General features: G+C 38.9%; 2 protein-coding genes and 1 pseudogene across 3 annotated transcripts; all 3 read left to right on the forward strand.

Moving 5' to 3' along the window:
• The first annotated feature begins 21,267 nt into the window (after nt 1-21,267).
• Itgb6 (integrin subunit beta 6) lies at nt 21,268-92,926 on the forward strand. The gene is made up of 16 exons (XM_048345355.1): nt 21,268-21,360; nt 21,474-21,549; nt 22,336-22,415; nt 24,967-25,171; nt 25,728-25,974; nt 32,530-32,695; nt 33,929-34,090; nt 37,459-37,554; nt 56,120-56,209; nt 59,932-60,066; nt 60,267-60,681; nt 63,238-63,460; nt 67,575-67,672; nt 72,484-72,603; nt 77,890-78,056; nt 90,710-92,926. Exons 2-16 carry the CDS (start codon nt 21,489-21,491, stop codon nt 90,806-90,808), a joined length of 2,364 nt encoding a protein of 787 aa, XP_048201312.1. The 5' UTR covers nt 21,268-21,360; nt 21,474-21,488; the 3' UTR covers nt 90,809-92,926.
• A 24,169-nt stretch (nt 92,927-117,095) lies between these two features.
• Pla2r1 (phospholipase A2 receptor 1) lies at nt 117,096-239,099 on the forward strand. 2 transcript variants are annotated; one of them, XM_048345356.1, is made up of 30 exons: nt 117,096-117,434; nt 130,798-131,181; nt 133,495-133,668; nt 143,984-144,157; nt 147,791-147,904; nt 148,324-148,464; nt 153,686-153,880; nt 155,652-155,809; nt 159,673-159,771; nt 164,327-164,439; nt 174,479-174,648; nt 185,537-185,733; nt 189,770-189,915; nt 193,509-193,593; nt 196,081-196,213; nt 196,516-196,551; nt 196,873-197,030; nt 203,073-203,137; nt 203,591-203,694; nt 205,582-205,721; nt 221,573-221,690; nt 222,904-223,034; nt 223,983-224,130; nt 230,753-230,991; nt 232,941-233,109; nt 235,133-235,273; nt 236,173-236,289; nt 237,417-237,593; nt 238,335-238,367; nt 238,494-239,099. In XM_048345356.1, exons 1-30 carry the CDS (start codon nt 117,326-117,328, stop codon nt 238,700-238,702), a joined length of 4,377 nt encoding a protein of 1,458 aa, XP_048201313.1. In that variant the 5' UTR covers nt 117,096-117,325; the 3' UTR covers nt 238,703-239,099. The 2 variants fall into 2 exon arrangements, with proteins under 2 accessions (XP_048201313.1, XP_048201314.1); XM_048345357.1 differs by lacking the exon at nt 143,984-144,157.
• On the forward strand, nt 205,763-210,565 carry LOC125350074 (annotated as a pseudogene).
• Nucleotides 239,100-261,196: the final 22,097 nt, after the last annotated feature.

Raw genomic sequence — 261,196 nt, forward strand, 5'->3', positions numbered from 1 at the left:
AACATTGTGCTGCGCTGTTAATCTTTACTAGGAAACTCCTTTTTATTCATTTTTTTTCAAACCAGTTTGTCATCTTAAATTTAAGAGCTGTCTCATATCTCCTCTTCAAAAGCCTTTTTTGACTGTCCTCTCTTTATAATTTTCCAAACTCAGAATTACATTCTTTGCTCTTATTTTTACTATGGTTTCCATAATCAATATGTATTACTGTGAGGAAGGGTCATAAGGATTTTGTGTTCCACACATATCACTTACTTCTAATTTACATTTGAGGAAATTGAGACCTCAAAAGGGAAAAACTGAGCTGAAAAGTCATTAATTTATTGAAAGGTGAATTTGGAATAATTGTGTCATTTAACTTTTAATAGCATTCTTCCTCTATATCACCTTGTCTTTTAAAATGTGTATATATTTCTCCAGCTAGATAATAATCTACATTAGGGTTCTAATGTCTCATTAAGATGTGTTACACATGACCCTTGACATACATTATCTCTAACAGTAATCATGTGAGGTGGCAACTATTCTTATTCTAACAATAAGAAGACTAAAGGCAGAGACATCAGGTAACGAGCTCACGATCAAATAATCAATAAAGGGCATAGCCCCGGTTTATTGGATGCCTATTATCTGCTTGGGAGTATGCTTATTCTCCATTTAAGAAAATTAAAACATAGTGCACTTAAAGGATAAATGTTACAAATTCACTGTAGTTCATAATCTCAGATGAGTATTCAAGATTATGTAGTTCATCAAGAACAGGTGTTTTGGTCTAAGACATTGGGAAAAGGATTGGAGTTGAATTGGCAGTTCAGAATGTACAGACTATGTAAAATCTACACAGACATGTTGAGGAGGTGCACATAATTCCAACATGGATGATGATGTGCACAGACTCTGGTAAAAAATAAAATGGGTTGTCGGGAATGGGTGATGTTTGACAGGAGAGTCTTGCACATAAGTCACAGTGATAGATTTGGGCAAAGTTATAAAAAGACTTTGAATGCTGGGTGAGGCTAATTTTTGCCCTGTAGATGATAAGAAGTTGCCAAAGAGAGCTGACATGTAAAAGCATTGTTTTGGACAGTTGTATAATATGCGATGGGGGAACATAAACTTGGAGATGAGACTAAAACCATAAAGACTGCTAAAGATGGATTCAGATGCTCTAATCCCCTACTTGTAAATTGAGAAGCTTGTCATGAGGATGAGCAGTTTTCGGGACTATGAAAACCAATTTATTGGTACAAGAATGATTACTATCATTTGTCAAAGTGAGGATTGGAAAAGTGAAACGTAAATTTCTTAAATTGCTTGTCCAAAAGCAGACAGTACTTTTTCTCTGAAATTTCTATTGAAGTTAAGGATGTAAAAGTTCTATTCCATGTAGGCATGACATGAAGGGACAGAAATTTGTTCCCAGATTTAAAAAGCCCTTCTCACCTTGTTTTATTTTTGTTCTGTTTCATTTTTTTAGTGCCTGTACTGGGACTTGAACTCAGGGCCTGGGCACTGTCCTTCAACACTTTTGCTCATAGCTGATACACTACCACTGGAGCCATTACTTCCACTTCCAGGTTTGCTTGTTTTTTGTTTGGGGGCGCTTTTTGGGTGGGTGATTAATTGGAGATAAGACTTTCCTGCCAGGGCTAACTGCAAACTGTGATCCTCAGATCTCAAGCTTCCTGATTAGCTAGGATTACTGGTGTGAGCCAGCAACACCATACTCTTTCTGCTTCTTTATAAGTGGCATGCTTCTGACACATACTTTTACAGCTTACTCTTTGCTTCCTTAAGTGAATTCACAATTCTGTGAGCAGATACATGGAACTAAATGTGAGTTGCTTACAATCTAATAGTCTCAAATTTTAGGATACCTCTTTTTCTCAATAATGTCAAAACTTTTATTTTTTGACATCTAACTGTTTGGAAAATAACTGATCTGGATTTATTTTTAAAAATTGTTCGCTTCCTGAAATATGATAAGAAAAGATAGTGCCACTCTCAAATGCAAGTGTGGGCTTCCAAGACAGATCTACACACAGTAGTGTAAATTAAGAATTTAAACCATCACATGATAGAGTTAGTGAGCTCATATCTCCAGTGAAGAATAAAAAAAAATTATGGGTTAAATGCAAGTTGATTTTAAGAAGTTTTGGTTTTAGATCTTAGAATTATTGTTAGGACTTGTTTCTGCAAACTTTCAAGTTTAAGGTCTCTCTTAACTTTAGGGTTAAGAAAGATGTAGCAGTATTGACCTAACAAACATCAAACATAATCAAAAGTTGACTACCTTATGATTAAAAATTCTTTTTTACTTTAAAGTAAGTTCAAATTTGTAAATCAGGGAGCACACACACACACACACACACACACACACACACACACAAAACAACACCCTTATACTTATGTATGTTTGCTTAAACAAGCAGACAGATTTCCATGTTTCTTATATCCTTTGTTGCTTTGATAAAGTTAAATTTCAAAAGATAACTGACATGAAAAAGAATTTAGAAAAAAATAAACTAAAACAGTACTGGTGGCTTATATCTATAATCCTAACTACTCAGAAGGCTAAACTCAGGATTGTGGTTTGAGGCCAACCTGGGCAGGCAAGACTCTTATCTCCAATAAACTATTCAAAAACTGGTCGAGTGCTACCTTGGAGTAGAAAACAAACAAACCAAAAGAAAAAAAGAAAAAAGCTAATGCACAGCCCTCAGGCCTTGAATTCAAGCCCTAGAGCAGTACACATGGAAAAGAGTTGAAAATACAATTCTCAAATACTACAACTTACCCCAGTGTATGTTCATGTTACTTTTGATAAAGCCAATGGATATAATAATCTGGATGATTCAGGAACCTTTATGTGACCTGCAGGTGTCTAACCCGGTATATATAACCCTCTCTATCTCACTGCGCAGATAAGAAGTCAATGCAGCCAGGCACCAGTGACTACATGCCTGTAATCCTAGCTACTCGGAAGGCAGAGATCTGAGGATCAAGGTTCAAAGCCAGACTGGGGGAAAAAAGTCCCCAAGAGACTCTTATCTCCAATTAGCCACTCAAAAACCAGAAGTGGTTGCTGTGGCTCAAGTAGTAGAATGCTCACCTTGAGCACAAAGAAGCTCAGCAACAGCTCCCAGGCCCAGAGTTCAAAAACTGAGACCGGCAAATAAAACAAACAAACAAACAAAAAGAAGTCAATGGGTGTGGATGGTGCAGGAAAAGGATCCCTGGCTTGGCTAGTGTTCTAGCCTTATTTACTGAATTTTTTTCCTGTGTGTCATGAGCCCCATTGGGAACCTAATGGGGACTTTTCTTTTTTTTTCAGAACAAAACATTCTAAAATTCCTAAAATAAAATATGTAAGCCTAGAATAAAGGCCAATTATATCAAAACACAATTATCCAAACATTGAAAAATAAATTTACATGACAGCAACACATACACTCCTTTATTAACACTTTACATAGCAAGGCCAGTGGCAGATCTGATGCTACTGTGATTCTGACAGGATGTAAAGTGCTGACAAGATTTTGAGACATTGCAGCAGCTGTAAAGTGATATGAAAAATATGTGTGATTTCTCTTGGTGAGAGTTCTGAGGACTGATAATATTACAGTGGTTGGTTGTCCATGATGGCAGGAAATGTTTTATTGCAGACTAGAGTTTCTGCAAGTAAAGATGCAATTTCCCCCTTTCCAAGTTACAAAACCCACAAACTCTGTCAGTAGCTAGACTTCCAGTTAAAAACAGGTATATTAAAGATTTATTTCAAGGTATCATATCAGCTATCAGTGCTCATTAAGAACCATACTGATATCTATTCAAACTGTGCAGTAACTGCTCACTTAGCTCTGAGAAACAAGTCCCAAGAGCTTGCTCACCAATGTTGCTGGTACTTAGAACATTCCCTTGCAAAAAGTTGGTGCCATGTGAGTATTAATGATTGGAGAGACAGTGGAGTGTGGATGGACTTGGCTCTTTAAGGTCCCTTCCTGCCCTGACATTCTGAGACTGTGACAAATGCCGAAGGAATTCACCAGCCCTGCTCAGAGTGTTGTGGCTGCCAGGAGGGACCGCAGGAGACCAAGCAGACAGTGGGTGGAGCAGCAGTGCAATGCAGCCGGGTGTGGCAGAGCCCCACGCTCAGCACCCAGTTGGAATTCTGTCCCTAGATAAGGAACAGAACAGAAAAAGAAGTGCAGCAACCACTGACCGCAGAGGGTAACCAAAGGGCAAAGGAGCAGCTGAGCTGCCCAGCTGTTCTTCCCATTGCTTGTCTGTCAACATGGGCAGCCACAGGAAATGCATCCATCTGCACCCTGGCCTGAGGTAAGGCCCTGCATAAGGCTAAAGATCTTCTGGCATGTGTCATTAGCTGAAAATTCTTACTGAGGTACCCCCTACCCAAGTCCACTTCTGCCACCAAGAAAAGGAAGAATGGAATGCATTCACACCATTTGTAAAGTTCCAGTAGGACTGTTAGAAACATAGAATCAATAAAGTCCATAATGTAAAGCAATTTTTAGTTTAATAATTGTCACACACACAAAAAAACAGATGAATGAAGTTAGTTCATTTGGGATATTAACCCAACTTAATGCTTTGGTATTACAAGAATGCATATTCTGCAAAAGAGTAATAATTTTTTAAAAATCATTTTAAAACGCATGCCTATGATTCAGGAACCTTATGTAATTTTATCTCATTTAATCCTCCCAATAACCCCTTGTGCATCACTGGATCTTGTAGTGGATTTAATGGTGGCTAAATCACAAAGACTCCTCCACTTCCCCAGTGCCTGTGAATAGCATCTTATTTGGAAAAGGATTTGCACAGATGTAATTAAAGAGGTAGAGCTAGAGTCATCCTGAATTTCTTTTGAACAGCCCTAAATTCAGTGTTAAGTGTCCTTATAAGGGGAAAATGTCAGTACCTCAATTCACACACAAAGTAGAGGCCATGAAAAGATAAGGATCTATCAGAGTGATTCCCTCCACAAGTCAAGGAGGCCATGGACTGCTTACCGCCACCAGAAGCCAGGAGAGAGGCACCGATCCTGAATACACCTTGTTCCTGGACTTCCTGCCTCCTAAATTGAACGAAAGAACCCATTTCTGTTGTTGGAAGCCACCTGTGCTCTCCAGGTCCTCCTCAAGGCCTCAGGAACCACAGAGCTTCTCTTCTATTATTGAGCCTGGCCAGTCACTGCCCACCATTACAGCCACTCAGAGAGGTATATATAACCCTCCTCCCTGACTGCTGGGACGCATAGGTAACTCAAGAAGAAATAACACCATCAAAGTACCAGGAATTTGGTACAAAGGTTAACCACAGTGCTACATTGTTGCTGCCTGGATTTGAGATCAACTTTTATACTCATAACCATGCACCTGTGGACAAGTTAGTTTGGTCTCCTTATAGATTACATATCTTCTGCTCCTGTAAAATGGGGAGAATTCAAGCAGAGCTGAAGGGTGCATGACAGTAAATATCATGTGGTGTCCTGATGGAATTCGTGAACAGAAAAGGTTAAAAACAAGAAGTCTGAATATAGTTTGACCAATAATGTATCAATACTAATTTATTCATTATTGACTTATTTAACTATTTATTCATTATTGCTTTATTCTATCTGGAAGTTAAGAAAATAGGGATGACTAGGTATGGTTATATGGGATATCCACATGAGTTAAAATTGCTCCAAAATTAAATTAAGTATTAAATCAAGTATTTTTAACTGGAAAAACTGTATCTCACTTCACAATGTAATAAAGATTTAGAAAGATAACTTGGTATCGTGAAAGAGGCATTGTGAGCTACTGTTTTGGAGTTATTAAGAGAGATAAGGAATAAGTGTTTCTAATGAAATTCCATGAAAATATGCTGATTTTTTGCACAGTGAGATGACACTATCTTTTGGACACCACTGTTGTTTTTTTTTTGTTTTGTTTAGTTTTGCCAGTCCCGAGGCTTGGGGCTCAGCCTGAGCACTGTCCCTGGCTTCTTTTTGCTCAAGGCTAGCACTCTACCTCTTGTGCCACAGCGCCACTTCTGGCCTTTTCTGTTTATGTGGTGCTGAGGAATCGAACCCAGGGCTTCATGTATGTTAGGTAAGCACTGTATCACTAAGCCAAAAGTTGTCCAAACATGTTATCTTAACTGTAATTCTGATTCTATAGCTAAGTAAAACCAAATCTAGTAACTAAACATTCTTCATACCTGTGTTCCTTGAAGTCTGTTTTTTAACTGATTTCTAACTAGTCTCCTACTATCTGCATTAATTCAAATGAACAAGCTCTAGCTTGGCTTCTGAGAAATATGGAAAAAAAGAAAGACATAGATGTAGCAAAAATATCTTTGAAACATGAACTCATGTCTCTCCCTTTACCTGCTGCTAAATTCAATTACAAAAAAACAGCAACATTATATTTCAGTTTTTTCTTAGAAAGCCAAACTGAATGAATTGTGGCGATTCTTCCTTTACCCATTTGACATCTGACAAGGTAGACAAATGATACGGTTCCTATCTATTCCCTTCAAATTTTTCCTTCATTGACAACAGTGAATGAATGATACTTTTAATGAAACTTGTCATGATTAAAAGTGAAAGTCCCTTCATCAGAATAATCATGCCAACAGAGGATCCACATCCCTCTTTGGGACCACTGCAATAGTAGATGCTGAGAAAGCTGAGAAGAATACAAGTGCACAATTTTAAAAACTTCTCTTCTTTTGGGAGGGGATGCTTCTTACCTAAAGAAAAGAGCATACTACTAATCTTTTGCAAGTGAGGCAGGTAGATGGACAGATAGGCAGAGGACAGCTGGAGCAACAGGTTCAGAGCATACACTAGTAGCAGCCAGGATCATATGCTCAGAGAACATCATGCTACAGGAAAGCAATATAGATCACCATGCCAGGAATCTATTTTACAGGGAAACCAGCTCAAAGCATTCACACTAAAAGGGCTGTGTTTAGAGGGCCTGAGTGCTGTCTCTGAGCTCTTTCTGCTCAAGACTAGCACTTTACCACTTGAGTCATGCCTACAGGGCTTTTTGTCCATCCTGGGGCTTCAACTTTGGGCTTGGGTGCTGTCCCTGAGCTCTTCAGCTCAAGGTTAGTGCTCTACCACTTGAGCTACAGCTCACCAGTTTTCTGGTGGTTAATTAAAGATATAAATCTCATGGACTTTCTCCTGCTTTATCTAGCTTGGAACCATGATCCTCAAAGCTCAGCCTCCTGAATAGCTGGGATTACAGGCCTGAGTCATCAGTGCCTGGCTGTGTCTGAACTTTTGAATCAGCCACGGGTCAAGGCCTGGGTCTGTGTTTGGAGGTTTGTCATGAGGCATTGCTACCCCAAGTGTTTTATCTGGACTATCACTGAAATGGACCTGTCTCTTGACTTTCCTTAGAGAATTTTCCATAGCAAACTCTACCTTGAAGTTCTCTGAGTTGAAGAATGCATTAAAAAATCAGGAGCAGCATTTTCTTAAGAAGTTCAGCTACACTCTCACCATAAGACTACTTTTAAATTTAATCCTCAATAGCAGGCTAGAAAAATATCCCGCAATTCTCAGTGCATCCCTTCTCTCCTCTAGAACATCTGAAAGCATATTAGGTGGAAAGGGGCTAAGGAGGCCAATATGTGCAGGAAGACCTAGGTTTTTTCTAACAAAAGAGGGTTCTGTGTAACTGTTAAACAAAGATTAACAATTTTCTTCCCTGTGGAGCCTCTTGAAGTGTTTACTAGATTAATGAGTATCATGAATTTCTGATAGGGGAGATTTAATAGTCTATATTGAATAAACTTTGGAACATTTCATTACTAGAGTGAGGATTAACAGCTTTCCTCAGAACACAGTTTGGAAAACCAGACCCCCTCCATCAATGACATACATAAAAATAAATCATTCTGTCAGCTGAGTTAACATTTAAATCCCATCCTCTTAATCCTTGATTGTCTAAAGCACTTTATGACTAACTGATACTATGCAACAAATGTCCAGCAATCCACCAAGGCTGGGGCTTAAGGCCAGGGCTAAAAACCATGCTTTGCTTGCTATTGGATATCACCTTGTGGACACCCAGGAGAACTTAATTCCACTGAATGTCAGAAGGCCACCCTCACAAACACACAGATCCCTCAAAATGTTGACCATTAACAGAAATTTCCTACTATCAGAAAACTCTCATTGTTTGTGTTTTTGTTGGTAGTTTTAAGCTATTTTGGGGGTAGGGTGGTGGTGGTAATACTGACACTTAAATTCAGGACTTTGTTCTTGATAGGCAGATATTCTAGCACTTGCATCATTCCAGTTCTTTATGCTCTGGTTTTTTTTTTTTGTTTAACATATTTGTAGTGTGTGTGTGTGTGTGTGTGTGTGTGTGTGTGTGTGTATGTGTGTGTGTGTGTGTGGTCGATCAACTCTTTTGTTTATTTATTTATTTATTTATTTTTAAGTGGTAATTTTTTTTAATTTTCAAACTGATGTACAGAGAGGTTACAGTTTCATACGTTAGGCATTGGATACATTTCTTAAAAGAAATGCTCTGGTTATTTTTAAGATAGGGTCTCATGTTTTGACCAGGTTAGCCTGGACTAACAGGCACATACCACCACGCCCAACTTTTTCCTCTAGTATTTTTTCTGGTCTGAAAGTACAATCCCCCCCATCTCTGCCTCTCAAATCATTTATGATAAGCTCACTGATTCACATGAGTGTCTCATAAACTTTTAACCCAGGCTACCCTAGAAACTTGAACTTCCCAATCTATTTCTCCCTAATATTACAGGTGTGAGTCACTAGGGCCCAGTGGAACATTTAAATCTTCATTGGCTCCTTAATATGAAAGAATTATTACTGGGCATGGTGGCACATAGCTGTAATCCCAATATTCAGAAGGCTGAGGCAGAAGGAAGGACCTGAGTTCAAGGCCAGCATGGGTTGTATAAAACAGGGAGACCTTGTCTCAGTTTTTAAAATCAACTTCCTTACTTTGATATTGACACTATTGTTGAACCTTTAGCTGAATTATATCTGGATGGAGCAGCCTGTTACATTCTCAGTAGCTAGGGGGTACAAGAAAGGGAATGCTAAGATTGGCAGTAAGGGAGGCTCCATCAATGTAGCCATAAAGCCACAGAGGCTGCAACATGGGCAGGAGATTTTCATAGTCCCTCAACACCTGGCACCAACTGCTCACTGGAGCCACCTTTGGTCTGACAGTAATTACAATCAAGGGTATATAGATTCATTACTTCAATCATGGTGTAGCCACCCAACATACCATCTTTAATTAGATGCCATTAATTGCATTTAAAGGTTTTTCTTCTTTCCCCCTTCCTATTCTTGAGACATCACAGTTTAATGATATTTCGATAAATTTATTAGAATAATTCATTGCTTAGCCTCTTTATTGTTTGCATCATGACCAATCCTTTACTCTCTTTGATTTTATGTAAATGTACACACAGGATTAAAAAATAATCAGTAAAGTCCACAAAGTGGCAATTGAAAGAAATATGTCCTCCACAGATCTATTCAGTCATTGGCCACTATTTCTTCCCGGTTTTTAAAGCACAGCAACCTTCTCTAGAGTTGCATCTGCACAGATTACATCTCTACAGGCAAAAGAAGCATGAATTCCATTTTGCATGGATTTTTTTTACAGTAAAATTGCCTCTCTGAATTGTTTTCTCCTGGTTAGCATCTTCAGATCAGACCAGATAAGGCACATTCAAGTCCATGGCCATAGACTTCCCTGCTTTCTAAGAGTGACCTAATGAGGAGTGTGTGTGTGTGTGTGTGTCTGTGTGTGTGTATAAATGAAATGCATACACATAAGGCACAGTCATATATATATATATATATATACATAAACACATACATACATATATTTATGTTTCTTAAATCTGTTAAGGAAGACTCTTGCTATTAAAATTAATCCCAATTAGTTAGTGTACCAGTATGGCCATAGAGAGCCATGAAATCATGGAGATTTTCCAGGTCTTCTTTTGTTCCTCAGGTGCAACATCACTGGGGAATTCCAAAATAGAAGATCCCAGCTGATCTAACCTCCATTAAACTGAAGGAATGCTTACATAAGCATGTAAGTAGTCTCACTGGGTCATACCACATGTCTGCAGAGTTCAGACCCTACTGGTTCTGTCCCAGTTTGCCTTGTGCAGAGTCCTAATTCCTCAGAACTCCCCAAGTGTTTAGAGTAGATGAGAACTCACTATGATTCTTAGAGCAAACATGCCCTGTCTTTATGTTGAGGATAGTATGGCCTAAAACACTGTTGCTGTCATTTCTGATCCTGTGATTTCTCTCCCTCCCTCTGAGCAATTCATGGCTACATCCAGTCTACCTTTGAAATATATCCAGAATCCAATCACTACTTCCCTTGTTAACCACAGTCCAGCCTGATGGACTTCAGCTTCCACCACCACCAAAGTAGCCTCTGGTAGTCTCCTGGCTTCCATCATTGGCACCTCTATAGTCCACCTGGGGCCATCACTTCAAAACACTAACTACCTGATGTCCAACCAAAATTCCACAGCAAGTTCCCTCCGTCACTCCAAACACAAATTTAGAGTCCTGATTGTGGCCTCCAGACTCTGTCTTGGGAGCTGCCTCTCTGACCTCTTTTGCCTTTCTGTCTCCTATTTGTTCCTTGGACTCCTAAACTCATTCCACTGCAGCCTCACTAGCTACCTTGCTGTTCTCCAAATGCTCCTCCCGTGGCTGGACTGCTTCCTTAGGACAGCCATGTGACTCCTGGGGCTTGGCCTAAATGATTCTTTAGCACAGAGGCTTCCCCCGCCCCCCGGCAATCTGATTTTGACCCCACTAACCTCTAATCAAATATAATTTTTTAAATTTATTTCTTCTTTTTCTTTTAATGTCTTTCCTGGGGTTTGAATTGAAAGCATGGGCGCTTGGCCCTGAGTTTTTCTGCTCAAGGCTAATGCTCTATAACTTGAACCATAGCTCTACTTCCAGCTTTTGGGGTCGTTAATTGGAGATAGAATCTCAAGGACTTCACTGCTCAGGACAGCTTCAAACCATGATCCTCAGAACTCAGCTCCTGAGCAGCTAGGATTATAGGCATGGTTCAGGAATCTTTATTGTTGTTAGCATTTAACATATCTGTTATCTTTGTTTTTTGTATGTTCACTGCCTGTCACTCCCACCAGAATATAAGCGCCAAGAGGCTGAAATATTTTCAGTTTTAACACTGGTATGTTCCCAGAACAGTGTTTGGCAACACATTGTAGTTTCCAAAGATGTTGCTGAATGGGTGAATGAATAAATGAATCAGATTCTGCTTTTTACTAGCAATGCCTCAGCCTGTTGAAATGAGATTGTTCCCATCAAAGAAAGCATTTGCTCAAAATCAAAGGGTCCTAACCATTGGCTAAATGGTTCAACTCATCTTTTAAAATGAAAAGGGGGGATGCTGGTCTCTTTTGGAAGCTGTGAATGAGTGAACACTGAGCAATCAGTGCAGGTTCACCCAGACTCCTATGCCAGACCATCTGGTTGCTTCATGGATACAAGGGGTATAAAGACTACAGAGAGAGCCTTTTTCTCAAAGCCAAGTAAAAAAAGACAAAACCAAAAAAATCAAAAAACTCAGGCTTGTTGGTATTTTCTTGGAAAAAATATCTCATCTTTGGAATTATTCAACATAAAAAAGACAGAAAAGGCTCAGACTTCAAAATACCTCCCAAACTCTGAGAAGTGGGGCTGAAGCTGAAGGGCAACCATCCTCTAACTCCATTCAGGGTGGGAAGGGGTGGATGGGGCGTGGAGAGAGGCAGAGGGCAGTGGCTTAAACACAGGGAGTCAATCCCAAATCATCTCTCAGCCACAGGAAATGCCCGTGGCTGCCTTCTCCCGCACACAGTGCCAGCTCTGGCTTCTGACCAGCGCTTTCAGCTTCCCCCCAGTGGCCTGGCAACATGTTTGATTTCATTTTGTTTGCAAGTGAGTTGTACTAAACTTCAAACAGAGAAAGAAAGGATGTACAATGGAGGATGGCCTCTTTGTCTCACTTTTTAGTGGTAAATGATCTACAGGAAGAACAAAGCAAAATCCACACAACTAGATAGAGAACCAGAGCTGGAATCAAGGCCCTGTTTTAGAGAGACATGTCATTAAGTTTTCTTGTGGAGTCTCATCTCTATGGTTTTATGAACATCTCCAATCTACCTGGAGGCAGGTTGTCAGGAGACTCTAAACTCAGGCTGGAGGGCTGCAGCTTGTCTCCAGGGCTCTGACTCCTGAGCAGAAGGGGTTGCTGGGATAGGTTGTGTAGCTTCTCTATACCTCAGTTTCTTCATCTGGTAAATGGGCATAAAATTACCTGCATGTATAGGAGTTTTTTGAAAAAGAAATCAAGACATACTAATAAAATATTTAGACTGGCTTGGTACTTGGTAAATAGTCGTGAGTGAAGGCAGAGGAGGGCTTTACCATGAAATGGATGAAGCTTTGTAGGCACTTGCACCAGTGGCTGGTCATGGCAAGTGATTCCAGGTTAAGGAAGAGAAGGCAGGTTGCAATCACGAAATTTCCCTAGATAAGAATTTCTGGTGAATTGCCTACAACTATGTAGGAGGAAGGGAGTTTTCATAACATACTGTCATTGGTTCCTCCCCCGTTTATTTGTAATAAACATCTACTTCACACCTCATTTTGACAGTTGTTTTAAAGGCTCAATAATATTCTATTTCATAAATATACTGAATTTGGTTTACCAAACCTACTAGTGGGCATTTAGATTGGATCTATCTTTTGGCTATTGTGAGTAGTAAAACCTTGTAAGTACAACAGTATGGATAAGCCTTGAGTTCATAAGTGAAATAACCTAGCCACAAAAGGACAAAAGCTGTGTGGTTTTACTCCATGCATATAGATTAATTTAAATTCACAAGACAGAAAGCTGAATGGAGATTACAACGGGCTACTAGGAAAGGGAAGGGGGTGCAATTCTTGTTAAAAATGGTACAGTTTCAGTGGAGGATAGTGACAGAGTTCTTCAGACGGAATGGTCACCATGGTAGAGCAAGGTATGCACTTTAGATGTTTAAAATGGTAAATTTTAGGAGACACACAGACACGTATATATGCATTTTCAGTGCTTGGAAATGAACTCAGGGCCTTGTGCTTAAGTGTGCTGAATGTCTTCTTGTACTTTTAGCTTGTTTTTCAGATAGGATATTGTACTTTATCAGGATTTGCCTCAGAATGTAATCCTCCTACCTTTGCCTCCCAAGTAGTTGGGATTAAAAGTGTACTCCACCACACCCAGCCCCTAGACTATGTATATTTAACCACAACTAACCACTATATATATACATACATATGTATGTATGCATGTATACACACACACACACACACACACACACATATTGCCAGTGCTGGGGCTTGGGACTCAGGGCCTGAGCACCGTTCTTGGCTTCTTTTTGCTCAAGGCTAGCACTCTGCCACTTGAACCACAGGGCCACTTCTGGCTTTTTCTACATATGTGATGGTGAGGAATCAAACCCAGGGCTTCACGTATATGAGGCAAGCACTCTACCATAGGCCATATTCCCAGCCCTAACCATAATTTAAAAAAAAAAAGAAAGAAACTGTCATAGAATGCATGGCCTAGGTCAGAAAATATTTCTCTAGCACTTAGTACATTGTGAACATTATACATTGGGGTGACCAGAAGTTGCTATACATTCCTCTTTAAAAGAGTATTCCTCTTGGGCACCAGTAGCTCATGCCTGCAATCCTAGCTACTCAGGAGGCTGGGATATGAAGATCACAGTTTGAAGCCAGCCCAGGCAGGAAAGTCCATGAGATTCTTACCTCCAATTATTCACAGAGGGAAAAAAAAGTGGCACTGTGGCTTAAGTGGTAGAGTTCTAGCCTTGAGCAGAAGGAGCTCAGGGTCAGTGCCCTGGTCTGGAGTTCAAGCCCCAGGACCAGAAAAATAGAAAAGAAAAAAGAAAAGAATATTTCTTAAGGTCTTGAAAAGTGAGTCAAAAATAGCCATTTCCAGATTCCTTGCTAACCATGTTATACACACTGCTAAGTCAACTATAGAATTCTACAAAGACATCACACACAGAGTGTCTTCAAGACATTCAGCCACAACACGTACATTTTACACTATTTTCTTTTGGCTACTCACACAGAAACTTCTCAGGGGTAGAGCACTCATCACTAGTGCCTAAATAAAAGCAGGTAACATGGCAACTTAGTTCAAACTGACAGTCATTTCTAACTAAAGGTTTCTAGGCAGGCTTACCACCATTTCCTTTTCCAGGAGTGTTTGAGGAACACTGGGGTAAGCCAAGCTGGGCTTTTACCTGTCATCCTTTGATTGAGATGAGTAACTGGATCCAGGAAAGACCCAAGATAAATGCAGTGAGTCAGACAGGTTCACATAGCTTCCTACCATCAGGGACAGCTGGCCACAGTCACTCTGAATTGGCTAAGTAAAGGCCAGCTGTGGGCAGGGCACAGAGGAGCAGTGCAGTGGCTTTCAGTCCACCTGCCTCTCAGCTCAGACCCTTGGAGAAGGTCAGACTCCCGGGTGAAGTCCATTTCTGAACTCGTATGAACTCAACCAGCTTGTCTGAAGTGGCAACAAATGTGATAGGAGGAAAGAGACTCCCTTAATTATGAAGAAATGGGAATCTGTGATAAGAATGAAAATTGCTCTGAAGTAAACAGGATTTTAGATAAAGCTAGGAACAACCAGGTCTTAGTGAGATTCAGCTGGAAGGACATTGGGATCCACAGAAGCTCGAGGCCTGCCTCAGGATCCCTCCTCTTAAAGGAGTTGATTTGTAGGTCTCACTCTGCTGTTTGTCAGTTCCTGTGTCTCAGGCTCCTTCTCTGCTGATTTTACTGATTTTGCTAATGACAGTCCTTCCCCTACCTTCTTTCTACCTGATGTAGCTTTCCTCTGCCCCAGGCTTCTGCTTCCACATACTTGCTGATGCCTCCTAAAAAAAATGTCTTGCTCCTCAATATCAGACCCCTTTCCTCCTGTGTCATTAATTCTCTCATGCGCTCACTCTTGTGCTCTCTCTGTGTTCTCATCCTGTCACCTTCACCTCCTATTACCAAACTCTTAATTTCCATTTGTTTCCCAGCTCAAGTTTCACATACTGGAATGCCTCCAAAGATAGTTTGACTTTCTGTGGATTCAGTTCTGTCAATCATAGCCCAAAAGTACGAAATAGGAAGTTCCCAAAATGAATCATAAGTTTTCAGTTGTACATCATCCTGAGGAACACAGTGAAATCTTTTTTTTTTTTTTTTTTTTTTTTTTTTTTGCCAGTCCTGGGCCTTGGATTCATGCCCTAACCATTGTCCCTGGCTTTTTTTTCCTTATTTATTGTCAAAGTGATGTACAGAGAGGTTACAGTTCCATACACTAGGCATTGGATACATTTCATGTATTGTTTGTTACCTCCTCCCTCATTCCCCCTCCCCCTCCCCCTTCCTTCTCCCCATTCAGTTGGTTTACACCAAACAGTTTTGCAACTATTGCTTTTGTAGTCATTTGGCTTTTTATCCTGTGTCTCTTGATTTTGGTATTCCCTTTCACTTTCCTAGTTCTAATAGCACTCTGCCACTTGAGCCTCAGCGCCACTTCTGGCCATTTTCTATATATGTTGTGCTGGGGAATCGAACCCAGGGTTTCATGTATGCAAGGCAAGCACTCTACCACTAGGCCATATTCCCAGCCCCACAGTGAAATCTTTCATCATCATGTTTTCCTCTGCCCTGGACATGAATCATGCTTTTGTCCAGTCAATCTACGATGTATATTCCATTAGCCCATTCGTCACTTAGAAGCCTTTTTAGTTCCCAGAGCAACTATTATGGTATTGCATAGTGATCCTGGAATTCATACATGCCAAAGAGAGCCATAAAGGGCTTTCTTTAATTGAAAAGGTGAAATTCTCAATTTAAGAAATGTGAAAAAATGGTACTCTAAGGCTGCTAAGATGTATGGTAAGAATAAATCAATCTGTGCATTCATGAAGAAACAAAAAGAAATCTGTGCTAGTTTTACTAGACATTTAAAATGGCAAGCGTTACAGAGTTCAAGACAAATGCTTAGATAAGATAGAAAAGGCATTGGAAATGAACAATACAACTTGTGGGTGAGGAGGAAGGTAAAAAATGGGAGAGAGTGAGGGAAGGGGTGACATTGTCCAAAAAGAATGTACTCTTTACCTTACTTATGTAACTGCAACCTCTCTGTACATCACCTTTACAATAACAATAAAAATTAAAGAATTAAAGAATAGAAAAGGCATTAAGATTTGCATTATAGAAAAACATTATATACAAAATATTATATAATGAATATTATATATAAGGCATACACACACACACACACACACACACACACACACACACATACACTATTCAATACTACCTAAGGCTTCAGGAATCCCTTGGGGGTCTGGAAACTTCCCCCTAATATTTAGAACTACTATCTGAAGAAACAGGAAAATATTCCATTCATTGCACTAAAAGGGTGCTGGCAGCTAAGTTCATGGGATAATCAGGGCTGTGTCTGTCCACAGCTGTGTGGATAAGACACTTCCTAGAAAAAGGACTCAGGTGCTACATCTTCAGGAAGTAAGACTACCCCTTCCCTGTGCCACTGGAGCAGTGCCAACATCAATGCAGAGTGAAACACTATTTCTTACACCATTATCCTAACTTCACATTGTCTCTTAAATTCCTCTTTGCATTTTCTTTACCTAAATTGTAAACCTTTTCTCAGCTTTTATCACAGCTCAAGCAGGGGATACATTTTCCCTCTCTTGATTGCATTCTGGGCTTTCTTAAATCATTTATCAGTTGACTCAATAGTCATTGAGTACCTATTTTGTAACAAGTAAGATAGTAGTCAATAAAGACACAAATATTCACTGATTATTTATGAAGTACCAGACATTGTGCTACTCTCTGGGAATAGAAAGATAACTAAGACCCACTTACAGCCTGCTGCATAGTAAGAATTCAATAAATATTTGTTGAGTAAATAAGTGCCTTAAAAGAACTCACAGCCCAATTCAAGAAAGGAGAAGATATTTAGACAGACACAGCAGAGTGAAAAAAGGCTACTATGGGGCTTTCCAAGAGAAAGAAACACTTTAGAGACAAAGGGTGTCTGCAGTTATTAATGTCTACTCTGATACAAGGCCAGAGACCTGAATGAGCCAGAGAAAGACCGGGCTTGGAGGCAGTGGAGGGTGTGGGACAAGTGTGGAAGGGAGGGAGAGAATGACCATTGGAAGGGCTGCAATTGGGGACCAAAAGTAAATAAATCAGTGTACTATAACTTGAAGACTGGGATAGATGTCTTTACATGGGATATTACAGGATACTTAATTTAAAAGTCAAATTGCAGTGTTACTCATTTCACAGGTCAAACTGAGTCTTTGGCGTTTTCCCAGGACCTTGTCACTACCTGCATCCAGTTGGCAGACAGACAGGAAATCATATCAGCACTCCCACTCATATTCCATTGGCAAGAACTGGTCACTAGGTTTCTCAACTGCAAAACAGTCTGGGAGAGGGATTCCAGCCATCTTTCAGAAAGAAGAGATATCTAGTACTAGTTAGAGACAGTGGATGTAGAGCTGTTTGGGCATCGTTGTTGTTTCCTCAAAGTGACTATCAGGAGCAGTCAGGTGTCAGTGAGCAGACAGACAACTAGGGGCCTAGGAAACCACTGAGGCCAGAGCTGCACTGTCCAATCCAAAGCAGTTGGGGGCAGAGTAGACTATCCAAGACTTTTTTTTGTTTTCAAAGTCAGGTTGAAAGTTGCATGTCCAACCTGAAGAAAGAAATGGGGTTGAGTAGGACCTTTCAAGGCCAAAAAGACCTGCCTGAGATTTCCCTTTACTTTTAAGCTAATATATTAGCTTATCATAGACGCATGGATACCGACAGAGACATGAGATGCTTAGCTCAGAGATAAAAGACTTCATCATTCACAGCAATGACAGAGGCCAGAGTGTCAACATGCACATTCACCAGGTCTCTAGCATCAACTCCTGCACGATAACACAAAAGCAAATAGGAGACACCTGCATATGACATGGGCTGTGTGTTACAAGATAGAAACCCTGAGCTTAAGGAATCTGAACCTTTGATAATGGGCAGTAGTTTGGCTGCCCTTTGTTCTGGAGACTGACACTGCTCTAACTTTTAAGCGGTAAGCAGGTCTGCCCCTTCCTCTGGAGACAGGAGGGATCGCTATAATTTCGATGTTGTAAGCAATTTTCCATTGACCTGTCATTTTCTTCAAAGACTGCTCATCTTTGAGAAAGTAGTCCAGAACAGAGGCCGTTATTGCCTCTGCTTGTAATAGGTACACGAATACGAGCAATCATTTGGAAAATTGTCTTCTGACAAAGACATGTACTCTTCAGCAAGATGGAATGTTCTTTGAATGGCTACTTCCTTACGGGGTCATTGGCCCTGGGATGCCTACATATTGCCAAGCCTCAGGCTGAGTTCTCAGGCTTTTCCCTATCTGTGCTCACATAAACACTTCACACAGGCTCCTTTCTTTGAATACTATCAGCTTCATAGTTTTGGATTCAGGCTGATGGACTGAAAATGACAATCTGTACTTTGAAGGTGTCCCATTACCAACTTCGATCTCCAACTGACTATGCGACATTTTCACTTGGTTATCTTCTAGAATCTTCAAATTCCTCTATTCTGGACACCTACTCTTCACATGAAAACTGTTCCTTCCCAAGATAGCACTTGTCCATGAAGAGTATGAGTTAATCAGTTGCTGGGCCCCACATATCACCTTTCATTTATATCAATGTCCAATCAGCCAGCACAGTTTGTTTTCAAAATATATTCTAAATCCAACCATCTGTCTTCTTTTTCATCACCAACAACCCAGTCCCCACATCACATCCTCTGTCCTCAACATCAGCATGCACCATCTAATCCTGCACACATTTCCACCCTGCCCCAGGCATTCCTAGTTTTCACAGCAACCAGGTGATTGTTTCAAAATATAAAATAATAACATTGCTCTGATTTAAACTTTTCAATGAGACTCCAACTTGTTTAGAATAAAATTCAAGGTCAAGACTACATATGATCTGACCCCTGTCTCCAGACCTTGCCACTGACCTGACCACTGTCTCCCACCTTGTCCTTCATGTGCCCTTGAAAATGCCAACATTGTGGCTATCTCTGACTTTTCCCCTTGTTATTTGTCCAAGTCATCCATGATTCTTCTGATGCAATTGCTCAGTTAAAGGTTTGTTTCAAAGAAATACAGAGTAGAAGAGTGCTTACTAGAGTCTAGAAAGGGAGGGAAAGGAGGAAAGAAGAAGGGATAAAAAGAGATAAGCCAGGGATGGCCAATAGTAGAGGAGTGCCATTAGGAGGAACATATAATATTCTAACACACAGTAGCAGGGCTATGGTGACAACAGTTGAGTGAAGGTCTAAAATAGGTACCAGAGAAAATTGTGAATGTTACCAACACAGAGAAATGATAGGTTTCTAAGATAATAGATATGTCATTTACCCTAACCTGTTTATTATACATTGTACATGTTTTAAAATATTACCCTGTACCCCCCAAATATATACACTTACCATTTTAATATGCAAATGAATAATACAAATATATTCTTAAAGAATGATATTTGGGGGCTGGGAATATGGCCTAGTGGCAAGAGTGCTTGCCTCATATACATGAAGCTCTGGGTTCGATTCCCCAGCACCACAGATATGGAAAATGGCCAGAAGTGGCGCTGTGGCTCAAGTGGCAGAGTGCTAGCCTTGAGCAAAAAGAAGCCAAGGACAGTGCTCAGGCCCTGAGTCCAAGGCCCAGGACTAGCAAAAAAAAAAAAAAAGATATTTGGCTCAAAGTAGATGTTTAGTAAACACTTGTTGAGTGAATGAATAAATAACACTGAATTTTTTTAATGGAGGTATATCTGAGACACTGAAAATTCGTGCGTAATCTTTCTTTTTCAAACTAAATCATATAGCTTCACTTTTCTTCCAAAAGCCTATTTTTCCACTGTATAATAATTCTGGCTTCTCAGTAAAGGAATCTTGTTATGTTCTCTCAGGGTTTTTTCATATGATGGACTTCAGAGCTGAATACAGACTTCTAGAAGATTCTGATCAGTCTAGAGTTTGTCTACAGGTTCCACAGGTTTGCCAAGAAATATCTTGAAAAGATTATCTCTTAGAACATCAGTCCAACCAACAGAGAAGTCAGTCTAAGGCCAGACAGTTTAGAGCAGCAATTCAAAAGTTGGTTATTACCTGTTCACAGTTTTTACAAATCCCCAAATACCTTCCTGTATCTGTTGGAGGAAAAAATGTAAATATACTTGTGAATTTAACCATAGATTGTTTGTATTTTGAGCAATCCTTCATTCATTTAATAATAAAAATGTCTCCTATGTGAAAAGTTATAAGCTAGAATACTACATCAGATTCCTTTTCAATTTTTTCTTTATTTCTGGGGCCAGGGTTGGGGGAAGGGCTAAGGATCAGATGCAGAGCCTTGAGTATATTACACAAATGCTCTGGAAGATTACACTAGAAAGAGACCCTGGTCCTTATTTAATGGAGTCACAATCTTGAGCACAATTGTTTGCTTCCATTCTTTTTTGTGTTACTTCTATTTTGATCTAATTTGATTTTCATATACTTATTTCCAATATAACTTCTAAAATAAGAATCCTATACTTAGCGGAAAGTATTTCTTATCTAATTTGAATAACAAGGAAATTGTGTTTACTTTCTAGCCCTGCCTTCTAATTTGACTATAAAATAATATCTATTTTTTTTTATTTTACAGAGTTCATTTCAATTCTCTGCAGAGGATATGGAATACAAAAATCTCAGGTACTTTCCATTAGCTTATTTTTTTTAACCATCCTTATATTGAACCTAAATACTTTTATGTTCTCTTCTTTACTGTTTGCACTAAGTTAAAATTATTATAAAAACAATTACATGTCATTTGTTCTTTTGACATTTCACAAATCATTATTTTACTAAGCATATTAACTTTCTCCAGGATACACAAAAGCCTAATTGAATTGTCATAAAAAAAATTCTACTGAATGAATTTCCCCACCTTCTTGGTGATTGTACACCTGCCTTCCTTATAAGGAGAACAAGGAAGTAATCATGTTGAAGTTGCTTTTAAACACAGCTTTTCTTCTTTACCTGTCCAGGTAGCCTCTGTTTTCATTTCAGTCTTAATGAAAACTTTTTAATTTACATCTCAAGTTTCTTTTCAAAGCAGCGTAAGTAGTATTTAAAATTTTTATACTTCAAGAAAGAAAGACTTTCACGATATCCAGCTTTGGTCTTGTAATACTGAAGGTAATTTTTTTTTCTTTTTCATCTGTCTGCACAGCGAGAACTGAAACGGATGGAGATTGAGCTTCTCTGCCTGCTCTTTCTATTTCTAGGAAGGCATGATTGCGTCCAAGGTAAGACCTATGCTCTGCCATATATTGCTTTTGTGGTATGCTTGACAAACCTGTTGTTCGGTTCAGAAACTAGAGCTGAAGTCGTCACTTTTTATTTGATCTGTGTAATAGCTCTCTTGCCACCGAGTGAATACTTTAACAAATTACAGGCACACTCGGGGCTGCTCACAGTGAATGTTCTAGGTGTAAGGTAAATAAATACAAAGGTTGCACAGACATTTTAATGTGGAGAATTTGACAACAATCCTGCACAATAGGTCATCTGAATGCCATTGTGACAGTCATTCTGGAAATTCTTCTATCTGATTACACAACAGGTTTTCTACTTAGAAGTAATGATATTGAGAAACAAAAAGAATTTACTTCAGAAACAGAAATACAACATTTACCAGAAAATTTTAGGATTTTCTTTTCTTAAAATTAAAGTGATAGACCTATTGACTAAGAAAAATAAATAGAATGATATTGTACTTTGAAGAGTTAGATATTTTCATGCTTTTGAGGGATAAAAAGAGAGGAATAACTTAGGGTTTACAAGAAAAAGACATGATAAGTTTTGGTGTATAAGAAAAAAGATTGATAATTGATGATTTACAAGGCACATATTTTCAGTGTGATAGATGAAAAATATAAACTTTTATGTGTGTTGCTAATGTTTGGAGGACTAATTCTTGAATGCTAAAATTAACTATTGTATTTTCTCAATCAAGTAATTTCAGAGGCATAAGGCTGCTAGATAGGATGAATGGAAGTGTTTTAATCCCTCCATTTCCCTGGGTTTGTTAGGTGTCTGTACTGTGGGAGGTGCAGAAACATGTGGAGACTGCTTGCTCAATGGACCTCAGTGTGCCTGGTGTTCCCAGGAGGTAAAACAAATGACCCTAACATGTTTATTTTTAATTGTTTTTAATTGTTTGCAATTATACTTCTGCTAATTCCCTCAGTGGTAGCTCTGCTCATGTACTTTCTGCACCGGGAAGGGGGGGAGGGGAATACAAATGAGTTCCTGTAGATCAAAGTGGTATTCCCACAGTTAACTTTCAAAAACAACTTACAGAAGGAATCAATGGCAAACTATATTTTAAAATTACTTAACTCAAGTTCCTTCGGTTAATCTGATTAGTCATTTTATTTTAAAGCTATGATTGACAAGTAATATAAAATGTTGAGGCTCTGTGGATAATCAGCAATCATGGAGATATTTTCTAAAGATCAATCTGACATCAGTTCTATCATTATATTCAATTGGGAATCAGGATCCATTCAAGCCATTATGAAGCTCTTTGAGAAGTGCTCTACTACTACTCGGATATTGCCTAGTTCTTGTAAAAGTTAACATTTTATTGAGTCTGTGCCACAGCAACAACAAAGCCCCAAACAAACATTTCTTACCTGGATAAACTGAAAACCAGAAAAAGCAGTTGGAAGATGACTAGGGAATATACAGCAAGTCACCCTAACTCACCATCTGAACTGGGGCACTGCTGGGCAATCTGTAAACAACTTGTGGTAAGAGAGAGATCCCCTGACTTTCTGTAGCTTAAAACAAATCTCACCCACTGCATCTCATAACGTGAATGTAAATACCAATCAAGCCTTGTAAATGCCACTTTCAGCAGGAGCAGAGGAGCATGCTCAAAAGGAAACATCATCTCAGAACTGGGCTATCGCTATTTAAAAAAAAAAAAATCAACCCCTGTATGTGATGTGCATCCATGGAAGGTACCCCATATGGATTCCTGAAAGACAGGGCACTTCACACTCTTCTGCCTTGACTAATAGAACCACAAACATTCAAGAGACTCACCCCCTGGAGCTCATGTACTAAAAGCAAGATTGAGAAAAACACCTGGGATGTGGGGATACTTCCAGTACATTCACTTTCTTTTCTGTTATTGTTTGTTTTGTTTTGTTTATTGCCAGTCCTTGGGCTTGAATTCAGGGCCTGTGCACTGTCCCTGTCTTCTTTTTGCTCAAGGCTAGCACCTACGTCTTGAGCCACAGTGCCACTTCTGGCTTTTTCTATTTATGTGGTGCTAAGGAATCGAACCCAGGGCTTCATGCATGCTAAGCAAGCACTCTACCACTAAGCCACATTTCCAGTCCCAGTACATTCACTTTCTAAAGAATACAATATTAGCTTCATGCCAAAGCTATAAAATAATAAATCAGTCTTGAATTCTTATTTAAATGCATTTTAATAGGTGTTTAGAAGAACTTCCTAAGGGTACTACTGATAGTTTGTGGATAAAACTTGATAGGCAAATGATTGTAGAGGCAGTTGTTCCTGTATTGGTTGAGTCAGTTGGAGAATTGAAGCAGTTAGGCGTCTCCTTAGAGTGGACAGGAAAACAGGTTTTATGGTCAATATCACCTCTGAGCTTTTGGCAAAGATTGTGGCTACAGTTGATAGCAATTGCACTGTGCTGAGAAGGATTCTGAGGTCTTGTGCAGGACCTGTTCACTTTCATTATATAATGTTCTATGATAAGAAATAATTGTTTGCCACATCTACCCTAGAGCCTCAAACATGCATAGGTTTGACTAGTAGATAGTAAATTATGTCCTCAGAACTAATTGCTAAAGAAATGTAACTAAAATTCTAAGGAACTAGGAAAAAAAATATATGGGCATTGATTTGGTTCTCTGTAAGCATGAGGGTGTGTGGGCCTTAAGTTAATAAGGTGCTCATCTCTGGCTCCATCTCTCTGCTCTGGGTGCTGCAGGATTGGAGTGGTCACATTACCCCTCATGTCCCTGCTCTCCAGCTCTCTCTGAAGTGGAGCTGGAGTCCTTCCTGGAAAAGCATGCTTTTAAACCAACTTGTCCTTGACTTCCCTTCCTTACAAAAGACCTTGAACTAGCACACTTGAAGATGTTAAGTTTAAAGTCTCAGAGAGGTCAGTTTTAATGAAGTTATGGTGCAAGGTGAGAGTAACACTCCCGTGAATAAAACTGGTACTGAGTGCCAGATAGAGGGCATAAGCCATGCCTTTAAGAAACCCATAGAAAAATCTCTCTTTGACACTGGAATTGATAATAGACACTGCCAAGACTCCAGGAAACAACGGGTCATCTAGAACAAATAAATTCACAAAATAGTGCCAACTACCAACACAAGTATTTCAAGAATCTGGTTGTGGCAAGGGAGAAACTTGAAGGAAATGGGGTTTACAAAATTGTCACGTAAGTTCAGTGGAGTATAATTGAAAAGAAGATTTGTTTTACCCAAAACTGTACTGACTGAGTTCTGTGTTTATTCACCTATAACTTAACTTTGGACCTGTAATCATTATCAGTCATGGGGGATATGGTATACTTAGCTAGCAAAGTAGGCAAAAACATTTAATGATTGACATCTTATAATGAATCACACCCTTATCTTCTTTTTCTCTTTATATTTTTTTTCCTTTTTAGAATTTTACCCATCCATCTGGAGCTGGTGAAAGGTGTGATACCCCAGCAAATCTTTTAGCCAAAGGATGTCAATTAACCTTCATCGAAAACCCTGTCTCCCAAGAAGAAATCCTTGAAAATAAGCCTCTCAGTGTAGGCAGACAGAAAAATAGTTCTGACATTGTTCAGATTACACCTCAAAGCTTGATTCTCAAATTGAGACCAGGTGCGTTATGATGGCTCAGTCAAGTAAATATGGTTCTGTGTGGTAATATAGCCAGTCCACTATCATATCTTCTATCATATCATGAATATTATCACTCACATCCCCCATGGTAAAGAAACAGGAAGGTGCTATATTAACTCCTCTTTATTCACAATTGTCTTCAACTCTGAATTAGTTACTAGAGAAGTTCTTAGAGTGACCATTTGAATTCTCAAATGTTGCTCTTTAAGAGGTGGAATGTAAACTCAAACTCTCCTTTTATTTGGTTCACCTTTTCTAAAACTACACACACACACACAAAATTGAACTTATCTTCCATCTAAATGGACACTAATCTCCCAAGGAGATATAAAATATCCTTCTACCTCCTCTGAACTTCAAAAGCAACTGCTAAAAAATGCTTCAGATCTTGTTCATTTATATACTTTACCACATAGTTCATGAAATTGCATGTGTCTTTAGTAAGTTCTTACTGAAGTAAAATAGCCAGTTAGCCCAGATGCAAACAAATCTCATTGGGCTTTTATGGATCTGCTTTCCCTGCGGGGCTTTGCAGGTGGGGAACACACTTTGCAAGTGCAAGTCCGCCAGACAGAGGACTACCCAGTGGACTTGTATTACCTCATGGACCTCTCAGCCTCCATGGATGATGACCTCAACACAATCAAAGAGCTGGGCTCGCGGCTTGCCAAGGAAATGTCTAAATTAACTAGCAACTTTAGACTGGGTTTTGGCTCTTTTGTGGAAAAACCTGTCTCCCCTTTTATGAAAACAACACCAGAGGAAATTGCCAACCCTTGCAGGTAAGTAAGTGATTCTGTGGCATTCCTGGGCACTGGTTTTTGTAGAGATAACCCCAGCTCCTGAGCCACTGTTGCCAGGAGCTTGTTGGCATTTTTATCTCATCTCTTTGGCTCTCAACCGTTCTCTCTGTTGCTTAGGTTATGTGCAGCCAGGGTGAGGTCATCTTAACTGTGGGGTTCCAGCCTTGGGATGCAACTGCCTACTGGGGAGGCCAAGATATGTGAAGCAGGTTTTGTATTCTGTAGATAAGGAGACTAGGTGAGATATTTCACTGCAGATTCCACTGGACTGGGCCTTCCCTGCCCCTCAAAGACTATATTCCTCAATGAAGCCACTTGACACTAATTTACATTTTCTCAGTATTTCTCCATCATAATAATTTCTGCTACAATAATAATTTCCTCAGCTTCCTCTGACGTACTTTGGCTTTCTCTCATATCTTAGAGGCTTCTGTAGCCTTTGTTGCTATTAAATTCAGTAGGAAATGAGGCAACAACTCACTATAATATTCCATAATCATCTACTGAAACCATGCATTATCTGGTGATGGTCAAGGGCAAGTTGCTTTATGGTGGTTTACCTGTACAGTCAATGACAGGCTCAAATTCAAATTATTTAATAATCATCTATTTTTTAAAAAGCATACCATTTTCTCTTTGCCAGACCCTGTGTTGAAAACTTTATATCCATGAATCACTCAGTCCTTATAATAATAAGGTAACAGAATGCCAATAAGAAGTAGTAAAGTATACTTGTTATTAGCAATTATTTGATTCATTTATAAAGGGAAATAAGTATGGAACTAAAAGTAACCCACTAAAAAAGCATGCCAGATTCTCTGGTCTTTAAAAAGTATGCTATTATGCCTGCCTGAAATTTATATTTACTTCTTTTGGTATATTATGTACCTTTTTCCTGAAACAAACTTCAGTAGCATCTAAAAGAAGTTCCATCAAGAATTCACAAATGCTATTTCTGTCCCAGAGGACAGGTTTAAAATTATTCTTCTTATCACAGAGCAGATAAGATAAAACATGACATATAATAATAACCATGGGAAACAATGAGTAAGAAATGCTATCGTCACAGAAAACAATTAAAGTTAACAAGATTGGATGGCTCAGCTAAGCTGGAAGTCAATACCTTGAACTAACAATAAGACCCTATCCATAAACAAGCTTCTAGATGAAACCAATCAAAGTAGTTGGGCCCTTTATTTGGCTTTAGAATATTTATATAGTCATTCATGCATTCATTTACTTATTCAATTGTTCAACAACTTGTTCACAATGCCCCAAGCATTATGATAGGAATGGAAATAGTTGGGAAGAATAAGATCAAAGTGCATTGCCCAAGAAACTGAAATTCTTTTGGTGGTTGGGGTGGAGGTGGGTGGGGGGATGGAGGTAGATATGATAAAGTATAGTGATTCATGGTGATTCACAATGATTCACATGGGCTCTGGTCAGCCCTGGATTAAGTCTTGACTCATCTGTTCAATTATAATGTGACTGAAAGTGAATCATTTCACCTCTCAAACCTTTAGCATCTCTGAGTAAATTTGTAATCATTAATACACTGATCATATCCATCGGTTGTCAGGGTTGGATGAGATCTTGAGGGGAAACATTTGGCACTGGGCCTGACCATACTAAGTTCTCAATAAATAATAAATACCATTAACAACTGTAGGATGTGGGGGAGGAGACCAAATGAAGATCATATATTTGATCTGTGTGTGTGTGTGTGTGTGTGTGTGTGTGTGTGTGTGTGTGTGTGTGTTCATTCTGGAGCTTGAACTCAGAGCCTGGGCCCTATCCCTGAGTTTTTTTGCTCAAGGCCAATGTTCAATATTCTACCACGTGAGCCACAGGTCCACTTACAGCTTTTTTGGTGCTTAATTGGAGATAAAAGTCTGGGCTTTCCTGCCCTGGCTGGCTTCCAACTGCAGTCCTCAGATCTCAGCCTCTTGAGTAGCTAGGATTATAGGCTTGAGCCACCAGTGCCTGGCTCGTGATCTCTTAAAAGGCTTGTGGTCTCCTGTTTTCTTAAAGGTGTTTCTTCTTGAAAACTTTTTTGCCGTTCAAGTTCCAAATACAGAGTCTCTGTTTGTTTGTTTTACAACATTGTATGCTTTCTTTGTCCTTTAGATCCCTAGTTCTCAGTTCCTCTATTCAGATTGTACACCCACATGGACACAAAGAGGGAAAGTCAGTCTCTTGGTCAAACTTGTAATTTTAGAGCAAAACATTCTTAAGTAGAAAGATAATGATAAGTAAATGGCCAAAGCATGAAGGAATTTTTTTAGACCTGAATTTAAACAATAACTTTAGGCAACTTAGTGCTTTGAACTCAGTCTCTTTTCCTATAAATGAAGAGGATAATATTAATACTAATCCTAAAAATTGGATGACCTCAGAACACGACATTCAAACAAGTGTTTTCTTTTTCTCACTAACTGTATCTGATAGTCCTCAGACTTTAAGATCTCATGACACTCAGTACACTCTTAAGAGTTAACAGTACAAGAAATGTACCCAAGGCCTAAAGTATGAAACTGTAACCTCTCTGTACTTTGACAATAAATAAGAAAAAAAGAAAGAAAGAAAGAAAGAAAAAAGAAAAAGTAAAACCAAACAATAAATAAATAAATTTCACATTGTTGACTGTCAAAAAAAAAAAAGTTAAGACTCTAATGGGAGGTGGTAGTACACACCTGTAGTCCTGGCTCTCAGGAAACAGAGACAGAAAGATTACAAGTTTGAGGCCAGCCTGGACTACGTAGGAAAACCCTATCTCAAACACAATTAAGTCCCCAAGAGCTTTAGCTTATGTGAATTATACTTACCAATAGCCACCTTTTAAAAAGTAAAACTGCAAAAATGTTAAATAATTGGTTCGTGTAGTAATTACAATAAGAGACCCATTGCACATTATTATAAAATTTCTATAAAATAATTGTGTTTTCCAAAGCAAAACAAAGTGTTCTACATTTTTACAAATCTCTCAAACATCTGGCTTAATAGCAAACAACTGTATTCTCATATCTACTCCTGCACTTCATCTATTGAGATATTTTATAACATTCTATGAAGAAAGCCAAACTTCATGTAGAAATATAGTTGTAAAAAGAAGAAGCACATAATAGCTTTTTCTAGTAACTGTGCTATTATTCTTTAAATATTGTACTCGAATTAGATGACAAAATGTCAGTGTGGAATGGGAATCAATATTAATGAACATTTCACTTTCTGTTACATTAAAAACCATTGGGTTTTTGCCAGTGCATGATTTTGCAACATAATGCTTTGGTCGCTTAGAAAATATTGGTTCACTGAGTTATGCCAGACCTCTGTATTTTATGATACAATATCAAAAAATCATATTTGTTTATATCATCATCAATCTCAGCACATATGTTTTGCAAGATTGCAAAGCATTTAGAATATTGCTAATCTCCTGGGTAGCAAATGAACATTTTCCTCAATTCTAGTTTCTTAGTTACCTTGAATTTTGTTATTGGTAACAAATACCAGCATTTTATTCTTCTGGATATGAGACTCTCTTTCTTCACTTTTAAGAATATACCTGCCAACAAATAAATGGAAATAACAGTGTGGCTATCAATCGTTCCTTCACCTAAAAATGGTGTTCTATGAGAAAAGGAGACCATACAGCCCAGACATTCACACAAATGCTTTTCTCTATAAAAGTTGTACTTTTTGGGTAGCAGAATTGCTTTACACGCATTTCTCATGCACTGCTTAAAAGTAATTTTCACTGCTTCACTGAGGGCAATCAAGTAAAACTAGCATTTTTCTCTCCTTATTAAGGTAAGCACTTGCTGATATATAATATTTACATATCTGCTATAGATATGCGTGTTAATATATCTACTAGAACTAGTAACACAAAATGGCACCATCGTTGCAGTAATCCTGAACACCCGCAAGTTCATTCACTATATATAAGCACAAAAGACGTGCAATAAGAATACGGGGGAGGGGGGACAGAGAGGGAAAGGGGGAGGGAGGAGAGGGGAATGAGGGAGGAGGTAACAAACAGTACAAAGAATGTACCCAAGACCTAGCATATGAAACTGTAACCTCTCTGTACATCACTTTGACAATAAATAAGCGGAAAAAAAAAGAATACAGGTGACATCACTTTGACAATAAATAAGAAAATTAAAATTAAAAAAAGAAAGCCATATGGAAAAAGAAAAAAGAATACAGATGACATCTCTGAGTTGCTGGGAAAATGTTTCACCTTAAAAGCCCATGGAGGATGCCAGGAACTGCATCAGTCAGTCCACTCTCACACTTTAAAACTTACCCTTGGGGTTCAGCATGCAGTTCAGTGGTGGAGTGTTTGTCTATAAGGTCCTCAATACCACAAAGGAAACTTGACTCTTTCAGCCAAAACTCTAATGCTTTGAGGAGTACCTTTCTTTATTCTCATTGGAAGGAGAGTCACTAAAAATTTATTCTACCCTATAAAGATGCTGAAGTGGTTGATGCTTTTGAAAATGTTGCCTTTGCTGTTGTCTAAGACACAGCACAAAAAACAGGTTTCCTTTGTTTTGTATCTATGTGACTTGTAACATGCTTTAAAAAATGTCTAACAGCATAAAAGTTAAGTTTCCTCCCTCTATCACACATTTTTAAGGGCTTTGCTTAGTCTCATTCCCTATATGTTCTGTGGTGTTGTTTTGTTTTGAATTTTAAGGGACTCATTATAGTTTTACAAGAGAGGAAACTAAGCTATGGAATACTTAAATAGATTGCCTCTATACAGTATACTCACGTGAGTATACAGTGCGTAACTTTCCTCTTGCAAAGGAAATATATACAAAAAGAGGAGAATGGAAAACATTTCTAACCCTTCTCAGAAAAAGGTGCCTTTTACCTTTTGCTATGTATCACATCAAAATTCTTCATGTGATATACAAGTACTATCTCTTTATATTGTGCTTCATAATAGAAAGATAATTCTACATTATAAATATGAATCCATTTTTATCTAAAGACCCAGAATCTGTATGTGGTGAGAGGTACCTGCTGTGTTCAATGCTCTGCTAAGAAAGTAGTGTGCAAATAGAAACATTCAGTAGAGGAAGGACTCCAATCAAAAAAGGGGCCATGGTTTCAAGTTCTCAGGTGTGATCCACCTCTAACACCCTGCTTTGCTTTCACAACATGGTCTCCTTTGTTACTTAGATTAAAATTTCATTCTATTTTCCAAAAGCATAGAGTTCAAGTAAAATAATTAAAATTATTTGCTTAGGGGATAAATCTAACCAACAAGGATATATGTCATACAAAAACATAAAGCCAGGTGCCAGTGGTTTATGGCTATAATCCTAGCTCCTCGGGAGGCTGAGAGCTGTGAAAACGTTGTTGGTCCAGGAAACTGACCAGTTGAGGGAAGGACCAGGTGTAATAAAGGCCATCCATCACAAAGATGATTGTCTTGGGACATATTTGACTACGCCATTCAGTGCTAGGTTCCTCCAACCCCATTGTTCTAGAGCTGGGAGATAGATACATGAAAATATGGACTGCTACTACGCACACATCCACTGACTGGAAGGAAATAATTGCCCTCACATATACCAATATTCTGGTCCCAGCAAGAGCTGTATTAGTGTAAGAGAATCTGTAGTCATTTGGATTTGCAGAACAGTCAGGTCTCATCATTCACAGTAATCATTTTCTATCACTTTGTTCCAAGGACTGAATATCTAATACTGAACATTGTTCCAAGAGAAAAATAGGGCTAGGTTCCTGTGCATCGCTGGTCATACACTGTAGTTACCTGATACTACACATTCTTTTTTGTGTGTTTTTCTTTAAAGACACCTGATGAATAGTTTTGCTGGTCCTTTACCATTGAACTTTTAAAGAAAAGCACTACAATTCCTGAAGAAAGTTTGTATCACATATTTTCCACCTAAGGTACATCACAGCCTTTTTGTTCTTAGCAATACTGGACAGGACTTAGTATTAAGCTTTTGAATCATTCAAACAGGAAAATCATCACAGTAGAACTGGACTTCTGCACCAAGAGCCCTGCCATGGTTTCCAGACCTGTGGCAGACTGAGTTGGAGTATAGGAAGGAACAGGGAAGAAGAAAAGTTCTACTCCTATTATAATATGAGTTGAGTCATACTGAAAATAGCTTGGGATATAAAAATATAATCATAGGTAAATAATGGTAGATTTGGGTTGGGTAGCAATGTAAGGAAGTAATTACACATACTGGAATGAGTTGGATCTGATCACTTGATTATCTGTAATCTGAATTTGAAGCAGTGTGTGACACACACAGTAAGCTCTATGTGCTAGCCAACAGTCACACAGAAGACATGGGTGTGAGGTGATGATAGCAACCTAAACCAGGAAATTCACAGCCATCTTAGAGGAAGATGCTTCAGATACACTGGCTAATAAATTGAAGTAATAGGTGAATCTTTGTTTAAGGAAATGTTGCTGGGCTATCATGTCTATTGGCTGTGTCTTGCATTATATGTTTTAACACCTTACTTTTGCAGTAGTGTTCCATACTTCTGTTTGCCTACGTTTGGGTTCAAGCACATTTTGCCACTGACAAATGATGCTGAAAGATTCAATGAAATTGTGAAGAAACAGAAAATTTCTGCTAATATTGACACACCTGAAGGTGGATTTGATGCAATTATGCAGGCTGCTGTGTGTAAGGTATGCAGGAGCAGGGAGTGTTTCACAAATGTACTTTGGAAAGCTTAGGTCATCATATTTTATGTATTTCTTAAAACAAAATTTCTGTGAAGTTCTTAATTGAATCATGTTGAAATCAGGACTTGCATGTCTAATATTTGAATAATCAAAGAAAATTATAGTCATGTTAGGAAAATTTAGTAGGGACAATAGTTGTGTCTGCATTCTTTTCAAGGTTATAATAATTTCCTTTTTGAAAAGACAATATTAATAAAAAGTCAGTGCATACCTACATATATGATGTATATCTATATCTGTTTTGCACATGCTAAGCAAGTACCCTACTACTGAGCTACATCTCCAGCCCTTGTTTTTTGGAGACAGTATTGTTAAATAGCCCAGGTAGATATCTACTATTTTAAACTGATAAAAATCAGCATCTGAAATCATGCTACCTCTATAGCATTGCAGGGACCCATTCCTCCTTGACTATCTGACAAGTACTCAAGACCATGATTCCCCTGCCTTTAGACAATAGCTGTCTGTGGGAAATATCAGGGAATAAACAGGGATATGTACTCTGAAAGGAGTTAGAGGAAGGAGAAAAAGAAAGTGAACTGGAAATGTCAGAAGGAGTTTTTGCCCAAGTTGTTTCTGAACAAGTATTAATTAAAAGAAAGAGCTCTACTAAGACACACTCTAGTCAGTTTCAATTAGTAGAACCTTGGTATTGTCCTTTGTTTGGTAATTCTTACATTTTACTACGTTTATAATATTTGAAGAACATCATTAGACAAAAAAAGAAACACATGGCAAAATGTTGGGAACTATTTTAATGAAAGAAGCTTACTTTGCATTCATTTTGTATTGTGTTTTAACTTGTTTTGCTGCAGCTTGAATATGGAATTACCTATGACCTCTGTCATCTCCTCATCTCATTTTTTTTCCTGGAGAATTGATAGCTGGGTAGTAAAAATAATTAACTATGTAAAAGGCAAAGAAAATACTGCTTGTGGTAGAGCTATTTTTTTCTAAAGCATAAATCATCTGCAAGCATTATCTAAGAAAAAGCAAATGCCACAGAAAAGTTCATGTTGTTAATATATTACCAACTCACAATAGATTTCAAAAGACTAAAATAGATAGATCAGCAATATATTACTTGTAATCTGAATGTGTCCATACAGAATTGATCTGCACTCAGTAAGTGCCTGTGTGTCTCCAATGCAGCTCAATTTTGCTTTCTTACAATAGGAAAAAATTGGCTGGCGGAATGATTCACTCCATCTCCTGGTCTTTGTGAGTGATGCTGATTCTCATTTTGGAATGGACAGCAAACTGGCAGGCATTGTCATTCCCAATGATGGTCTCTGTCACTTGGACAGTAAGAATGAATACTCCATGTCAACTGTCTTGGTATGTAACTTGCACTCAGTACTGTGGTAGGGGCCCCAAGTAGTTTACTGAAGCAACAATGGCTGTAATGCAACACAAAATAATTCATGCTTGATGAAAGAAGGTTTTCTGATTTAAAATAAACAAGTCAGGTTCCAGTGGTTCACACCTATAATCCTAGCTAGTCAGGGAGCTGGAATCTGAGAATCATGGTTCAAAGCCATCCCAGACAAAAAAAAGTTCATGAGACTCTTACCTCCAATTAGCAATCAAAATGCTGGAAATGGAGCTGTGGCTCAAGTGGTAGAGTGCCAGCTTTGAGTGAAAAAGCTAAGGGACAGCACCCAGGTCCTGAATTCAAGCCCCAGTACCAGCACAGAAAAAGAAAAAAGAAAGGAAGGAAGGAAAGAAGGGAGGAAGGAAGGAGGAAAGAAGGAAGGGAGGGAGGGAAGAAGGGAGGGAGGAAGGAAAGGAGAGAGGGAGGGAAGGAAGGAAAAAAGAGAAGAAAAGGAAAAGGAAAGAAAGTGAATCACTCCACATCAGTCATCACTCTAATTAGACGTGCTGTGGAGCACAGATGAGTGATGAGGACATGTGAGAAGTTTGGATCTGCTATGGCCAGTGTGATTCCAGGACCTCCTCAACTTCTCAAAGATCCTAGGGCCAGGAAAAAAACAGTACAGGCAGCTCTCTCTGTCCTCAACCACAGCACTCAGCAGGAGGGTCCAGACAGAGGATTAACACCAAAGTTGTCTGTAAAGGAGTGTCCCTAAGCCATTTGCTCTTCTGTGGGCCATAGGGCTCTGTGGGAACTAGCTAATCAGGCACTGCTTGGTTGATGCATAGTAACATTTGCTTTAGTTTCTGTCATTTAAAAAATGCTGCCACATTTAAAAAGAAAACACTTGACTTTTGCAAAACTAGGTAAAATTTTCAAAGCATTTTTCACATTCACAATCTCATCTGATCCTTAGTAGAATCCTAGGTATCCAACTGCTGTCTCTGAAGAGGCCTGTGGCTGTTATCCCTGTGTACCTTATTCCCTTTACCCGGAATACCCTCTCCAGCTGCAAATTCTCAGTCTTCTCTTACAGCACAGTTCAACTATTACTACCCCCAGAGAGCCCTCTTTGACCCCTGTTTGGCCCCTAGACAATCCTCTGCCCCTCACCCTACACACATGGATGTCTTGCACATCTGTATGTGGGACATGCATGCTTCTGTCATTTTCTGTTGCACAGTCTTTGGGACCAAGGCTCCTTGTGATCTCTATTTACTGACATCATAGTGCCCAGAACACAGAAGAAGCTCAATAATCCATGAAATAGAGTTCAATTATAAAGTCATAATTTGGGAAGGTCATTTTGTCTCCATTTCACAAAGTAAAAATTGTGATTCAAAACCTGAAGGGATCTCTTTAAATGATAAAGTTGTAGGAGTATCAATAGGAAAGAGAAACAATGATCTCTCTACAAACTCTAATAATTCATAGATTACTCAGTACCATTTTTTACCTAAGTTTGTAAACTTCAACATGAATTCTTTTCCTAACGTATTTTTTTGTGTTATGACTGTCCTGGAGCTTGAACTCAGGGCATGGGCCCTTTTGCATTTTTGCTCAAGGCTCCACTTTTGGTTCTTTTATGGTTACTTGAGGTAAGAACTGTCCTGCTTGGGCTAGCTTTGAAACATGATACTCAGATCTCAGCCTCCTGAGTAGCTAGTATTACAGACATGAGCCACATGCATCTGGCTCTCATTTTGATCAGTTATACTCTCCAAACATACATATTCTTTAATTACATAATATACCTTTTCATTGTCAACTTACAGGGAGGATAGGTACTTTTAAGTCTTTTAGTCAATGACAGGTATAAAAACTAAGAAATAGACCCTTTTTTCATTGTTAATTTCTTTCAATTTTTCAAATGCTTCATAATAAACATCTCAAAAATAGGAAGATCATAAAAACTAATGTTATCTATGTCTAATGTGACCTTCTCGTCTAATGAATGCTCAGTTCATTCTTGCTAATAAATTGTTCTACACGGCCAGATCCAGGACTGTTGCAGTATCTCTGTGTCTTTGAAGTATTGCCGGTACACTCAAAGCCAGGCCATATTCCTGAAACCACAATAAATAGGGCATGGCTCTGAATGTACAAGATAGTTGTGGCACTCAAATGCATAGATTTTATTCAAATAGAAAATCACATTCAGTATGGGCTGGGTGAGACACTGGCTCCATCCACAATTCCCCAGACAGGTGCAGGAATGAAGGGGACAGTGGGCACTGAAGCTTCAGGGTAAAGGAGGCTTCAAGTTTGAGCAACTGGAAAGCAGAGTCAACTGAATGTGTCGGCCTTTGAAAAAGTTATATAACCTGGTGCTTTTACTAATAAAGATCCAAATATGATTTTAAAAATATATATATATAGCCAGATTTGAAGATGGAAAGTTTACATGAGTCTTTTCTCTCAGCTTGGCCGAAGCTTAAGAAAAATTAGACAAAAACAACCTAGTTGTGATAAGAACATAGGAACACCCTATATTAGTATATGGTAAAGCTATTTTATTAGTGTCCCTTCATTTTATCTGAATTCAGTCATAATCAGCACATTACTAGTTTTATTAGCTTCAGGCTCCTCCATTATGTGTATTTTACCCAATATTCATAAGGCAAGTCTACCTTCAAGTCTGATAATTAATGACTTCTTTTAGTTTTGAAAAATATATCACTTCTGACTGAATATATGTTTATCAGTAGGGATTGATAGCACAATACTTTTTAATGGTCCCATTAAAACAAAACTCCACAACCAATTATGACATTAAAAAGCCAGGAAGACTAAACTCATGAGTACAGAAATGTTTCAAATCAGACAGATGTAGGAATTACAGTGTTGTCCATCACCGATCACCCCTTCCTCAACCTTCACAGCACCTCATCCAATTCCAGGAAGAGTTTTAGAGCAACTGGAGCCACCACCATCACATACATCATAGTCTAACTGCTCTTCCCTCCATTATAACATTCTTCCCTGCTGGCCAGTAGTGCTTAGAGAAGAAATGTTTCTCTATCCTTGAAAACATAATAATACTATAAGTCTTGAAATAAATTTCAAGTGACCTGCTTAGAAGTGAAATAACACATGCACTACATGCCAGAAATGGACTCTTAGCACTTACTTTGAATTTAGGAGATTTAAGAAATAATTACTAAACCAAATGGGTGAAAAATAAGAATTGTGTGTTTGCTTACTCAGAGATAGATATAATCAGGCTTGTGAGCACTGAAATGCACAACTAAGTAAGATGTCTTTGAAATAACAATATTTTCTATTTTATTCTTTTCTTAAGATGATACTTAAATCTATACATTAATTCTAGGAATATCCAACAATTGGACAACTTATTGACAAACTCGTACAAAACAACATGTTATTGATCTTTGCTGTCACCCAAGAACAAGTTCATTTATATGAGGTAAGCAAACAAAATTTTGGAAATTCTTCCAAGGAGAGTATGTGTCATGAAACTATAACATTCATCTTGTGGTTCTAATGCATGGGAAGGGCACTAGATAACCATTAACCCATGCCAAATGTACTAGGCACTTGGCTAAGTAGATTTGTATACTGCTTGCAGTTTAAATAACAAGCATGAAGGTACCACAGAAAGTAGAAGTAGATATGACAAGAGAGCAAGAAAGAATTATGGCAATGAGGAAGGCAACTAGGAAGAGAGAACCACTTGCCTGGAGGAAAATTAATCTCTCTCTTCTTGAACTATTTCATATGATGAGAACAGAGTTAATAGGGAATAAAGAAAAAAACTAGAGTGAGCAGAGAATTGACTTTAAGTTCTTGGCATTTTTAAATTAAATGAATAGGAAAGCGCAGACACACAATATATTGAGAAGTAGACTGCAAAAAAAAATCAAGCTTGCTAAATTATACCCTCAAAAATTTCTTCCTTAAGGTAGTTGAATTTATACTTTATGTTTGGGGATGGAAGCACTCATTGTGTAAAGGGATTATTTCATTAGGTGAAATGATATTTATAAACTACCATATAAATTGCAAAACATTTGCACAAAGGATTTCTATGGTTTCTTTCCAAACTAAGAAAATGGTTTGTCAAAATGTTACAAATTGAGGTGCTAGCAAATGACCTCCTCCTATTCTGTAGTTTCACAGTGAAGCAAGGAATATTTAGCATGGGCCTTAGAAAACAGAGAGAAATTAAATTGCCTGTGCCTTGTATGCCAAAGTGTCAGACACTCTTAAATTTAGAGGCTGGTCACCTGTTCCTTTTTTAAGGACCTCTTAATTTGTTTGGTGATGTTTCAGAGCTTGGGAAGTCTTAGATTATGTCTCAGAGGGCTTTGATTAAATGCACTTGCTGCTAAGGAGAGGGCAGCCCATGAACCTGCATCAGGTTGGGTTAAAATGACCCAGGAGGAGATGAGATCTTGCATTTTTAATGAGTTTTTCCCAGGGGAGATTGCCTTCCGTTACAGCCACGGAAGTCCCTTGCCACAAGCTCCATATTCAGGCTTTTATTCTGTTCAGAGACCCATATGGGGGTCACCTGATCTAAGCACTTTCTTAAGGCTTTTAGTATGTGATACTTCATTCTACTGGTTTTAAGTGGTAGTGTTGCAATAAAGATTTTTTTAATGCCCCAAATATACAATAGTGTATTTATTCTGCTTTGATCCTTAAGGCTGAAGGGAGAGGACCCTGGTAGTCAGAACATTTCTTCCCTAACAGATCTGGCATAGAGGGAGCAGAGGGAACTACACAGAACTTGTCTTCAAAAAGGAGCCTGCAGTGACTCATGCCTATAGTAGTAGCTATTCAGGAGGCTGAGATCTGAGCCAGCACAGGCAGGAACTCTATGACACTCTTACCTCCAATTAACCACCAAAAAGCTGGAAGTAGAGCTGTGGCTCAAGTGGTAGAGCACCAGCCTTGAGCAAAAAAGCTAAAGGACAGTGTCCCAGGCCATGAGTACAAACCCCAAGAGCAGCATGCACTTGCAAACAAGTGTGCACGTGCTCGCATGCACGTGCGCACACACAGCATCTGGGGAATACAGTTGATGATCGTGAACTCCCATCATTCACTTCGGTAATTGTCTTTAAGACTCATTTATTCTCTTAGCCAAAATAGTTGTTAAGAAAAGACAGAGAATGATGAAAAATAACTATGTGGTAAAACAGAATCGGTTGGATTTAAGCTAGTTGCATCCATAGTTTCCCTATTGCAAAAAACAAAATTATCATTTCCAAAGAAAACACCAGATTAAGGCCTGTCTCTAGTATCACAGCAGGACATTTATTTTGCTTGACTAGTAATCTCATTATGAGGTAAATTTATGTTCTGTCATGATCTGTGGTCATTGCCATCCAGGCTCCACTAAATTCAAAGGGACATTTTCTGGGAACCACAGGGTAGAGCAGGTCAGCAGCCCACTCTGTTGTTTCATTCTTTTATTTTTATTCTGATGGGCTCATCATTCCATCTGCATTAGTGGGGCCAGGCAGCAGCCTTGTCTGCAGATAATGACAGCAACATTGCACTTCCCTGAAGGCTTCACACAGCAGGAAAATGCTGATCTCTTGTTTTATTGATAATGAAAACTGAAAATAGACCAATAATGGCCTCTGTTGCCTTTCCATTTAAATCTCTTAGAAGGAGCCCTGTGTGTGCTGGAGACTTATGCAACCTGATGTTTGGGTAGCTGTGTTACCAGGAGCCTAACAACCAAAGAATCATTGAAAAATAAAACCAGTAATAGGATAAATAAAACAACTAAGTGGTGAGAGCTCATGGAAATTCCAGAAGGCAAATTATTCGCCTGAGTTACATGCTAAGCATCTTGTGTGCTCGCACAGCAGGCAGGGATGGGTGAGGCTCAATGGCAGCTCTGTCTTGCAGCAAATAAGATTTATGTTATCTGCTCATGGAGCTGAGGACAAATGACTGTTGTTTCAATAATTCTGGTAAAGATGTGTTGGACTGCCCGGGTGTGCAGTGCTTCTGCACACTGTTGTAACAATGGAAAAGGTCCAGTAAGCACTTTTGCCTTCAATTTAATATGACTACCCTGTGCACCCCAGACTCACAAACATGTGATCTAGAGTAAAATTATTATTATGAATGGTTGTCTGTTTGTCCAATTATAGGGTTTAAAAGATAATGATAGATAATTGCCTGAGCAGTAAGTAGTATATAACACTTTAGGGCTAAATACCATTTTGAATAAAGATCCAGTTACTCAAGTTTTAAAAAGTAAGTTTATACCTCATCTGTTGTTTTAAAACATTTGTTGTTAATTTACATTAGGATAACTTAAGGCTACTAAACTGTAACTCTTTGATTCGACTAGTCTCCCGTTCTCAGTGAGATTTGGAGGGTGAAAAGGGCAATTAAATTTTCTTTGCTACATTATTAAATCATGTTAGTAGTCATGTTGGGTTATTTACAAGATATTGCGGCATCCTCTGTCTTTTCAAAATGTCCATGTCTGACTGGCAGAGATGAGACTTTTGTGAAGTCAATAGTGATAATTATTTACGTGACCAGCCCTTATGATGGGATGCTGAAAGCAAACACAAAGTACAATTCACTTGCTAACATCCGTGGATACTAATTGATGTTCTTCTCTGTGATTACTGGAAAAGAGTGATGGGTCTAGAATATAGGCAAAGAGGTACAAGCTATTTTTTTTTATCACCAAACAGCCCTTTTCATGGAGATAAAAACCCAGTTATCAGACACATATATAATGATAGATGATTATGATGATGAAGACAGGTGTGTGTGTGTATGTGTGTGTGTGTGTGAGAGAGAGAGAGAGAGAGAGGAGGGAGGGAGGGAAGGAGGGAGGGAGGGAGGGTAGGAGGGAGGGAGGGAGGGGTAGATAGATGATATATAGATATGGACATATGTAGATAAAGATGATATGGATATAGATGTAAACATTTATGTTGGATGGTGCTGGCATTTGAGTCAGACCACTGAACCTTATGGATGCCAAGCAGGGGCTCTACCCCTTGAGCTACATGACAGACCTAATTACCAGATCTCTGAGGAGAATTGTGGTCTTGTACATCATCCTGCCTGGGCTAATTTTCATTATAGTGTATTCTCAGGAAAGATTTATTGAATAAATAATGAAGTATACTCTTTCTTTAAATTATTGAAATAAATCTTATCATTAGGAACTTGAATTTTATGAGCAAATACCTGCCAAAATTGAGGAGATGCGGGCGTGCAGGGCAGGTGGAGGCACCTGGCCTTTGCTGGGGTCCCATGTAACCCAGGCTGCCCCTTCTTCCCCATTCCACCTGGCTCAGATGATACAGAAGGTAACCCTGGGTGTCAGGACCAAGCTGTTGAGGATATGGCTCATCTTGTATGAAAGCTTCCATTTTCTCAGAAATCAGTAACATATTTTTATGTCTCCTCTTCTTCTTCTGTCTCTGTCTAGCTTTTCACTGTAGGTAGGACAGGAGGCAGGGAAAATATACTAGAAATTGGACTCTGAAAACTGATTATTGTTTTATTGTATAATGTTTTTGTTAGGAGAGATTTTTAAAATACCAATTTGCTCCAGTGGATATTCCTTTATCTTTGTTTTGTTTTTTTTAATTGTAAAAGTGATGTACAGAAGGATCACAGTTACATAAGTAAGGTAATGTGTACATTTTCTTTTCAAACAGTATTACCCCTTCCTTCATTTTCTCCAGCACTCCCTCCCCCCTACTCCTCTCCCCCACCTCCAATGCCCTAAAGTTCATTTACAACATAGTGTCTAATGAGTTTCACTGTTGCACTGGCTTTATAAAATGAAAGGACAGCAACCCATGACCTCCAGTTTTTAACAGTCAAGGAGTCAGCCTGGGAAACGAGGAATTACCATGAATTCCAATGATCTCCATAAAGTTTAGTAAACTCTACGGAAGCTTAATTCAGGGCCTAATCAATGAAGTTGTCCTTGTCCTCTCAATCTCTTCTTATAATTGGGTATTACAGACTTGTAACATCACTTGGGATGAAAAATAATTTCTGGATCATGAGGTGTCTCCATGGAGTTAATAAATTGTTCTTAATTCAAGTGCAATGGAAAAGATTTTGATTGATGATCCTCCATTGATGATCTGGGAAAGGCTGAGGAGAACCAACTCCTACACTTTCCTCATTAAAGTTAATGTCCCTCAGACAGGGATTTGGAAAAAGAAAACTCACATCTTAAGATTATAAACAGAGTCACTAGAAGTATTTTCTAGTCTAATGAATAAATCCCAACCATAAAAGATTATCAGTAGTTATCCCTTAAATAACACATGATGCTTTTCTTCTAAGAGTTTAAAACTTCATATTCAAAAAGTAAATACACAGAAATTAAAAGTATAGGCTTACAATCAGGCTTTTTAAGTTATGCCTTATTTACCCCCCCCCTCACACACACACACACACACACACACACACACACACACACACACACAAATACATAGAGAGCATTCATTGACTTGGCAATCAAGAATGAGCCTAAAAACCAAAAGGATAGTACTTTAGATAACTTTTCTAGAGAGAGAGCCCATGGCAGAGTCTGATAGAGCAACCAGTATCTATGTCCAGCTGTGTTCTTTCCATTTACCATCTTGGTTATAAGGGACAATAATGAAACTACTTTCAATTCTAATAGGATTGCAGTGTTTTGTTGGACCAAGTTCTAACACTGTACAGGGGTGAAACTACAGACCAGAGAGGATGTGTAACAATGTCTATGATAATAACTGGGAAGAGAACTTGGAAATTCAGAAAGTTTTACACACATTTTCTATTTATCTCCTTTTTATGGATTTATAACTCAAATAGTCCCCACTCTCAATCCACTGTGATAAAGAACAGTCAATGTTGGAATGCTAATTCTGAACCACCAAACCACCAGCAACCAGTCTTTACAATAAAGTCATCAACTTTAAAGTCATTTTAAAAGGCACAGAGCCCAAGGGTAGTGCAGAGCTGCTTGACAGATGAACTAATAAATGAATCCCCTTTAAATGGCAGAGCCCTTAAAGGCAAGGACACACTTGACCTAGGATCCTTTACTGCGGCTGTGAATTTAGATGAAAAGAGCCATCAAAACATGTGGACTTTAGAAGAGAGACCTTTGGTTCTGTTCTGTGTGTCATTTAGTCCCTAGACGATATGAGCCACTAGCTATAGGCCAGAAAGCATTATGTGAGTGGACACCTCTCTAAAACTATGGTCTTCTCTCTCTTTCTCTCTCTCTCTCTCCCTTTCGCTTGTTTCAATCAAAGGATAAAATGGGGACATGGGGTCTGAGAAGTGTTACTAGTTAACTTAGATGATATGACTTAAAGCATACAGAAAATAGAGTAATATAATGAACACCCACATTCCTACTGCCAACTTTTCTCTAATCTTAATACTTTGCCACCAAATTTGCTCATGTATTTTGATATGCAAGAGCTGTCCAGTTTGGTTCCCCTTTTTCTTTCCATACAGGTAGTTAGTATCTTGAACTTAGTCTTCCTTGTGCTCACAATTCGTTTGGGGCTGTTAAAAATATATGTACACAATTAGTTTGGGGCTGTTAAAATATATGTACAATGCATGAATAATTAGTACTTGTGGTTTATCAGCTTAACTTCTTGCTGAACACATTATTTCTACAACTGGCTTTGTGCACCAGTTTAAGGTCTAGGCCAATCACCTCCTGCAACTTTAACAAATGATCAATAGTGAAAAGAGGGAAATTACCATTAATTGCAATTGTTTGAGGTTTTATGAATTATATTTTCTTATTACAGCAAAATATACAAAACATAATTGCACCTTTTAACCAGTTCTGTGGTAATAGCACGTTTGCATTGTAGTCCTCTGTGGTAGGCTGAGCCACGGCGATAAGTATATCTGTACATGACTCCGCCCACTGTTATGCATATTCCAATGAGCCTGGAAAGGCCTTGTGTTTCTCCTATAACTCAGGATCTGGGTCACTTCTAGCTGTGCAGCATCACTGATGTGGCCTTGCACATCTTGTACATATTTCTCAATCAAGGATCCTCGTTTACAGTGAGTCCTAGGGCCACAGGGAAATGGCATCATCAAAAAATTACTGACTCTGTCCCAGTGGATTTCCAAGGAAATTGAATCAGTAACTCTTCTACCAGCAATGTTATGGGGAAATGTGGCCAAAACAAAACATTAAGCTACTCTTTCTATGGCTACAAAATTAACAAGTGTCATTTGGAAAAAAAGAGGGGTAGAATGCTCAGAGACCCAATAAAGGTCACTCATAAACTCATTCATCAGAAATAGGTAATAATTGTGAACATTTTAGAACAAATCTTCTCTGTCTTTTTCTTTGCATGTATTGGCAATCTTAGCAAAATTGGCATATATATTAAGCATGTTCAAAATTTTAGTGCTTAATACCTGCAGTATTAAATCTTCATAAAGAACAAGTTTCAAAAGCCATTTAGTGAAATTGAATTCATTAGTTACCTATTAATTCATTAATTGCCTATGTATTCAATTTATTGTTCATTAACCCTGGGATTGACACATTTATCCCATAGAGTTGGGATAGACTAGAGGTGTGGCTTAAGTAGTTGAGTGCCTGCCGAAGAAGCAAAAGGCCCTGAGTTTAAACTCTAATCCAGAAAAAAATAGCATCCAATTCAATTTGCATTTTAAATAAACAAGTAATGTTTAGTACCAGTATGGACTCATATGATATTAACCATATACTTACACTAGAAAATACTCCTGGTTTTCTAGGGGAGGTCATGTTATATTTTATCTGGTAGCCTAATAGATAGGGCTAGATAGTACTGTAAGCTTGGTGGGCCATGCTGTCTCTGTCAGAACGACACACTTCTTTCATTCTTGTAGGAGGAGTCACCTATACAAGTAAAAAAATTAATGTAGCTTTTACAGAGACAAGTGTCCTACAGGCCATGGCTGCCGATATCTACCTTCATTCATCCATCCTATGTGCTCTATACACACCAATTTCTGAACTAGGTTTGAAGAAATCAAGAATAACAGTCTCTGTTTTGTCATCTTTGGATTTGTTGGGGAGGGGGGATGATGAGGACAAATAACTGAGTCTGACTTCTGATGATGTTATCATAGAATTAGAAAAAGAGTGACTGTGTGGTCCTAGATAATAATTAGGGAGAGGGGATAAGGCCTTCCTTAGATAGGATCTCAGGGAGGACTCCTTATTTTTATGTATTTATTATATTGCCTGTATTGGTCCTGGAGTTGGGACCTGAACTCAGGGCCTAGACATTGTTGCTTAGCTTTTTTTTTTGCTTAAGGCTGGTGTTCTACCATTTGAACCTCAGCTGTACTTCTGACTTTTTGCTGTTTAATTGAAAATAAGAGTCTCCCAGACTTTCCTGCCTGGGTTTCAAACTGCAATCTTCAAATCTCAGTTTTCAGAGTGGCTAGAAATACAAGCCCGAGCCACCAGCTCCCAGCTAGGACTACTTGTAAGAAATGAGGAGGAGGGGGAATAGCTCAAATGGTAGAGTGCTTGTCAAGACTCTGCCTTCAACCCCCACCCCCAACACTGCAACAACATTGTTTGGCAATCTGTATGTTGAGAGATCACAAGAAGGGAAGGCAAATGCAAAGGCCCTGCAGCCACAAATGACTGGAGCTCCTTCAATATGAAAATCTTTTAAAAACACAGTTGACTTGTAATCAGCTGAACTCAATGAGAATGGATTGGGAGAGGAAGAATGAAAGCATATTCTTCAATCTTGAAAGCAAAGGAAGAATCCTGGTGCTATTCCATAGACTGTGGATATTAAAAAAAAAAAAAAAACACTTCTTTTTTCTTTTCTTTTTTGTTGGTCATGAGGCTTGAAATGTGGGCTTGGGCACTGTCCCTGAGCTTTTTTGCTCAATGCTAGTACTCTACCACTTTGAGCCACAGCTCCACTTTCAGTTTTCTGGTGGCTAATTGGAAATAAGAATCCATGGACTTTCTTGCCTGGGCTGGCTTTGAACCATGTTCCTCACATCTCAATTTCCTTAGTAGCTAAGGTTATAGGCAAAAAACACCACTTTGGGAACATAGACATCACCAGTGTATGACAGGCTGAAAACACCATATGAACTATGAACATACAGGTTTAATATCACATTGTATCTTTTCAAAATCATGGAACTGTTCTATAGCAGTAGTACCCAAACTTTGTGGCTTAGTAGAATTACCTAAGCAATGTTTTGAATGCCACAATGTCCCAGCAATGTCCTGATGCAGTTAAATCAGCAGCTCTGGGGCTGGGACCCAGATATCAGTATCTTCTTAAAAGCTGCTTTGGTATATCCAGCTACCGAGGGAGCTTGCTATCATGCAGACTGATTCAAGAGGTCTGGGATAGGGCCTAAAATTCTGCATTTCGCACAAATTCTGAGAAGATGCTGATGCTGCCAACCCACTCACTATGCTGGAGCACTGAGAGCTTTAATAGTCACTGCACATATGCCTGCTTGTGATTTCTCATCACCTTCCTGCTAGTCATCCTTCAAAGCAGCATTACCTGTCCTTGCTCTGCAAAGCACACAGAATGCTACTGCTGCCCAGATCACTTCCCATTTTCAAAAGACTTTCTAAAAAGCTTAGGGGCTGCCATTCCCCAGCAACCCTGTGCAATCCCTCCCCAAAAGCAGGCTAATCATATTAAGAGAAGATCTGAAGTATCCTTAGGAACAAATACTCAGTGCAGCCTCTTTGTTCTCTGGGTCTCCATTCTCTGCTGCCTCTGTGTGCATCTGTTTTTCTCAGTCAGACCAGCCATGCACCATAGGTCCATTCGTCTTCTCTTATCACTCTGTTACTGCTGCTGAGCACTCATTCAACTGTGCTCCACAGCTTCCGGGCTGACAAGATAATTACATTCCTCACAGACAGAGAGAAAGACAGGTAGTGCTCGAAAGTTCCGAAGCTGACTACCTAGTCATTGCTGGTACAGACTTCAAGATCAAGCACCTGATCTAATTAGCACACTCCCATTCTACTTGCCTGCCTGTGGAATGCTAACAATTGAAAGCCGGAAGGCAAAGCAGATATCCTGCAAGCCAGAGACAGCCAGCCAAGCTACCATTCTGCCAGAAACAATTACATGTTCTTTTTGGAATCTTTCGGTGTCCTAGTAACACAGTGAGCCTGGGGGTACATTTTTGCGTAATAGTGGGAGCCCTGCATTTACCAGTAATGAACATGAGAACCAGGGAAATAAAACCCCACAAGAAGGAGAGACCCCACGGGAAGATTGCCTTGTGATTGCCTTTGGAAGGAGTCCCTGCAGCAAGCCCAATCCACATCAGCTCTGGAGGAAGGACAAGGCTCCACAGAAGAAAGGCTCCAGCAGCAAAGCTCTGTTTTCCTTGGACCAGATACGCAGCCCCCTGGAATTTCCTTTTCCTGCCTAGGTGCTTGTGCTACCAACTACATTGTCTTCAAGATACAGCTTTTGAGTTTGAAAGACATGTCAGCCATAATCAAGTCCTTTCCTTCCTTCCTTCCTTCCTTCCTTCTTTCCTTCCTTCCTTCCTTCCTTCCTTCCTTCCTTCCTTCCTTCCTTCTTTCCTTCCTTCCTTCCTTCCTTCCCTTCCCTTCCCTTCCCTTCCCTTCCTTCCTTCCTTCTTTCCTTCCTTCCTTCCTTCCTTCCTTCCTTCTTTCCTTCCTTCCTTCCTTCAGTGAGCACCAGCCTGGAGTCAGAACCTGCTCTACCATTTATGCATCTATGTCAAAGTGAAGCACTCACCTGTCCATTCTAAAGTGGGGACATGAGGTTAAAGAAATCAGAAGAGCCAGTTGCTGGCTCATGCCTATAATCCTAGCTACTCAGAAGGCTGAGTTCAAACCCCAAGCCCCAGTTATAGCACAAAGGAAAAAGAAAAGAAAAAATAAGTTAGAAGAATACTAGCCCTGTATATGAATTTAATCACATTCCTCAAAAAGGATTCATTAAAGATAAAATGCCCAGTTCTACAGATGTGGCCTTATTTGGAACTAGGGTCATTGCAAATACCATTAGTTAACGTACTATGAGGTCACACTCAGGTAAGATAGACCTTTAGTCTAACACAACTGGCATACTCATATGAAGATTAGAGACACAAACAGGAAGCAAGGAGACCAGATACAAGGACTCAGAGGTTGGAAGATGCATCCACAACCCAAGGGCCAGCAAGGACTACCATTATCGCAGAAACCAGAAAGAGGGAGCCAGACCCTGCCACACCCTGATAGACTTAACTTCTACTCCCGAGAAACTATGGAGAACCACGCAGTGGATGGCACCTTGTTGTGGTGATCCAAGAATATTAACATGCTTTGTCCTAAGCTTACTCCAGGAACTCTCCCAGGCTCACCAGTGACACTGAATGGCCAGGAGAGCCTTTGTAAGACACTAATGAAAGTGACTTGCTTAAGAGATCTGGTGGCAGGCAGAGATGAATCTAGCACACATCTTCCTGGTGAGATAATTTCAAGGAAATTAACTCAATTATCCTCCATATTTTGGCAGGAAAATGCAATTATTGTGGCACCTGAACAAAAGAATTTCTGTGAAACGTGAAATGGCTTCAGACATGAATGATGCTCTAGTTATTCTTGCTTAGGAATGTAGGATGCTCGGGGCACCTTCTGCCCTGTCTGTAGACACTGACAGTGGAGCCTGAGCATGTCAAGAGTAGCAGGATCTACCACTCCTCTGGAGTGTCAGGGTCCCCACGTTAGCAAAAAATCCAAGATGACAGGCATCCCAAAGGCAAGAGGGGCTTGGGAGTATGAAGACCTCTCAACTCATCACTGCTGCTGATTGGGTCTTCATCCTAGGAGCAGCTCCTGAGACAAGGGGACAAGACAGGGGGCAGAGGAGATGCCAGTGAGAGCTTAAGTCCTACTGGGGATACATCCTAGTCCCAACTTCCTGTGGCTGGATAAGTAATAGATCTGAGTCCCTTTTAAACCACCTGCACTTCCCATGGTATACATGGCATTTGGAAACACATCTCCTTGACAACATCAATGTTTGCTTCCCTGTGTGTTGTTAAAAATAGAGCAACTGGACATTGACTGGATCTGTCTCTATTGGGTACATATACTTTCTGCCTGGATCCCAGCTAGGATTATAAATGTGAGTCGTGAGCACACTGCTGGGAGTAGAAACTTTATTTTTTAAAAAAGAAATGAGTGCCCAGGCTTTGGCTGGGCACTCATAGTGGCTCTTAATTGTAACCCTTGCTACTCAGGAGGCTGAGATCTGAGGATTGCAGTTCAAGCTAGCCCAGGCAGGAAAATCTGTGACAGTCTTATGAATGAAACACCAAAAGCTAGCTGCAGAATAAGAGTAGAGCACTAGCCTTGAATTTAAAAAAAAAAAGCTTGAACTCATGTCCTAGTACAAGCACAAAAACAAACAAGCAAACAAAAACCCAGATGATTTTTGCAGCAGTTGTAAGTTCACAGCTAAGCTAAATGGAAGGTACAGAGATTGCACACAGGTGCCCACTGGCATCATCCCCACACCAGAGTAGCACAGGTGTTGCACTTAGTGATGCACTGATAAACCATGACTATCCAAGCTCCATAGTTTCCCATAATTGTCATTAGGATTCTCTCTTGGTGTTAGACCATTGTGTGGCTTTGGACAAATGTGTGATAACATTCATTGTACAGTAGTAGCATATGTAGCAATTTCACTTCCTTAAAAATCTCAGGGTTCTGTCTACTCATCCTTTCTTCATGTCTGTGACAATGATCATTTCTTTCCTTTTGTTAAGTTCTAAGGGTCAAACTCAATGAGGTCTGCTGTATGTGAGGCCAGTGCTCTCTACCACTGAGCTACATCCCAGCACCAGCTCCATAGTTTTGACTTTTCCACATTAAACAGTGGGAAAAATACAGTATGTAGCCAGTGCAATTGAGTTTGTTGCACTCACTAATATTGATTTAAAGTTCTTCTATGTATTTAAAAACTCCTTACCTTTTAGTATTGGATAATATTCCATTGTTCAGATGTACCATAGTTTATTAACTCATATTTATTCAAGTTTGGGCAATTATGAATACAGCTGGTAAAAGCAGATATGTACATTTTTTTGTGTAGGCATGAGGTGTTTTTGTTTTTGTTTAACTCTGTTAGCTAAATGCCAGGGAGATTGATTGCTGGCTCATTTGGTAAGTGGGGGTTTGATTTGGTAAGAAATTACCACTGCCATCTATGTACGGTTGTCACACCATTTTGCATTCCCACCAGGAATGAATGTGAGTTCTGAAGTGAAGGAGTGTAGTGGTATCTCATTTAATTTTTTTTGTTTGTTTGTTTTTTTGGCCAGTCCTGGGCCTTGGACTCAGGGCCTGAGCACTGTCCCTGGCTTCTTTTTGCTCAAGGCTAGCACTCTGCCACTTGAGCCACAGCGCCGCTTCTGGCCGTTTTCTGCATATGTGGTGCTGGGGAATCGAACCTAGGGCCTCGTGTATCCGAGGCAGGCACTCTTGCCACTAGGCCATATCCCCAGCCCCTCATTTAATTTGCATTTCTTTAATGACATGATGTGGAGTATCTTTTCATGTGCTTGTCTGCTATGTGTCTACTTCAGAGAAGTATCTGTTCAGATCTTTCTTTCCTGTTTTTACATATTTGTTTATTGCAAATAATATCAGAAATATTTTTGCCTATGTTCTTTCCTAGTCTGTGGCTTCTTTTCTCATTCTCTTGGCATTGCCTATCACAAAGAAGTTTTTATGTTATGTGCAGTTCATCAGTTCATCGATAGAGCATGCCTTTGGTGCTATAGTTAAAATGTCATCACCATCTAGATATCAGTGGCTCATACCTGGAATCCTAGTTACTAGAAGTCTAAGATCTAAGGATTTAGCTTCGAAGTCAGTCTAGGCAGGAAAGTCTGTGAGCCTTATATCTCCAGTTAACCACCAAAAATTTAAAGGGGAGCTGTGGCTCAAGGGATAGAGGGCTAGCCTTGAACAAAGAAGTTCAGGGTCACTACCTAGGTTGAGTTCAAGCCTCAAGATTGGCACACATGTGCACACATGCAAACACACACATACACACACACGTCATCACCAAACTCCAGATCAACAAGACTCTCTCTCATGTTACCTTTTATGGGTTTTGTGGTTTTCATCTTCCAATACAAAAGTTAGTTAAGTTAATATTTGTGGAAGGTATAAGGTCTATGTCTAAATTTGGATATTTGGGCATATAGAAGTCTAGTTGCTCTAGAAACATTTACTGAAAAAACTAATTTTGCTCCATTGTGTTGTCTTTGCTCTTTCATCAAAGATCAATGACTATATTTATGTGCATCTGTTTTGATGCTCTGTGTTTTGTTTTCTTGATCGACTTGTCTATTCTTTTGTCAATACACCATTCTCTGGATTACTGTAACTTTATAGTAAGTCTTGGAGTCAGGTAGTATCAATAACCCAACATTCTTCTCCTTCAATAATAAATTGACTGCCTGAGTCATTTGCCTCTCAATGTAGAGGTTAGACTGCGTTTGTTAACATCAGCAAATAATTTGCTGGTATTTTGTTGCATTAGTCTTTCCTATATGAAGTTCCCCCTAAAAGATTGATGTGTGGAAAAAAAAAAGTTTGATGTGTGAAAGCCTTGGTCCCTGGCTGTTGCTGCTATTGGAAGCGATGGCATCATGAAAAAGCCATCCTCATCAATGGATCAACCCACTGATTAGCTCAGAGCTGAATGGCTCTTAGGAGACAGGGCCTACTTGGAGGAAATAGGTTACCAGGGTGTGCTCTGGAAGGGTGTATCTTTCCCACGGTCTCCTCCTCTCCTTCTCTCTCCTTTCTGACCACCATTAAGTAAGCAAGTTTGCTCCATCACATACTTCCTGCAAGGATGTTCTGGCAAACCTTGGTCCAGAAACAACAGAGGTAAGTCTAAAACCTCAGCAATTGTGAGTCAAAATAAATCCTTCCTCCTTTACGTTTTTCCTCAAGTATTTTTGTCACAGATATGGAAATTGACTAGTATATGGTATAGGGTGTTCTTTCTATCCTATGGAAGATGTTTCTCTGTCTGTAAGACCATGATGACATATCTTCTTACTGCTATAGTGACAAGAAAGTGGAGTGAGAGCCCAAGCTCCCATACCAGCAGCATATACACACAAAAAACGTGGGCTGTTCATAGGCTTCATAGAATTAAGCAACTACAGAGACTAAAGAGAAGCAGCTGATTGCCCTAAGTATTTGGCTTATAAAGACTCATTCTTTATGAAAATGCTGCTAGCTTATATATACAAGTTAATTTCTGATTTCTTCCCCTCGAATGAGGGGTGTGAGTAGTGTGACCTTACATTACACACAGGTTCTAAGGAGGTGACAAGTCTCTAGACATAGCAGAAAATGTCACAAGAGAAAGACATAAGGGTCTAGACTAGAGTCACCACCATCCAATGCAAAAACCAAATTCAGATGCCCAGCAAGGGTACTATTAAATACTGACTCAAGGGTCAGGTAACATCTCAAGCTGAGGAGTTACCAATGGAATGTGTGTCAAAGCAGGGATGGAAGTCATATCAAAAGCTATCCCCTCTACCTTAGAACACCAAAATATCACAAAGGCAGAACCAACCTTGGGGATACTCTCTGAGAGGTGCCCCGAGTGTACAGACGTCAGTTCATGCACTGCTCTCTAGCCTCTCATACCTGATTATTAAATGACTCCTGTTGACTTCTTATTCTGTCTCCTTGACAAGAAGAACTTCAGGGAGCAAATCCAAGCTGTTGGACAGATAAGAAATCCAGTAGAAAAATAAGCAGAACTTGAGGGGGAAAAAAGAGTTTTAAAAAAAATCTAGGGTGAGCAGGGGGGGAAAGGGGGAGGGGGGAGGCAGGTATGAGGGACAAGGTAACAAACAGTACAAGAAATGTATCCAATGCCTAACGTATGAAACTGTAACCTCTCTGTACATCACTTTTATAATAAAAAAAGAAAAAAAATCTAGGGTGATTAGAAAAAGTGAATCAGAAAAGCAACCTCAGGAACTCCTGGGTGGCATAGCAGGAGGGGAGAAAGTCCATAATTAGGATAATCCACAGAAAGACAACAGAGAATTCAAGCCCAGACATAGGAGTTTGCATTTCTAATCAGCTCGTGCAACATCATGTTTACAGTCTTCATCATTTCTAATACTAAACGTCATCTTTTAGAGACACAATGTAGTAATTCATCACAGCCAGGCCTGCAAAATCATCCTTTCCTAACATTAAATGTGTTTAATCACAACAACTAAAATAGCACTTTAGGACTTTAGAGAAGAAGGCATTGTGATTCATGATATTTACAGGAATCATAATACTACAAGATTTAAAGTTGAATTTTTCACAGTGTTAGACCAAATTGTCCATGTTTTTAGTTAATTGTTTGAAATGCTTTAGCAAGGGGAGGACTTGAGGACTCAGCATTCAGAAATTAATTAATTGTTTTCCTCTACACAATTGTCAGTGTTACCACTGGTTATTGCTACTGGCAGCCAACTCTTTTATACCCTCGCTCTAATGGCAATCAGCAAATGCAATTAATGTTAACCACTTGTCCTAATAGGCAAATGCCAAATGTCATACCACAAGCAGGATCATAATTATGACCTAGTAAGTGGATGGGTTCAGCTTTGTTAGTCAAAATTAACCCCAAATTTGGAAGCCACTTAAATTAGTGCTTGTGGGAAATCACCATGACACCTCATCCTTGGGGATACCAGTATGGATTTCAAGGATGGCAGCTTCTTGCCCAGCTAAGAGCCTTGCATTCTTTCTCAAAGGGATCAAGAACTTCCTTTGTCAGGCTCTAAAGATTCCCTCTGCCTTTACTTTGGGGATTAGCCGAATTTACACATATTTCAGCTCTAGTTGAGTGGAATTCAAGTTCCCATTTAGGTATTTGCTGCTAACCACATGTCTCATGCTTCACAGCTATTTGTGACATGTTTATTTGAAGTGGTAAGTCATATTTTACAAGTTCTTCCTGAATCAACAGGTAGTGATGTGGAGAAGGCATAGAGTGAGGAATGCTGTCTGGTTTGTTATTGTTGCTGTTGTTTTGCATGTAACCCCTCAATTTTAAAATGTAGTGTTAATGTAAAACAACATCTGACACCCTTAAACGTTAATATCCCCAGCAACTTCACACATGAACACTGAAAAAGGTGGAACATGACCAAACCTACAAATGAAAATTGAAGCCTATTTTCCCTCACAAAAAGTGTAGACAATTTATGTTCACCCAAGCGCTCCACTCCAGAAAATCCCTGGGAGCCCCTGACCACTTTGTAAATTTTTCCATTGCCCTGACTCTGTTCATTCTTCTCTGTGATTCCTCATGCTGTGATCTATTTACTTAGTGTCACTATTATAATTAGTGGTTTTATCAATTCCAATTTTGTGTGTTTTCCTAAACTTGCATCTTCTTTGTAATTAGATTTCAAAATTATGTTGGAACTAGAGGAAAAACACCAAATTTATCACTCAAAGCTTGCTCACTCTTTTCTATGTACAATTTTAATAAACACAGTCACCTGATTATATAGAAGACCACAAGTGACAGAAGATGTGTTGTCTCGTGTTGATATCACAGCATATTAAACTTACTTAATAGATGTTGTTGAATGCAATAGTGAATAATCAGTAAATGAGTTGGTGAGTGAAACAGAGTGCTTAACAGAGAGGGTCGAACTATTTTAAAACAAATACAAGAGCTAGGCACAGGTGGCTCACACTATGATCCTAGCTACTCAAGGAGCTTGGGATTTGAGAATCAGGTCTATCCCAGGTAGGAAAATTCATGAGCTTCTTATCTCAATTAACTACCTAAAACTTGGAAGTAGAGCTGTGATAGAATTCTATCCTTGAGCAAAAAAAGCTAAGGGCTTTTTTTAAGCCCAGGCCCTGAGTTCAAGTCCTAGTACAAACATAAACAAACCAAACCAAATACAAGAAATAGAATCTACATTCAAAATAGTTGTAACTCACACAGTATGGAGTGGCCTCTTGGGTGGCTTTAATAATTATAGGACAGCAGTTACTACTGATAGTTATAACTCTTTTTCTACACACACACACACACACACACACACACACACATTGTTGGGAGTCATTGAAGAGACAGGATCTGCATCACACACTTGAAAAAATTTTTCCTTTTGAAAGTAACACCGTTTTCAAACATAAAATTTCATGGCCAGCTGTCTGAAAAATTCACTTCTTTACAATATCTTTTTCTGGCTATATTTGACACCAGAATTATTGACCAATGGATATGGGAAATGAAGGTGGAAATGAAGCTCAGGAAAAGCAATGCAAGTGAGAATGTAGGTAGATTAGCAGTAGGTTCTGGCTTGATCATGATGCAGCAGTAAATGATTCCAAATAACCCCTGGACTGTGCTGACTTCCCTAGGGGAGTGCTCATTATGCATGGGAAAGGAAGAATGAACAGCACAGTGAACAGAACAGTCCACTCTCTCAATCAAGCCTTTTCTCATTAAGACTTCTAGACAGAATAACTTCGAGCAAGTTGATTCCCTCACTGCCCATGTATATGCCCCAAACTGATTTCTGGAAACATTACAAAAAGAGGAAATTGTTCCTAGATGCATACTTGGACAAAGGATGCTCCAGGAATTGAACACATTATATGCATGTTGTAATTACTAGATTCTTGACTCCTGTCATGATGCAAATCACAGCCCTTGACTACAGTAGCTATGGACTCAGGATTTTCCCAGTAGCAACACTGGCTTGTGTTTCTCACGTGAGTTTACTAGGCAGCATGATGGAACACTAGTTTCAAGAGAAATACTCATTTATTATCAGGAGCCTGTTTTCCCTGGCCAGTTAAATAGAGGGGATCACAAACCAATTGGCTGAACCCCATACTTAACATTTCTCAATTACTGTGAGCAATCAGACTGACTTACACTTCTTTTTGGTTGCAGAATTATGCCAAACTTATTCCTGGAGCGACAGTGGGGCTGCTTCAGAAGGACTCTGGCAACATTCTCCAGCTTATCATCTCGGCTTATGAAGTATGATACTTTACTTAGAAATTGGCTTCTGTTTTGCATTTCATTGGTATTCAGAAACCAAGAGGTAGCTAGTGAAATGCACTTTCATTTGCTGGTACAGAGAATTCTTATCCAAAGAAATACCGAAGCTAAAGTATAGATTTTATTTAATTTGGTTTTCAGATCTTCCTGAGAAATGGAAAAATCTAAAACCTGGTTCTAAAGTTGAGGATGTTTTTATGACAATAACCAACGATAACACTGTATACATCAGTGTAATTTGACTAAAATGACTCCCTGAGACATAAGTAAGCACTTGTTTGGTTTTTTTTAAGTTTTAAATATAAATTGATGGTGAATAGCAGGTTTGTATGAAAAACTTAACCATACAGATTTGATAAGACAACAGAAAAAATATACAAATGATAGCTCCATACCAAAACATCCTAAGCACACTACACACATCATGTTGTAGACTAGGTCAGGAAACCTGGGCCAATTCCATTAGTTTAACCAGTATGTATATAATTATTTTTGCTCTGAACATACAAGCTAGCACTGAGGACAGAATTTCTTCCTTAAAATAACATACATACCAACAGGGTTACTAGTTTTCCTTCTTTGTTTCTTTCCTAACCAAGTCAACAATGAATGGGTAGTTCCCAGCTCTTTCTTTTTCTAAATATTACTTTTTTCTGCCCTTTATTTAACAACTACAACTATAACAAATTCTATAAGAAAACAAAATGCACAAACAAAAAAAGCAAAAGCCACACAAAGATGTAGATGAAGCTGTAAGTTAGGACTGACTTGGGGGTTGGGAGGGAAAGTTTTAGAAGGCAGAAATGCTTTCTAACTATTTGTTTAGGAAACTTGTTCTAAACAGCATTTACATAATACTGGATAAATACAATTCTTCTAACTTTAATATTTGAGATTTAAGTTTAGGATATGTTTGAGATATGCAGTATATACCAGTAATTAGCATAAGCTAATCAAGTGTTCTTTAACTAAATAATGTACCATAGCCCTCTAGAAAGCTAAACATTAGACACACTCAGATCCCTTTTATGGACCCCTTTGGGAAAATTCAGGGAAAGAAGAAGCTACATAATTTTTTTAACTGCTAAGATTTTGACCTCACCAATTTTGAAATTCACCCAAAGAGGGTGAGATTTGCCTCACTGGTACTGGGAGAATAAAAAGAATAGATTTGTCATTACAATTTTAAGTGGATGGCAGTTCTTTCTCACTGATAATCCTCAGAAATTTCAGTTTTCTTAGATCATATCAAAAATTAATCACCACATTAACTCATGCTTGAAATTCTTCCAGGCAGGAAAGCTTGTCAACAAAGCATTATGAAAATCTTCCTCCCTCTATCTCATGCAGTAATTAAAGTTTTAATGTGTAAAATCAAATAAAATCACAAAGCAATCCCTCACTGCATGATAATATACTAGGTTTCCTTTAGCCCAATGTTTTCAAAAGTGTTGGCCACTAACAGCTTCAAAGAAATTAAACAAATTAAAAAGATAATGGATTGTCAAAAATGTATCCTCCAGAAGGGCCTGCAGTTCATGTTCCTGCTTTGTCTTACTTTGTGGTTCCAAGTCACTCACAGAATTATACTATATTTGAAACCAAGGCATTAATCATTTGAACTGGATCTTGTGTTTTTGTTTACTGTTTCAAAAATGCCAAGGAGTATCTATTATTTTCCTACTACACAATCTTACTCTGGAGTTAATGGAACTCTTGGGTCACAGAGGGAGGTACACAAGTAGATTGTACCAAAAGTTCAAGGTATATTTCTATGCTGTTGTTTTTAAAGGTGTTCCAGAAAGACTATAAAACACAGGAATCAATAGACAGAATATTTCAGATTCTAGATGGAGAGAGAAGGCAAGAGAACATATTGAGGGGAAAGTCAAATGGTGCTGACTGTCTTCTAGTAGGGCAGAGGCAGTGTAAGTTCACAAACCACTTCTACATAACTCAGCTAAGTATTCCACAGCACCATATTGGTTTCAAAAGCTTAAATAGTGGAAGCGTATTTATCTGACCATCCCTCTCTACTTTCCCTCCTTTACTCACTATGCTGCTGAAATACCAATAATCCCAAGGATTGCTGGGATTTAAACTCTAGGAAGGAATCCATTTGGTTTTCTGTTTTACTCAGCTCATAAAAGAAGCACAAAAAATGAATGGATGAAATGATGAAAAAATATAAATGAACTTTTATGACTTTTCCTTGGGAAATTGGCATTACAATATGCATGATCAATTTTGCATTGTGATACTTCTGTCAATATTGAGATTTCTTTCACTTAGGTTAGATTATGTCACTAGCCCTCATTTTTGCTGTCACCAACAGACAGGTTCCTCATTTCTCATGTAGCTCTTGGCTGACTCTGCCACAGTCCTCAACCCTACTCCTGCGTGAATCCTTGATGTCAGGACAATCAGATTTGGAGAAAGGGAGAGTCATCTTACTGTGCAATAGGCAAAATTACACTTCAGGAAAACTTGACCTTGAATATTCTTTTATAATGCCAGTGGTAAGGTAGATGTATAAACTCAAACATTTGTAAATGAATTGAAGTATAACTTAATTGGTAATATTTTCAATTGGTTTTATTCTATTTTTATCTTTAGATATTGCGCTTAACAACTCAAATAAAAACTGTGTTTTCTTTTGTATTACCTGGATATTTGAGACATTTTCTATTCTCTGGTTCTGACTCATCAACATTTCCAACACTGTTTTCTGTGAAATACAAACTTTTATGTTGTAACTGAATGGGAAATAGAAAACATAAAATGAAAATGATAGGCTTCAGAAAGCAAAAACACAGCCTTATCCCAGACCTGACTTTACGTGCACAATAAGTGTTTTTAAAATCCCAATAATGACTTTAACACACATTTGTCTGCCACATTTTAAAACCATGAAAATGTGAATTAATAGTTAATTAATAGTGTCATATAACCACCATGTGCCAGGCTACAATTGTGGCAAGTTTTCATTAATAATTGTGTGATTGTTGTCACCTTAATTCATTAAATGCATTGTTGCTACTGTAAGTGCTGAGGGTAATTGCCATTGTAAAATGTCTGAAAAGCATTTGAGCTATGATTCGATATTGAGATGAAAAGTTATTATGTATGCAGAAATGTACCAAAACAGAACCACGGGGTGTAAATTTGATATCAGGGAAGCAAAATTTCCTCCTTGGAAGAATGGCTGCAGTTCTGTATTCCTTACAAAGCAACTAAAGCTGCTTTATGACCTAAGACATGATGACACATACAAGTAAAGAGAGTCATTGCTATGCTTCGCTAAGAAGATATAAGCAAATGAATTGTCTTTTACAGAAACAATATCTGCAACCCAGGACAGGCTGTTCCAAGCCCTTCAGAAGGGATTAAGTAACTGAAAGATTGGTGTCTATCCTATATTGCAGCAAGTATTTTGGAAGTATTGGAAGTATTTTGTCCTATACTTTCACTGTCAGGAGATAGTAGTGTATCTTATAACTGATGACGTTAGAGTCACTAAAGTACAATATACATATAGTTTGATGGCTTACTTTCTTATTTGATTAATGATAAAGTGGACTTCTTTTAGACTCTACTTACTTTTTTCATTTATAGTTAAATGAATATGATTCAGGTTTTTTTTCTTTTGGCTATATGTTTCTGCTTGTGACTTCATTCTACCCTTTATGTCTGAACTAAAGGAACTGCGGTCTGAGGTGGAACTGGAGGTATTGGGGGACACAGAAGGACTCAACCTGTCCTTCACAGCTATCTGTAACAATGGCACCTTCATCCCACATCAGAAGAAATGTTCTCACATGAAGGTGGGAGACACAGTAAGTAGACAGCCAATTGACCATGTGAACCAATGTTTGCTTGGACCACCAGTTAACTTAGTCCACTAAAGCTGGACTTCTTTCAGAAATCTCAAAGATTTGCTAATAAATGCACTTGGCCAAGCTGATTGCTGCCTAGCCTTGTTTTATCTCCTTGCAATTGGATGGAAGAAGTAGATAATTAGCATATTCTTTTTCAGGCTTCATTCAACGTGACTGTGACTGTACCGAACTGTGAGAGAAGTAGGCGCATTCTCATAAAGCCTGTGGGGTTGGGGGACACCCTGGAAATACTTGTCAGTCCAGAATGTGACTGTGACTGTCAGAAAGAGGTGGAAGTGAACAGCTCTAAATGCCACAATGGGAACGGCTCCTTCCAGTGTGGGGTGTGTGCCTGCAACCCTGGCCACATGGGGCCTCACTGTGAGTGTGGCGAGGACACCCTGAGCACAGATTCCTGCAAAGAGGCCCCGGACCATCCCTCATGCAGTGGGAGGGGCGACTGCTACTGTGGACAATGCATCTGCCACTTGTCTCCATACGGGAACATTTATGGGCCATATTGCCAGTGTGACAATTTCTCCTGTGTGAGACACAAAGGGCTGCTGTGCGGAGGTAAGCTATGGCAAGACCATCTTCCACTGTCACAGGTCTAAGCATCAGGAAAAGGTTTTGCAACCCTTCCTCGTGTCTGTGCCTCCTGTGCATGGTGGGAGAGAGCCACTAGGCTCTTCTAACAGAATCTACCTTCCCACTACACACCCTAACAAGAGGAGAAAACCTAGGCTCTGCTCCAATTGAGACCCATATCCCTTCCCTAATTTCCTGATTCTATGGGTGTGTTCCATATCCTGATTAGCCCCTTTTATTCATGATACACACAGGACATGATCTAGAGGTGGCATGATGTCACTGTATCATTAAAAGAATGCATTTAGCAGAATCCCACACTTTATTTTTAAATAAGTCTTAATTGAAATTATTTTAAAACAAACCCAAGAAGTAGTCTAATAGGGATACTATCCCCCTTCTGTATTTCATCCTGAATGAATGTCCAACCTGCATCCAGTCACATAACCTTTCCTGATTCTCTTTCTTCTTGTGTAGGGTAGGGGAGAAATACTAGCAGAAAGGCATGCCTTAATCTGTGTATTGCACTTAGGAAGGTCTGACATGGTTCTCTCTTTGAATCAGATACAGCAATTGCTAAATATATTCTATTTAGAGAATATAACAGTGGGGCTGGGGGTGTGGCTTAGTGGTAGAGTGCATGGCTAGCATGCATGAAGCCCTGGGTTCAATAAACAGAAAAATCTAGAAGTGGTGCTGTGGCTCAAGTGGTAGAGTGATAGCTTTGAGCAAAAAGAAGCTTGGAGACAGTGCCCAGACCCTGAGTCCAAGCCCTAGGACTGGAGAAAAAGAAAGAAGGAAGGGAGGGAGGGAGGGAGGGAGGGAGAGAGGGAGAGAGGAAAGAAAGAAAGAAAGAAAGAAAGAAAGAAAGAAAGAAAGAAAGAAAGAAAGAAAGAAAGAAAGAAAGAAAGAAAGAGAAGGAAGGAAAGAGGAAGAGAGAAAAGGAAGAAAAAATATAATAGTGTCTTCATCTGGGCTCAGAAAACTTCACTAATCTTTTATTTGTAATATCTTCAATCATGACCCTTAATCATGACTCAAAAGCTATTTTGTTTTTTGGGACTGTCACAAGAATTGTTAGTCTCTAACTAGTCACTTTCTCTTTTTAAAGATATAATAAAAGTAAATAAGATTATTTAAATTCAACTAAGTGATGCAGTATCTACTTTGTGCCTGACACGGTTTGGTGTAGGACTATAAAGTGAGCCTGGCATCGTGAACAGATTCTGCTGCTATAATTTGTAAAGCTGACCACACGTGGCACTGCTTCCCAGCTCGTGTGGATCTCACCTATTTTACAACTAATGTATGTGGCTAGCTGCTACTTTATTGAAATGCTATGACCACAACATTCTTTTCTTACACAACTTCTTCCACCATCTTGAAGCACTCAAAGAGAGTGTTCCACTGATTTCTTTTTTTTTTTCCTTGCCCAAATTCCATTAGTCTGATATTTTGATTCTGAGAGATGGGAACCATAATGGACAAAGAACATTAGAGAAAACATTCTTGCTATTATGCACTTAGAGTTATTTGTCAATGGCATTCCAGAAAGATCTATTCCTCTGTGAAAAGCCTGGTAATTTTTTTCTTGATCTTTGGTTATCCTCTTCCCTCTACATGATCAATTTGAAGGAGTTGTTACAGGAGCAGGTATTCAAGGTGACACTGGTTGGCTTGGAGATATCAGTTAACAATTTGCTGGCCAGCTTATTGGATGTAGAAGCCAGTCTAAATTCTGGAAGGAATGGCTAGGGGTTTTGTCTTGAAGGTCTTTCTTCACTCCTGCAGTAAGGGTTTTCTTGTTTTCTGTCAACTCACTTTTACATGCAGTAATATATGGATGTTCTCGAGGCATTTGGAAAGACATATTTCATCTAATGATAGTCATAAATCAGTTTTCAGAATACTACAGTTTAGAAATTTCTCCCTATGTTTTCCCTTTCATAGAAGGAGAAACAAAAAAGGCACTATAGTTTTTTTTTGTTTTTTTTTTTTTGGCCAGTCCTGGGCCTTGGACTCAGGGCCTGAGCACTGTCCCTGGCTTCTTTTTGCTCAAGGCTAGCACTCCGCCACTTGAGCCACAGCGCCGCTTCTGGCCTTTTCTGTATATGTGGTGCTGGGGAATCGAACCTAGGGCCTCGTGTATCCGAGGCAGTCACTCTTGCCACTAGGCTATATCCCCAGCCCCAAATAGTTTTAAAGATCACTTACATCACAACATTAAAAGCATTGGCCCAAATCACTTAGTTATTCTTAGCTTTGAATTAATTGGTTCAATTATGAGTTACATGGATTATAAACCACAGTTGGAATATGTCTTAATATTATAGAAGCAGATACATTTCAATTGATCTTTCATTCAAATATGCCTTTTGAGTATAATATACATATATGAGAGAAAATACATATGCACACACTAAATATATATGCACACACATACACATAACTTTTCTCAATTAGTTCTTTAGTGTTTCTGATAGCATTTACCAAACATGCAACCGAAGTTGGGCCAGGAGACACATGACATGTGTTTTACAGATAACGGGGACTGTGACTGCGGTGAATGCATGTGCAGGGGCGGCTGGACGGGCGAGTACTGCAACTGCACCACCAGCACTGATGCATGCGTCTCTGAAGAAGGGGTGCTCTGCAGCGGGAGAGGGGACTGCGTGTGCGGCAAGTGTGTCTGCACGAACCCGGGAGCCTCGGGACCCACCTGCGAACGCTGTCCTACCTGTGGTGACCCCTGCCACTCTAAACGGTAATGCTGCTACGGCCCTTGATCCACTTTGCAGACAGGTTTCCTTATGATCAAAGTGCTGAGGACATCTTGTAAATTCAGGGCCCAGATTATCTCTACTGGATTTGGTCTCTGAACATTCATCAAAGCACACACAAGCACAGTATGGCTGCAGTCCTAGAATATAGTGAGTCCTCTTCTCTTCTCTCCCCTCCCTTCCCCTTCTCTCCCCTTTCCTCTGTCCTCTCCACTCCTCCACTCCTCTCCTCCTCTCTTCTCTCCTCTCCTCCTCTCTCCTCTCCCTTCCCATCCTCTTTTCTCCTCTCTCCTCCCCTTTTTCTCCCCTCTCTTCTCCTCTCTCCTCTCTTCTCTCATCTTTCTCTCACCTCTCTCATCAGTTTCATCTGTTTCTCCCTTCTCTTCTCTCTCTCTCCTCTCTTCACTTTCTCCTCTTCACTCTTCTTCTCTTCACTCACTTCTCTCTCTCATCTCTTCTCCTTGTCTCTCCTCTCTCATCTTTTTCTTCTCTCTCTTTCTCTCTCTTTCTCCTTCCCTTCCCTCCTTTTCCCTCTCCTCTCTTCCCACCTTATCCACAGTCACAATATGGCATCTCTGCCATGACAACAAACTGGAGCCACTGTCCCATGCTGACAGTATCAGATGGCCTCTGAGTTGCAATAGCAACCACACAGAAGAATTGCCCTGGAGGGACTCCATTGCCACCCACTTACAGCACCCGCCCCTCCAAGTTTCTTTCTTATCTAGAAGTTTAACTGCTGAACTTGCAGGTGGATTCATTTCTATCCATAAGCTGAAGAAGGCAAAGAAGAAAAAAGACAATCTCAGCTTTCAATACCCCCTCCCCTCTACTTTTACTGTGCCCATGCTCTTTGGGGTCTTTTTGTGGTTTGCATTATATATAGCTATTGTGTATTATATTTTTATCCTATAAAAACAATAACAACCACCAAAAGAACCCCACATTTTCTTATTTTTTTCAGTAATAAAATGACTTCTTTTGTTAGTAGCTAACTTCTTTGTCAAATTGGGGCAAAACTTGTAGGTCAGGTGAAGCACTTCTAGGTTAACTGTGCCATGAGGAAGTATTGGTACTAGAAAGTCAGTGATGCCTTTGAACTCAGTCCTTGAGTCCAGCCTGAGATTCAGGCAGGACTCCAACATAATGAAAGTGATAGGAAATCTTATGAAGAGAGAAATATGAAAAGAAAGAGATTATGTGGTATAGATTGCCACAGGGATATGGCACTTTAGCTCACTTCCAGTCATCTTTAGGATACAGATCTGAGCATTTGGTCTAAGTGGAGGACCAACAACAGCAGGCACTAAACATAGACACCATTTAGAGTCCCAGTTACAGGTGTGTCCTGGCTGGACATTATCTCAGTTCTGGTTTTCCTGGGTTCCTGGAAATGCTGTTAACACTGTCTGGTTTCCAAGACATGACTTCTCTGGCTCCAGGGTGCAGCCTGATCATTACCGGTGATTATCCTCATTTGGGGATGATCTGTACTGCAAGGTTCTGCTGTTCCTTTAGGGGTAGTTTTAGTCCTTGTCATAAAGATGTTTTCCATCAGTCCTATCTTTCCTGGAACCCAAGGAGACTGCAAGGTAACTGAAGAATGAGAGCACAGATGCCAGGCTTGTCTTCTGATTTCAGGTAATTCATGGCAACAAAAACAGTTCAAAGTATGTATTGCAAATATACCTTCAACAGATTGAAAGCGGGCTACCTGTGTAGTGAGAACAATAACATTGCCTTTGGGGTTTGAATGCTTCTGGAGATTGCCTATGGGATGGTCTTAACCCTAGGTCTAGTCTACAGGGCTGCAGTTACCTATGAGTTACATTTCATTTTAGGATTTTTGTTACATTTTAGGTTGCCTTTGCATTTCCTAAATAGATGCCTCTCGGTACTATAATGTACTGGGCAGAAAATATGCATATTTTCATGCAGTGGTCCTTCACCATTTGGGTGGCAAGACTTCTCAGTCACTGGCGACGGCTGTGACATGTGTCAGAAGCATATAGCATGACTAGACTTCTTTGAGCAGAATCAAATGTAATGTGTCAGGCTGGGGCTTGAGCTCAGTAGTAGAGTGCTTACTTAGCATGTGTGAGGCCCTGGATTCAATCCCCAGCATGGCAAGATGGAAAAAATAAAATAAAATGTTCATTTATGTAGCCAATCATAGTAGCACATACCTATAATTCCAGCTGCTCAAGAGAGTGAGACAGAGGATCTTGAGTTTAAGGCTTTCTGGAAACATTGGTGAGACTCTATCTCAAAATCAAAATACAAACACAAGGGCTAAAGATATAGCTCAAGTGGACTGGTGCTTCCCTCTGGCTAGCATGTGCAGGACTACCATTTCTTTCTATCTCCTCTGTAAACATGATTCAATCGTGTGTGTGTGTGTGTGTGTGTGTGTGTGTGTGTGTGTGTGCACATGAGTGCATGCACACGTGCCAGTCCTGGGGCTTGAACTCAGGGCTTGGGCACTATCCCTGAGTTTCTTTAGCACAATGCTAGGTCTACTACTTGAGCCCCAGTGACACTTCTAGCTTTTTCTGAGTAGTTTATTGGAGATAGAAGTCACATGGACTTTCCTGCCTGGACAGGCTTCAAACCACAAACCTCAGATCTCAGCCTCCTGAGTAGCTAGAATTACAGGTGTGAGCCACCAGCACCTGGCTTAATTCAATCTTAAATCTGGTTTATAAGATATAGGATAATAACCAAACTAGTTCAAAGTTGGGAATCAGAATGATTTTCTTGGTGTGTGTTAGTTTTGAAATTTGTTCATTTATTTATTTGTGTGTATGTTCATTTACCTAATAGGTATTAAATACCTGGTGCATGCCAAGAATGGTGTTAGGCCATGATCAAGCAGAGAAGACTGCTACAATTAGTATCTTCCTTCACAGTTGTTGAGAATCTAATGGAAAGACAGATGCTTTTGAATGTAATTGCAGCAATATGGGGGCTGCCATTCACAATGGGCATGTAAAATCTGCTATTGAACTACAGGGCAAGGGAAGACCTGTCAGTCTAGCTAGGGCATCCCCCTAAGAGATGTACAAAGGTATCCCCAAGTCTCATCAGGCATTCATCAATTATACATATATAATTTAGACATAGGATTTATAATGCAAAGGCAACTTCACAATTCCTCTGTTCCCACTCCCACAGGTTCCTCCTGTAGAGGAGTTCTGGGGTTCCATTGGAAGGAGCTAGCTGTATCTCTGGGTTAGGAAAGGCTTGCCCAGAGTGCATGTAGCTTTGGCTGAGACATAGGGGGTTTGGGTAGGGGGCTGCAAGCAGAGTACACATACCCATAGCCATGATATACATACCCATGGTACGCTGGGAGAAGCGTCTGAAATAGAATCTCAGAAAACTTTTGCTGCTCTGGATTACTCCAAGCATAAACTATTTGTTAAGTGATTTGCAGCCTAATTCAGACTCTAAATTTTACTTTGCTCCCTAGACAGCTTTAAGGTAGCTTAATTTCCTTATGTCCTTGAAAGTACTCTTCTATAAACAGCAATCTTTTATTTAAAAGCTTGAATTAATGAAGATCCAGATACGAATTCTAAGCTTTAAAAAAAGATCATCCTTACCAAAGCCTGAACTTATTCAAAAAGAGTAAGACAAAAAGTGGAATTTTTAAATAATCACTAAGATATATTAAGACCACTAATCATTCTTAAAATTCTGGTTGAGATATAGATTATTTGTGTCACGTCATTCATAACTTTGTCCAGACACTAATCATATTTATGAATATAAATTCTCCCTAGGAAAAGGTAAAATGAAAATACAGAGCTAAATCAAAAATTGAAACATTTTTTTCTTAACCAATCAGCCGCAATCACTATAGAAAAATGATTATAGTAACTATTATCAAGGCTGGCTCAGGGAACATTGATTACTAAGTAGAATTCAAAATAATTCAGTGTCATCTTGGACATCTTTCTGTAAGTAGCAAAAGGCCCAATGTCATCTATAAGACACTCCTGTTGTCCCTGCAACAAGAATCATAAAGCACTATCTAGCTGCATGTCTACTTTCCACCAACATGAACTGACAAATTCTGTTGAATTCTGTCCACAGAAGCTGTATTGAATGTCACCTGTCAACAGATGGCCAGGCTCCGGAAGAATGTGTGGACAAATGCAAACTGACTGGGGCAACAATCAGTGAGGAGGAAGGTGCTACTTGTCTTAAATCCTATTCATTTCCTTTACATAGTTCCTCAGAGGCAGAAACACTCTGAATAAAGGGGTGTCCGTAGCTTGACCCCATTTACACCAGGACATTAGCTCACCCACATTCTTTTAAGAGTAGATGCATTTTATAAGGCAAAAAACTTGATGGCTTGGGATGTGAGCAATTTAAATTCATAGCTATTTTATTGGACTTCAGCTCTGTTGGCAAGTTCACCTCTGCTTAACAAATGCAATTGTAGAGAATTCCAGGATAGTTTATTTTCCAAACGAAAAAGGAAGAAAATTGACGAAATAGCTAAGTGCTAACCCCCTGCCCCCATCTAAAATCATCCTCTATCATCTGATTGCCTTATTTCAAGATACGATAAAGCCAGCTATAAAACAGTTTGTCTGACTGAAGCTCCCAAGTGTTAGGCAGTTTTCTGTTCATGGCCATTTCCCCCACCCCTCCTCATCTAGTGCTTTTACTCCCATCCTTCCAGTCATGGACATTACATGGCCATATACTTAATTCCCTTTGGCCTCATACCCAAAATTCATGAAGTTTCTATTATATCTAACTGCTAAGAAAACAAAGCTCTTGCTTTCGTCTGTCCTTTTAAGTTTAATTACTCAAAATGAGATCTATTCTAAGAGCAAGATTTCATGTCAAATATCTAAATCCATTGCATTTTGTCTGGGATCACCACATGAAAAAAAATAACTTTTGAACCACTTTAAAACAAAGAAGATTCTTTTTTCCTAAAAGGGCAATGGAGTGGAGTTTGGCTTTTCATCCTTACAAATTTCACATTATCACTCTGCTCAGGTAGAATTATTACTCCATGCACATGATAGATATAACCAAGGGTGTCTAGGGTAAGGGGAAATATTGAAGACTGTGTATTTTGACTAGATGGAATTAAAATACAGAAATTAATCTACTTCAAAAACAGAATAACAGAATGACATTTATGTTCTTTTGGAAATGATTTACTTTTACTCAAAATTGAGAGTGATGACTACATTTCCATGTGTGGAGGGGTATGATTAGTGCTCATAAAACCTCTGTCTGCTTTTCTGATGACCAAGTCTAAACACACCAAATAACAATAAATGGGATGAGATGGCGTGTGCCTGAGACTAATATGAAAGTTAAGATACATCAATGCCCTGAGAGAGGCACCAATGATAGTGTCTGGTACTGAGTCTCAGCATATCCTTCTAGGCTCATTTCCCAGCAAACACTAGAGAGACTTAACTAATTGTCTCTGGGAAATGAGCAAAAATTACAGAAAATGTCCTGCAATGACAAAAAACTCTATTCATTGGCAACATGGGAAATCTAATGTGCCTAAGGGAAAAGCAGGAAGCCTTAAAAACATGTGACTCATGATGGTGTGAATGGGGTAGTAACTCTATTTAAGTATATATGTTTCTGAGTAGGTTATCATAAGTACTTGGATTTGAGAGAAAGACTAGATTCAAATCAGTTTTAAAATGTTTACTTATTTTTTGTGTGTCTAAAATTTTGTGACTAAAATTTCTTCAAAAGGTGGGGATACAATTCTAACTTGGAGAATGAAAATAACAATTGATTTACTAATACTTATATATAGAACACATACATGTACATATATTTAAGAAATATATTTATATTTAAAACATAGCTAAATTTTTAAACTTACATTTAAAACATATATGTATAAGTAAAGAACACATATTTAAAGCTCTAATCTGGATAAACTTCAGGGAAAAATATTTGTTATGCTGTCAATTTAAAAGTCACATTTCTAATGTGCCTTTTTGGGAAGTCCTTTAACAAATGACTTCCCAGTTATATTATTTGATCACATCATTTCCAAGTGCTCATATCTTCTTTGCTCTACTAGAGGGTCATTTAGCAACCTACCCTTCCCCCAATGAGGACATGGATGATCAAATAAAAGATGCATAGCTTTATTATTTGTATTAATTGGTCCTCCATTGTACTGTGAGTGACTTGAGTTAGCACATCTAAGAACATGTGACTTAATCTTGTGCATTGCCCTTTACTAATTTTTACTAAAGGAGTTATGTTTTTAATTTATTCCAGCATTTACATATTCAGCATTGTTATTCAAAATATGTCCCATAAAACCCTAGTTCTGAATGTAATAGTGAAAAATCTAAATTATCCATAATTATACAAATTTTGGAAATGAAACAGTAATTTTCTTTGCAATCATTGAGTTGTTCAATATACCTTAAATCAATTGTGCGCGTGCGTGTGTGTGTTGTGTGTGTTTGTGTGTGTGTGTGTGTGTGTGCATACACAGACATCACCAGGGGAGACTAAAGGAGGGATTCCCAAACTTACCATCCCATATAACCACTTGTTTTCCCCTCTTTGGAAACCATGTTTCTTGAGAACTGCTAACTGATCCCAGAGCTGAGGTCTTAAAATATAGAGTTATTTTGATTCAGTAGTATAAACAGTTTGTTTTTCTCATCCTTCCTGAACCTTCCCAGATTCCACCTCTTCACCAACATTCTCACATTTCTTCCTTCTCTAAGTATGATTTCATGGACCACTGAACATCTTATTTTCCCTGTATCATTCTAGGGCAGCAATGCAAGCAGTCACAAAGGAAGGTTAAAAAGAAAGAAAGAATAAAGGTCCATTTTTATGAACAACAAAAGAAAACCTTAGCAGCTAATTATGCAAATCTTTTACTGCACATTCGATAGTACTATTTCAATACCCAAACACTACAAAACGGGCCACATCTAGAGCTGGAACAGTCAGGAAAAGGAGCAGAGAAGTAATTAAAGCAAGATGGGAGTCGTGACTCAAAGGTCATAGTCACAGTTCCATTAAAACTTAAATAATACTGGCTGAGAAAAGTAAGCCTCCCTGGGCTTCAGTGCAGCTATTTAAAAGAAAATAAAAAAAGCAGGATTAATATTACTGAAGTGAGTATGATAAGCTATCCACGTATTTTACCTGAGAACCAAATGCTCTCCATTAAGTGTATTCAAAACAATGATGTGGGCCTGTACCATTGTGGTAGAAAGAAGGAAGGAAGAAAACACTCCAGAAAGCAAAGGCAGAGTCTCTAAGATTGTCTAGTTAATTGGAGTGGCAAAGGAGACAGAGGTGTGATGAAGGCCATCTGAAAAGAACCAAAGTATGAATTATACATGCAGTGCCATTTACCATCAAACACAGTAAATAACACAAATTTTACTAATCAAGTGTTGCCCAGAGCTTCTCCAAGCCTTTAAATCAGAAACATCTTATTAAAATGCTTATTAAATCACTCACTCAAAGTCCAAGCCTCTATGCACAACAGCAGCCTCTCTCATCACAAAACCCAGAGACATCATCCAGAATCTATTTTCAAAACTCCCAGGTGATTTAGATGATCATAAGCATTTGGAAATGACCAAACTAGGATAATTTGTAATTGGATTTCTACGTAAATAAATGAGTGTTTCTCTTGAGTTCAAAAACATTTATTCACTTAAATCTATTATCTGAAATCATATTTATAATGCTAAATGTTTTCTTAGTCCATTTTCATGAATAAAACAAGGCACATTTCACACAGACCTTACCAGGTTTTTATCTTATAAACCCAATACAAAGATAACAAATAATTACCCCTTAATATTTCTATCTCTCTGTGGCTGTAATCTTTTTATACCCAAGGAAGCTGTCATTTAATTTTTTTCATAAGAATCAGAGAAACACATGAAATTCTGTTTTATTAGCACCATTTTGTTTTAGCAGAGAGAAGTAGTAAATTGAGGAAGAATGTGTCCAAGGTGATCTTGGATAGTGTCCATTTTAATATTCTGACCCATCATGTCAAAACACAATATTTGGCCATATGTCTTGGAAGTTTAGATTAAGAGTAAACGGTCCATTGTATTTACAGGTTTCTCAAAAGCAGTAATTTTAAGAATATTATTTAAAAGTCTCCAATTTGGAAGAGAGAAGAACTATAAAGCAGTTTGGACATTTGGTTTTGTTTTAATTCATAAAACACTAGATAATTTTGAAAGAAGAGCTGACCCATTGGAAGTTCTGACCACAAGAGTTACATTAACTTCTAATTCTGTCATTTGATTCATATCATTCTCTTTAACAAACTTAACAAGAAAAAATCAATTTGGAAAAGACCTGAGGAAAACTAGGCTTTTTTTGTTTTTAATTAACAAAAGATCAGTACTGAATGACAAAGTGTCATTCCAAGTTCCTTTTAATCTGAGGTTTAACTTTATCTTATAGCTCCCTGATCTACATTAACAATTCTGCCTCTGTTTCTTGGCACTAATTTATTTTCACTGTGGTGACAGCCCACAGTCAGCAATCTTGACTGCATCTTTGTGAGAAAGGCCACTCTAAAAGTATCAGTATCCATTTGAACTATGCAGCAATGTAATACAGCCCTCCTCCCATATGCTCTCAGTGAAGAGGAACACACAGCCCCTCGTTTCCATAACCAGGGCCATTCTATTCCCTAGGCAGCTGTGGACACCTGCCTTGCAGTACTTTTACTCTATTGAAACCCTGCCCACATCAGTTTGGTAGGTACATTTGATGGTAAGTCCTGATTGACCACATCTGGAATTGTTCTTCTGAATCATGAATAAAACCAGAAATCTCACATGGTAGGGGAAAAAAAAAAAAACTCCATGCCTTTTCTGTTTCCATTCTGCAACACTGAAAATACTTATTTGCATATTAAAACTCAATACTACTTTGCTTTAAAAATAATCTCTTTTGGAATCTGATTTAACCTAATGAATGACTCCTTTATCTACAGATTTCTCAAAGGATAGTTCTGTTTCCTGCTCTCTGCAAGGAGAAAATGAATGTCTTATTACATTCCTAATCACTACAGATAACGAGGGGAAAACCATCATTCACAACATCAATGAAAAAGGTGGGTGGTTTGCCTTCCATTGTCAATGCCAAGCAAGGCTACAAGGAAAAAAAACAAAGCCTCTTCAGGTAGCTTGCCAGGAATGACATTTGCAGATTTTAGGTAGAATATCTCTGCTTCCCTAAAGATTGAAAATACTCATTAAAAGGTTTGCTGTATCCCAATGTCTTTTACTAAGACCAGATAACAGCATGACTTGTATTTGTTCCAATCATCATCTCTCTGAAAGCTGGCTGCTGATTTGTACAAAGGTGAACTGATCAAATGAAATAAAAGCAAAGGTGTATCGTTTCAACAGCTAACAGAGAGGAGTGTAGTAGATTTAAAACATGAGAAGGAATCAGGAAAACCTTGGCTGTAATACTATTCCATCATTAATAGATCTTTGACATTCTGGGAGACACCTGCCTCTCTCAGAGTCTTTTTCCTCATCCATCAAATGGGGAAAAAAATAATCCTACTTTCTTTTAAGAGTATAGTTACATGAAATAATGAATGTGAAACATATGGGGATATGTAACTTAGAGCAATAGCTATACAATGATAATGCCGAGGCAGACAAGACAGCAAGACTCCACATGGACCTGTAGAGTCAGTTTGGGACTAATAAAATGCTCAAATAAAAAATTTATATTCAATAAAGGAAAGAGATGAGTTTATATTCGGTAGGAAGGGATGTGTCTGTAGAGAAGGTACTCAATTGTTAGGTCGTTTCACCTGGAAACTTGTTAAATAATGCCAGTTTCCTGAGACAGTGTACCAGATGTGTGGTCTAGGCATCTGACTTTTTAAACATTACCTTTAATGGGTTTCAATTCAACAAATCAGTTTATAATTACAATGCATCTTAATAAAATGTCACCCCTTCCATCATTCTCCCACATAGGAATCTGAATTTTAACAACAACCCTGATGCAGGGTACTGAGCTCCTTCTTTGAGTAACTGTCCCAGGAACCCTGTCAGTATCCTTGAATAGTCATATGTGCCTCCCTTTTTCTGTCTTCAATTATTGAGATAACTCTCCCTGGAGTTTTTGCACAAACAAGAACACACCTGTGTTCAATCAGACCCCATCAGACTATGTCCACAACCTCCTTCTCCCTTCAATAGTTCTGAGCCTCAATTCTGGCTCAGACAACCACAGCATATGTTGGCTATAAAGCATTGATGTTTTGTTGTGTATATTTCAATCTGCTGATATATAGTAAGGCCTGAATTTGAAACCGAAGCTATCAAATAATGCACACCATTTAGGTGCTTAAAAACCAAAACAATACCAGCATAACCAGAAGATAAATTCCAAAATCTCACAACCCAATCAAGGAAACATGATCAAAAACACATCACATGCCATGCTGAGGTAAGATAGAGGTCAATATAATCCAAGAAATAAAAGAGGGACTATGAATCTGGTTTTGAAGTTCAGGTGAGGAGAATGTTTCTGGAGATTGGCTCTTTTAAAAAAACACATGAATAGATTTCTTTGAAATACATACCCCAAATACATTTTGCAGTCATTAGTTAAGGAAAAAAGGTGAATCAAGCTTTCTGGGAATGGATTATTTTATAAGGCAAAAAGCTTGCCTCCTCTTTATCTGTTTTATTAAATCCAATTCTCCAACACTCTTTTGGGACTGTCACAGTGACTTTAACAAGTTATCCTGAAATCAAATGTGCCCACTTAGAGTATCAACTGTATTGGAATAAAAACCCCTCCCAAACAACAAAAATTCCTAGAGTAGGCCCTGGTTTAAATACAGAGGTTTTTATATCTAGTTGGTTTTACTCCCCCACCCCTAAAACATTCTTTTGGCTGATAAATACCACATCATTACTGACCATTGTTAATTCTTGCATTCTTACACACAGTACAAAGGGCATATGACAGCTCATCTTTCTGAGCATTCAGAGTTGCCATGATACCTTTTTGTTGCTGTTATTTTATTTATCCTTATGCACTTGTAGTAGAGATAAAGGAAGAGAAAAAAATCACCTCTCTGTGGCTTCACTTCCTCAGCAATTGTCCAAATTCTAGGTAGAAACCCTGAGAGCAGAGCCCACCCCTAGAATCCAGCAGTCCTTCCCTTCCCACAGCACTGAGGTGTGGGGGTTGGAAGTTTGGCCAGAGAAGAGGTAAATGGAAAAGAGGACAGAGAGAGAGAGGTTAATGATTTCCAGTGTCCACCAAGCAAGTAGAAAAAGGAGTCAGTGAACAGTGCTCAACAGAATGCTTGTAAGCCTGGGAAGAGCTTCCTTCACCTTCCTTTTCACATATGGAGGGACTTTTGAAGCCTACAAGCTATGTTAGTCAAGGAATAACAGCTGAGGAGCCTTCCCACCTGGAACATGCCAAACACTGCAGATGCCACTCCTGCAATTATACCTTGGAGGGTTCTGGCTTTTATGATCTAGAAGAAAAACAAGGAAGAAGAATGCATGTGTTATAGCAACAACACTACAGCTACTTAAAGCGCATCCTTATTTATGAAGCCCTTACTAATGCTGCATACCAGGTGTTATTCCATATGTTTCACCTGGGTAATTTACTTAATATCCTCAACAACCATATAAAGCAAGTACTACTATTATTTTGCTATACAGGTAAGGCAACCCAGGCATAGAGACATAAGTAATTTGCTATGCTTCCAGAAATTAAGCAACAGAGCTGGTTGAGGAACTCCAGAAGCCTGGCTTAGAGCCCAGGCTCTTAACCATTGTGCTACACTGCCTCCCACTGGCTGTGCAATCACAATCAACATCTAAGTGACAAAAGATAGTAACTCAGCTTTCCATTACTGTTATAGAAACCATATTTATTTTCTAGGGACCATATTAGAAAACCAATGAGATCTATGAAATGAATTTTATTTATAATTATATCCCAAATAGTAATATTTTCAACATACAATTGATATAAATATTAGTAATGAGATATTTTACATTTTGGCATACATTGTGTCATAGTATTTTAAATCAAATTAAGAAGAGCCTAACTTGAAAGCTTCACATCTCAAGCACTCAATAGCTATACATAGTAGAGTTACCAGATAGGACAGAATAGCAGTATTAGATATTGAGAATGTTGTCATTAGCACTGATCTCAAACTCAATAGGTGACATTCCACACAGAGATGGAGAATAAAAGGAAGTCATCCTCTTCTCCCACCAAGAAATCCATCTTTGATCTGAGTATAAAAAAAGGAATGACACAGGGATCTGGAAAGGAGAGCTCTATTGTGTGATACCTGCCCTGGCACATGACCTAAAAATCTTTTCTTGAGAAACATACAAAGCCCAATGATGTTAAGCTCTTAAAATGATCTCAGCCAAGCCATGTCTATTCCTCTTTTATTTCCTACAGGAGAACTCTCCAAATTCACTTTCTGGTTACATATCTTGGCAAGCTACAGCCTGCTTTGAACAGGAACATGTTATGCTCTAGCCTAGACACTTCTTTGTAAAAGATAAAGCCAGACCAGCATGCATCCTTCTAGGTGCAATACTGCTGCTTCCTACACAAGAGTACTATTCACATCTCCCAGGCAGCTATTTATCATTTGCCATGTTAGATGACTATCTTTATACCTCCTTACAGTAGTAGCTATGTCTTTAGCAACTGTCATAACCTCCTTATATTACTTTTCTACCAAAGAACAAAAGAGTGTATGAGGTCAGACTTCATGATGTGTGAGGGTCATTAATTGTTCTTGGATCAGATTGGCTGTGAGTGGGATCTCAGAAGCAACATGACTAGTCTATGTGAAGAGACTCTCCTTAGTCAACAGCTACCAGCAATAGCTTTAGGATAAACTAAACATGATTCTTCCCTCTCATTAGATACTGCAAATTTTGCTCATTTATTGCAAAGGGATGCAGATAGTTAATGATCATTTTCATGCAAGATGTTTTTTCCCCATGAAAGCAAAAGGAGAGCTTAATTATAATGTTTCATTAAGAGATGTATCATCTCCTAGGCATATTGCAAGGATTATTAGTCATTCTGCTGTCAATAAAGGAAAGTACTGTAAAACTGCAAGAATTACATTATCAATAAATTCAAAATACCATTTTACAGAGTTTTCAAGTTAAGAGGACCGTACAGAACATGTCCCTTCCAAAGTTCCCTTCAAGATAAAAGTCACCTGGAATACTTTTGATAATGCATCTGTGGCAGCATTCAAGATCCACAGAATCTTAGGGGCAAGGGTTTAGCAAGCTGTTGGTTTAAGAAGAACGAATACCTGTACTTGTTGCTATCATCAGGAAATTCAAGAGAACTGTGATTTGTTGTGAAGATGAGGTCAAAGGACTTGATGGAATTCACACCACAGCATGTCACATTAGAGCAAAAATCACCCTTAATATTCCAGTTCAGGAACTGCTCAGAAAGTTGGAGCACTGCATTAAGGGCTCAACAAAATATAAAGGGAAGCCATGATTGTCTTTGTAAAAAGAAGAAGAAATAGAAAACATCTTTACAAGGAATGGGTTTTGATCATTTTTAATATAATCTCCTAGAATGCTTATGATTTGAGAATACTCTTGAAAACATTGCCAAATGCAACAAACACACAGTTTCTATTTCTACCTTATCATGTACTTGGTAGAGACCATCTTTCTCATGGTCCTTTAAATATCTTATTTACATTAATTGTTACTTTGGAATTCTAACTTCTTTAACACAACAATCAAGGATATGATCATCCTCATGTCTGCAAGTGCAAAACTCCTTATGCTAACATTTAACTTTCATATAGCTTCCTATATTCTTTAAATCATCTCTTAATTACTTAGAACACCCAATACAATGTAAATGCGATCTAAATATCTACTATACTCATTAAGTAGGCAAAATTAGCTGAACAAAAGACTGCACATGTTCAGAACAGATACATTTTTCATAATATTTTTCAGTCCACTGTTGGTTGAATTTGAACATGCAGAACTTGAGTCCTAAGAAGCTGACTGTATATTCATTTGCTTTCTATATTAAACTGTTTCTTTATCTTTTGTTCTGCTTTGACATAATAAAAACCCATCCCTTAAGAATTATGCTTTGAAATTTTGCCAGGACAAAATGTGTCCATATTTACCCTCTGCTACAGAGAACATGTGGATGGAAATGCATTAAGAAACATCTTCTTGTGGGTTGGAGCATAGTGAGAAACTTGCCTGATAGGTACAAGGCCCTGGGTTTTATCATCAATGCTGGAACGAAACAGTCTTTCCTACATCAAAATAGTCATTGTACTAAATTCTTAACATAATTTCATCTGTTTTTCCAGACTGTCCCAAACCTCCAAATATCCTCATGATCATGTTGGGGGTCGCATTGGCTATTCTCCTCATCGGGGTTGTCCTCCTATGCATTTGGAAGTTGCTGGTATCATTTCACGATCGCAAAGAAGTTGCTAAATTTGAAGCTGAACGATCAAAGGCCAAGTGGCAGACGGTATGTGAATCCTTAGGGCTACTCATTGCCCATTGGACAGAGACCTAGTTGAAATGACAGGGGGACCCAATTTTCTTTTTTTTTTTTGTAATTTATTTATTAATTAAAGAAAAGTTTTTTTGGACAAAGTGTAGTGCAAAAAGGGTACAGTTACATAGTAGGGCAGTGTGTACATTACTTGTGATATCTTATATCCTGTTGTTCTTTCCCTTCCCTAGGTCGGTAGACATATATACAATATACAATGTACCAAGAACATATACAATAGCCACGTGGCCTATGCCAAAGAAAATTCGCCTAGGGCTTTAAATGTAATGTTGACAATAGACAATATGTTGACAATTGTCTTATATGAACATACATACATAGCTTTTGAGCTATTGTGATCCACTGAGAGGTCAATTTTTGACCTTTATATGTTGAGTAGTTGTTTGGTTTTAGTTACATAGTGAAGGGTCGCTGACCCAAACCTGTGGGAAATACCATTTGACAAGAAGTTTTTGGTTTCACAGACCTGGTCTCTACTGTCTCTCCATCACCCCATCTTAACAGTCATATATCAGGGAGATCATGCCCCTTTGTTTTTTGTGTTCTAGGCTTCTCTCACTCAACATTATTTGTTCAAGTTCTGACCATTTCCCTACGAATAACAATATTTCACCATTTCTAATCGCTCTGTAGAATTCCATTGTGTATAGGTACCATATTTTTTGGATCCATTCGTCTGTGGAGGGGCATCTGGGTTGTTTCCATATTTTGGCTATTGTGAATTGTGCAGTGATAAACATGGAAGTGCAAATGTCTTTTTCATATCTTGGGACCTGCTGTTCAGGATAGATGCCTAGGAGTGGTATGGCTGGGTCATAGGGTAGGTCTATGTTGAGCTTTTTGACAAACCTCCATACTGTTCTCCAAAGTAGTTGTACTAATTTGCACTCCCACCAACAGTGGAGGAGGGTTCCTCTTTCCCCGCACCCCCTCCAGCATTTGTTGTTGCCTGAGTTCAGACTATAGGCCATTCTAACTGGAGTCAGGTGGTATCTCAGGGTTGTTTTTATTTGCATCTCCTTTACTACCAGGGATGTTGAACATTTCCTTATATGTTTCTTTGCCACTTTATCTCTTCTCTTGTGAAGTCTCTCTTTAGCTCCTTTGCCCATTTCCTAATTGGTTTACTGGGCTTGGAGGGGCTTAGTTTTTTTAGTTCTCTGTAGATGACAGATATCACGCCTTTGTCTGTTGTTGTGCTGGTAAAGATCCTTTCCCATATAGTTGGCTGTCTTTCTATTCTGGTGGCTATGTCCTTAGCTGTGCAAAAACGTTTTAATTTGTTGTACTCCCATTTGTCGAGTCTCTCCCCTATTTGTTGTGCCCCTGGGACTCTATTCAGGAAGTTCCTTCCTGTGCCTGTAAGTTGTAGCATATTTCCTACTCTGTCCTTCAGGAGTTTCAAGGATTCAGGCCTTATATTGAGGTCCTTGGTCCATTTTGAGTTGATCTTGGTGCATGGTGATAGGCTTGGGTCTACTTTGAGTTTTCTGCATATGGCTGCCCAGTTATCCCAGCACCAGTAGTTGAAGAGGCTCTGTTTATTCCATTGTATGTCTTTAGCTCCTTTGTCGAATATCAGCTGACTGTAAGAGTGCAGTTTTATTTCTGGGTCTTCAATTCTGATCCATTGGTCTTCCGTTCTGTTTTAATATCAATACCAGGCTGTTTTTGTTATGATGGCTCTATAATAGAGCTTGAAGTCTGGTATTGTGATACCTCCTGCACTGCTTTTTTTGCCTACAATTGCTTTGGCTATTCTAGGTCTTTTGCTGTTCCATATGAATTTATGGGTTGCTTTCCCTATTTCAGTGAAGAATGTAGCTGGGATTTTGATGGGGATTGCATTGAATTTGTATAAAAATTTGGGCAATATGGCCATTTTCACTCTATTGATTCTGCCTACCCATGAGCATGGTAGGTCTTTCCATCTCCTTGTGTCTTCTTTGATTTCCTTTATCAGATTTTTATAGTTCTCGTTAAATAGGTCCGTCATGTCTTTGGTTAGGTTGATCCCTAGGTACTTTTTTTTTTTTTGGCTACTGTAAAAGGAATTATTTCCATAATTTCCTTTTCTGCATGTATATTGCTGGTGTACAGAAAAGCTGCTGACTTTTGTGGATTGATTTTGTAGCCTGCTACTTGCCAAAATGGTTTATTAGGTGTAGGAGTTTGGGGACTGAGTTTTTTGGGTCCTTCAGATATAAGATCATGTCACCTGTGAATAGGGATAGCTTGATTTCTTCCTTGCCAATGTGGATCCCTTTGATGTCCTCCTCTTGTCTTATTGCTATAGCTAGGGATTCCAGCACTATATTGAAAAGAAGTGGGGAGAGTGGGCATCCTTGTCTTGTTCCTGAGTTTAGGGGGAATGATTTTAGTTTCTCCCCATTTAATATGATGTTAGCAGTTGGTCTGTTGTATATGGCTTTTATTGTTTTGAGGAATGTTCCATCTATTCCTGTTCTCTGCAGAGCTTTTAATAAGTATGGATGTTGTATTTTGTCAAAGGCTTTTTGGGCATCGACTGAGATAACAATGTGATTCTTGATTTTAGTTCTGTTGATGTGGTGAATTACATTGATTGATTTACGGATGTTGAACCATCCTTGTGACTGTGGGATGAAGCCTACTTGGTCATGGTGTATAATTTTCTTGATCAGTTTCTGGATCCTGTTAGCTAATATTTTATTGAGGAGCTTTGGGTCTGTGTTCATTAGTGATATTGGTTTGTAGTTCTCTTTTTTTGTTGGGTGTTTGCCTGGTTTGGGATTGAGTATGCTATTAGCTTCACAGAATGAGTTTGGGGTTTCTCCCTCTGTTTCTATTTCACGGAAGAGTTTGAGGAGTATTGGTATTACCTCCTCACTAAAGGTTTTATAGAATTCGTTGGTGAATCCATCTGGGCCTGGGCTTTTCTTTGTTGGGAGGTTCTTGATTACCCCCCATATCTCGCTGTAAGTTATTGGTTTATTTAGTTGATTTATTTCTTCTTGGTTCAGTTTGGGCAGTTTATACTTCTCTAAGAATTGATCCATTTCTGTAAAATTATTGTTTTTTAGTGAGTAGAGGTTCTGGAAATAGTTCCTTATGATTGTTTGAATATCGTGTGTACTTGTTGTTATTTTTCCAGTGGAGTCCCTGATTTTACATATATGAATCTCTTCTCTTCTTTTTTTTGTAAGTCTTGCGAGGGGTCTGTCGATTTTATTTTCTCAAAGAACCAGCTTTTAGTCTTATTTATTTGTTGAATGGTCTTTCTATTTTCAATCAGATTAATATCTTCTTTAATCTTTGTGATCTCTCTCCTCCTAATCATTTTAGATTCGATCATTTCTTGTTTCTCCAGTTGTTTTAGTTTCATTGTGAGGTTATTCACCTGCTCTGCTTCCATTCTTTTAATGTGAGTGCTGAGGGCAATGATCTTGCCCCCAGTACTGCTTTAGCTGTGTCCCATAGGTTCCTTTGTAATGTATTTTCATTGTCATTGTGGCTTATGATTCATTAATTTCATCTTTAATTTGGTCTGTGGCCCAAGTGTTAGATAACAGTGAGTGGTTTAGCCTCCAAGAATGTGTATAGCCTCTGTGGTAATTGCTGTTATTGAGGGTTATCTTTATTCCACTGTGGTCAGATATAATACATGGGATAACGTTGATACTTTTGTATTTGCTGAGGTTCTTTGTGTGGGCTATGACATGGTCTATTTTGGAGTATGATCCATGGGCTGCTGTGAAATAGGTGTATTGGGTCTCTGTAGGGTGGAAGGTTCTGTATAGATCTGTCAGCTCCATTTTGGATATCGTGTTACTTAGTTCCTCAGCTACTTAGGTACTCAGTTACTTAGGTCCTCAGCTCCCTTGCTGTTGGATCTGTCTCTTGGAGAGAGTGGGGTATTAAAGTCACCCAGTATGATTGTGTTTGGGTCTATCTTGTTCTGTAGTTCTGTAAGAATTTGCTTGACATATGTAGGGCCTCTTTTGTTCGGTGAGTATACATTTATCACCGTGATGCCTTGGTTCTGGATTTTTCCTTGTATTAAAATGTAGTGTCTTTCTTTGTCTTTTTGAGTTGATTTTAATGAGAAGTCCAGCTTGTCTGAGATCAGGATGGCTACTACTGCCGTTTTGGTAGGTGCGTTTGCTTGGAAGATCTTGCTCCATCCTTTCATTCGGAGCCTGTTTTTATCCCTTGCTGTAAGATGGGTCTCTTGTAGACAACAGATGGCAACTTTTTGTTTGTGGATCCACTCTGCCAGTCTGCTTCTTTTTATCAGAGAGTTTATACCATTTATATTCAAAGAGATCAAGGATAAGAGTGTTTTTCCCCTTCCATTTTCCTGTTAGGCTGTTTTTCCTCTGTTTTTTTTTTTTTTTTTTTTTTTTTTTTCCTGTCTTTAGTGAGCTGTTCTTTCTGTTGGGTTCCGGCTATTGTAGTTTCTTTCTGTTTCTGTCTGTGTGTCCTGTACAATTTCTGTTGGGTGGGGTTCCCCTCTTAGAATTCGCTGTAGGGCTGGTTTTTTATTCACATTCTCCTTTAGATCCTCTTTGCTATGGAAAGATCTGGTTTTCTCCTCGAATATGAACTCCAGCTTCTCTGGATATTTTATTCTGGGTTGGCAGTTGTTGGCCTGTAGGACTTGGATGGTATTCTTCCATTCTCTTCGCGCATGGTAGGTTTGTGTGGAGAGGTCTGCTGTTATTCGGATCCTTTTCCCATTGTAATAAACTTCTTTCTTCGCTTTGGCTGCATTCAATATTTGCTCTTTATTCTTGAGATCTAGTCTTGATTATTATGTGCCTGGGCAAGGATTTTCTAGAGTCTCGTCTGCCAGGCATCCTATAGGCTTCGGTTACCTGGGTGAGGTCCCTTGTGAGATTGGGGAAGTTTTCTGCAATCTCTTTATTGAAAATATGTTGAATCCCTCTGTTCTGGTATTCAGCTCCTTCTTCTATTCCAAGTATGCGCAGATTATATCTCTTGTCTTTGTCCACTAGCTCCTGGATTAGTCTGCCCTGGAGCTTTACCGTTTCTTGGAGGGTGGTAATTTTCTGGTTCTTGTCGGCTGCATCATTGTCCCAGACACAGATTTGGCTTCCATATGGTCAATTCTTTGTGCTGTGGATTCAAGTGTGAAGTATATGGATGTCAGGGAGCTATTTATGGTTGCCAGATCAGCTCTGATCATGGAAATTGCTTCCCTTAAAAAGTTGTATTTTAAATCTATTTTTTCGTGCATTTCACTTCTCAGGATGTTAAGGTCTTCTTTGAAGGAGGTTTGCACTGTATCCATTTTTGCTTCCATTTCTTTCTTGGTTTCCTGAAGGTCCTTCAAGACTTACATTCTAAACTCCTGGAATTGTTTTCTGATTTTGTTCCTTAGGCTTTCCATTATTTCTGCTATCGTAGCCTCGGTTGCTTTTTTATTCTCCATCTCCTCTTCAGTCATGCTGCTTTTTGGAGCTGGTGAGTTGGCTTGCCCTTTCATGTAGTTTGCAATATTTCTTTGTGATTTGCGCATCTGGGGATCTGTAGGTGGTTTCCTTGGGTTGGCTCTGTGCTGGTTCCCGCTGGTCTGTCAGTGGAAGACTTGTTTGTGTTCTGTTTCTGGGTTTGAGTTTGGCTGTTGAACCTTACTGCCCAGTGTGTGAGCGTGACCATCTCGGTTGTTGCTGGGGTGGTCACCCTCACTGCACTTGGGGGTGGGTAGGTTCTGTGTCTTTCTCTGCGGGATAGTGTCCTACCGCTGTGTTGTCCTGACCCTAGCATGCCCCTGGTGGGGGTTTGCGGGTCGCTGATTCAGCGTGGTGTGGAGACTTTTCTCTTCTTTGGTTCTTTTTTCCACTTGGTACCTTGGTCAGAGGATCTCAGATTAAGATTTGCCACTGAGAGGCGGTTCACCCACCTGTGTGGGTTGCTCCGGGGCCGGTGTTGTTGAGGGGCGGCCCACCCACCTGTGCGATATGCGCCTACCAGAGCGGTCTCTGCCGTTGGGGGGCCCTGCTCACCTGTGTGAAGTGCACCTTCCCTAGCAAGCACTGCTGCTCGGGGCCCTGCCCACCTGTGCGAAGCTCCTGTGGAGGTTTGGGCAGGAGGTCCTCTTGCTGGAGGGCTAGCACGCTGGCCCACGCTGGCCCTCGGGGGGGGGGGCGTGTGTGTGTGCACTCTAGTGCTTCCTCTGGGGGTGTGCTGCCCCGAGCTGTTGGAGGGTGCTTGTGCCCTCTCTCGAGTTTGCTGTGTGGGGCGGTATGCACGAGCCCCAGCTGTGCCAAGTGTCCGGGCATGGGTTGGTGCCCACAGACTGTGCCTCAGCTGTGAGGGGGGGGGTGTGTTTGGGCCTAGTGAGCCTGTGACTGCTGTTCAAAAAGTCCACGAGGACCAGGAGCCTCAGGTGTTGCTTCCAATGCCCACTGGTTCCCCAGCCCCTGTTGGGGGGCGCGGTGCAGCCTGGCTCAGGCTCCTCTGCTGCCTTCGTGCTGCTCTGCCCCTGCTAACTCCTGTGTCCTCCCAGAGTCTGTAGGGACCTATTGCTGCCAGATTTGTGGCTGGCTCCTTTGTTCCTTCAGGGTAGGGACAGGGAGGGAGGGAGCTCTAGCTTCTTTGTAGGTTTTGGGTCTCTGCTAGATCTGGTCTCCCATGGGGGGAGGGGTGTAATGGGGAACTTACTGGTCCTGGGTTTTGTGAGCGTCCCTAGCCTCGGTGGGCTTTTCCGGGCTGTGGTGCTAGGGTGGGGCGATCGGTCGTTTGGTGGTGGCGGCCCCCGCTCTCCCCATCTGCACCGCCCGGTTCCCCTGCTGCTTACGTCTGATCCCAGCTGTTCCGGCCCGCAGCGGTATCTCTGTCGGTCTGCACTCAGTTCTGGGGTCCGTGGAACTCCTGCCGTCTGGACTCTGCACTCCTGGTGTGACTTTTCAGCAGTTGGTTTGCTTGCGCCAGGTCCCCTTTCCCAGCCTGGCCCTGTTCGGGCCAGGGTTGGCAGGTGGGGGAGGAGAACCCCGGAGATTTTCCAACTTTGTGCAGGTTATAGGCTCTTCTTTTTTTGTTCTTTTTCGTTTCCTGAGTTCCTCTGTTGCTTCCGGTTGTTGGGTTTGCTGGATTCTTGATGGGGTGTTGGGTGCTGGAGTTCTCAGCTCACTATTTAGTTGGAGTGAGTTGGGGTGCCTCCCTGTGGCAGCGCCATCTTCCGAGTTCCCCAATTTTCTTATTTCTATAAAATATTTCAGATGTCACATCCTTTTTCTCTCATTCTCACTGGGTCCCTCAACAGCTTTGATTTCTGTTCTGTTTGTAGGGGGAGGAGGGCAGGGAGGGGCAGGCCCAGGGACCTGTGATGTATCTGGGTTTCTTAGTGTGATAGGGATTTCCACCAGTCTAAAGGGGCTAATGACACTCCTAATAGCATGGTTCAGGGTCATTGTGGAGGGGTGCTTTCTCCAGTGTCACCTCACCACCAGGACAATCCCTTGAGCCCTATTTGATAAAACACCAGTGTTGTACCGAAACGTTTCCATAGATTCATAATGGTGTAGCTAATGGAATAATGTTCAGGAATAGTATTAAAGATCAGCCAATTTCCATGAAAAATACTTGTTGCCAATATAATAGCAGGTTACAAAGCAAAGTTGAGAAGACTTTTGAAATGCCATGGAGTTTCAAAATATCATAAATTTTAAACAGCTACATAAAAAAAGAAGTATCAACCTTTAAATATATGTACCCAATAGACATAATTTAAATGTCTTCTCTTCACAGTAGGCAAACAGAAAACATGAGTACAATTTTCTGTGTTTCTTTTCCACAGGAGAGATAATTACATTTCTAGAGACCCCTGCAAACAATTTCATGGTTTTAATTTCATCTCTCGATCTCTAATGGTGTGTCTAGCTATCTAACAGCAATTATCTTACATTGCTGATTCTAAAAACAGTAGTATCACTGGAGAAAATACAGGCAAACACAAATGCTCCTTTGGGTTCATCTGCCCAGATAAATTGATGTTAGCACTGTTTTTACTAAGCCTATAGCAATATCTTCAGTTGTGAAAGCAAATGGAATTTTCTATTTTGGATAATTTTGTCTTGATAAAGGATGTTTATATTTAGGCAGTTATTTTAAACTAATCATAATATGTGGTACAGGACAAAGGACAATGAAAATTTATATCTACTTTATCTTCCCATTAAAAATGTATTAGACACAACAATCAAATGTAATGTATAAATCTTGTTTGTATCCTAATTTTAGCAGTGCGATATTTTTAAGACAATTAGAAAAGATTAGTATACACTGGATATTAGAATTATGGCAAGGAAGTTTGGTTTGATTAAGTCTGATAAAGGCATGTTGACTTGGTTAGAAAATCGTATTTTTTTTTAGAGAAGCAAATGGAAGTGTATAGGAACAAAAGGAAAGAAAGGCAGGGCATTACTCTGAAATAATTCAGGAATAAGAGACTGGGAGGGAAAGGTGGCTAAGGCAGGAGTACAGCAAAATCATGGTAACTGTGGATGTAGCTATGGAGGCTTGTTATGTAACTTTCCTCTCTTTTTGTGTGTCTTTTCCACATTAAACAAAATTCTTCTGGAAAGCAAATTGTGGATTTGCAATGATAGTAGAACTACTCCATGGTTAATCATGTAAAATGCAACATGACAACTTAGCTTAGTGTCTTGGGACACAGTGTGGCCTAAGTTATGGGCCAGTTAACATCACCTGACTCTATAGTCACAGATGTTGTTTTTAACTTTTACTAACCGGCAAGCAAATGCCTGGCAGTGTCAGAGGGCAATCAGGCTGAAGAATGGGGGTATAATTGCACAAGAAGCAATAGGTACAAATAATAGGTTGGACAAATGCCAGCCTTGTGAAATACTCTTAGCACACACATTTTGAAGGTAGGTAAACTGAGGCTGCGAACGATTAAAGGATTTCCAAGACCTTTGATGCAAGTGGAGTTAAATCTTAATGATTACTTGACCCTCCTAGAAATTTAAGCAAGCCTTCCACAAACAAGCACTAGGGCAACTGTGCACTCCATAACCTACCAGCCAGCATGTTCTTATACAAATGTGTGAGTACCAAAAGATGATTAATATCTTTAAAATAACATTTTAATCAACAGTTAATTTCCCCCAAACATGAATTGTTCTCCCTCAGGATGTAGAACATGACTGAAATTCAAATTCCCAATTTTTACTGGTTCTTTGTCTAAAATGGGACCAACACAGGCATTAAGCAGATGACAGCATAGATGACAAATATTCCCTTGTGAAAGTGAGTTTCTTTGAATAACAAATGTTTGATGTTCCTGACTAGATAATGACTAATAATTATTCACTTGGATGAAAACAAGGTTTAATTCAGATAACTCAAGTTCAGATTTCACTACTATAACTTCCTGGGGCAGGAGGGGGCATTCAATGCACACATTAAAAGATCTTCAATTTAGTTCAGTTGTTATTGAGTACCTATGTATTCTCAAGAGGTGAGTTTAACTGACCTTTAAAATGCAGGGACAGTAGGCTCTCCCGACCCAGAGGCCCACTGGACTCTCAGGGGACAGTTTAGGGCAAGAGTCTCACCCCTGCCTCCTAGAACATTTATCACAGCTGGAAGGAAACGCTACCTTTTATTACACTTTTCAAAAATAATTCCTCTGCCTATTCCTTCTGAAAACACAAATGGAAGATATTTAAATTCATTTTTGATTAGACATATTTTTTTCCAGGATGACAAGTCATTAACTTGAGGCAAAAAAAAAATGTTCAGCCTGACATTTCTTTAGTCATGGATTGATTTTGTCCTGTACTAAGCAAATCAGGTCTGCATTTGGCAGTTAGGCAATCATTAAGGAAGCTCCGGGTCACGCCAGAGAATTTTCTTATTATTATTGCTTTTTATCAGCTTGAAAAATGTGCCCTTGCATTTTCGGAACCCATCAACTAAAAGGAATACCCCAATATTCCAGGGAAATCAACCTGGTCACCCTAGAAAAATCTAGGGAAAACTAGCTTTGTTTAAACCGTGGAGTGAAGACTCACCAGAAAGGATGCAGAATGCAAGCCTGCCTCTCAGCTGCAAATCCGATGAGGAAAGTGCACCTGCATGGCCCCCATGCAGGCACGATTGCACAATTGCACACTTCCCCTGGGGAAAAAAAATATCTGAGCATACTCAAGAAGCACCCAACTACATACACCCCAACAGTAACATAGGCTTATTCCTCCTCCACTCTACCCTTCCTCCTTACCCTCCTACGAGGGAAGAATTTGCTTTAGCCATGGTCCCTCTATGCAAGGGACCCCAAAATATTGCAGACCTGAATAAATGAAACTGCTCTAAAGTAGAGAATGCATGTTGCACAATCAAGTTTAAACATTCAACTAAACATCTACAAATATACTGCTATTCTGCCTCTTGCAACTCAAGTCACCCCCTTTATAGTGGATATAAATTCTAGTTAGTGCAGTGTATTTTAATATGCTTGACATGAAGTGGATGGGACTACAAACAAGTGCCCAGCCCTACCAAGACTTAAGCTGCCCACAGTCTGTTTTCTCTTTAGGGTACCATTTCTACTCACTAGATCTTCTTCTTTCTCCAGGACAAGACCCACTCATCACTCCCACACTCCATCTCTTGTGTTTTCCACGTTGTCTCCCCGGTTGAGACCCACTTTCTTCTGTGACAAAGTAGTTTCTAATCTTAAGCTTAGTAGAATCTCAAACTTCTATTTGCACATGACTTTTACTTGCACGTGAGACTCTAAGACCACATCACTTTGTCTGTCAGCTACAAAATCTCTAGTCTTACAGTGATGGGACTCAATAAGGCTAGAGATATCTCAGAATTTTCTAGGCCAATCTCAGGAGCAGAAGCAATATGGCCATCATGTTTTGACCCATCTTCTACCTCCAGCCAAGGCACCACTTCTCTGCTTGCACTCCATACACACATAGTATCTTTCTTCAAAGACACATAAACAAGTGCAACATGACACTCAGTAAGAGGTCAGGTTGCTACCTCAGGCAACAGAGAAGCAGGTGCTGGTGCAATACCTGCCCACAGAGGCCCACTGCACAGAATGCATGGGTAATGGGAGGAAAAGGCTGGGAAATGTTTTCATTTTACACAATTCTTTTGGATGTTGAAACAAATGTACTGTGAGTACAAATACTATCTTGCTTTTTCAAGTAGATGCCTAGCAATTGCCACAGTCTCTACAATTCATGGGGTTGGAAACCATCATACAGGGTTTTGTGACTCAGGTGGTATCTGGACTCCACACATACTTAGAAATGGGCTTGGGAATGTTAAGAGTGCCAAAGACCTGGAGGAAAGTAGCCTTACAACCATTTCCAATACCAAATGTGAAGGAGAGCTTTAAAGAAAAATTAATAAGGAAGGCCAGGCATGGTGGTACATTCCTGTAATTCTAGCTATATAGAAGATCACCATCTAAGGCTTGTCCTGAGAAAAAGGTAAGAAGCCTTACCCTAAAAATAACTAAAGTAAAGGAGATCTGGGAGCAGGTTCAAGCAGTATCAAACACAAAGCCCTGAGTGCAAACCCTACTACCTGCCAAAAAAAATTGAGAGACAAAGAAGAAAAATAAAAAGGAGAAGGAAGAAGAAAATAAGGACACAAAAGGTAGCATTAATTGAGCATTTACTATTTGCCAGGCAAATGCTAAGATACTTCCCTGTGGATGAAGTAAGGAGTGTGTTAATCCCTCTTTAACGGATGCCAAGAGTCAGAGTAGCTGGATAAGGTCATGTGGCAGAGCTGGATTTGAACTCCAGATGTCTGATGCAAAAGCCCCTGTGGCCAACCTTGACAGTGAGTAAGAAGAAACTACCTCAACCAGGCCCCTTGCTCCTGCACAGCCAGGCTTTGTCCACTGACCCTTTGGGCACCACTGCAGCTGGCATCTAAAATGCATTGTCATCCTGAACAGAATAGCTGAGCTCACCACCATAAACGAGAACTTTCTCACAGCCCCAAGAGCAAAGCCATTTGCCAGGTCTGCCATCCAGTCTCCTAAACCAGGACCCACCCAATGCTAGCTATTTAAGAGATCTGTTTTCTTCTTCCAAATCACTCTGTCTGAGCTTTGGTTTCATTCTGGCAGGATGATGTGAGGCCTTGCCTGAGGCCTTTCCCTAGAAACAACCCATTTCTTAAGGCAGATCAAGTACACTGACATTCATACTTCTATGTTTCCACCTGTTTGACTTTTGCCATTTTACTTTTGGGACCTTCCATCTCACCTTCAATTCACTCTGCTCATTCTGCTCATACTGTACACAGGAGTGCCTGAGCTAGACTCTCAGTGCTGGGAAAGCAGTGAGCAAACCAGGCCATGTTCCCTTTCCTATCCATGAATTAGTGCATTTCCAAACAGGGTAAGATTTTAAGAATTTTCACATGGAATTGGTTTGGCATATTATAAAAACAAGATAAGATATATAAATTTTAAAATGCTAGCAATTCTATGGTTTTCAAGTTGAGATCGCTGTTCTCTTTCCAATTTGAACTATAATGAAAAAATTTAGAGGTATTAAATGGTATAACCAGTGTCCATGCTTTCATTGTTTGTTTTTCAGGGAACCAATCCACTATACCGAGGCTCCACGAGTACTTTTAAAAACGTGACCTACAAACACAGGGAAAAGCAAAAGGTAGATCTGTCAAGCGATGGGTAGAAGTCCTTCATGCATGGGAAAAGTCTGCTCCACTGACATGAAAGGTTAATGCACTGTTTGATTTTTCATTCTTTGTTGCTTCAAAGGAGGTTGGTTTAGATAATAATAGGTCATTTGGAGATCAGTCATCTCTACATAAAGGTGAGACGCTGTTGGCAGGTTGAAAACAATCAAGAAGAGGAATTTCTATTGCAAGGAGGTGACTTTGGAGATCACTTGAGGAATACTCTGTTGCATTAATGTCTCAAAAAAAATCATCAACATGATTCATGTGTGCCTGCTTTGCATTTGAAAAATGTATGGAATTAGAATCTCATTTGTTTGCAGAATACAGCTACCTGACGTCTTTGTCTCAGCCCATGTGCTCACACTGGATACTCACCTTTGGCAGCTGTTCTAAGTTTGTAGTAAATCTGTCCTTTCCTAAAGGAAGATTTGCTTCAACTCTGTGAGAAATGAGACCTTGGTTTTACTTCAGCTGAAAGAATACAACTCTTCCAAAGGTATCCCAAATGGAAGATGGAAAATTATGTATGAGTTACTTCTGTGAATTTGTATGTATTTTGTCAGGTACACAAACAAGGATTTTGGGTTTTATAGATAAGGAAGAAGTAATTTATAAATGATGTCACCAATAAAAATGAAGAGAACAACCCTATCATTGGGCTAATTTATAAATTACTAGGAAAATGCTCAGTTTCTGCTTGTTCCTGAGTTCTAGCCTATTCTCCCTCCTTCACCTTATTTTATTCAGTCTCGGTCTTCCAAGTTAATTGACCAATGAAAGTGTCCATTTCTTTTTGAAAAACTGTTTTAAATGGCTTTTTCTAAGTGTGCTCCAATGAAAGGAACCTGAGGTAACAATCAAATGTTTGACACTTTTTAATCAGGCATATCAAGAGTGCATAGGCCCTTGTTGTGTATAGGCTTTTTAACCTATCTTCTTGTCACATCTGTACAGCCCAGCATGCATCTGTCCCTTGTTTGTGATGGAGATGCATTATATAAATTGTTTTAAGAAGTTAAGACCTTACTTGTAAATTACATGTGAACGGGACCAGGCATGGCTACACACACCTGTGTTCCCAGCGTTTGAGAAGCAGAAGCAGGAAGCTCATGAAGTTCCAAGCCAATTTAATATGGTGGAAAAAGAAAACAAAAATGTGGATAAATTAAGGATCCACTAGTAAGAAGGAATTGAAGAGATGGACTCTACTGGATATTATTTCTTATGGTAACTGCTCCATTAGGAAGAATTTTCATCCCATATGACACTCATGATGAAGCCAAGGCTCAGAGGTTGGGTAGAAGAAGTGAATTCTGAAGCTACATCTTCTAACTCCAAGCCTCTTCTCCTTCCCACTGCATGAGACTGTTACATTTTTTAGAAAAAAAAATGATAGATTTTGTTAATTAAATGATAGCTACCATTTATTTGAAAGTGCACTGAGAGTAAATAACCAGAATTTAAACCATTAGGGTACAGGTGAGTTGGGGTTTTGTGTAGTGTTCATTACGTTTGATTAGATTGTGACAGGAGGCCTTTTGCTAGGTGAGTAGTTCCTTAGGTAGTGAGAACTTCGTGGTTGATGGTTGTCCACTGAATCATGTCATCTCAAGAGATTCTTTAGTGCTACCAGACAGATCTATACAGATTCTGTTGCTTGAAGATCTGTTTTTTTTTCTGATTTCTAAATAACTCAGGTAAATCAGAGGGTTAGGGGTTACACAGATAAATGAAAAGAATTACTAAGTAATCTCCTTGGACAGATAAGGAGTAAGGCATCCCAGGTTTCCTGACTGTGGCCCAGAATTTGAGCAGGTGGACTATAGATGACATGTAGCCAGTGACATTTCTAAGAGGACAGATTGGCATTATTTCTATCATTACTGAAATGAGATTTTAGAAAATATACATTTCTTTTGTGTGTGTATTAGGGAAAAATCTTCTCTTTCTCTAAGTGCTGTTTTGACCCAAGGCAGGACCTTGAAAAGGCCAAAACACTAACAGCAGTACTTCTGTTCACTGAAGAATTATGTTACATGAAGATAAAGTGGTTGTTTTGTAAGTTGTTTTTATTTTGTGTTGACATAAATAAACATGGTAATTTAAATGATGAACCTTAGATGGATATTGATTCCTTTGATGTACTCTACACAAAACCTTCTTCTTGGATTTCTGGATTTTTTTTGTGACCTGCTCTGACTGCCACAGTGGTTTCAGTTGAGGTCAAGTAGAAGTGTAGAACAAGGACAGCCACAGAAGGTCAGAGGCAATAAGAATGGGCATGATTTGATGAATACTGATGACACTTAAACCATGAGGCCTTTTCAAATAAGCCTCAACAGTTCCTTACACTATGGAAAATCAATTTCTTCAGGATTAGCATTATAGGCTGAAATATAGTAGAATTCACGCATTGAAATCTTAACTCCTAGTATCTTAGAACATGCCTATATGATTAGAGATGGGATTTTTTTTTCATTTCTTTGTCAAAGTGCTGTACAGAGGGGTTACAGTTTCATACCTAAGGAGATAGAATTTTACAGGGCAACTAAGTTAAAATGTGGTCATAGGGTTTGGATCTAATTCAGTATAACTGCTGTCCTTTATCAGAGGAGGGTAAGACATAAACCAACACAGATGGCAAACAATGTAAAGACACAAAGAGAAGAAGGGCATATATATACAAGAGAGAGGCCATGAAGAAATCGACCAATGTTGACACATTGACTTCAGGTTTCTTAGCCTCCAGAACCGTGAGAACATTATATTATGACAGCCTTAGCAAACCATACATTTAGGTAGTGCTGTCTTTCTGGCTTCCATTTGTCAGGTTCCATGGTGCCATACCTATTTTCTGAATTGGGAAAATGAAGCAGAGACAGACAAAATGCTCACAAAAGGAGTTGCCTTAATTTCTTTTCTTCTCTTCTTCCCTTTCCTCCTTCCTTTCTTCTTTTCCTTTCTTTGTTTTGTTGTTTTTAAAAGAAAAATAACTGTCAAGGAATGGAAGCTAATTCCAGCAATGAGGCTCATTCCAGGGATAAAAGCTCACTCTAGCAATGTCAAGTCAGAAGTTCTTATGCTCTGAAACACAGTATTTCTTGTGTGTCAAAAGCCAGAAAAAACCTCCTCTTATTTTAACAGCACTGAGAAAGTCACTTTTCTCCTGAATTTTTACATTTGCAAGATGGTACCAATATCTGTCTCTTCTAACGCCTTTAATAATCCCTGACACAGAGTAGAAAATAAATTAATCCACCAAGTATTTATTAAGTGTTAGTATATGCCAGATATTGTTCTTGTGATTATGGATCTAGTGAACACTGAGCAAAACAAGCAATCCCTATGCTTCTAAGTAGGGGACATGATAACAAACAAAAAGACAAAATCAGGCACTAGGCCCAGCTTCTGCACAGCCCAGATCAACTGGGCTCCACCCACCTCTCAGACCTCTGCCTGCAATCATCCCAGCCCCACCTGGTATCTCCCCCTCCCCCACCAAACTCCACAGGTGAGCAGCTGCAGCAGATCCTGTGGCCACATCTAGGGTGGCTTTGCCATCTGCTGTCCCAATGAAGCCAGAAGCTCAACAAGATAGTGCAAGAGAATTAGCAACCAAAGAAACAAACGTGTAGTCCTGAGAAGTAGAGATAGGAAGCAACCAGCAGATGACAAGCTGAGCTGGCAGTGGTAGATTCCAGGAAGACCACTGCCAGCAATTAGCAAGGAGCTTCACTTCACTTTCTTGTTTCCTAAGGAACCTGAACTAAGAAACAAAGCAGCCATAGTCCCCGGTGAGGAGTCATCTTAGATGGGGCTCACACATTTGAGTAGATATTTGTTTTAAGTAAGTACTAGATCTCAAGAAGTCAGTGTTGTTATATTTAAGAAGCAAGAAGGTCAACTGAGGGAGGGGGATGAGTAAATATGTATTAAAATCTAAAGCAAACTGCTCAGTGTGGTAGCTCAAGTCTAATCCTAACTACTTGGGAGACTGATCAGGAAATCCAGTACAAGGCCAGCCTGAGCAAAAAACAAAGAAACAAAAAACAGTTTGCAAGACTCCATCTGAACCAATGACTGGATATGGTAGTGTGCACCTGGCATTCCCTAATGACATGGAGAAGCGCAAATAGGAGGAACATAGTCCATAAAGTAACAAACACACAAAGGGTTAGAGGGGTGGGTCAGCAGTAGAGCACCTACCTAGCAAGCATGAGGCTCTGAGTTCAACCTCCAAATTTGGGGGGGAAGAAACAGCTACAGCAAATTATTGAATTGAGCCACTAAAACAAAGCTACTAGTTTTTGAACACGAAGTTTCATGTGTCTATAAATAAATGTGTTGCAATGCTGGCAGTATTGCTCAGTGATTACATTCATAAGAGCACATTTCAAATCAACTGCTAAATAGGTTGCTAGAAAGATCCCAGGGCTTTTGTTTAAACACGGTGCTTACCACATCAGATAGCATGATTTCTATTCACTCATGCTCTTAAGTAATTGATTATCAAAGGTTATGAGACAGTCTCCAGAAATATTAGCAGCTTAGTACTCACATTCTTGTCTCCTTTCTTTTTCCTCTAGAAAAGAAAGTGTAATCATTTGGGGGTTCTTTCTGTGGAGTCATTACAACTCCAAAATGTGCTTTTATGATGAAGGATGTGGATAATAAAAAAAAACAAATTTCAAAAGACAAATGCAAAACTAGACCGATATGACCAGTGAAACAATGAGCCAATTAGAAGAGAGAAAACAAAGAGCCAGATTCCAGTGGTTCATGCCTATCGTGCTAGCTATTCAGGAGGATGACATCTGAGGACTGCCATAGGAAGCCAGAACAGGCAGACACATCTGAGGGACTCTTATCTCCAATTAACCAGCAGAAAAGCTGGACTAGAGGTATGGCTCAGATAGCAGAGCACTAGTTGTTAGCAGAAAAAAACTGGGCTCAAGGACCTGAGTTCAAGTCCCAATATGATACAAACCACAACCAAAAAAAACAAACCAGTTTTTGCAGCAGATACTACAAAGGGGTGACACTAAGAAGTAAATAGATAGGTTCTTACCTGTGTTTATCCTTCAAATGTATTCATCCTTTTTAAGACTATCATTCCTCTAACTACCACAGACTAAAGCCTCCTGCTCCAGGCCAGCTCTACAGGATTCCAGTTTTGAGAATCCACATGGTAAAGGTAATCTGGTTCAATTTCCTCTTCAAGATCCTTCAACATCAGAAACAACTGTGTCCTGAAATATTCATGAAACTCCCTCCCCATGGAGCACAGACTGGATCCAGAATCCTCCCAAAGAAACCAAGTTTTCTGTCTCTCTTCCTCTCTTTCATCTCTCACTGCCCATTTGTTTCCATCACATTCTTGAAGGAATATGGTCTTGGAGAAGCAATCCCACCAATCACAGTTAAATGAAAGGAAAATCAACCTTTGACCCACACACTCATTCAACAGGCCAACAATTCATAAAGATTCTTTATCATTCTTACTTCAAGAAAATATAAATGGAAAAAAATCTTAGAATAAGAAACGAGAACAAATGAAATTCAAAAAGTAGAACTTCTGCCTTCTATTAAATTCCATTGGACTCAACAGACTTAAGTCAACACAGCTAAAAAATACAAAAATGTATAATCTTCTGAAGCTCTTGAAGGTGTTGGTTGGGCTGAGACCTATCAGATGATGCTCCTGCAGCTGAAAGGGTGGACACGCTGTCTGGCCTAAGACATTAATTCTTTAGAGCCATACTACAGGGCATCTAAATGCTGCTCCTCTGTGCTCTGGAGACGTGAATCTTTCTACACTCAATACAGGGTGGGAAAAATGGCTCTTCTCTTTCCCACTGGGCAGCACAGCCAGAAAGGTATGAGCAGCATCCTGCTCATCCTGGAGTGAGGCCTGAGGAGACCTGGTAGAGAGAGGGGGCAGGGAGAGGGGCATAGATCTGACCCACAAGCACTGTTTGGAGCCATTCACAACAGCTAGGCTTTAGAAAACACACAGAACATCTAAGTCAGTTTGAAATTTCAAACCAATCTTTACAATTTCCAAGTATGTGTTTTGTGAAAAAAATTACTGTTAGATAATATGTACCTTTTCAGACTAAAATATATTTATATTCATGGTGCCGTATTATTCCATCTGGTTCCAGACCCACAGCTGTAGTTACTATTATAAAATGCTAGTTTTAAAATAACTAACAGTATGAAAAGTCTTTATATTCATTTCTTTCATCTAGTTGACTTTACTGTATCAACTACAGGTGTATGTGTGTTTGTGTGTGTACATACACACACATATGCTTCCTTCTTACATTAATATCTTACCAGTATCAACTAGCTTATATGGCTAATAAAAGTAGAAAACACCTACAGTTTTTGTTTTGTTTTGTTTTGTTTTGCCAGTCCTGGGCCTTGGACTCAGGGCCTGAGCACTGCCCTTGGCTTCTTTTCCCTCAAGGCTAACACTCTCCCACTTGAACCACAGCACCACTTCTGGCCTTTTTCTATATATGTGGTGCTGAGGAATTGAACCCAGGGCAGCATGCATACGAGACAAGCACTTTTGCTATTAGGCCATATTCCCGGCCTACCTACAGTTCTTTATATGCTAACTCATTCAAAGCTCACAACCATCTACAGTGTAGCATTCTTCACTCTTATTTTAAAAATGAGGAAATTGAGGCACAGAGATTTTAAGTATCTTCCTTAGGTCACACATCTAGCCCAGCTTTGATTGTCAAGGTAAACAAAGCCTGACCCTAAACTTGTCGCAGCAGATTTTCATTGGTAAAGCTATTGAAATAGCAAAAAGTCCAGCCTGAACTGAACCCCAATTTGAATGGAGACTCCTGAGCATTTTAGGGGGTGAATGTGAGGATAAGGACAGCAATATGCATGGAGGCTTGGTAGAGTTGTAGAAGTGGGAAATGATACATGTGGAAAGGAGCCTGGTCCATATGAAATTCATGCAAGCTTATTAACACATTTACATTCATGCTCCCATAGGAGCTGATAGACAAGGACCTTGTGTTAAAGTGTCTGCTGAACACTCAAGAATTCCCAGACAGGTACTCTACTAGGGGAGACACAGACCTCGTAAGGATGTGGCCTTGAGCTGTTCAAAACTAGATTCATGTGTTGAGTCTTTAGAAGCCAACAGTGAGGCATAGTTGAGAAGAAAGCTCAGAAGAGCCCGGCTAAACTTTGCTCAAAGGGAAAGTCTTAGAGGCAAGTATCTGAACCCAAAAACTCCAGATCTGGAAATCATATTCTGACCTATAATAATAAAAGCCCCAAATTATTATCTCGAGTAACCAGCATTATGAAAACACATTATATCTTATACATAGTCCCTGATAAGTGTGTTTTGTCTTTCTTTTATATTGGAAAACATACTCAGAAGTCTTCAGGGATTTTCTCAGAGCTAGTGAGTTTACAAATGGTAAAGGTAAGATTTGGATCTAAGCACAACTAATTCCAAGTCCTCAGACTTCAACTCTGATCTCTGCTGATAGGGCCCACCTTTGCTTGGTCTCTCTTTGGTGTTCAGAGAAAGTAGTGGTGCTGTTAATCTGGCCTGTATTATGAGTCTTAGATTGCTCTCCCAGGGTGGTATAGGTTTGCACTCGTCCCTGTGCACCAAACCATGGGATTATGATTAAACGGAGCCATAAAATAAAGGTTTCTCAGAGCATTGGGATCTAACAAAGCAACATTAAGAAACCTGGGGTGAGGACATGGCCTCCTTAATTCTCATCCTGTAGTCCTGCCTACCACCCTTTGATTCACATGGGCACTGCTATCCTGGAAAGTTTAATCTCGAGATCAGGAATCCTGGGGGAAGAAAGGGGTTAAACTTAGCACAGCAAGAAATCTGCTCTAAACTGTTCCATACCCACCCTTTCTTGTCCCAGAAAGACATTGTTTCAATGCTCAAGTGGTAGAGCCTGCTGACTGGAGAGACTCCCTCTTCCTACACATTGTTGTCTGGAGGGCTCTACTTCTTCCCTTCATGGGGAAACCAGTGGAAGCAAGCACAAGCACTAAGGGCCAGGCCTGGCCTGCTTAGCCTGAGAAAGTACTCAAAGGAAACGTGAAGACTGTGTCAAAGCCAGAATAATCCCCTTTGCCAGATGAGGACACAGAACAGGGAAAGAAGGGTGGGAGTGGGGAGGGTAAGAGTGCATGATGGTTGTGTCATGAAAAGCTCCCCAACACGGGTAATTCTGAAGCTCTTGTCTTTACCTTCTTCCTTTTGTTTCCCAAATAATCTACTGAAGACACACCTTAGAATTTGTCCTTTGAAAATGAAAGTTGAAAGGAAAGGAAGATGGTGCCACCACAGTAGGGAGGTACCCCAACTCGCTCCAACTGAATAGCGAGCTGGGAACTCCAGCACCCAACCCCCCATCAAGAACCCAGCAAAACCAGTAGCCAGAAGCAATAGAGAAACACAGGAAATGAAAAAGAACAAAAAAATAAGAGCCTATAACCTGCAAGGAGCCATAAAATCTTCAGGGTACCCTCCCCCCACCCACCAACCCTGGCCCGAACAGGGCCAGGCTGGGAAAGGGGACCTGGTGCCAACAAACCGACTGCCAAAAAGTCACACCAGGAGCACAGAGTCCAGACAGCAAGAGCTTCACGTACCCCAGGGGGTGTGCGGACCGATCAAGACAGACGGCGGCAGACGGGAGGTGCGGGACAGCACGGCCGGGATCAGACATGAGCGGTGGGGTAACCAAGCAGTGCAGAAGGGGAGAGCCGGGGCTGACACCACCAAATGACCAATCGCTACACCCCAGCACACCACCCACAAAGGGCCAACAGCAGCATGGGACACACACATAATCCAGGACCAGTAAGTTCCCCATTACCCCCTCCCCCAACAGGAGACCAGCTATCAGAGACCCAAACTCTACAAAGAAGCTAGAGCTTCCTCCCTCCCCCTCCCCACCCCAAGGGAACAAAGAACCCCCAAATCAGGCGGCAAAAGGTTCCTTCAGACTCTGGGAGGACACAGGAGCTAGCAGGAGCTGAACAGCACCAAGGCAGCAGAGGAGCCTAAACAGGCCGCACCAGGCCTGTCCCCTTCCCAACAGGGGCCTGGGGACCGGTGGGCATTGGAAGCCCCACCTGAGGCGCCTGGGCCTCATGGACTTTTTGAACAAAAGTCACAGGTGCGCTGGTGGGCAATATCAGCCCAGCAGGGACACCTGGGCCTGATCACACGCCCCCCCCCCCCTTGCAGCAGAGGCGCAGTCTGTGGGAGGCAACCCGCACCGGGCACTTGATCCCACTGGGGCCCACACATACCGCCCCCCACAGCAAACTTGCAGGAGGGCACAAGCACACCTCAACAACCTGGTGCTCACTCTGATAGGTACCCGCACAGGAGGGCAGAGCCCCCCAGCCGCAGCGCCCACTCAGATTGGCAAATTTCACACCAGTGGGTGGGCCGCCCCTCAACAACACCGGCCCCTGAGCAGTCCAAACAGGAAGGTGAACCACCTGAGAGGTGAGCTCCCCTGACCAAGATACCGAGTAGAAAAAAGAACCAAAGAAGAGAAAAGCCTCCACGCCACACTGAATCAACGACCTGCAAACCCCCACCAGAGGCACGCTAGGGTCAGCACAGCACAGCGGCAGGACACTATCCCCCAGAGAAAGACACAGAACCTACCCACCCCCAAGTGCAGTGAGGGTGACCACCTTGGAAAAAACCAAGACAGCCACACTCACTCATTGGGCAGTAAGATTCAACAGCCAAACGCAAACCCAGAGAGAGGACACAAGTCTTCCACTGATGGACCAGCGGGAAACAGCACAAAGCCAAACCAGGGAAGCCACCCACAGATCTCCAGATGTGCAAATCACAAAGAAATATAACAAATTTCATCAAAGAGCAAGCCAACTCACCAACTCCAAAAAGCAGCACGACTGAAGAGGAGATGGAGAATAAAAGAGCAACCGAGGCTACGATAGCAAAAATGATGGAAAGCCTAAGGAACAAAATCAGAAAACAATTCCAGGAGTTTAGAATGGAAGTCTTGAAGGACCTCCAGGAAGCCAAGAAAGAAATGGAAGCAAAAATGGATACAGTGCAAACCTCCTTCAAAGAAGACCTTAACATTCTGAGAAGTGAAATGCATGAAAAAATAGATTTAAAATACAACTCTTTAAAGGAAGAAATTTCCACAACCAGAGCTAATATGGCAACCATAAATAGCTCCCTGACATCCATAAACTTCACACGTGAATCCACAGCACAAAGAATTGACCATATGGAAGCCAGAATCTCTCTCTTGGACAATGATGGAGCCAATAAGAACCAGGAAATTACCACACTCCAAGAAACGGTAAAGCCCCAGGGCAGACTAATCCAGGAGCTAATGGACAAAGACAAGAGATATAATCAGCGCATAATTGGAATAGAAGAAGGAGCCGAATACCAGAGCAGAGGGCTTCAAAATATTCTCAATAAAGCAACTGCAAAAAACTTCCCCAGTCTCACAAAGGACCCCATCCAGGTAACCGAAGCCTATAGGACACCGGGCAGACCAGATCCTAGAAAAGCCATGCCAAGGCACATAATATTCAAGATTTCAGATCTCAAGAATAAAGAGCAAATTTTGAATGCAACATAAGCGAAGAAAGAAATTTATTACAATGGGAAAAGGATCCAAAAAACAGCAGACCTCTCCACACAAAAGTACCACGCGCGAAGAGAATGGAAGAACACCATCCAAGTCCTACAGGCTAACAATTGCCAAACTAAAATAAAATATCCAGAGAAGCTGGAGTTCATATTGGAGGGGAAAACCAGATCTTTCCATAGCAAAGAGAATCTAAAGGAATATGTGAATAAAAAAAACAGCACTAAAGCGAATTCTAAGAGGGGACTCCCACCCAACAGAAATCGTACAGGACACACAGACAGAAACAGAAAGAAACTACAATAGCCAGAGCCCAACAGAAAGAGCAGTTCACTAAAGACAAGAAAAAAAAAAAAAAAGAGGAAAAACAGCCCAACAAGAAATTGGAAGAAGAAAAAACACTCTTATCCTTGATCTCTTTGAATATAAACGGTATAAACTCTCTGATAAAGAGGAGCAGACTGGCAGAGTGGATCCGCAAACAAAAAGTTGCCATCTGTTGTCTACAAGAGACCCACCTTACAGCAAGAGACAAAAACAGGCTCCGAATGAAAGGATGGAGCAAGATCTTCCAAGCAAACACACCTACCAAAACGGCAGTAGTAGCCATCCTGATCTCAGACAAGCTGGACTTCTCATTAAAATCAACTCAAAAAGACAAAGAAGGACATTACATTTTAATACAAGGAAAAATCCAGAACCAAGACATCACGGTGATAAATGCATACTCACCGAACAAAAGAGGCCCTACATATGTCAAGCAAATTCTCACAGAACTACAGAACAAGATAGACCCAAACACAATCATACTGGGTGACTTTAATACCCCACTCTCTCCAAGAGACAGATCCAACACCCAGAGGATTAGCAAGGGAGCTGAGGACCTAAGTAACACGATATCCCAAGTGGATCTGACCGATCTATACATAATCTTCCACCCTACAGAGACCCAATACACCTACTTCACAGCAGCCCATGGATCATACTCCAAAATAGACCATGTCATAGCCCACACAAAGAACCTCAGCAAATACAAAGGTATTGATGTCATCCCATGTATTATATCTGACCACAGTGGAATAAAGGTAACCCTCAATAACAACAGTTACCACAGAGGCTATACACATTCTCAGAGGCTAAACCCCACACTGTTATCCAACACATGGGCCACAGACCAAATTAAAGATGAAATTAACAAATTCATAAGCCACAATGACAATGAAAATACATCACAAGGAAACCTATGCTACACAGCTAAGGCAGTACTGAGGGGCAAGATCATCGCCCTCAGCACTCACATTAAAAGAATGGAAGCAGAGCAGGTGAATAACCTCACAATGAAACTATAACAACTGGAGAAACAAGAAATGATCGAATCTAAAATTACTAGGAGGAGAGAGATCACAAAGATTAAACAAGACATTAATCTGATTGAAAATAGAAAGACCATGGCTGGGAATATGGCCTAGTGGCAAGAGTGCTTGATTCGTATACATGAAGCCCTGGGTTCAATTCCCCAGCACCACATATATAGAAAATGGCCAGAAGTGGCGCTGTGGCTCAAGTGGCAGAGTGCTAGCCTTGAGCAAAGAGAAGCCAGGGACAGTGCTCAGGCCCTGAGACCAAGGCCCAGGACTGGCAACAAAAAAAAAAGAAGAAAATAGAAAGACCATTCAACAAATAAATAAGACTAAAAGCTGGTTCTTTGAGAAAATAAATAAAATGGACAGACCCCTCGCAAGACTTACAAAAAAAAAAAAAAGAAGAGACTCATATATGTAAAATCAGGGACTCCACCGGAAAAATAACAAGTACACACGATATTCAAACAATCATAAGGAACTATTTCCAGAACCTCTACTCACTAAAAAACAATAATTTTACAGAAATGGATCAATTCTTAGAGAAGTATAAACTGCCCAAACTGAACCAAGAAGAAATAAATCAACTAAATAAACCAATAACTTACAGCGAGATATAGGGGGTAATCAAGAACCTCCCAACAAAGAGAAGCCCAGGCCCAGATGGAGTCACCAACGAATTCTATAAAATCTTTAGTGAGGAGGTAATACCAATACTCCTCAAACTCTTCCGTGAAATAGAAACAGAGGGAGAAACCCCAAACTCATTGTATGAAGCTAATAGCATACTCATTCCCAAACCAGGCAAACACCCAACAAAAAAAAGAGAACTACAAACCAATATCACTAATGAACACAGACGCAAAGCTCCTCAATAAAATATTAGCTAACAGGATCCAGAAACTGATCAAGAAAATTATACATCATGACCAAGTAGGCTTCATCCCACAGTCACAAGGATGGTTCAACATCCGTAAATCAATCAATGTAATTCACCACATCAACAGAACTAAAATCAAGAATCACATTGTTATCTCAGTCGATGCCCAAAAAGCCTTTGACAAAATACAACATCCATACTTATTAAAAGCTCTGCAGAGAACAGGAATAGATGGAACATTCCTCAAAACAATAAAAGCCATATACAACAGACCAACTGCTAACAACATATTAAATGGGGAGAAACTAAAATCATTCCCCCTAAACTCAGGAACAAGACAAGGATGCCCACTCTCCACTTCTTTTCAATATAGTGCTGGAATCCCTAGCTATAGCAATAAGACATGAGGAGGACATCAAAGGGATCCACATCGGCAAGGAAGAAATCAAGCTATCCCTATTCGCAGGTGACATGATCTTATATCTGAAAGACCCAAAAAACTCAGTCCCCAAACTCCTACACCTAATAAACCATTTTGGCAAGTAGCAGGCTACAAAATCAATCCACAAAAGTCAGCAGCTTTTCTGTACACCAGCAATGTACAAGCAGAAAAGAAAATTATGGAAACAATTCCATTTACAATAGCCAAAAAAAAAAAAATAAATAAAGTATCTAGGGATCAACCTAACCAAAGACGTGACAGACTTATTTAATGAGAACTATAAAAATCTAATAAGGGAAATCAAAGAAGACACAAGGAGATGGAAAGACCTACCATGCTCATGGGTAGGCAGAATCAATAGAGTGAAAATGGCCATATTGCCCAAATTTTTATACAAATTCAATGCAATCCCTATCAAAATCCCTGTCACATTCTTCACTGAAATAGAGAAAGCAGTCCATAAATTCATATGGAACAGCAAAAGACCTAGAACAGCCAAAGCAATTCTAGGCAAAAAAAGCAGTGCAGGAGGTATCACAATACCAGACCTCAAGCTTTACTGTAGGGCCATCATAACAAAAACAGCCTGGCATTGGTATAAAAACAGACTGGAAGACCAATGGATCAGAATTGAAGATCCAAAAATAAAACCACACTCTTACAGTCAGCTGATATTCAGCAAAGGAGCTAAAGACATACAATGGAATAAACAGAGCCTCTTCAACTACTGGTGCTGGGAGAACTGGGCAGCCATATGCAGAAAACTCAAAGTAGACCCAAGCCTGTCACCATGCACCAAGATCAACTCAAAATGGATCAAGGACCTCTATATCAGACCTGAATCCTTGAAACTCCTGAAGGACAGAGTAGGAAAGATGCTAGAACTTATAGGCACAGGAAGGAACTTCCTGAATAGAGTCCCATGGGCAAAACAAATAGGGGAAAGACTCGACAAATGGGTCTACTACAAATTAAAACGTTTCTGCACAGCTAAGGACATAGCCACCAAAATAGAAAGACAGCCAACCATATGGGAAAGGATCTTTACCAGCACAGCAACAGACAAAGGCCTAATATCTGTCATCTACAGAGAACTAAAAAAACTAAGCCCCTCCAAGCCCAGTAAACCAATTAGGAAATGGGCAAAGGAGCTAAAAAGAGACTTCACAAGAGAAGAGATAAAAATGGCAAAGAAGTGCTTGCTTCCTACACATGAAGCTCTTGGTTCGATTCCCCAGCACCACATATATGGAAAAACGGCCAGAAGGGGCGCTGTGGCTCAGGTGGCAGAGTGCTAGCCTTGAATGGGAAGAGGCCAGGGAGGGTGCTCAGGCTCTGAGTCCAAGGCCTAGGACTGGCAAAAAAAAAAAAAAAAAAAAAATGGCAAAGTAACATATGAGGAAATGTTCAACATCCCTGGGAGTAAAGGAAATGCAAATAAAAACAACCCTGAGATACCACCTCACTCCAGTTAGAATGGCCTATACTCTGAACTCAGGCAACAACAAATGCTGGAAAGGGTGCGGGGAAAGAGGAACCCTTCTCCATTGTTGGTAGGAATGCAAATTAGTACAACCACTTTGGAGAACAATATGGAGGTTTCTCAAAAAGCTCAATATATACCTACCCTATGACCCACCCATACCACTCCTGGGCATCTATCCTGAACAGCAGGTCCCAAGATATGAAAAAGACATTTGCACTTCCATGTTTATCGCTGCACAATTCACAATAGCCAAAATATGGAAACAACCCAGATGCCCCTCCACAGATGAATGGATCCAAAAAATATGGTACCTCTACACAATGGAATACTACAGAGCGATTAGAAATGGTGAAATATTGTTATTTGCAGGGAAATGGTCAGAACTTGAACAAATAATGTTGAGTGAGAGAAGCCTAGAACACAGAAAACAAAGGGGCATGATCTCCCTGATATATGACTGTTAAGATGGGGTGACGGAGAGACAGTGGAGACCAGGTCTGTGAAACCAAAAACTTCTTGTCAAATGGGATTTCCCACAGGATTGGGTCAGTGACCCAACATTACGTAACTAAAACCAAACAACTACTCAACATATAAAGGTCAAAAATTGACCTCTCAGTGGAATACAATAGCTCAAAAGCTGTGTATGTACGTTCATATAAGACTACTGTCGACATATTGTCTAATGTCGACATTACCTTTAAAGCCCTAGGCAAATTTTCTTTGGCGTAGGCCACATGGCTACTGTATATGGTCCTGGTACATTGTCTATTGTATATATGTCTACCTGACCTAAGGAAGGCAAAGAAAAACAGGGTGTAAGATATCACAAGAAATGTACACACTGCCCTACTATGTAACTGTACCCTTTTTGCACAACACCTTGTCAAAAAATTTTTGTTTAATTAATAAATAAATTACAAAAAAAAGAAAATGAAAGTTGATTACCATGCACTAATTTCTTTAAAGAGATCTTTTTGGCCCCTGAATTTAAATTGTAATCACTTTTATGAATTGACTTAACAAAAAAGAAAAACTCACATATTCTAATATTACATTAACTTAACCATTATTTCATAAAATTCTATTTGATTATTAAATATTTTCTTTCATGTTTCCATCTTCCACTAAATTTTTATAACTCTTTCCTTTATCTATCCATCCCCCTCTATAATAAATGACTAAACTCTTTTATCCTCTCAAAGGAGTACTATTAGTTTTATAAATATCACAGTGCAATAATGAAAGTTTAAATTAAATAGGCTGTTAAATATATTTTGCTTACTTTCAGTATATTAAATATCCATTTCATTGATTCAGGAAGTGTGTCATATTTTAGAACTTTTTTCACTAAGAAATTGGAATTACACAGAAAAGATATAAATAAAGGAATATTGAAAATGAAGCATAATAAAAGATATGAACTTGTTATCAAGGCAAAAAAGAATATATACGATGTTTTTCTGTAAGGTTTTTTGGTCTTATCCATATTGTGTTCAGTCATTGTTTGATATGATCAAATCTAATATTCATTTTAAGAGATAACCAACCTATGCTTTAATAAAATTCTATGATCATTCAAACCCTGAAAATGGCTTCAGTTCCAAATAGATTCAGAAAAGCATGCATTATGACTTTTATGCTGAAGTTGTAGAGTAACTTTCTCATCACACAAAACATCATTTAATATCATCAGCTTAGAATGCATTGGTAACTGGTCTTGAATATTTAATTGTGTGTGAATGTCATATAGTGAGAAGTTCATGGGGAAAGATTAAAACCTGACGCACACTCCTGTCTTCAGTCTGTTTTATGCTCTGTTTCTAGTGCATGTCTCTCCCTGTTCCTTAGAGCTGTTCTGAAAAGTAGGTAACATGATATGTTAAAGTGTTTGACATACTCTATTCAAGACAATAACTACATCCATTAATTATCTCCTATAACTACTCTCTTGAAAAAACAGCAGAGTCCCTATGTATGATTGTGATTGGAGAACTGTGGTAAGAGGGTAAGAGGAAAACCAAAGACAAATTGCAAAGAAGAACCATGAAGTACAAAGAAAGGTCTCTAATATGGTGAATTAGATAGCTTGGAACAAGGTCAAATTGTAAGAGAAAATGCTGATTCTGGGTAAGTGTGACTGCTTCATAAACCAGCCCTTAAAATGATAATACAAACTGAAATCTGACTACCAAAATTGTACAGTGACCCCTTTGAGACAAGTAGAGTACAGAAGAGAGGAGCCACTTCTAAATGGCAAAGGGCAATGGGCTCTTGGGACTCAGTTAGAACATCACAGTCTGGATGGAGGTGGGTGGCCATAGAGGGTCAGGTACCAGCCCTGGCCACAAGGCACAAAGCCTGGAGACAGGCATTAGCAAGGAGCACAGTGGGTGAATGGAACCTTAGCAAGCTGGAGGCAGGCACTTAGGACAAGCAATGCAGACTAGAGCAGCATCTGAGCCTGCGTGTGGAGTTGTCAGGACTACTATGAAAGCAACCCTAGAAGATCACTGATAAAGTACCATGGAGATATAGGAGGTGCCCCTAGCAGACTTCCATGAACTAGATGTGAGTGTGACTCTCGAAAAGCCCCTTGAGTCCTCTAAGCATCATAAGATGGCATGCAGTCAGCAAAATTCATGTCTGAATATTTAAGACTTTCTTCACGCCCATTGGCTGCTGACATTTGTAAAGTCTTAGGACTTAACAGGTAGACATATTTGAGAAGAAAGGTAGACAAAGGAAAACAATTTAAAGCAACATTTTTCAAATAAGCATTTGTAGACCCTTAGAGGTCATCGCACAAGTTTAAGAGTAATTTCACTGTAATGTAGCTTAACTGGGTCTTTTTCCCAGACACACTTCCCAGAGGAACAGCCCTTGAAACAAATTGCAGGCTTTCCTGAGAAATTGGATGGTGCTGGGAAAATTGTGAGGGACAGAGTAAAGGAATGATGTAGGTTGTGAGGACCTAGAGGTAAAAAATAAGAATGCTGATAGAAATAATAAAGTCATTACTATGTATGATAAAGTGACAGGCTTCAGATGCTGTTGTTTTTGTTGTTGTTGTTGTTTGTTTGTTTGTTTTTAAGGAACTGGAACAAACAAGCCAAGGCCAGTTCAGATTTGGAATTAGCCTCTTGAAAATGATTGCTCTTACTAACACTCAGGAATTTACCTGAATAAAGGCACAAGTCACAACATAGAAAGATTTAGTTAAAAAAAAATTAAGACGATGCCCAGGTTTTCTATAGTTCACACAGGTGAGTCACAATACCCTCAGGGACATCAGTTAAAGGCAAAAGATCAGGGGAAATTGCAGAAGGAGGAATCTTTCATCACATTAAGAGAATGGAGTGGTTTAGAAAGTGCAGCCAGGCCAACTTTCTGATTTGGTTTATGTTTAGAAAACCTTCATCCAGCCCACAGAATGGAATCGTGTTATCCCCTGATTTGGAAAGGAAATTACTTGGAGAGTAAAATGTCAGTACAGATGAAGATTATTGACCTTGTATACAAATAAATGCAAGAGACAATGTTCGAATAAGTGACTGGGGAAGATTCAGAAACCCTTAAAGTTACAGCAACTAGAATAGGATTGGGATATCATTTCTACAAGGGACCAAGATGGTTGATGATGTCATTTATTGTGTGGTTTTCAAAAGGCAGTGTTGATGGAGTTTTGATTTGATTTTGGTTTACATTTTGATAGTTCTGCAATTTGAATTCTACCACTCAAAGACTTTTCTGCCATGATTAACTCTGAACCTTGATCCTCTGGATTTCAGCCTCCTGAGTAGCTAGAAATACTGGCACCCAGCAAGTGATTCTTGTTTTAACCTTGAAAAAGTTAAGTTCCAAGCATCTTACTTGATTCCTAGAATAGGACACGTAAAAGAAAATCACCAGGGGCTGGGAATGTGGCTTAGTGCTAGAATGCTTGCCTAGCATGCATGAAGCCCTGGGATTGATTCTTTAGTAGGGGGGGGGGGGGGGAGGGGGGAGGGGGGAAGAGGGGGGAGGGGAGGGTGAAGAGGGAGGAGGGGGAGGGGAGACCCATTTTTTAGTGCCCTATTCACTTAGCTTTGAAAATCTTTTCAGCAAGCTGCACGGAACTTCAATGTTTAACCAGTTTTACTAGAAGGATACGTGAAGACTTTTGTGGGTATTGTTTTATAGTCCCTTGACCATCTCAAATTCAATCTCTATTTCTCCTTTACTGTCAGCTTTAGCATTTTGACTTGCTTAGAAATAAAATCCAAAAAGCTCTCCAGCCTTCTAAGCAAGCAAGCTAAGACTAGTCGGAACACACCCCAGGTTCTTTGTCCCAGATCTTTTAGGATAAGTCTCCCTCCCATGAAATGACTGTGACTATTCTCTTCAGAAGACTAGTTTGTACTTGACACTTAACTTGCATTCTTTCTCATGTTACGATGACCCTGGGAGGCAAGTTTTTACTGTTCTATCTATAGAGGAGGAAATGCAGTATGATTGTATAATTTGACTCAAGTAACAAACTAAGTAATAATGACCTGTGGTTGAATCACCAGTTCCAATCTGCCCTCTGCCTGCTTTCTCTCTTCTTTCTCCCTTTATCCACTTGAGGTGTGAAGATATCTGCAGACGCTGCTTCCATTTGGGAAATACTTTGGAAAAAGCCATAAGATGCCAGCCACTACAGTATTTCTTCATTCAAAAGGAACATTGGGGATGTGAGGGCGATCTGGCTGCGACATCTGTCACCCCATTGATCGCCAGGGTTGATTCGGCTGATCTGGCTGGCTAGGCGGGTGTCCCCTTCCTCCCTCACCGCTCCATGTGCGTCCCTCCCCAAGCTGTGCGCTCGGTCGAAGAGGACGACCATCCCCGATAGAGGAGGACCGGTCTTTGGTCAAGGGTATACGAGTAGCTGCGCTCCCCTGCTAGAACCTCCAAACAAGCTCTCAAAAGGAACATTGGTGATTACAAAAAGTATATATCTTATTTAAATATGTATGAGTATATATAATTATATATACCTGTATATTGTATACATATATACTTCTATTTATATACTTAATATATAGGTATATATCTTATATACTTATATATTATATACTTAGCTATATAAATATATATATAAGTATGTATATAAGTTATACATACATGTATATACACATGCATATGCATAGATACATGTATATATACATGTGTATACAGATATATACATATATAAGGATTACGTATACTTATATAGTACTTATAAAAAAGTATATCAATATATAGACATTATATTATCTATGCTGATATATGATAAAATATTATATACATTAGATTATATATACTTAGACATATCATATATACTTATATATGTATATATTATATTATATATGTATATATACCTGTATATATACATATATTTTCCTCAATTTCAAATGGAATAAGATATCTAAATTACTGTAAAATTGTTCCTAGATATTAAAAAAAATTAGTTCATTCCCCAGCCTTTCCCCTAATAGTCTAGGAAAGTTAGGAAACCTGCAGAACAACAGCAGAAGAAGCAATGCCTGGAAAGAATCCTCAGTGGTGTTGGTTTCCAAAGTGGGGTTCCTGGAATCAGGCAGCAACCTTCTGCACACACATCTGCTATGGCTTCCCCATACCCTTTGTAATTATTTCAAGGCCAACTGGAATTTTTTTGTTCTCAAGTGCTCTCTCCACCCTACTCTGTGAGGCTTATTTTTTTATTCCACTTCTTTTTCATCCCCAACTTCTATCTCCTATCCTTCACTATGAAGAACCTAACATAGGTTCAGAGTGCAGATCCAGCCATTATTTTCAAGCTGCGCGTTAGAATTCATGACCTTGTAAGCTTTAAAAATACATATTGATTCCCAGGTTTTACCCAGACCACTTGAATCAGCATCTCTGGGCTGAAGGCCTGAGTATTGGTTGGGTTTTAGAAACCTTCTACTGATTCATTACAATGAGGGCTACGTTCTGCTGGGAAGTGGGAAGTACGTGTTCACCCTTGTAGATTTATACCCCTTTACCTGCTTCCTCTGTGCCAACTAGACAAGTTATGTATGGGAAGCAGCTCAGAGGACTGACCATGTGAAGTCAGGCTCAGCTTGCTCATGCAATCCTGTGTGGACCCAATCAAGATAGAGGTTCAGCTGAGCCTGAAAGACAGTGAAACTTTCGTTCTGCCTCAGTTCCACACCATAGGAATGCTGTTAATTGAAGTAAATTGATTTCAGTGGCTGCTTGAACTTACGTGGTGAAGCTAGTTCATTAATTCACTGCTGAAACTAGCCCTTTACCCAATGTGTTCCCTTCTTTCCATTTCTTATTCTTCCAGCCACCATGGGCCCCAATGAAGTGCCATGGTGTGGCCAATCTACAGCATAAAAAATATTTTGAATCCATCCAGAAATGTTGAATAAATGACATGGAGAGAGATGTTTAGTACACTTATGAGACAGGTTAAAAAGTGGTCTTGCACAAACCAGAACATTTTGATCTTTGGAACAGTTCCCTCTTAATGATCTAGCTTAATACATAAAGTTAATGGGTAGCCCAGGGTAAATGTTTAGCAATATGTCACTTAACCCCTCTCAGTGTCCTTATCACGGGCATATAATGACTTTAATATGTTTCATAGTGTCACCACTGTGGAGTTTATTTAATAACCATGATGGCATTTCATTAGCATGCACCATTTATGAGGTTACCAGTGCTTTCCCCCACGTGGTATGTTCCATAGTAGATCTTATTACCCTATTCTGGAGAAAGGAAACTGAGGCTGAGCAAGTTACAAAGGTTTAGCATAGACCTCACAGCAGATTTCCACCCAGGCAGAATGAGCTCTATCCTCTATACGGTCAGCATGATACCCACAGAGCTCTCCACGGATGACAGCTACTAAGGAGAAACAAAGAGACTCAGTAATCATTTTGTATTTGCCCACTAGATAGTTTGTCTAGTGTCAAATAACAATAGTTTATAATAAAAACAACAACCTCTGGTCAATATTTGTGTGCATCAGTCACTGTCCTGAACACTTTGCAGGAAATAACTCATCTAGCTTCCATGGCCTATAATGACAGAGGCGACTAAGACATGTTGTGGAGGTTAAACAATGGATCTAAGTCATACTACTGGGAAGTGACAAAGCTATGATCCCAAACTGGCAGTCCAGCCCCAAAGCTTCTCTCCTTGTCACCAATTTCTCATCTGGAATCACAGAGCCAAGCTCTGCCAGATTCTACAGCATCCTTTACCTCACCATCGACGCCAACTCCTCTGGGAGACCATCCTGACAGGGAAGGACACCCACCTGGATGCGACCTAATATCCATCTTCTCTCTGCGTGTACCTGAGCTGATCAACAGTGGTAAGCAAGCATGCGAGCCACTATAAATTCACTGGACCCAGACGTCACTGGAGGGAATCCCCCATCTTCCTGCTGCTCCATACTGAAGCCAGCCTCACCCACTTTCACCAACTCCAGCTCCAGGCTCATTCCCAACAGAGAAACACCCTGCTACACCAAGATGCCAGAAGTCAGCAGAGTCAGCAACCCCTGCAACTGACAAGAATTATCTTTCACAACTAGTGTTTCCTTCCTTCCTGCTGTATAGGAGGCCTCTCCCTCTCCCTCCCCCTCTTCTTCTCCCTCTCCTTTTCCATTGTTCCCTCCTCCCTCCTCCTCTTCCTCTTCTTTTCCCTCTCTTCTTTCCATCTTAGTGCTGAGAACTGAACCAAGGCCCTGAGCATGCTAGTCAAGCCATCTACAACCAAACTACATCAGCAGCCACTACCTTCCTTTCTAAAGTGAATGAATCTTTTTATTTATTTATTTTTGTTCTGGAAATTTCTGACTTCTCAAGGACCTTGCTCTATGAATTTTCTAAGTCTGAATATTGTTGATTCCTCCCTCTGCTTGACCTTTTCCCATCAGCATTCAGATATGCTCAAATCTCTCTAAAATAGATACAACAAGAACTGGGGGAGTTTCTGGGCATGAGTGAGGCCCTGGGTCCCATTGTCAGCATCACAAACAAAAGACCAAAACATAACAGTAACACTCTGTATGCCATCATCCTGTTTCTGACTTTTTTTTTTGCCAGTCCTGGGGCTTGAACTCAGAGCTTGAGCACTGTCCCTGGCTTCTTTTCTTTGCTCAAGGCTAGCACTCTACCATTTGAGCCACACCGCCACTTCTGCCTTTTTCTATATATGTGGTGCTTTGGAATTGAACCCAGGGCTTCATGTATATGAGGCAAGCACGTTACCACTAAGCCATATTCCCAGCCCCTGTTTCTGACTTTGATACTCATGTGTGCAACTGGATCTTCTCCCTCATCTGGGAGGAAGAGTGTGCTCTTGGCCTCTGCAGCTGTTTCTCCTTCCTCTACAACTCCATACCCCTGGGAAGCTGGCTACAATGAGCTTCTTTGCCCCTGAATTCTCACTGGATTTGACCAATGGGAAGCCATCAGAGTGCAGGAGAGGACAGAGCTTTTATTGTGTTAAGCAAGTGTCAGTAATAACGGTCGGTCTTCTGTCCTATTAGATGTCCCCCATCCCAAGGACACAGCTTTTACTGTGTTCTTCTAGCCCCTTCTGCTCTTGGTCCCCATAGGAATAGGTGTACTTATGGACAAAGCTTCCAGAACTGGCTGAAAACTTATGCTTTACCATGACGTTTGGTGTTTGGCTTCCTTACTTTGTCCATATATTCATAAATTATTCCTTGGTTCATCTTCCCCACAAACTAGGGTCTCACCTTTTATTGTGGAGACCTTAATTCATACAGTCCTCAGAAAGAATTGTTAGTTATGACCCTAATCTTGACCCATACTGAAATGAATTTTAAATCACTGCATTTTCTTTTCTGTTTCCATTCAACACAACTCAGGTTTCCAATGTTTTTCTCAAGTTTCCAATGACTCCAGTCTATTCCTTTCATTCTCCTTCTTCCCTTCCTATTTTTCTCCTTTTCTTCATAGAACAGACTCCTTGACAGATGCCAGAAAGTGTCCTGGCCTGGAGATTCAAAGAGAAGGAAAACAGAGTGGTTCCTCAAGGAACACGTACCCAGGTAATAGCCCTAACTCAGTCTAACAATGGGAGTATGTACAAAGCCCCATGCCAGTGCTCCTGGTGGGAACTGGACACAATCATTACTGGTAGTGCAGCAATTTGCAGTCCTTCTCTAAGCTCAGCTTTGCTTCTGCTCTTTGCTGACCTACCCCTTTCCATAAATCAACTCACACCTCCCACAAGTGAGCATTTACAATATAGAAGACTCAGTAGTAAGCATTTTGTGTGCATTCTTATTTATTACAACATTCTGAACATCATTCAAACATTAGCAAATATTCTTCTCCCCATTCTATTCAGGTAAAGGCTAAAGAACACTCAATAATAGAACTGGCAAATGGCAGACCGGCCTCTTTTAAACATTCCACTACACGGCCTCATCAACCTGAAAGGTAACCCAGGAACTCCATAAAGGTAATGTACATTTTCCCAAAGGCTAAAAAAAATATTTCTGCCACAGATCTCCACCTCAAAGCTGCTGCAGTGCCTCAGGAAGACATGAAAACCAGTCACTCTTTTCTGAATCTGCTAATGTTGAATAGGAAATGAGGTATTGGTAGGCCTGGAAGCTGTCCTCGCCTCCCTTCATTACACTAATTGCTCTGAAGATGAAATATGGCCTGTTTCTCCTCTCCGTATCCTTCCTAGGCAGAGTCCCCCACCCCATGTCCCTAAATTCTGTCTGCTCTGGTTCAGGAAAGGCAGTCATTAAAAACAGAATAAAAATCCCTAATAGAGCAGGTGCAAGACGCCGCCCCCTCCTCCACGCAACCTGTTTCCACAAGCAGTGGGAAGTAGCCCAGTGTCCCAGTGACTACCTCATGTTTAGGGCACACAGCCAGGCATGCTGCCTCCCACACCACACTGTCACTCTAACTTTTGTGGGTTTTCTTCTTCCCAGTTCTCACCATCCGTACACACTCACTGTCCATGTCCACTCCAGTTCCTCCTGGCCCTCTCCCCTTTATTCTCACTGTCCCACTCCAGTTCCTCCTGGCCCTCTCCCCATTATTCTCACTGTCCTGCCCTTACCAGAGGCACCAAATCTTCCACTTTGGAAGTATTCCCATAACAAATCCCATACAGTCTCAATCCTGAGACCATAAGAGAGAAGGGTGCTAGGTCTGTGGTGGAGGTCTATGTGTTCTGGTATGTAATCAAACATCCCTTTTCTCCTGTTTTCAAGCACAGGAGCTTTCTGTGCAGCATGTTTTCCCCAGTTGTCTCCCACTCCTGTGCTTCTCAAACACCTCCCCAAGACAACTTGACAGTGCCTTACTATTTACCCTGCAATGCCAGGCACCTGTGGCCTCCAGCCTCAGGATTTCTGGAGCTCCTAACTGCTCAGGACGTGGCAGAGGCATTAAGGACCAGTCTCAGCCAACAGTGACGTCAGTCACTTATTCTGAGGGGCTCTGGGGTTCCTGCAGGACTGAGCCAAGGCCATCACTTTCTCTTCTTTCCATTTGAACTTTCTCTTCTTTCCATTTGACTGTGGCCTTCAGTCCCCCTCCTTAGGTGCTTCTCTGTAGCCAGGATAGAGCTACTTGCAAATAAGTAGCAGAGATAGAGCAGGTCATCCAAGACCACCTTTCTTTTCTTCTTTCCTTTCTTTTTTTCTTTTTTAAGTTCCCTATGCTTCCTCCTCTCTGCTTATGTTCTAATGACTTATTTCCCGGAGATCTTGTTTAGGAAAGGTCTTTATATTAGCCTGCTCCCTTGACTATATATTCTTCCGGTGTCGTATTGGTTATTTGAAGGGCTACAGTTGGGACTTCATTTTAGTTGGGGCTGTTCTACTTACTAGATGAAGAAGCCCATTTTAATGGAGTACCCTAGAGCAAATCGCTTTGCCTGTCTTGGCAGGGTCTTTCAGCTACGGTGGAGGGAGAGTTATTTTGCTAGGAAGGTGAAAACAAAGAAGACAGAAGGCTATTTTGCAGCTTCGAGGAGCTCCATGCAGGAAGAGCTTCCAGCTTGCTGGAGCGAGGAGGAAGGAGCTCAGGGCGGACCCCAGGGGTCTCTAGTGCTCCATGTTGCAGAGGAATATGCCTGTGATCTGTGATCGTGGAAAGGCTCTTTTCACTCTCGGCTGCCCACGGCAGCCCTGCAATCCCAGCTTTCAGACCTCCCTTCCCGGTTTTCGGTTAGATCCCTCTTAAATATTTGTGGGCCTATGGCCAAAAAAAAAAAGGCGAAGTGGGGTGGGGGGGAGCTAGCGGCAGGGGGCGGGGAAGAGGAGTCTGAACCCCGCAGCCTCACCCCTCCTTTCTTCCCACCCCCAAAGGCAAGAATTTCTGGGACAGGCAGATGGTCCACCCCCTCTTTCTCCTCCCTCCCCAAGCCAGAGTGGGTAGGGCGGGGAAAACTCCGCGATTTCCCGGGTCCCAGCCCATGGCCCCAAGTGTCCACACACTGTAGGGACAAGGGGAGGTGAAGTGGGGCTCCAGGTCGCAGATCCGGGCCAAGGGTGGAGCGACTGGGTGAAGGGGACTTCTGCGCGCCTCCCGCGAGGCGTTGGGGGCGCTGCTTCGGCCGGGGAGTGGGCCACGGGGAGCGCCGGGTGGGCCAGTGGTTAGCGATGCTGCTGCTCCAGGTGCTGCTGCGGCTGCTGCTGCTGGGGGAGCCGCGGGGCTGCGCCCAGAGCGGGGCGACAGCCACCACTCCGGAGCCCGTTCTCCAGCGGCGAGGTGAGTGTCCCCAGATCGACTCGGGAGGGGTTCAAAGAGCCCTGGAAGAGCAAAGCTGGGGCGGGCTGCAGAGTGATCAAGGTGGTCACGTGCACGGCCCCAGGGTGAGGGTCTTCCTTCTCCCCCCCCCCCCCCACTCCGCTCCCCGGCTCGCGCATCCTCCCCCAGGCTCGCGCATCCTCGGCTCAGTCCCGGGCCACGACGAGGGGCGGGGCTTGGGGTCGCAGGCAACTTCCCAGCGTGCTGGTGGGGTTTCAGGCCCCTGGGAGCAGCCTGAGTTAGGAGGTGGACGGTTCCATCAGAGCTGTTCGGGAAGGATCGCCTCCGGGATAAAAGATGGGGAAGTGCCCCATGATGTCCCAAAGCCAGAGAGAGCGCCCTCTCCCCTCCCCCCCCCGCCCCCTCGTGGCCCCAAACGCCCTCTCTGCTCTGCCCTTGGGGGGAAGACAAGTTTAACGAAGCCTCTCAGGGAAGAGAACCAACCCCCCCCACCCCCCACCCCCGCGGCTCCAAGGAGTCATGCTACTCTTTGCTGGATTCTCAAAGCAAAACAATGTGTTTCAAACATCCGATGAGGATTCACACACACACACACACACACACACACACACACACTCCCTTCAAGTGCACACCAGATTCAAGCATCTGATGAGCACCTACTACATACAGTGAGACTCATAAAGGAACACCTAAAAAGAAGGAGGAAAGCTTTGGGTATCACCTCAGATTAAGGCAGGCTTCAGGCTGCTTGTGTCCCAGAGCAAAATCCCACCTGGTAACTCTATTCTCTGACCCTTGGGGAAATATGTGGAGAGAAGGTGTGAAAGGAGGAATGATCTGTATCTGCATTCTCTGTTCTTTCTCAAGGTGTCATTCACGCACCTTTGAGTTGTTCTTTTCCAGGCACTCCCAGCGCCTTACAGCTTATACCCTTGCAGGTCTGCTACCAGGAGGTAGGTCATTCCCTTTTAAGAGCTTGCTGGCATGTCACACCTTAACATCTGAGTTTTGCCTGAGCACCTGGTGAGGGCACGGGGCCCAGCTCCTGGGACAGAAGCTGGAACTGGGTCATTCAACCCAGGCTGGGATCCTCTGAGCCAGGGTGAGTGCCAAGGGCTAATCCTTTCTATATGTAGCAAAGCCAAATCCTGGCCTGATGTAGTGACTAACGAGGGCCTCCTTTTGCTTAGTCAAGGGAACAATAAAATTACAGCACTGCTGCCTCCTGGACCCTGCAGGTGATGTAGGCAGTGTAGACATAGTTGCCATTGGACCAAGATGGAGGAGTGTCAGCCCTCACACCCTCCCTGACTACAGCCACCCACACCAGTGGGACTTCCAAGTGTCATCTAGACAGGATTGAATGCAAGTTTTTCTTATTTGGGCAAAGCTGAAGAGACAAACTCGCAGCATTGGAAAGGACCTGAAACATCATGCACTCCTACCATATGTTCTTCAGATTCAGGAGCTGAGGTTTGACTGCTAGGTAGTGAGCCATGATGCCTCTGTTTACTACTGCTCATTGTACTACACTGATTCACCTTTTGCCAGAACAGAACAACTGAAAAAAATTCAGCTTAATTTCATACCTATTAATAATAGATATGTTAAGTGCTAAGTGAATCATACATGTAACATTTTTTATCTGAATCACTTGATATGTATTATTGATTGATCTGATATGTATTATAAGCACACCAGACTTGGGAAGTTAATGGTAGATTGTAACTGTGCAGGCTGTTCAGTCATTTGTCAATAATTTTTATACTCAAAAATATCAGTAAATGTATTGCCATATAGTAGGTAAGCTCATGAGCTCAGTGTCTTCAAAGCACAAAAGCAGAGCCCAAAGCCTTACTGATCTAGAGGACCCATATGGTCTGGGAAGCAGGGTTCCTCTGAACAACCACTGACCAAGAGAAATGAGGTGCTGACCATTAGCATCCTGACTGCAGGGGTCCTATCAAAAGAAGAAAGTGAAATTCAATGGAGGTTATCTTTTGACATCCTCTGCCTACACAAAGAGGGGTGAGTGGCTGAAAGCCCCAGCTGCCATGCACTGTCTGTCCAGCCATCGATAGATTATCTCTCTGCCTTGGTTTGGGCTCATTCAAAATCAATCCCTGAGACAATGCTGGAGTTTATCTGAGATGTAATTCTAGAAAGCATGGAGGTAAGGGAGCGAGGAAAACACTATAGGCAACTGTGACTCAATTTCACAAAGGTGCCATGTAGATCTCAGGGGACCCACTGGGCAACAGGACGCTATAGAACTTATCCACTGACTCCTCTCTTCTTTACTGAGAATCACCCCTGGAATGTTAACTCCTGCATGTTTCTAGTTTGACTGAACCACTCAAGAGAGCCAGCATGGCTGCTGCAGGCCAGCCAACCCCAATTAGAATTATGAGTATAGCACCAGGCCACAGAAGCCAAGAGTGCAGAGGCAGAGGCAGAAACACAAACAGTTGCAAACCAGACTGTGAGTATGGTGTGTGTCATAACACAGGAATGAGGAAAGCACTGAAAGGATACAAAGGAGGGATGGCCTGGGAGCTGGAGCCACACCAAGGTCACTTATTTTCCTGGTGGATAAGCAAGGAGTTGCCTTACAGGAAAAGGGAGACAGCACATTCCTGGTAACGCTTATTTTATGTGAAAAGCACAGAATCACATGCCAGCAATGGTAAAAGTCAAAGTGCTGAAAGTTCCCATCTGGGCTTTTCTATGTGCAGGGAAAGAGGCTCACTTTACTAAAGGTAGCTGAGGAATTTGTTGTACATGGTCACAGCATTTCAAGGGGCCCAAAAATAGTTTCTTTTTGCAAACAGGCCTCTTGCACACTAAGAGCTGTCTCATGGACAAAAACAACCACGTTTTTTCTTAGCATGATAATCCCTGCTGGGTTCTCCTTACACTGCATTTTTTTCCACTGCATTTTTTTCTATTTCAAATGTGTAGCTTCCAGTACTCCCTAGAAAGAGTCCTGCCATTGCCCAGTGGCAGTATCTGGTACACCACTCACAGTGTGCTAGCTATTCCCTGTGCTCTGTCATCCCATGGCTTGTCAGTGCTAGGAGAGGTGTGAGGCACATAGGGGATGCTGCCTCAGCTGAGCCTGGGGCTGGACTGGTTCCCCAGAGTAAGATCACAATCTGACAAGAAGTTGTGACACGTCTATATTTGAAAACAGAAGACAGATAAGCAAGGAGTTACTCTGTTTCTAGAAAACAAGTCTAGCTGAATGAATGGACACAGCAGAGAAGAACTTTCATGGTTTGGATAAAAGGAACCAGATGTCACTTGGAAGTTTAGGAGTGCTGCAGTCAGCTTGCGACTTAAACAGGGTAACTCTGGAAGGCAGCAAAAAGATCATCTGAAAAGCTGAAATTGAGCTAAGTCAGTTCAAGCAGGAACGTGGCGGCATCGAGGAAATCTTGGGTTCAATAAATATACATAATTAGACTTAGTGAAAGGAGATGGAATATGCTGCAGGATAAGAAGGATGGTAGTTAGAAGTTCCCAGTTTAGGAGATGGACCTATTTTGGGTAGTAGCCAGATTCAATATATTGGAGTGGACAGCAGCAAGTGGATAGCAGGTGACAGAAAGTCCACGTACCAAAAGACCCAAGGAACCAACTGTGTAGAACAGTTCTAGTACTGGAGGCCAGTGTGTGTACTCTCTTACTGGAAAGATACAATGAAAACAAATTTTATGTCACAAGTCACAGCATATATGACCACATAAAATAAGTGAAACTAAAGCTTCATTAAAAAAAAAAAAAAACTCTTCCTGGTTTGGACACCTGTGGCTCATGCCTGTGATTCTAGCTACTTTGGTGGCTAAAATCAGAGAGTTGTAGTTCAAAAGTAGTCCAGAAAGAAGAGTTCAAGAGACTTATCTCCTGTTTGCCCATTTTCCTAGTTCTTTTTATTCTTTGTCATTAATCTTCTAGCCTGTTTTCCCATTGACAGTTGTCACAATAACTGATACTACACAAGGCAGGGTCTAAGCCAATGACCAGAAAGGTTGAGCCACATAGATAGCTCAGTTAATCTTTTATCCACTCTGTCATGACCTAACAATTTTCTTATTTATCTCAAGTGTTCTGAAACAGTGGAGTCTTTGTGTTGCCTCTACTAAACTCATTCCTATGTGGCAAATCCCCAAATAGTCTAGCAAAGTAATATATTTGAAACATTTCTAGATCCTTCTCTCCATATGCTATCAGAAATTATCCTTGAAGGCTTTCAGGAGATCTTTCAATACACAGCTAGGAAAATACACTGTACCTTGAATTGATCAAAGGAGAAAGAAATATTATTGCTTATTAAAAACTGGCAAAATAAGACTTTATATTAAGTCATTAGGGGGAAATGCTATGAAGCCATTCAAGAAAAAAAATGGAAGATTATGACTAGAAATTCTGTAACTGCTATTATAAGAGGTTTCTACGTTCATATATGGCCACATGATTTTCTGATTTATGATATATTTCAAACTATCATAGTTCCAAAGATACATGCTAATTAAAAAGTTGTACTGTTTCTACCTTTTGGCATCCTGCTCTTGAGGACATTTCAATTTGATGAAAATAAAAACAAAGTCAGTGATTAATTAACTATAAACATTGTCTTATTTTGCTGCTCTTTGGTGTCATCTATGATCAAAAGTCAAAACTTCTTTTAGTCTTAACATTGATAAATGATTATCATGACTGAGGTGATCTGTATCAGGATCCTATAATGCCATTACTACTATGAATTTTATTATGGCAACAAGGAAACCAAGGCAGACACCTTCTAGCATCAAGCAGTTCTACTCAAAGAGAAGTACTCTAGTTTGCCAGTTACTTTCTCACAGTGCTAAACGTGTTCAATTAAGAGCAGGTGTCTTCATACGCATGTTATTCAGTATAGTCCTTCTGAGTCTCATTCTCAGAAGGGCCTCCTGCTTAGGGTTTGGGATTTTGGTGTCTTCTTCACTTTTATCTTTGAATGAACACCTTGCAGAAGTGTGATGCACTGGGAGGCCAAGGGCTCAGTTCCACCTGGTTTCACCTCCTCACCTTACCAGGATGGGTTCTCAGCTGTCTCCTTCCCCACTCTTGCCCATATCCACTGCTGTCTTTTACCTACAATGGCAACCACATTGCACTGGGGCTTGGAGGCAAGAGATGGAGGACTTGGGAGTGTATACCACGTGGCACCTCAGATGTGGCAAGGCAGCAGCCATTCAGCCTGCAGCCACACTTCATGTTCTGTGAGGAGAATGGAAGCCCATCATCTATGCCCAATCCAGGTACTGAGTGTGAGGGAAGCACAGTACAGTCCCTGTGGGCCTGTAGGAAAAAGAGATTGATTTGGCTTTCTTGTGTCTACCCATTGCCACACATTTTCACTTTACCCTGGACCCTACATATTGTTTCGCCAATCTAAGTAAGAGGTTTAGGGACTATAATAATTGAATTATGTCCTTGTCTCTAAATTCATGTATTGGAGTCTTGACTACTCTAATACTTAAGAAATATAATCTTTAGGTTTAGAATGAAGTGATCACAATAACCTCAGTCTCTTAAGACTAGTGTACTCCTAAGAAGGAAAAGTACATAGAGAGAAAATGATGTGAGCAGACATGTGGTCCATCTAAAGGCCAAGGAAAAGAGCTCACATCAGGTCCTTCCTTCTCTCCCTGCCCTAGGCAGGAACAAACCCAACTACTGTACAGCTGGACTTCCCATTTCATAACCTCTGCAATTCAGGGAAAATAAGTTCTGTTGTTTGTGTCTCTTCATTTCTCCTACTTTGTTATGACAGACCTAGCAAACTAATACATGGATTAACAACATTCCTACCATTAAAAGTTCTTTTTCTGTTTACTTTTTTTTTAACTTTCTACCTTGCTCTTGTCAATTTTTAAACAGGCTTCTTTTCTTTTTTTTACTTTTATTGTTATTGTTATTGTAGAGCTGATATACAGAAGGGTTACAGTTACATGAATCAAGTAATGAGTACAATTCTTTTTGAACCGTGTCTCCCTCACTAACAGGCTTATTTTCAAAGCAGTTCTGGTGGCTAGCTCAGCATCAACACTTCTGCTCTCAGTAATGTCATATCTGTCATTTTGAGAGCTGTTTTGCTCCAAGGAACCACTTTCTGGTTTTGTTTGCTGTGGTGACCTAGTCTTTGTATCATCTCCCACATCCCCCCTCCCCCGCCTAGGGTCTTTACTATGCAGGTCTTTGTGAATGAAGTTGAACAATGCCTGTCTTCTGCCTTCTTCTGTCTCAGCACAGCTTTCTCTTTGTAAGAGGCTGCCTGGTGACAAGGATGGGAGATTTTCAATGCATACTATAAGATAATAACAGAACCACTGTGAATAATGATTTTTATACCATCAATGTCTGTTGGGTACTTTTCAGTTAAATAAAAGCAAAATGGTAGGGGAAAGTCTTAAAGCTAGAGGAAATAAAAGTGTTTTCAATTAAGTTTAGAATTTTATTGGTAAGCTATAGACTTATGGGGGGAAAAATCAGGATAAAGATAAGGAAATGAGGAAGGAATGAGACCAGATCCAGAACAGGGAAATGGCAAGGAGAGTGTGAAAGGGTTAACTTACCCAGGAGGATGGTAACAGGCAATTTGAAGCCTCACAAAGGGCAGCCCAGAGAAGCTGATTAAGCTGGGTTTCAATTTTCCCCCACGTGACAGAGTATTGTGAGCCTTCTGGAACTTGGAGCAGTGATTTGGGGAGATTAGAGAGAAAGGAGAAAGGAACACGTAAAAAGATTTAGCAAGAGGGGTCCCACGGGCCTGTGGAGATGGCGATTATCCAGATTCAGAAACTGCAGGTGAAGAAAGAAGGCTCCAATCAAGGGCAATGCTATGACAGGAAAGAGAAGGAAATGCACAGATATGAGGTGCTTTTTTTTTTTCTTCCAAATGTGCTTAGCAGAAGGCAATTGGCAAGAACCAAAAGGTTTCAAGGTGAAAAGACATGTACTCAAACTCAGATAATTTGAGATAAAGTGTGCATTTTCATACAGAGACTCAGGGAGAACTGGCATACTTTTCCCTGTCTTGTGGGTGTGCTCTTTCAAAAACTGTTTACAAGTTGTTTGTTGTAAGCATGGGAAATTCCTTATTTATTAGTGAGGAAAGTCCGATAAAGAACCCAGATTTTCTGCATCACTTGGCTATGAACAGGACTTGACTCACCACTTCCTGTTACAGAGTTACAATCACAATCAAATTGAATCCACTGGTCACAAAAGGAGACATAGCAAACTGAAACTCATGAAGCTGGAAAAGGTGGATAACTCTCCTGAGAGAAGCTGCCCACCTTCAGACTCATTACACAGAAATGCCCTTCCCCTACCTTTTAGCCCCTTCCCTGCCATAATGGAAATGCTTTCAGAACAGCAGGGAAATGGACTGACTCACGAGAGGCTGCAGAGTGAGCAGAGCTTGAGATGTGAGGATGGATGGGGTCGAAGAGCGTTCAGAGGACTGGGGCAGGAGATTGAAATTGGCTTGCTGTTTGTAAGCCAATAATAGCTTGTCTTAAATATTGCAGTTGACACAAATCTACCCATTTGAACTTTTCCTTCCAGTTTCCTTAACATCAAGTAGCACAGAGGCCAACTGTATGTATATAGTTGGATTTAGGGAACTTTGCCATGGTATATACCAGAAAGCTTTGATTGCCTAAAATACTACTATAAAGATAAAAATAATTCTTTAGGAATTTTGTTTTACTATTTCTAGTATTTTTTTTCTTACAAGAGAAGACACTTCACTGAGACTTAACACTTCAAGTCTTCATTTCAGCAAGAGCTATCTAAAGTAGAAGACATCAGGAAGCTGATAGAGGTGACAGAAAGAGATCAAATTAGAGGGCTTCAGGGGACACTTCACTTCCTGTAAGTGCCTCCAGGTGGCACTGTCCAGATCAAAGTACATTAATGTCCCTACATTTAATCTCTGACCTCAAGGCACCATGGGAATTGACAAGGTATATGGCAGTCATTTGACTACCTAGTACCAAAGAAATCATTGCAATAACTTTTCCTCACCCATTAGTTTCCTGTTATATAAAGAAGATAGATTTATTTAGCTCATTGTTCTAGAGTATGGTGCCAGCATTAGCTCAGCTCCAATGGTATCCTGTGGCAAATGACACCACATTGGTGGGCATGATTGTAAGGAGGAAAGATCTTGACAAGACAAGAAGCAAGAAGAGGTGCTTTTAATAATACTTTCAGGAAAAAAAACCAGAGTCTATAAGAATTACAGCAATTTTTTCCAAGGCAGTGGCTCTCAGTGGTCTAATTACTTCCCTATAGACCCTACTTTTTAGAGGTCTCAGCACCTTTCACATCATTGCACTGAGGATCAAGCTTCCAACACATGAACTCCTTGCAAGACACACTCAACCCATGTCTGGCCCATAGCATTCTATTGACCACATTGTATTGATCACTTAATCCTCTCACATCTTTCCCCTTTGAAATGTCTCCCTCCTGGCTACAGTTGACAACTACTTCCTTTTCTCCTATATTAACACTGCACTTATAACTTCAGTTACTTTTGCTGGATTTTAGTAATAGTCTCAAGACTGTTCCTCCAGTCCACATATGCTGTCTCATCCCACCTAAATGAGAACTCCAGGGCAAGAGCCTAGGTACTTGTCTTCAATTGTTTTACCATCTAAAATGAAGCTGGCTGCATAGTAGGTGTTCAGTAAATGTTTTTGTTTGATTTCCCTACCCACAATTAATCTTTGATCCAATAGCTTTAATCATGTCTTGTTCCAAAAGCTCTCTTTCATCAAAAGAATAATGTATTTTTAAATAAAATTTAAGTTGGTCATAAAATGATCCCAAGCTACCTTTATCTTCTACTACTATGTACTATCAAAATTATATACATATATGTCACCCCAGAGCTGATTTTTCATCACTTTCCTTCATCTCTCCTTCACACTATTCACTGTGACAATGGCAAGTTTCTATCCAGAACCAATATATCTACCTTGTTATGAACATTAGACATCTGACCATTATTTGTTGGAAGAAAATGTGGAAAAAGATTCTCTGATCTTCTAGACCAAATTAATGTCTAGCTCCAATCCCATTGTGCTTATATAACTTATGCCAAAATATATTTTAGCCCAAGAACAGGAGTTCTTTACAGGAAAACAGTATGACATATACATCTTTCCATACAGAGGGTTCCCAACACATGCCACCTTAGGTGCTCAATAGATGGTTGTTAGAAATTTCAAATCTCCTACTTTAATATATCCGGCAGCAGAAGTGGTGTTGTGGCTCAAGTGGAAGAGCACTAGCCTTGAGCTGAAGAGTTCAGAGATAGCACCCAGGCCCAGAGTTCAAGCCCCACATCCAACAAAATAAAATAAAATATTTGGAGTTGGGGATTTAGCTAGGCAGAAGGGCACTTGCCTAGCAAGTGCAAGGCCTTGAGTTTGGTCCTCCACTCTGGGAAAAAAAAAATTTGGCAGCAATCTTACAGTTCATTTTGTTCTAAGTTTTAAGTAGATTAGATAAATGTTAACTAAATCTGCACCTAAACTGTCTATGATCCTCAAAACTCGGGTCTTAAGACAAAGTGGATGGTGTGGGGGAGGATGGTTCCACTAAAAGTGGTTCAACTAAGTAACCTTTACAGTCCAATTCAGCTCTGATGTTTATAGTTTTAGGTTTATAGGGAAAATTAGTTTCCTCTCCTGCATATTCAGCCAGCCCTGCTCTTCTGCAATGTCCCTAGAAAATGGGCACATATGTGTATGCCCATACTTCCCATTCTAGAGGGGCTTCTCTCCATTTCATATGTAGTATCTGTTCACAAGCCAGTCAGCTTTGGTCTATTTTCTTTGTTGGTTTCTGTTTTCCTCTCTACTTGTTTTTAAGGGATTGTTTTGAGTACAATTATAATTATGTTTTCTTTAGAACTGCTAAAACTTCCTTCTTTTTATTAGCTAGGCAAATTTCCATCATTCCAGAATGAGTGAATAGAGTTTCAAAGGAGATTCAAGCAAACAATTCTTCTGTCTTTAGCCCTATACAAAGTGCCTCTTGCCCTAAAAAATTCTTGTTGAGGGAATAAAGGAATGAATGAATATTTCATATGCAGTCATTAGAAAACAAAACCAAATACTTGAATATAAGTTCAATGGTTGATGAAGTCAACATTCTCTTTAAAAGAGTAACTTACCTCACTGAATCTGAAATAAATGTACTCAGAAGCAGGAAATAAAAGCGCTGTCTTGTTTTTGTTTTTGTTTTTAAAGGAAGAAAATTAGCTTACAAGTTACAGTCCTTCTCCTCCTAAACTTATAATTATAAAGGGAAGAATGATAGCATTTTCCTGCAAAGAGATTTAGCAATGCTGGCAGTACTTCATTAATCACTTAATCAGTGTTCAAGCAGAACTGATGTCCTTGACATATATAATCAATCTTGATTCCTCCCACATTTGATTTTCATCCTTTTTGAAATTCAACACCAACACACAACTAGGGACTAGTGGCCTATTTTCACATCATAGTTTTGTTAAGGACAACTAATATGTGCACACAATCGCAATCAGAATATTGGTACCTCTAACAGGTATCCTCTTGGTCGATTTGAAAACTGTGTTTTCTTCAATGAATTTATGGAAATTACCAGTGCTAGAATCAGGTCCAACTTTATGGGAAAATGGGCTCAGTTCATTTTGTTGATATGATATGCTTGTAAATGCCATGTTTCTTCTTAAAGGTAAGAAGTTATTAGTTACTTGTTTAAGACAAATTCTGGAGAATGTTTCCCAAGCCTGCACCCTCAAGGAAGCCAGCATGGAAATGTAACAGCACTCCAAAATTGAACATCATTGATTAGGTTTATCTAATATCTTCTGTTTGGCAAAGAATGTTAATGATCACTGGCATGATCTGTTTGGGCACTTTTCCTCTTAACATATAATTATCTGGAAGTTTAAAATATTACTTTTTCGCCCCAACTCTTACTGATGTGTAATTTCTATATCTGCTTATTCACAGACCATATACCCCTCCCTTCATGCACTGTTCATCCATATTATATATTTTTCCTATTTTTATTTTAAAAAAGTTGAAATATAGACTGTACAGATAGGGAATGTAGAAAGGCAACCACTGAAGACTCTTAATTTATAATTGCACATATATTTGAACAAGTTAGACAGGAATTTTTTAATAATCTGGTTACTCAGTATAATTTTCCTCCATAAAAAGTGACATCATATAAAAAAGTGATATCATAGTATCTCAAGATGGTTTAAATCCAAAAAGTCTGCCCACATTGTTACAGAAACTAAAGCAATAGGCTTCCATGTGAATGTTGAAAGAATAAAGGTTCTTGGAACATGCTCACATAAAAACATTATAGCTTTTCCAACTGCGTCTGGATGGTTAGGCTAAAAATAAGGATGTCCAAAGGGAAATAATTCATGCTTACTGAGGTGCTCCCACTTCCTGTTGTAGTTGATGGGGAGTTTTGCTTGGGTTGTTTAATGAAATACTATTATTATTCCTACAAGGTCAATATTCTACATATTTCCATTTTGTAAAGGAAAAATGAGTTCTCAAAAATCAGGCACTCTGCCATGGTCACACAAATGGTCTCTATTGGGTGTACTAAATGCCAAGCTCTCACCCACAAGTTATCAGTCCAAACTGGGGCCTATCAATAGATTGAAGATCTGGATAGATCTGAATATGTATTAGATGCTAAGCTACAGAGTCAGCATAGTAAAACAATTATCATTTAATGAAAAATTAGTAGAACTCTGGGATAGCTAGAATGCAAGTAGTAGATTACAGCAGAAAATAAGGCTAACATTCTACTTATGAAAACATGGTAGAGAGAGAGAGAGAGAGAGAGAGAGAGAGAGAGAGAGAGAGAGAATGTTAATTATAAGAGCCCATATCTTATTGGTGAAAGATGGGTTTGCTTTTAAATGACAATTACTAATAGCCATAGAGACACAACGTTCATTAGGAAAACAAATCTCCTGATCTAAATGAAATCTCCCTAAAACCATTCAATCTCTGATCCCCCCCATTGTCACTCCCCTCTCTTTGGCTCTGATATATAGTGATCAAAGCAATTTTCTGACAACTAATTTAACTCCTCAAACAAGGCTTTGGGAAAGGTTATCAATTATTGAATGAGGTATGACTTTCATTAATATATTGGCAATTTTTAACAGTTTCTTAAGTGATTTTGGCTACTGTAAATCAGTTCTCCTCAGCCTAATTAACTTTGGAGAAAGCAAAATAACTCTGCAAAGGGAATCATTGCTCCCGTGCCCACATAGAAGGAAGTTTATTCTGCATCACTCCAAAATCTCTCAAAGACTCTGCCTGTCCTTGCCCCTGCTGAATAACCGAACAAGCCCTAAACTTCAGCCATTTTAAGCAAATCTGATAACATTCCTTAGGCAATTTGAATATATAGGAAATAAAAGATAAGATGAAAGCAAATGGGCTTGTGACCCTGACTATACATTCTGATCCAAAGCAAGCTCAGCCACCATGGCCCTAACAAGCTTCTGCTGACATGTTTAGTCAACATCAAGGACTTCTTAGACTCTGATGATGTACTCAATACAAATTGTGCTTAGACCAAAGAAACAAGAGATGGTTATGATCTAAGAGAACATGTGAAGGAACAAGTTCATATATTTGTGCAGAAGATGATTTCCAGGAAGCAAGCCAGGTAGGTAGCCAACATGCATTTCCAAGCTGGGTCCCATCAGCTTTTCCACAGGAAAAGGTACTTCTTCCAGCTCCAGTGAAGAGCTCAGGGGACTGTCACAAAATGCCTATATTTTCCCAGACATTCTGCATAGCCTCTAGTTTCTAATGCTGCCATGCAGCTACCTTGGATTTAGGTGTGAGGGGTCTTGGGTATCCACCTGCTGCTCTCAATCCCATCCAACAAGGCTGCTCCTGATAGGATTTCATTAGTCTGAAGGACACTAAAATCTTACCATGCTTTTGGACACCCAATGTTCCTCCCCACTCACTCTGAGGGTTGTGGTGAAAGTCATCCTTTATTAATACCATTGAGTGATTGACAAATAGCCCTGATGCTATATGGAAAGGAGGTACTGGATTAGAGGTCACCACACTAGCTCCTTTATGCTTTCCAACAAACTCATGCTTTGTACAAATGAAGAACTGGACCTTACCCATCAGCAACAGATCTGTCAAAAATAATTGATACTGGTGACTTGTCACAGCCTAGATATTCATACTCAAATCCTGTTGCACTAGTTGATTATACTTTACATATATCTTTTGTTTTTCTGTTACAGATAAAGGAGTATTCATTATCCAAAGTGAGAGCCTCAAGAAATGCATTCATGCTGGTAAATCTGTACTTACCCTGAAGGACTGCCAACACACAAATGAGAACATGCTATGGAAATGGGTTTCAAACCAACACCTTTTTAACATGGGAGGCAGTGGTTGCCTGGGCCTGAATTTATCAAATGCAGAGCAGCCACTAAGCATCTATGAATGTGATTCCATCCACGTTTCTTTGAGATGGCGCTGTGACAGGAAGATGATCACAGGCCCATTCCAGTACATGGTCCAGGGGAACCATGACAACACAGTTGTGGCTTCATGGAAACATCACCACACTTGGATTCCCTACATGTCAGGTGGTGGAAGTATTTGTGAACATCTTCACAAAGGTAATACTTATTTAAATCAGAATACTTATGGAAGAGTAGATGGTATTTAGGAAGTATTCCATAAGTGAAGATACACACAGTGTATTGTAATGTCAACAGACTTCTGGCAAGTGCATTTAGTGGCTTCCTGGCTTGTGGCAAAAGGATTACTGGGATTTTGAATCCAATATGCTAAATTCTTCTAAAGACACAAAATTCTCAGAACTTAAAAGTATTGAGAGAAAAAATTGCTAGCTCTGGGGATCAATGGAAAAGAGAACAACAATAAGAGAAATGGAAGGAAAGCATTTTAAAGTGAAAGGTTTTACATCGACAAATATAAAGACCATCCTTGCCACATTTCTCTTATGGCAGAGCTCAGGCTCAGCTGTGGAGGTATCTGTGGGGAACTCAGATGACTCCTATGCCTGGCTGGCATCCACAAGGCACTGGAAGATAGATGACACACTGTTGTCAAGGGTTATTTGTTGCTTTCCAAGCATGGATTATGGGGAGGCATGATTTATAGAGAGGCTTTCACTTCCCATAGTTCTATTATTTTTGACATTTTTAAACAGAAAAAGAATAAAAGATAGGAATAAAGTCACCTAGTTAAATTTGGACACATCAGTCTGTCCCACAGAATTTGTCTTATAGAACTATTCATTCCTTCTTTCACCCAACCACCTATCCATTCATCCATCTATCCTTCATCTATCCATCCATCCCACACATACTTATTCAGAACTAACAGCTCATCAAGCACAGTACTATTCAACTAGTTTACAAAGACCAGTGAAACAGAGGTGGTCCTTCTCCTCATGGTGCTTGGTAGGATTGTCCAGTTAGGAGAGAATACCTTCCTGCAAATTCAGTACCTTGGGAGCAAAGCAATAAACTCTTAACACCCAAGGCAGGAACTTCTGTAGCTAAAGTATCAGGGCCAATGGTAAGACATTTGTGGTTACAGTACAATAAAGCTAATAATGCAAATGCACTTTGAAAAGTATGGGACTGTTGAAAGAACTTGCTATTTTTCCTTACGTTAATTTAGCCATATACTCACATTTACAATACACAAATGGCATGCATTGCAATACGTGCCTCAGAGTAGAAGGCAGAGATTGAAATAAAAGGATGTATCCTGAAATCCCTCTAATTCATAAAGAGATCCAACTGCTAAGCCTGACCATGTGTATCAACTATGGGAAACTGACAGCAATCTCCCCAACTGACCTTTTTGTCCAGGACCATTGACTTGATTAAGGATGGCTCTGAGCCTCTCTCCCTATAGAAAGTCCCAGCTGAGTCATGAGAAGTTTTATTGATTGCTGCTTACAGTCAAAGATGATGGATTATTGCAATACTCTGAGAAAGCAGCCAGCAGAACACCCCTGCACAGTCATCTCTCTCTAGACCACTGTAGAAGCTGCCTAACCAACCAGTGTACTTTGCCCTCTCTCCACTTAGGCTGTTTGTCACACTGTACCCTGGGTGATATTTCTAAGAATGGAAATTTGATCTTGTCACCTTCTCATTTAAAATGTGCCAGTGAATCTCCATTACCCTCAGAGTGAAGGACAAAGTCCATGAATGCTTCCCCTTGTCCTTGAGCCTCCTGGCTCTTCTTCATCTGCCCCCCCACATGTTCATTTCTCCAGTTCTTTATATCTGCTCTTCCTTCTGCCAGGATGACTCTTTTCATCTTTGCCCCAGACAAGCACCATTGCTTCCCCAGTTATTAGAGAGACTTTACACCACTGAAAGCAATGTTCCCTCACTCTTCACATAGATGCCCCCCACAGTCTTCATACACTATCACTACCTGAAATTATATATTCATTTGTATATTTTCCTTTTCTTTGTTTCTCCTCAGCAAACCAGAAACTCCTCAGGAATAAGGTTATTCATTACTCTATCCCCATCACAGAGTACATTAAATCCTCATAAACATTTATTGAATGAATAAAAATCATACATGCCTATGAAACCATTGAAGGTCAGATTCTGGTAGTTGTATTCAGGGACTGAGAAACTTTCGAGTACAATCTCCATTAAATTTCCCTTTTCATCCATTCACAGATAATGTATGTTAATATAGCTGTGCATAACAGTAAATAAACACATAGATTGATACATAAGCAAACCACTTACCGGTGCTTCTTCTGAGCCTAGCACTGGGCGTGGCACCCTACTAACACTGGACAGTGGGGTCCTGAGGGCTCACTGAGCATTAGCAAAGTACCTGACCATAGCAAGTATTCAGTCAATAAGAATGCATTAATTGGATGGCAGTTTCAAATCATATATAACTCTGTAATTTTTTTCTCCTAGATCTCTATACAATCCAAGGGAATGCCCATGGAATGCCATGTGTGTTTCCCTTCCAGTATAAAGGGCAATGGCATCACGAATGTACCCGGGAAGGTCAGAAAGATGATTTGCTGTGGTGTGCCACAACAAGCCGATACGAGAGAGATGAGAAGTGGGGATTCTGCCCACATCCCAGTAAGAATAAATGCAACCTTCTCCATGTCATGAATGAATTTGATGATGATTAGAAAGTTATCTGTATCTAAAGAAAAGCACTAGGGCTGATGTAATGAAGTCTGAATAACCACTCTGATTCAATTTCATTAATCCAGATTTTGATTTGGGATTTGTTTTTTGCTTGAAAAGACAATTCTGATGTATGTTCCTTTTTTTAACTTATGTTCTAAAGATGTTAATTAGCAATCTTCATTAAGCTCAGTGCATTAGGATGCTTTAACTGAAATCAAATTATTATATTCTGAGATCTCATTAATCTCAGCCTCCCGACAAGATACTTCAAAACAAACTTGAATGCATAGGAAGCCCAGTTGGCCTTTCAATCCACTACCTTTTATGAGCTGCTCTAAGTTCTCCACACCGAAACTGCTTGTCTTGCTCATTGGCAAACCCAGGCATCAGCTAGCCCCTTGATGATTTCTCTATAAAACTACAGTTACCCTCATTATTTCTCAACAGTGGGTTCTCCTTTTGATGCCCTTCCTTACTCCTCATTTCTAGTCATAACCTCAAAAATCTTCCCTTCTCAACTTGATTTTCAGGACCCAGTGAAAGCTGCAGTGTTCTAACGTCTTCAATCGGGGCTTTATTATGTTTTTATCTTATTTTTATTTAACGAAGAGGTTTCTAATTGTTCTTAAGTGTTGGAGAATATTTCTATACACTTTCTGTTTCCCTCGTTTTGGTTCCTGAGTGTCAGAGGATAGCTTTACATTATCTTTATTTCCATGCATTCTTCCCTTTTTTAACTCCACAGAATCTCGTTTATAAGTTACCTGTAGAATTGTTTTCTAATCTAAGAGATAGTATAACTTAGGAAATAAAGACGTGAAAAGGCTTTGATATCTGGCAAACCAAGAGTGAAGTCCTGCTTCCTCTCAACAATGAGACTTTGGGGAAGTTCCCTCTGTCCTTCTGTGTCACAGCTTCCTTGGCAATAACATAGACATAGTAACGTTACCCTTCAGGGTTAGTATGTAGGTTCAATTAAATGCAGCATCCAAAACACTTATTATAGAGCCTGGCACAGAGTAAGCACCGATAAATATTAGAAACCATCACTATTTATTAATATCAGCATCAAACTTAATATATCTTTAGACCATTGATTTTGTTTGTTTTCATTGTTTCTGTGATAGTAAATAATATATCCCAAAAAGCTGGAGATGGAGCTCTGGCTCAAGTGGTAGAGCATTAGCCTTCAGCAAAAGAAGCTCAAGGACAATATCCAAGTCTGAATTTCAAGCCTCAGGACCAACACTCACACACACACACACACACACACACACACACACACACACACACACAAAACAATTGAACCCATGGCCTTGCACATGGTAATCAAATACCATACTGATGAGCTACATCCCAGCCCTAACTTTGGGACTCTTCCTCCAAAGAACTTGACATTTCAATGGAAGAGAAGATAGACAAATTTGTCCATATCACAAAGTGCAGACTATATTTGATATGATGCTCTAGATCCAACTGGGAGAGAGTTTAAAATGCTGACCCCTCTCCAAGAGATGCAATGGATTCAGGATGTGGGACCCAAAACACCTGATCATCTGGTGATGCTGTTGTAGACAATTTTTCACTATACGAATTATAACATGAAGGTGATTCCATGCAGCATACATCTAATATAAGGGTGATAGTAAGCCATTTAACAATCAATATGGTATGAACTATTAATTGATCCATAGAGAGACCATAGTGTTGTGTCCCTTGGAAGCTGAAATGACAGTAGGGCATACAGTAAAGCCTAGCTCATCAAGAGGCTGAGGGCAATATCTATTCACCACTAGCAGGAAAGCATTTTGTTATTTAATAACTGTCAGATCTCTAGTTTTCTCTGTCTGAGTCTGAATGTATACATAGGTATATATGCATATACTCTCTATACCCCTTGATTCCTGAACCAACTGTCATATTATTTGCATCATCTCCTTTTTCCAATTCCATTTGTTTCAATATATGTCACAATTAAAACCAAATAGGGGAACTAGTACTAATAAAATGAACACATACTTCACATAGCTCTAATACTAGGGACATATGGGGGACATTTTCAGTATTCTCCTTAAGGTTTTAAGAAGAATCCTATCACCATCTTCTGTCACCTGTAGCAAGTTATAGCTTCCTGGTGGAAATCTGGGTTTCCTGAGGCTTGGGACTTTTCACTCCTTAGACTGTTCAGCATCCTACAGCTCAGAATCCTCCTTGGTTTGACAGCCTGCCAGCTCTCCTAACTCCTACTACAACCATCAGAGAACATGTTTATTTATACAGTGCTAAGTTACAGTTACAGTTTTCTTCCTTTCTTGTTACTTTTGGTTGCTAGTATCCAACCTAACTCAAAATGATGTGTCAGAGGCTGAAATTTGAGCCAGCTGATAGAAATGGCCAGGATAGGAAAAAATAGCTAAAGCAAAGGTTTATACTTTTGTGTCTCACCTTTCTTTTTTCTTTTTCTGCCAGTCCTGGGGCTTGAACTCAGGGCCTGAGCACTGTCCCTGGCTTCTTTTTGCTCAAGGCTAGCACTCTGCCACTTGAGCCACAGCACCACTTCCAGCTTTTTTCTATATATGTGGTGCTGAGGAATTGAACCCAGGGCTTCATGTATATGAGACGAGCACTTTACCACTAGGTCATATTCCCAGCCCCTGTGTCTCATCTTTCTCTCTCTCACACACAAAAGTTAACATTTAGATGAAAAAGGTTACTGCCTTCTTGAAAAAGTGATTATAAGTGGGAGCTATTTAACTTTAATAGTGATACATTCACAAACATGCTAGCACTGCAGGATATGATGCAGCATCTTTAGGAATAAGCACACTACACTAGACTCTGGCCTTATTTAGAAGCAATTCTGTGTTGTGCTAGCTCTTCATAGGGTATGTCTTACATAGCTAGAGAGTCACAGAAATATTTTTAGAATATCACCTTCTTAAATAATCTGATTTATCCTTGCATTTTATTCAGTTGATACAACATAACAGACCAGATTGGTGCTAGTAGAAATGTATAATTACCAGCCTTACCCTCAACTAATCCCTCAACAGAGAATCCAAAGCTATTTTGTCTCTCATTATCAAAATTAAAAAGTGGCATAGGTAGGGAGAGCTCAGTGACTAAATAATCACCTAGCAGGTACAAGGTCCGGAGTTCTATCCCCAGCACACACACACACACACACACACACACACACACACACACACACACAGAGAGAGAGAGAGAGAGAGAGAGAGAGAGAGAGAGAGAGAGAGAGAGAGAGAGAACGGGAGAAAATATTTGCAAGTAGTATATCTTACAAGAAAGGTATATCTCAAATATAAAAACAATTCTTATAACTTAATTGTTTAAAAAATAAATAGTTCTATTCACAAATGGGCAAAATATCTAAATAGACTCTTCTCCAAAGAAAATTTACAAATGACCAATAAATACATGAAGGTATATTCCACATCATTAGCCATCAGGGAAACAAATTAAACCTCCGTGAGATACTATATCCCATCCACTAGTATAGCTACAGTCACACACACAGATGCTTGGAGGGTCTGGAGGAACTAGAACACCTCATCCACTACTGGAAAGATTACAAAGTTGAGTAACCACTTTGGAAAGCAGCCTGTCAGTTCTTTAACAACTTAGATTACTGACCAATGGTACTGCATCATATGTGTGTGTGTGTATGTGTATACTATATTTAGATATATGTATATATATACTATATTTATGAATACATCTGCTGACAAACATTTGCTTTATTTTTTTGCACAAATAAGAACAGTGCTGCTATGAACATCTGTGTAGAGGTTTTTATATGGGCATATGTTTCAACTTCTCCAGATGATATACCTAGTGGTAACACTGCAAGGTCATATGGCAAGGTGATATTTCAGTTGTTGATTGTGGTGATAGGTACACACTGCTTAAAGTATACTAAAAATATTGCCTTGTATAGTTTAAAGGATAATGTAGACATAGTACAAATTATATTTCAAAGAAACTGTTTTAAAGTAAATAGGAGATGAGGAGTTAAAGACAGCATGTATATGAAAGTATGTGTCTTGGAAAGAAGGCAATAAGAGGAATAAGGAGGCCCAGGTAGGGAGTGGCTTTTATTTTCTTTCTTACTTTCTCAGTATGAGAGATACCAGAGCATTTATTTGGAAGGCATCTGGAAATGGTGTGCAAGTGAAGCTGAAGGTGCAGGGAGGTGAAGACATCTATGGACTCTCTGTAGACTCTCAGAAGCCAGAAGGAAGTAGGATCCAGATCATTGATGGACAGACTGGGTTTTTATAGATGGAAAAACATTGTTTCTACAGGAAGGAAAAAGGACTGGATAACTGAGGTACAAGAAAGCTGATAGGAGAGGTGATGAGAACATGTGGAAAAACTCATGCAGTGGCTAGTGTTCTCTCTGCAGAAGAGAATGGAGGCATGAGCAGTCTGGACTGGGGAAGGCATGAAATAAATGGGGATAGGAGGGCAGAGACTTTACTAATGAAAACTAGTGATGTTTTCAGGAAGCCCTGGGGTGGTTGCCAGTGAGACATGACTTTTCTTGGCAAGGCTCATCTGCTGATGCAAAGGAAGCAGATGATTTGCTTCCTCCATTGACTTGGGACTACATAAAGTTACTAAGGGATTCAGTTTTCATTGTATTCAGATTCAGCAACATATAACACAATTGACACCATCTCTTTCCTTGAGCTTCTATAGCCCCCACTTAATATTTTTTTTGTTTTGTTTTTTTCCAGTCCTGGGGCTTGAACTCAGGGCCTGAGCACTGTCCCTGGCTTCTTTTTGCTCAAGACTAGCACTCTGCCACTTGAGCCACAGCGTCACTTCCAGCTTTTGCTATATATGTGGTGCTGAGGAATCAAATCCAGGGCTTCATGTATCTGAGGCAAGCACTTTACCACTAGGCCATATTCCCAGCCCCAACCCCACCCACACTTAATATTAATTTCCCCTTTCCTTCTTAGACAACACTACTCAGTTTTCTTTCATAGCATGTCTTTCCCTACCCCAGCACTCTACAAAGCTGGTTGGGAAACTTAGAGAATGGTATGGACAAGCCAGAACATGCTTCTTGCCTTCTGGGTACTTATATTTATCAGGAAAAACAAATGATGAGAAAGCAATCGGATACTATATCACCTAATTTCAGTTGTGATCAGTGAGCATGCAAAACTTTGAAAAAGTACGTTCCAAAAAGCCCTGGCTAGGCCTGGTATCTCAGTTATACAAGTGTATAACTTGTATAACTTGTGGCACTTGCAAAGAGCAAACATCCAAGAAATATTTGCTGAGTCTGTGAAAAACCTAAGATTGAAAAAATAGTCATTGCAGCTTGGAATTCAATAACTTCTCTGATAGTGCAAGTCTTCATTTGTAAATAAATAAAAGAATTCAACAATTTCAAAAAGTGACAAGAACTGGTACTCTTCGAACAACGGAAAAAAACATGCCTTTATTTTTTTTTCAAATTTTTATTATCAAACTGATGTACAGAGAGGTTACAGTTTCATACGTTAGGCATTGGATACATTTCTTGTAATGTTTGTTACCTTGTCCCTCATTCCCCCCTCCCTCCTCCCACTTTCCCTTTCCCCCCCTGAGGTGTTCAGTTCACTTACACCAAACAGTTTTGCAAGTATTGCTTTTGTAGTTGTTTGTCTTTTTTTACCCTGTGTCTCTCAATTTGGGTATTCCCTTTCAATTTCCTACTTCTAATACCAGAATACACGGTTTCCAATATACTCAGATAAGATTACAGAGATAGTGTAGGTACAACCACTGGAAGGTGATACAAGAACATCATCAATAATAGAAGCTACAGATACAGATGGGACGTTGAAAGTAGTTACAACTGTGATATAACAATCGTTTCCATAACATGGAGTTCATTTCACTTAGCATCATCTTATGTGTTCATAAGGGTATAGCTATTGGGCTCTTGTGATGCTCTGCTATGACTTGCCTAAACCTGTACTAATTATTCCCAATAAGGGAGACCATAGAGTCCATGTTTCTTTGGGTCTGGCTCACTTCACTTAGTATAATTTTTTCCAAGTCCTTCCATTTCCTTACAAATGGGACAATGTCATTCTTTCTGATAGAAGCATAAAATTCCATTGTGTATATGTACCATATTTTCCTGATCCATTCGTCTACTGAGGGGCATCTGGGTTGGTTCCAGATTCTCGCTATGACAAATTGTGCTGCGATGAACATTGTTGTGCTGGTGTCATTACTGTGATTTTGTTTGTGGTCTTTTGGATAGATACCCAAAAGTGGGGCTGCTGGGCCATAGGGGAGTTCTATATTTAGCCTTCTGAGGAATCTCCCTACTGCTTGCCAGAGTGGTTGAACCAGTTTACATTCCCACCAACAATGAAGTAGGGTTCCCTTTTGACCACATCCCCTCCAACAATTGTTATTGTTAGTTTTCTTGATATATGACATTCTTACTGGGGTGAGATGGAATCTCAATGTTAAAAACATGCCTTTAGAGAAGAAAAACAGCCATATTTTCAGAAGAGAAATGAAGGGATCTCAGTCATGATTTGTAGTGAAAACAGGGTTGACATGAATTCTCCTCAGCTCATTAGAAGAGTGATGTAGTTTGAAAGGGGAAAGATGGCCTATTTTAACATCCTGCAAAATATATTAGTAATCTTTCAACAAATACTGAGAAACTTTTTTCAAGGAACTCAAAGCTCACTGACACAAAGATAATAAAGACAATCAAATGTGCAGAGAAATATGATTGCACTCTTTACATTAGAATTTCCCTAGACTAATTAAGCATGCCTTTGACATAGCCTTTGATCATGCATTTTCAGCAGCTTGGAAAGAGAGATTGTATATGCATCCAGACATTCCAGGCCAAGATAGAAACCTGCAGCAGTTAGACTACCAGAGAGACATCTCTCAGGCAGAGATGATGAAGATGTAGGTATATTTCTGGGAGTCCTCTCAGGATGATGAGTTTATGTGAAAGAAAAGGAAGATAAAAGATTGCAACAACCTCCTAGACCCATCCAATGAGAAGCTCTCAAGCCTCAATGCATTCTTGCTAATGGACACTCGTTGGGAGCAATTGAGATCGCTCATTCCACATCAAGGAGCCATAGTACACCCCCTGCCCTTGAGAAGGGTTTGGGAAGGCAGAGTGACTTCAGTTAAGGCAGTCCTTGAGGAGCCTTAAAGCTTGAGAGTATCTGTTGGACAACTAGGAAAATTATTCCTTTGGTTCCTAAGGGAGATAAGAGTCTCACTGGAATGGCATTTTTATTCCATTTGTTGCTTAATGAACTTCAAGTGAGACCTGTGGCATAACAGACAGTCCACCAAAAGAAGTCGAGACAGCACTTATGTCTGCCTGCATAGAAAAACAAATTCTAACATTTTAGTTAAACAATTTGCAGTGTCAAATGAACTGACTTGTGAGGAGAGCTAAATGACTTGTTGCAAATATTTGACAGAATTTCTTTATCGACTAGCCTTAAGAATGAGAACAGATCATCCAAAAATCAAGTAAAGTCTAACATAAATTGGACTATGTAGCAAATAGCACAGAGATGATCATCTGAACAATCTTCTCCTTAGATTACTAACAGCGTTCAAGCAGGTACTAAACAAGCCATTTAGAAAGGGCAAGACCAACTCTTGGCAAATGAACCAGGATCAATTGAAGTGTCCTCTAGACAGGCCCTTTCTTGTCATGTACTTGGCTGTGGCCCACAGGTTTATGCTTAGGATTTACCCTCTTCAGATTTTCACTCTTCAGATCTCCCCTCCTGACATCCTGACATCTTGTAACAGCCAATGGCTACTTTCATATTTTTCCTATAAGATAGTGTTTCCTAGTATCAGCTTCATGGAACATCTGCATTTGAATCAGGGATATGTTTTGGGGGTTTTTGGGGAGGAAGGAGTGAGAGTGTGTGTGTGTGTGTAAGTGTGCATGTGCATGCATGTTGATAGTGGGGCTTGAACTCAGAGCACTTAAACTTGAGCCACATCTTCACTTCCAACTTTTTTGATGGACACCGGAGTTTCTTAATTTGTCCTGGCTGGCTCTGAAATTACATCCTCAGATCTCAGCCTCTTTAATATATAGTATTACAGGCATGTGCCACCAGGGCTGTCAAAATCAGGAATATGCATTTTTCCAAGTCCGACCCTTAACCTGACTGAGATCAAGGAACCTGGGAGGGAAAGTTGATTTGGAGTGTGTGTGTGTGTGTGTGTGTGTGTGTGTGTGTGTGTGTGTGTGTGTGTGTGTTCATGTGCATGTGTGTGCCAATCCTCAGGCTACAACTCAGTGCCTGGACACTGTCCCTGAACTTTTGTGCTCAAGGCTAGCATTCCCACTTGAGCTCTATTTCCAGCATTTTTGTTTTGTTTTGTTTTGTTTCATTTTTTCCAGTCCTGGGGCTTGAACTCAGGGCCTGAGCACTGTCCCTGGCTTCTTTTTGCTCAAGGCTAGCACTCTACCATTTGAGTCTCAGCGCCACTTCCGGCTTTTTCTATATATGTGGTGCTGAGGAATCAAACCCAGGGCTTCATGTATATGAGGCGAGCACTTTACCACCAGCCCATATTTCCAGCATTTTTTATGATTAACTAGAGATAAGAGTCTCACTGACTTTCCTGCCTGGGCTGGCTTTGAACCTTGATCCTCAGATCTCAGCCTCTTGAGTAGCTAGGATTACATGTGTGAGCCACCAGTGTCCAGCTATGTCTTAGCCTTTTCATATGCTAATACACATTGTGAACTGCCCAGGAACCTGTTTTTACTTAATAGTCTAGCTATATGATCCTTCCCAGCTCCTCCTTCCCATATCAGCTGTCACACTGGATGAAAATGGCCAAATTATGCTCTAAAACTGCTCAGAACTAAGTATTTGTTTCTAATATTCCCCAACCTCAGTGGGAAAATTTCAGTTACCAACACAATATTTTTTGAGAAAAGTTTTCCTCTGTCTCTCCCTATCATTTCCATCAGGGCTGTTTGGTTTCTGGCCCCCTAGGCCATCTATAAACACATGTATCAGCTAGTAAATTCTATAGACAACCTTAGATTTACCTGGATATGTGATTTAACAATCAGACAAGGAGACAAATTTTTCATTCTTCCCAAGAGAATCATCTAAGTAGTATGAAACAAATAGAAAACACTTTAGTGTCAAATAAGTTTGAAGTACACTAAATTAAAATTAGGCATGCTTCCCAACTATAATAAATATTGTTGTTTTTTTTTGGGGGGGTGGAGGTAGGGGAGAGGAGGCAGAGAGGTGATCCTGGAGCTTGAACTCAGTTGTCTGGGTGCTGTCCCTGAGCTTTTTTGCTCATGGCTAGCATTCTACCACTTGAGCCATTGCTCCATTTATGGCTTTTTGATGATTATTTGAAGCTAAGAGTATCACAGACTTTTCTGCCTGGGCTGGCTTCAAACTGCCATCCTCAGATCTCAGCCTCCTCAATAGCTACCATTACAGGCATGAGCCATGGGTGCCAAACTGTCTTATTCCTTTAATATGCTAATACACATTGTGAACTTCCCAGAGGACACTTTATATATCCCAGATTTCCTTAGAAGCTTCTCAAAGTCTTCCTACTCTGAAAACCGTACTTGGGGGAAGGATGTTAAGTATACAATTTGCCTGGCATCAGTTGTCCTCATTCAGAAGCATGGTTCCCATTTCCTACATTTTATAATTCTATGACTGAGTTTCATTTCTGGTAATTATCGTTGGGGAGGAGGGGTTAGTTTACCTTGGGGTTCAACTTAGAAGTTGAGCTCAATTAAAAATCTTAAGACTATAATTATAAGATATCAATGGAATGGCAAGACAGACTTCATCATAAAGACCTAATCAAGCCAAGCACTGGTGGCTTACTCCTATAATCCTAGCTACTCAGGAGACTGAGATCTGAGGATTGGGATTTCAAAGCCAGCTCAGGGAGGAAAATTCACAAGACTCTTGTCTCCAATTAACCACCAGAAAACTGAAGTGGCGCTGTGGCTCAAGTGGTAGAGTGCTATATTGAGCTGATAGAGCTCAGAGACACTGCCCAGGCCCAGAGTTCAAGGCCCGCACAAAAGAAATAAAAAAAGACCTAATCAAGAATAGAAAACAACACTAATTTTTTTAATAATTTGATTCAAATCAGTTTTAGAACAATATGGCTGTGCAGATGAAATAAGACTGTAGTGAAAGTTTTTTTTAATGTTCTTTATTGCCAGCATCAGCAGAAATAGATTGTGATGCCCTCTGGGAGAAGGACTTCAATTCGCACATTTGCTACCAATTCAACCTGCTTTCATCTCTCTCTTGGAACGAGGCACATTCTTCCTGCCAGATGCAAGGAGGTGCCTTGTTAAGTATTACAGATGAGAATGAAGAAACTTTCATAAAGAGTGAGTAGGTGAGGGCTGGGAATGTGTCTTATTGTTAGAGTGATTGCCTCGCATGTGTGAAGCCCTAGGTTCGATTCCTCAGCAAAACATAAACAGAAAAAGCCGGAAGTGGCTCTCTGACTCAAGTGGCAGAGTGCTAGCCTTGAGCAAAAAGAAGCCAGTGAGATTGCTCAGGCCCTGAGTTTAAGCCCCAGGACTGGCAAAAAAAAAAAAAAAAAAGTGAGTGCTGCTCATCAGTATTGACCCAATGAAATAATTATTGTTAGCAGTTATGTGCATGTGTACAAAAGTACAGTTTGGAGAAAAATCCTTAAAAAATACCTTTCTTAGAAGCTCAGGACAGCACTAAGGCCCAGAGTTCAAGCCCCACCAAAATAAAAATCATTCTTTTCTCAGATGGGCCAAACACTCAGGATTTTTACATGAATCTTCAACATTCCAATTCACACTCCCTTAGATTTTCCTTAAATTTTCCCCATGGAGAAGAGAATTAGAGGCCTTAACAAGGGACATTGCTCAGACACATAAATAGGCATTCTGGTAGATGCCAAGCAACTTAATTTTGTTAGGAAAAGCATACATGTAATCAGCTAATAGTATAAGACAATAATATGCCAAAGAAATTGTGCTGATGACATGGAACCTGTGTTTCCCCCATCACACAGCCCTCTTCTCACTCATTTTTTATAGAATGGTGCATTTATATACCTCTCTGGAAAAATTTTGGAAACATTAAGAAGTACCATAAACTAGTAACCTTCACTAAAATTTTCTGACATTATTCTTTTCCTCAAATTTTGTTTCACCAGCAGTATGCTTCTTTCAGAATTTTAAAATGCAGCTTTTCAGAAAGAAAAGCAAATGAAAATTATCCCATCACTTTACAATTCAGAGTGAATGATGTCTTTATGTAAAAACATACTAAATACATGTGTGTGGATGTAGTATCTATGAAAATGGCCCCACATGAAAACGTGAGGCAGCTGTTAGACAGTGATCAGGCTCAGGGATTTGAGAGCCATCTGTATGTGTTTAACTCCTGCGATTATCACTAGCAGGGTGGCTCAACCAACTGACTTAACCACACTTGGCCTCAATGGTATGGAAATACTAATAACACCTAGTTGGTGGTATGAGTTGCACATTATAATGCAATAGGAGAAAAGTGCCTGGTACACAGAACAAATATTCAGAGTGTGTTTGACATTTAACAACTCTGTACCCAGTTCTGTAAGTCATTTATTTCATTTACTTGCATAGAGTGAGCATCTGTCTGTACCTATAAATATAATTCTGCACAATAATTTTAATGGTTATCTACTATTACAACTTAGCAGAAACATATTAATGTAACAGTCTCCTATTATGGACAAATGGATATAATTATATATTTGGTATTTAAATTTATTTAGCTATTTTTTGCTATTACAAATGATCCCTGCACATATCTTTTGCATAATTCTTCAGTTTTTTTTTCTTGGTAAGTTTATAGATAGGAGAAGAGGCATGCACATTTTAAACCTTCTGAAAGTCAGTAGCTGCTTCCAGAAGGATTGCAGCAAATGGATGAACAATGTGTGCCTGCTCTTCCCCCATAACCACACACAAAGCCATGCACAAGTGGGGAATTATCATTGAAATTAATTTGAGTGAACCATATTGGAGAATGACACCAATTTCTCAAATCATTACTAGCCATAATGATTTCTATGTAAAACACTGAATGTCATCTATGAATTAAAATTGTTGTCTATCTTAATGAGCAGGATATCTCCTGAGAGTATTTGAACCTATTCATTCAACCTAAATGACAATGGCAAAAAGAAATATATGTCAAAGACCTTGATTTAAATACCTGAATTCTATAATTGGACTTTGGGGACTATTTAGGAAAACAGAAATTTATTCATAAAGACAAAAACTTGCTCCAACCAAAATATATTTTAATGATAAGAAAAGCCTAACATTTCTTGCTAGTGAACATTAAATATTGAATAATCTAAGTTATTTGGAATACCAAGAAATAGCCAAAGGAATTGACATTTGCATTTTTTACTATAACACTGTAGGCCAGTTTAATTCTAAATGTAAACTGACTGGGCTTTTTGGTGTCTTTAAACAGACTATAAGCTATGCAATGATTTTATGTATATTAATAAAGCAGTTGCACAATAGAAACTCAGAATAAATTGGAGAGTAATTAATAGTTTAATGATTATTTTAAAATATCACTTATTACTTAAATATAAAATGTGGAAATTTCTGTATCTTGTCAGTGCATCTTCTAGTCTACTTTCTGTGACCATAAGACCTGTTAAATGATTCAATAAAAATTGAAAAGTTCTCAAATGGATATTAGGCAGATTGTATGGTCATGTCCCAGACACCTGGGAATGAAGCTCACTTACAATATGTTGCTTTTGCTTGGTGTTTCCTGGCTACTGGCTTGGTTCCTCCAGTTCCCACTATTGGGGTGAAATATCCAATCTCTGGATTATTGCAACTCTGCCATGTGACTACACTGACCTTATAACCTTTAGTCACACAATTATCCCCCCAGCATTTCTCTTTGCAGTGTAAAAACAGCCTGCAATTAATAATTGTTCTGGAACTGCCAGCATGAAATATGTATTTCCTAGGAAAGCTGGAACATACAGCCAATTTATAACCCCTACCTATCAGGCTCTCTCAATCTCAGACTGGGCTCCTGAATCTGACCCAAAATAAATTTGAGTTCTGAGTAGATGGGTCACAAGGAAACAACACTCTCCTTTACAAATAAACAACTAAATGGCAACAGTTGAGCATGTTACATAATTAGCCATTTTCAATAAAGCTCTCTGACACTAGTTTTTGGTTTGTTTTGCATTATTTCCAAATTTTATTACACAACTAATACATGTTTATACTAGAAAAAAAATGAATTCAGGTCCAAAAAAATAAAATAACAATGAAAAACTTTCCATCATTCTACAATTTTGATAGCCATATATTTCTGTGTAAATCAAGTAATGCATGCTTATTTATAGTGTCTCTTGCAAGAATGTGATGATATTAAACCATAAGTTACTGCCAGCAGCCTCAACTTTTCACTGCCAAAGCCTCAGTCACCTCCTTCCAGGCCTCGTTCCACAATTCTGGTCCATGGATGCTACTGCTCCTCTTGACCAGACAATGGACAGCTCTCACATGACACAGCCCTGCCCCATTGTGCTTCTGTACACCTTAAATGGGAAGAGTTGCCCCTGTTCTCGTTCTGAGTGGTCCTCCTGGGCTCTTCTTCCTTCACTTTCTAACTTTTCAATGCTTGAAAATGAGCACATGAAGGAGACGGCCTCCAGGTCTTAACAGCTCACCCTTGGTTAGACTGAAGGCCATCCAAAGGTGACATTTCTGGATGCTTGAAGTACTTTATAAGTGAAAAGAATTGTCAGTGAGCATTTAGGACATTGCTGTGTTTCTATAGATGGCAAAGCCATGCTATGTCACTAGAGGGTATCTGGGTGGGGTGTAATAGCACCTCCATTTCCAACACATCCTGGAATGAATTGATGACTCTATGACCCAAGCATATGAAGACAAGAAGAAAGTAGAGCACTGAGCTGTTTTAGCCCACAATTTTATTCTTTTCAGAGCACCTGAGGAATGAAGCCGTGGAAGTGTGGATAGGTTTGAACCAGCTGGACATTAATGCTGGCTGGCAGTGGTCAGATGGAACGGCACTCAGCTATCTGAACTGGAGCCCAGGTACTGGCAGCAAATGTTTTACTTACCCTCAGCATGTGGTGTCATCTGCGATATCAAACAGCAGCATTTGCTACGTAGAGCTAAGATGTGGATTCTGAAAATGGGTTATAAATACTGCTGTAGTTTGACTAAATTCCTGTAAGGCCAAGAAGGAAAGCTACTTAGCCTAAGTTGCAGAACAGCTGGCATCAGAACCACAGTGCTGTTGTAAACATTGCAAAATATTCCACTACTTTAAAACCACAGAAATGGCTGTTGTGTAAGTTTTGGGAAAACATTTTGTTGTCATGCTTAGACTTGAATTGCAAAATCATAGGCATAGCATGACATCTTCTAAAGAATCCCTCTCCGTTCCCCTGATGCCGATGCTACCATTTGATGTGAATTAAACTCACATTAAACACACATTTTATTTTCAGGGATCAATGAGCCATTTGTTGAATATCAGTGTGGAACATTTAATTCATTTATGCAACCTGCCTGGAGGAGAAGGAATTGTGAGTCTGCCATGCCTTATATATGCAAAAAATATCTAAACCACACTGAACACAATGTTATTGGTAAGTGTTTCTATGTTAAGGTGTTCCTATGTTTTGTTTATTTCTTTTCTCGATATATTAAAATTCCCAATTTGCTAATAATTTCATGATTGAAACAAAGCTAGAACTGATTCCATTTATCTGAATAAAAATATGTGACTAGGAATTACCTGTAATTCTGAAGGCACCTTGAATCTGACAACTAAAAGAAAACCCACTGAGTATAGAAGACATTTTCTTCCTTTTTAAAAAAAAATATTTTCATTGTTTATCATTCTACAATTCTAAAAGCAAGGTATGCTCCTGATTTTATTTTAATTTTTGATTTTATTCTTGGTTTTTCTAGAAGTTAAAAATAAAAGAAAATAGATTTATAAAACTCTTTGCTTCATCAATTTTTGTTAACTTTTAAAAATTGACACATAAAAATTGTATACACTTATGAAATAAAATGTATCTTCATATTGTTAATCATAAAACCGGGATGATTAGTTTATACATTACTCCAAAAGTTATCAATTTTTGTGGCAAGAACATGCAAAATCCCTTCTTGTAACTATACTGAAATACACAATGAATTCTTTTTTAACTACAATTACACTCTGTGAAATAGAATAGAACCGATTCCTCCTATCCACTTGCAGCTTTGCACCATTCTTTGTCAATTTTCTATCACATCCCATAACTTATATTAGTTACACTCTCCCAACTAAAATAAAATACAAAATATGGGTTGTAATTAAGATTTAAATAATCCTTAATTGTAACCCAATGTCTGAAGTCCAATGTTTTTAAGTTCTGTTACCTCAAATTTCAGTGGGAATTAAAGTCTTGATTCGAAAGTAGAGATAAAAGCATAACAATTGCTAGAAGATCACTACAAGAATAATTAGAAACAACTTCAATTTTAAAATAAGCTGGTCTCGTTTTTGGAATAATTGTCCCTTAGAATTGAGTTTTAATTGCCATTTTCCTTTAAATAGCTCAATCTGGAAGTACCCTAGAATGAGGTTAGGGATAGATGTAAAGGAGCATTTGTCTTTTCTTTTAAATTGAGAGGCTTTTCCAGAATTTTAAGAATTTGCTACATTCATGCCTGCTATTTATTCTTTTTTCTCTGTCTCTTTCTTTCACCTTTCTTGATTTCTTCTTCCTTTTTTCTTTTGACTTTTCCTTCTGCTGCATTTATCTTTTCATCTCTGTTGGCAGATGCATTAAGTTGAACTGCCCTATTTCCTGCTGCTTTGAGTTCAACAAATTCTTCTGATGATCCACCCCAATATCTTCACATTGTGTTTTGGGGATCTGAAGGGTCTTTGTCAAAAATATCATTTACAAACTAACACATAAAATTGTACATATTAGTGGGTAATGGTAATATAATATTTTGATACATTATATATTGTGCCATGTTTAAATGTGTTTAAGTACATCTGTCTCTTCAGACATATATTATAGTAAGAACTTAGAAAATTCTTTTTTACTAGCTTCTTAAAATATACAGTTCATCACTGTCATCTGTAGTCCCCTTACTGTGCACACCATAGCCTCCCACTTTCATCTATTCCTAATTTAGTAACAATTTTTAATCAGGTTGAATTTTATCAAATGCTTTCCTGTATCCATTAAGATGTTCATATGGTTTTTCTCCTCCATTATGTTAATGCAGCATAGCATGCTTCTTGATTAGCATATATTGAACTATCCTTCTCTATGAACCTCACTTGATCATAGTGAACGATCCTTTAAATGTACTATTAGATTTGATTTGCTAATGTTTTGTTGAGAATTTTCACAGCTCTCAAGGACATTGGCCCCTAGTTTTATTTTTGTGCTATATCCTATATCTAGTTTTAGGATCAAGATAATAGTTGCCTTGCAGAATGGATGTGATTAGAAGAATTCCTTAGTTGTCTACTTTTTAGATAAGCAAAGAGAATTGGTCTAGTTCTGTAAATGTTGGTAGAATTTGCAATGATACCATCTGATCCTGGGCTTTTCTTTGATGGTAGGCTTTTTTTATTACTGACTGAATTTCAGTCATTGTTCAGTTCAAGGTTGCTATTGCTCCATGATTCAGTCTTGACAAAATGTATGAATTTGTAAAATCTCTGAATTTATTCATGTCTTCTAACTTATATTTGTTAGCATAAAACTGTGCATAATAATCTCTAATGGATCTTTTGTATTTCTATGATGTCAGTTGTAGTGTATCCCTCTGATTTTACTTATTTGAATTTGCTTTAGGTAAAGGTTTGTCCATTTTGTTTCTTTTTTAAAGAATTAATTTTTGTTTCACTTATTTTTTGCAATTTTTAAATCTCCATTCCATTCATTATTGCTCTGATTTCCTTCTACTACATTGGGGTTTGATTTGATCATGTTCTTCTGGAACATCCTTGAAATGAAGGGATGTTACGGGCATGGATATGAGCTAGAAATGTCTTTCTTAGTGATGTTTTCACTTGGGCACATAGGTTTTGGCATGTTGTAGCTCCATTTTCATTTATTTCAAGAAATTTTAAATTTTCATGATTCCATCCTTGGCTCATAAGTTGTTCAGAAGAAAGCTATTTAATCTCCATGTGCTTGTTTTGTTACCAAAGTTTTTCTTGTTACTACTTTCTAATTTAATCTCATTGTGACCAGAAAAGATATTTGGTATGATTTCAGGTTTTAAAAATCTGTAGAGACTTGTTTTGTGGCCTAGCATTTGATCTATCCTACAGAATGTTTTATTACAACGAGAAAAATGTGCATTCAGAGAGGGAACAGATGATTCTAAACAAAATGAAAAAAATGTACATGTCACCCCAATTGGAAGAAATAGTTTAATTTGGAAAGTTCATAGAATTCCTAAGCTTTGTAGAGTACAATGATGATTTTCATCATAGTGAAGGTTGAAATGTTTACTGTGAAATATATGTAATAACTAAAGCTCAATAAAATAAAAAATAATTGATAATAGAAAATAAATAAAAAGAACATTTTCATTTAAAAAAATGTGCATTCAGCAGCTAGAATGTCTAATGATATCTGTTAGGGCCATTTGGTCTAGGGTACAGTTTAACTCTACTATTTCTTTATTTGTTTACTGTGTGGAAGATCTGTCCATTACTGAAAATGTTAACACTTCTGATGTGCCATTGTATTGGTGTTTATCTCTCCATTAAGTCCATTAACAGTTGCCTTATAAACTTGAGTACCCTGATATTGGTTGCATATTTGGAATTGTTATTTCCTTTTGCTGAATTAACCCCTTATCATTATGTAGTGATTTTTCTTGTGTCTTTTTTTGTTTTTGATTCACTAATACAAGCATGACTAGTCTTGCTCTTTAAAAGTCCCTTTGCATAAAGTATTTATTTTATCTCTTTATTTTCAGTCTATGTGGGGCCTTGGAGGTGACATTTGTTGTTAAAAAAAAAGTTAGATTTTGGTTTGTATTCTTTTTTATTTTACATTCAGTCATTCTGTCTTTTACTTGGAGAATTTAGTACATTCAAGGTCATTTTTTATAGGGAAAGTGTTCCTATAGATATTTTACAATTTATTTTCCAATTTTGTTGTATTTCCATTCTCCCCTTATACAATCTCTCTTTGTGGTTAAGTGATTCACTCTAGTTATGTGTTGATTCCTTGCACTTGTCTACAATGGATTTTTGCTTTGTGGTTGACATGAGGTTTACAGAAAACATCTTTTGTTTGTAACAAGCTATTGTAAGTGAGAGTAACTTAGCGTGATAAAATAAGAATGCAAAAAAAAAAAACACCAAAAACTATTCTATAAAAATATTATACTTTCTTTTTCCACATTTAAACTTTTTGAATAAATGTCAGTCCATTTTACATTTTTATTGCCTGTCTCAATATATTTAGCCATTATTATTTTTATTTTTTAGTGTTTATATAAAGGTATGAATTATTTACATACTGTGCTTACAGTAGTAGACAGAGCATCTTGGGTTTGTTTATGTACTCTCACTAGTGAGTTTTGCTGCTATGGTTGTTGTTTTGGCAATACTAGGGATTGAATTCAGGAATCCTTGCTTGCTAGGCTAGGCCTGTACTACTCAAACACACAGTCCCTTTTTTTTTTTGCCAGTCCTGGGGCTTGGACTCAGGGCCTGAGCACTGTCCCTGGCTTCTTTTTGCTCAAGGCTAGCACTCTGCCACTTGAGCCACAGCGCCACTTCTGGCCATTTTCTGTATATGTGGTGCTGGGGAATTGAACCCAGGGCCTCGTGTATATGAGGCAGGCACTCTTGCCACTAGGCCATATCCCCAGCCCACACAGTCCCTTTTTGAATCAATTATTTTTGAAATAGGGTCTTCACTGTATGCCTAGACCAGGTTGGGCTGAAATCCTCCTATGTGTGCATCTCCTTGTCACTTTGAATGACAGGTTATTTTCTTGTATCCCACCTGAACCTTGATTCACCCATTTTAGGCTTCCTGTCATTGCTGAGATCACAGACATACACCACTGGATGACTGATCTAAAATATTTACTAAATTTAATATCTATTTAAATCTCTATTAAATATCTAGTATCTATTAAATAATGCTATCAAACAATAAATAACATAAATAATAATATTAAAATAAATAAAACTACTAAATATATAAGTACCTATTAAATAATAGATATCAGATATTCATTTCTATAGTATGAATATAAATAAATATTTAGAAGCAAATACATAGAATATGAAAAATTGAGATATAAGAACATGGGAATATATATATATATATTTCCATACAGAAATAGATAGGTAAATATGAAATATATTTTAATATATTAAATATCTATTGAAATCACTATTAGATTTTAAGTCTATTCTGTCTGCACTTGAATTGTATGACTTTTATAACACCATTTGCTTCTCTATGTATTAGATTTCTTTTTTTTATCTTTTCTTTTCTTTTTTATACTGGGGATCAAACCCAGGATGTTGCACTTGCTAGGCAGGCAAGCACTTTGCCACTGAGCTATATCCCAGCCCTATGTATTAGATTTCTCAACTAGAAAACAAAGTGTTGAGGCTCATTAGGGCCCACATCTACCTGAGACCAGAGATGCTATTGTTCTTGCTTTTATGTAAGGTTTATATATCATTTCATAATTCGGGGAGTTTTACTTTTTAAAAGGAATCATATTGCTGGCAGTTTATATAAGTGGGTAGTAAGTAATAATAAAATGCTTGTGAAATATAGCATAATTTCTTCTTTGATTAAACAGAAAAAGACGCTTGGAACTATTATGCTACCCGCTGTGTACCTGGCTGGAGTCCCTACCATGGCAATTGCTATAAACTTCAGAAAGAAGAAAAGACTTGGAAAGAGGCTTTGCACTATTGTCAGTCTGCTAATAGTACGTTAATAGACATAGCTTCACTAGCAGAGGTGGAGTTTCTCATAAACTTCCTTGGAGATGGTGAGTACCAACTACCCTCAACTTAAATCTGATGGAGTAGCAACTTCTTAATGTGGAATTGGAAAGAAATGTAAGGTTTCTTTTTAATTTCGTTATTTATGGCACATATATTTCAAAGTTTCTAAATGCTACTCAGGAATGCAAAGTCATTATATTTATTTATTTATTTTTGGTCAGTTGTGGGGCTTGAACTTAGGGCCTGGGTACTGTCCCTCCAGAGTTCTTCCACATTCAACAGTAGCACTCTATCACTTTGAGTCACAGAGCCACTTCTGGTTTTCTGGTGATTAATTGGAAATAAGAGCTTTACATACTTCTTGGCCCAGGCTGGCTCTGAACTGAGATCTTGAGATCTACACCTTTTGAGTAGCTACGATTATAGGCACTGGCTAGGCTAGGATTGAGTCACTGGCACCTGGATTCACTGTATTTTTTTAAATACATCTTCAGAAACTTTGTAAAAATCTTAGCATATGCTTACTAGATTTTTTAAAGGGGTGAAAGTCATTTTCTGACATTTATAATACAAAACCAAAACTTGTAATTTAGGTTTATGGCCATTAGATAGTAGTAATTTGCTATGACCACATAAAGGAAATTTCTCAGCAAATAAGTAACTGTAGCCAGTGAAAAGATTGATATTGAGAAGAGTTTTCAGGCTGAGTTGTGTTCAGTGGTTCCAGGCTTCTAAGCCTTCACCACTATCAGTCACTGGAGCAAGTTTACTTTCCTCCTTGTGTCATAAATTTGATGTGAAATATTGCTGGAAAACACTAGAATCCTTGATTTCGTGTATTATTGTTTAAGAATGAAAAGAAACCCAGACTCCTCTTTGATGACCTTTTCAACGTGAGGAGTGAAAACAGAAATCCTCCTCTGTCATTTTTCCTACTCCTTTGTGTTTGGGATTAAAAGAATCCTGCTGCCACCTCTATAGCTACACGGATGCTTGAGCATCTTTGTTAATATCTTTGAAAACCCAGCATCTCTTTACCCCACCCATGATGTCAAGATTTAGCTATTTTTCTGGTTCTCATTTAAATGCCTTTCAGGACTTCTAGTCCTTTATGTCATTGGGGAAAAAATGCCTTAAAGCTACACTATTTTGAAAAGTTTGAGTGTTAGAGGAAAGACAGAAAAGTAAATAGAAGATAGAATTAACTTTATGAGGCAAACACTATTCCCAGCCCTAGAATTAACTTTTTTTGTTTTTGTTTTTGTTTTTGTTTTTGGCCAGTCCTGGGGCTTGGACTCAGGGCATGAACACTGTCCCTGGATTCTTTTTGCTCAAGGCTAGCACTCTGCCACTTGAGCCACAGCGCCACTTCTGGCTGTTTTCTGTATATGTGGTGCTGGGGAATTGAACCCAGGGCCTCATATATATGAGGCAAGCACTCCTGCCACTAGGCCATATCCCCAGCCCTCCAGCCCTAGAATTAACTTTAAAAACAAAACAAAACAGACTTTTCAGGTCACTTTGGAAACAGTAGTAGGAGCTAGAGTCCAGGAAACCAGAAGCAAGTACTTTAGCTTTGTACTTGAGTTTGCTTTTACTCTCACTCTACTTTACTAACAAGATATATATGAAGCAAATCTGAATATTATGGGAGAAAAAAAGTTTACATGGCCATTCTATGCTGAGACTTCTGCAGGTTTTTAATCATAAAAAGAAATAAATAGAAATCACATGCAACAGGATATATTCTGGTAATGGCTTATCAACCTTGCAAATATTAGGATCTTATATGTAATTCACATTTATCTCTTGCAGAAAATGCATCAGAAACATGGATTGGTTTGAGCAGCAATAAAACTCCAGTTTCCTTTGAATGGTCTAGTAGCTCCTCTGTCATCTTCACTAATTGGCACAGACTTGAGCCCCAAATCTTCCCAAATAGAAGCCAGCTATGCGTCTCAGCAGAGCAATCTGTAAGTTGACTCATTTGTCCAATGCTCAATTTTGCTGAACTTGTATTGAAAGCTACCTATGGCAAGCACTTGGGCCATAGTAAAACCAAAAGAAACACAGCCTTTGTTTTTCATTGGCCTTCCATGCTAGGCAGTAGACACGTGGTCACAGAAAACACATAATAATTATAGCTGTGATGACTGCTCTGAGGATGATTGCTTTGAGGAAATAGGTGACATAAGGTGAGTAACCGGTTAAGGCAGCTGCCTCAGAAGGAGAGTTGCTGAAGGCCTCTCTGAAGAGGGGTTTATATGCTAGGAATTCGAACACATGAAAAAAAATTTCTTACAGAACAAGAGGTAGAACATTCCAAACAAAAAGGCAGCAAGAACAAAGGCCCAAATTAAGCCTGACCAAAACAATGACCAAGTCTGGAGTGGATAAGAGATGACAAAACACCAGCCTTAGAGGGCAAGGTATAGAAATCATAAAAGTGTTTCAAGGACACAGAGGGCATGATCTGACTTACATCTCTAAGAACAATTGTTCTTTCAAAAGAATGCTTTGGAGAGGGAGAAAACAAGGGCAGAAAACCTTATTTTAGAGACTAATCCAGAGTTGATAGGGTAGTGACTGCAAAGAGAAGTTAACAGATTCAAGGGTGTTTTAGAGGACAAACAAGTATGTTTCAGAGGATTTGTTGCTAAATTAGATATGGAGGAAAGAGAGATGGATTTTTGACCTGAGAAACCACCATTTTAGTAATTTGTACTGCTGTTTCCTGGTAGGCAAGCATTGTGTTGCTTAAACCACACCTCTGGGCCTTCATTATTTTTATGTGTGTAGGCCAGCCCTGGTGCTTGAACTCAGGGCTTGGGCACTGTTCCTTTTTTTTTCCTCTCAAGTCTGGCTCTCTACCACCTGAGCCACAGCTCCACTTCCAGCATTATTTTTAGGGTGGTGGTGGTGGTAATTGAAGATAAGAACCTCATGGACTCTCTTTCTCAGACTGACTTCAAACCACAATCCTCAGATCTCAGCCTCCTGAGTAGAATTATAGGCATGAGTCACCGATGCCTGGTTTGCCCTTCATTATTTTTGAGATAAACCCTCCCTTTTTGTCCAAGTGTGATTGGACTGTAATCTTCCTATTTATGCTTTCCACTATACTTCTGATGAAAGGTTTGGGGTATATCACCATGTCTAGCATTTTGTTTTTGAAAGAGTCTCAAACATTTTTGCCTGGGGTAACCTGGAACCAAACCAATCTCAGCAACCTGTTTAGCTGGGGTGACAGGCATGAACCACCAGCTCCCAGCAACATAAAAGGCTTTTTAACAGTATGAATTCTTTGTGAAATTCTTTGAAAATCATACATCAGTGGTGAATCTCACTTTCACATGAAACGGAACAGGCCTACAGGACTTAACATTGAACTCACTCCTATCTTCTCACCTCTCATTAGATTACCAAGAATTAATTTAAACCCAAACCATAGATTCCTATGACATGATCTCTGATCTGATAGCATAGCACTGGCTGAGTTTTAGGAGGCTTTGGGGATTTGATAACTGTCCTCATTTTTTAACCAAGTCCCCCAAAAAGCAGTTCCATAAGTGTTTCTTAAGTATCTTGACAAATTGAGCCACTCAAGTATGAAAATTTTCTGAACACTTACTTTTTTTTTTTTTTTTGCCTGTGCTGAAGCTTGAACTCTGGGACTATGTGCTGTCCCTGAGCTCCTTTTGCTCAAGACGATTGATCTAACACTTGAGCCAAGCTCTACTTCTGGCTTTTTCTGTTATTAATTGGAGATAAGAGCCTTACAGACTTTCTTGCCCCATCTGGCTTTGAACTGCAGTCCTCAGACCTCAGCCTTCTCAGAAGCTAGGATTACAGGTGTGAGCCACCAGTGCCCAGCTAAACACTTTTGTGATGTGCCTACTTGTTGTGTCTTTGAGGCTTATATGAGCATGTGCAGTTACAGTAATGCTACAGGGCTTCTCAGTGATATCTGGGGAGCAAGAAACAATGACTTCTCTAATGTCTGCCATGGCACTTGCTCTGCTGAAGTCCACCACAGTTTATTCTACAACACTCTATGGCCTATTCATTCATTGGTTTTGATATAATTAAGATGACCTTCATTTCCTATTGTCTGATATGACTATTTCACTTAGCAGATTTACACATAGCAGCCAACATTTGAATAGAAATTTTATTCAAGAGGATCAGGACATATATTAATACTATTAGATGGGTTAAGACAGTATTGTTGTGTTATTTTGTAGCTCCCTTTATGACAGTTTAGTATCTCCTTAAAAAGTAGATATGTCAAAATGAATATTTATTTTCATCAAGAACTCAATGTGACTATAATCACTACAATAAATAAGTTACATAATCATAGCTAATACCTAAATTTGAATGTGAGCACCTGGGAGTTGGTCACCTATCCTCTCAACAGCTATTTGTAACAGCAATATGCCTATGGCTGACACTATCCTGTAAGTAGATGGTTTGTGGAAGGCTCAGCGGGGGAGGGACACAGCACTGCTTTGACAGATGGAGGTACTGATCCTTGTTTCTGAAGGTCATGGCTTTGAGAGTAGCTTTTGGTAGCCTAGGAGAAGACTTGAGGGTATCTAGCTATGGTATAAAGAGGAAGCTAAGAGCTTGGCATCAGGATGAATGCATGTAATGCAAGCCCTAGGGAGTCTGAAGCAATAGATTTGAGCCCAGCCTGGGCTACATAAGGAGACTCTCTATTTCAATAACTAAATAAATAGGAAGATGGGTGGTATCTGAAAACTTGGTGGTGAGAGATGAACATGAATTTCAGTCATGAGAATGTTATCTAGGATGATGCATGGGAGCACACAGGTTTTTTCCCAACATTAGGATTTTACATAAAAGCAGCAAAACCATTTATTTAACACTTACAAGTGGATTGAATGGAGGAAGCATTATCAGTATATCACAATGACTTCATCCAAGTGATTCTAAAAAGGGGGCCCCAGACCCAAAGCTCCAACATCACCCAAAACCTAGTTACAAATGGCAACTGCTAAATCTATCAAACCTATGAAACCTTCAGATCAGAGAGCAGTCATCAGAGGTTTGGGGCCCTCCCAGTGATTTACTGCACACTAATGACTGAAAACTACTGCTCCATCTGATGGTGTGTGTGTGTGTGTGTGTGTGTGTGTGTGTGTGTGTGAGAGAGAGAGAGAGAGAGAGAGAGAGAGAGAGAGAGAGAGAGAGAGAGAACTAGAATGAGAGAAAGTGTCCTGGCCCTATCCCTTAGTTCTTGTGCTCAAAGCTAGCACTCTACAACTTCCTGCTTTTTGGTAGTTAATTGGAGATGAGAGCCTGCCTGGGCTGATTTTGAACTATGATTTTGAGATCTCAGCTTTCCACATAGGTTAATCTTACAGGCATGAGCCACTGGCCTCAACTTCTGTCTCTCCTTTTTAAAAGAAAAGTCAAGAGGAGCAGCTTGCTGCAAAGCTAGGCTGGCGTTATCAAAACTCCCTCCATGTTATTCTAACTATAAAGCCTTGTATAGAGTGCAAAACATAACCTTCAAAGTGGAGATGATGATCACCACCTCACAGGAATATTGAACTGTATGAAAATCATTCATCATCAAGCCCGGCACATAGAAGCAACCAAAAGGCATCACTTGTTCCTCTTTCTGGCCACTCATATCTGGATTGCAAAGGATGGATCATGGCATAGCAAGATCTCCATTCACAGAGATGCTGCAATGTTATTCCAACAGAAACAAGTGTTATTAATCACATTTTTGTTCATAAATACTGTTCATAAATAACCTCAGCACTGGGAACACTCATGCATCTTGTAACACTTTTCCTTTTAGGAAGGACATTGGAAAGTTAAAGATTGTGAGAAAACACTTTACTACATTTGTAAAACAGCAGGCCAAGTCCTTTCTGATGTTGAATCAGGATGTCCAAAGGTAAGTGCTATTAACACTGCAATGTTGGTACAGGGAATACAGAATTAAAATAATACACCCACCATTGATTTAAAATAAATCAACTCTGCCACCTTTAGCTGTTTCCTCCCTCTCTTTCCCCCTTCCTTCCCATTTTTTCCTTCCCACCTATTTTCTTTTGAATGTGAAGGGGTTTTGCTTTGTTTAATTTTGTTTTTCATGCCGTGCTCTTTGACCTAAGTCTACTTTCTTTGAGATTACAAAATGTAAATGATCCTATTATTCTGTCTGTTCAGTGGATCTCCTGTGATGTGTTCTATCTCACACATGGTTTTCATATTTGTCAAGTAGGATGTCAGAAAGAGAACACATGCCTAAAAGGAACAGAGTGATCTTTTACATCCAACCTTGTGCTTCTCTTCACCCTTCTTACACTTAAATATTCAAAAAGGAAACAAATAGAGAAAAATATATTTGTTATTTGGGAACAACGTTGTGAAAATACTTTTAGTGTAGTAACATATCTTAGAGAGTTTAAAGAAAAAATACTACTTTAGGCTTCAATCTAAAAGGTAGAAAATTGTGCTTTAAGTTTCTTGAATATATTTAACATTGGCCATAATCTTCCATCAATCTTCTTAGTGGGCACTGGGAATGTGGCTTAGTAGTAGAGTGCTTGCCTAGCATGCATGAAGCCCTGCATTCAATTCCTCAGTACCACATAAACAGAAAAATCCAGAAGTAGTGCTATGGCTGAAGTGGTAGGGTGCTAGCCTTGAGCAAAAAGAAGCTCAGGGACAATGCCCAGGCTCTGAGTCTAAGATCCAGTATTGGCAAAAAAAAAAAAATCTCAGCATACTCTCTCATTCTCTCCCTCTCCTTCTATTTCTCTTTTTCTCTTTCATTAGAAATTTTATTTATATGTAGTATTCTCAAAAATGTCCTGGACCAGGTATTTATGCATCTCTGCTTTGATTATTTTCTCTCCTAATCTAGTTACAATGTTCCAACTAAACAGTGATACATCTCTGCCAAAAAGAAGTGTTCTATCTATGAATTAATGTGTAAACATATGAACTAAATTCATACTCCAGCTGGGCCTTATATGTTCCGTAGTTGACAGGTCACCAGAAATTTTATGTAAGAACTGCAATTCCTGAATCTGTTATAGCTGGTCATTGATCTAATCTCTACCATACTGTGGTTGTCAAGGGAACTCAACATTTTTTATATTGTTGAAAGAGCAATTAACTTCTTACACATCAAAAGCAACTGCTGTCTCCACTGCTTCTCTTTGCTAGCTAGAATTACCAGTATCAAAAGATTCTGAGTTTACAGTGACTTCACTAGTTTTATGGAAATTTTCATATTAATTTTATTTTTGCCAATCTATGAATGTAATTTCCAAAAGTTCCTTTCTTTTAGTTGATTGCTTAATGAAGCTTTCTAAGTAGCCTGCACTTGTAAATTAGTACAATCCGTCTTGAAACCAGGCATTATGGCACACACCTGTAATCCCAGCACTCAAGAGGCTTAGATAGGAAGATCAGGGATTTGAAGCCAAGCTGGAGTGAAACCAAAACCAAACCAACAATCTTGATTATGCCAAAGCAAAGGAAAGAAAAAGATTTATGTTTCCCTGTGAGTCACATTTTAGGGATTGGACAATATGAACAATCATTTCAGTGTTGTCATCATTTCATTTAAAAATAAAATGGTGCCTACTGTGCATAATGTTAGCCAATATAATCAGTGATTCCCCCCTTTGTTTATGTGGACAAGGGCCTGTCATAGTCTTTTCTGGTGACTGTCATGCCACATCTATTTTTCCTCCTTTATCTCTATCTATCCAGTTCTTAGACTTTTTTGTTTTCTAATCAGTTCCTGACTCAAAAACTACTACTGAATAAGAAATATTTTGTCAGAAAGGTCAAGTTGTCAATCTCCCTCACCTGTCCTTCCCAGCACAAGCAGTCTTACCTCCCTGCCCCTGTCCTCAGTGTCAGAGGCCTGTCTGGAGTGCCAGTCACAGAGAGTCTGGGGCAGGGCAGAGGGAGAGGGAACCCCAGCAGTCCTTAGATAGTGAGACGATGAATCTCTGTGACCAACCTCTCATTTCTGAAGGTGCTTTGAACTGAAATAGCTGATTTCTGGATTAAAGCTTTCTTAATTAACTACAAACACTGTGGCTTTTTCCAAGAAGTGTTCTAGAAAGCATCCTATGCCTAAACAAAGCTGGCAAGCATTGGCATGGCACAAAATGAAAAGTATATAAAACTAGTAAATACGTTTAAAAAAGAAAGGTAGATATAAGTGATGCAATTTAATTATATAGAATGAAAAGTACTAAAATAACTCAGTTGAAATATAATGAATGTCTCCTGTGCCACATGAATATAAAGAACAGAGCTGCCCTACCTGACCCCCAGGGCTAAGCCACACAACTGCACATTTGTCATTTTATCTGTGTGCCAAATCTGGCTTTTTTTTCCTTTCTAAAAGCCATTCTGCTAATTTAGCAATATATATGTGTGTTGTATATGTTGGCATATGTGTGTATATATATGTATGTATGCATATGTGTATATGCATTTTGGTCATTATTTAGAAACATTATCATCTAACCATGGCTACATTTATTGGATTACACCAGAATTAGGTTCCAGGCCTGGATGATCCATTAGTTAATGAATCTGTTAGATGACATGAAACAATCAATATGAAAGGAAGTTGAAAATCTACAATATTATCAGGATATGTTTTCTTTGCCAATGCCAGTTCTCCGGCTCTACTTTAAGATCTCTGTCTTCCTTGTCTCCCTTTGTGTTCCTATTCTCTCTCTCTCCCTCTCTCTCTCTCTCTCTCTCTCTCTCTCACTCTCTCTCTGTGTGTGTGTGTGTGTGTGTGTGTGTGTGTGTGTGTGTGTGTGTTTTAGGGAGACTAGTAATGTTTAAACTCAAGGCCTCATGCTTCTCAACAGATGCTCTCCCTCTAAGCCACACTTCCAGCCCTCTTTTGTGCTGGCTATATTTTGAGATAGTGTTTCATTTCCTACCTATGAATGCACCTGAACCTTGATGCACTTATTTTAGGCTTCCTATGATAACATTAAAAACAAGCATGCACTACCATGCCCAACTCTTTTCATTGAGATAGTCTCACAGACTTTCCTAACTGCCTGGCCTAGAGCCACCATAGTCTTCTCAATCTCAGCCTCCTACATAGCTGAAAGGCATACAACACTAGCTATTGGTTGACAAAGGGTCTTGCTTGTATAACCAGGCTAGCCTTGAGCCATGATCCCCCAATCTCAGCTTCCCAAGTAGTGATAATTACAAGTGTGAATCAGCAATACCAGCTCATTGGCTCCTTTGGTTGAATATTACTATTATCCATTTCACAGAAGAGAAAACTAAATGTGGAGAGATTAAATTCATTTCTTGAAATGCATACAAGATTAATATGTAAAGCTGATAGAATAGCAGAGGAGCCAGTATTCAAACACATGCATCCTGCCTCCAGCACCAACAACTCTTAATTTCTACTCTAATACAGAGGGCATTTGTATGAAATGATGCAAGTCTGAGGAGAGAAAGAGAGCCACTTCTTGAGTGAGTGCCCCTTTAGTTTCTTTTTGTTTGTTTGTTTGTTTGTTTTTTTGGCCAGTCCTGGGCCTTGGACTCAGGGCCTGAGCACTGTCCCTGGCTTCTTCCCGCTCAAGGCTAGCACTCTGCCACTTGAGCCACAGCGCCGCTTCTGGCCGTTTTTCTGTATATGTGGTGCTGGGGAATCGAACCTAGGGCCTCGTGTATCCGAGGCAGGCACTCTTGCCACTAGGCTATATCCCCAGCCCCTGTTTGTTTGTTTTTTGGCCAGTCCTGGGCCTTGGACTCAGGGCCTGAGCACTTGTCCCTGCCTTCTTTTTGCTCAAGGCTAGCACTCCACTTGAGCCACAGCACCACTTCTGGCCATTTTCTACATATGCGGTGCTGAGGAATTGAACCCAGAGCTTCATGTATACGAGGCAAGCACTCTACCACTAGGCCATTTTCCCAGCCCTATTTGTTTATTTTTTGTGGGGGAATTTATATCTTTTGTTTTGATTTTTTGGTAGTGAGATCTGAACGCATGGCTCTTTCACATGCTCTATCTACCACTTGAACCCAACTCTTAGCCTTTTCACTTCTTAAGAGTTTTGTTTTTGAGACAAGGTATTGCTAACTTGGATCCAGCTGGTCTAATACATACAGTTGTTCGACTACTACCAATCAGCTGAGATTAAAGGTTTGTGCCACCATGCCCCACTTGGGTTTCCTATTTTGTTTTGTGGTGTTTTCCCCTTCATCTTAATTTCTGTTTTAAATGAAGAAACTTAAATTGTAACTATTTAAGTAAATATAGAAGTGGCTATATTTGTTGGCAATACCATATAGGACACAATGATAGGAAGACAAAAATTCAAAGCATATCAATGGAGTCAGAAAAGAAAGTTATAGAATTGATAAATGAGAATATGCAAAGAAAGATCTCTTAGTATTTAATATATTTGATTATGCCCTTTATTTCACTGTTGAAGGGATGGGAAAGACATGGTGGATTTTGTTACAAGATTGACACAGTCCTCCGGAGCTTTGACCACGCCTCCAGTGCTTATTACTGTCCCCCTGCACTTACAACCATTACAAACAGGTAAGTCAACATTTCCTCACAGAAACATGCCCAGGCTTTGACAGGAGGGCACTCAAAATGGTAAACACCAACTATAATAAAAACTTATCACAATTTAAGGTGTAATGTATGATAGTGTATTAAGTTACATAATGTACTTGTTGAGATGAATTTCAATTTTCTGATGCTATTTCTAAATTGATTTTTGAATGACAAATAGAAAATTTAAGGTGACTTTTCTTTCAAGAAGATGTATTCATTACCTAACTTTGCTAATGCATTTGGTAGTATTTAGATTTAACTTTCTAATTTTGTAGTGGAAAAGAAGTATGTGTTGAATAAGATTTATTTGATATAATGTATTTAAGTTGCACAGAATGGTATTTTTTAGCAGAAAAAAGAAATATAAACAAAATTCATGTCTTAGAGTTCATTTTGCTTAGCATCATCTTATATGGTCATATGTATGTAGCTATTGAGCTATTGTGATCCTCTGCTAGAATTAGACATATATTAATTATTACAAATGAGGGAAACCATGGAGTCTATGTTTCTTTGTGTCTGGCTCACTTCACTTAATACGATTTTTTTCCAAGTCTTTCCATTTCCTTGCAAATGGGATGATTCCATTGTGCATATATACCACATTTTCTTGATCCCATTCATCTATGGAGGGGCATCTGGGTTGGTTCCTTATCTTAGCTTTGTTGCTGTTGTTTTTAATGTACAATGTGAAGTTCATTTTTTTTCTTTTGCTTTATTTTTTTCCTTTGGTTTATCTCTTGTCACTGTATTTGATTTTGGTACCCTATGTATTGTATATATGTTTACTTGAATTGGGGAAGGGAAGGGGAACAACAAAATGGTGAGACAAAGGATAAAGGGTGAACCAATGCAACAGCAACACTCACAAGACAGTATGTTGGAAATGAACTTTACAACATGAGGGATTGGGGGAGAGGGAAAGTGGGAGAAAACGAGGGTGGGGGAAACAATGTTCTACAAGAAATGTACTCAGTACCTTATGTATGTAACCGTAACCCATCTGGACATCACCTTGACAATATATTAAATTTTTTAAAAATTAAATAAAAAAATGCAGAGGGTCTGTAGATGCTTCATTGCTTCTTAGGTCTATATTGAGCTTCTCTGGGCACAGGCGTCTCCTGATGCTGACAGAGTCTATGTCCATACAGTTTGCAGCATGGTACAGGTGTGTAATGTGGGGTGAAAACAGCTTGAGAAAGGTAACCTAGTGGAACTATCAATGTCGAGAACAATGAGGGCTGGGAGACTGACTCCTCCATGCCCAAGACAGAAGCAGGATACACCTCTGATGCCACAGGAAACCACACCTGCATGAGTCATTTGCTTTTGTACCTGGGCCATCGCTTTACAAAAAAAAAAAAAAAAGCTGTTCGTGATGACAAACACTGGGAATCTCAGCTACTTGGCAGGCTGAGGCAAGAGGATCACTCAACCACAAATTCAGGACCAGCCTGGGCAACATAGTGAGACTAATAACAAAAGAGAGAGGAAAAAGAAAGAAAAAAGGGGGGAGGAGGGGGGAGGAGGAGGAGGAGGAGGAGGAGGAGGAGGAGGAGGAGGAGGAGGAGGAGGAGGAGGAGGAGGAGGAGGAGGAGGAGGAGGAGGAGGAGGAGGAGGAGGAGGAGGAGGAGGAGGACCACCTCCCTTACACAACTGGGATTTAGTTTTGTCTTGAGACCCTTCACACATATATCTGCCTTACAGAGGGATTCTTTGATCTTTTCTTGGCTCTCCCCACATTGCAAGTCAACATTCAAAGCCACAAGTATTTTCTTTCTCCTCTCACCTTTTACTTTGCTGTCTTCTTTTCCAGTCTTTCCTCCAAACTCTTCACAGGAGTATGTGTGCTTGCTTGCACAGAGGAATAGATTGACTTCACTTGATGGACTACATACATGGCCTTCTTTGGGGCACAGAACTACCTTTGGTGGGGGCTGGGGATATGGCCTAGTGGCAAGAGTGCTTGCCTTGTATACATGAGGCCCTGGGTTCAAGTCCCCAGCACCACATATACAGAAAACGGGCCAGAAGTGGCGCTGTGGCTCAAGTGACAGAGTGCTAGCCTTGAGCAAAAAGAAGCCAGGGACAGTGCTCAGGCCCTGAGTCCAAGCCCCAGGACTGGCCAAAAAAAAAAAAAAAACTACCTTTGGTGGACCTCAGCATTGTTTTTAGATCTGCTTTTTTCCCTCCCAGGTAGAGCTGCCAGTATACATATAAATAATAAAAAGTGTGGGTGTGCTACACATGTGTTTCATTTCTACAAACTAGACATAAGGGAATGCTACAAACACTTCAGATTTTGTGTTCACAAAATAACTGTGTTCAGCATCCAACAGTCATGTATAGTTGGAATCTAAAGTAGAGCTATGGCCTAGGTAAATTGGTTTTTTAATACTCCTTGGCTTACTGGGCCATCTCAAAGTTTCCCAGAGCACAGGTTAGAAATCCCCCAGACACAAATCCATGCAAGATGTAACAGGAGCCTTTCCAATGAGTCTGTGGTCTTTTCAATTATGATTTAATTATGTTTTACACTGAAGAAAAGAAGTCTTGTTATTTCATCTATTTTTATGTCTCATTCTTTCTTTTCTTCTTCCAATTAATATTCATTGAGTGCCTGCCACATACCTGACACAGAGTTAATTGCTTTGCATATATTATCTGACCAAACAAACATTAATAGCCAAGAGTTTATTGAACATTATTTATTATGTATTTTGCAAGAAGCACCATATTAAACACTGACATGCTACATGGAAGAAATAAAAGGTTTGGTGTAATTTCTAGAGCCTGTGTGGCACACTAGCTGACATAGAACAGCAGCATGAAACAAGTAGGGAAGGGAGAACACAGGATACCCAAATATGCTCCAAGCAACATTGTAGATGCTAATAGTGCCCAAGTGGTCCAGACTAAGGCAGAGTCACAGGCTTCCTCTTGGTCCTGTGCTTTGGGGGCTCATACAAATGGTAGTATCAGGCACAAAAAAAATCTATTTTATTTCTCCAAAACGGGTGATGAGACAATGTACACTTTGAACTTTTTCTTTGATAAACTGTTCAGTCACCAACACTCATGTATAGTCCCACTCAAAGGCAGAACTACAGCTTAGGTAATCTCAAGGCACCCAGGGCCACCTACTCTGTGCCAGCACGCACCCAGTAACCACCACACCTGCAGGATTCCATAAAACCAGTAGTGTGGTGTCTCTCCAAGGCAGTTAGCACCAGGCACACCAATCCACAGCGATGACTGCATCCAAAGCAGTAACTCAACCACAGGGCTCCATTTGAGGAAAAGAAGGTCAGCATGGTCTTGATTTCACTCATTCAGGCCCCACAGGGAAGAAATGCTCTTCTGAGTGACAATTCATGTTGGAATGTTCTCCAGTGGTGTCTTTTGTCTGAAAAGGCCAGGCAGTAGATAGAAAGTCTCCTCATACCCAGAAGCATCCACTAGCAGCCTTGGTGATCATTTTCTTTTATTACTGATTTCCTGTTTGAGTTCAGACTCTGCTGTCACTCTCCACATCCAGGCTTATAGTTGCTAACTGATTTTCCACTGTTCTGCACAATGGAGTGACAGGTTTGATGGGCACAATTAGAACCACCTGCTACAAATTACTTATTTCTTTTGTTATCAGACAACTGCTACTGGTCTAGGACTTTTTAACACTTTGCAGGAGGGTGGGGAGAGAAGAAAAGCAGACCCTTATTGGTAAGTAGCACAATTTTCTTGGTTGACCTTCTGTTAGAAAACTTTTCAAGCCTGGCCACGTTGCTTCCAGAGCAGAAATGTAAAACTGTCCAGAGTTACCATGGATAATTGTCTAAATGTATACATATCTAAATCTTGAAATAATCAGTCATGGAAAATCTGGTACAAATGACATTTACTTCTGTGAATTTTGCCAAGAAAAAATTCTGCAATATCTCATATTCTCCTAATCTGAAATGTGGATTGTTTTCAAACTCTATCATTCTGTCACTTTCATGCTATTGCCACATATCCAAAAACATTTTCACAGTTAACTTTTTTATTGTGGTTATATATAGAGAGACTATATATACTAAACTTTAGCATTTTTGTCATTTTCAAATGTAGAATGGTGGTAAGTGCATCCACATGGCTGTGTATATACAATTACCATCCAGTGCTACAACTTTCTCTTCTTCCCAAACTGAAAGTCTGTACTCATTAGGAACTAACTCCTCGTTCTTCCCTCCCCCAGCTCCTAACAACCACTGTTCAGTGTTGACTACTCTAGATAGTAGATGTAAGTAGAATAAAAAAGAATTTGCCTTTTTGTTTCTGACTTATTTCATCTAGCATGTCTTCAGTTTGTCCACATTACAACATATGTCAATATTTCTTTCCTTTGAAGGCTGGTTAAGATCCCATTGTAGCTTCTAAGTATTTCACACTTGTCATACTAGCTACTTAGAAGGCTGAGAGCAGAAAGATAATGGTTCAACTCAAGCCTGGGAAGGAAAATTTGCAAGACTTGATTTAAAAAAAAAAACTCGCAAAAGACAGAGCTGGAGGTGTGCCTCAAATGGTAGAGTACCAGCCTAGCAAGTATGAGGCCCTGAGTTAAAACCCCAGTAATACCAAAAAAAAAAAAAAATGCCATTGTATATTAGGTACAATGCTACATGCCTGTAATCTCAGTAGCATTTGGAAAGGTGAGTTAGAAGGATTGTGAATCCAAGCCTAGCCTAGACTACAGAGTAAGAACTTATCTCAGAAACAACAAAAGAGAGAGAATAAGGAGGGAGGGAGGGAGGGAGGGAGGGAGGGAGGGAGGGAGGGAGGGAGGGAGGGAGGGAGGGAGGGAGGGAGGGAGGGAGGGAAAGACAGAAAGAGAGAGAAGAAGAGGAAGAAGAAGGAGGAGGAGGGGGAGGAGGAGGAGGAGGAGGAGGGGAGGAGGAGGGGAAGAGGAGGAGGAGGAGGAGGGAAGGAGGAGGAGGAGCAGGAGGAGGAGGAAAGAAGGAGAACAAAAGGAGGAAGAGAAGACAGAGGTACATTGAGACAAACAGAGGAGAGAGACTTTCCATTATATAAATATACTACATTTTATTATCTATTTTTCCATCTGTGGACTATTGTGAATAATGCCACAACTTCTTGGTTTTAATTCTTTGCTTCTATACTTAGAAGTGGAATTACTAGGTCATAATAATTCCATTTGAGTTTTCTGATGAACTGCCATGATGAACTATTTCCCATGGTAGCTGTGTCACTTTACATTCCCACCAGAAATGCATGAGATTCCAGCGTCTCTATATTCTGCTAATACTTGTTATTTTCTTGTCATTTTCATTTTGCTAATAGCCCATCTTCTTGGGTGTGACTTGGTATCTCATGGTCACTTTGGTTTGTGTTTCTCTTAGTGACCAGAATGTTTTCATGTTCTTTTTGTCCATTGTATAAATTCTTTATAAAGATTTCAGTTCAACTCTGTTTCCCATTTTTAATTGAGTATGTTCATTTTTCTGTTGTTGAGTCATAGGTCTTCATATATCTGTATATTAATTCCTTATCAGATACATTATTTGCAAATATTTTCTCCAATTTTGTGGGCTACATTTTCACTGCTGTTAGTGTTCTTTTGTGAGCAAAGCGTTTCATGTTGGTGATGTCCAAGTTATCCATTCGTTATTGTACTGCCTGTGCTTTTAATTTCATATCCAAGACATCATTGCCAAACTCAATGTCATGAAGTTTTTCCACTAAGTTTTCTTCTTTTGTGGTTATTATGACTATTCAAGGTCCCTTAAAATTCCACAAATTTTCTAATTTAAATTTTCTATTTCTGCAAGAAATATCATTGAGAATTTGAAAGGGATGGCATTGAATAAGAATCTTAATAATAGACTTCCAAACCAGGAACACTGGATAGCTTTCTATTTGTGTCTTTAATCTCTTTCATCTGTGTTTTACAGGTTTTAGTGCATAAGACTTCCTCTTTGTGGCTGGGAATATGGCCTAGTGGTCAAGTGCTTGCCTCACATACATGGGTTCGATTCCTCAGCACCACATATATAGAAAAAGCCAGAAGTGGCACTATAGTTCAAGTGGCAGAGTGCTAGCCTTGAGCAAAAAGAAGCCAGGGACAGTGTTCAGGCCCTGAGTTCAAGTCCCGGGACTGGGGGGAAAAAAAAAGCCTTCCTCCTTTTTGCTTAACTTTATTGCTAAGTATTTAATTCTTTTTGATGCTATTATAAGTGAAATTAATTTCTTAGTCTGGATTTCTCATTTTTTTAATTTTTTTTTATTTATTTATTTATTTATTTATTTATTTATTTATTTATTTATTTATTTATTTTGCCAGCCTTGGCCTTGGACTCAGGGCCTGAGCACTGTCCCTGGCTTCTTCTTTTTTATTTTTTATTTATTTTTTTGCTGAAGGCTAGCACTCTGCCACTTGAGCCACAGCGCCACTTCTGGCCATTTTCTATATATGTGGTGCTGGGGAATTGAACCCAGGGCTTTGTGTATACAAGGCAAGCACTCTTTCCAGTAGGCCATATTCCCAGCCCCATGGATTTCTCATTTTTAGGAGAGAAATGCAATCTCATCTTTGTATATTGATTTTGTATCTGGTAGCTTTGCTGAATTCATATATTAATCCTAACAGGTGTATGAGTGTGTGTGTGTGTGTGTGTGTGTGTGTGTGTGTGTGTGATGCAATTAACTCTCTTCCTTAAGATACATTTTAGTAACTAGGTGCTAATGAATCATGCCAGTAACCATAGCTACTTAGGAATTTGAGATCTGAGAATCACAGTTCAGAGTCAGCCTGGCAGGAAAGTCCATGAGGCCTTTATGGCAGTCATAGGACTTGAACCTAGAGCCATAGGCACTGTCCCTGAGTTTTTTTGCTCCATAACAGCTCCACTTCCAGTTTTATGGTGGCTAATTGGAGATACAAGTCTCAGGGACTTTGCTTCCCAGGCTGGCTTTGAGTTGTTATCATCAGATCTCAGCTTCCTGATTAGCTATGATTACATGTCTGAGCCACCAGTACCTGGCAGTCCATGAGACTCTTACCTTCAATTAACTACCAAAAAACTGCACATAAAATTGTAGCTCAATGAAACTGCAACCTCTCTGTACATCCGTTTGACAATAAAAGCTTAAAAGAAAAAAACAACTGTAGCTCAAGTGGTAGAATTTTGTCTAGTAAAGCTAAAGGATTGTACCCAGGCTCAGAGTTCAAGCCCCAGTACTGGCACAAAATAGTTATCTTCCTTAAAATTATACAATAAAAGCATTCTAATTGGGACGAGTTCAAGTAAAGTACCAGAACATAGAATTTTAAATGACAGTACTTTCTTGTCTCTTCTGACCAGTCCTCTTCTCTACCCAGAAAAGCCTTTACATGGTCATCTTTTAGATTTTAGAGTTGAGTTTTCATAAATCTTTCAATGGTTGAAAATAGTAAAAAGTGTAAAATATTCTCTACTTTCTTTGCCAGCTGGAAATACATAAGAGATCTTAAACCATTAATGAGACTTAATTTTTCAGTGATATTTAGAATAAATACCCATTTGCCTAACTTCTTTGCTAATCTTGCTACCTTGTAAATGGGACTAAGAAAATTTGAGTTTTGTTTTGAAGTTTTGCAAATTTAATGTATGAATATTATACATGCTACTTAAAAATACACTAACAAGGAGCTGGGAATGTGGCTTAGCAGTAGAGTATTTGCCTAGCATTCATGAAGCCCTGGGTTTGATTCCTCAGCACCACATAAACAGAAAAGTCCAGAAGTGGTGCTTTGGCGCAAGTGGTACAGTGCTAGCCTTGAGCAGAAAGAAGCCAGGGATAGTGTTCAGGCCCCGAGTTCAAGCCCCAGGACTGACAAACAAAAAAAAATACACTAACAACTCAAAAGAGCAGGTTTCTGTTGTTTCAAATTGACACAAAATACCCAATCAGAATGGACTAAATAAGTCGTTAACCAAGAGAGGAAAGAAGCAATTGTGGTCATGAAGATAACCAAGTTTGCATTCAAGGTAATTTTGCTGTATTATCAGATAATTGCTGTAATAGAAAGTAATGGAAGAACCAGCCCACTGAGTCTAGCACCATCACTGTCAACAATGATCCTGTCCATTACACCTGTGGTGCAGTGCCTAGCTGGCCTCCAACACTCCAATTTTAGGCACCAGGTGGGGACAATAGCCATGCTACTCTGCTTCATTGAGCATCAATAAAGCAAATCATAGGTTATGAGACCATGAGCCAACCAAGAAAGAGTAAGGAAACATACAAGAGGTATGTAGGCAGTCTTTTGCTTTATATGCTTTCATTCTGAAGCAGATGTATGTAAAGTTTTAACCCAGCAATGTGGTTTTAAAAATATTCCCAATTTCAAATGTGTGCCCTTTTGGACTGCTGAAAGAATGCAGAAAATACTTAACTAAACTATGATGAAACCCATATGCCCTCAAAGATGATTGTATAGATGCCTGTGGTTACTTTTATTAGTGATGACTCTGAAGCACTTACATTGTTACTTGTTATTCTTTTCTCTTTCCCTCCCATGTTTCCTTTGAAATTCCTCTATTTTTAACTTATCCCCTTGCTTCTGCTTCCCTTAGCAAGTTAGGAATACATGATAACCAAAGTAATCCAAAGTGTATTTTATTTATTTTTTTTTTCTCAAGGCTAGCACTCTACCTCTTGAGCCACAGTGGCACTTTCGGCTTTATCTGTTTATGTGGTGCTGAGGAATCGAACCCAGGGCTTTGTGCATGCTAGGCAAGCACTCTACCACTAAGCCACATTCCCAGCCTCCAAAGTGTATTTTAAAGACCTAATTTGTCTTAGATCTTTAGATCTTGAATTTTGCTCTAACGTCCTTTAGGTTTCCTGGGCTATTTCATCAGCCCTTGCATTTCTCATTGACTCAGCAGATCTGCTCAGAAGTCAGACTTCTACTTACTTGATTGTGTTCTGAACGAGGTTTCTCAAGATGGTTTCAGCCTTAGTTTTATTTGTTTTTTTGTTTTTTTTTGGTTTTTTGGCCAGTCCTGGGCCTTGGACTCAGGGCCTGAGCACTGTCCCTGGCTTCTTCCCGCTCAAGGCTAGCACTCTGCCACTTGAGCCACAGCGCCGCTTCTGGCCGTTTTCTGTATATGTGGTGCTGGGGAATCGAACCTAGGGCCTCGTGTATCCGAGGCAGGCACTCTTGCCACTAGGCTATATCCCCAGCCCCTTAGTTTTAAATGTAATGCAAGTTCAATTTCAGTACTCAGGTTTCTCTTACTAGGTGCGCATGTGGAAGCATATACACAAGGTCACTAGATTCTACTGTCCATGTGTTCATGATGGGAAGAGAGCATGACCAATGATCACTGAACACTAAGTTCATTCAGGTGTTTAGGAGAAGTGCTACTGGGTATACTACCTTGGATTGGCAACTTGGGTTTAAATTTATTCTCTTGATAAGCACACACATTTGAACATGTTGCCAAGGACTTCATATGCCTCAGGAGGATAAACTGATCAGGAAGACTCAAAATTGCTTTCTCACTAAGCAAATGTGGTGTGTGGATTCACTTGGACTCTGGAGTGGTGGATGCTCATTCAGAAAAGCGTGGTGTCTTTCCTCCTGCTGCTGCTAGCCCCCAACCCATGCACACCCTCATATTGTGCATGGCCCATGGCCAGTTACAAAATAGGCCACATCTTACTGCAAAATACTGTATTGTTGGGTATGTGGACATTACCACCTACACTGTGAAGCCTGAGCTTGACTATTTATTGAAACAATTATGAAATTTATGTCTCTAAGAATGAAATCTTCCTTATTCATACATTTCTGGGAATTACACTGACATTTGGCATTTATTAGTAATGTAAGGGTCTTTGTGTGTTTTTCTGCTTTGTGTTCTAAAGACTTAAACAAGAATTGTTTACACTGTATACTTCATTATATTTTAATGAATTTTTATCAGCCAGAAACTTAATATAACTATTTCTTTTTTTTTCTGTTTTCTAGGTTTGAACAGGCTTTTATTACCAGTATGATCAGTAGTGTGGTGAATACAAAAGACAGCTATTTTTGGATAGGTCTCCAAGACCAAAATGATACAGGAGAATATACGTGGAAGGCTGCAGGGCAGAGGCCTGAGCCTGTGCAGTACACACACTGGAATACACATCAGCCCAGTGAGTAGGGAGAACTCTAGGTCTCCTCAGTTTGTGCTCTGATTTCTTGCCCAGCATTCCCTCCACTTTTGGGTCATCTTCTTTTAATCTTCCCTAATGTTTGCTCAATGCCTGCATTAAGTACAATCATCACCAAGGGTTGCAGGGGTGAGATATGGCTGGTTAGTGTGTGTGTGTGTGTGTGTGTGTGTGTGTGTGTGTGTGTGTGTGTGTGTGTGTGTTTGTCAGTCTCAGGGCTTAAACTTAGGGTCTGTGTGCTGTCCCTGAGTTTTTGTGCTCAAGGGAAGCACTCTACCACTGAGCCACAGCTCCATTTCCAGCTTTTTGGTGGTTAATTGAAGTTAAGAGTTTCATGGACTTTCCTGCCCAAGCTGGCTTCAAACAGTGATCCTCAGATATCAGCCTGCTGAGTAGCTAGGATTATAGGGGTGAGCTACAGACACCTGGCCAGGCTTTTTTTTTATTATTATAGTTTACATGAATTATTTGGAAATTTTGAGGTTTACACTCACTACTTAAAATCGTACTTGCCTTTATTAACAGGAAACCGAGATTTTTGTTCCTCAAGCCTTCTTCCTCCCTGACTTTCCCCAGTATCCAAGATTCACACAGCATTACTCAGTCTAAACAACTCTAAGCACAGTGAAAACTATACTAGTCCAAGCCAATCTAATCATTTTTCAGTCACTGCCTGTAGCTTTGCAGTGGAATTGGCTCTTGTTGATCTGTCTTCCTCTCCTTTGGAATTCTATTGTTCCTTCACCAGGTTATAAAGTCAACACCTCGTTTATTCTCATGTGCTTAGCCTTGGGTCCTAATACATGCATGTAGGTCAAGTTGGCTAAATCCAGAGAAACTAATAGCTTCAGCACAAAGCACACTAGAACAAGTGTAGAAAATCTTTAGATTCTTGTGTTAAACTTAGACATCTTAGACCAAACTCTCCCCCTTTGCCTCAGGGTACATTCATTTGGATACTGTGATCTTGTGCTGTTCTAAGGAACTCCACTCAGGGCTACACCAACAGGCAGCAGACAATAAATGACCTGTTTGTCTGCATCTGGAGGAAATGTGATAGAGAAGCAAGACCTAAACTCTGTACAAAATGATCCCCCATCTTTAGAGTTCTATATGCTGAGGTAAAGTTAGCTTTTACCTGGCTGGTAGTTAGAACCTCACTTCAAGATATTCAAAACTAGTGTGGATTTTTGAATATCTTCTTTCTCATAATTATAAAAATCTTGTGCAAAGTAGTTTCTTAATTTCTGCTCCAAGCAAAAGTTGGCAATGTCACAGGCTTTTGAAATGAAATAATTAAACTGCAAACGGATTCTCAATATAGATAATGAGACTATATACTCTCACTTTTGCCCAGACTGTGTCCATTATGTTGTTCTAGATAGATTAACCACTCCTATTTCACTGTTAATGTTTTCCTGGTTGGTATGACTCTATATCTGTATCTATAGATATAGATATCACATGCAAGGTCTTAGTATAAAGATATTCACTAAGAAAAATGCGGGAGTCCTCTACTATGTCCTTCTTTTCATTTCCCCAACAGTATCACAGGTCCTTCTCAGGATAACTACTGTTAACTGTTGCATGTGGTCCTGCTAGTGTTGTCTGTACATTTGCACACATGTACATATGTGTAGTTTTAAATTACATGTTCCAATTATTTGCCTTTCTGTTTCACAATCCGCTATAAAACTTTCCACATCAATATCTATCCATCAATATTTTGAATGTCATATCTATCCACCAATATTTTGGATGTCACCAATTTGTGAATTTTGGGTGGAAACCTATATTCAAGTCCTAGAAATAGTCAAATATGTGAGAAATATTGTAAGAAATACAAAATAAAATTGTTTTAACAGTGAAGAGAGGGAGGGTCAATTCCCAAAAGCGTTAACATAGAAGTTTAAAGAGGAAGTACCCTTTCCCCTGGAGTTTGAAATACAGTAGGATTTGCTTACTATAATAAGAAAAAATAATTTTCTATGTATGAACAAATATATGGAGCCAACAAAACACTGAGCAGCTTTGAGCGATCTTAGTAGTTCTACGTAACTAGATATAAAGATATATGAAGTTCTAAAAGATAAGGCCAGCAAGGTATATTAAAACCTAGTTTCAGATTATATGCTAAGGAGATTTCACTTATTTCTTAGGTGTAGAAGCTATGAAAGGTTCATGATCAAGAAAGTATCAGGCCTGGAATTATGATGTTGTGGATAAAGCTCAGTGACCAGAGTACTTGCTGAGCATGCATAAGGCTGGGACTCTATCTCTAGCACCGCAGTAAGATACTGCACTTCAGAACAGCCTGTGTGTAAAGAGTACTCATCTGAAGACAGAATCAAGTTAAAATCCCAGCCACATAATTCATGGACGTTATCTAATCTTACCACATTTATTTCGTCATCATTAAGATAGGGATGGTATGTATCTACCCCCCAGAATCATTGTGAAGATTAATGAAATATTACATAGTCCTGCTGCACTGTAAATAGTAAGTACCCACTTTTCTTATAGAAGAGAAAGCATTTGTAGGATTTTGCAAAAAGCTACATAGAATACCATGGTTCACCTGTTAGGATTTCCTCAGTGCAGAACCAGCAACCAACATGAACACCTGGAAAATCATAGAACTCAAAGGGAGGGGGGTGACTGTTGATTACACTTACGTTTTATCCACACTTAAAAGTGGCTTTAAATGTTTGGGTTTTTTTAAGCTTTATACCTCCTGAAGTTAAACTAAAGAAGAGAGTGAGAAAACAAAGAAAGCCTATCTATATTATCTCTGTTGAAGAATGATTTAAACATCTGTACTTTTTGAAAACTACTTCACAGTCCATTGTGTAAGAAGTTTAAAAGAGGCAGTACCATGAAAATAACAAGAGCTAAAAAGTTCTAACAATTATTTTCAAGTCTATAGAGAACTGTGGTCAAAAAGGAACAAAAGCAATATTTAAGATTTTTTCCCCCTAATCAATGTGAGATACCAAAGCACAAATCCAGGAAGCTCAGAGAACTCCAAGTAACATAAATGCCTTCCATCCTAGAAACATGATATTCAAACTTCAGAGGGAAAAAAAACACAAATAAAACATTCTGAAAGAAACCAATTGGGGAAAAACATTTACCTATGCTTACAAAGGAGGAAAGATGAAGATTACAGTCTTCTCAGAAACTGTGCAAACAAGTAAAGGGTAGTATGAAATATTGAAAATGTTAATAGAAAAAACTGAGAATTCTGTATTTTGTGGAAATTGTCCTTTAAAAAAAATGAAGAGAAGTAATGATTTTATTCCTCAAATAAAATTGAAGGAATTTGTTGTCAGTAGACTTACATTGAAAGAAATTTTAAGTGAAGTTCTTTGGAAGAAGGTAAATCATTCAGAAACTCTGATTAAAACATATGAAAGAGCACAGGAGAATGAATAAGTAAGAGTAAAGTAAAAGCTTTTATTTTGCTCATTTGTTCTGTCAGACAAAAAGTATATTGAAAGTAACAGCATCAAAATGTACCTAAAGAGAAACATGTCAAGTAAATATGTATAAATTATGTACTTATAAATGATGCTTTTTCTTCTATACAAATGAGATGAATCATAGAAGTGAGAGGTATTTTATGTCACTGTAGGTTCATCAATTGTAACAAATGTGCATTGTGATGTGTGAGCTCTATAGTGGGGTGATTGGATAGCATACTTGTCACATAATTTTCTGAGAACTTCACACAGCTGTCTAAAAATATTTATCTTCTTTCTTTCTAACCCTACTTTTTAAACTGGGTGAGGTGGCACACACCTGTAATCCCAGAATCTGGGAGGCTGAGGAAGCATGCGCACAGATTTTAGTTCAGCCCTGAGCTAAATTTAAGTCATGAAACTTTGTATCAAAAAATAGTTCTATTTCTTAAAGGTGTTTGCGAAGTCAACTTCAGACATGTTTGTTTATGAAATGTTTCTAGAAACTGGTGAACTTCATATAGGTCTAAAATAAGAAGCACCACAATTCACGCAATGGAATGATCTTCTTGTTCCACAAATACATGAATAGTATTAAGCTACAGAGAGTTAGTGACATTCTGTATCACAGTACTAAAAAATATAATAAAATAGAAAAATAGAATAAAATTCTCAGGTATCATTTCTGTCTACTGTGGAATTTTGTGAGAAATGTCTAGGCCTGTCAAAATAAATTAATACATTTTGAGTAGACAAAATTTTGGGTTTTTAATGTTAACTTCCTTGGGGCATATTTAGATGTCTAAAATCGGGAAATGAAGCAGAGCTTCTTGTCATTCATAAGTTCCTGCTGTAATTTATTTGAGTGGCACTACTCTTTTTCTCTTTTCCCTGAAGCAAAAATGATGCCCCAGTGCTCAGTTTGGCTGCTCATGCTGATTGACACTGAGTAAATTGTCTCTGAATAAGATGAAAATGTAAATCTGTTTGAAGAAAATAGCAATATAAAAGCCTCTGCGTTTCCCTTTTGCTTTTAAATTACAGCTTGTAGAAACACCACCCTAAATCACATTTTCCTCCCCTGCCTGTCACAAAAGAATCCATTAGCTTGAGCCCCATGTCAGAATCTTAATCCAGCATAAACTGACTATATGAATTGACCACTGGACAGGAAGCCTGCAGCCTTTGATAAACTCAGCCAAGAATATCATTATGTCATACTCACAAAAGACATAGTCTGTGATAGAATCACAGTTCTGCCGTTTTTACTTTCTATTATGTTTATCAACTGGTTTAATGAACCACCAAGTGTCAGCCATTATAAGATCATGACAAATCTAGTTTCAGCTATCCCACCACCTCCTATCCATATTTTCTCACAACAAAACCCAGGCTTCATTTTGTTTCATCCACAGATGCTATGTATTGTTCCCCAAAAATATAATGACTTATTTGTTAAAAACATGATAATGCAACCAGTGAAATGAAAGTGATTAACTATAATTCTATAATATCATAAATGCTAAAATTTCTAAGGGACCCACAAATATTATAGTTATAAGGTTCATATTGCAAATGGCTAGCTTGCAGATCTCCAAAATTGTTTTGTCTAGATTTACCACCTCCTCCATTAAAATTTATTTGTAGATTTAAATGGACTATTCATCTTATAATCTTGCTCATGTTTACACTTGGTTGATGGAACCCCTATTATAATGCCTAATTTGATCCTTTTTTTATTTTCTCTAAAATCAACATGTTTACTCTTAAAAGTTAGAATCTGAGACTTCATCAAAATCAGGCTTTACTTTGTTTTTAGAAAGATTATTTCTTAGATAGCTATTTATTCTGTCTGGAGGTAAATAATGTTTCTCTATTTCAGTGGTATTAGCAGCCACTAGTGATCATCACAACTCACAGACCCATTGATTCATTAAATGCTTTTTTTTTTTCCTTTTGTGTAGTGCTGAGGATTGAACCTAGGGCAAGTGTTCTACCATCTTGAGCTATGCGCCTAACCTAGGGGCTTATTAATATACAGCTGGAATGCTTTTATTGGGAGTTGTTCTTCTAGATCAATATTTCAGTTATGTTGTGGTATAGTTTTATGGTAAAGCCAGAATAAATACTTAATGCAATCCCCAAATGATTATTTCTTCATTGGCACCCTCCAACAGTCATCAATTAGAGGATGGATTTTGTTGATTTTTTTTTAAAGCTGACTGTGAGGCAAACATTTTAAACCTATTTACCCATTGTAACTAACCTTTTTAATCTCAAATTGCTCCATCTTTGTGGGGGTAATTTCCTCAAAAACTACATTCCTGGTCCTTCTGATGTGGTAATATTGTCTTTGCTCTCTGGAATAACAAGATGTAAATTTCTACTCCAAACTTAAGATGCTTAAGATGGCTGATCTTGTTTTATGGGAAATGGCATTATTTCCACACATAGTCTTGGTATATGTGAGCTTACTGTTTGGGGATTTGTTCTTGTTTCTAGGCCATTTCAGTAGATCTAAGGTGTCTGTGTGTGCATGAGTGCGAGTGCATGTGTGCATGTGTGTGTATGTGTGTATGTGTGTAAAAGGAAATGCTTTTTTCAGTTCAAATTGGTACTTTCAATTCAAATTCAGCAGTACAAGGTCTTTACTTAACCTGTCTTTTATCTGTATTTCTTTTTTTCATGCCAAAAGTCTCCATTCTCACAACACCAGGAAATTCTGCTGTTTTTTAAAAATTTTTTAATACAACAAAGGTGCTATGTGACCTTTAGTATTTTGAGAGAAGTAAAATATTCAGGTGAAACAGGAAAAATGATTTTGATCCACACTAACCACTGCCACTGATCAAAGGGAAAGATGATAAGAGGGAACCTAATGTGTGAAAACTGAAATTTTCTTTGTACTTAGATTAAAGATTGCATAAAAGTGGAGGCTGCCCTATGGGAAAGCAAATGGGTGAATCTGTACTTCCTAAGATATTACAAAAGCTTCTCCAAGTTATGTGAGAGCTTCATAGGAGTCAAATAGAGAAAAAGAAACAGTCTCTGTGGCACAGTTCTGCTCCTAGACCTAGTAGAAGAGGTGCATTGCTCTCGTATGGGATAACTCCAAGGCACCTAGACCCTAATTGTTTGAGTCAATGAACAAGAAAAACTGTCCAGAAAGTCACATTTATTTGCTTCTGAGCATACTGTACATAGTAAGAACTAAAATCCCTGTCTCGGGTCAGCAGACAACTACACAGCACTACTTAGCTTCAGATGCCTCAGACTTCTGAAATGAGCTCCCTCATAATGAGAACATGCTCAGTCTTGGTTATGAGCACCCTTTGGACATTTCCCTACCTTTTCATAATCCTGTGAGTAAAAATGTGATTGTCTATCTTCAAGGAAATTCTGTGGCCACACAGGGAGAGACCCATGACCAGGAAAATGAGAAAGAGCTCCACAAGAAAAGGAGAAGCATAATTCAAGGCACATTCATTCATTCACCCATTCATTCATTTAGCTTCTATTTCTTGAATCATATTATAACCCAAATAGACTCAAATAAATCCAATTTCAAGCCCTGGGTCAAATCATCACTAACTATGTGGCCTACTAAACCTTTGCCTCAATTTTTCTATATGCAAAATGTAGATACTCCTCCTGCTTCAAAGAGCTTTTGATATCAAATAAAATGTCCAGCACTGTGCCAGGTACGGGTACAATACTCCATGCAAACTTTTCTGGAGGAGCTTCATTTTTCCCTATGGAGAAACAGAGGGAAAGGGAGAGGGAAGCTGAGGAGGGTATAGGATTTGAGAGGTGAGAATGTTTTGGTTTGGGTTTTGGGTTTTATTACCTTATCTTTTGTTCTTTACAATTAATTCAGTCTTACAATTACATATCTAAAAGTTCTGATAATGGGCCTGTTGCCTACAATCATGGTGATTAAAGACGATTTGTGACTGATCATTAACTGTCATATTTTAGTAAACATTAAAATCACCATACTTTACTTTTCTTTTTTGCACAAATGAGGTGTTGTTTCAGGGCTAGTTGAGGGTCAAATTTAACTGTGATATTTAACAACTGTTCTCAGTTTAGAACTTCTTTTTTCATGACTTTTTCCCCTAAACTTCAAATCGCTGTGCAAGAGGGTTACAATTTTAACATATCTAAGTGTCCAGTGCTTCATGATCAGAGTCTGCATCCCATCTACCCCTTTGTCCTTTGATAAAGCTGTTGCAGAAAACAGGAACATAAATATACAGTCTCAAATAAAATACCCAGGCACTGAGACCTGGCATGTTCCCTCCTACCCAACACCATAAGTTGGTTTGATTAGTTGGTTTATACTTTGGTACTTGACCAGAGAGGTTGAAGGTGGTGGCTTTCCCAGCTCAGTTCATTTTCTACAGTTAGGTAGCTTTGTCAAGCGCAAAGGATTGGAACAGTAAATTCAAATTTCTTAAAGCTTTCCCACTGATGTTTCAGGGAAAAAATGAAGAGGAATAGGAGGTAAGGAGAAATCCATCAAAATACGATATTCACCATGGAAAAATGGATAATAATATTTTTCTCCAATGGGAAGCAAGTTATTTAAAAAAGAAGAACAATTTCTCTGGGAGAAAAACTGCCTTTGCTTTTCCCCTATCCCCCCCCCTTCTTATTATTTGGCTTTGCAAGCATCCCTATGAATTGGCTTATAAATTCAGTTTATATCTCCCCTAGCCCTGCCTCTCTTTATTATACCACTTTACTGCTTCTTTGGGGCTGAGACTTTGAAATTTGGGTCAAATGTTCCATTAAATTAACTGCTTTAAAATACCAATAACACTCCTGGAACACTTTGCATGTCTCCTTGAGTCACAAACATCTCCTGCTTCACTAATGAAGATGAGCTGGACCTACTGCATCTAAAACCATAGTGAGATAAAAATGCAAGACCAACAAAAAAGTATATTACATTTTAAACTTGCTGATTCAAACCTTTTGAAAATTCTCTGAACATGCAGGCAGAACTCCTGTCACAAAAATCCCAGTTTTTGTAATCAAAATGGCCATAAGCAAAATAGCAGCCTCTTGGAGTTGTTTTTAGATCTTCCTAGCTTACAGTGTGCTTCCTAACATGTTATTTCATATGAGAAAGAATTACCATCCCTATATCTTGTGAATATATTCAAATCCACAAGCTGTATTGTTATCAGTTAACCTATTCAAATTTCAAGTTACTCAATATTTATGCCGGACTAGAATCCCAGACTTCGTGTTTCAAGTTAGAAGTTCTTTCTAGGACTTCCCCTACCTTTTCTCTGTAGCAAGTGGAAGTTTTCTTGGAATGCCCCAGAGGACCTTAGACAAAAGCGCTTTGTTCCTTCCTCATTCAAGTAGAGAAGATCCATAAGTATATCCCGCTTGGACCTTCCATGTGAATCTATACTATTCATTTTCCTCTTCATCATGTACATCTCCTCTGCTGCTTATGACTCAGCTGGGTTTTGAGCTTCGTTCCTAAATTACATTCAGCATGTCTGCAAAGCACTGTTCATAACAAAGGCAGTCACATAGTATACGCCCTATTGTCCATCTCCCCTCAGCCTTCCATCTTCAGCACTAAGTAGCTGTTCCTGGTCAGTGGAGGTATCTGATGGATTTTGTATGAACCAACTTTCTCTTGACTTACTTTCTATTTGCTCTTATTCAAAAGAAGCCATGATTAGCATGTTTCCTCTTCTATGAACATGTTCACCTTTGTGGATCTTTGATGCATTCATATGTGGGCATGTACACATTTTCTCTCTCTCTCTCTCTCTCTTTCACACACACACACACACACACACACACACACACACACTGTGAGCTTCCTATGGGTAGAGTCTGCCTTGTCACCAGCATGTCCAGCACCTAAGGCATGATGTGTACCTAGGACTCTTGAAGACACAAACATTAGTTATTTCCATCCCATCTTTCTTCTAGCTCTCACACTTTATTTTCCTTTGCTTCAATCTTTCAGTGACTATGGTTAAAATGATAATGTCAGTTACCAAATATCTATAAAACAAAGAATTAAAAACTGAAACCATTACTACTGAAGGGAAATTAAGCAAGGTAGGTATCTACTACCAAATGACTACATTTCTTTAAAGTACTTCTAGGCCACAAATCTTCAGATACGTCTTCCGTTACCACTTGCTTTATACAAGCTCACCCTGAAAACTCCATACCCCTTTTCTATCCTTCAAAACCTAGCTCAAATACTCTTGCTCACAAATCCTTTACTGATAGATATCTCTAGGCAATTTCCATCAACTCTTCTGCAGTCTCTCCCACAACTCAAGACATGCTCCTTTCTATCACATTTTAATATTATTTTATTGCAATTGATTATTTATCTGTACTTCATACTAAACCAAGATGGGTTGTTTTTTTTTTGCTTATTTGGTCCTCTCTTTGTAAAAGCTAATATACAGCACAGCTAAAGATGTAGATGCATAAATTTTTGTGATGGTTGAATGTCAGTTTAATTCGTTAAATAGTCACCCTGAAATCAGGGGGAAGCAATTTCATTCTCATCCAATGTTTATTCTATTTTTAGAATGGAATTGTTTTCTACTACATTTCACTGATATTTGAAATGCATATTTATCCATCTTATAAGTTATATAGATTTTGCAAAGCTTAATTCAATTTACAAATTGTATCCAAGAAAAACATACTTCATGTTCAAATGTTCAATACACATGAAATCACAGGAGTGAAGTAGATCTGTCCCTAATTGAAAAATCTATCCCCTCCCCAATATTTCACACTATACTCTGAATGTGGAGGGACAAAGAATCTCTGTACTTTGCTTCCTTCCTTCCTTCTTATTTCCTTAATATCTGTCTCTGTCTCTGCCCCCAGAGCTTTTCCATCATTTCAAAATTTATCTCATTCTCTCCACTCTCCCATGGTTTATGGCTTATGGTTTTGTTCTTTGTTGTGTGTCTTGTAGTCTACCTTGAATCCATTATTCATGAAAGCATTTTCCCCTGTGGAATCTGTCTCAGAGGATGAGCACTTGTCTCAATTGATGGTTCACAATGGGACTTCAAAGCACAGCACTAAGCTATTGGGGATATTTTGGCTCCAGGTAGAAACCACTGCTACTTTCCCATCACTTGCTTTCTGAGCTCAAAGCAGACAATGTCCAAATTTCAGGCTTCATAGCTTCTTTTCTCTCATGTTTCCTTCTTCTTTTCTCCAGACATGGGAAGAAATGAGATCATTGTGCCAATAAAAATATCCTTTTCCATCTTTATTGTTCTTCTCCAGATGCTTCATTAAGAGATGTCAGTTATTCTGCACTCTGAAGAGCTGTCATCTGAGCACAAAATGTTTTAATCACCTGATATTAAAGTGCTTGTTTTTTCTGATCGTAGGTTCCAGTGGTGGCTGTGTTGTTGTGCAAGGAAGGAGTGGTCGCTGGGAGGTGAAGGACTGTAGACATTTCAAGGCAATGTCTCTGTGTAAACAGCCAGTTGAAAATCGGGAGAAAACAGAGCGGGAAGAGAGATGGCCTTTTCACCCCTGCTATTTGGACTGGGAGTCACAGCCTGGTCTTGCCAGTTGCTTTAAGGTGATATAAAGGTTACTTAACCACTCTCAACAATACCAGCAGTTTGATGTGATCCATGCACCACAAATTCCTTTATTATAGCACTTTCCAGAACAGTGCCTAGCACACCGCAGGTACTTAATTAATATTTTCCTTTCTTCCTCTTTTCACTTACAGTCCAAATAATTTTAAGTCAAATATTGACAGAACTCTGGTGACACTTAAGGGGCTTCCTTGTGAAGAATGATGTCTGTTAAGCAAAAATGCCATGCACCAGTATCAATCCCAAGAGGGCAACTCCATATACTGGTTATCAATACTGGGAAAGAATTTTAAACACCTGACTAGTAAGGGTTCAGCTAGAGATTTTGCAAAAATTCAGTTGACAGAGTCTGAGTCCAGTGAGATCATAGCATTCAGACAGGAAAGCAATTTTATTCTCTACAGATGGACCACAAAAAGATATGGACACCTAGGATCTTAGCAAGCCCATTCCCCAAGGCTCAGAAAAGCTGCCTAGGGCACATGCTCCACTTCCAATCACAGCTCAGGGACTCCAAAAGCATTATTCTCTGGGTTTTATACCTTGCCACTTGGGTCACTGGGCTAAAACCATGCAGCACAGCCGGTCCTAGGAGAGACAAGGACAATTGCATTCTCAGTACATTCTTACTGAGAACTGTAATCAAGAAGGGGCATGCTGGGTCAGTCAGGGTTATTCAAGGACCAGTCCTACAATATTGAGGCACAAGTCAGTGTTCTTACACTTTGTTTGTCCGTTGTAAGGCTTGAACTCAAGACCTGGGTGCTATCCCTGAGCTTTTCTTTTTACTCAAGGCTAGCACTCTACCACTTTGAGTGACAGCTCCATTTCTGGTCTGGTGATGGTTAATTGGAAATAGTCTCATAAACTTTCTGACACAGGCTGGCTTTTAACTGCAATCGTCAGATCTCAACCCTTTGAGTAGCTAGGATGACATATGTGAACCACCAGCACCCAACAAGTCAGTGATCTTATTGCCAAACAAACATCAAATGAAGGTGGTCAGTATTCACTGAGAATTAAAATGGTAAAAATCCCGTATTGTTTATAAGCCTGTGAGTGAAGTACTTACCATGGAATAATAATACTTCTAAACACAGCTTTTGCAATTTGCTAGACACCTGAAGAGCCAGAAAATTAATAAATATAGTTGGCATGCTTCTGTGCCTATGTTTGTGTATAGAGAGAATATAATTGATCTGTGTATGGATACATACATAGATGGATAGATAGATAAATAGATACATACACACATACTCACATACATACATAGATGATAGATGAAGTAAAGGAGCGAGAACTTTACCTGAAATGCTTCAGTACAGACTGTTTTTATTTAGGAATATTTGCATATATATATACATGTATGTGTTTATATGTACGTATGTATATACAGGTGTATATATGTGTATACAGGTATATATGTGTGTATATGTATATGTGCATGCATGTGTATATGTGTATACATACATATATATGTATACACTTGCATGTGTATGCATATGTGTATATATTCATAGAGAGAGAGAGATAACATGATTGGGACTTCAGTCTAAGCACAAAGTCACATATCATACACATACACACAGATATATGTGGGTTACAGGTAATTTTATACAGTTTGTTTAGTAATTCTGCACATGAAACAAAGTTTGTATACTTATAACTGTTGGAAAGTAATGTCACTATCACAAAAATTTAAGACTTTAGGGGATGGGGATATAGCCTAGTGGCAAGAGTGCCTGCCTCGGATACACGAGGCCCTAGGTTCGATTCCCCAGCACCACATATACAGAAAACGGCCAGAAGCGGCGCTGTGGCTCAAGTGGCAGAGTGCTAGCCTTGAGCGGGAAGAAGCCAGGGACAGTGCTCAGGCCCTGAGTCCAAGGCCCAGGACTGGCCAAAAAAAAAAAAAAATTTAAGACTTTAGAGAATTTCAGAGTCTTTACTTTCAGATTAAGAATACTCAACATAAGGAAAATTATATATACTATTAAAACCAAACATATTATATATGTTAAACTTCTCAAAGAAATACCTGTTTAAAACATCAGCTTTTAGATCCTAGATTTAAACCAGTTTCTACACTTTTCTTGTTAGTAACAGGTGTTTTGAAATATGGCATATTTATGTTTGGTAGTTTAGTTTGGTCTTGCTTTGTTCTAACGTGTTCTGTAGTTAGAGCTTCCCCAACTCATAGGAGAAAGTTCTTCTACATCGCTCTGCCCATGTGAGCAAGATGACAACAGGCCAACTCCACAAATAATACAGCCAAAGATGTCACTAAACATCACGAATGCCCTTCCCTTTCAATGTACACGTGTTAAATCTCACATTCATTTCATAGAATAACAGGCCCAGAAGTGATCCCATAGAGTGATAAGTTAAAATAAAAATGAGTAAACTGAGGCCAGTGAGATGAAGTGATTTGCCCAAGCTCACATTTATTTACTGACAGTGGGGATGCGTCCCTGGTCTTGAGACTCCCGGTCCAGTGCTTGTTCTACAATATATCATCCTGATGTGTCAACAAATGTATGGTGTGTTTGATGTGCGTGGAGGTAGGATTTATGAATTTAGAGTGATTCAGGAAGAGGCTCCCAGAGGAAGCAAGTTTTGACATATAATTTCGAAGATGGAAAGGCTATGCTGTGGTCCACAAATTTGGAAAGCTATTCATTCTGGTTTCGGCAAATCAGAACCTGAAGGCTGGCCCTAGAGTATAGCTGCCTGGCATTGGAGATTCAGGCTTACTGCTAGAGTTCTCTATGAGGAGGGTGCAGAGACTCAAGATCAGGAGCTTCCTGGGTCTGTCTTTCACTCTGTTCTTACATAAAACCAAAAGCAGACCTTCCATTTGACCAGTTTCTTTCTGCTATGGAGGATTGATGAAAGACTGCAGAGAATTTAGACACAAACAACTGCACTTTCCATTCAGCTCAGACTTAAAGAACCCAGAAATATTGCTATCCTAGGTCTAGGTGTTTTCATTTCTTTCCCAGGATCACTCAGATTCATGCTCATTCAGCTAACTTTAATTTGTCAGAAGGTAAGATTCTGGGATCAAAATTTGTGGGTTCTTGAATTAAGGAGTCCTGGATGGAATCCTAGCTCTGAATTTCTAGGTGTCCTAAATGCTTAACCCCCTTTATCCTGATTTTCTTGACTCTTGAAAGACATGAACTGAAGGAAAATATATGTACCAGCTACAGGAGATCTAGTGTGGAAAGGGTCTTAAAGAAACTTATTTATAAAATTGAGCTTATCAGGGGTGGGAATATGGCCTAGTGGTAAAGTGCTCACCTTGTATACATGAAGCCCTGGGTTCGATTCCTCAGAACCACATATATAGAAAAAGCCAGAAGTGGCGTTGAGGCTCAAGTGGCAGAGTGCTAGCCTTGAGCAAAAAGAAGCCAGGGACAGTGCTCAGGCCCTGAGTTCAAGCCCCAGAACTGGCAAAAAAAAAAAAATTGAGCTTACCTTATTCTCTTCATGAATTTGTTATGATGATAAAATGAGCTAACAGTTTTAGAGTTACTAGGTATCTTCTAGCTCAGTAAGTATTACTTCAATAAATAACAATGGAGAAAGATGGGACACAGCTGAGAGATGATGTTCTGAGCGCCCAAGAAGCTCTTGGTATAATTCTCAGCAACAACAACAACAACAACAAAAAGAATGAAAATTATATTACTAGGCGAGCACTTTACCACTAGGCCATATTCCCAGCCCTGAAAATTATATTACTGGGCTGGGACATGGCCTAGTGGCAAGAGTGCTCGCCTCGTATACCTGAAGCCCTAGGTTCAATTCTTCAGCACCATATATACAGAAAAAGCCAGAAGTGGTGCTGTAGCTCAAGTGGCAGAGTGCTAGCCTTGAGCAAAAAGAAGCCAGGGACAGTGCTCATGCCCTGAGTCCAAGCCCCAGGACTGGCAAAAAAAAATTTTATTACTATAATTGGACAGCCTTGCCTTATCTGTGACTGTTGGGTTTTTTTCTTTTACTGTACAGGTATTTCATAGTGAAAAAGTCCTAATGAAACGAACATGGAGAGAAGCTGAAGCATTTTGTGAAGAATTCGGAGCTCATCTTGCAAGCTTTGCCCATATTGAGGAAGAAAATTTTGTGAATGAACTTTTACATTCAAAGTTTAATCGGTAAATAGTTGTGAGTTTTGGAAAAAAATCACAGTCAAATATTGTCCCTCAGTAATGGCTGTTTACAAGTCAGAATCCCAACTAGTTATTTAATATTCCATTATTTGTTTCAAGTCAAAACCAAGGTGTCACTTGTGGAAGAAAAAAAAATCCATATAGTGTTGTATTTATAGACCACCAAGTTCACATTCCATAAAACAAAGAGATGGTTGATATTTGAAATCTTTATTATGTACGTCTAGTCAGATTTTTAGAGCTTTGTTGCAAAACTTTGTTGTCAATTCATAATCAGGTAATGAATACATTCCTTTTTTTTTTTTTTTTTTTTTTTTTTTGCCAGTCCTGGGCCTTGGACTCAGGGCCTGAGCACTGTCCCTGGCTTCTTCCCGCTCAAGGCTAGCACTCTGCCACTTGAGCCACAGCGCCGCTTCTGGCCGTTTTCTGTATATATGGTGCTGGGGAATCGAACCTAGGGCCTCGTGTATCCGAGGCAGGCACTCTTGCCATTAGGCTATATTCCCAGCCCTACATTCCTTTTTGAACAGTGTCATTCCCCCTTCCTCATTTTCCCCCAGGTTTTTTTTTTTTCCCCTTCCCGGCCCCTTTCCTCCAAAGTTGTATAGTTCATTTCTAACATAGTGCCTAATGAGTATCACTGCTGACTTAGTTCACCCTTTGTCCCATTTCTGTGCTTCCCCCTTTCCTTCCCCAAATCAGATAAACTTGGTTTTGAATGTGTTTCTTAAGATCCTCTGCTCCCCAGCCCTGAGACCTCAGGAACAGAAGGACCCTAAATGAGCAGAGGTGCTAGAGACCACCAGTACAGCCTTCACAAGCTCCAGTAATAACTACTTTTCTAAATGATAGGAGTCTGTTTAAGACTTCATTTGAAAAACAGTCTCAGTGACAAAAGGAAAAATCCAGTCCAACTCGTTATTATGTCAGTACTTGGACTTGAACACAGGGCCTTGCACTCTCACTTGACTTTTTCACTGAAGGCTGATGCTTTATGACTTAAGCCACATCTCTATCCAACTCTCAGATTTGGCATTTGAGAAGACAGTGTTTCTTTACTTACTAGGGCCTATTTCCAAGTTTACAGAATCTCATATTCCTTGGAGTTAGAAATCCAGTTAAATTTAAATGAGAAAGAATATAAAGTTCTTGAGTTAACCACCATCCAGTATAATAATCCATTCCATTACCTTCCCACGGTCATCCAATGTGTGCTGAACTGCTTCCAGTTTCAGAATGTCCCATTCCTGGAAGAAGGCCCATTCTGTGGTTGGAAGATGGTTTCCAAGATCATCTTTCTACTAAGCTAGAAATATGCTTCCCTCAATTTGGAGCTAGAAAAGCATAAATCAAGTATACTCTAAAATATTTGAAGGGAGTCCTCACTACTCCTTATTGTGAATTCTCCCATACCTTGGCCTCTTGCTCCAGAATGTTCTTATCAACCAGCATACCTTTTAGGAATATCTTTTGTGGAAAGAGCACAGGTGCATTCATTTCTGATTCAAGAATCCAGCAGATATGGCAGACAAAAACCTGTCCCTGAAGATCCTGTGGTCTAAGAGGGTATGCTTCCAAGTCCTTAAACATTTATTTAAAGAAAACAGATGTAATACCAGCAACTTGGCTCCATGCTGTAGCCGGAATCCCAACTTTTCTGAATCTCAGAGAGAATCCAGGATTATTTTTTTGCATGGAAAACCCTGGCCTTCCCTTAAGTTTCCCTGTAAGGACATTCCCATAAAGAAGTTAATATCTAAAACCTGTCCAGTTATTTCACTTCCACATTTACAAAACTGAAACTAAAAGTAAGGACTTTTACATGTACAAGTGTGAGTCTCATGAACTTCTGTGGGAAAAGGGAATATTTTATGGTTAAATGCAATCACAAAACAATGTACAATGCTAGGAGTTAACTATATGCATTCATGCTGTAAAGGCTTCTAGAAGGAAGGACACTTTTTTTTTGGAGAATATTTCTTAACAGCCCATAGAACTGCTGGTCCCTGCAGGAAATCATAGCCTGAGACCATGGCTCCAGATCCTGGGTCAGCTTTACACACACAGCTTTCTATCCCATGCCAGAGCTGCTGGGTCAGACTCTGAGAAGCTTTCTGGTTAATTGCATTATTGGTCAGGGGGAGGACCACATCTACCAGGAGTGGATGATAGCCCCCATTGTTCCGATTTGTGCTGTGCTTCATTACTTTAGCACCCTGCAAAATGTGTTTGAATTTTCTGCCCTTACATTTTAATGAGTTTGCCATGTGAAACAATGACATGCAAACGAGCTCCCAGTTTGCTTTCGATCAAATATTGCCATCATTTCCACATACATAAGTGCTCCAACTTGAAGTTCCTAATGGAATTCAGGGCTGAGCATCTATCAAATTATTGATCATTACCATCTGATCCCAAGAGTTGGATAGTGTCTCTTGCCCAGACTACCCAAAATATTCAGCCAAAACATATGTATGTGCTTATTTAAAAATAACATGATTTTAGGAAATTGATGGAGGAAAAGTCAGTGTCCATTTGTCTTAAAAGTTCTTAGAACAGAGAGAATCATGTGGATTTCCAGCCTAGGCCATAACAGTAATGCCCTTAGCTTAACCTCATAAGCATTCATCTCATCTTCTCACAATCGTAAATGTTGTAAATCATCACCACAGTGGCCAGCCAGGCACCAGTGATCTCTCAGATTTTCTAACTTACATAATTTGTACCATTCAGACAGAGTAGCTCAGATAGCCAAGAAGCTGTGCTCTGGAATAGGCTTGTTCTCTGCACTAAGGAAAATAAAGCATCTGTCATGACTTCTGAGTCTTTTAAAGCTTTAATTCTTCAAAATTATTCTCAGAAAATTATCTTAGTGAGATGGTTCATTGTTCAATTAGGTTTTATTGCTTGATTTATTGAGTACTCTGTAATTTGACATATTTGTACTCTGCCTAATAGGAGGGAAGATGATTCTCTGTGGAGCCTCTTGCCAAGTCTAAACCATTGGTGATGGCTGAGGTTAACTTACCATAGCCCAGGATGGTTTCCTGCAGAATTATTTATGTTGGGATGGAGATGGGGGGTGAGGGTGAGATATCTTTAAACCTATATGCCTTTTATTTAGCAGAAATGATGATGATGAACTTTCAGAAAATACATACACGTTTGACAAACTTGTTTGAACTTGATTGAAACATAGTAAAGTAGTATGAATATTAAATTTAAAAATTTAATTTTTAAAAGAGTCCTCAGGAAAAAGATGATGTTACAAAGTTTTACCGACTTGTTTTCACGTGCCCTTGCTGAAATTGGAAGGTATTGCCATTTCTGATGAAAATCTTCTAATCGCAATATGGGGTGATGTCCTCACCCATGAACATACCAAGAGTAATAGAACTTGAATCTTAATCTTCTCTTGGTGTGTGCACAGAAAATATGTGATTGGCATGGTTAATCCTGCCAATAGCATCACCTTGTTTCTGCAAAAATAAATATTTTTAAAGATTTTTTTTAAAATACTGTGTCTAATGTTGGGAAATTGATGGGGAAAGGCAGTTTTTGTTTCTTCTTTCCTCTAGGACAGAAGAACGACATTTCTGGATTGGATTTAACAAAAGAAATCCGCTTGGTGCTGGTTCTTGGGAGTGGTCAGATAGAACTCCTGTAAGTCTCTCCAAACTAGACAAAAGAGGTGAATTCAAGAGAAGCAACCATGGCACCACTTGCTAAATTGATTAAGAGAACCTCCAAACAATGTCTATGTCTCCTGTGGCTGACTAGACATTAGAACCAAGAGAGTTACTATGTCAAGGTTCTGGAAAACCTTTGCTGACCAGATTGTCCTGAAACCCCTGTGGTATATCATCCTGATATGAAATCAAAACTGCCAAAATCTCCTCCCAAACCATCCCCCAATGTGAAAAACCATCTGGCAGAGAAATAGCTATTCTTTAAATAATATTAGGCTTCTTCCCACCCAGTCTCTCATTTCCTATACAGTGCGGATTGGCCTTGGCGTTGTCACAGTGAAAATGAGGTGATTTGGGAGAACAATTTCAGTTTATATTATGGTTCAAGGATAGACACGCCTTAGAAATCATCTCCTTCACAGTCAGAGCAAGTAGTTCCCAGGGCTGGCCAGGGAGGGGGCAGGGGGGCTTATTTTTTGTCCTACCTCTTATTTGAAAACCTTCGTGAAGGAGGGAGAATATGGTACTGTGTTGCTTTTTCAGGTGAACTGAGAAAGTATCACATTTTCCTTAAGATGGTGGGGAGCGGGAGGAGAGGAGCCTGAAGCAAGATCCCAGGTTGCAATAGGATCCATCCTGTATCACTTGAAAAATAAGGTCCTTCAATGAAAAGGAAAAGGACGGCTCTCAAAGATCCTGAAGTGAATGTTTAATGCAGCTGCTGCTTATGGAGCACTCATAATGTTCTGTGCAGTGAGCTGAATGCACTCCTACGTGATCTCATTTCATCCTTACAACAGCTCACTGCAGTGGGCAATAGAATGATTAGCTGTCTGCCTAAAATAACAGAGGAGAGCCATGATTGGCACACAGGTTGTCTGGCTCCAGAGCCACACTATTTTGTTAACAAAATATCAGCAGCCAAACTTTAAAAGAATAGAGATCAATAGAGAAAACCCACAACAGAAGTTGTGTTCAAATCTGTAACCAAGAAAGGATTTATTTAATAAAAAAAGAAGAAAAAGAAAAGAAAACATCCTGTGCTTCTAATAGGAACAAAATTCATGATAAATGCATTGTAGTTTTAAAATGTTAATGGGAGTACTTTTGCTCCTATACTGCTTCTTTGCAAAGAGTATTGCAAACAATATGGGGTGAGATCTTAGAGGTCAATCAGCTGCACTGATCTATTTTGCTAATGAATGAATTGAGACCCATTAACTGAAGAAGTATTGAAGAAAATACAGCACTTGAAAAATATGATACAGAAAGGTTGAAAATACTATATTTTGTTTCAGTAAAACCAACCCAATAATAGGAGAGGGACAATTTGGTTCAGAATAAAAGAATAAGGCCATGAGGTACTTCACTGAAGTTCTCATGACTCTCCACTAGACACAATTAATTAAACTCATATCGTTCTCTGAATCTGTGGAAATGTAGGTGTATAGAATTATTATATATAAGCTGAGCACCAGCTCACATCTGTAATCCTAGCTATTCGGGAAGCTGAGCGTTGAGAATCAAGGTTCAAAGGCAACTGAGACAGGAAAGCCCATGAGACTTTATCTCCAATAGTTTACTTTAGAAAAAAAGGAAAGAAAGAAAGCCAGAAGTGGAGCTGTGGCTCAAGGGGTAAAGCACTTGCCTTAAGGAAAAAGAAGCTCATGGGAAGCACCTAAGCTCTGAGTTCAAGCCCCAGAATTGGTGCACGCCTGCATGTACATGCTTGTGCATCGGTGCATGTGTGTGTGTTTGGGTGCACATGAACACACATACACACAAATAAATAAAATTATTAGATAGTTGCATAGCTGTATGTTTGGGAAAAGTAAAAAGGATTCCAAAATAGACTCTTTTTTCCAACATTTTACCCCATTTTACCTGTGGTCTCCACTATCAATTATTTAAGGTTGGATTTTTATTTAAGACCTATATTATGGGAATTCTGTGAGTTTTCTACTCACCTATGGAAACTATTTGTTAGTTTCCTGGTTTAAAAGCTAGTGATGGTCTCAAGTTCATTATTAAGGACTAAATGCTTAGCCTATCTATAAAAGGATAGGTATCAGAACGGTCACTCAAATTTAACACATCCCTGAACCTGTAAGAAATGTAGCAGGATCCCAGGACTAGGCTAATCCTGCCAGTTATTAAATAATGCAAGTTCAGAACCAAACTTACATATGATTTCTTCCTCCTAGAGAAAGAAGTAACATACCTCTTGTTTTTTTTAAGGAAAATATCTTTAAGAAAAAAAATACCAAATACTAGTTGGCTCGTTTTACACAAATGTGGATCAGCCTTAAACTAGAATCACATGTAGTAGATGTTAACAAAATGCTAACTGAAGCTTTCTCTAGAAGTCTCTAGTGATGTGTGCATAGTTGTTTTGCTTTGATTTTTTGAAACTGTTGATGGGGGTCCAACATTAAGGAATAATGAACTTCATCTGCTGCAGGTTGTCTCTTCATTTTTAGACAATTCTTACTTTGGAGAAGATGCAAGAAGCTGTGCTGTGTATAAGGTAGACAAAACCTTGCTGCCCTTGCACTGTGCTTCCAAACAGGAATGGATATGCAAGATTCCAAGAGGTAAAAACATTAATAAGATCTTCAAAGGTTAGATTTCTAATTTTAGAAATAGTATTCTCCCCCCGCCCAAGGAAGTTACAGAGATTCAAAATCGAGCACAATGTCAGCAACCAACTGCACTATTTCTTTAACTAGTGTGTCATAGGAAAATGAGTGAAGATAGCACCAGCACAGTGGGCCAGGTTAGTTCATTGGGACTAGAGCTAACACAGCAGAAGTACGATAGAATATGGTTAGAGCTGATGTTGTTCAAGAAAGGTGTGAAGATAGGTCAATCAAGGTTGTTTGCTTTCACTTTGCAGATGTGAGACCCAAGATTCCACTCTGGTACCAATATGGTAAGAAGAATGCTGCAACATTCAAATCTAATTATATGCCATCTGAGGGCTATGATATACTATTGTTGTATTAACTAACCTCTCCATCCAAACCTCTCTTTTATCAATCTAAAGCTAAATTGTTGAAATGAATAAATCAAGTTAATAAATATGCTCAATAAACGGAATCGAAATTAACCTAAGCCCCTTTCATGATCTGTGCATATGAGTGAATGTTTCTTGTATGAGGTAGGAAAGGAAAGCAAGCATAGCCTACAGTATTCAAGTTTGTGTTACAGCACTCCCTGGTCTGGACAACCACTGCCATTGTTTTCCTTTCAGATGCTCCCTGGCTCTTTTATCAGAATGCAGAGTACCTTTTCCACACCCATCCATCAGAATGGCCAGCCTTTGAGTTTGTCTGTGGCTGGCTGCGCAGTGACATCCTCACAATTCATTCTGCACATGAGCAAGAATTCATCCACAGCAAAATAAGAAAGGTACTTGGACATAATTCACCGTGAAAAAGTCAGAGCTTGGTGCTGTCTTCTGTCTTTGGAGAGATTTTTTTTTTTAATTTGACTTCACACACCCATTTAAGTTTCAGTAAAAACAGAGTTTTGAGAATGGGTTTATTTTTCTGCTATAGAGAAAACAGTGGAGAAACAAATAGGTCTTCTGTGTTGTTCATTTATTTTACTTCTCTTCGTTTTTTTTCTTTGTTGTCAAAGTGTGATACAGAGGGGTTATAGATTCATATGAAAGGCAGTGAGTACATTTGTTGTTCTACCTGTTACCTCCTCCCTCATTTTCCCCCTCCCTCCTCCCCTTTCCCCTCTCCCCCCAAGAGTTGTGCAGTTGGTTTACACCAAATGGTTTTATAGGTATTGCTTTTTGAATGGTTTGTCTTTTTGTTCTTTGTCTCTCAATTTTGGTATTCCCTCTCCCTTCCCCAGTTCTAATATCCAGGTACTCAGATGTGATACAGTGGTAGCAAGGGTACAGCTACAGGAAGGGAGTACAAGAGTAACAAAACTAAACCAATCAGTCAAACAAACAGACAAGGAAAAAGAGGAAAAAAATAGTACGAGTTCACATGGCATGTTGAAAATAATTACAACAGTGGTATACCTCTTGTTTCTATAGCGTGGAGTTCATTTCACTTGGCATCTTCTTATGTGATCATATGGGTGTAGCTGTCAGGGTATTTTGATCTTCTACCATGACTAGCCTATTCATGTAATAGCTATTCCCTATGAGGGACACCATACGGTTTATGTTTCTTTGGGTCTGGGTCATTTCACTTAGCATGATTTTTTCCAAGTCCTTCCATTTCCTTACAAATGGGGTAGTGTGTTGTTCCTTCTGATGGAGGCATTGAATTCCATTTTGTATATGTACCACATTTTCCTGATCCACTCGTCTGCTGAGGGGCAGGTATCTCAGTTGGTTCCATGTTTTAGCAATGACGAGTTGTGCTGCGATGAAGATAGTTGTGCAGGTAGCTTTAGTGTGGTCTTGCTTGTAGTCTTTTGGATAGATGCCCAAAAGTGGGGCTGCTGGGTCGTAGGGGAGCTCTATGTTTAGCCTTCTTAGGAACCTCTACAATGCTTTCCAGTATATCTCTTCATTCTTTACTAGCACCGATGGTGATTAACTAGTTCTGTGAGTTCATTCACTCATTCAATATATATTTGTTGAGTGCCATCTAGAGACTAAGATTCTTTCAGTGATTAAAACTGATTTTTAAAAATTCTGCCATTATCAAGTTCGTAATCTAGTCTAAGAAGAAAAAAACATAGTAAGTACGGGTAAATAGAATGAAATAACATGCTAAAGAAAGGTAAATGGATAAATGCCATGAAGGAAAATAAAACTCAAATGAGGACCCAGGGATACTGGACATTTCAAACTGGCAATTTACCATTACTTTTAATGTCTTTCATCCTGGTTTTCTTCACCTAATATAATGCAAATGTCGTCATTATATTCTACCTTTAACAACTGCTTTCTTCCCCCATTCCCTCCTCCTTCCCCCTATTTTTTTTAACAGTTTTTGGTAGGTTTCATTCATTATTCCATTTTTATAAATAAACATAATGTGCTTCAATATATTCAACCCCATTTCCATCTCCTTTATCTACCCCCCCCCTCTTACTTGTCCTTCCTGGTCTCACATTTCCATTCATGATGTGTATATAATATATACATATGTATGAACATATATATTATATACATATACATCTATGTATGTGTGTGAATGAATATATGCAACACATGTATGTAGACATACACTATGTACATATGCATGTATGTATATGTGCACATATATACACACATACACTGTGTGTATATATATATATATATGGTCAGCATTGTATGTATGAGAGAAAACATGATATTTTTCTTCCTGAACCTGCTTTATTTTGCTTATAATGATGACCTCCCGTTCCATCCCTTCCTACAAGTGATGTATTTTACTTTTCTTTATCACTGAATGATATTCTGTTACATATAAATACATATGTGTGTATATATATGTATACATATATATATATATCAACTGTAGGGTATCTAAGCTGTTTTTATAGCTTGAGTATTGTGAATAGTGCCACAGTGAAAAAATATCTCTATTGTATCCTTAGTTACATTCCTTTGGATATATGCCCAAGAATGCTTATCACTAAATCATATGGTAGTTCTAATTTTAGTTTTCTGAGGAACCTATGTACCGACACCAATGATGGTTGTACTCAATTTACATTCCCACCAGCAGTGTATTATGGTTCCTTCCCCCAAGTCCCATCTCCACCAGTATTGGTTGCCCTTTGTGTTCTTGATAATGCCTATTCTGATGGGTGAAATAAAATGTCAGTGTTGTTTTGATTTGCATTTGCTTTATGGCTAGGAATGTTGGACGTTTTTCAGGTATTCATTGCTCATCTATATTTCTTTTCTATTTAATTTTATTGTCAAGGTGATGTACAGAGGGGTTACATTCACATACATAAGGTACTGAGTACGTTTCTTGTCAAACTTGTTATCCTCTCCAACACTTTTCTCCCACTTTTTCTCCCCCAACCCCCCCCAAGTTATACAATCATTTTCCAACATACAGTCTTGTGAGTATCGCTGTTGCAATTGGTTAGCCCTTTGTCCTTTGTCTCACCATTTTGATGTTCCCCTTCCCTAATTCAGATAAACGTACCAAAATCAAATACAGTGACAACAAGGGATAAACCATAGGGAAGAAAAGTGCAAGAAAAAAGAAATAACTTCACATAGTACATTAAAAATAAGAACAACAGGGCTGATAATGTGTCTTAGTGGTAGAGTGCTTGCCTAGCATGCATGAAACCCTGGATTCAACTCCTCTGTACCATATAAACAGAAAAGAACGGAAGTGGCACTGTGGCTTAAGTGACAGATCACTAACCTTGAGCAAAGAACACTCAGGTACAAGTGCCCAGGCCCTACTTCACGCCCCAGGACTAGCAATAAATAAATAAATACAATGAAAAACCTCATGTTTCCATTATCTTGAAGTTCATTTCACTCAGCACCATCTTATATGATCATATGTACATAGCTGTTGAGCTATTGTGATCCTCTGCTAGGACTATCCTAGACATATTATTTTTAAGAATTATCTATTCATTTGTCTATCTGATTTGGCTATTATGGTGTTTGGGTTTTTTGCATTATTTGTATGTTCTGTATACTAATCAGAAGAATATATGAAAAAGATTTTCTCCCATTCTGCAAGCTGTCTCTTCATCCTAGTAACTATTTCCTCTATAGTGCAGAAGGCTTTTAGTTCAATGTAATCTCATTGTTCAATCCTTGCCCTTACTTCCTGAGCTATTGGAGTCCTTTATATGAAGTTGTTACCTATGCATGCACTATCCTATATTTTCCAGTAGTAGTTTCAAAGTTTCACATCTGGCATTAAGGTCTTTGATCCATTTTGAATTGATTTTATTACAGGAAGAGAGATAGGGATCAGTATCAGTATCAGTATCAGTATCAGTGTTCTATGACTTGGTTCTATTCCATGCTAGAGTTATGTCTATATGCTAAATATATTCAACTAGTTTTATGAAATCTGGTGTCTTAAGACACCCTTAATACACCCTTAGTTTTTCTGTGTGTGTGTGTGTGTGTGTGTGTGTGTGTTGTGTGTTCTAATACTGGGGCTTCAAGTAGGCATTATTCCTTAGCTTTTTCATTCAAGGTTAATGTTCTACCACTTGAACCAAAGCTTTACTTCTTGCTGGATAATTGAAAATAAAGGTCTCACAAACTTTCCTGCCCATACTGGTTTTGAGCCACAACATCAGATTTCAGTATCTTAAGTAACTCAGATTGCAGGTGAGAGCTACCAGTGCCCAGCTGAGTTTTGCCACTTTTGATGAAACATTTTTTAAAATGATGTGTTACTTTTTCTTACATAGCTTAGTAGATTAACATAGACTATTGTTTTTTGTTTTTATTGTTTTTTAAATCTTTTGGATAAATGTTTTTTCCATATTATACCAACTGGAAGGGTTACTTGAATATTTAAAAAAAACAGTATCCCTGCTTTAAAATTAATGGACATACCACACTTCTGTTTTACAGACACATCATAATAGGTTTACATGATTGTGACTTTATATTTAAGCTAAAATCTGTTGTCTATCTTTACCATTTTCAGCCTGGGTATCTTCCATTGCTCTGTGAAGTTTTGGGCCTTATCACGATAGGCTGTGATGTGCTGTGTGGGAGATTACCATACCATAATTGAGGTGCTAATGAAAATGCCACTTAAGATGCAGTAGATGTAATTTCTCTTTAGTTGTCTTTAATTGGGGCACTGAACAATCGGGCCATGATTTTCACTACTGTTGCTCATGAGACCTCTGGAGCTGGAATAAAATTGTTGTGGTTCTCCCACTGAGTTCACAGCCAGTCTCAATGGACCCATTCCAAAGTCTATCAAAGGGACTCTAAATTCAGCATGTAAGAACATGTCCATGAAATGACACCTCAGGGATCCAAAATTATAGTTGTTCCTATCAAATTGTCGATAGAGTAGACAGCCACATTGTTTAAGGGGCAAAAATACATATGTGCGTATATACATATATGTTTATAAAGTAGAGTGATAGCAAGCTATCAGCTTCTGTTGGGTGATGACTACAAATTCATATGGAAAGATAACATATCATAAAATATATTCCAAAGTCTTGACAGAAATGAGAATGAGGGGACTGGGGATATGGCCTAGTGGCAAGAGAGCTTGCCTCCCATACATGAAGCCCTAGGTTCGATTCCCCAGCACCACGTATACAGAAAATGGCCAGAAGTGGCGCTGTGGCTCAAATGGCAGAGTGCTAGCCTTGAGCAAAAAGAAGCCAGGGACAGTGCTCAGGCCCTGAGTCTAAGGCCCAGGACTGGCCAAAAAACAAAAAGAAATGAGAATGAAATTTTTAAATATATAATATCTTCAAATTAGTTTTTTTAGCATATAAAAATTAAGTTACATTTCAATATATATACATATCATGCATACAACACAAATTATTCTGATTTAGGAGTCTCCAAGAAATCTTACTGCTTCTTCTTTTGTATTTAAAGAAGAAATCTCAGTTTCCTGGGTTCTAAGTCCAATATCACATGTTTTAATAAAAGCATGTGCACATTATGTTTTAATTTTATACTCTATTTTTCTTAGATCTATGTGATTAATATTGGCATAAAATTAGTTAAAAACAATATATATATGCATATGCTCTTTTTTTTTAGCTGCCAAACACTGGAACTTAGTAGTATTCCCCTGGCCTATGTTGTGTCTTTTTATTCAAATGATATTGCTGTTGAAAACTTAATAATCAGACCACTACCTGAAACTCAAAATCTTTATCCTATTGATATAGATGTAACATCTACAGTGACCCTGTCTAATCAAGAAGAGAATAAGCCACTAATTTCTATAGTCAGAAAATGAATCCATCTTCTGTTTCACATTATTATATTACTTTTTTCCCCTGCTACTGGGGCTGTAATTCAGTGCTTTAACACTGTTGGTTAGCTTTCTCACTAAAGGCTGGTGCTCTACCACTAGAGCTCCTTTTTTTTTTTTGATGGTTAATTAGAGATAAGAGTCTCACAGAATTTCCTACCCAGGCTGACTTTGAACCATGATGTTCAGATCTCAGCCCCCTGAGTAGCTAGGATTGCTGGCATGAGCCAGCAACAGCCAGTTTATTATATTCTCTTTAATTCATTCATGTAAAGTTAGAAATTTTACTTTTCCTATTGAATAAAACAAATTGTTTTCAGTATTTTACTCCAATTTTCTTCCATAATGAGGAGAGAATATTTTAGAATAATGAAGTTTCTGATTTTCTCAGGATACCAGGTTTTAGTTACTCTTCCTTAGATAATTGGGTAAAATATTAAACACTAGAAAGCAGCAACTCCATTAATCTTAATAGAGGAGAAAAAAGAAGACAAGGAGAATAAATGCTGATGTTTTATTTCTTTCTTCCTTTTAATAGCTATCAAAGTATGGTGCAAATTGGTGGATTGGATTCCAAGAAGAGCAAGCCAAAGATGAAATTCAGTATGAACCTAAATTAATTTGCATTTAATTTTACTTGATAAGTCTTATGTATTGAATGACACGATTTGCTCTTAGTGATTAATTTATTGAATAATCTTCAAACATCATCTTTAATTTATAAATTTGCATTCCCCTGCCCAAAACACGAGTCTGAAGTATATCTCCATGAAATCATGACTAATTTATGCCGTACACATATCCATGCCTTCCAAAATATTCCTCCTGCCATATTAACTTACTTTTATGATGAGAATACAACACGAAATCTATCCTTTCAGAAAATGTTTCCAAATACAATACAGTATTTGTTAACTATAGCTACAATTCTATACATGAGTATTTTCTAAATTTAATAAACGATTAGAGTTTTAATCCATACCCCAGAACTTCTAGAGCAGTGCTGGTGACTAAATATGCCAAATAAGAAGACTAACATTTTTAATTTTCCTACAGTTGGAGTGATGGATCACCAGTAATATACCAGAATTGGGACAGAGGAAGAGAGATATCTGTGAACAATCAGAGCCAGAGATGCGGCTTCATTTCTTCCATAACAGGTTACTTTATTTATTCATATTTGAAATGATAATGAAAACTATTTTTGGAACCTTGAAGTCTCTTTTAGGCATCAGTTCAGTGAGAAGGTTGTTTAGTATTTTTCTTTTCTGTTGACTGTGTGCAGTCTCATTGATTTTGAAGCTTATGGATGGCTATTCTTCTATTTAATCCATTTATTCATGTTTTTTAAAATAACATAGCTAGATAAATCCTTTCTAGTAAACCAAAAATGAGCCCAATGAGACTTAAATAAACCTGTTTTTTTTTAATGCACATTTTAACTTAACTAACATTTGGTAACTGGGAATAGAACTTAAAATGTACACAAACAGCTGTATCAGTGAATATGTAGGTGAAATAAAAATGAAATGTATAAAACCATATAGAGGAATTCAAACAAATGTGAAAGCATTAAAATAACTAAGTCCGGTTTTTGTTTTTTGTTTTTTAAAAAAAACCTTACAAAAACTATTCATTGAGAAATTTTAATGGGGAGCCAGTGTTATATATACCTCCATTTTATAAATTAGCACCCTAATGTCTTTCCTCTTAATAAAACCTTCATTCAATTAACTGCTCTTTTTCTTTTAATTGTTCATTCTTTTAATTGTCCTGGAACTCATTGCTTCTGGCCTTGTGGAAATAGGAACTGTTTGAAGATTGGATTTTAAAACACATTTAGGCTGAAGACCTGTGGTTTGGTGTTTTTTTTTTTAATTATTGTTTGTCAGTGCAGTTTTGATTAAGTTGATTGTCCACTCATATCCACACATATTTTCTAACCAAGTAAAAGATAAAGATGTTGCTTACTTTAACAGATTCCTAAGTATGCTGCACTCCAGGTCAGGATAAGGTTGAACAGAAAAGCAATTCTTGGTAGGAGGATCTCTGTAGAGTTAAGGAAAGGAAAGGAAAAAAGAAAAGAAAAACATGTGGCTAATCAGCTTGCTCTTGCCAGCAGGTGTCACAAGAGCCTGCAGAAAGGGTTGTTTTGTGAGTCTGGGAGAATAGCAGCTAATCTGCATTGAAAATGACAATCCAGCCAACATCTTTTAGATTCCTATTTCTATACTAGAGAACTGAACTTGCCCTTGTAATTTGCATGCATTCTGCTCTGTTCTGGAATTTGTGATGTGAATACTAATAAAATGCATCCAGTAACTGTTATTCTGAAAATAAAGCTCTTCTCAATTAAAGGAAGAAGCTAAGGAGTTGAAGGTGTATCTTATTCAAGACATGTTTATATGTGTTTGTTTTATTTAAGGGTCAATATTGAGAAATGCTCTTTTCTGAGAAATTCCTTATTTTTATCTAAAATGCTTGAAACCAGAAGTACATAAGATTTTAGGGTATTTGAATTTTGGAATATTTGTGTAGGATTTACACAGTTAAGCATCCTTTAAGCATCTGAAATCTGAAATGCCTTGAAATCTAAAACTTTTTAAGCATTGTGTCAGCACTCAGAAAGTTTTTGATTCCAGATTTTGAGAATACAGATGTTCAATCTGTATTTTCTTTTTTTAAAAATCATAAAGTAGATTTCATTGTGCTGTATGGTAGACTCTGCTTCTCTCTGTACATTGAAACTGAATGTTTTAAAACAGAAATATTACTTTATGAAGTATTATTTTTCTGCCCTTGCCAGGTTTTTTTGCATTTGTAAAAAAAAATACATTCTTACAATAATATTAGAATTACAGAGTTGGCACCTTGCCCAGTTAGCTGTTGTTACTAGGGAACACTATAATTAGTAAGCTTTTAGATTGAAAAAGTAAATTATGGAGAGAGAAAAAAACCACAACAGTCCTGAAAAAGAGATCAATAGAGAAACCATACCAACAGTCACCATTGTTTCTAAGGCATTTCTGACCCATTTTCTCCTCCAGGACTTTGGGGAAAAGAAGACTGCTCAATTCCTATGCCTACAGTTTGTAAACGAAAAAAGGCGTGGGTGATCGAGAAAGAAAAAGATACAACAAAACAACATGGAACATGTCCCAAAGGGTGGCTATATTTTAACTATAAGGTAAATTTCCTTTCAAAAAGTTGCCTGTGTTTCCTTTATAGATGCTCACTTTAGGAAGTATTCAGAAAGTAAAGGTGCCTTTAAAAACAAAACTGGGCTGGGAATGTGGCTTAGTGGTAAAGTGCTTGCCTAGTATGCACGAAGCCCTGGGTTTGACTCCTCAGCACCACATAAACAGAAAAAGCCAGAAGTGGTGCTGTGGCTCAAGAGGTAGAGTGCTAGCCTTGAGCAAAAAGAAGCTAAGGACAGTGCTCAGGCCCTGAGTTCAAGCCACAGGACTGGCAAAAACAAAAAAAACTATGACATATAAAGAGGACTTGGAATTTTTTTGTCACAATTTTCAATATTTTTGAGAAGTTTTTTTACTTTGGAACAAGAAGATTTTTGTGACAAAACAAAACAAAAACTTAGAGTAAGATTTGCCTAGTCTCTTCCCCCATGCACACACCCTTTATTTGCCTGCCAGCAAAACTCCTAGCACTTTTGGTTTAAATGCTGAGTGTTAGCCAGTTGAGAGAGACTGAACCTAACTGACCATTCCACGTAAGAGGTCAGGATCAAAGGTCCACAGTGGTCACGTATGTATTTACCTTTACATCCTTTTGGTGTGCTTCATACCATTCCTCACTAATAGACTGTTTTTTTTCCACTGGCATTATCATTCATTACATTGTGGTCACTAGGTGCTGCATCTGTAAATATATGTGTGCAGTGCATATGCACATGTAAATAGGTAAATATTCACATGTATGTACATGTATGTGTCTACAAGCCTGTGTACTCAAGCACTGTTCACATTTGAGCTACAGATTCCATTTTCTCCTCTGTGTGTCTTTCCTTTCTGATAGCAACCTGGGAAGAGCTCTGGCCACCTGTGAATTGACAAAGTAATAACAGCTCGGTCAATGTCATCTCGAGCCTCATAAAGCTGAAGCTTCCATGCAGAATTGAGTTTAAGAAAAAAAAGATTGCCAGTGGGGATATTGTAAACCAGATTTATTATTTCTGATACTGACTTCAATTAAGGCCTAGACTTTCCCTTCACTCCTTATGTATTGTAATAAAATAACTTTATGGGCCTTCAGTGGAACTAATTAAAATGCATCCAAAATTATAATTGTTTAACTCTTAGAGAATTAAAATAACCCAAACTCTCATGTAATTTCATTTGCTGAGATGAAATGGCTCCTCGACTGTACACAACCAATTTTTCATCTAAGTGCTCAGTTATATTGATAGGGTCTTCTCTCCTTTGTGATCTTCCTCTCCATGTTAATCTATGAAATGAAGCCACTTGGGTTCTATTTTAATTTACTGAGCGTACTCTATATATTTGATACTGATTCTTATTTTAATTTTTAATTGTGGTAAATGCACACAATGTCAAATTTATCATCTTAGCCATTTTGAACTACATGGCTCACATTGCTGTACAACCAGTCTCAAAATTCCTTTCTTCTTAAAGAACTAAAATTCTATTATCAAATGATAACTTATTTAATAAGTTACCATATAACTTATTAAAGTTATTAAACATATTAAGTAAAGTTATTAAGTAATAACTTATTAAATAACAACTGTCTATTCTTTCCTCCTCCACTTAACCCTCACCCCTGGCAACCTCCATTTTTTTGTCTCTATGAATTTGACTATTTAAATACCTAAAGTGAAATCACCCTTTTATGACTGGCATGTTTCACCTAGCATTATGCCCTCAGGTTTCTCTTTCCTTCTTGAAGCTGAATAATATTCCATTATATGTATATACCACATTTTGTTTCTCCATTCATCCACTGATAGAAATTCAAGTTTCTTCCACCTCTTGACAAACTGATGTTGCTGGTAGTTTCGTGTACATTTCCCATTTTATTGAATTCCTACGACATACAGAATTTTTATTCTCATTTTTATGTAAGAAGACTGAGGCTTTTTTAATGACTTTCTTGAAAGTTCCCAGTGAATATTTGTCAAGTCAAAATATCAACCTTAAGCTTCTGGATGCTGAATCTGTTTGTCTTACTCTTTCCCTATATCTGCCTCTTCATATTAGAACTTACCATTGCTTCTAACAACTATGAAATACTATGTTTCCGTGAGAATAGCCAAAACCTGATGCAGATCTGAAGCAATGGTACTCATCTAAACGTTCTGAAAAATATTTTACCATTTGTAGATTGCCTTTCAACTTCCTCTATAATGATAATCAAAAGTTTGTAATTTTCATAGCGTTCAATTTATATATTTTTTCTTTTGTTGCTTGTGCTTTTGATATTACACCTAAAACCCATGGATTCTTACCATTTGGCATAAGACGTTCCCTTACATTTCTTCTTAGCATTTCATGGTTTTAGCGCCCATATTTAGATCACTGATCAATTTAGTTTATTCCAGCACGGGTACCGGTTTTTCTCAACTGCTAGATCAAATGCAACCCTATAGAGAGCAGACTCAAAGGAATGCCTAATGCCTATCTCCGTTCCAAATTTCTGGCACAGAGATGGGTAGAACACTGAAGGGAGGACGTAAGGAACGCCCACTAGACCCAACCTTCTAATGGTCCAATCCCACCCCACCCCCTGGGGGCAGAAGCCTTCACATGAGAACTTTCCTAACCACAACACCTATATACACTTTTTCCCCTGTACACACGTAACATTTCATTGGTAAGTTAGGGACGTCAAGAAATGAACAAACGTCTGTAGTTTGACCAAAGCCAAACTGAGGGCAAGGCTGCATGAAGAGCCTGTGTAGCAGACTGGCTGAGACTTGCCCACCACCACCACTCACCCCTGCAATCAGTTCAGCAGTGGTTTTACTCTAAAACCAAGTCTGAGGGTTTTATTTAGTCTGAGGTAGTCAGGCCAAGCCGTGGCTGCCATAGCAACAGCAGCGTTGGGTTCTTGGAACTGGTCAGGGTAGAATTGTGGTCTCGTTGCCTAAAGACAGTAGACCAGGCCAGAATCCCTAAGGTTTTCCATGGGAATCTCTAATGTGTGTAGCTCCTGTTGGATTGATCTCTGTTCTCTTGCTATGTGGAGAAGTTTTCCTTGGGTTAGAAGCTGGCTTTCTGTGAGAAGAGAAAAGCAACTTGCTTTACAGTGCTCTGGACTCATTGAAGAAAAGTGTGAACTACTTGAAAAAGTTACCCTTGTTCAAAAATCATGTGAAGGCTCAGAGTCATCTTCAAAGGCTGCCATCTTTGAGAGGGAGTGGATAGAAACCTAAAGTTTGAAGACAACCTATGAAAAGTGAGCTGGGTCCAAATCTGAACTTGAAAACAAAATATCCTTCCTAGAAAAAGAGCTACAAGGAGAGAAATCTAAACACTCTCAGCAAGATGAATTGCTAGCAGATATTTCACAATAGACCCAGTCCTTAGAAGATAAATCAAAATCAAAGAGTTGAAGCCAAAACAATCTTCAGAATACTTCAAATCAATGAAGCCTATCTTAAGGAAGCAATAACAGAGGCTGTGAATGAAAATTCCCAACTTCAGGAAAAGCAGTAACAGCTTTTACAAGAAACTGAGGTATGGAAAGAACAAATGATTGAAGTTGATAAACAGAAAAGAACATTTGAAAATTCCAAAGTCCAGGCAGAACAAGTTCTAAGGGATAAAGAAAATCACATCAAGTCTCTGACCAAATGATTGCTCAAAATGAAAGACGGGGCTGTGGAGCTTAGAGAAGACATGACAGATGGTGGCAGCTCGGAATTGGGATTGAAGGGTGAACCAGAAAATAGTGCTCCTTTAGCTGATCAGCCACAAGGAGCTTTGAAGAAACAGGTTTATGCTGTTAAGTTAATCGCTTCTTTGAAAACCTTAGAAGGAGGAAGAAACCAAATTTGCGTTCAGTTGTCTGATGTAGCTAAAACAAAGGAAGATCTTAAAAGGTATATTAAACATCTCCAGATTGAACAAGCATCTTTGCAATCAGAAATTGCACAGATCAAGAGTGAAAGTCAGAAGCTTCCACAGAAATTCAAAGTAATGACTGAACCAGACCAACAAAATGTAAGGACACTCTATAGTAAATTAATGGCAGAAAATAAATTACAGGTTAGAGACAAAGGAGAAAGTTTCCAAAGTAGATGAAAAGATCATGTATGCAGCTGAAGAGCTTGACACCTATAGAAAACAAGCCAGAGATCTTGAAGAAGAATTGGAGAGGCCCATTTATTTTTATTAAGAGCAAATTATTCCCCAGGAGAAAAAAAAAACACAGGGTAATTGGTTGGCAGCTTGGATTGCTGAGAAGAATCTCAGTCATTTAAGGAATGAAAATGCTCACAACAGACAAAAATTAACTAAAACACAGTTTAAATTTGAACTTTCAAGAAAAGATCAGTATGTTCTTAATGTTCCAAATGCAGCATTTGGCATAGAACATTGCCCATATGGTCCCTCACCAATGGGTCAGTTTACATCTGAGACAAGAGCTTTGCACTGTCCTCCAAATTATTGGGAGATCTTGATTGGACTCTTGCCTTTGCTTCTAGGAGGAAGATGAATAGGCCCAGGAGGCCCAGGAGGCCCAGGAGGCCCAGATAACCCTCTGGACCACCAGATGAGCAATGAAAGAGGAGAATCAAGTTATAAAGGGTTCACTGATTCTCGTAAATCACCTTTTGACACTGGATCCCTGTCTTGTCCATGCAAACTGGACCAAAGCTTCACAATTGCTATAACATATTCTGCTGCAGCTTTGCCTGTACAAAGGCGAGACAGATGTTACTCTAATTCTGGGAAACTATCTGGACTGAAAGAACTCAGAAGTTTTAATATGCCTTTATCCAAATGGAATAGAGGAGATTGGCCAGTGTCTTCAGATATGGAGTCCAATGGGAATACAAAATAAGATCTTGATAATTCAAATACTCCTGATTCTTTCCATCCTACTGAAAGTGAAGCAGCTGGCTCTAGTTTTGTTTCTCCTATCTGACATCTATTGTTTCTAAAGAGCAGGAGCCCTCCGTTCCATCTGCTTCCTCCAGGAAACATGTACAGAGCTTCCCAAAATTATTTTACACCCAGAGATTTCCCTGGTCCACCACATCCTCCATTCCCAGTGAGAAACATCTACTGGCCAATGGCTTTTCTTCATCATCTCCTGCCCAGGAGCTGGAATTTTCCTTCCTGGCCTCACATTCTGAAAGTAGAAGCTCATTCTCCTCAAGGTTATTCCACCTTCAAATGAACCTGCTACTGAACCTTCAGAACCTCAAGAAACATGACAAAACTTTCTATCACTCTTTAAGAGTCATTTTTACTTAGTTCTCATTTGCTGTTTAAGTAACATCTAATTAAGTGATTATACTCAAAGCTCAATGGAATATGATTTTTGGAATAGTATTTTTCAAATGAAATTTATTTAAATATGAAAAGGATAAGATTATAACAATGTACTATAAGAACATTAGGTGAATGCTCCTCCTCCCCATCTTTTTGTTGGCTGTGGATAAGTGTAACTGAAACTGATAAAATTGAAGTCATGGGTAAGTGGGAACTACTATAGTTTACCAGCTGACTAAAAAGTTGTTAACAGGAGGACTGGAGGCCCAGAAAGAATGGTTTCCAACGATTAAAAAAATGACATAAAAAAAACCTGGGAGGTAACAATGTTAGACCTTACTGTGAAATTCTGAATTAAGTTCAATATTAAGAGATGTGCCTCATTACTCTCCTTTGTCAACTTCATGGGACTAATGTTTGGTATTCGAAAGAACTTACATAGTTATCAAACTAATTACCTTTTAGAATTTTTGGTGTTTGTTTTCTTTTGTTGTTGTTTGTTTGTTTTTGGCCAGTCCTGGGCCTTAGAGTCAGGGCCTGAGCACTGTCCCTGGCTTCTTTTTGCTCAAGGCTAGCACTCTGCTACTTGAGCCACAGTGCCACTTCTGGCCATTTTCTGTATATGTGGTGCTGGGGAATTGAACCCAGGGCTTCATGTATACAAGGCAAGCATTCTTGCCACTAGGCCATATCCCCATTCCACCTTTTAGAACTTTTAAAACTCATCCAAGAATTAAGCATTTTTATCAATGTCTTAGGAATGATTTTTTTCCATTTTGAAAATGTCTTTTAACAATGTAAAAGAAGCTTGACAAGGAATTACCTATGCAGAGAAAGGGAAAATCATCTAAAATGCTTATTCCAGCAGAACTCTGTGTCTGTGTGTTACTCCAGACCTAGAAGTAAACACTGTTTTGCACCATAAAGATTGGAATTAATCAATATGTCATTTTATGTATAATATTTGTATCTTTAAAATAACTCTTTTCTTAATATTTTATTCAAATGGAACATTTTATTGATTTATTCAATGATGTTGGGTATAGGAATACAAAACAAACACAATGCTTTCAGAGCCTACAGATCAGAGGGAAATCTTTAGGAAATCAATGGAAAAAGCAACCATGACTTAAAAGTATAATGTACACTGCCATTTTCTATGGTAACTTGAGTTTCTTCAGCATAATATTCTCCCACTCCACAGCACCTTATGATAAAGTTATACAGTTTACCTGGGCATGGTGGAACCTTCCTGTAATCCTAGCTACCAGAATTAAAGGAGAAGCATCATAGTTATCGGCCAGTCAAGATAAAATTAATGTCGGATCCCATCTGAAAAACAATCAAAACACTTAAAGGATTACATAGCAAGCACAGGCCCAGAATTCAAACCCCAGTGCCACCAACTAAACAGATAAAGAATTAAGGAGCATGGCTCAAGTGGTAGACTTAAGCAAGAGGCCCTAAGTTCAATCTCCAATATCACATGTAGAAAAAGTTACACAACTCTATAAAAATATATGATAGGCCAGGCAACAGTGGCTCATGCCTGCAATCTTAACTACTCAGGAGGCTGAAATATGAGGATCACAGTTGAAAGACAGCTTGGGCAGGAAAAACCATGAGACTCTTATCTCCAGTTAATGACTATCATGGTAGAGTAGACCTGTGGCTTAACTGGCAGGATGCTATCCTTGTGCAAAAAGCTTAGGGACAGTGTTCAGGTCTTAGGTTCAAGCCCTAGGATTAGTACAAAAATTAAAAATTAAATAAAAGTATACATCTCTTTTGTACATATATAATGTGTGTATGTGTGTGTGTGTGTGTGTATTTGTATATACACATACACAGTAGAACCTGAAAGGTCAGAAGTTGTGGATCATTAAAAGAACAAAGAGCCAGGCACCAGTGGCCTGTAATTCTAGCTATTGAGAAAGCTGAGAGCTAAGACAGCAAAGTCCATGAGGCTCTCATCTCCAATTAACTACCAAATAAAGCTAGAAGTAGCTTTATTAGAAGAAGCTGTGGCTCAAGCAGTAGAGCACCAGCCTTGAACAAAAAAGCTAAGGGACATGCTCAGGCCCTGAGTTCAAGTCCTAGTACTAGCAACAAATAAATAAATACATACATAAATATATAAATAGAACAGAGCAGAATATACTAAGGTCTGTGGTGAGTGGAAGTAAGACATTTAAGGAACCAGAGGAAGCAGAGAGAACTGGAATAGAAGGTAAGATCAAAGAAATAGATACAAAGAACATTGTGTAAATGTTTCTGGTTTGTTTCCCAAGAACAATAGGAAGCCCTTGAATAGTTTTTAACAAGAGGAAAATAACTAGGACCAAATTATGAAAATCAACACTCATTCCACCCTACAGTGGCAAGGATATAGTAAGAGTAGGCCAAGGTGAGAAAGGTAAGAGCAGTTTGGTAGCTCCAGCAAAAGTCCAGGCAAAAGTTTAGTAGCTTGGGCTAAGCTGGTGGTTGTAGAGGCCATGGGGCAGTGGGAATACAGAAAGAGCGGTGCTCTTTGAGAAATGAGATGTCAAAATGGTAGCACTAAAAGCATGATGAAGTAAAGGTTTCAGTGGCCCCAGTCTTAGATCAATGTGTGCTGACTGTGCCATTCAATGTTATTAGGAACACTGGGGAAGAGACCAAAATTGGAGGAAAGATCTTGAATTCCATTTCCATTTTTTTTAATTGTAAAACTGATATACAGAGTGGTTACAGTTTCATAATTTAGGCATTGGATACATCTCTTGTACTGTTTGTTACTTCCTCCCTCATTCCCCCCACGCCCCTCCGCCTTTCCTTCCCCCCGCCCCCCGAGTTGTTCAGTAGATTTACACTAAACAGTTTTGCAAGTATTGCTTTTGTAATCATTTGTCTTTTTTACCCTGTGTCTCTCGATTTTAGTATTCCCTTTCAGTTTCCTAGTTCTAATACCTGAATACACGGTTTCCAATGTACTCAGATAGGATACAGAGATAGTGAAGGTACGACCACAGGAAGGGGATACAAGAGGATCATCAAGAGGATGTCTTTCACCTGGAAGAAAACTCAGTTTGCATTGGAGAACCCAAACAGGATAAAGACCCTTGTGAATGTAAATCCATTTTTTTAAAAAGAACTCTTAAAATAGGCTCAGATTGTGTGGTGAGCAGCAACCAGAGTAGAGAGAGCTAACAAAGAATATTGTTCATAAAGTTTACTTGCACATATGAAAATACAATTCTGTTATTAATATGGAGAAGATAACATGACATCCTACATAATTTCATAGAAAAGTCCATTCTGTGCATATTAGGTAACATAATGAATTCTACTGAATAATCAACAAAAAATAGTCTCTAAAGTAAACATAATTGTCTGCATACTGAAAAAATAGTCAATATGTTTAATGAAATTAACAGCAAGATAAACTTAGAAAGCAGACTACTCAGTAAAATTTTAATTTGTCATTGAAATCAGTTATTTTATAATATGTCTCAAAAGTGTTACATCTGATTTTAGATAATCAATCTCTTGTTTAATGTGTACTTAAAATAAAGGTAATCTTAATAGCAAAGAAAAAGAAATGATAAAATAATGGCATTCACAGGGAAATGGTCAGATCTTGAATGAATAATGTTGAGCGAGACAAGCCTAGAACACAGAGGACAAAGGCACATGGTCTCCCTGATATGTGGTTGTTGGAGTGGGAGGGGAGAACAGTAGAGATCATGTCTGTAAAATAACAAACTTCTTTTCAAATAGTATTTCTACATATTTTGGTCAGAGACTTTACATCATGTCTCTAAAACCAAACAATTACTAAATAAACATAAAAAGGTCTAGGATAGACCTGCCAGGAGCACAATAGCTCAACAGCTACTTACATATGATTATATAAGATGAGGCTAAGCAAAATGAACTCCAAGAGATGGAAACAGGAGGATTTTACTGTTGTCATTATGTTTAATATACTAGGTGAATTTCCTTTCATGTACCCCCTGTGGTCACTGTATATGATTCTGTACACTGGATATTGTATATATGCTTATCTGAACTGGGGAAGGGAAAGAAAAAGGAAGGAGGGTGTAACAAATATGACAAGAAATGTACTCACTACCTTATTACATAACTATACCCTCTCTGTACATCACCTTATCAATAAAATTTAATTTTTAAAAAAAGAGGATCATCAATAATAAAGCTACGGTTTCACATCGCATGTTGAAAGTAATTACAATGGTGATATAACAGTCATTTCCATAACATGGAGTTCATTTCACTTAGCATCATCTTTTGTGTTCATAAGGGTATAGCTATTGGTCTCTTGTGATCCTCTGCTGTGACTAGCCAAAACCTGTGCGAATTATTCCCTATGAGGGAGACTATAGAGTCCATGTTTCTTTGGGTCTGGCTCACTTCACTTAGTATAATTTTTTCCAAGTCCTTCCACTTCCTTACAAATGGGGCAATGTCATTCCTTCTGATAGAGGCATAAAATTCCATTGTGTATATGTACCACATTTTCCTGATCCATTCATCTACTGAGGGGCATCTGGGTTGGTTCCAAATTCTAGCTATGACAAATTGTGCTGCGATGAACATTGTTGTGCTGGTGGCTTTAGTGTGTACTTGTTTGTGGTCTTTTGGGTAGATGCCCAAAAGTGGGGCTGCTGGGTGATAGGGGAGCTCTATGTTTAACCTTCTGAGGAATCTCCATACCGCTTGCCAGAGTGGCTGAACCAGTTTACATTCCCACCAACAATGAAGTAGGGTTGCCTTTTGGCCACATCCCCTACAACATTTGTCATTGTTAGTTTTCTTGATATAGGACATTCTTACTGGGGTGAGATGGAATCTCAATGTTGTTTTGATTTGCATTTCTTTTATGGCCAGTGATGTAGAGCACTTTTTCATATGTCTCTTGGCCATTCTCATTTCCTCATCAGAGAAGTCTCTTTTTAAGTCTTTAGCCCACTTTTTGAGGGGGCTATTGGTTCTTTGCAGGTTTGTTTTGGAGGAATGTAATTTTTTTAGTTCTGCATGTATTTTAGATATGAGGCCTTTGTCCATTGTATGGCTGGTAAAGATCTTTTCCCAATCTGTGGGCTTTCTGTTTATCTTGCGAGCTATGTCCTTTGCCCTGCAGAAGCTCTGCAGTTTGATGCAGTCTCATTTGTCCATCCTTTCTTTGATTTGTTGCATTTCTGGGTCTTTGTTAAAGAAGTTCCGTCCTGTGATAAGGAGCCCAAGTGTTTCTCCTACTCCTTCCTTTAGTATTTTCAGGGTATCTGTTTTAATTTTGAGGTCTTTGATCCATTTGGAATTGATTTTGGTGCAGGGTGATATATATAAGGATCTAGTTTTAGTTTGTTACATGTGTTGAACCAGTTTTGCCAGCACCATTTGTTAAAGAGGTTGTCTTTCTTCCATCCTATTTTTTTAGCTCCTTTATCAAAGATTAAGTAGGCATAGTTCTGTGGGTTCATTTCTGGGTCTTCCGTTCTGTTCCATTGGTCTTCAGGCCTGTTCCGGTGCCAATACCAAACTGTTTTTATTACTATAGCTTTATAATGCAGCTTGAAGTTGGGTATTGTAATTCCTCCAGCACTGTTCTTTCTGCTTAGGATTGTTTTTCCTATTCTGTGTCTTTTTTGTTCCATATAAATTTCTGGATTGCTTCCTCAATTTCATTAAAAAATTGTGTTGGGATATTAATGGGCATTGGATTGAATTTGTAGAAAGCCTTTGGCAATATTGCCATTTTGATTATATTAATCTTCCCAATCCAGGAGCATGGGAGGTTTTTCCATTTCTTTAGTTCTGCCTTAATTTCATTTTTCATGTTTTTAAAGTTCTCATCATAGAGGTCTTTCACTTCTTTCATTAAGGTTATTCCTAGGTATTTTATGTTTTTTGAGGCTATTGCAAAAGGAGTTGCTTTCCTGATTTCAGCCTCAGCATTCAGGTCATTAGCATATAGGAATGCCATTGATTTTTGAGGATTTATTTTATATCCTGCAACTTTGCCAAAGTTTTGGATCAGCTCTAGTAGCTTGGGAGTAGAGTCTGTGGGGTTCTTTAGGTATAGGATCATGTCATCTGTGAAAAGAGAAAGTTTAACTTCATCTTTTCCTATTTGGATCCCCTTTATATTTTCTTCTTGCCTAATTGCTCTGGCTAGGAATTCTAGTACTATGTTGAAGAGAAGGGGAGAGAACTGACATCCCTGTCTTGCTCCTGATTTTAAAGGGAATGGCTTTAGTTTTTCACCATTTAGAATTATACTTGATGTTGGTTTGTCATAGACTGCCTTTATTTTATTCAGGAGTGTTCCCTGGAATCCCAGTTTTTCCAGGGCTTTTAGCATAAATGGGTGTTGGATTTTATCGAATGCCTTTCCGCATCCAGAGATATAACCATGTGGTTCTTTACCTTGCTCCGGTTGATGTGGTGGATTACATTAATTGACTTGTGTATATTGAACCAACTTTGCATCCCTGGGATGAATCCAGTTTATCATGGTGTACGATTTTTTTGATGACCTGTTGAAGTCGATTGGCCAGAATTTTGTTGAGAATTTTTGCATCTATGTTCATCAGGGAAATCGGTCTATAGTTCTCTTTCCATGATGAGTCCCTGCCTGATTTTGGGACGAGGGTTATACTGGCTTCATAGAATGTGTCTGGTAGTGAACTTTCTCTTTCTATTTCATTGAAGAGTTTGAGAAATATTGGTATGAGTTCTGTTTTGAAGGCCTTGTAGAATTCTGCTGTGAATCTGTCTGGACCTGGGCTTTTCTTGGATAGGAGATCACTTATTGCTGTTTCTATTTCAAAGCTAGATATGGGTCTGTTCAGAAGGTTTAAATCTTCATGGTTGTGTTTGGGGATATCAATTTTTTTCTAGGAAATCATCCATTTCTTCCAGGTTCTCGAATTTGTTGGCATGAAGGTTTGCAAAATAGTCCCTTATTGTGTTCTGAATTTCTGTTGTTTCTGTGGTGATGTTACCTGTTTCATCTCTGATCTTGTTTATCTGGGTTTGCTGCTTTTGTTTTTTGGTCAGGTTTGCTAGGGGTCTGTCTATCTTGTTAATTTTTTCAAAGAACCAATTCTTTGTTTTGTTGATTCTTTTGATGGTTTTTTTGTCTCTAATTCATTTAATTCTGATTTGATTTTAATTATTTGCTTCCATTTGTTGACTTGGGGTTTGGCTTGTTGTTCTCTTTCGAGGAGATTAAGGTGCTTCCTTAAGTTGTTGAGTTGCTGTTTCTCCAGTTTGTTGATGTAGGCACTCAGAGATATAAATTTCCCTCTGAGTACTGCCTCTGCTTTGTCCCAAAGGAGCTGGTACTTTGTGTACTCATCTTGATTGAATTCCATAAACATTTGAATTTCTTTTCTAATTTCTTCAATGACCCACTGATGGTTCAGCAGTGTGTTGTTTAGTCTCCATGTATTGTAGGATTTTCTATGGTGGCTGTTTGAGTTGAGCTCTAATTTTATTCCATTGTGGTCTGAGAGAATGCAGGGAATGGTTTTGATACTTCTGAATTTGTACAGATTTTCTTTGTTCCCTAAGATGTGATCTATTTTGGAGAATGTTCCATGTGCTGCCGAAAAGAATGTGTATTCAGTTGTTGCTGGATGGAATATTCTGTAGATGTCGGTTAAGTCTAGTTGGTCTATGCAGTTGTTTAGTTCTGTGGTTTCTTTATTCAGTTTTTGGTGTGTTCATATGTCCAGAGGTGATAATGGAGTGTTAAAGTCCCTAACTATCAATGTGTTTGGGTCTATTAGTGTTTTTCCATTTCCAAATGTTGAGCTAGAAATGATTCTACACATTGAACAGTTTTATATTAAAAACTCATTTTTTTTAAAAAACTCATTTTAATACAGGTTCTTAATTCACAATTATGATTAGAAACACATTAAATTAGATGGCACTTTGCAAATTAGTAAGTAAACAATTTAACATTAAGGATGCTGTACTTCATCCTGCTGCTTTGACTTAATTATTATTATCACTATTCAGCATCATAAGCATGATTTTTGAAACAATGAAGTTGTGGTAGTTGGAGACCATACTTTCACTGTCATGCTAGTAAACCTTGGATGATGGAAATGTGCACAGAGGTGGAGGGAGCAGGGGGGGAGTGTTTATTGAGCTAACTGAACCAATGAGGTTCATTGGTATTTATGAATGGCTCATTAGAGGGACTATCTGAACACAAGGTGAATTTGCATTAAATGATAAGACTTCCTAATTATTCGTGTGCAACTCTTTGGAAATTGTAATTAGAAGAAATAGACAAAGTGAAAAGGAACAGATAAAAGGGTAGTTGTTATAAAATTAAACTCCTTTAAAGCTAATTCAGTTTCTTTCTGAAGCAAACAAGGAGAAAGAGACCAGAAGAATTGAAATGCATTTCCTCTCTTGATTGGTACCTCAACTTTCAACAAGATCAAAGTTTCTCTTTTTATCCTAAAAGAAGTGAGAAATCCCTGGCAGACTTAAACTAAAGAATTACATGTCTGGTCTGCCTTTTGAAAAGAAGTATCTTGGCACTAACATTTGGGGTTGGATAACTCTTTGACCTGAGCTGAACTTTGTTGAGAGCTTAGCATTCCTGGTAAACCTACTGATGTGAAAAACAACTATCTCTTTAGTTGTAACAACCAAAAAATGTCTCTAAACATTGTCAAAATATCCCATAAGGGGAAAAAATTGCCTTGTGTGAGAACCAACAGATGAAATCAAGAATGTTTGAGAGTGCTATTTTATAACTAAATGTAATGGGTTTGCATCTCCATGAATGCAGTCAAAAAGCACAGCTAGAACGTAAGATGGAAAAATCTTTATCATCTGCAGTGGTTAAGAAGAGCACTGGGCTGATTTCCAAAAAGCAATTCTTTCCCTAAGGAACAAAAGCAGTGTGGTTTTATTGGAGAATTTATACAAAGTCATACAGAAAAGCACTTTTAAGGGCAGACATTTATGAGCATGCTCAGCCTGAGGTCAGAGAAAGGCATCTTTCTACAAGACATTCTGGGCACATTCAGTTTCAGGATCACAAAAAAATGGAGGCCACAAATGAGTTAAATCATTCTAGACACCCCAAAGAATGAGGGTATCTTGGTAATTCTTGGTTGGGTTTTCTTAAGTTTTCTCCAAAAATCTTAACTGAAACAAAAGAAAAGGACACTTTGAAGGTACTTTAATGTAGGAGTTTGCCCCTAAATGTATCTGCTTCACTTAGCAGCTAACAACCTGAAAACCATTCAAGGGTCTATAGTTTTAAATTTTGTTCCATAAATACTTACTAAGGATCTTCTCTGATGTGATATTCAAGAGACATTAGACTTAGTCTCCTCCATTTAAGGAATTTATAATGATAAAGAAGAGGTGGGAAGCTGACAAATTTAGAAATTAAAGAATTAAGATGCCAGCCACTGGGGCTCACAAGTATCTGTAATCCTAACTATTCAGGAGGCTGACATCTGAAAATTGTGGTTCAAAACAAGCCCAGGCAAGAAAGTTTATAAAGCTCTTATCTCCAATGAACCATAACTTGGAATTATTCTATAAATAGGATTTTCTCCATAGTACAAAATTGGGATTTGGCCTATCAATGGCCAACCTTGGCTATCTATGTTCATAAATGAGCAAATTAGGCATGAGAGATGAATCCTAGTAAATCCCAAGTGGAAAATCCTTTGCATTTACGTAGTCTCTGACTTCTCTAGCACTTTGTTCAATCTGTTATAGTCTTTCTCTTCTATCTTTTCCTCCTCTAGTCTAACTCCTTTTGATCCTACCAATGTGTTTAAATTTCCCTGTGTTCTGGAGTGGGGAGGAAAGCTTATCTTCATACCACTCCTGCATAGTTCTTTTCCCACCTCACATAAAGAAACATTTACAGACAGGAACCTCTCCTGAATAAGAATCACCTCTGCAAATCTTACAGCCTATCTCTGCATCTTTTGATAGCATTGATGGCCAACCTTCTTCTCTGTTTCTCCTTCCTCCTAGGATTCCTAAGTCCTGCCCTTATTTCTCCTCCAAGTGGGCTCGTTTTCCCCCCTTTCTTGGCTCTTCCTAAGACACTGACTGACCAAATGGCTGACTGAGCACTTAATAAATTCAACTACCTACCCGAAGTGATTTAATATTTCCTCCTACTTAAAGTGAGGAAGTGTGTGCTTGTAAGTAAATTGTAGTGAAGCCCTCATTGCTCCTCATAGATTTCTTTGGGGAATGAAATCTGCCACTGTAAACTTTGCAAGTGGACTAGCTCTGTTTTAGGATCTACAGAGCAGACTTCTACAAAATATCCTTGATTCTGTCTTGTCTAATGTGAATGCAGACAAGTCACTAATTTGCCCTGAAAGCTGCACTTGTTAAGATTACTTTGGTGCCTTTGAAGCAGTTGAGCAGAGGGGGAGGGTTTTTGTCTAATGCAAAATGTATTTTTTTCTAGGCTGATCTTGCATGTTTGTGGGAAAATTTTAATTCACTTACAAACATATAAGAGTAAACACTACTCTGTGGTTTTTGATAGTGCTTTTTGGTGAGGATCCCCAAAGACCAGAGCAATCTTAAGAACTGGACTGGAGCTCGTGATTTCTGTATTGAAAATGGAGGGACACTGGTCACCATTGAAAGTGAAGTGGAACAAGGTAGAGTACTAAGTGTTCAACCAAAAGAACCATTCCTAATATGAAAATATTCCATAATTCCTAGCATTTCTAAGTCAACAGAAAAAATGTCGTATTCCTAATGACATAAATTTTCAGTTTGACCTATATGATTTTATGTCATAAAATCTATTAAAGTTAGTTCACTGTGTTGTTCATAAATTTCTGGGTTTTGCAGGACTTGATTTCACCAGTGACAGTGGAAAGATCAGGATTTAATCACAATCTATATTTCCGAACAGCTAAAAAAAATCTTGTCTACTATATGTACCTGTTAAAATTTTTTAGATCTCTGTATATTTGCCTGTATACCTTAATTTGATATTGGTGCAATTACATATTTTTATTTGTTTAGATAAATCTTCTTTTGGAAGAGCTACAGATGCAGTTCAGTGGTAGGGCACTTGCCTAGGAAGTGCAGCACCCTGAGTTTGATTCTTAGCACCAACAAAACAGAAAAAAATATATATGCATATATATTGTTCAGAAAAATATTGAACAAGCACTGGAAAATGTTTTGTTCATGATCTGAAAATATCTCAGGTTATCCAGCTAATTCTCAATTTAAACTGAAACAAAAATGAAAGAAATTGCATTACCTTAACAAGAACAAAGCAAAAATTCCTACAGAAGATTCATAATTAAATTTTGCTGCCATTTAAATAAAATCATAGCTGGGGCTGGGAATATGGCCTAGTGGCAAGAGTGCTTGCCTCATATACATGAAGCCCTGGGTTCGATTCCCCAGCACCACATATATAGAAAATGGCCAGAAGGGGCGCTGTGACTCAAGTGGCAGAGTGCTAGCCTTGAGCAAAAAGAAGCCATAGACAGTGCTCAGGCCCTGAGTCCAAGCCCAGAACTGGCAAAAAATAATAATAATAATAAAATAAAATAAATAAATAAAATCATAGCTATAAACAGAATTTGACAGTTACTCAAATGGTTTCTTTAGTATTTTTTTTGCCAGTCCGGGGGCTTGAACTCAAGGCCTGAGCACTGTCCCTGGCTTCTTTTTGCTCAAGGCTAGTACTCTGCCACTTGAGCCACAGCTCCACTTCTGGCTTTTTCTATATATGTGGTGCTCAGGAATCAAACCCAGGGCTTCATGTGTACAAGACGAGCACTTTACCATTAGGCCATATTCCCCAGCCCTCTATAGTATTAAATTAAATAATGCATTTCTATTTTTCAGCCTTCATTACTATGCATCTTTTTGGCCAGACAACTAATGTGTGGATAGGGTTACAAGATGATGATTATGAAAGATGGCTCAGTGGAAAGCCTGTGGTATATTCTAACTGGTCTCCATTTGATGTAATAAATGTAAGCTTTAAGATTCATTTTTTTTCTTACTTATTGTCAAAGTGATGGACAGAGAGGTTACATTTTCATACGTTAGGTCTGGGTACATTTTTTGTACTGTTTGTTACTTCCTCCCTCATTCCTCCCTCCCACCTCCCCCTTTCTCTCTCCCCCCATGAGTTGTTCAGTTGGTTTACACCAAATGGTTTTGCAAGTATTGTTTTGGAGTCATTTGTCTTTTTATCCTTTGTCTCTTGATTTTGATATTCCCTTTCATTTTCCTAGTTCTAATACCAGTATATACAGTATCCAGTGTACTCAGATGAGATACAGTGATAGTGCAGGTACAACTACAGGAAGGGGATACAAGAGGATCATTAACAATAGAAGCTACAGTTTCACATGGCATGTTGAAAGTAATTACAACAGTAATATAACAGTCATTTCCATAACATGGAGTTCATTTCATTTAGCATCATCTTATGTGTTCATAAGGGCATAGCTATTAGGCTCTTGTGATCCTCTGCTGTGACAGCCTAAACCTGTGCTAATTATTCTCTATGAGGGAGACCATACAGCCCATGTTTCTTTGGGTCTGGCTCAATTCACTTAGTATTATATTTTCCTAAGATTCAATTTTTAAAAATCATGTAATAAGAGATCTTATGCAAGCCTTGATTACTAAAGCTTTGTTCTTTCTATATTCTGTTGTTTATTTGTTTACTAGTATATGAATTTTTAATAATGCAATTTCATATATTTTTCATGTGTTTTTCATAAGTGTAATTATTCATCATAATGTTTCTTTATTTTAAAGTCATAACATGATTTATGAATTGTTTTATTAAGTGTAAGTAAGGTAATGTTAGTATTTTAATTTAAAAGTCTATGTCCTAAACAAAAATTTCAGTATTACAATTATATGTTACATGTTAACAGTATTTTTATAACATGTGTATTCTATTAAAGATTCCAAGTCACAGCACCGCTGAACTTCAAAAGCACATTCCTCTCTGTGCCCTTCTATCAAGTAATCCTAACTTTCATTTCACTGGAAAATGGTACTTTGATGACTGTAAAAAAGAAGACTATGGGTTTGTTTGTGAAAGAATTCAGGGTAAGAAATACTGGGGTGCTTATTGTTTTCATTTCCTTGGCCCATTCTTATCTTCCTTATTTGTTCTATGCAGCTGTATAACAAAGAGATTCACAGCTAACTGTGTGAGACGCTTGTTGTTTGATTTTATATACATGTGCTCACCTAATCTCCACTCCCCTAGGGCTATGTCTTTTAGTTGTCTTCTAAGGACTGTTGGGGCCACTTAGCTGATGACCAAGTTTGTGGTCCACTTTTAGTCTCATACAGTATCTTTATTGTTTTGTTTTGGGATTACTTAACTATATATTAGTCTGTTTTCCAATAGTATAATGGAGTTTGTGGACTAACATACAAAAATAACAACAACAACAACTTTGTTTTGGCTCAGCTTCTTGCCTGAAGTCAAGGGCCCTCATCAATGATGGTTCTCTTCTTAGCAGAGTCCCAAGGTGACAAAGGGCATCACATGGCAAGAAATAGGAGTTCCTGTGGGTGTCTCTTTTAGTCAGTCTCCCCTTCTCATAAAGCCACTAATCTTCAATCATGGGGGCTCCACCCTGATCTATTTATCTAATCCTAATCAATCCCCAAAGGTCCTACCTCTAAAACATATTCCGATTAGGTTTCCACCCTCTAAATACCTCAAAATAAGGATTAAATTTCAACACATAACTGTTTGGGGGACACATACAAATTAGATCTAAACCATAGCAGAGTCTATTGAGGTAAGATTTTTAAAGTCACCAAGAAAATGTTGTAAAAGAATCAAGAAAACCACCAAGAGTCAGCAACTTATGCCTATCCTATAATCCTAGTCACTCAGGAGGATGAGATTTGAGGATCACAGTTCAAAGATAACCTAGGCAGGAGAGTCCTTGAGACTCCAATTAATCAACAACAACAACAAAAACCCAGAAGTGGTGGTGTGGCTCAAGTGGTAGAGCACTCTAGTTTTGAGCACAAAAGCTCAGATACAGCAACCAGGTCCTGATTTCAAGCCCCAGTTCCAGCACAATAATAATAATAATAACAAACAATCAATCAAGAAAACCAACTCATATGTGACTTGATCTCTGTAGCAAATACTTTATTTTAGCCCTGATAGATAAACCTCATTCCCCAATGATTTCTGGTGTGAAATACCAAATTCATATGTATTACAGATTTCCATCACAATAATTAGGTACTTGAAATGATCAGTTTATGAGACAAGGTTTATATTGGTTCATAGTCTTAGAGGTTTCAGTCCCTGAAACTGGTCCTACTGATTTTGGACTGTGGAAATACAATACCCAGGTAGGAACATGTAGTAGAGCAAAACCCCTCACCTTATGGCCAGGAGGCAAAAAGAAAGGAAGAGGAAGCATTGTGGGGTCCCACAGTCTTCTTTGAAGCATGCTTTTAATGACCCTAAGCCCTCAAACTAGCCTCAAACTCTTAAAGATTCTACTCCCTCCTATCAGCACTATATTGTAATACAAGGGCTTTGGGGAGATATTTATATCCTAATCATGGCAGCTTACTATCACAAATAGCAAATGGGAGTTCATGAGCAGTGTCCAATACCGTGTGGATGACCTTGAGTAATAAGAAGTAGAATAATGACCACAGCCATTGCATTGACCTAGTTCTCTACTATACTGAGGAGACCATAGTTTGTGTCTGGGGAAGATGGGAACTCTGGGCAGCCTAGCATATGTATGCTTACTTGGAATATGAGTTCAATTTTTATTTTTGGTATCATATGCCTATAAACCCTTTAGTATAGCATCAAACCCATCCTCAGAAACAGTTCCAGAGAAGCTCCATTTCTGCTTCTCAGAACTTAAGGATGCATAATAAGTATCAAACTAAAAGAGTAGGTCTTTAATAGTAATATGGGAAGAGAACTGCCTTGTAGTGAAAAGAATGATATCTGTAAAACATGTACTAGCACACTCATAATGACACACTGGCACATTGCCTTGGGTTTATGAACATTGTGCTATAAAATCTTCAAGACAATTCTATAAAATAGGACAAAGTCTCCCCATTTCATAGATAAAGAATTTAGGCTTAGGAAAGTAACACATAAGATCTCTCAGTTAAATACTGTGATTCTATTCTACTAGTATGATTTTGATCTCTTCTGAAGTGTTATTTTTCTGATCTTTTGGGTTCTCTGATATATGGGAACTAAAAACAGATATCCCTAGGAAGACAGTATAGAGAAGTGGTAGAGAAAGCACAAGCAGTGGAGTGTCCACCCCATATAGATACCCACCCACATCTGTAAGTAAGCTTCAGTCAATTACTTATCTTCTATGAACTTTGATATCAGCAGCTATAAAATAAAGTAATAACAATTTCCCATATATTATATGCCTACATAATGCTTAGCACAATTCCCCGTGTATGTTTAACAAATAATAGTGTTTTTAAATTATTATTTCTGAAAAGTGTCATTGAACTTATTGTTGCAGATTATAGTGAATTCCAAGTTCTGTTTCTCTTCTATGTCTAGCATATAAATATATGAAGCTGGAGCCTGAAGTTACTTACCTGCCTGAAGGAATAAAGAAATATGAATTAAAAGAGATACCAAAGCAAAGTCAAAACTATCACATCCCACCCTTGATACACACACACACACACACACACACACACACACACAAACACACACACACAGAGAGGGAGAGAGAGAGAGAGAGAGAGAGAGAGAGAGAGAGAGAGAGAGAGAGAGAGAGAGAGAGAGTTTGAAACTCAGTTTCCAACAGATCTTTCTTTTCCAGGACAGTAAGTGACAAAAATACCATGTACATTTGATGGAACCAATTACATATGGAGAAACTCATATACTTGAAAGTGCAAATATGTAACTCAGTAAGAGAAGGGTAAAATTGATATTTGGCTCATATATGCAAAGAATTTCAGTTATTTCAATTTTTACTAATGGTTGTCATTTTTAAATAGCTACTTTGGTATTGTACTGATTTTGTATAAATAACCAGGGACTGGCTACATCTTCTGTAAACAGATCTCTAGCAAAGAATTAAATGATAATAAAAGTACAGTCCATCACAAGATAGTTAATAAGTAGATTAATCTTATTTTGATTTCCCAATATGTGCAAGCTATGCTGAGGTAATTTTCTCAGGTAAAAGCCAAATTTCGTTTGCCTTTTTATTTATTTATTTTTCTGTGCACTGGGGGTTTTAGGCTTTGAACTCTCATTTAGCTTTTTCACTCATGGTTAGCACTCTATCATTTGAGCCATGCTTCTAGTCCTGGCCTTTAGCTGGTTAAATGGAGATAAGAGTCTCATAGACTTATCTACCTGTACCAGCTCTGAACTGTGACCTTTAGAGCTTAGCTTCCTAAACAGCTAGAATTATAGGCATGGGAAGTCAGCTATAGGCTGATATCCACTCTACTGTTTTTATTAAGGGGGGAATGTGACCAGAGGAGGCAGGAGGAACAAGAAACATTTTCTAGGTGATTGCTGGGTTTCAGGTACATTCATGTGTGTCCTATGTGGGTATCTCAATATATTCTATCCACAAGAAGGCCTTAACAATTCAGTCCTAAAGTTTGAGGTTAAGAAAGATATGCCCTCAGTCTCAGCCAGTGGAAGAAATGGGATTAAATCAACCAGTCTTTTTTTTTTTCAAATTTTTATTATCAAACTGATGTACAGAAAGGTTACAGTTTCATATGTTAGGCACTGGATACATTTCTTTTTTTTTTTTTTTTTTTTTTTTTTTTTTTTTTTTTTTTTTTGGCCAGTCCTGGGCCTTGAACTCAGGGCCTGAGCACCGTCCCTGGCTTCTTCCCGCTCAAGGCTAGCACTCTGCCACTTGAGCCACAGCGCCGCTTCTGGCCGTTTTCTGTATATGTGGTGCTGGGGAATCGAACCTAGGGCCTCGTGTATCCGAGGCAGGCACTCTTGCCACTAGGCTATATCCCCAGCCCCCTGGATACATTTCTTGTACAGTTTGTTACCTTGTCCCTCATACCCCCCTCCCTCCTCCCCCTTTCCCTTCCCCCCCCCCCCCCACGGAGGTGTTCAGTTCACTTACACCAAACAGTTTTGCAAGTATTGCTTTTGTAGTTGTTTGTCTTTTTTTACCCTGTGTCTCTCAAATTTGGTATTCCCTTTCAATTTCCTATTTCCAATACCAGTATACACGGTTTCCAATATACTCAGATAAGATTACAGAGATAGTGTAGGTACAACCACAGGAAGGTGATACAAGAACATCATCAATAATAGAAGCTACAGATACACATAGGACTTTGAAAGTAGTTACAACTGTTTCCATAACATGGAGTTCATTTCACTTAGCATCATCTTATGTGTTCATAAGGGTATAGCTATTGGGCCTTGTGATGCTCTGGTATGACTTGCCTAAACCTGTACTAATAAGTCCCAATAAGGGAGACCATAGAGTCCATGTTTCTTTGGGTCTGGCTCACTTCACTTAGTATAATTTTTTCCAAGTCCTTCCATTTCCTTACAAATGGGACAATGTCATTGTTTCTGATAGGGGCATAAAATTCCATTGTGTATATGTACCACATTTTCCTGATCCATTCGTCTACTGAGGGGCATCTGGGCTGGTTCCAGATTCTCGCTATGACAAATTGTGCTGCAATGAACATTGTTGTGCTGGTGTCATTACTGTGATTTTGTTTGTGGTCTTTTGGATAGATACCCAAAAGTGGGGCTGCTGGGTCATAGGGGAGTTCTATATTTAGCCTTCTGAGGAATCTCCCTACTGCTTGCCAGAGTGGCTGAACCAGTTTACATTCCTACCAACAATGAAGTAGGGTTCCCTTTAGGCCACATCCCCTCCAACAAATGTTATTGTTAGTTTTCTTGATATATGACATTCTTACTGGGGTGAGATGGAATCTCAATGTTGTTTTGATTTGCATTTCTTTTATGGCCAGTGATGTAGAGCATTTTTTCATATGTCTCTTGGCCATTCTCATTTCCTCATCAGAGAAGTCTCTTTGTAAGTCTTTAGCCCACTTGATGAGGGGGCTATTGTCAACCAGTCTTCTGTTCTACCTACAACTCACTTCTTTCTAATTTCATCATTCATTTTCATGTTTTAGTTCTTCTAAACTCAATCTATCCTAGTAGGTAATGAGGTAGTGAGGACAAAAAGGCAAATGCACATATTAAAGAGAAAACATCTCAAGGTCAAATACAGGGTAGCTTTTCTGAGGATCACAGACACTCGGGAACAGGCTAGACCCAATGATCATGTGTCAGAAAATCTTGTCTTTTACTTTATGAATCTTGACTTTGAAAAGTGACATATTAATAGCCGCTGCTTGAAGGAACTCTGTGTGTGTGTGTGTGTGTGTGTGTGTGTGTGTGTGTGTGTGGCATTTATTAACTTCAAGATTTTTTTCATTCTTTTTAGAATGCACACATCAAGCATGAAAGTGAATATCATAAATCTCAAAAGTGTAACTGAGTGTTTGATCCAAGAATATGCACTTGTAAAATTTAGCTTTTCAATATAATCTATGAGTACATAGCATATGTTGATATGCAGTTATTAAGTTCCACCAAAGCAGTGTATGAGGCAGAGTGTAGCTAATGGTAGGAACCGGGACTAAAGCAATTACTAGCAACTCAACCTAAAAATTCATTTTAAGCAAGGATAGTGAAAGATAGGAAATCTTGTAGAAATGATTTAAGCCATGTATATATTAAATTTCTTAAATGTTACAATTCTTTAGCATTGCCTTATACTTTCAGGTAGCACCTTCATTTTGAAATAGTTAATTCTGAGACCTGGAAATAGTGGTTCAGGCCTCTCAGGAGGTTGATATGCAGAAAAAAGGTGGTTTGAGGCTAACCCAGGCAAGAAAAATTGGTAGATTCCATTTCTACAATAACCAGAGCAGAGTAGGGCTAGAGGAACAGTTCAAGTGGTAAAACACCAGCAAAGCCAGTGTAAGGCCCCAAGTTCAAACTCAAATACTGGCAGAAAAGAAAGCAAAGGAAAGAAGGAAGGAAGGGAGGGAGGGAGAGAGGGAAGATGGGAGAGAGGGAGGGAGGGAGGGAGGGGAGGGAGAAAATAGAAAGAAGGGAGAGAGGGAGAGAAGAGAAGAGAGAATGAGAGAGACAAAGGGATAGAGGAAGGGAGGAAGAGGGGAAGGGGAGGAAGGAAAAAAGGAAAGGAGGTAGGAAATAGATAGTGAAAGAATTCCATGCTGTATTTTGCCTCCTTTCTCATCCAGGTGCTGCAAATGGTCTTTGTGGATTATCTGAAAATTTCCAAGCACCCTGGGATCATGTCTAATATATGTACTGGAAATATTTTAAACTCAATTACTATATTTATTGCAGTTGAGGAATTCCCACAAAAAGTAACTCATGCTTCCTGGGTAGAAACTAACATGTGAAGTTTTGTTTTGTTCCTCTAGGGATCTAATTTCAAAAATAGATTTGATGTGTTTTTATTTGGGCTTTTTAAAATAGAAGCATTACTTAAAGTAATGAAAAATAAAGTTCTATTCTATCCTAACCCTTAACTCTATACCATGATGTCACTATGACCTAGTGACAGGAATCCGTGCTATATTCCACCTCCTTTCTCATCCATGTGCTGCAAATGACTTGTTGTTGTTCTTATTCTAGATCCTTCTGAAGGCCATATAAATACATCTGATATGTATCCAATCCATAGTACCTTAGCATACGGAAACAGAACTTACAAAATAATTGATACAAATGTAACCTGGCATGGAGCAATAAAAACCTGCCAGGAGCATGGAGCAGAACTGGTCAGCATTTCAGACCAGTATCACCAGTCCTTCCTCACCATCATCCTCAACCGACTAGGACGAGCCCACTGGATTGGGCTGTTCACCACAAATGTAGGTGTCCTAAAGTCCCTGGGGAAACTTTGCATAATCAAGTTTCACTTCTACCTTCTTAGCACAGAAAACCATTTCCAAGAAATAACAGTGAATGCAATATTTACACAATCAGCTTATATAAAAAAAAAATACTGACCAGCTTTAGGAAAAGCCTATGACTACCACAATGAAACAGGAGTGTAGATCAGTTTAGTATAAACAATCACTTGCCCCATCTTCAGACAAAATGGTCTTTGTGGGTTCTCTGAAAATTCCTAAGTACCCTTGAATCATGTTTCATATATGTACTGGACAACATTTTAAACTCAGCTACTATATATATTGCACTAAAGGAATTCCAAAAAACAATAACTCATGCTTCCTGTATCAAAACTTGATTATTAGTTAATGTAGCAGCCTTTGAATTTAACATATGGGGTTTTGTTTTGTTTCTCTATGGATATAATTTAGAAAATAGATTTGATTTGTTTTTATTTTGGCTTTTTAAAATAAAAGTACTACTTGCTTAGAGTAATGGAAAAATAAAATTCTATTCTAGCCTGACCCTTAATTCTATACTACATACAATGTTATCATCAGTAGTTTTTGTATGCCAACCAGAAGTTTTCTCCGCATATACACGTATGGGCCTGAAAGAGATGAATTTGTACGTTATTTTTAAATACAGATGAAATCATGTTATATGTACTGCCCTTAAACTTGTCCTTTCATTTAATATTTTTCATAATTCCCAAGTGAACACATAAAAATCTCACGTATTCTTTGGATATGTTGCAACTTAGTAAACCTTTCTCCTATGAACAGGCATGTGGGCTGTTCTCTCACAGTTGTCAGCAAAGCACAGCAAATATCCTTCTCATCTGAGGGCATTTCACATTTTAACAAATGCTTTCCAATTGCCCTCCACTTTACATGCCATAGGACGACATCTACTCTTTTCACATCCTTAATTTTCACATCCAAAATTAAATCTTTTTCAGTAGGATAGGTACAAGAATAATATTTTGTGATTGTCTATTGTCTCTTTGTATTACAGTACTTTTTCTAGTTAATTTTCTTTTATGGTCTCTGGACCATACCTTAAAAAGATTTTTGCCAGGCACTTGTGGCTCACACCTGTAATCCTAGCTACTCAAGAGGCTAAGATGTGAGGATCATGATTCAAAGCCATCCCGGGCAGGAAAGTCTGTGAGACACTTATATTCAATTAACCACCAGGAAATTGGAAGTGGCTCAAGTGATAGCCTTGAGTTGAAGAGTTCAGGGACAGGGCCCAGAGTTCAAGCCTCATGACCAACAACAAAAAAAAAAAAAAGATTTTTCCACAAGCAAAAAGTATTTTTTTTAAATAGCTAAGTTTCCTCTAATATGTTATGATTGTTTTCAATTTTATGTTTGAATCTTTGATCTGGAATTCATTTTGCCCCTTGCAAAGAACAAGTTGTTGGTCCTATTTCCTTCTGATTTTTACCAGGAAATTATTGTGGCAAGAAGCCAAAGATACCTAAAACCAAAAAAGATGCCATTCATTGTAACTATTTCTTTTTGTCAGTCTACTTTCATAAATTGTCCTAGGGCCTCTGAGAAAAACAAGGAAATAAGACTGCACCAGTGGCTCATGCCTGTAATCCTAGCTACTCGGGAGGCTGAGATCTGAGGATCACAGTTCAAAGCCAGCTAGCCCAGGCAGAAAAGTCCCCATGAGACTCTTATCTCCAATTAACCACTCAAAAGCCAGAAGTGGAGGTGTGGTTCAAAGTGGTAGAGTGCTAGCCTTGAGCAAAAGAGCTGAAGGACAGCACCCAGGTCCTAAGTTTAAGCCCCACATCCAACCACAACAACAAGAAGCATGGAAATATAAATTTTTGTGAGGAGGGCAGCATACTCATTGGGTGAAACTACCAACAATCTTGACAAACAAATGATGGCTCAATTTCGCACCACAGGATGGTCTTAGTTTTGATTGGTCAGATGGTACCATATCTACTTTCACATTTTGGGAAGAAGAGGAGCCATCCTTCCTTGGTGACTGTGTTTTTGCTGATACTAATGGACGCTGGCATACCACAGCCTGTGAGTCATTTCTGCAAGGTGCCATTTGTCATGTGCCCCCTGGTAGGTACAATTCTATTCAACTCAAGAAATACATATGGCTGTTCTGAACAAGGATTTTGAGCATGAGTAGTAAGAAGTCTCTGCCCTCAAAAAAACCTCTGGTCAGGGATATAAAAATGAATAATTATCATACCACATGGCTACCAAATAAGGAAATATAGTAAATGATGTGGGGATTATTTTATCTATTGAGCAAAGGAAGACATCTTCTTGAATCACAAAAAATGAAGCTGAGCCTTGAAGGATGAGAGGAAAGCAAATGGGCAATCTTAGAACATGGAGAAACATTCTGAGAGAAAAGTTTGAGCAGTCACAGAGCAAGGGCAGGACTGGGCATATATAAGGTGAACTTGATATTAATATTTGCCTGGATCACAAGTTAGGGTAAAGGGAGAGATGGCAAATCTGACTAGAAATGGGGGCCCTCATGTGTGAAGGATCTTGATTGAGGATTTACATTTAAGACAAAAACTAATAGGATTCTAGAACCACAATAGTGATGGTGGTTGTAGTGATAGATAACACCATTTGGATATTTGCTAGGTCTCTGGTCCTACATTTTTCCTTAGTTACATAAAATTCACCTGGCCAATCCTCCTACTAAAAATGAAGTGAGCATTATACTGTGCCAAGATAGTTTAGGAAGATTTCATCTGTCCATCAATAGTACCAAGAAGCCATGTTTTCTTGTTCACTGATGTGCTGTTTATCGCATTTTACCAAGTCCTCTCATCATCTATTACTATAATGTAGGTAAAGAGAGCTCCCTAACACTTGCTGAACCCCTTTTAAATCAGTCATTTTGTAAAAGTGCATTGTTTACTTATATTCTTGGTGCTATATCAATAGCATAAACTTGCAACTGTCAATTAAAATAGCTCAGGATCAAATGTAAGTAAATATCTGTATAAATAAATAAATGTATTGATGAATATCTGTGTAAATAAATATCTGTGTGAATTTACTTTGGTTTCTAAGACATCCTAAAAGATGTCTTTCTCTTTTTGATAAGAATGCATCCATTCAGTGCTTAGAAAGTATCAGGTGCCAACCCATTTAAACTTGTCAAATTGTAAGAAAGGAAATTATTAGCTCTTTTTAAACTTTTATTTATTTTTTATTATCAAAGTAATGCACAGAGGGGTTATGGTTACATATGTAAGGCAGTGAGTGCATTTCTTATCAAACTTTTTACCTCCACCTTCATTTTTCTCCTACCTTCCCCACTTCCCAGTTCCCTCCCTAGCCTCCCCCCACTTGTACAGATGGTTTATAGCATATTGCCTTGAAAGTATTGCTGTTGCATTGGTTCACCTTTTACCCTTTGTCTCTCCATTTTGGTGTTCCCCTTCCCTAGATCCAATAAACATACATACAATACCCAGTGTACCAAAGTCAGTTACAGTGACATCAAGGGAAAAATGGACTCATTTTTATAGGTAAATAAATCAAAGGAAATCAAAGGACAGGTTGACATCTCTAAGGCCAAGTCCATGATCTAGGTGCAGATATGTCTGTTTCTCAGGCTGTCCTCTGAAATAAATTTTATTTTACCTTATGTTATAATATGATGCTTCACCAAATGCATTATTTTCCCTTACTTACTACCAAGCAAGGTGTTTTTTAAAAAAAAAAATCTGTGATACTCAGCATTGTATGGAGCCCATCTTATACATTTGGAAACCCCTCTTTCCAGCATCTTTCCACTGACACTCTTTCAACTCCAATATCCTCCAGACAGCCCAAGCTGTAGGAAGGATTTCAGTCATAAACATGAAAGACAACCAATTCTTCTAACACTCAAACTAAGCCTATAAACCCTGCTATGTTTAAGAAAATATTGTTTCTGCCAGGAAAAGCAAAAAAAAAAAAAACACCTATCCCTGATATGTAATCATTTACGTTAAATCCATTCTTTCAGACTCACATATATTTATTTTGGTCTTTCATAGAATGTAATATAAGGTTTATCTCATTATATGAACCCAGTCATATCCCTGAAATAACTACTTTTTCTTCACAGAAACAAAGCCATTTGAGCATCCATTGTTGTGTTCAGAAACATCTATTCCTTGGATAAAATTTAAAAGTAATTGCTACAGCTTTTCTACAGTCCTAGACAGTTTGAGTTTTGAGGCTGCTCATGAATTTTGCAAAAAGGAAGGTAATTCTTTTGTGATGGTAAAATGCTTTCATGTGCTCCTTCTTGATGTTTTAGTAAACAAAGTAGTCTTTGTCACTTGCTGATTATTTAGTGACTTTAGAAGCAATAAAAACTTTTGAAAAAAACACTAGTGAATATGCTTGAGAGGAAACTAATAGATGCAATTCAGTGTCCAGTGTAAACCCAACACTATGCACCTTAGAAGAAAATGCCTTCTGCATGCATTTGTATTATGAATTTTTAACATTTTCTAAAGTCAACATTTCAAGCTTTTATTGTTTTATTTTGTAAAATTGCAACCAACATCACTTATTAATACTGGGAAATTGGCAGGTACCACTGGCTCATGCCTGTAATCCTACCTACTCTGGATGCTGAAATCTGAGAATCTCAGTTTAAAGCCAGCACAGAAAGTCTGTGAGACTTGATCTCCAGTTAACCATAAAAATGCCAGACTGACAGCATGACTCAAACAATGTAAATCCAGACATGAGCAAAAAAAACCAGACAAGAGTAAGAGGCCCTAAGTTCAAGCCCCAGTACTAGCATAAAAAAGGACACAAAAAGGAAAGAAAGAGGGAGGGAAGGAGGAAGGAAGAAAAGAAGGAAGGAAGGAAGGAAGGAAGGAAGGAAGGAAGGAAGGAAGGAAGGAAGGAAGGAAGGAAGGAAGGAAGGAAGGAAAAATAAATTTGAGATCTGAGAGTATAGCTTAGTGGTTATACTTCCCTAGCATATATAAGGTCTTAGGTTCAATCATAGCACCACAAAAACAATTACACAACAGTTATTTTTAGATGCCAAAACCTGACTTTCCCAAGTAATGGCATAGGAAACTTTGTTAAATTATGCTTATGTGAAAACACCAATATTTGCTCATTTCCCACTTGTCTCTTCAATAGGATCTAACCTTCTAACAATCAAGGATGAGGCTGAAATTTCATTTCTTCTGGAAGAGCTTTTTGCTTTTGCTTCTTCTGTCCAGATGGTTTGGTTGAATGCTCAATTTGACAGTAACAGTAAGTGATTTGGGGAGAAGAGAGGACAGGGCATAAATAAACACACAGTTGTTAAGGCTAATGATAATAGCTTCTGTGAGCCAGCAAACTCTCCTTGGACACATTTGCTGTGAAAAATAGCATGAAACTCAAAGCCAATTTTTTTTCCAAAAACAACCTTGTTTGCTCTTCTAAACTCTCTTTTCCTTTGAAATAATACCATAATACCAAGGCATAAATGCAAACACGTTGACCTTTTTGTTTGCTATGAGGAATGCTTGGCTGGAATTCTGTTTGCAGACTTAATTGTAGCATACCTTGAAAGCATCCCACTTTCCTAAAGGGTAAAAAAGCACTACAGAGTTATGAAAATGTTTCAGTGATCAAATTGTGCTATTAGAATTCTTACTTGCTCCTCATCAAAATCAGAGTTTGTAAAAGAATGGAAGCCTGGTATTCTTTTCTTTATGTAATTGATGGTTATTGAAAGGTATTTGTAAAGAAAATTATTTTAATCGGCATGAAGAGTTTGTTACCATGGTCTACCAAGGTGGGTGGCGAGCTCATCCTTGTGAGGAGTAATTTAATCACAGACATTGTTTAGGATTTCTACAGCTGGTCATAATAAGAAGCAGAATGACTTTCAGTTTGTTTTATTGTTAGTTTTAAATTCTTTTCAGAGCATGCATGCATACACACACACACACACACACACACACACACACACGTTATTGCCTCTACACAGTTTAAACTTCCCACTACCCTCTCTCTTGTGACACATGAATGACAACTACTTAGAGACACTCATTTCAAATGGAACCATTTTGTAGTGACAGGCTTCCAAATGATTCTGCTTTGATTTAAATGGTTTATTTAAAATTTTTAGAAATTATATGGAATATTTAAAATTCAAACCGTTATGTCAATGAACAGGCTATCCCAAATACACATATTTACAACACTGTAGCTAAAATGGAGGACAACCTACATGAAAATTTTATTAATAACTATCTTTTGATATTGAATTTGTTCATGAATATACTTCCCAGAGTTGGGAGTCTGTTAAGCTTAGATTTTCTGGTTTATTCCAGTCTTAGTAAGTTTGATAATATGCACCTAATATGTAATAATCAGCAATTTTTCTGCAGATGAAACTATAAGGTGGTTTGATGGAACACCTGTAGACCAGTCAAACTGGGGTATTGGGAAGCCAGACATGAACCATCTCAAGTCCCATCAATGTATCGCCCTGAAGATCCCAGAAGGAGTGTGGAAGTTTTCCTCATGTCAAGACAAAAATGGATTTATATGCAAAATGAAAGCAGGTGGGTAAAGTCAGAGAAGAATTCTTCATTTTGTTTCCACTCTAATATTGACCTACCACCACTGATGTATTTAAAGTTTTGTTTGTTTTGTTTTGTTGGTTTTACTGTGTGCCTTTTGTAGTCTTTAATCTTCCAGTGAATACCAAGGTTACATGATTCCTAATATAGTCACTTAGAGGTTCTCAAATAAAAGTACTGAGTATTTAGATAGATTCTGGCAAGGGACTGTTTTGTATTAAACAAATCAAAGAACATTATAGTTCTTTCTTCCTCTGACATGAAGAAAAAATCAGAAGCCAATTTAAAGGCTCTTATGAGTTTCTTGTGTCATCTTGGCCATTTAAAAAATAAAAAGCAAATAGACTAGAATGTAAACTAGCAATCTCCATTCTTATTCGGCTATTCACTGTACATATTTGTGAGCAGTACTAAAACTGATAATAATGATCAATAAATCAAGAATTACCTATTTTTCCTATAAAGGGGCAGGTAGTGAATAGTTTAGCCTTTGAAGGTCAGATGGTTCTTCTTCTACTGGCATTGCTGGCATATACTGGCATTACAGTAGATATAGACAAAGAGATAAGTGACTGACTATGGCTGAGTCCTACTAAAACATTACTTGTAAAAACTGATGACTACATTTGATCCATGGGCCATGGTTTCCTAATCTTTGCTGTGATGACTTAATTTTACTGAATTAAAATGAATCTTTCATTTTGGCTTTTTATTTGATTTTAGATATTCACACTGCAAAGAAGCAGCCAGAAAAAGGTAGGACTGGAACAGTAGGGAACATTTTGAGTTTTCTTAGAAATAATGAAGTCGAAAGCAAGTGTGTGGCCATGTCTGCCTTACTTCCTCGTCACTGAAGCTTTTCTTTTGTTCCTCTGCTTTCAGGACCCAGTCATGGCACGGTTCCCCTTGCAGTTGCACTGACCTTGATCATCCTCCTGGCCATTCTCACACTTGGCTTCTGCATATACAAGCGGAATGGTGGCTCTTTCCGGAGACTTGCAGGGTTGGAGCACCCTTACTACCCTACAACCAACTTTAGTACTGTTCATTTAGAAGAAAGTATTCTCATTTCTGATTTTGAAAAAAAATAGCAGGTGATAATGAAGCCAAAGGGTGCCCAGCGCGGAGGAGGAGGAGAAAGACTATGAGAGGAGTCCTGAGTATGTTCCCCATTAGCCACAGGCCTCTACAATGTGAATTCTGTCAATCTTTTAATTATTGTCAAAGTTATTACTGGTTAGGGTTATAATTGAATCAGATGGACTTTCATCGCCCTAAATATTAATCCATTCTAAAAAGTGAAAAGTTAGGCAAGGCTATCATTCAGAAAAAATGAGAACTACTTTGAAAATTTTCAAACTTATGTCAATAGTAATGTTTAAATAGCTCCGACTACAATTTGTGAGAATTGTTAATCTGATACAGACAATTACTTATGTTCATTCCATCAAGAAGAAAAGAGGAAGCAAAACAAATTTTAAAATATTATACCTGTATTATTTGAGGAAATGTCTTTTGAGATGTTTCTTATTGGTTTCTAATTCAATCATTTTTTAATAGCCAAGTTCAGAAAGTACTAATTTCACATACTTTCCTGCCCAGGTTGGTTTTGAATGGCAATCCTCAGATCTCAGCCTTCTGAGTCGATAAGATTACAGGTTGAGCCACCAATGCCCTGCAAGGACTTCATTTTTTAAATATATATAATATGATACTTGTATATTTATGACTCAGAAGAATAATTGACTTGAACTAACCAGATGGTGTATTTAAAAAAGCTCAAGCTGCTAAGTGAAATTAAAATTCTGTCCTATTCAGCAAATTTAGTAAAAACTGTAATCCATTAGCCCTTCAACCAAAGTATGTAACTACATATAACAACTCAATGAAGTAATTCACTAGAAAAGTGTTTCAGCAGAAAGACACTATCCCTTGCCAGTGATCTGTATTTGATATTTAGTACTGATCCACATCTCCAGAGAATCTGTCCCCATTAACAGATTCTGCATTTATTTCCTATGTTGAAATTTTAGCAGCAGTAGCAAAAATATTCTACTTTAATCTTTTATATGCACTTTAGAAAAAAAACTTTTGTCGCTAATCTGAACTAGATTTCATAGCTATACCGTAAGAAGAAAAAAATAAAGTAACACGGTCACAAATGCATTCATAATTAACACATATCCACCTCCCCCCATTAAAATTCTATGAGTAAATTGTGTATCTTTATAGAAACAAGGTAATGCAAATCTCAGATTTTCTGATTAGTAGTATTTTGAATTTTTCTGAATTCTAACAGTCTTCTTCCAGATTAAGGGCTTCTTGTATTGGACATTCATTCCACTCACTACTAAGCATGGGTTAGGTATCTCATTAGATTAACCATTCAGTAGTGGAGTTCCTTTCTCCACATGACAACTGGATATATGGGATTTCTTGTGTTCTTATGGCATTAGGAGAAATCTTAACTGGGATGCAAATGGTAACAGAAGGATACCTGGTGTGGGGGTGTATACCTGTAATCTCGGCTACGCCAGCCTAGGAAACATGGGGATACTTTGCCAAAATAAAATAAAATAGAAGGGAGAGAAAGAAGGAAGAAAGGAAGGTGGGAAAGAAGGTGGAAAGAAAAGAGGGTAGGTGAGAGGGAGGGAAGAAACGAAGAGAAAAGAAGGGGAAAGAAAAGGGATAAAAGAATCAGAACAAGAGGTACTGAATAATTCTGTCAGTGGTAAAGAAAAAGGCTTTGGAAACATTTTGGATAAAGTAACCTTCTTTGATATCCACCAGCTCACTCCTCCATCTCCCTGACAATACTGGGGAATGAACCCAGGGCTCGTGCTTACTAGGAAAGCATTCTCCTACTTGAACCATGTTCCCAGCCCTTTTGTATTTTGACTTTCATTTGGGTTTTTGTTGTTTTCTTTTATCTTTTCACAGACTCCCACTAACTTCCCGAAATTCTCTATCCTCCACCTCTGCCTCTGGAGTACCTGAGGTTACAGGCATGTGTAATCATTCTGGGATTAGTTGGTATCTTTTTGAGTTAGGAAACAAGTTTTTATTTTTGTGTTAACTGTAAAGAAAAGTATATTAGGGTGGTGTGTGGTTGACTTTTGAATCTTAAGGAAAACCACAGTTACAACAATGGTACATGTTATTTATTCCCTTTATGCTGTGGTTAAATCTATTGAACGCCAAGTTATTGACAGAGATTTGTTGTTAATTCAGGAGTGGACTTAAAAAGGCAAATAAATCTGGATTGATGACCATTTATGACATTCAAATATTAGCCTAAACAATTTAAATTTAAAAGTCTGTATCATGTCATATGAGCAACATAATTAACTTGTACCCTGGCTCTCATAATTCTTGGGTATAAAAATATCAGCTTAGATCCAAAGAAACTAAAGCTAACGAACATGAGAAATGAACATATAAAAGTTGCATCAATTTTAGAAATATTGACTTATGTTGCTGATGGTTCTCTAAAGCCTAATAAACTTTTGCTATCTCGTATTATTTTCAAGAATTTGCAGTATTTATAATTTTGTCTCTGTGCTTCACATCCAATAAAAATGACCAAAATTCAGATTTGTTCATTTTTTATGTTGTTAAATTTGAAGTACTGAACAATAGATCATAGGCAGTTTTTAAAATTCAGCTTTAATGTGCATGCTCAGAGAAAATGTCAGTATTTTAGATACACTTATAATAGGCTGTTTCATTCATTTCATTTCATAAGTCAATTTCATTATTGTTGCTGCACTTTAAGTGCTTTTAGAGAAAAGTCAACAAATGTGCCCAATTCTGAAGTGCTAGATAGAAAAGTTAAAATCTTCCCAGGTTTATAATTCCTAATGATGAATTGTAATTGTGGAAGAAAATCTATAAATCCACAAAGTGAACCCTGTGTCTCCCAGTGACCTTCTTTACTCAGAGTTAATTAACACAAGCACTTGCTTCTTGCAGAGCACTTTGCTGTAATTTAGAACAAATTAAGGGAAAAATCATTCAAGTGCTATTTTCTTCACACCATGAAGTAAGCGCGATGGACCAGAGTTAACGCACTTAAAATATTATCATCTATTTCTTGTAATTAAGAACAGCAATACCATATTTTTTTCTCCCCAAAAGACATCCTGATCTATGCTATTTTCAATTTATTTCCTGTGCTTCTATTTATTAATAGAAATTGATTTTGAAAGTTAATGAGTGCCCTTTTATGTTACTCCCATTAAGCCTTTTATTTATTGCATTAGATTATATATGTATTATATGTATATATATATACACACACATACTAATATATACATATATTCTTAGGCATCTTTCAAATAAATATATATTGAATTTAATGTAACTATTTTTATGTTTTCTTTCCCCTCCCCAAATGCTGAAATTGTGACTTTGCAATTGTTTCCATGCGTGGGACTCCTTAAAAATCCCAACTTATGAGGTTGTATCCTCAAATGTTATTTGAGCTTTACTCTTTACCTTCTTAAAGTTAGGCACTGTACATAAAACTCAGAGATGTGGGGATCAGCTGATCAAATTTTCTCTCTCTCCTATCCTTCCTCTGAAGGCTGAAGAGAAAGCTGAAACACACCTTAATAGGGGTAAGGTTTACATAAGCTATAGTCATTTGGAATCCTTAAGCAAGGGTTTCTCTAATAAGAAAAGAAAGTGTTTGCTTTCATTCTACACTAGATGACACCCAAAGGTGCAAATGAAAACCAGACTCCTCACCCTGCCTCTCAAGACATGCAATGAAGCTGCTGGCCTCAGGAAAGAATCGGGGGCTTTAGTGAAGCTGGGACTCCAGGGAGCTTGAGGCTGAGTCTTGTACTAAACTTTCTCAAGGAGGCAGGGAGAAAGAAGTCCTATTTACTTCTATTGCTTTTAAAGTCATACATTATTTCTCCTAATGTTTAGAAGATAATCTAGATTGCATATTAATAAGTAAATTTAATATTACACTTTAATAATAACTTGTATCTGTTGGCAAATGTAGTTAATGGATGACACCCACAGGTTTTTATTTTCATGTAATGCTTGATTTTTCTTTTTTAAATTTAATTTTTTATTTATTGCTATTGTAGAATTGATATACAGATGGGTTACAGTTACATGAATCAGGTAATGAATAATGAGTACAATTCTTTTTCAGCCATATCTCCCCTTCCATTGCTCTCTCCCAGTCTTTCCCTCCTGTCCCCACCCACAGAATATACAGCTCATTTTCCACAGTGTATAGTGAGTACCACGGTTGCATTTGTTCACCCTTGTTCCACCTTTTCTGTGCCCTCCATTACCCTCCCAAATACAAAAAACTAACAAACAAGACAAAAGGGAAATAAAACACAAACAGAAATGTCTCTTGTTTCTTTTTCTTGGAGTTCATTTCATAGAATGTTATTTTATATGATCATCTGTGCATAGCTATTGAGCCTTTGTCAACAATTCCTATGCATATCCTCCTTTGGCCTCAGTGTGTGAATGTCTAGAGGCCTATATCATTAATCATGTCCCAGTGTGTATTTGTGTACACACACACACACACACACACACATACAATCTCCAATTGCAGTATGTTTCGTGGGTGAAATTTTTTTTCTGTTATAAGAAACAGTTTATTGTGCTAGTGGGTGAAATTTTTTAAATATCTGTAGACCAATATGAGCTCAAGCCCTAACTTTACATAGTCCCTCTCATATTTGAAATTGTCTTAATTAATAACAGAACTTTCAGGTAGTCATATCTATGGAATCATGGCACACCTTTTAGCTTATTTTTTATTAAAAATTTTCTTTTCATATTCTTGTTATAGAAGTGTTATAGAATCAAAATACAGTACTTCCAATTTGCCTAAGTAGTTTGGGGAAGGAACAAAACAGCAGCTGTCCAACTTTGAAGGAACTGGTGGGGACAGAAACTGTGCTACCCTTTGTCCCACAGAATGCTTGCCTAATCAAATAGGATGAGTGAGTCATAATCTTCTTGGCTATTCGTGCCTGAAACTTACTCTAACCATGGGAAATGAGACTTTCCCTCAGAACTTAACTCTGAAAACCACACAGAATGGAGCTTAGTAAAATAAGACAGAAAGATAGGGAGAAGTTTCCCAAGCCACCTGTCCATATCAGAGTTTGAATAACCATGTCTAAAGAATGAAGGCAAGAAGGTGATGAGAAATGGGTGGGAAGACAAATAGTGACCCTTGGAAGCAAGCCTAGGGAAAGGGAACCAAACATCTGAAGGCAAAGCTTCTTGTAGTATTTAAAGATTTAAGGGCCTCCTTCTGGTAAGATGAATGCATTATTAGACTAACTTTCTTCCATAAAACAAATTTCTTTTGCTCCATTTTCATACTCAACCCAAGCCCAGCTAGGTCTTAGGTTCTCAGTATAGATTTGCCTACTGTTGAGAGAATGTATGATCACACATATTTTGGCTTTCAGAGTGCTAAGGAAGCCACTGTCTACATTGAAGAAAATAGTGTCTCCTGTGATGACATTTCCCATAGAGCTTGAGCAAAGGTGCTGATCTCTGAGTCTTCTTGTCTGGAATTTATGTTGTAAGTTAGCAGGTTGACATTGTAATTTTGTCCTCAGTCTCACATATATGACTTCCAGAGCAACAAAGTATCTTACATGTTGCTTTCAGAGAGCACAGGAATGGTTCTTTCCCTGGAGAGGGGTCTAGGCCTCTGGAACATTTCGATATGATTCCAGAACAAGTGTTCCATCCTCTCTTTGATAGCATAACAGATAGCATTTGATAGCATTTGGCCTTTAGAGTATCTACTTCAGCATCTACAGATATTAGCCAGACTAAGCCAATGTATTTCATACTCTTTCCTTAGAGAAGAACAAGTTGCTGTGGCTTAAAATCATAAGCCAGGTTCTGGTACTAACTGTGAACTTTAAGGTCCAACCCATCTTCTCTCATCTTTTCCTTCCCTCCCCACCTCCATTGGCTTTCATTTCACTATTTCATAGCAGTATTTGAAGGACCATCAATCTATTTCAAGAATCATTTTATAGATGAAAATCTTAGAAATATTCTCTAACTTTGCAAGCCAATTCATGGCAAAATTGAAAGCAGAACCTAAGCATGTGAGTCTACATGTGTTCCATATGTTTTTGCTGAGATCTAGCAGTAACACGTGTTGCCTGCAGGGCCACTGACCCCAGAGTAACTAAACCATAAGGAGAAGGCAAGAGGAGTAGGGTCATGGTAACCAGACACCATGAAAGAGGCCTACCTATTGAGCTAGAAAATCAACAGCCCCTTACTTAAGCACTCAGGAAATTATGCTTTGCAATCCAAATTGTGTAAAGAGCTGTAAAGAAGCCCCCAGGAGAGCTCCAAGAGCAAGGAGTATAGAGACAAGGAATACAAGAAGGGATCAGGATCCCAGAGGAGCAACCCAGAACACCTGACAAATAATAAAAAGAAATGTTATCAGCTGGGTAGCAATAACAACAACAACAAGCAATATTAGCCATTTGTTTTTTTTTTTTTTCTTTTGGTAGTCAGGGAGCTTGAACTCAGGGTTTTTTTGCTCAAAGCTAGCACTCTACCACTTTGAGCCATAGCACCACTTCCAATATTCTGGTTGTTAATTGGAGATAAGAGTCTCATGGACTTTCCAGCCTGAGTTGGGTTTGAACTGCAATCCTCAGATCTCAGCCTCCTAAGTAGCTAGGATTACAGGTGTGAGCCACCAGCAACTGGCTTCCATTTGTTTTTTTGACTAATCTTATAAAGGGCAAAACTTCCTCTTTGGCCTTGAATGGCACCAAGAAGTGTTTGATTCTGTTGTTTCTTCCTTGCTCCTAGAAACAAATGCATTCTTATTGAAGGCTTGTTATTACACTGCAACCTGAGTAAAGAAATAAAACAAACAGTTCTGACAGTCATACAATTCCAAGAACAAAAGGAAACTTTAGAGAAGACTTTTTAATTAGTAGTGACTAGAATGCAGAAAAAAATGGGAATGAGAAGATCAATGAGTTTGTGTCTAATTGGTTACATTTATATCAAATATAAAGACTCAGCAGTCTTTATTTTTTATGGGCTTTAAACATAGGACTTAGCACTTAGTAGGTGAGTGCTGTACCTCTTGAGCCCCACCTCCAGCTCTTCTTTGTCTTATTTTTCAGATAGGGTCTCACCTTGCCTTACTGTAACCTAGTAGAAGCCACATATACCCCCCCCTGGGACCTGAGTGTCTGTCACCTGCTTCTTCCACAGCCCCAGTGTTTTCCAAGTCCAGGAACACCAAACCCACTTGGCTCCAGTGAAGGGAAAGGCCCCCTACTGTGTGGAGATGGGAAGTAGGGACTTATCTTCCTGAAGCTTTCTCATTTTTATTTAACTCATTTCAATCACCACTTCTAGTGAGCTTTCTTTTTCATGGAGAGCCCCTACATACAGAAAACTTGAAAATACAGAACACGCTTTTAGGACAGTTCCATGGTTAGCAATCTTTATTCTCCAGCTTCCAGTTTCGTTTTTATATATGAAGCACTTCCAACACAACAACATAAAATTCCAATTAAACACATGTTCAAACTTACTAGTGTTGGATCCGGCCTATAGTCTTGGCGGGGGGCTTGACGCCCTTGGCCCAGCCCTGGGGAATGCGGAAGCAGGCTACGGTTTTCTGGGTCCGGAACCAGAAGAACTGGCTTTGCTCCCAGCCCCCAACTCTCTAGCCAGCCCAGGCATCCCCCAGTCTAGCCAGCCAGGCGACCACCTGTCCCGCCCTGGCTCGGCGCTTTCAAGTGGCCTTGGCTCAAGGGGATCAGGTGACAGCTTTCAGCCTATCGGCGTCCTGGCTGGCCGCCTTCTCTTGGAATTATCTCCCTTTACCTTTACCTTAATAAACCAGTTGGCTCCAGAGGCTTGCTCCGAGACTTGCCTACGCCTGGCTTTATTTATCGGTAAGGGGGTGGGCAAGCTTTCTCGTTTCCGCCATGCGCACGTTAGGACGGTGCTGGCTCCCCCACCCCACTCTAGCCTTATCTGCGGGCCGGGTGACTAGGAGAGAGGGTGAGAAAGGGAGTTGTAAAAAGAGTAGCTGAGTCTCGATCCCCATGCCGGGAGAGGCTACCGAGCCCGACATACTAGATTCAAAAAGCAAGCAGGTAAAGCATCCCCCAGTAAGCCATTCTTGAGCTGAAATAAGAGTGGACACTGTCAAGGGAGGAAAACAGTTATTATAAGCCCAAATTTTTAAATTATACTTTCATGACTGAACACAACTGTAATCCAAATTATTATTGTAAATTACACTATAAAAAGCAGTCATTTATCACCTTTCCCAAAACAGAGTGTAATATATTACCAAATTATCAAAGGTCTTTTAATAAAGCTCCTGAATTTGATTTATAATGTACAATGTAGCTTATCCTTGAGAAAGATCTACTAAAAGGTACACTTAGTCTTAAAGCCAGTGAAATAAAATATCCCTCTAATCAGCTGCCAGAAAGCTTCCGCTTCAATGCTTTGTTGATGCTGGTATCAGCAGGACATTAAAGCTTGAAGCTTTTTATGTTTGATCAAATACCAACATTATGCTGAAGCAGAAGTATTAATTCATAGAGTGAAGCTTCCAAAACCTCAGAGTTTTCCTTCATCTTTCTCCTTCCAACTCCACCAAAAAAAAAAAAAAAAAAAAGTTACAAAACAAATCAGGAGTTTGGGGACAAAACAGAGATGAGCATTTTGTAAGTGTTAGATATATACAAAACTGCTCAGAAATCAAAGGAAATACAAGCCCTAAAAATAGACTTTTCTAAAAATGCCAATCATATCTAAGAAAAAAGAAAGTAAGTAGTTCTGGGAAATAAGATGACCTGGTAACAATTCTCATCTTCTAATGAGAAATGGAGCACCCAAAGGGTCAGAGTTTGCCCCCAACTTTCAGCTAGTGTTTGGAGAAGCTGGGATCATTGTCAATCACATCATATTATGATAGGCCCTTCCTGAAGAAAATCTCTCAACAAAGAAATAAGAAATCTCTAAGGTTAAAAATAAATCATTTCCTCCTCACAACTTTAACTTTTATTTTCATTGCTTTGATTCTAGACCTTCTAAAAAAAGTTTTTATTATGCTGCCAGATTCACAAAAACACTCAAGGGAACAGACTAAATTTGAGTGTCTCAGAAATATGCTGGAAGGCATCAACAATAAAAACAATGTTCTCAGAAGATTATTTACATAGAGAGCACAAAATGTATTTATACTGGTATATCTATATAATTATTATGAATGCTAATCTCAGTAATATTGTACCTGGTTCTTCCTCATACACACACACACACACACACACACACACACACACACGTAGAGTTATAGGTCCTGCTATAGTAAATTGGACTCTGACACTGGAAAATGCTCACCATTGGTATCATACTTAAACATGTCTGATCCTAAGAAAAATGAACATTGTTTCTAACAGATTAGGAGAATAAAGAGTTTGCATCACTATTTCCAGGTGAGAAAAACAGTGGGAAATCATTGCTAACTACCAAGAAGACATGTGCATTGGGGAAAAGAGGCAAGTACAAGAAGGACCCTTTTGATTTGTTTGGAAATCACATGTTAAGGAGTTGAAGAAACAGAAGTGTTCTTTCCTTATTGCTCAAGTCCTTACTGCCATATGCATTCTAGACAATTTTAGGCACCACAGAAATAATATGCATCAAGGCCACCTAGGAAATAAAATTTACTGTGACTGTATAACCAAATAATACTTTTGAAGAATTACAGAACCTATTTGCATTGCCTATGTTAGAAGCTTGGGGTATAGTTTTGCTATCCTTAAAGAAAGAACACTCCCATAATAATATTTTTATTTTGTTTAATTTCATCTTTTCCACCCTATCTCCAAACCAAAAACATTATTTTCTAGATTGATGGTTTTCTCTTGTCAATGTTCAGATGGTTTGAAATTTGGTGCTCAAAGTATTCAATCCAATTTATTCTCCTCTAAGTTTAAAGATTCTAGCTAGTCACAATTGTTTTGTATGAATGTGTTTTGAGAGTTTTATAAAGGTATATGAGATAGATAGATAGATAGATAGATAGATAGATAGATAGATAGATAGATAGATAGATAACACCTATTATCACTTACCACTTTTCCTGACAAAAAGATAACCTCCCATGGGGCTGAGAATATGGCCTAGTGGCACGAGTGCTTGCCTCGTAAAAAAAGATAACCTCCCCAACTTACTTTGCAGCTCAGGAGTAGGCACATGACCTAGGCTCACCAATAAAATGTACACACAATGAGACATCAACTTAAAAAGAAAACATGTCATAGGATGAATAATGGGCCCACTTGATATAAGATCTAAACATCTGGAATCCATGAATATTAGTTTACATGGTAACATTTCACCAAATGTGATTCAGATAAGGATGCTAAATGAGGAGATTATTCTAAATCATTCAAGTGGCATCTACATGCAATCATATGTGCCCTTCTTCCTTAAGAGCAGGCAGAAGGAAACAAACACACAAGGGGCATGGTCTCCCTGATATGTGGTTGTTGTGGGAGTGGGGGGGAGAACAGTAGAGATCATGTCTGTAAAACAACAAACTTCTTTTCAAATGGTATTTCCACATGTTTTGGTCAGAGACTTTACATTATGTCTCTAAAACCAAACAACTACTAATTAAGCATTAAAAAAAAGTCTAGGTTGGACCTATCATAGGTTCATAAGAGCTCAACAGCTATGTACATATGATTATATAGGATGAGGCTAAGCAAGATGAACTCCAAGAAATGAAAACAGGAGGATTTTATCGTTGTCATTAGGTTTTACATACTAGGTGAATTTCCTGTGGCGTACTCCAGGTGGTTACTGTATATTATTTTGGTACACTGGATGTTGTATATATGCTTATCTGAACTAGAGAAGAGAAAGAAAAATGAGGGAGGGTGTAACAAATATGATAAAAAATGTACTCACTACCTTATTATGTAACTGTACCCCCTCTGTACATCATCTAATTTAAAAAAAAAAGAGGGGTGAGGTGGGTAAGGGAGAAAGTGGTAGATGAATGAAGAGAACGGGGGGGAAATGCAGACAAGAATCCAATGTATATGCTACAAAATTAAGAAGAGTAAGGGAAAGGGTAGCAGAGGAAGGAGTAAGAATGTTGAAAGGGGTGACATTGATCAAGATACATTGTATTCATAAATTGCTTTGCTGAGTGACAATTCCTTTATATAACTACTTAAGAAACTGTAACCTCTCTTTACATCAGTTTGAAAATTAAAAAATTTAATTTAATTTTAAAAAGATAATTTTTAAGATTACATAAATATGTCTTTAAAAATAAACACAAAAATTTAAAAACGCGGTGAGACCTGGTTTGTAGCTTCTGGAACTGTGAGAGAATACTTTTCTGTTGCTTTAAGTCACTGTGTATGTGGTAATTTTTTACACATGGATAAGTAATGCAAACATGAAAAGTAGTGTCCCCACAGAATCCACGCTGGTGAGTGTGGTGGGGAGGGACACATGCAGTTCCCCAAGCTGACAAGCTGAGATTCCAGGTTTACTTTCTATTTTGTGGTGAGCTGCTGTCTCTGCCCAGAGGGTGTGGCTCTGAAGTGTTCTGATATAATTTTTCCTTTGTTTTGCTATGTATTCTCTGATCCTCTCAACAATACTGTGAGCTGCCTGTTACATTTTCATGAATTGCTTTTCTACATGAACTACAGTGGATTCCTTATATTGCAACTCAGAACCCTAGCTATAACAATAATTACATTAGCATTATCTTAAGCACATTGAGCATCCTCACCTGCAGCAGATCGCATGCTAGACATCCCTTCTCCTGTGAATTTACCCCATGATATCCAGTTAAACTGGGAAGTAGAAGCAACCATGAAGCAGAAAAGGAGGATCATGGGGCTGGGGATATAGCCTAGTGGCAAGAGTGCCTGCCTCGGATACACGAGGCCCTAGGTTCGATTCCCCAGCACCACATATACAGAAAACGGCCAGAAGCCGCGCTGTGGCTCAAGTGGCAGAGTGCTAGCCTTGAGCGGGAAGAAGCCAGGGACAGTGCTCAGGCCCTGAGTCCAAGGCCCAGGACTGGCCAAAAAAAAAAAAAAAAAAAAAAAAAGAAAAGGAGGATCATTTAATGCAATTAAGGTCAAGTCATCAAGTCACTGTATTTAACCAAACCAATAAAGGATCAAACCCAATCTCTGTCTCTGAAGGAAAAACTGAGTTCTTTAATAACTGCAGAATATTGCAAGTGAATAATATAAAGTTCTTTCCTGATATCCTGCCCTATGAGTTAGTAAAAGATCATGCTTCTAGAGGACCTCACTACTGCAAGTATGGTTTAGGGACCTGCAGTCTCGCTCAAAAGCTTGTGCAAAATGTATAAAATTTCTGACCTTAACTGAGTCCTACTGATCCAGAACCTGGTCCCACATAATTTACATATATTTTAAAGACTAATAATAACTTTTCAGGAGGACAAGGAAGAGGCCATTACAGAAGAGGTAACATTTAAGTTGAGATTTGAGTTGAAATACAAAGACACTACAGGTAAAAAATACAGAAAAACAAAGACCAAAAATTAAGGTAGAAAAGTTTAGAACATGATCAGGAATCATGAGGCACTTTCTAAAACCCTAAGAATACAATAAATAAAAGGGAAATAAGTAAGGATTAAATTGTAGATGATCAAGTTGGAGAGTTTCTACTATCTCCTGATTCATGAAAGGAGAGGAAGGAAGGTGTTTTGGGAAACTGACTTTGATTAAGTTTATTCAAGGGATAACTAGAGGCAGAAGTTCAGCATGGAACATATAACAGTTGTTCAGACAAGAACAAAGTAGTTACCATAGGGAAAAAGGAAGAACATAACTTACTTGGCAGGAAAAAAAAAATAAACAACCTGGTACTACTTGGCCAAAGATGTAAGGGATGAAGTAGATTGAAATTTTTAAATGTGTGTGTCTACACAGGAAGAGAGCAATGATTAATTATCCAGTTGTAATGGAGGCAAGTGTGAGTTAGTCTTGTTAATTCTGATGTCAGAATGTTGTCAAGGGGGAAATATTCACTGAAGTGGGTTAAATTAGCCCTAAAGAGAAGGATAGAACCTAGGGAAAGATTTGAGAGAAATAACACAAAGGTGGTAACTGATACTTAAGAAATAAAATGGGCTTCACCACAGTACTGATGCTAGTGGAAAATGAAAGATGGCCAAGCAAAAGGAATACCTTCAATTAGGAAATGCAAGGAGGAAGGGAAGACAATGCATTACTCAGGGAACATGGGGTGGGGTGGGGGAAAACCACAGAACCCAACACCAGAGTACTTAAGCAGCAAAGAGATTTATTAATAGAATAGGAGCTTGCTCTCACAGAGATCAGGCTGGAGAACCAGGCTCAGAAAACAAGAGGAAACTAAATCAGGAAAACAGCTCTGAGATATGATGGAAGCACACAGGCCACAGGAAGTTTGGTGAAAATGCTATCACATTGCTGCCTACCGTGGGTGATCACCACGACCCACTTGGCATCACTGACCTGGATTGGAGACCTTTAGTGCTAGCTACTTCCATCTGCCTCCAGAAATCATTTTATTTTCTTGCATGGGAGGCTCTGACTAGAAGGGCACCCATCCCTACTTTCATCCCTACTCTATGGGCTCATCCTGCCTTCCTATAGAAACTCCAACTACTTCCCCAGATACAGGTCTGGAAATTGACAAATGTTCACTAAAGCAAGGAAGAAGGAAAAGCAAGAGAGAACTCAATATTGCAATCAAATAGTAGGGGAGAAAGCAGGGCCACAGAATCAAGGGTCAAAGATAACTGGGAGGTGCAAGAGGAGGCAGCAAAGATACACCAATTAGTATTTGAAGGGACATGTTACTTTCAGAAGAAATAAAGTCAGCTCACTAACAGGAAAGTAAAAACTAGATTTCAAAAAAAAATGTAGTGGAGTGAAAATCTTTTTTAAATTATTAGTATATGTCAATAGTATAAAATAACAGATTTCATTATGATCTTTCCATACAAACTTATAATATACTGTGGAAAAATATGAACTCCGTCATAAATTTGAGGATCACCCTTGTCTAGGGCCCATGTTCCTCTCCTCTAAACCTCTAGTATGGTGTGTATGTGTGTGTGTGTGTGTGTGTGTGTGTGTGTGTGTGTGTAACTGTTGAAGGGAACACTACTCTTTCATAGAAGTGTGGAAGTTCAAGGAAAGATCCATAGGAAAGATTCTTTTAGGACAGGGAATGTTTGAATATATTTCAGGCCAGTAGGAAAGAATCTATAAAGATAATACTTGAAAATACCAGGGGAAAAGGAGTAAAATAAAATGATAGATGATATGGAAAGAATGGAAATCAAGGAAGAGGAAGCTGTGGTAGAGGAGGAGAATGGAAGGGAGAAAGATAATGTGGAAAAAAAATTCTTGAATCCTGAGCTAGTTCCTTTAATTCATTTTAACTAATAACCAAGTATTTATCACAAGCCTGTATTACACTGGAAAATGGTGAGTACAAAAATGAATTAGACAGGTCATGATTTCAGGGTACTGATAAAACTAGTGACCATTAGATGACTTTTAATGTTAATTCAACCTCAAACATGCTTGAACTTTAATAGCTTTACCTACTAATACCAATACAAATAAGTGACAATTTAGTAAGATCAGAGAAGATGCACATTGCTATGGAAGGTCAAGGTAAAAAGCAACTACTTCTAGATGAAAGGTTTCAAAAAGAAAGCTGAATCCTGAAGAATAAGAAGACACAGTAGGGAAAACATACTTGGAAGGTTTGTCAATATCTCTCTGTCTCTGTCTCTGTCTCTCTCTCTCTCTCTCACACACACACAAACACACACACACACACACACACACACACACACACACACACACACTGGATTTATTCATTGTGAGGCTCCCAAAATCTAGATCATTTGTTTGAGATTTATTTATCTTATGAGACAGAGTTGTCATTGGAAAAGCCAAGAAGTTAGATGCTCACTTTCCTTGCAACTTTCAAGTGGAAGACATAGGGACATGGCTTACACTCAGTTGAACACACTGCAACAGCGACATCATTACTTCTGCCATCATTTATTTATGTTACCGACTTGGCATGTTTATCTCATGATAAAGATCAGAAGTAGGGAAGAACAGATCACTAAAGAGAAGCCTTTTAGTAGGACTAATATTTTAACAGTAGGAGGCAGTACAGCTGACACCAAAACTGAGCTGGCTGGAAGGAGGCAGTGGGCATCACTTTCCAGTAGCCCTAGAATGTCACCTGTTCTGTTACGGTTCTAATTTAAGCCATGGCTGAGACAAATAATATGTTATGTTAAAGGCCAATAGTTCCATTTACAATGTAAAATTTAAATGAAAAAATAATTTGCATCATTAGTTTATCATGCTAGAGTTACTGAGATCATCAAAATGGCCCAAAACAAAGACATCTGCTGTTAGACAGCATGTGCCAGAACTCAGCACAATATTGTTTTAAGCCTATAATTACCTGGGATGCTGAATTGATTTTTTTATCCCATAATTTGGTGTCTAGTGACTTAAGTATCTGGCTGTTAGAGAAAATCCCATTACTATTTGGCAAGCGATTTCAGACTAGATTGATTAGCCATGAAATGAATGCAAGTACTTTGCACAATTTAAGCATGCGCTTAGTAGTTTAAATATGAAACGACATTGATAGCTTTCCAAACAGTGCTGATAGTCTAATAGAACAATTCACGAGCATATATCAGTATAATTCTTACATATTACCATTTCACCATCCCATTTTTACTATTATCTTTCAGAATTTTCCATTTTTATCTAGACTCAATTCCTAAATTATTCATTATCATACCCTTCAGGGACAACAAGATGCTGGCAAATGCAAGTTAAGCTACAATAATAATCCAAAGATTGGTAATGTCATTCTCTTCTTCTAATATTTGCCACTTATGTGGAGATATTTGTCATTTAAGTGTAATGAGTATAACTGAAAGTTACAGAAAATTGTACCAGAACAGGAAAGAGTTTGGAGAAAAATGCAACTCTCAGTTGTACAATGGATTGGTGATCATTAAAGTTACAAGCCTCTTTAGGATCTTTGGATCTAATTGTATCATAACTACAATTATGTTTCTAGCCCCTTCAGTAGCAGTTTATTATATGCACTGCAAGATCTTGTAAGATCTTCTTGATCATTATGTCTGTTACTGTCCTAGTTTTGACCTATTCTAACACCTGTTAAGACTTTTCTAACAGTTCTTCCAGTCTTGCCAACTTAAAATTTATCTGCAGCTGCCAAAGTCATCTTGTTATCCTTTTTAAACTTAAATCTGATTTTTTTTTTGGTCACAATACATCAATGGTCTTCAGTGTGCATAGGTTAAAGTCAACACTTCCTCATATAGTACTTAGGATCTTTCTTGGCATGGCTCTACCTGTCCTACTAGCATCCCTCTGGTAGCTCCTGCAGAAACACACATTGCTCCATTGCTGAATATTCATCTACCCACAGCTCCCAGATGCACTAGGCTATGTGCTGTCATGGAGACACTATAGTTCTCACTACTAGAGAGTCCTTTACCTTTTTTTTTTAATTAATTACATTTTGTTGACAAGGTGTGGTGCAAAAGGAGTACAAGTTATATAATAGGGCAGTCAGTATATTTCTTGTGATATCTTAGACCTTCATTTTTCTTTCCCTTCCCTAGATCAGGTGGGCATATATACAATACCCAGTGTACCAAAATCATATACAGTAGCCACATGGTGTATGCCAAAGGAAACTCACCTAGAACTTTAAATATAACATCAACAATAGAGTTTGCTTATCCTTGTTTTTTATGATCATATATACATAGCTGTTGAGCTATTGTGATCCACTAATAGGTCTATTCTAGACCTATGTTTAGTAGTTGTTTGGTTTTAGATACATAATGTAAGGTCACTGAATCAAACCTGTGGAAATACCATTTGACAAGAAGTTTTTTGTTTTGCAGACCTGGTCTCTACTGTTCCCATATGTTGGCTGTCTTTCTAGTTTGGTGGCTATGTCTTTAGCTGTGCAGAAACTTTTTATTTTGTAGTAGTCCCATTTGTCGAGTCTCTCCCCTATCTGTTGTGCCCCTGGGACTCTGTTCAGGAAGTTCCTTCCTGTGCCTGTAAGTTCTAGCGTCTTTCCTACTCTGACCTTCAGTAGTTTCAAGGATTCAGGTCTGATGTTGAGGTCCTTGATCCATTTTGAGTTGATCTTGGTGCATGGTGATAGGCTAGGGTCTACTTTGAGTTTTCTACATATGGCTGCCCAGTTTTCCCAGCACCAGTAGTTGAAGAGGCTCTGTTTTATCAATTGTATGTCTTTAGCTCCTTTGTCAAATATCAGCTGACTGTAAGAATGCAGCTTTATTTCTGGGTCTTCTATTCTATTCCATTGGTCTTCAGGTCTGTTTTTATACCAACACCAGGCTGTTTTTGTTATGATGGTTCTATAATAGAGCTTGAAATCTGGTATTGTGATACCTCCTGCACGGCTTCTTTTGCCTAGAATTGCTTTGGCTATTCTAGGTCTTTTGCTGTTTCTTATGAACTTATGCGTTACTTTCTCTATTTCAGTGAAGAATGTAGCTGGAACCTTGATGGGGATTGCAATGAATTTGTATAATATTTTGGGCAATATGGCCATTTTCACGATATTGATTCTGCCTACCCATGAGCATGGGAGGGCTTTCCATCTCCTCTGTCCTCTTTGATTTCCCTTTTTAGATTTTTATAGGTCATTCACATCTTTAGTTAGGTTAATCCCTAGGTAATTTATTCTTTATTTGGCTATTGTAAATGGTATGATTTCCATAATTTCCTTTTCTGCTGTACATTGCTGGTGTACAGAAAAGCTGCTGATTTTTGAGGGTTGATTTTGTATTCTGCTACTTTGCCAAAATGGTTTATAGGGTCTAGGAGTTTGGGGACTAATTTTTTTGGGTCCTTCAGATATAAGATCATGTCATCTGCAAATAGGGATCGTTTGATTTCTTCTTTGCCAATATGGATCCCTTTGATGCCCTCCTCTTGTCTTATTGCTATGGCTAGGGATTCCAGCACTATGTTGAATAGAAGTGGGGAGAGTGGGCATCCTTGTCTTGTTCCTGAGTTTAAGGGAAATGGTTTTAGTTTCTCCCCATTTAATATGATATTAGCATTTGGTCTGTTGTATATGGCTTTTATTGTTTTAAAGAATGTTCCTGTTCTCTCCAGGGCTTTTAACATGTATTTTGTGATGTATTTTGTGTTGTATTTTGTCAAAGGCTTTTTGGGCATCAGCTGAGGTGATGATGTGGTTCTTGGTCTTAGCTCTGTTGATGTGGTGAATTACATTTATTGATTTATGGATGTTGAACCATCCTTATGTGTATGGATGAAGCCTACTTGATCATGATGTATAATTTTCTTGATCAGTTTCTGGATCCTGTTAGCTAATATTTTGTTGAGGAGCTTTGCATCTGTGTTCATTAGTGATATTGGTCTGTAATTCTTTTTTCTGTTGGGTCTTTGCCTGGTTTGGGGATGAATGTAATATTAGCTTCATAGAATGAGTTTGGGATGTCTCCCTCTGTTTCTATTTTGCGGAAGAGTTTGAGGAGTATTAGTGTTTGCTCCTCACTAACAGCTTTATAGAATTCATTGGTGAATCCATCCGGGCCTGGGATTTTCTTTGTTGGGAGGCTTTTGATTACCTCCTGTATCTCGCTGTAAGTTACTGGTTTATTTAGTTGATTTATTTCTTCTTGATTCAGTTTGAGCAGTTTATACTTCTCTAAGAATTGATCCATTTCTGCAAAAATTTTCATTCTTTAGTGAGTAGAGGTTCTGGAAATAGTTCCTTATGATTGTTTGAATATCGTGTGTACTTGTTGTAATTTTTCCGGTGGAGTCCCTGATCTTACGGATATGAGTCTCTTCTTTTTTTTTTTTTTTTTTTTGTAAGTCTTGCAAGGGGTCTGTCAATTTTATTTATTTCTCAAAGAACTAGCTTTTAGTTTTATTTATTTGTTGAATGGTCTTTCTATTTTCAATCAGATTTATCTCTTCTTCAATCTTTGTGATCTCTCTCTCTTCCTAGTCATTTTAGATTCAATTTTTTCTTGTTTCTCCAGATGTTTTAGCTGCATCGGGAGGTTATTTACCTTTTCTGATTCCATTATTTTAATGTGTGTGCTGAGGGAAATGATTGCCCCTCAGCACTGCCTTAGCTGTATCCCATAGGTTTCTTTGTGATGTATTTTCATTGTCATTGTGGCTTATGAATTCGTTAATTTTGTCCTTAATTTGCTCTGTGACCCAAATGTTAGATAACAGTGTGAGGGGACTAGCCTCCAAGTATTTGTGTAGCCTCTGTGGTATCCTTTGTTATTGAGGGTTACCTTGATTCCACTGTGATAAGATAAAATACATGGGATAATGTCAATACTCTTGTATTTTCTGAGATTCTTTGTGTGGACTATGACATGATCTATTTTGGAGTATGTTCCATAGGCTGCTGAGAAGAAGGTGTATTGGGTGAAAAACTCTGTAAAGATCTGTCAGATCCATGTGGGATATGTTGTTACTTAGGTCTTCTGTTCCTTTGCTAATCCTCTGTGTGTTGGATCTGTCTCTTTGAGAGAGTGGAGTATTAAAGTCTCCCACTATGATTGTATTTGGGTCTATCTTGTTCTGTAGTTCTGAGAAAATTTGTTTGACATATTTAGGGCCTCTTTTGTTTGATGAGTATAAATTTATCACCGTGATATCTTGATTCTGGATTTTTCCTTGTATTAAAATGTTGTTCCCTTCTTTATTTTTTTGAACTGATTTTAATGAGAAGTCTAGCTTGTCTGAAATCAGGATGGCTACCCCTGCCATTTTAGTAGGTGTATTTGCTTGGAAGATCTTGCTTCATCCTTTCATTCGAAGCCTGTTTTTGTCCCTTGCTGTAAGATGGGTCTCTTGAAGACAACAGATAGCAATTTTTTATTTAGGGATCCACTCAGTCTGCTCCTCTTTATCGGAGAATTTATACCATTTATATTCAAAGAGATCATGGATAAGTGTGGTTTTTCCCCTTCCATTTTCCTGTTAGGCTGTGTTTCCTCTCCCATCTTTCTTGTCTTTATTAAGCTGCTCTTCCTGTTGGGCTCTGACTATTGTAGTTTCTTTCTGTTTCTGTCTCGGGGTCCTGTACATTTTCTGTTGGGTGGGGTTCCCCTCTTAGAATTCGCTGTAAGGCTGGTTTTTTATTCACATTATCCTTTAGTTCCTCTTTGCTATGGAAAGATCTGGTTTTTTCCTCGAAGGTAAATTCTAATTTTGCTGGGTATCTAATTCTGGATTGGCAGTTGATGGCCTGGAGGACTTGGATTGTGTTCTTCCAGGTTCTTCGTGTGTTGTAAGTTTGTGTGTAGAGGTCTGCCGTGATTCTGATCTTTTTTCCATTGTAATATAGTTCTTTCTTTGTTTTGGCTGTATTCAGAATTTGCTCCTTATTCGTGAGATCTGAGGCCTTGATAATTATGTGTCTAGGGGAGGATTTTCTAGGGTCTGGTCTGCCAGGTGACCTATATGCTTCTGTTATTTGGGTGAGGTTTCCCCTTGTGAGATTGGGAAAGTTCTTTGCAATACTTCGATTGAATATGTGTTGGATACCTCTGCTCTGGTACTCCTCTCCTTCATCTATTCTGATTATACGCAGATCATATCTCTTCTCCCTGTCCACTATCTCCTGGATTAATCTGTCCTGGAGTTTGACAGTTTCTTGAAGTGCGGTAATCTGGTCCTTATCAGCTGAATCGTCATTCAGAAGAGAGACTCGAGATTCAAGATGATCAATTCTTTGTGATGTGGCTTCGAGTGTGGTTTGCATCGAGGTGAGTGAACTGTTTATGGTTGCCAGATCAACTCTCATTGTGGTAATTTCTTCTTTTAATGAGTTGTGTTTTGAATCTATTTTTCATGCATTTCGTTTCTCAGGATGTTAAGGTCTTCTTTAATGGAGGAGTAGATTGTATCTATTTGCTTCCATTTATATCTTGACTTCCTGAAGGTCTTTCAAGACTTCCATTCAAAACTCCTGGAATTGTTTGCTGAATTCGTTCCTGAGGCTTTTGATCCTTTCTGCTATCTTAGCCTCAGTGGTTTTTTTATTCTCCATATCCTCCTCGGTCGTACTACTTTTTGGAGCTAGTGAGTTGACTTGATCTTTCATAAAATTTGTAATATTTCTTTGTGATTTATGCATCTGGAGTTTTTGCACTTTCAGGGGCCTGTAGGTGGCTATGAACCTTACTGCCCTAGGGGTGACTATGACCGTCTCGGTTGTTGCCAAGGCGGTTACCCTCACCGCAGTTAGGGCTGGGTAGGTTCTGTGGCTTTCTCTGCAGGACTGTGCTCTGCCGCTGTGTTGTGCTGACCCTTGTGGCCCCCTGTTGGGGGTTCGCAGGTCGCTGATTCAGCATGGCATGGAGACTTTTCTCTTCTTTGATTCTTTCCCCTTTAGTTGCTGTGGGTCAAGAGAGCTCTCCTCTCATGTTGAGTATTGCCGCTGAGGGGCCCATCTGTGCAGAGTGCACCTATCAGAGCGGGCATTGCCGCTGGTGGGGGCCCGCCCACCTGTGTGTGGAGTGCACCTATCAGAGCGGATGTTGCTGCTGAGGGGCAGCTCCCACGGGGAGGGGGGAAAGAGGAGGGCCCCAGACCTTCCTGCTGGAGGGCTAGTACGCTGACCCATGTGGTCCCTCTGGGGGGTGCCTGAGTGTGAGTGTGAGCTCCTGCGCTTCTTTTGGGAGCATGCTGCTCTGGATTGTTGGAAGGTGCTTGTGCCCTCTAGCGAATCTACTGTGGGGGCGGTATGCATGGGCCCCAGCAGGTTCAAGTGTCTGGGCATGGGTTGAGGCCCATAGACTCTCTGTGCCTCCACTGTGATGGGGGGGGGGGCGTGTGCTTGGGCCCAGTGACCCTGCTTGGCTGGTATTGCACACCAGCAAGCCAGTGACTGTTGTTCAAAAAGTCCACGCAGACCAGGGCACCTCAGGTGGCATTCAAATGCCTACCAATTCCCAGGTCCTTGCTGGGCGGGCTGTTGTGGACAGATTCAGGCTCCCCAGCTGGGGCTTTGGGGAACTCTGGCCTAAGGTGTCTCCCAGCCACTTTGTTGGGCGCTGCTCCACCTCTGCTAGCTCCTGTGTCCTCCCAGGAGCTATAGGGTCCTAGAGGCACCAGATATGGGGCTCTTTTGTTCCCTTGGGGTAGGGAGGGGGAGGGAGGGAGCTCTAGCTTCTTTGTCCCCTTGTCATGAGCTCTACATCAGGTTTTGGGTCTCTGCCAGAGCTGATCTCCCATTTGGGGGACGGGGGTGTCGGGGGGGGGGACAATGGGGAACTTACTGGTCCTGGATTGTGTGTGTGTCCCACGCTGCTGTGGGCTTTTCCAGGCTGGGGTGTGGCAATCGATCATTTGGTGGCGGGGTCCCGGTTCTCCCCATCCGTGGCGCCCAGT

Source organism: Perognathus longimembris, chromosome 4 (genome assembly GCF_023159225.1).
Source record: "Perognathus longimembris pacificus isolate PPM17 chromosome 4, ASM2315922v1, whole genome shotgun sequence".
Lineage (NCBI taxonomy): Eukaryota > Metazoa > Chordata > Mammalia > Rodentia > Heteromyidae > Perognathus > Perognathus longimembris.

Bases quoted from the DNA above. Each gene is read 5' to 3' on its own strand.
- Itgb6 (XM_048345355.1), top strand. From the start codon at position 21,489: ATGGAGATTGAGCTTCTCTGCCTGCTCTTTCTATTTCTAGGAAGGCAT. The intron at 25,975-32,529 runs GTAAGTAAGTGA...TTACTTTTGCAG, and splicing joins GAAATTGCCAACCCTTGCAG to TAGTGTTCCATACTTCTGTT. The intron at 60,067-60,266 runs GTAAGTAGACAG...ATTCTTTTTCAG, and splicing joins ACATGAAGGTGGGAGACACA to GCTTCATTCAACGTGACTGT.
- Pla2r1 (XM_048345356.1), top strand. From the start codon at position 117,326: ATGCTGCTGCTCCAGGTGCTGCTGCGGCTGCTGCTGCTGGGGGAGCCG. The intron at 185,734-189,769 runs GTGATATAAAGG...TTTACTGTACAG, and splicing joins GTCTTGCCAGTTGCTTTAAG to GTATTTCATAGTGAAAAAGT. The intron at 193,594-196,080 runs GTAAGTCTCTCC...CATCTGCTGCAG, and splicing joins AGTGGTCAGATAGAACTCCT to GTTGTCTCTTCATTTTTAGA.